Source organism: Rhinolophus ferrumequinum, chromosome 25 (genome assembly GCF_004115265.2).
Source record: "Rhinolophus ferrumequinum isolate MPI-CBG mRhiFer1 chromosome 25, mRhiFer1_v1.p, whole genome shotgun sequence".
Taxonomy (NCBI): domain Eukaryota; kingdom Metazoa; phylum Chordata; class Mammalia; order Chiroptera; family Rhinolophidae; genus Rhinolophus; species Rhinolophus ferrumequinum.
The window spans coordinates 12,075,005-12,363,362 of record NC_046308.1 but is presented as its reverse complement, the minus strand read 5'-3'; the positions used below and the strand labels follow the sequence as shown (position 1 = coordinate 12,363,362).

Sequence of the window (288,358 nt, the reverse complement as noted above, 5' to 3'; positions counted from 1 at the left end):
AAATTCAACCTATACTAGCCTAAGGAAAAAATAAATTGGAGGGAATGGTAAGATTGTTGGCTCACATAATTGGATTGCCGTGGGATATTCTGATTCAGGCATGGTTTGATCCAGGAGTTCATGGCTTTGTTTCTGGATGATTCTGCCTGCTGCTTTGTTGGCTTCATCCTGAGGTTGACTCATAGTGGCCTCTCCTCACATCACAGTGCCCAAAAGGGAGACAGATGAGCTCTTCTGGCATGTCCCAAAGAGGGCAGAACACTTGTCTGTTTCAGCATCCTCTCCTTATGACTTATTGGTATCAACTGGGTCAGGTGCCCATCCCTCAACCAATCACAATGGCTGATGGATAGAGGCACTTATTGGTGTAAGCGAATCAGTGTCCACCCCAGAGCTGAGGTTGGGATGAATTCCACTGTGCGGAACAATAGAGCTGAAGATTATCCACTGGAAAATGTGAGTGAGTGCTCTTGGTGGGAAAGGGGGAAGTGATCTGGAGAAATAACCCAAAGTGTCCATTACTCAGTGGTTTGAAGAGGTTACGAGGCACTTCCAGGCACACAGACTGACTTGTGGGAGCAAAACATAAATGCAGGGTTTTGTCTTAAAGCTTGTGCGGTAAATACCAGGTTTCTCTAGAAGTCTGAAGAATTTCCCCACGACGCTTCCTAATTACCTACCAGCTCTGTCCTTAGAAAAACACTGGAAAACTTGTGAAGATCGTTCTGAGCCAGGAACTTCCTGTTTATGCACATTCAAAACATAGAGCCCAACCTCCAGATAATAAAGGAAGTGACCCAATACTTGATATTGTCCGGAGTACATAGGAATTCCCTTGTGTTATCATAGGAAGTAGGTGGACAGAAGAAAGTTTCACAGCCCCACACCCTTCTAAGTCAAGGTGACTTAGAAGTCAATTGGCAAGTCAATTCCTTATATCACAAATCAAATCACTGTGACGTTCACCTCCCTGAGCAGATCACACTGCTTTTTCTAGGATTCCCATTCACTTTAATAAGAATTGTCTACCACAAGAGTTCCTGGAACTGGCCAACAAAAATACATGTAGCTCCCTTTGAGGCAGATAAAATTAGTGTCTCTATTTCACAAATGAAGACACTGTGACACAAGAGAGCTATAGTCAGTCGCTCCTCCAAAGTCACTCAACTAGTAAGTGTTGAAAGTGGGATTTGAGTCCACGTATGTGCCATGCTCTTCCCCAAGCACCCAACACAAGGACACGTCTTGGTCTCATTTGGAAGCACATGGAAGACGGTAGGTCGCACAATCCTCTCCTGCCTGGATCTGACATCCGTGCTGCTTTCCCTCTCTCCCCTCGCTCACATCCAGGAATAAAGACCTCGAGTGAAGGGCTTGTCCAACAATACAGCTTTAACAGGGCCACCTGCTCGGGACCTAGAAAGTACCAACAGGAAACATCTGCCCTGGCAACACTGGTGCTTCTGTTGATTGAAATGTACAAACGGAAAAGCGATGCTCGAGCCCGGGGAAATTCTGAGCTGAGGAGATTATGGTATTATCAGCCACATCCTGCAGAGCTGGAAATGGGAGAGCCTGGGTGGCGACAAGCTACCCCGGCCAACTGGGACCCTCTCGGTCATCATAACAACTAATCACTGATAAATATTGTTCCATGAAGAAGCTTGGAGGTATCTGTCCCTGGGGTGTTTTGTCAAATGGATAATTGGATTTCTTCTAGAAGACAGCAAGGATGGCTTGGCTTACTGCACTTTGAATGGGGGTCTCTAGGTAAACTTCATGTAGGAAAGCCGAACCCTCTGGGCATTTTCGTGTGTGTGTGTGTGTGTGTGTGTGTGTGCAGGTGCACATGCATGCATAAGCTTGTGTGTGCTCCGTGAATATGTGCGGTTGTGTGTGTATACTGAATCATATCACAGGAAGACTGCTTGTGTCATGTAAGAATTTTTCGTGAAAGTGCATTTTAAAGCTATCGTTCATTCTAAGAGGAAGCCCAAAGGGATTGTCATGCTCTTTTCCCTTTCTGGAATGTACTGATTTGTATTAGGTTGGTGCAAAAGTAGTTGCGGTTTTTGCCGTTATTTTTAACCTTTTAAACCGCAATTACTTTCGCACCAACCTAATACATGTAATGGTGTAATGCCCTCGCCCACCCCAGAGGTCAGAAACTCCATGGGGACAGGGGCTGTGTCCTCTGTTGTCCTTTTCTATATTCCCACTACCGAGCCCAGTGTTGGGCCAGACGGTATATGTTCAATAGCTGGAGCCAGACTGCCAGAATTGAAATCTAGTCTTCTCCACTCCCTGGCTGTGTGACCTTGGGGAAGTTATTTAACCTTTCTGTGCCTAGTTTTCCGCCTCTATAGAATGGGGGAATAGTATCTACCACAAAGAGATGTGTTGAGGGTAAAATAAGCTACTATATCTGGCTAGGACGTGGCCCCTGGTTAGTGCTTACCAAGTGTTAAGGGTTAACTATTATTATTGCCATCATTACTTTGTCATTGTTTTTCATGAATGCGGCTCTATCATGGGTGCCAGCACACAGAGGAGGACCTGCCCCTGCCTTTGGGAGCATTTGTTTCTGGGAATCATTTGGAGAAAGATCTGAGTTCGCAGAGAAGCCGGCAGCTCATCTGAGCAGAAAAGTAGAAGCCACAGTGAATTCTTGCAGGAGGTTCGTGGAGGGCTCCCGAGTCACCAAACAGACTTCCTCTCTCAGCTGGAAGAAATGAAAATTGATTGGAACCTTGTTCCCTCTGAAAAGGTCCATCCGTTGCTGGAACCGGTGCATGTTGTCAGGGATGCTTTTGGTGTTTGGTCCAGGGAAGAAGTGATTCACGATGATTCGCTTCTCCAGGGAGTGAGGCAGACCCAGTGGAGACAGACTGGGAATCCCAGAGACCTGCAGGTCTAGACCGCTCCCCTGAGTAGCAGGAAGAGAGGAAAATCAAGGGGCTGATAGGAACTGAGAAACCAGGAGAGAAGACCCAGTGAGAACCGATCAGGGAAGAAGCGGGGGCTGGAAATAGGTGTAAGAGATGAGACGGGATCCTAGAGGCATGGAGAGAGGTGTAGAGATGAGAAGACGAAACCACGACACAATGGCAACCAAATAACAGCTACCACTAATTGAGTGCTTACTATGTACCAGGGACTTTACAAATCTTAGCTCATGTAATACTTGTAAAGACTCTATAAGGCAGAACAATCCATTTGTGTCAGCCCTCCTCAACCTGTGGATTAAAAAAAAAAAGTCGCTTTTTTCTGTATTCATTCATTCATTCATTCAAAAATACTTAGTGAGCACCTAGCATAGGGCAGGCATTGTTTTAGGCACTGAGGATACAGCAGAAAAGCAGACAGGCTCTAAGACCCTGCTCCCTGCTTTCAAGGAGCTGACCTTTTCATGGACTGAGGGGTCAACCCACAATAACAAATAAACAAGTATATCTGGTGTATCAGACAGGAGTGCTGTGAGAAAAACGAAGCATGGAATGGGGGTGGTGAGTGTGGGTGGGGTGAAGTTGCAATTTTAAGACGTGTGGTCAGGAAAGCCTCCCTGAAAATGTGACATTTGCGCGAAGAGCCAAAAAAGGCAAAAAGTGAGCCATGTGTATAGTTCGAAGAAGAGTGTGACAGGAAAAGGGAAGAGCAAGTGCAAAGGCCCTGTGGCAGGAGCGTGTGTGGCGTGTTTGGGGAACAGAAAGGAAGCCGGTGTCTGGGGGCAGAGTGATTGGGGGTAGAGTAGTGAGAGGCGGGGGCGGAAAAGGCACAGGTGTTGGACCATGTGGGGTCATGACCATTGTAAGGACTCTGGCTTTTATTGTGAATGAAATGATGATCCATTGCAGAATCTTGAGCAGGGAAGTAACTTGATCCTCCTTAGGTTTTCACAATTCCTCAGTCTGTTGGGGGCAAGGGAGGAAGCAAAGCGAACCAGTCAGGAGGCTACTGCGAGGATTCCAGTGACAGAGGATCGCAGCTCAGACCAGGTGGCAACAGTGGGGCTGGGGAGAAGCGGTGGGATTCTCCGTCCAGCTGGGGTTGGTGTGAGTCCCAAACTACATGTGCCGGATAGAAAGCCCCGATCCTGTCCCACCGTGTGTCCTCCAGCTCCCACCTGTGCCCAGAAGACCAGAGGGCAGAGGCACGCACCACAGGCCATCAGGCTGTTCTTGTTTCTTATTCTGACTCCACTTGCCCTCAGCGCCTGACACCACCCTTTGCAGTGGTGATGCCGTCACCACTGTATTCATTATGAGAACTCCAACGTCCGTGCCAGTGTTAACCTCAAAATAAAAGGCCAAAGTGAGAGGCGACAAGTATTTGTTTGAGACCCAAAAGAAGAGTTATTCTGGAAGTACCGATTCAGGCAGAAACCCAAATAGTGTTCCGAAAAAAAGAAAAATGTTGAGAGTTTTTATAGTAAAAAGCATCTTCTTGAGAAGAATCAGTCCTGCATTCTTAGCCTTTGGATTGGTCCGAAACAGTGATCTTCCAGGTGTTTGGTGATCTGGATAATGGAACATTCTTTCCTAATTTCTTCAGATGGTTATCTATGGAACTTAGACACCCCCAGACATTGATGCACCACCGAGAAGTTCAAAAGCTTTAAGTCCTCAGGCTAAAGTAAAATAAACATCATTTACTCATGTTTCAGCCCACTCTGATTCAAGTCGTTTCGTTAGCTTGACTACAGTGACTCCATTTTGGTCCTTCAGTCTTTCCTCTCCAGGGAGTCACCTCCTGGTGCTCTCAAAGCTGCTTCTGGTCTTGGGGAGAGCAGGATGGTACCACGTGCCATGCAGTGGTGAAGACAAAGGGTGCTGGGTCTCATAGCTGTTTGCCTGTGCCACACATAGCACAGGCTTTTCATCAGGGTTTCCATCAGCTTCTGGCCCTGCTTCCCTTTCGGTCATTCCAGGCCTCAGGTTCAGAACAGGACCAGCAGATGTTATCATCCCAGTTTTCCAGGTGAATCAATGGAAGCTCAGAAAGGTCTAGTAATTTGCCCGGGGCCCTCTCTTTTGCATTCAAATCCCCTCCTATTCCCTTTTCCTCTGCAACAGGAAGACCCCAAACCCACAGTACCCATTTTCACCAAATCCTAAATGACATGAAACGATTGATGATGCAGAATATGCAAAATTGGAATATTTGTATTTAAAATCTTGAACATAACTGTGGCTGTATCTGGAGTAGCCGTTCATTTAGTCATTCAACAAACATTTATTGAATGCCTAACAGATATCAGGCCAAGAAGCTCACTGTCTGTCATGGGAGATGGGCAAGTAAAGCAATCAGTTTGATTTCATTTGGGGTATTTGGAGAGAATTTGGGGCTACTCCTTCAGAGGAAGGGACAGAGCTAGAAATGGGACTTAATCCTCATGTCACTGGTGTGAGTGGCAGAAGCAACCTCAGGAAGGCACTGTTGCAGCGTCAGGGCTCAGATCCCACGTTCACCGGTGACCAGAGGGGTGACCGGTATTCCCTCAGGTCCCTTCAGCACTGGACAGACAGGGGCAGAGTTGGACGCAGGGTGCGTACTCCCTACATGATCACTGCTATTGCTGGACAAAGGAGCTCGAGTACAGAAACAAACTGGAGAAATCTGCTGTGAGCTCCTCCTGCCTGCAGCATCAGTTCTGGGGGAGAAAAGAAGCTTGTAAGTACCTACCGTGCTTCCCCAAAAATAAGACCTCTAATGCGTCTTTTGGAGCAAAAATTAATATAAGACCCAGTCTTATTTTACTATAAGACCCCGTCTTACATAATATAATATAACATAAGACCTGGTGTTATGTTGATTTTTGCTCCAAAAGACGCATTAGACGCTGATTGTCTGGCTAGGTCTTATTTTCGGGGAGACAGGGTAGCTAGGGAGTGGTCCTCCATCCCCAGCGAGTTGACAGAGCCCCTCAGACCACCTGCTCCCTGAAGCCCTGCCAGAGAGTTTCTTTCTCCAAATGCAGAAGAGTGAAAGCTTCCAGGATTGCTAAAGACTTTCTGTCTCGCTTTTCCCACGTCGCTGTCTCCAGATGATGGAGTCGAATATTGCAGATCCTTCTCTAGGTGCTGAAAGGGATCATGTCTTCGCAAGTAAAGCATTGAGATCTGTGGTGGGGGTGGGGAGAGGGGCAGGTGGGCATCTTTGGATGATAAGATAGAATATTGGAAATCCTGGAAACCTGGGGGAGGATGTTTGGTCACCAGCTTTCTGTCCACTCACAGACTGAGGTAGTCTGGAAGTGTGGGGATCCTGGCCCATTATCTCAACAGACTGTAAACTCCCTGAAGTTGGGACCCAAGGTTTCAACAACTGCTTAATCCTGTAGGACCTTGAAAATAGTAAGGAGTTTTAGACTGAGGCAGTCAGATTCCTGTTAATACTAACAGCTCATGTTTCATTGAGCACGTGCTATATCCCGGGAGCCATGTCAAGTACTTGATAATCACTATCTCAGTAAATCCTCAAAACAAAAGAGGAAAAACAAAGCCCCGATGGTAAGTGCTATTATTTTTTTTCGTTATTATTACCATTTTATAGAAAATAAAATCGAGGCAATGAGAGAGGGGGATTTGAATCCAGGTATGTGTAACTCCATTTTGTTATCCTGACACTGTGCTGTTCTGCAGACGACTAGATTTGGGTCAGAGCTCCAGCCTTCTCTTACGGGCTGTGTGACCTTGAGCAAGTCACTTAAACTTTCTGAGCTCAGGCCCCTCCCCTGTGGAAGAGGGATGACAAAACCTCTCATAGAGTAGTTGTGAGATGGAAAAAGAAAATACAGCAAGTGCCTGGCACTCCGTCTGTCAATAGTGGCCACTCCAAAATACCAGCTCCTTCTCGATTCTTCATAACAATTTATTGAAAGAACGACAATTTCCCTTCCTTCTCAGTATGCAGAGAGTTAACTTAGAATCTCAGCCTGTCAGCATTTCTCTGATCGTGGCACTAATTATGTACAGAAATCATTTTGCTTCTGCCACATATGATGAAAACAATTGTAGAGAAATGGAATTTATCATGCCATGTGTCATGAGAGGTTTTTTTTTCCAAAGACTACCTCAATTTCCCCTACTTTTCTTCATTCCCCCCTCTCCTTGCCAGATAATCAAACACAAAAGTTATATTAACCTCCCCACCACTTCAATTAAAATGCTCATCCAAAATTTGAAAACAATTAAAAAACCCATTATCTCAGATTTAACGTTCTCTGATTCCGTGTCTATTTTCTGCCACAGCGTTAACGGCAGGTAACATTATCACAGTAGGTGCCGTCTAGAAAGCAATGTCTCATTCTCTGCCAGTCGGTCCCACGGCTGCTCTCCCGGCACAGGCCTTATTAAAAACACACACGCCCTGGTGTACCTTTGTCACGTCCAAACGCATTGAAATAATTGATTGTCTTAATGAGCTCTCCATCTGTCTGATTTTTTCCGTCTTTCTCTACTCAGTAGTGGGTTTCAGAGAGAGGAAAGAACAGGTTCTACTCTTGGGAGGACATAGACTCAAAGATGGGAGGGCCTCTGGCTTAGATCTGCTTGCTGCCCAGGGTTTTGTGTCCCCTGATGAACTTAGAAGTGGCTTTCCCGAAGAAGAGCATGCCAGGAAGTGTGTCATGTGCCACCAGTGGTGATGGCAAGGGCACAAGACCCTCCGTGTAGCTCAAGAGAAAAAGGACTCTTCACTCATGCCTGTGACTTCAGTTTACGTCAACAAACACATATTGAGTGCCTGCTGTATACCACGACACCATGCCACATAGTGGAGATAGGAGGTCAGACAATTAAGTTCGCGAACTCATCCTAGAAGAAGTGCTACATACCTCATTGCTGAATATCACTACGGTCACGTTCAAAGTACTCCCCTTGGGAAGCTATGCACCGATGCCAGTGCCAGTCCACCCTTCAAAGTGCCAGTCCACCCTTCAAAGCAATTTTGGAACTCTTTTTCTGGAATGGCCATCGGAGCTGTCGTCGTATTACCCTTGATGTCCTGAAGGTCATCAAAATGTCTTCCTTTCAATATTTCCTTTATCTTTGGGTAAAGAAAGAAGTCATTGGGGGCCAGATCGGGTGAGTAGGGAGGGTGTTCCAATGCACTTATTTGTTTACTGGCTAAAAGCTCCCTCACAGACAGTGCCGTGTGAGCTGGTGCATTACTGTGATGCAAGAGCCATGAATTGTTGGTGAAAAGTTCAGGTCGTCTAACTTTTTCACATACCCTTTGCAGCACTTCCAAACAGTAAACTTGGTTAACTAAGTTTGTACAGTTGGTACAAATTCATAATGAGTAATCCCTCTGATATCAAAAAAGGTTAACAATATCATAGCAACAAGTTCACAAACTTAATTGTCAGCCCGCCCTGTAGTCTCCAAGATGTGGTAGAATCCATCAAAAACCTCCTTGGGCCAAACACATTCATATATTACAGGGTATATAAATTTTTGCAACCTTCCTAAATGTAATTTAGCAAGATCTATCCAAAGATTTAAGAGAGAGATATGTGCCCACTCACCCAGAAATCTGCCTTCTAATAATTTATTATAAAGGGATAATGATTTAGCTACAGCTGTGTTCTTTGCAACATTATTTACAAAAGCAAAGCGGAAAAAAAATTCCCTTGAAAAACTGAATTGTTCAATGACAAGGAATTATATAAATTAATGACAGCATATCCTTAGGATGGAATGCTAGGAAATAATTTAAAAGCATATTAGAGAATAATATTTATTGAATGGGGGAAAGACATAAAGAATGACAGGTTGTTGAGTGAATAGTATAATCACAGTTTTATGGAAAACAAATATATATGGCTGTGGGTGCTTGGAAAGAAAGACTAGAAGAAAATGTGATGCTCTGAGAAGATGAGAACTGGGGTTATTTTTATATTCCTCTCTGAGCTTTTGCTTTTCTGATTTTTTCTCCCAGTGATAATGCATTACTTTTTCTGTTCAGGAAAGAAAAAGTTATTTCCAAAAGGGGTACCTGTGGATTGTAGCCAGCAATGGGATGGAAACATTTGGGAATTAAAGCAGGTTCCAGAGGAGCTGGGTTCTCTCCTGGCATGGCCTCTTTTCTCTGCAGGTTCCCTTTGGGCCCTTTCTACTTACTGTGCCTTGTGCTTATCCACAGTTCTGCTTCCTTAGAACCTACCTCTTCCTGTTCCTGGCCCATCAGAACCTCCCTGGCCGGAAGTCAACCTCGTGACCTTGCTACTTCAATGCCAACATCTATCTGTCTCTGGGTACAACTTAGTCCAAATTTCAGTCTCTGGGTACACCTTAGTCCAAATTTCCAGGAGAGAGACTGAATGGTTTAAACCATCTCTTTTTCACCAGGTTAAGGTCTGTGTGGTCACAAGTCAGTCCATCACTGGCTTCCCTTGAATCAGATGTGATCAGGTGGATTAGATCTAATCAGGAGTGGTCCAATCAACCGTGGGCCAAGAAGAAGGTTGCCTGGGCCCATCTCTTAGGCAGGGGATGGAGGGCAGGCTTTGTGGTTGGCCAGTAACAGGGATAAAATTTGGGGCCCACATATCCACATGGGAAGCAGATCCTATGTCTTTGTTCGCTGGTTTGATCAAATGAATTAGGCCACTGTTGCTCCTTACTGATCTTTGGACTGACATCCTAGCTCGCGTAATTTTGGGGAGTGGGGATTTGGGGTCTATGCAGCACAAATATCCAACTCATCTAGGTTTTAGTCAAGCTATAGATGCAGCCAGGGGACAATGATGCTCTAACTGTCTCCGGCCTGGGTCATGTGGGGTGAGAGCAGGAAAGGAACAGATTACTAAAAAAAATCAGGGTCGTAGTCACAAAAGGGTTAATGGATACTGTGCCGACCAGGGGCATGCACCTCTCAGATCTCTGGGTGCAGGAAGCATGATGGATTGAGGGTCTCAGCTGCTGTGCTCTGAAATCCATCACCGTGTCTGCGCAGAGGTCACCTGTCCCCTTGGACTGCTCCCAGCCAGTGGCTGAGTGCAGAAGGAATACGAAGGCAGGCTCATTCCCGGGACACATAGGACACCCCCAACAGGTGACTTTGGCTCACGGACTCCCTAGTGGCCTCGCTGAACGGCATAGCAATCTAAGATGCTCCCATCCACTCTCTTTCGTTCCTCTCTCTACCCTTCACCTGGAATCAGACTTGCATCAAGATGATGGCTCTCCCTGCCTCTCCGGCTCCCGCCCCATCTCTCACAGGCATTGCCCCTAATAACCTCTTGCATGTTTAACCCCATTTTAGCATCTTTTTCTTGGAAGACCCAGATTAACACAGAAGCTAGGGAAGCAACTAACAAAGCTCCATCTTTAATCAAAAGCTGTAGGGTTTGCCAAGTAAATTCTGACCCCATATCTTATTTGACTTGTGGCGTTGCTTAGAGAAACTGTTAGGGACACAAAAGCCTTGAAGTTGATATAACAATATTGACTTATTGGTTGAGAATCCTGCCTTCTATTCTCCAAGGACTCAATGATTTACAAAGCACTTGACGGTACATAACTTCATCCGATCTTCACAAAAATGCAGTGAAGCAGGTGGAGGGAGCTATTTCATGTCAGTTGTAAAGAGATTGACAATCAGTGAGGTTAAAATACATTGTTTAAAGTCCCATAGATGCATGTCACTGCTGTGCCTAAAAAGTTTTCAGTGGCTCCCCGCTGCCTTCAAGATAAAGCCCAAGCTATTAATGTGATACAAAAGGAACCTGTGACCTGCCATGAGACATATCGAGCTATGTTGAGTGTTCCAATAAGACCACACACTATTTGGCCTCCTGGCCTTTGCACATGCTGTTCCCGCTTCCTGAAATACCCTTTCCATACCCTCTTCTGGTATCAACTACTCATCTATCTACTCTCTTCCTGTAAGAAGCTATTATTTAAGACTGGATCATGTGTTCCGTTGGGCTCCCGAGCTCCCGGTACTTACCCATTTCATAGCACATTGCAAACTATATTGTAATTTATACTGTAATTGCCTGTCCTCACAATTCCACTAAGTTTATAGGTGAAGAAACAGAATTAGGGAAGTGAGATGTCTTATCAGGGTTCTCCAGAGAAACAACCAATAAGATATACTGAGGGTGCCAAAAAAATGTAGACAAGTGGACACTTTGGGCAACGTTGCTCAAGCAGTAGTTCGCCTTAATCAGAAGTGTCTGGACGCTGATAGGAACCACTTTGAGTACCTCTTGTCACTGCAGAAGTCAAATGTGACTTGTACTCATCTTTTGTGATGGGTATATATTGAGTATTACAATTTTGATGCAGTTTTTTCCTTTCTTAAAATGTGTATACACTTTTCCGGCACCCTCTGTATGTAAAATAAGGAATTGGCTCACACAATTATGGAGGCCAAGATGTCCCATGATTTTCAGTTGGCAAATTGAAGACCCGGAAGAGACTATGCGTAGTTCCCGTCTGAGTCCAAAGGCCTGAGAACCGGAAGAACCAATGGTGTAAGTTCCTGTTCAAAAGCCACGAGGCTCAAGATCCAAGAAGCGCTGATGTTTCAGTCCAAGTCTGATGGCAGGAAAAGACCAATATCCCAGCTCCAATAGTCAGGCAAAAGAAGTTCCCTCCTACTCAGCCTTTTATTCTATTCAGGGATTTAATTGATTGAATGAGGCCCACCCACGTTTGGGAGGGCAATCTGCTTAGTTGCGACTACTGAAGCAAATGTTAATCTCATACAGAAATACCCTTACAGAAACCCCTGGAGCCAATGTTTGTTGAAATGTCTGGGCACCGTGTGGCCCAGTCATGTTGACACATAAAATTAACCATCCCGCGGAATAATTGCTCAAGGTTGCGTGACAGTGTCTGTGCCAGAGCTGGATCGCAAACTGTCTCTAAGGCTCCTTTCACACAGCCATGTTACTGCCCTACGGACAAGACAGCCATGGGCTGGTGACACCTGCATGAAGCAGCTGGAGTGTCTGCATTTCTTGAGGACATGCCAGGCTCTCTGCTTGGCATTTTATTGATATCCCCGTGACCTTGTACTGTCATTGCCTCCAGATGCCTGGATATTTGTGGAACGAGTAAATCCCATTTGCCGGAGAAGATAACTTGCTTATCGTGGGATTCAAACCCGGGACTGTACGACTCCATAGCCCATACCCCTTCCCTTGTACCATCCTTCTTAAAAAGGAGGACTTGTTGTTCCAACACGTGATTTCTTACCCCCTAGAAATATGCCCTTCCGGACTTTATGCCTTCCGGACATGACTTTAGCCCTCCAGAGGGCTGCAGGCTGGGTGGGCAGTGCATGTGAGCAGGTCCAGGAACTTAGAATCTCAGCTCCCCCAGAAGCACACCTGGCAAGGAGGCACCCTCTCCTGGCCAGAGCAGATTCCCCAGCTCTCCACCTGAATAAGCAGGTGGGCAGACCCTGGGTGCAGGAGCCCAGCCATGCACTTTGCAGGTCAGCTGGCAACGAATCTAGCCTTGTCTCCCCCAGTTTCCCCAGATGCACAGGGGTTTGTGGGGTCTGCCTTGACAAGTGGTAGGTTTGTTGAGAGGATTTGTATTTTTTTTTCTTTTTCATTTCTCCCTTTAAATCTCAGCAGCAGCTGCTCCTCCGACCATGGAAGGTTCCGAGTGTCTCAGACAGACGTCAATATTGACAGAAGAGGCCCCACGGCCCAGCAGGTTATGCAGTTTCAGGAGCTGAGCAAGCTCATTAGGATGGCTTCTCGGCATCGTTTGGCAGCCCCAATTACTTGGCTCTGAGAAACATGAATATGGATCAGTGAGAGGAAAGGGACTCATCTGGCTCAGGATTTTTTTTTTTTTTTTACAAAGAGGCAGCATAGAATAGAATTTTAAGGTCACTAGTTTTGCAATCAGAGAGACCTGGCTTCCAATCCCATCTCTGCCCTGTGTTACCCATGTAACACAGCCCTTGGGAAAGGGCATTCACCACTCTGCACCTCAGTTTCCTTCTCTGTAAAATGGGCAGCACAGTAATAAATACTTCAGAGGTGTTCTGTTAGGATCACATGACCTCATGCATTGACCACAGGTCTGGTACACTGTAAGTGTTCAATAAAGGCAGCAGTTCCTGGTGTCCCATCCAGAAATGGTCACATCTAGAGAAATGGGCTTCTTTCCTAAGAGTGGGGAAACCTTTCCCAAGTGTCTCCCTGCAGAGTTCTTCTTACAACTCATTGGCCACAATTGGGTCACATACTCACTCCATAATGAGGAGGACTGTCAATCAATTGAAACTGGCCCAGAATGGATACAGAATTAGCTAACAAAGACATTAAAACAATTATTCTAACTGTACTCTACTATAAGTAGAAAATCTTAGGTAAAGATACAGATGACATAGAAAAGACCCAAATTGAACTTCTGGAGATGAAAACAACATCTATGAGATGAAAAATACACTGAATGGGATTAATATCAGATTAGATACAGCAGAAGAAAAGATTAATGAATTTGAAGACTTAATAATAGGAACTACTCAAGGTCTAACACACAGAGAAAAAATAATAATAAAAAAGAACAGAGCATCAGTCAGCTATGGGACATTAAGCAGCATAAGGTATGTGTAATTGGAGTCCCTGAGGGAGAGGAGAGAAAGGTGGGATTGAACAATATTTGAAGAAAGAATGGCTGAAAATGTACCATGTTGGATGAAAAGCTTTGGCATCAGGTAGATCCTGCCTTGAGCCCTGGCCATGCCACTTACCATCTGTGTGTACCTGGGCCCATTACTCACCTGCTCTGGGCTTGATTGGAGAATCTAGGATTCACCAAGTAGCCTATGTGACAGGGTTCCTATGAAGCTCACAGGAGATACTGTTTATAAAGCCCTTGGCACAGTGTCTGGCACATGGTGAGCCCCTGATACGGGTCTGCTATTATTTTTGTTAGAGTCTTTTCCAGCTCTGGTCTTCTGTGGTTTGCAGAGATTGCAATGTTGACCCTTTGGCTTGTTTAATAATAACTGACATTTATAGGGTGCTTATGATATCCCAGGTTCTGTGTTAATTGCTTTATCCATATAAACTTATTGCATCCTTACACAAGCCTCTGAAGAATGTATCTTTTTTATGCTTCGACCCATTTTATAGATGACAAAACCAAGGCACATAGGGTTAAATAGCATGCCCAAGGTCACAGCTGGTGAAGGCAATGCTGGAATTTGAACTACTGAACTCTGCTAACTCCTGAAAGGCTCTGATCATATCTTGCCTAGCCTCTTTGTTTTATAGTTCATGAAACTGAGGCCCAGGGAGGCTAAAGTTCTTGCCCGAGTTTGCTCAGTGAATCAATAGTAGAACCAGAGCTGGAATGTGGTGCCTAGCCCAGAGCTGTTTTCATTGCCCTACACCACCTGTCTGATAGCACTAAGATTGCCAGAGCTTTTTAGTCAATGCATTTGTCGACATGTGCAACCAATTTCTTGAGCTCAGACAGGCCTGAACCCTGGGCAAAGCCCCCTTTCTTTTCTCCTCTCTTTATTTCCCAGTGCAGCAGCTCACTTAAGTCTTGTGCGCTCCAAGCAGCTCCCAAGTGTTCTGATGGAATAATTCATGCAAACATCTTACTCTCAGAGCCATTTGCATTCAGAAGAGCTGCCGGGAGTGGACTATGCTTAACCCAAAGTAATGAATTCCTGCTGGCAGGATTTGAGGCATCTGTGCAGGAAATGTTTTGTGGTGGGGGTGGACTCTCACTGGCACCCCTAAATCACACTAATCATTTATTCTCTCTTGCTTTATTCATTCACCTATATGGTTAACTTCCAAGGACCAGGAACTTTGCTTGGTGAAGGCAATGCAAAATTAAAGATGGGTAAGGCATTGTCTCTGCCTTCCGGGAAGGCAGAGAGGGGGACAGATCCTACGACGGTGATGCTAAGTGTTCTTGCACTGGCATGGAATGCATACCTCACTACCTGGGCTTATCAGAACAAGTTTCCTGGAGGAGGTGACATGAGCTGAGTTTTGAACAGCTGATGCAATGTCACCTCTCCCCGTTAGGAGGTGAGCTTCACGAGGGCAGAGACTTTAAGTGTTTCGTTTACCGTTGCATCCCTAGCAGTCAGAACAATGCCCGGCATTATAGGTGCTCGATAAATACTCGTTGAATGAATGCAAAGAAAGAGAAAGATCCAGGAAGGGATTCCAGGGGGAAGGAACATCATGTGCAAAGCCATGGGAGTAAAAAGGGGCACAGCACATCTGGGAGTGGCAGGAGGCTCATTGTGGCTTTCGCATAGGATGCGTGGGGCTGGGGGGTGGATGAGCCCTGGCTGAGAATCAGAATGTGCAGGTCCTCAAACCACAGGCTGAGTCTGGATTTGTGTATGGACTTGGCTCTGAAGGCAAAGGGAAGTTCTAGAGGGGTTTTAGCAGGGTGGTGTCAGGTCAGCTTTGTGCTGGAGAAAGCTCATCCTGTCTGTTGTGTGGAGAAGGAAATGGGTGCGGGAGAGATGTTGGAAACCCAGAGCGTCTGTTCAACTAGTCTGCGCAAGGACCCCTAGCGAGAAAGCCAGGCTTGACGGAGGGAGCACAGGATGAGGTAGTATGGAGGCGTGAGGGAGATCTGGTCCCTGCTCCACCTTCCCCAGCCTCCTGCTGGAAGGCGTGTTGTCATGCAGAAAGCCATTACCATCCCACCAGGAGAAGCCTCCCCTTTTTAAAATTCTCGCTGGCCGTGGTGTCTTGTATTAAAGCTGATATTAAGCCATAAAATGTAATATGTTATGACACCATAAAATGCAGTGTAATTGCTATAAAACCATAAAATGTAATGTAACCGGCGCAGTGTCCATTACCCTGCTTCACAGTCTAAAACAGTTAGCTTCCACTCCGCTTTTAGACAAACAAACGATTCCCATTCATTGCTGCCTCTGGAGAAAGGTATAGGAAAATCAGCCTCGATGAACATGAGTTGTAACACACACCCCAGGGGAGGGTGCAGTGTGGCGTGGAAGACAGTCCCCAGGCTTTGTAGTTGGCCAGAACCTAGGTTCCAATTCTGTTCACTAATATGTAGATCAAGGAGGTCAAATACGAGTATATGGTGCTGGTAGGAGAACTGACTCTGTGTGGTGAGCACACAATGCAATATACAGATGATGTGGTATAGAAATGTGCACTCGAAACCTACATAATTTTACTAACCAACATCACCTCGATAAATTTAATACAAATTAAAAAAAATATATGTAGGTCAAGATCCTGAAAAGCCGAGCCAAAGATGGGGATTCAGACTCTCTTTGTCCTGAAATGACATGTGCCTCTGCCTTAATCTGCTTCTGTCTCTCTCCTTGTCCTGTAAGGTAACAGCTGGTGGGCGCTGACACCCCCACATCCGTCCATGATTGGCCCCAGATCATCCCCTGGGAAGGGACGCAGCCTTCCGGGCATCTTTGAGCAGGGTGAGCAGGGGTGAACTGTTAGCAGCCAGCATCTGCCGCGGTTGGGTGCTGGGTGTACTGGTAAGGGGATGTGTGTGGGAAGGGAGGTGGCACCACCAACAAATAACTTACGGTTTGTAGCTATGTCACTTTGGCTAAAAGACTTTCTGCTCTAGGCCTGAATTTCCTCTTTATAAAATGCAGACTGCATTACCTGTATTGTAAGGTCCTTGTGAGATCATGAGGGCTGTTAGATAGTTCCAGGCCTAGAAGACACACTTTAATACACGGATATTCTCTCATAAATATGCCCACATGCACACAGGGTCACATCCATGTACCCAGTGTATTTTTTAAAAATTTATTGGGGTGACAATTATTAGTGAAATTACATAGATTTCAGGTGTACAATTCTGTAATACATCATCTATAAATCCCATTGTGTGTTCACCACCCAGAGTCAGTTCTCCTTCCATCACCATATATTGGATCCCCCTTACCCTCATCTGCTACCCCCCACCCCCCTTACCCTCTGGTAACCACTAAACTATTGTCTGTGTCTATGAGTTTTTGTTTCTCATTTGTTTGTCATGTTCTTTTGTTGTTTTTGGTTTATATACCACATATCAGTGAAATCATATGGTTCTCTGCTTTTTCTGTCTGACTTATTTCGCTTAGCATTATACTCTCAAGATCCATCCATGTTGTCACAAATGTTCCTATATCATCTTTTCTTACCGCCAAATAGTATTCCATTGTGTATCTATACCACAACTTCTTTATCCATTCATCTATCGAAGGACATTTTGGTTGTTTCCATGTCTTGGCCACCGTAAACAAAGCTGCAATGAACACTGGAGCACACCTGTCTTTATGTATAAATGTTTTCAGATTTTTTTGGGTAGATACCCAGGAGAGGGACTGCTGGGTCATATGGTAATTCTATTCGTCATTTTTTGAGGAATCTCCACACTGCCTTCCATAGCGGCTGCACCAGTCTGAAGCCAATGTAGTTTAAAATGTAGCACACATCCTGTGGGAAGCAGTAGCCCACACGTGTTTGCAGAAGTAAGTGTGCGCGTAGAAATGAATATGCATCCAAATACATGTATAGAAACAATATCAGGTATGTAACAAAGCTATGCTAACAAAAGGGGTGTCTTGATAATGTAACTCCAGGAAAGAAAAGGGGCAAGGGCTTCTCTGGATTATTATGCTACGAGGGATTCAGTGTGGCCGTACCAAAGGCTCAGTTATCTTGTACCCGCGCCACCCTGAAGCCAAGCTACAGTGATGGCGTCTTCGTGGTGAGTCAGATGTTTGCAACCGACGGAGAGTCATGTGTTGGCGTGTGACAAGGGATGGACAGCGTACCAACCTCACCAGCGATGGGGAGCAGAGAGCAAGGGCTCCAAGGGGTGATGGGGAGTCCCGTGGGTCTTGAATGAAGATCCCGTGCCCCTGGGGAATGAGCTAAAGAGAGGAGAGTTGTCACTCCCATCTCCCCACCCTTGGGGGTCTCTGCATACGTGGACATGCATGACTGAAACATAAAGGAAAGGACGTTGTGTGTTTGTTTGTATCAGGTGTGTGCGTGACGCACCTATGGGAAGACATTTGGATCATGCAGTGTATAACCCTCCTCGTCCTTTCCTAATAGTACAAGATGGTGGTGCCTATGCATCGTTTAGGACTAGACTCAACTGCAGGTAACAGAGACGCACAAATATTGACCAGCACAAGATTATTCTCTTTCATGAAAAAGAAGCCCAGAGGGAGAACAGTTCATACTCGACATTGTACAGGGACCAGAAAGTAATGTAAATGAGGGAAGCCACAAGTGGGCCTGCGGTGAGGTGAAGGGTGCAAGCCGTGTCCAAAGGGGGGCGGCCACTACCCAGCTTCATACAGTCGTTACATGGGGACTCATGTGGGCTCCACGTTGGCTGATCCTTTGATTTTGTAAGAGAAGCTTACAACCTGAACTTTGTATGTGAAATCTGACTTCTAAATGTCGACAACAAATTCAAAATTTCAATAGCATTGTGGACCGAGTAAAACCCTAAGTGGGACACAGTTAATCCAGGGCTGCCAGTCTGTGACTGCTGGTGTAGGAAGAGCTGTATGGAAATGTGTGTGTGTGTGTGTGTGTGTGTGTGTGTGTGTGCATACACATTCCTATGTCACAACGTGAGGGCATCAATGTCATGACCGAGTAGGGCGCGTTCTTATTGAGCTATTTCCCAATGGTGGGTGCGCTCTCGGCCCTGGGAACTCAGCAGTGAGCGATGGGGTTAACCTGGGAGTTCTGTTGAGCTCTTGTTCTCAGGGAGGCTTTGGGCTGTGTACCAGGTCAGAGAGGCAGAACCATTGAGTTATTTAAGGGCTCTAGTATAAGGTAGGAACTTACACAGGTGTGATCGTGGGAACAGGTGGGACTGCCCATAGAAATCTGTCACCTGTGCATTAGATGCTGAGCCTGAAGTTAGCGGGGCTGTCGATCAGAAAGTGATTATGGATGTGAAATGGGAGAGCAACGTGGACCGTGGGGCTAAGCGGGGACCCACAGCTGTCTTTCCCCGAGATGCTCGCCAGTCTCTCCTTGCCTCCCGACTTCAGCGATGCTGAGATCTGCAGGAGGGCCAGGGAGCTGCAGCCAGATCCATCCTGGGACTTGGAGAAGGAGAAAGAGCTCTGGCAGGAAGTTGAGGAGCCAGGGGCCTGTCTGCTGCCCACAAGCCCCCGCCACAAGGTGAGCCGCTAGATCTGGGGCCATGGGTGTGTGTTGTAACAGCGCCTGAACTTCCATGGACCCTCCTAGTGTAGACACGGCTGCCTGCTGCTTCCCGTTCACCTACAAAAGCTCACCCAAGTTTCTCCTGTGGCCAACTCGAATGCAGAACCTACAGGGAAAGTAATTTGGGAAAAAAGATTTCAACTTCACTAAGAAGACAGAGTGCAAAGCCACCACAGACAGAGTGAAATAGGGAATGGCAGATGGTGAGGCTGAAAGAAGGGAAACGGAGGGAGCCTGTGGGTGCTCACCCAACAGGGCGCTAAGGTGGTCTCAGAGCTCAGGTACAAAGAAGTGATGGCTACACTGAGGAGTGAAGGGGAAGTAGGAACTAGCCAGGTGAGGGGGTGTGGTGGAAGAAAAGAAATTAGTGTGAGGAGGCCAGAGAGAGAGAGAGAGAGAGAGAGAGGAAGAAGGTTGGTGGGTGGGGAGAGAAAGGGAGGGACAGAAAAGCAGGGTAAGAGAAAGGGACAAACAGAATAACAGAGACAAAGAAAGAAGCACAGAGAATGTCAGAGAGAGGGAAGAGAGATTAGAGAGAATTAAGGAATTTAAGAGGAGCATGTGTTTAGAACATAGAGTGGAAAAAGAATGGTGTGAGATGGGCTGGAGAAATAAGCAGGGACCAATAATATATAAATACACACACACACACACACTCACACACACACACTCACACACTACTTGTAAGCATACAACAACTCACCCAGTCGATACAAAATATGCACCCACATGTGTCTATACAGAGATGCACACAAAAAACACATGTAAAACCTCACTAATTCCCCTCCATTCCCTCACCCCCCAGGAGGCAGCAGGGGTTAATTCTGGTCAGATCCTGAGCTGGCCTTGGAGACCTTCTCCACGATCCCACGTGCCAGGTTACCTCCATTCACTTTGCCAGGGGTGATGTGGTGTGGACACTTGGCCAACCACGGCCATCTCATGGGGAGAAGATGGCCCTGTCTGATATGAGAGCAAAGCCTGACTGTCACCAACTCGGGGCCTTGTGTCTGATGCATTTTACAACTCATTTCACAGTGTCATTAATGAACGTAACAGCCCATAAACGCAGGAAGAAATGAGACAGCAAAAGGACTGCATTGTGAATTTTGGTGAGACACCCAAAGTGTCAGTGACTGGCAAGGACACAGAGCTGGTGACAAGGGGAGCGTATTTGGGAGCTGGTGTTTGAAAGCAGGAAAGAACAGAATGGACAGCCCAGGGTCTTTTGCATAACTCAGCTGTCTGTATGTCTGTGCGTGCCTGAGTGTGTGTACGTGAGAGAGAACCATATGGATGCATATCTAGGGGTGCGCATTGTATAAATATTTGCATCTGAATAAATGGGAAATGAAATCTAAAACCCCAGGAGCAAACGCTAAGGTTTTCTCAGGCCAGAGGAAAGTATGTTTTCTCCTGCATCACCCCCTTCCCCCTCCCTTCTGCTTATTGAGGGTGTTTTTAGGGAGGGAACTACCAACAAATTTACTATGAGACAAATGACAGGAAAACCGTGATTTTAAAAATTTCTGCTAATTCTTAGTGTTAAGAGGGAGACCTGAGCTAGATGCGTCTTTCTTTTCTGAGGATACACCACCAAGAATTTTGAGTAATGCCAAAGAAGGTCCTGGAACTTGTCTGCAATGGAGATGGGAAAAGTATTCATTTGCTTAACAAAATGAAATAAAATTTTGTAGACGTCCCCTGGCATGGGGAAATGGGCAAAGTGTGTACAGCAGGGGGAGTGAGAATGCATAAACGGAAAAGGTATCAGGCAGGGACCTAAGGGGAAAGACAGTCTGTGAGAACTCCCTGCAGGGTCTTAGTTAAAGAGCTTTAAGGATGGAGATGGTTGAGTTTTACATGTTAGGTTGTTTCCTATTCCACACCGTGCTGTAATTCACTCCCGATACCGCTAAATTGGCCATAAAAGTCTGTGTATTAGTTGAGGCAAAGGTTAAGCTGCTGTAACAAAGAACCCCAAATGCAGTGGGTTAAAGAAGACAAGTTTCTTTCTTATTCATGAAACAATCCTGAGGTGAGTGGTTGGTTCAGAATATGCCAGGCTTTGCTCCACACCCTCATTCAGGTACCCAGGTTTCTTCTGTAGTATTGTCCTCATCTGCAGGTTCAGTTGCATCCAACTGCATCTTATGCCTTTGTATAAAGGGGAAGGAAGAAAAAGAACACGATGCACAATTTTCTTTTAAGTAAAGGTAGCCATGTTAAATACATTACTTTCATTCACATTCCATTGGTTAAAATTCAGACACATGGTCCCATCTTGCCCCATGGGAGGCTGGGAAATGTAGTCCCCAGTGGGACAGCCACGTGCTCAGCTATTACTACTGTGTTTTCCTGAAAATAAGACCGGGTCTTATATTAAGTTTTGCTCTAAAAAAAGCATTAGGACTTATGTTTAGGGGATGTCATCCTGAAAAATCATGCTAGGCTTATTTTCCGGTTAGGTCTTATTTTCAGGGAAACACAGTATAGAAGAAAGGGAGAATGGAATTTGTTAAAAACTGGCAGTATCTATTGCAGTCTTGGACCTGGTCTGCTCCACCATAGTTTCTTACTTGGATTATTCTAATAGTCTCCCACCTGTACCCTTGCTCCCTTCAGTATATTCTGAAAGCAGTAGCCAGAGTGCTGTAAAAATGTTATTCTCTGCTCAGAATACTCCAGTGGACTCCCATATGCTCTGAGTAAAAACTAAAGTCCTTGGAATTGCTTACCAAGTCCTTTATGATTCCCAACATTCACCCACTTCTAACCTCATCTCCTCTCACTCTTCTCCTTGCTCATTTTCTCTAGCCACACTAACCTCTGTCTTTTTCAAATTTGTGACATATGCTCCAACCTCAGGGCCTTTGCACATGCTAATCCCGCCCCCCCCACCCCCGTCTGAAACACTCTTTCCTCAGATATCCATGTGGCTCCTCCCCTGACCTCCTCAAGTCTTTATTCAAATGCCACCTTCTTATCTAGGACTCCCATGACTCCACCCCATTTAAAATGGCAACTTCACCCCTGACACTCTCTAATTCACTTCCCCTGATTTTTCTCCATAGTACTGATCACCATTTTATATATATATATATATATAATTTATTTTATTGTCCTTTTTACCCATACGAATATAAGCTCCATGAAGGCAGAAATGTTTGTTAGACCCAAGTGTGAGTGTTCATTGCGTGTGTGACACATATGTTTACCTACAAAAACTGTTAACCTCCTTCCTATTAACGACAGACTGTCCTGGGCTCACGCAGCGATGCAACATTGAATAAAACAGCCCCCAAATCTCTGGCCTCCTGGAGCTTATCTTTTGGCAGAGGAAGGCACACAACAAAAGGCATAGACAAGCATTAACTCTGATCATTTTGGAAGGTGATAAGTGCTATGTGGAAAATGAGCTGGCAGGAGTAGTTAATTGATGATGGTGGGGGAAGGAAACTTCTTTAGATAAAATCATCAGGAAAAGGCCTCTCTGAGGAGGTGACATTTGAGTTGAGACCTAAGTGACAAGAAGGAGCCAGCTGTGCAAAGTACCTTCAGGCAGAGGATCCAGCAGGTGCAGAGTCTCCAAGGCACAAATGGGGTTGGTGTATTCAAGGAGTGCAGAGAGAAGCGGGGAGGTGTGAGCACAGGTAGCAGCAGGGCCCATAGTAGAGATGAGAGTGGACAGGAAGCAGAGCCCCCATGCCTGCTTTCACTTTCGTAGCCATTAACCACGTGTTGGCTATTGAGCACTTGAAATGTGGCAAGTCCGAATTGAGATGTGCTATAATTGCAAAAACACACCAGATTCCAGGGACCTACTATGAAAAAATAAGAATGTAAAATATTCATATTTTTATTTTGATTATACATGCGAATGGGGATGTTTTTGATATTAGGTTACATAAAATATATTCTTGACATTAATTTCACCCGATTTTCTTTTTTTACTTTTTTTAATGCAGTACAGACATGTACAGCTTGCATTATAGTTTTATTGGACAGCACTGATCTGGAAGCCTGACAAGCCTTCTGAGGAGTTTGAATCTTGTTCTAAGTGCCAAGGGAAGCCATAGGAGGATTTTAAATGGAGAAGCAACACAATTAGATCTATGTGTAAAAGGATCACTCCGGCCGTTGGGTTCTCAAGGAGCAGGCTTTGAGACAGAGAACAATGGCAGGAAATGTATTAGGGGTACTCTTGGGGTCTACACTCGTAAAAAGGAAGTGAAGGAAGTGAGACCGGGCAAAAGGAGAAGTTGGGGTACAATATATCCCAAAGTAGGGCTCAGCTGACCCCATCAGAAGCTCTGAACCAGGGATCGGCCTTCAGAGTTATTCTAGATGGGGCGAGGAGGCTTACAATGACCAGTCTCTATACCAGCTGTCTTGGAAAGGGACCGCGGCCCTGGGCAAGGCAGCTCTCCACCGATAGCTCAGGAAATAAGCCCTTCATGCTTCAAAGGGTTCTGGTCAGTGTGGCATAGCGCCCCCTATTGGGGTCATTCTATGAACCCGGGGAGGGGGAAGTCCGAGTGGAAGCAGAGAGAGGAGCTGGAAAGATCTGGCAGGGGATGGCTCTCCAGGTGGGGGGACCCTAGTGACCAAAAGTGCAGAGTTGGGACTCCACAGCGATCATCAGAGAATATAAACAGCTCGCCTTCCTTTTAGGGAGTGACAAGAGAGGAATGCAAAAGAAGGTTTGCGGTTTTCTGTGAATTGGAGTCCAGCATGGTCCCCACTTCCTGGTTCCCACTTCGGGACTCTGGCTCTTTAAGACCCAAAGGAGAAACTAAACAGACAAGAACATTCTTAGCAACCAAGTGCCTCTCAGCCAGTCCCCAGCTTTCTGACAGTTGTGTCACAATATTGATCCATTGATTACATTTTGTGCTGAATAGACTCAGGTCGTAAATAACGTTTCTGCTGGAGAGCTACCGTCTGAGATGCTGACTACACCACACCCACCCCGTATTTCATTAGGTTCCCCAGAGGTGAATCTGAGCCAAGGAAGTGGCAGAGGGTCATGGTCTCAGCACTTGGCATCCTGCAAGAGGGGCCGTTGGGGTTCAGCCAAAAGGACGTTGGATTGGGGCTTCAGAAGCCAAACTTCCAGGCAGGATCCCTGTGTGACTTTGAGCAAGACATTACCTTATCTGGGCTTCAGTCACCCCATATGCAAAAGGGGGACCTTCACTGGTACCTGATGGCTCTTGAATATTCATAACACGTTCTTTTAATGGAGGGTTGATAATGTACTAAGCACTTTACATGGATTTTCTCACTTAATCCCTCCAAGAATTTTATGAGGTGAGCATTACTATGCCCATTTTACAAGTTAGGAAACTGAGGCTCAGAGAGGTTAAGTAACTTGTTCCAGGTGACACAGCCACAAAGTGTTGGGTCGGGATCTGTATGCCAGCAGTGGAGTTTACAGTCTTCATTGCTCTGTTTTAGGTTTCTTACCAACATTCTTGAGGGTTTGGGTTATTTTTAACCTTATAGTTTGGGGAAGATTATTTATCCAGGATCACATGTAGTTAGGTCTGTGATCCAAAATGTCAGTCTGATGCCTGCCTTGCTCTCCCGACCTCTGGGCGTCTTGCCTTCGGGCTAGAATCGTGTGTGCTACTCTACAGAATTAGCTTGGACTGGTATTGTCCCAGGAGGGCCAGAGGGGGCAGAGGTGGGAGTGTGAGAAGTTGAACCTGACTAGACTCTTCAACACTTTTACTGACAAAAATCCCACCCTGGAGAAAAGCCAGACCTCCTCTGCCTCAAGGTCCTCCTGGTTTCCATTTCTGAGATTTTCTGCAGCTGCAGTCTTTGGAGATAGCCAGGCCTGGGGCTCAGATGCCAAGGTGAGCTCCATCTCCTGCACCCTCCCATACAACTAGGTACAGAGAACAGCGGGTCCTAAGCTCCGGCCACTTGCGGGAGGAAATAAAACAAACGTTAAGAAGCCACGTGGTTGCCTCTGGACCTGGTTGGAATATCGGTGTTTGTTACAGGGAGGTGGGCAGTCCTGTTCTCTGTGGGGGATGGAAATTAATATCTTTCTGGGGGAAAATTTGGCCCCTTCTAATGAAGCTCTTACAAATGTGCATGACCTAAATCAGGATGCTCTCATTAAACATATATTTGCATAAAACAAGACTGGAAGTTTAACCACTGAACAGTGAACAGTGGTTGTTTTTGCCTGATGGGTTTTTAAGGTTATATGCTTTTAAATTAATAGACAATTTTTGAGCAATTTTCGATTTGCTGAAAAATTGAGCGGAAAGTACAGAGAGTTCCCACATGCCCCCGTCCAAACAGCCCCCCCCCCATTATTAACGTCCTGCATTCGTGTGGGACCTTTGTTACAATTCATGAACCACTATTGGCACATTATTAATGACTGGTGTCCATAGTTGGCATTTTGTGTTCGCTCTTTGTGTGTACATTCTTGTCCCTGTGCTCGCACAAACTTGGCCGTAGCTGCTCCTGTTGTCGTCATTTCAACTGAGTTATGCACACTGCCGGTCCCTCACATGTTGATTTTAATTGCCACTTAAAATATCTTCAAAAAGATTATGCTATGATATGATTTGGCCTTGAAATGGAAAGTTTCTGTGAGCGCAGAAAGGCCTCCAGACAAACATGGGGTGGAGAGTGGGTATTAGTGAAGCTAATCCTTGTCTTTGGGGAATGACTCCAGTATCGTATTTTCTTGCAAAGAAACTACCAAATCTTTCCTAAACCTCTAAAAAGAAAACCCAAAAGTTTCTTGAGGCTGTATTGCATTTTGTCACTGAGATATGTGCAAAAGGATTCATTTTATATACCACCAAAAGGTAACAGAAATTGCCAAATCACTCAAAATAGATGAATATGACAAATTAATGCCATAATAAGAGTATTATGGCATTGGGTAGTGCTTAACTGGAAGCGCTTTATTTATTTTTTTTATTTCTTAATTTTCCATAAAGTAACAGTGCCTCTTAAAATCGATAATGTTTTGTATTTAATGAAAGAGAGTTGAATTCAAGTTAGTTAAATATATGTGATGTAATTCCAATGTAATGATCAATTCATTCTCATAGTATAACATTGATGTGTTGTTCTATTTAAAAAAAACCTCTGACTATTCCCTCTGTCTTTCCAAAGATCTCTTCCAACAAGGATCAAGGAAAGAGAGGAAAGAACTCCCCATTTTGATAGTGAAATATATATGCGTGCAATTTAAGGACCTGTAACAATGCCAGCAAAACTATGTATATCCATTAATTCAGAAATACTGGCTCTAGGAATTTATCCTGAGAAAGAAAGCATGACTGAGGACAAATATTTAGTTACCAGACTGCTTGTTTCTGCTCTGCTTATAAAAATGAAAAATTAGAAAGAATTCAAATGTGTATCAATAGAAATGTACATAACTTATAAGACATCCATATAATGAAACAGTAGAGTAAGTACACATTAAAACCAACACTAACGTTTATTATTATATATCAGTATGATATATAATAATAAAAAGGAGGATACAATCCACGCTTGATCCCAGTTTTGTAAAATAACAATAATAATATTAATAATGTCTCTATATATTCAACATATGAACGTTGAAGGGAAACAAATGAAATGTCGTAGTAGTTATCTCCTCGGCAGAGGAAGAATGTGGGTGGTTTTTGTTGTCTTCTGAGTTTCTGATTCACCTTCAATAAAACATTTTTAAGTAGTTAAAAAAAAATCATACGATTAAGGGGGAAAAAAGTGATGGAGATTCCGTGAAAGAAATGAGGAAAAGCCACCAGCTTAGGCTTCCCCTGTGGTGTTTCTGTGGTTCACAGGCTCCTGCTCCTATAATGATTTTGTCTGCTGAACAAAACAAATTCTGATCATACTACTAATAAATGTATTTCGGTGGCCAAGATGTTTAGCTCAGTGAACTAAGAAGGCAGTAGTGGAAGCCTCTGGAGTGTCTGTTTGCATTTGTGTGGGACCATCAGGGAAGGCTTGGCTAAGTGTGTAAATATTTGTGGTTTGGGTGAATATGTTTTTCACATTTGTCTTTACTCTCTATCCCCTGTAGGAGGGAGGAAGCTTTGTTTTCACCACCAGCAGTTTCTCTCTCAGTGGGGTGTGGATAGTAGAATTCAGAGCAGGGAGGTGGTAATAAATGGAAATGAAATGGCTGTGTTAAGGACCGAAGGTTTATGTCCTTCTCAGAGCTATACGCTGAAGCCCTAATCCCCAGTGTGGCTTCCTTTGGAGACGGGACTTCTAAGGAAGTATTTAAAGTTAAATGAGGGGGGTGGGCGCTGATCCGATAGAATTAGTGCCCTTAGAAGCTCTCACTCACTCTTTCTGTGCCCATGCACTGAGGAAAGGCCATATGAGGACATAGCGGGAAGGCAGCCGTCTGCAAGCCAGGACGACAGGTGTCATCAGAAACCAAATTGGTGGCATCATGATCTTGGACTTCCCAGCCTCCAGAACTGTGAGAAAATACATTTCTGTTGTTTAACCACCCAGCCTGTGGTATATAGGAGCCATGTCTGTTCAGGCTGCCTCTCTCTAAGGCACGGATCTCACCTGGCCCCAAGGCAGAGGTCATTTGGACCTTCACCTCCTGTGCACGCCCCACACTCACCTTGATTCTTTGCTCTAGTCTTCCCCTTTGTGCCAAGTGTGTTCCGGCAAACCAAACTGAACATTCTCGCCACCTTGCTTTGCTAACACTGGTCTCCCCGCCTGGGGGGCCATCCCCTTCCTGCCCCAGCCAATACATGTCTCCCCTCCTCTTGCCTCATAAGGACCATCATAAGGTCTGTGTCTGTGTCACTCAATGGACACTCATGTCTGTCTGTTCCCTACTGGGAACTGTATCTTATTCTTCATTAGATCCCCAGCACCTAGAAATGCCTGGCACATACGCGTCGGAAGCACTCATTAATATCTGTTATAGAACAAGTGAATGAAAAAGAGTGAGCAACATAATGATTGCCTGGCACATAACAACCCCAGATTTGTGGGCCTTTTGAAATAATCTAATCCAGCAATTCCCAAACTTCTTGGTCTTTGGACCCATTTACACTCTTAAAAATTGCTGAGGACCCCAAAGAGTGTGTCGGTGTGGTGATCGTTATATACCATACTGGAAATTAAAACTGCCAAGTTTTAACAATACTTATTTATAAATCCATTTAAAAACAATAATGGGCCCATGAAACGTTAACAACAATAACATATTTCTATGACAATAACTATATTATCCAAAAAAGTAAGTGAGAAGAGGGCCATTGCTTTACACTTTTGAAAAGCTCTTTAATGTCTAATGATAGAAGATGGCTGGATTCTCATGGCTGCCTCTGAGTCTGTTGTGATGTCACAGGTCGTGTAGACTCCAGAAAATTCCTCATTACACACATGAGAGAATGAGAATGAAAAAATTAAATAACATCTTATTATTATAAAAATAAGTTTGATAGGGTGGACCCCTGAAAAGTGTTTGGGGGGGGGCACCTAGCATCCCTGGATCTTACTTTGAGAACTGTGGATCTAGTCCATCTCTACCATTTTATATTTTACAGATGATGGCAGGAAGACCAGAGACATGATGGGACTTACCCAAAGGTAGAAGCAAATTTTTCAGATAAACAATAATGATAATACAAACTATCATGTATGAAGCTCCTACTATGTTCCAGGCACTCAGCTCAGGATTTTATGTGATTATCTCATGGAATCTTCCCCATAACTCTCTAGAGTTGCCCCTGTTTTGACCTTTGTTTCCAGAAATGGAAACTAAAGCTCAGAGACGTTATGTCAGTTGCCCAAGGTCACACAGATGGCCCGTGGCATAACCGGGATTCAAATCCAGAGTTACGTGTTTGAGTTTTGGCTCTTAGTCCATAATCCACATTCCTGGAGCATAAATAAATGCTGTGAGTTGAAAAGAACGAAGGCTCTTTTTAAATTGGGCTGATCTCCGAGTCCAGAGAGAATGGGGGTACTCCAGAAGGTGAAGGACAGAGCTGGAGGGTCAGGGCTCTGGCCCCAGTGGGAGGTGAATCTTAGTGGACTTCCCTCAGACCTCATAGGAGGCTCTCTGGATGCCTTCCCCAGCAGCCTTGGAGGGACTTTGGCCAATCTACCCAAAATCAAATCCATGATACGTAGTTCCCTCAGAAATCCAGTTGCTCATTACCCATTGCTCAAATTCGTCAAATTTCCCAATTTGTCAAACCTTACTGAAGGAAAATTCTTATCAAATATCGTTAATGAATATGAACACACTCCTCTTGAATATAGTCAGGGACTGCATTTTTATACATACGCTATTTTAATTTGCTGGATAATAGTCAGTGAATTTATACTTCTTGAATACTCTTATCCAAAAATTTATTCAAGATGTTTTAATCATATTCAAGACTCAGTTTAAGATATTCAAGAATATATTCTTCATTAGAAGATAGTCATAAAAAAAAGCTAAACGGCTCCCATGATATTTAGCTTTAGACAAATTGAGCTGAAAATGCTGCTGAGAAGATATTCACTGAATATGATCAAGACTAATTTATTAAGAAGAAGACCATATTCATATTCATTGAAAATATTCAAGAAAGCTAGTCTTCAAGACATTTTTGTCAAATGTATCAAATTAGTGTATTGGTGGTCTGGCTTGTTGCCAGGGGTGGTCTGAGGCCTCTTGTGCCGGTCTGGGGCCATGGGGCTCTCATTGCTGTGGCAGAGGTGGGTCAACAGGTCCTGTTAGAAGGTTAGGAGGTGCGTTTGGACCCTCAGAGGATAAGAAAACGTTGTTGTGTCCCCAGGTACCACCTTGACCCTTTTGGTCGCCTCCATGAGAGGAAAAACAAGAGAAAAGGAAGAGCTGGGGCTCAGCTTGGCTGCGACACACTGCCATGGGCTTGGTAAGCATGATTTCCCTGCGCCAACCCCCAAAACTTGGTTATGAAAATTTTCCCCTTTTCCTGAAAGAGGACGCTGAGGCTCACCCAGGTGAAGCGACTTGCCCAACACCATCTAGTTCATCAAGGGCAGAGTGGGATTTAACCCAGGCAGAGAGGGATTGGAACTCTGGCAGCTGGATTTCAGAGTCCACGGCCTCGGCCATTGGACTGTACGTTCTCCCGCAAAGATAGATGGCCTTCTGTGAACTTCACTGAATCAGTGAACAAAGAAACGGATGTCGAGGTGGGGACCTGCGAGTGGGAACTGAGTGGATGGGGCTTTGGAGCAAAGGAATCCGGGAGCTACATGGGGATAGGATGGCATGTCCGTTTGGGTGTTCGAGGAACCAGGCAAAGCGGAAGGAGGAAAGTGTGAGTCACAGGACACGCCCCTTTCCTTTCTCTACGCCATGTGGTAACAAACATAATGGAAATTCTGATGCTCTAGTTGTCTATTTGTTTGTTCTATCCTCACGTGATTGCTTAGAGCTCAGATCCGGCTGTATTATGTTCCCCGAAACTAAGCACAAAGAACCGTGGAGAACAATGCTAGCCAATGATGCGTGTGCACTGTTTCCCAGAAACTTTGTAGAAGTTTCCCGTTTATAAACGTATTCACTTCATTCTTTCCTTTGAGGGGGAGGAAATTATTTTGTTCTTTATTTTCCAAGTAAGATGCACTGTCCCTTGCTGATAAATTGGAAAATATGTAGAAACTAAATAATAAAATAAAAATCACCCATAAATCTTTCTTCCCATTACTCCAAAAAAAAATCATTAATAGTGGGTATATTTTCCCCCCAGAGCTTTTAATTTTATGCAATTTTAAAATGGGATCACATTGTATCTGCTATTTGGAAAACCGATTCCTTTCATTTATTATAATCCTATTCATAAAGACAGTTTCACATCATTTTTATCATTGCAGATTTTTATCATTGCATTTTTATCATTGTAGATTGTCAATGATTTATTTCCTGTCCGCAAAGAGGTGAGAGATAGAGAAGCGCTTTGGGGCTACCGGGGATGTTGGTCGCAGGGCCAAGTGTCCTTGGACAGGACTTTGCAGGGCTTTGGCAGGCAGGTCTTTGAGGAAGGGTCACCTGTGGTGTCTCCCCAGCCAGTCAGGGCTCAGGAGACTTCTGATAGCAGACACGTGGGGGCATCTTACAATAATACCCCGCCAATGGCATGAGGCTGTGGGCAAGTGCCCTCACCTTCTTAGGCTCCTCTGCCAAACGGTGTTGTTTTGAGAATTGTGTGAAACAAATCTGCTAGGTGCCCACACAGCACCTCCTCCTTCTCCCGCTCCACTCCATTTATTGAACATGGACACCTCCAGAGACACAGGAGGGTTTGGTCTACCCCTCACAAGGACGATGGAGTGTAGTAGCTTTCATTCCACCAAGACAGAGACGTTTGGGCGGTGGAACTTGGCAGGACAGCATGACCCGGCTCCTGTGAATGGTGGGAACTTGGCTCTGAGGTCCTGGTGCCCTGGACGTCAGTCGCACCCTTTCCCTCTCCCAGGGCTGGCGTGTCCAGGTCCTTCTCCACTGCCTCCTGCTTGGTCTCCTTTCATTATCCCCAGCCGCGCTCTCTCTCTCTCTGGAATCCCACCACAGAGGAGAGGCTTGGTGTGGCAGATGTCCCTGCCAGAGCTTAGAGATGGTGGGAGGTTGGTGAAGCCCTTGGGAGATGACGTGGAGTTGGATTACCTTTTATAAGCATTATTTAATGCTTGAGAATAATTCTAAAGAATAGACACCCTCCAAAGAGTCATATTCCTTCGCAACAGAGACTCCTCAACAATATTTTATTTTTAGCCAGTTAGTGGGATAATGTATAGTAAAAAAACAACAACAGAAAAACCTCACCACCATGCCTGGCATATAGTAATCACTCAAAGCATGCTAACCATTGCTTTGATTATGACTATTTTAAAAGGCATAGAAAGTATTAGGATCCTGCATCTGGGCCACCGTGGGAAGTCTGAGGCAAACATGGACTCTGTCATGAGAGACCCTCTCCCCATCCCACCAGCACCACCCAGGATCCAGTCCCGGGGAGAGTGCATGCTGGGGAGTATTTTCATACCCCTCACTGCCTGAAGACAGCCAAGGTGTCACCAGGCAGATAAATGTGTTCATCTTCTCCTGCTGAAATTGGCACGTCCGGCGTGGAGCTTCGATGATTTATTTACCAGTGACAGTTCTGCTCTGGGGTGGAAGTGCCCTGGTTTGCTGAGTGGTTCGTTCATTTGTCTTTGTTGGCAATGCAGCCCCGTGGGATTCCCGCCCCAGCTCCCATCAACGCCTGTTCCTTTTGCACCCCGCTACTTACACTGAGGGCCTGAGTACCAGGGGTTTGTAGTATGCCCACCGTCGCACCTACAGGAGCACCCTCTTGGGTCTGCTTCCACTGGGCACCTGGCGTGGGTTGGAGTTGCGTGTGTGGTGGAGGGAGCATACGCGTATGTAGCTTTAGAGGAACCGCATCTCAACAACCATGGACGTTTTCAAGATGCCATGGGAGTCAGATAGCTCTGAGCTCAAGTGCTGTCTCTGCTGTTTGTTAGATGTGCGGCCTCAAGCAAATGGCCTGACCTCTCTGATCCTTGAATCCCTCATCTGTTATGAGGGAATAATAGCCCCTCTTTCCTGCTATCTTGTGAGGATAGCGTATGTAAAGCAGTTGGAACATGGTAAAGTGAGCCTGACATAGGGAGGAAGCTTTTAATAAAAGCTAGCTATTATTTATATCTTCGTCCTCATTAGTATTCCCCTGGGCTCAGAGCTGGTCCTTGGAGAAAAGGGAGTTTCCTCTTAGCCTTATCAAATTCGAGAGCTGGAAGCAAACTGTCGAAAAAGTCAGACAGCTGGGTGGAAGCTCTGACTCCCTGACACGTTCACACTGTGTGATCTTGTGGCAGAAGTTCCTTCACTTTTCTGAACCTCAGTTTCCTCATCCATAAAATGGGGATAATAAAATGGGATGCGTCATGGAAAGTATCTGGCCTCGAGGGCACTCCGTGGAGATCGGTTTTCTTCCACCCCCTCTTTACTTGCACAGTACTTTCCGATTTACAAAGGGTGGTGACAGTTACGATCTGATACGATTCCCATCATGTCACCCTCTGTCCCAGGGATGAATCATAATCCCCAATTCAAAAAAATAGGGAAACAGGCTCAGAGAACTGCCGCAACTTGTTTCAACCCACACTCATTCATTTAACAAATATGTACTGAGTGGCTACTGCCACCAGCCACTGTTTTAGGTTCTTCAGATCTATTGATGTATGAAACAGGCAAAAAGATAAAAAATATCCCTGTCTTCCTAGAGCTTACATTCTAGAGGTGGGATGCAGATCAGAAACAAGGAAAACAATAAACAGATGAACTGTGTAATATATTAGAAAGTTACGAATACTGTGAAAAAACTAGATGATACCAAACAGGAATCAGGAATGATGGACGAAGGAGAGACAGATTCCAGTTTTAAAGAGGGTGTTCAGGATAAGCCTCGTAAAGAAGGTGACATTGGAGCAAATGCTTCAAGGCAATGAGGGGGTTAGCAGCCATGCAAATGTCTGAGGGGAATAGCATTCCAGGCAGAAGGAACAGCAATTGCAAAGGCCCTGAGTTCATGGAACGGCGAGGAGTAAAGCGGAAAGAGCAGGAAGGGATGAAGTCAGAGGGGCAGGAAGGTAATGGAGTGTGTATGTGGAGAGAGAATCCTTTCAGGCTTTGTAGCCATAATAAGGACTAAAGCTTTTCCTCTGAATGAATTCAGGAGCCATTGGAGGGTTTGAGTAAAGTTGTGCCATCGTCTGAGTAATGTTTTCCCCAGAATGAGTCTGGCTATTGCAGTGGAATTGACTGGGGAGGGGGCAGTATCCATCCGCAGATGAATGGATAAACAAAATACGGTACGGCCATACAATGGGATATTATTCAGCCATAAAAAGGAATGAAATTCTGATATATGCTGTAGCATGGATGAACCTTACAGACGTTATGTCGAGTAAAAGAAACTAGATACAAAAGGCCAAATCGCATGATTCTATTTGTATGAAATATCTAGCGTAGACAAAGTCATAGAGACAGGAAGTAGAGTAGAATTTACCGGGTGCCGGAGAGAGGGAGGAATAGGGGAGATATTGCTTAATTTCTAGAATTTCTGTGTGGGGTGATGAAAAAGTTTTGGAAATAAATACTAGTGATGGTTGTACAACATTGAGTGTAATTAATGTCACTGACTCTGATGTACTTGTCAAAGTGGTTCAAATGGCAAATTTTGTTATATATTTTACCACAATTAAAAAATTTAAAAACGTTGACTGTGGCTTCCAGGGTGGAAGTAGCCTGTGCTGTTAACAGGCTCAGATCCAGATGAAGGTGAGAGGTGCTCAGATGATGGGTACACTTGGGAGTTAGGATTTCCTGATGAATCGGAGGCAGAGCTAGTTATTCAAAGGGCCAGGTGTGGATCCTGAGTCTCCTGAACCTTCGCCAGGACCCAGGACCACACAGTGAAGGCTTTGTGCTCGTGTTCCCAGCCTCCCAATGCCCACAGCTCCTGGTGGCCCTGCCAAGAGTGGATGCTGGATTCTTCTGGCTCCTTAGGGGCACGTGTTGCTAACTACATAGAGGGGAGGTTCTAGGATGCAGCCCTGGGACCTCAGCACCACCACCCCCCGCCCCACATCCTGGGCTTGCACCATCATCCTGCACGGGCAGCTCGGGTCCCAGTTGGCAGCTCCACCTCTGTTTGTTGCATCTTTCTCGTTGTCTGGGAGATGAGTTCCAAGGTCACGCGCCCAGATTAGGAACTGGGTGGAGCAAAGCGGAACGGATGAGCTCATGAACAACACTGTTGCTGTTTGCACTGCGAACCTTAGTAACCGGTCAGAGAGATTGACTGGCTTCAATCTTGTCCCTTCTGAACGTGGGCACGATGGACAAGTGGGAGTCCTGAAGGATCGCGTACAGGCTACGGGCTCAGACAGTCCTGGGCTCAAATCCCAGCTCTGCCTCCTACTTCCTGTGTGACCTTGGGTAGATGGCTTCAGTTCTCTGGTTTCCCCGTTTTCTTCCAGTTGGGATGATATCACCCACGTCCTGGACTTGTGGGGGTTAAGGGATAAACAGCTAACCGATGACTGGATGTGGTAGAGGGGCAGTTGCTAGACAAATAGGAGGGCTCATATACAAAGGATGTCAGATGACTGCCTGGTGACGGGCTGAGAAAGACAGAGAAATCTAGGAGAGTTTTGGGTTTCCTGGGGGAGGGGTGTCTGTTGATGCCATGGTGTACTAAAGTGGGGGAAGCGAGGGAGGGGGGCAGTTCGCAGGGAGAGATACTGAATTCTGTTTTGCATGTGTGGAATCTGAAAAGCCTTTGGGTGTAAATGTCTAGGAGGTACTGGAGCTCCGGAGAGCCGATCTGGACTGGAAACGGATGGGGTGTGTTAGAGGCTGTTGGAGCTACGGAATGTGTGTGCCCATCCCAGGGAGAAGGGGGACTTCAGGCAGGATCCCCAGCACTGCTGCATTTATGGGACGGTTCCAGGAGGCAGAGGAACAGAGGGAGAGGAGAGAGGTGTTGCCCAGGGTCACAGGAGGAGTTAATGGTTGAACTGGATTAGAACTCGGGTGTCACTGGATAGGTGGTGTGGGAGATGCTACTCAGCCACTGTCATGAGGGATGTCACGCAGGGTCTCAGCTCCCGCTCCCCACATAAGAACGCAGGACATGGTGAGGCCAAAAAGGAACACCAACAGAGCCATAGGTAGGGGAGTCACACCACTATAGTCTCGCTGGCGGCTGGGTTGGAGACACAGGAAGCAGGAGCCACACGATCCGCAACCTGCCATCCACTTGTCTCTGCCAACCAACCTCACTTGCTAGCTGCAATCCGCCTCTCTGCAATCCGTAACCCACACTCCGCCACGCCACGCCGTGCCACGCCACGCCACGCCATGCCACGCCACGCCAGGACGCCACACCACCACGCCACACACTTTGCTAAGCTTAGCCACGGCAGTTATATCAGTGGCTAATGGCTAACCGGTAACAGCTGATGGCCAACTAGTCACAGCTGACGGCCATCTACTACCCGAGCCAGCACCTTTCCACCTGAGGCCCAGAGCCTGGAAACTGCTCTCTGGGGCTCTGTCCCCACAGCCGCCATATCCATCTCTCTCTCAGCTTGTGTTCTTGGTTTTCAAGTGAAAGGAATGGACTCGACCTCATGTAATGGGAACAGGACGTGGGATAGCTCATGTAATTGAAAGAAAGCTGAGCACTGGACTCCAGGAAGGACGGAATGGAGCTGCTCCGGGGATTTGGGGAGCAAGGAAACCGGACATCTTTTCAGGGCACTGTCATTGGGATGAATCAGCTTTACATATGTCCCTTCCTCAAGTCTCTGGGCCCTGATTGCCTTAGCTTGGGCCGTGTGCCCACTGGTCGTGAAGGACGGGGGGCCCTTTGCTGGAAATTCCTAGTGAAACTGCACATAATGGTGAGGATACCCCAAAGAGATATTGAGGGGCTGTGACCTGAGGAAAGGGATATGGATGTCACCAGGTAGAAGCCACAGGTGTACACTCCTCAGGCCTGCCTGCACAGGGCTCCCTGAAGCTTCCGGAACTGGGTTAAAAGGCATTCCCTGGGGGAAGTAAGACGTGAGTACAAATGAATGTGATTGGGCAACCTGGTTAATTCATCACTACTCACTTATACCTGGCAGCATCCCAATGGGATGCAACGGAAGGCAGAACAGGGTAGCTTTGAGGAGAAGAGGGAGAGCAAATCAGGACCTTAGCCATTCGTACTAATTAGGGATAAAGGCGGGGTTGAGGAAGGTAGGTCTACATGCTGAAGTGCTTTTTCTATGCCAGCTCTAAGTATTTTACGTATCTTAACTTGTTTATTCCTCACCACAACTCTAGAAGGCACTCTGTCACCACCCATATGTTATTGCCAAGGAGCCTGAGGCCCAGAGAAGTTAAGAAATTTGCCCAGGGTCACCCAGCTAATAAGCGGTGGAGGAGAATTCAAACCAGGGCAGTCAAGCTCTAGTACGTATGCGTGACCATGACCCTACCCAGCCACACAAATGCCATGTTCTAGGAGGGGAATTGAAATTTGCATCCGGATATATGTTATTACATCCAAATATCCCTCATGAGAATCAGATCTTAGATTTAACACCTAGGTTTATTTTTCTTGTCTTAAAGGCAATATATTCTCTTTGCTGAATATTTGAAAAACCCAGAAATGCACAAAGAAAAAATAAATAACTTGAATACACACCTTTAAATAAGAATGACACTTTAAAACAACTAAAATCTAAATAGGAATGTATATTTCTTTTAAATGGGATATCATACATACTGGTTGTTTGAGGCCAGCTTTCCCCATGTGCTATTTCTGTGACAATAAATCATCTTCCGGAACATGGTACATAATGGCTGCATATTTTTTCCCACTGCATGGATGGACCATCATTTGTCCAACTAATCCCCTATAATTGAGCCGTTTTGTCATTTCCAGTGATGCATGAGTATAAATGCGGCAGACACTGCTATTGGTCTGCCCAGTCTCCTTGGATGCCTTTTACTGTTTCTGTGTATGCCTGCCTGGCCTCTGGGCACTCTTGTTTCCAGGAATTTGCGCCTGTGACGTTTTTTGCAGGACCTCCCAGGGGCTACTAGAGTTACTTTGTTCACGGGGTCGAGATCTTGATATTCCATCCTCATGGGGGAGTTTATATCCCCCCACCATGCACCCCTAGGGCAGACCTGAGCCAATGAGTGTTCGTGTGAGAGTATAAAAGCCCAGCTCCCCTGGCTCGGAATAAATTCTCATCCACTCTAGGTTCCAAATGGCGGTGACGTCCAATAGCATATAGCCAAAGGGATGCCATGACATTTTCAAGGATAGATCACAAAAGACATATTGGGCTTCTGCCTTATACTCTCTCTTGGATTACTTGCTCTGGGGGAAGCCAGCTGCCATGTCATGAGGACACTCACACGGTGAAGGACAGAGGCCTTCAGCCAACAGCCATGAGAGTGAGCTTAGAAGCAGACCCTTCAGCCCCAATCAGACCTTCGAATGACTTGTAGCCCTGACTGACGTCTTCAACTTCATGAGACACCCAAACCAGAACTACCCAGCTAAGCCTTAGCTGAACTTTAGAAACTGTGCAATGATAAAGCTTCGTTGTTACATCACATACGTCAATATTGCGATCTCAGATATGGCTGTTTATTGTACGCCTTCAATTTTAGGCTAAGCTGCTGTGGAACAAGAGCTACCAGCTGTATCTTCCTCTTGCAGCTACGCAGGGCACATCACCAGCCTGAAGAAGAATGTTTGAGTTTGTCTGACCCAGCATTTCCCCAAATTATTTGACTGCAGAAGCCACCCCCATGCCCTTTTCTTTTTATGGAACTCACCTTGGGCACTGCTGATCTAGCGTGAAATCTTGGACACATCCAGAGATTCTCAATTTCTGTCACTTCTGCAGAGACCTTCTTTGTCCTTCGACAACTGTGTCTGTGCTGGCTTAGATCATGTATGCGCATGCAGCTATTGGCAGTAAACTCTGTCATCCTGTCCGCTGTGGATTTTATAAGTTGTCACTGTTAGAACCCAAACAAGCCAGTCTGTCATGCAGCTCTGATGGAACACAAACAGGCATTCGAAAAATGAAATTGTCCCATGATATCAGGTCACTAGGCAATGTTTCCAAGACAGCTGGTCCTTGCCTTTCCTCTGCCCTCACTGTTGGGATGGTGATAATCACTAACCAATAGCTCTGTTTGGTTTACAAACTCTTTTGTTCATCTTCCCAGCCACCCTCTGGGGGATAGTCAGGCTGCAGATGAATCATTCCTATTTTACAGATGAAGAAACTGAGGCTCTGAGTGAGATTAACATTTTTCAAAGACACACATCTACTGAATCTCTGTGTTATTCCCTCTGGCAGACACTCTTGATCTTTTCCTCTCCCCTCTTACCCCCATCCTGCTCCCTGGTTTAGCAAACACAGTGGTCTGGAACCAGTCTGCCTGAGTTTGGAACTGACTCAGCTTCTCTGCCACTTCCCGGCTGTGGGACCTTGGGCACATTTCTGGATCATTGCCGGTTGGCTACAGATTAAATGGGAAAATGAATGTGAAGAGTGTAGACAGCGCCTTGCAGCTAATAAACATTTAATAATGTCATTATTATTAATACTCATCCTACCGCTTTCAACTTCGACATTTCTTCCTAGAAGCCTCCGGTAACTACTCCCACCCCACCCACGCTGTCGAAGCCTCCTCTGTGTAGCCCCCATCCCAGCACCCAATTCTCCAGTGGTTTCTAACCCTGGCTGCAAATTAGAATCCTCTGGGAAGCTTTTAAAAAGTATCCATGCCCAAGCCCCACCCAGACGATAACATCAGGATCTCTGAAAGTATTTCAGAGCATGAGCTAGGTCTTTTCCCACCCTTCACTTTCCCCTGGGGCCAGTGAGGGGTGCTAGAGGCTGGGCATCTGGGCTCCAGCCTGGAGAGCACCCGGACACCTCCCCTTGGGGCCTGATGGGGAAAGGCGTGAGCCCAGCCAGGCAGCAGCTGTGTCTTCCAGGGAGAAAATGCTGCAGTCTGCTGCCAGCCTGTTCTCTGGCCCTCCTTTCCACCGTGTTCTTTTTTAACATGCGTCCTCTCCACGGTTTTGCAGGATAACCAATAACAGTAACAGTGATGATAATAGATGATATGCTGAACACTTGCTATGTTCTAGGAACGGTGCTGACTGCTAAGGAGCTAAAGGCATTCTTTTTCCAAAAGGATGTCATCCAGCTCCCGAAGTCATATTTGCAGTTTTTCTCCTGATTTATAAGAACACCCTCATTCCTGGGCAGGGTGTGGGCGTTGGCAACTAGGATTGTGTACCTGGGGTGTCATGGTTACCTCGAGATCTCTGACAAGGAAGGTCGAACGAAACCCCCTCAATGCCCCAGTTGCCGCTCTTCTTCTCCCACATGGAGACAGTGAGACCCGGGAGGCAGGGGCTGGGAGAGGTCAGTCATAGGCACAGCCTCCAGGGGCCGGCAGGTGGAGGCCGCCCACGGCTCGGTACCGCTGTGGACTTCCTCCGCGTTGGCACCAGTGGGCTGAGCGCTTGGCATGCAAATGTCTGATCCTCAATCCTACATTTCCATCACCCAGTTTTGTGGATGAGGAAACAAACACTTGCCGAGGTAGAGTGACAAGGTCACACCCGGCAGCGAGCAGCAGAGCTGGGATCAGAACTCAGATCCCTAACGGCCCTACTGCTCGGTGATCTCAGAGCCCACACTCGGTCCGGCCCTGGCCCTTGCTATTTTCTTTACTTACTCGCTTACTGTCTGAGACCCCTATGACACCCACGAGGGCAGAGACCCACGTCTGTCTTGTTCTCCAAGGCCCAGCGCTGTAGCTGACACGCAGTAGGCTGGGGAGAGGAGGAGGGCCAGGCCCCTGACTATTCAGAAATGCCACGGGTTGGTCCAAAGGCAGCTGCTGGTTCCTAGAGGGGTGTGGGGAGGGGGTGGGGAGGGAGATGTCTACATTTTAACAAGCAGGTTTTATTATTTTTCAGTTATGGCAAGGCCAAAAGGTCAGGCCCTGATGGCCATTGAAAAGATAGCTGGTTACACGCACCGATCCAGGAGGAGGGGGTTTTGCCTTGCCATGGGGGCCACGTGGGGATGCACCAGGGTCGGCCAGGAGGCAGAGGGAAAGGGGGCAAATGTGACTAAGAGCCTTTATTGTGGTTTCTGTGGGAAGGAAGAGGTGAGGCAACGCAAGCAGGCTTAGGATTGGCTGGTTTGACAATTTCAGTGGGCTTCGGGGTACAGGAGATAATTAGGGCAGGTAGCATAGGCTGGGAGTAAGAGCGTGACAAAGGGTGTGGTTGGGATGTGGCTCTGGATTAGCTGCTTTTCCCATGAGAAAATGTGCTCACAGGTGAGTCCTTTACAATCTCTAGGAACTAGCCCCGCTTGGGGGTGGGCAGTCCCTCTAGGATCAGCAAGGTGCCAGATGTCAAAGCATTAGAATAAAATCACATGCTTAACACAGCCTAGGGCACTGGGGGCACCTTAGGGGCTCAGGCAGTGCTATTTATCAAGTGCTACTGAAGTATTCCATATTTGGGCACCTGGTACCAGCGTCCCTGGGCATCCAGTTGCATCAGTGCCCCGCAGAGGTGCTCAGTAACTATACATTGAATTGCTGAGCTGGGGGGCTGGCCTTGCAGTCTCCTCCCCTCCCCATATCCCAGTTATCCTCAGAGAGTGGCCTTGGCTGCCCTTCTCTTTCCCTCAGGAGCCACTGGGTAGCCCATATCTGCTCCCACCGGGAGCCCTTGGAGCAGGGGCTTGAGTGGATTGACCTCGCTGCAGACGGAGTGACTCAGCCAGCCCTCCGCAACCAGAGAGCAGAGCCTACAGCAAGCCTGGAGCCCCCCCCCCCCCCCGCCCACTCCACCCCACCCCCTTCCCACAACTCCTGGGCCCAGGACATTAGGTGGGGAGGGGACCTCCCAGTAGCTCTACACCCTGCCAGCTCCGGGTGTTGGCTCATTTAAGAGACAGTATTGATTTTCACATTATGATGCACAACTCATGAGGCACCAAGAGGAGGGGGTGGAGGAGAAGCCAGCCACTGATTCCCGGAATTTATTTTGAGACACATTAATTTGTTTCTTCCCTTCAAGGTCAAATCAAGGCATCTCCATATATCACCATGGGCAGCCACTGGCAGGCGGGCAGTTGGGGATGGAGGAGTGGAGGTGGGCTGCAAATAAGGCTTTCCGGGCAGCAGGGTCAGGGGGTGTGAGGGGGGAGCAGGTTCTGCATATCCTGTCTCAGCAGCAGCATCAAAGTGAGAGCCCAGGAACAACGTCCCCCTGTCGTTCTGCTGGAGAGCTCTTGGGAAGAGCCAGTCATCTGTTGGGATGACAAAGCTGTGTCTTTTAGCTGGAAGCTCTCCAAACAGAAATGAGCTGGGCTTCTGGGGTTTGAGATCATGCCTTTGGCTGAATTTCCCAGGGTGACTCACTCTCACCATTCATTCATTCATCCATCCATTCAGTCAATATATACTTAACACAGTGGTGGACAAGACAGAAAAGGAACACCCTCCCCTTTGGGAGCTTCCATTCTAGGGTGTATCTATGGAGGCGACGTGTGTTGAGGGCAGCTTAGATTTTAATATGCATGTGTGTTTGCAGCCAACAAGGCACAATTCTGAGAAGTGTGTTGGAATCAATGCAGCTGTGTGATGTATCTCCTAGTCAGTCATCAGTTGGGGGCTATTTTGAGGCTGCTCTGGGGAGGTGGAGTTTGAGGGGAGACCTGAGGAAACTGATACAAGGAGACAGCCAGACAAAGAGCTGGGGGCACAGTGTTTGTGATCAAAGGGATGGAAAGTGCAAAGGCCCTGGGGTGAGAACAAGCATGTGTGTTTAAGGGATGGGAAGGAGGCCTGTGTTTGATGAATAAGACAAGGAGCGTGGGAGATGAAGCTGGGAGGTGCCAGGGGTCAGAGGATACAGGGCTTTGAAGGAGGTATTATAGAAAGGAATTTGGATGTTTTTGTTCAATCCATTCATCCGTGCATCCCGTGAGTACAAAATGCCTATGTACCAGGAGCTGTGTTAGGAGTCAGAGACACAGCAAAGACCAACAAGATGTGGTCTCTGCCTCTGTGAGATCTGTAGTCTATCGGAGGAACAGTCCAGCTCTCTTGAGTTATTTAAATAAAACTGAATCACACCTCTATCCAGTGACCCACCAAAGTGATGTCTCAGAAGGGCCATTCTCATGGTCCCTTCTCACTTCAAGTTCCTGCCCGTGGAGAATTCTCCTCTCCATTCACTTCGCTCTGGGTTGTCCCCAGACCACTCAGACAAAGCATCCATGGGTACACAACTTCCCTAAGGTTTGGATTGGCATATGAGCTTTATATCACAGTGCAAAGAGTTGAAAATTGAATATCGTGCAGCATTTTTTAGGTTCTGGGTCCACCTACCACCTGGCACTCCTCACTGGTCACCTCTCACTACAGGGCACCCCCCACCCACTCACCCACCTCTATACCGCCAGGCCCCCTAGCATTAGATACCCTGCTTGGGCAAACCTGTGTGGTCCTCAATGCCCTTAGCCTGGGCACCCCTTCCACGCTACCTACTTGGGGTCTCACCATTCAGTGGGCTAGAACTGGCGAAATAACAACTTGGTTTTCCTCCTTCTCTCACCAGGCTCCCAGAGTGGAAAGCAACTAACCCGGCACCTAGTACAGTACCTTACACATGGTAGGTGCCCAGTAAATGTCTGTTGAACAAACGTCCAATGAGTAGGGATTTCCCCCCTGGCTTGAATGATTCCTTCTCCCACCCTTGTAAGCAGAGCAGCTAGAGTCAGTTTGGTGTTTTATGACTATTATTATTATTTATTCTGCTACACAAACACCCAGGTGTGCTGTGTGGGGGTAGGGGGAGGCAAGGGGCTCTAGACAGCCTGGTGAGAGTCCCAGCTGAGACCTGTGGACGAAACAGGGGTTCTCCTGAAGGTCACTCTAACCTCACAGGGTGACCTTATCGTAAATTCCTAACTGGGCAGGTCATGGTGGGTAGTTCTGTTCCAGACATATAATCATTTTAGTGAAAGGTTTATCTTTACCTTAAAGTAAGCCCTTTCCACTGTTTCTGTGCATCTAGGTTAACAAGCTTTTGAAATAAATGTAACCCCCATCAAGAGAGCACATAATCTTGTTAACTATCCTATAATCCAATCCCCACCTTGCTTTCTCCCACCGTCATGTAATCTTCCTTATGTTCGCTCCTTAATTCAAATGCATAAAAGAAGCTGCCAACTGCCATTCTAGGGAGCATTTGAGATCTTGCTTCCCAGAAATTTGTCATCAGTTTTGGCTCAAATAAAGTCTTATAAAAATTCTCTACCAGTTTGGACATTCTTACATTGACAAAGCCTCCGTGAAGAGGGTGGGAGAGTAGTGTTTGGGAGAGAAAAAACAGTGTATTCAAGGTTCTGGTAGCAAGAGAGCGCCTGTCTGGTTGGAAAAACGGAGAGAAGTTAGATGGGGCTGGAGAGCGAGTGTGAGACATTGGGGTCGGGTGGAGAGAGACAACCTGAGGACAGATTCCCCGAATGCATCGTAAGTCCTGCGATCAAGCTCAAGCGTGGGCATTTGATCCTTTGAACAATGGGGAACCGCCAATGGACTTTAAAAGGGACATACCTTGGCTCATGTGTTTTCTTCTGCTTGTGAGGCACCTTCCCAGCCATCCCTGCTTATTCAAGTCCTACAACCTTGCTGGTCATCAAACCTGACAGGAGGAACCCCTCCTCTGACCCTCACGTCCCCCGCCCCCACACCTGCAAAGCCCCAACTTGAAATATCATTTGTCTTCCCACAAGTTGGAAGGCTTCACATAAGGGACACTTACATTTTGCTTTGTTAGGAGAAAGGCAGATGGGGTAACTAATAGTTCAAAGTGAAGGGCCTAGCAACAGACTGCCTGGGCCTGTGGCCTACCAGGTGTGGGATTCGGGGCAGTGCACTGATCTCCTCCATGTCTGCTTCCTTATCTGTAAAATGGAGCTAAGAATTGAATCTACCTCATAGAATTGTAGGGCCGTTGAATCTATTGCACACTAGGTCCCTTATCAGGGTGTCTGGCACACAGTAAGGATTTAGTGAGGGCCTGGCGTTTTTTTCTATCCACCTGCCTCTGGTCTGTGACCTCCTGTGGGCAGGAGTTGTGGCCTCTACATCCATGGTTCCTAGCACAGCACCTAGCTGAGGAGGTGCTCAGGGAATATTCACTGACTTCTGATGTCTTCTGGGGGGTTGGAGGTGCTCTTGAAAAGCAGGAGCAGCTGCTCATGAACTCTTCCAAAAGCAAACATCTAGCTTCCAGTTCTGCTGTCACCACGTGACTTACCCAAACCACCTCTTCTCTCTTAGCCTCAGCTTCTTCATTGTAAAAGTAATATCTACTTCCTAGGGTGTCGTGGTGATTAAATGGGATTGGCTCCAGGGATGGAGCATGAGACTCACATCTAGCCAATCAAAGCACTGATTTTGTGGGCTGTAGCTCGGGTGGTCACATGACCCAAGCTGGTCCAATAAGAATGACTCTTGGGAATATGGCGAAAGCTATGGGAGAAGACTGGCTTTTCTCTCTGGGGACTGGCACATGAGAAGATGTAAGGTTGTAGTGACTGCAGCCATCTTGTGGTGACATGAAGGGACATGGGGGCATGGAGGGTGGGGAGCAGGGGAGGCAGGGGACAACAGGGAGACTGGGAATGAAGCCAACACCTCAGGCCCAAGAGATGGAGAGAAACGGAGTTCTGTTGACATCATTCCAGCTCTGAAAGAAACTTTCCTCCTGGACTTCTCAGCCACGTGTACCAATAAATGCCCCTTTTTGCTTAAATCAGTTTGAGTCGGGTTTCCTAGCACTTGGCACAGGGAGGGTTTTAGCTGATGCACTGCGCCGGCGGCCCTGCGCCCTAACAGCACGTTCGGGGTTCGGCGCTCTTGGCGGTGTGGTCATGATGCCTCTCACAGCTGCTATGCCCCTTTCCTCCTTCCTCACAGAATCTTGTTCTGTGTAGGCAGCAGTGTTTCTGGCCTCCGAGGATAAATCAGTATCGGTCGAAACCCATCGTGACCATCCTTTCCCCTTTTGCCAGGGCTTGGCTTCCGGATAGACATACGACCCAGTTTTGGTCAATGAGATAAAAGAAGTCTGCTGAGCGCTTTTCGAAAAGACCTTCAACTGATAAAAGAGAATGCCAGACGAGAAGACCGTTTTACCCCTGCCTTCTCTTCCTACACATTGTCATTAGGAGGATGCGATGTCGGAACTGCTGCAGCCGTCTTGCAAACGTGAGGACAGACCTTGCAGACTTGCCAGAGATGGAGGAGAAAAAGGATGGCAATACGTCCGGGTTTGGGTGGCACAACAGCTGGAAAAAAAGCTGTGAAGTCATTCATATCTACACTTCTTGTCAAGTTAGACAATAGAGGTTTGTGTCATTTAAGCCACTATTCATCGGGTCTTAATTTGCAGCCACAAGCATCCCCAGTTGATACTGAAAGTCTAAGTGGTATAGTATTTAATCCCCCAGTTAAAAGAAGCACACATGGCTAAGAACATCAGCTCTTTTATTACTATTATTATTATTGTTATTATTATTATTTCTATTTACTGTTACTTTCCCCTAAACAACAGCACAATTCAAATAACAATGACACACACGTCCCACCCATATACACAATACCACTATCCTGCCTGCCAGGCTGTCTGGCCTCTGCTTGGTTCCTGATGGAGCTGTCTGGAGACAACCCCCTCTGTAAAAATCCCGATGTGGACATAGGAGACACAAGAAAGGGGGGACTTTAGCCAGAGGAGAAACTGAGGGGCTTCCAGAGTCCTCGGGGAGTGTCTGCTTGGCAACATGCTATAAACTCCTGGGCGGAGGGCAGAAGGCACTACTTGTTTTCGTGTGGTTGTTGAATGAACCCCACTTGGAGATGGAAGACCTGTCTCTCACCCTTTGTAGGCTAGGGCTGGAGGAACACACTGGGGTGAGCTAATGGGCTCCATCAACCAACCAAGGGGCAGGCAGGGATGTTGGGAGCCCAGAATAGAAATCTGGGTGGTGCGAGGTCCCCAGAGAAAAACAAACCTTGCAGTCACTGCAAAGTAAGGTACAATGTGAAATGTTATGTCCCCTTTTATTTGTTTTGCAACTATAGAATGTGCAACATTTTTTATCAAGATAGAAAAGGTAAAGAAAAGAAAAACTCCCAGCATTTTGGCCTAACGCAACTGAGCATGACTTGCCAATTGCGCCCTCTTGTGGAAAAACCTAGCACTACATTATGCAGGGACTGGTCAATTCACCCCTGTCCCCCAACCTTTTAGTCACCCTAAATCTATGAGTTCAGCTAAAGTAATATGTATGTACCCTGGAATCAGAGAAGCCCTGGGGTTGGGGAGGGAACAAAGACGGGCCAAGACTGGGGTCTCAAGTACAAGTGACTTCCTGGCTGTCTTGGGGATGCTCGTTGTTGAAACTGCTCTCTCCAAATGGTGAGTAAGGGGGGACCTGGGGAGCTTCAATGATCAGCAGGCCCTCCGGGGAAAGTGAGGCAAATACTGTCGCAGGATCCACCTCTGCAGGAAGCCTAGAAGAAGCACAAGATTTTATTCATTTATTATTTTAACACGGCCTAAACATCCTTTCATTCATTGGAAAGAAATTATTTTTGGTAAGAGCTTAGGCTTTGTTTGGCCCACATACAATGCTGGGTCTGAATCTTGGCTCTGCCCCTTTCTAGCTCTGTGTGTGTGATCTTGGGAAGGTCACTCAATTGCTCTGAGCTTGTTTCCTCGTCTGCAAAATGGAGATAATATTATTAAACCTGTACAATATTTGAAGCTCTAGAATGAGACAAAAACATCTGAATATGCTTTGCAAATGGTAAAATGCTGCTCCCACAGTAACTTAAAAGGGAGCTGTGGCCCAAGTGTCGAGGTTTCCACTCAGCACCCACAGCTGACCAGCTGCTGGCAGAAATGGCCACCGCGACCACCCCGTTATACAGTATCAGTTAGGGACACATTTTCATTTGCCATGTGCCTGCTGGCGAGTGCTTCACTACAAAACGCAATTACTGGTGGAATTAATGGGGAACTAGGCAAGTTGGTAGATAAAGGGGGTCAGGCTGGCCACAGGGCTAGACCTCAGATGGCAACATCTCTACGATGTTTAGAATGAGTCATGATTTGAGGCACCGCGTAAGTATCTTGTAGCAGGTGATGATCATTTTGTTCCGAAAAATGGTGTTCATGGGTGTTACCTGGTTAGAGCTTTATCGTAGGCCTAGAATAGGTAGGAATTAATACGCCCGTCGCTCAGGACGTTTACTAGACACTTGGGGAAATCAAAGACAGGTTCAGTGAGTGAGAAAGCATCAAAGATGGAATTTCTGACCCCAAATCTGCTTTCAGTTCTGAAGCTCTTTTTATGAGTTTTGGATTTTGGGGGGGTGAACAAGACTTCTGGGACATAGTTTCTTCAACAAACTCTTGGAATTGTGAGGACATGTGGACAGCCTCAGTGGGATGTCATTACTGATAAAAATAATGAAAATTAGGGCCATCTGAGCACTTTTTATGTGCCAGGGACTCCACCTGCCTCATCTCAGTTAATTGTGAACAATAGTCCCATCAGGCCAGTTCACTTATTATCCCCAATTTACAGATGAGGAGATTGAGATCAGAGAGGTGAAGTGATTTGCCTAAGGTCACATAGCTGGTAAGCAGCCGATGGGAATAGGCTTGGAATGCTGGTATCTGAACCCAGAGTAGCTGGTTGTGATGTTCTACTGCTTCTCTGGTACCAGACTTTTGTAAAAAGGACCATGGGGAGAGGCCGGAAGGTTCCAGCACCATAGCACTTTCCTGGCGCAGGCTGGCTCTGCCTGTTGTAAATGCATCTTCACAGGTCTTGATGAAAGAACCAAGATGTGACGTAAACCCATTCCAAGTCACGGGTAGGGCACTTCCTGGAGGAGCAAGGGAGTGTTCTGCTGTGAATACAACCTGTAGCCACATGAACTGTACCTACCCAGGAAACACCTGCCAAATCGGAGCCAAGGAGATTAACAAGGGGCCTGCTGAGAAGGATAGAAGAGAAAGAGGGAACTTGGACACCTGCCAAGTCAAGCTTCTACAGCAGAGACAAGGCCAAAAGTTTGGCTACCCCCACCCCCGCCGGGATGGGCCAACTCTTTTTAACTGTTTGCACGCCGCCCCAATGGATATGTGGTACAGTGTAACAGGGAAACCATAGTCCAGAGCATGGACGTTGCAGGTAGGCAGACCTGAATGCAAATTCTGACTCTTCCTGACTGTGTGATCTTAGGCTACTGGTCTCGCCTCCCTTTCCTATATTTACGTAGAGGAAAAGCGGGTAACAAAAGTATCTACCTCTTAGGGTGATGTGACAATTATGTGCCTGGTATACAGTAAGTGCTCAATAAATGTTAGCTCCTACATTGGGATTGCAGTCATTGGCCCAAAATTGGGCACCTGGACAGTTGTGAATATTTTAGCACAAGTTGCCGTGCCACTGAGCCATAGAATGTCAGAGCCCAGAAGAATCTTCTTGATTCTCCAGGACAATGGCCTTGTGTTACACATGGGGAAACCGAGGCCCAGAAGTTGGAACAGACTTGTTCAAGGTCTCTCACCAGGTGACCTGGGTTGGAGGTTTTAATAAGATTAGTCCCCACAGACTGAGCACCAAGTCTGTACCTTATGCTAAATGCTTTACACACGTCCCCTCGTTCCCCATTACAATCTGTCCGTGAGGAAATGCAGGAACAGAAGCTCTAAGCGACCCACTCACTTTCTCATGGAGCCAGGACTTGCTAAACCCAGGGGTGTGATTCAGAATATTGGACAACTGGCACAGCTGGACACTGACCAACCAGAATGGATGGATTCATGCCATAGTAATGGAGGACAGTCCTTGGGGATCCTTTAGTTGTTGGAATTGGGGAAATTTGGAGGGTCCTGGGGACAGGTTCAAGATGGCTTCTTGGCTAGGGAGGGTACCTGAGGGATTCAGGGCACTGGCTAGTCCAGAATTGTTGACAAGTCGCCCAGTTCAGCTGCTGGGTCCCAGCTGAATAGCAGCCTGCCTCAGCAACCTCAGGTATTTCTATCTGGTCAAGTAACTCCCAGCAAGCTGTTTCCCCTGAGGCCCCAGAGATGGCGAAATCCGTGGACATGGCCGTCTTTTGTAAATGATGAATCTGCTGCCTTCTTTCCAGCTCAGTTCCTTTCATAGCTTTGCCCTGTCTGTGACTCCGTCCTGAGACCTTATTTGAGCTTCTTGAAAGAAACATCAGCTCCTTCCCGCTCCTGTTTCCCTTTCTTTCCCTTCTTTGCAACATTTGATCTGGCTGCTGGATGAGGGAGAGGTGTGGGTCTCAGGGATGGAAGGCGAGCCAGCGAGCATGCAGAGAAACAGTTTGGCATTTGCCTTATCAGGAAGTGTCCACAGGCTTCCAAGAACTCCGGAGGCGCTGGGCAGAGAATGGACACGTGGGGGGAGGGGGAGAGAGAGAGACAGGACTGCAGAATCCCAAAGCTGAAAGAGGCCTTGGAATTCAGCTAGTGCAACCTCTCCAGACACAGGCCATCTCCACCAGGACTAGGGGTGGAGTTAAGACTCAATAACAACAATAATAGTAATAACAAAACACCACCTATGAGGAGTAACTGTGTGTCGATTGCTGGACCAGGAGCTCACTTCATTTTCGGTTGCAGGGCTAGAATCGCCACCCATCCCTCCTATAGATGAGGAAAGGGCATTCCTTGCTCAGGAATGAGCACTGGACTCAGAGTTCAGGGGTCAATTTGGGGCTGTTCTAAATTTTAACTGTAAGGACCTTGGGTATGTCCTTTCGCCTCTGGGAGACTTAGTTTCCCCAAAATATAAGGAGGGTGATGTCTCCGCACACCTTCGCTGCAAACAAAGGCTATAGGCAGCGATGACTGGGCAAAGACGCTGGGGCTGGAAGTGCACGTGGCGGAGTGATGCTGATTCGGGAGAAGATGTGTCCATGAAGCACCCAGTCATCAGCGCATCCCTGTGAGTCTCTTCCCCCTACAGGTACCTCCATGAGGGCCTCAGTGTGGCTTTGACTCACTGGCTCAGCCTGGTGGTCGTCTGCTGCTCTCATCATTCCTCCAGCCTGAGCCCTCCTCACTCCACTCAGCAACACCTGCCCTTCCTGGGTCCCAACCTCTCAGCCTCAAAACCCCTCCTGGTAGGAAGCAGTGGTGTCAGGAAACCTTCCGGCTTAATTCTCGTCCATGCCCTAGAGAAGGTACACACTCTCCTGGCCATGGGAGAGTTAACAGCAAGAAGCCTTCCGAACATTCCATTAGGGCACTTGGGGCGTCCCTACTCTATTTTTTTTGACGGTGATGGACATCCTCCTTCAGCCACACCACATGGCTGGGTAAGTGCCCCAGTTGTCGTGGAATTGTGGACGAGCCAGCTTGCCTCTCACTTATTCTCGGATTCTTCGTCTACCAAATGGGGTCATACTGATGTCACAGGGCACTGAGCAGACAAGATGGCACCGTCTACGTGCTCTCCTTTCTGGGATCCTATTGCAGGTCTGCTGCGACATTTTCCCCCTTCAGGGTGAGGGTTCAATTCCCTGCCCCAGGGGGTGTCTCCCAGGAGAGATACCCAAAAGGGTACAGACCCCAGATTTTGGGTCCCAGGCCCTGCCCCCCTCCACGCCCACCCTGCAATGCACACTGCCATTACTTACTGGATTTTCTTTGTGAAGTTCTTGGAAACGATGCCACCCTCTTGCTGCTTCTCTTCATGTTTGCCTGGAAGAGAAACGAATGCCACATGTCAGCATCTAAGTCCCTTTGGACATGCACTGTTCAGGACTCAGGCTTGGATTCAACTCTTGGACCACCCCTCCCTCACTGTGTAACTTGGGGCTTGATCTAGAGGCTGCAGGTATCTAGGGCTTAAGGGCTTTCACCTGATCCCACCTTCCAGCCTGTTGTGAAGACGAAATAAGGCAATGGGCGAGGTGACCCCACTCCCCTAACCCTGAGGCTCACATCCCGGCATCGGTGGTAGCAAACAGGGGGGCTAGTTTACCACCCAGCCGGCTTTCTCACTCAGAGAACCCTTTCTGGGTTCTGAACATGGGATTCTTTCTCCCTTGGTTACCGATGTGGAAACTGAAGCCCATTGATGGGTCCAAGGTCATCTGGACGGGCCCAAGGTCATCTGACAGGTTCGTGGCAACCCTGGGCTCCAGCCCAGCTCTCTCTGAATCTAAGCCAAGTACTGGCCTCTGATGCCTCTCTGCCCATCCCAGCGTCCAATTACCGTGTTTCCCAGAAAAATAAGAGCGGGTCTTATGTTAATTCTTGCTCCAAAAGACGCATTAGGGCTTATGTTCAGGGGATGTCATCCTGAAAAATCATGCTAGGGTTTATTTTCCGGTGAGGTCTTATTTTCGGGGAAACACGGTAGTTCTCTGAGCCACACTAGCTGTATCTAGTATTGTAAGAACTGCCTGGAAATAATGCTTCAGTCTGCTAACAAAAACCACCCAGACTCTGCAAAGGGGACTCTCCTTAAGAAATGACATATTATATGCACTATGGATGTGAAATTCCACCTGCCCCACCTCCTACAGGGCGCAGGAGGAAGAAGGGTTTTCTTTCTTTCTTTAGGAAGGAGAAAAGATGAAATTACAAGAGGGCGTGGGCCCAAACTGGTATCATTTTGCAATTTATATAACAAATTCTGAACCTCTTGGCCCCTCCCTACTCTATTTTCTTAAATGGAGAGATTGTCTCTAATGTCTCTTTAAGCAAAGAATTAGTGCCTGGCAGAGCCATTTGGCTCCTATTATATTTCTCATTTATAGGGCCATGTGCCAGGGCCAAAAACCCTCATTTACATGGGAACAACCTTCTGAGAAGCTTGGGAATCTAGACTGTAAATAACCTTGTGGGATAGTGTGTCTTTCTACAGTCCAGATTTTTAAAAGCTGATAATTTATAGGTAATTACATTATTAACTACTTTTTATTATTCATTATCCCTTTATTAATAACTTTTTTCCCTGATAATGCATGTGTATGTTAGAAAATGTAGGGGAAAAAAAACAATCAGAACGACCCATAATCCCATCACCCTGAGGAAACCACTGGCAAAATTTTTGTAAATGTTCCAGACTTTTCTTTCTGTGTTGCTTAGAAAGGCATAAATGTTATATAGCATAAATGTATATCACGTACTTTAGCCAATGGGATCATATTGTACATTATGCTTAAAACCTGTTTTTATGTCTTGCTAACACATGATAATTCTATTTCCGTATTACAGCAAATAGCCTGCAACGGGATTTTTAATGGCTGCACAGCGTTCCAGTGTGAGGATATATAAGTTCATTTAGCTAGTCCCGGCTTTTGGGCACTGAGGTTTCCGCCATTGAAAAGAATCTCACTGCACTGAACATTCTTGTCGTTAGATCTTTGCCCACTGACTTCTTTGGGATAAATTCCAAGTTCTAGAATCTCCAAGGCTTGATCTGTAGGTCGCTAAACTGCCCTTAGGAAAAAAAGGCTGCATCCATTTATTCTCCCACCAGCTGGACAGAATGGGTTGCATTTATAGGAATCCGTTTTGAAACGGGAGTGTTTGGCTAAACAGAACATGCCATTCTGTGAATGTGCCGATGCTCTGAGAGTTTGTTCTGACCTGCCAAGTCCACGAGCACCAACTGCCCAGCTCTAACCCAGGCCCATGCCCAAAGGAGCACTCTCTGTTCCCTGATACCCACCCCAAAGCCTGGGCCTCCAGAGGCCTGCTTCCCTTGGGGACAGGCCAGTACCTCTGACTCAGCCCTTTTGCACCCTTGGTGTCCTGGGAATAACAAAAAGGACAATGATGATAAGAACAATAAGAGCAAACTCTTATGTAGCCCTTACTTGCTGTCGGCCACGTTTCTAAGCACCTTACCGATATCAACTCCTCTAATTTTCACAACCACCTTAGAAAGCAGGTGCTTTGATGATTACCATGTTGTGGGTGGGGAACGGACATTCAGAGAGTTTAAGTGATGTGCCCAAGGTCACACAGCTTGGAAGAGTGGGAGCAAAGGTTCAAAGGCAAGTATGTGGCTTTGGGACTTGAGGCCTCGCTTGGACATTTCCTGGCATACCCCTATTTTTCTCGGAGCCTCAGTTTATTCTTCTCTAAAATGGAGGTGACAACGACTTCCTAATTATTGGGTTACTGTGAGGAGCAAATGAGAGTGAGTCACAGGACTGCTTTATAAGTTGTAAAACTACTGTGTGAAGGTAAACGCTTATGTTTTATTTTGATGTTTGGGGAAAGGACCTCTCCTCAGAAGCCAACCCTCCCTGTCCATGCTCTGAAAATAGGGTTTTGGGGTGAGGGGGGGACAGCTCCAAGATTTCCATAAGGGGGGCCTAATCTGGTTGAAGGAAGGCGCTGCTAAGAGGAGCATTTTACAGCTTAATTTACATATTATTTGAATATTTATTGGGGCAGTTTAAGGATTATGAGAGATTTTTAATTTCTTATTTTGTTTTCCTATTTATATTTTCTACGTGGAAATATTTCATTTTTTGGTAAACAGAAAAAAGTAATTATTATGATTTTAAAAGATTTTTAAAAAAACCTCATCTGGAGGCCAGGGACAGCAACAGGGCCCCAGCCACCATTTTCTCACCGTGCCTCCGAGAAATATAGATGCCAAGAAGGCGGCATCTGCACTTCAGGGAAAGCCATTGGCCCAGCTAAAGAAAGAAAGCGCTGTTTCCAGAGGAGGCAGAGGCCCTGGGATTAAGAAGATGGGGCGGGAATAAAGCCTCAGGGGTTTTCCAGTCCTTTCCTTGGCCAGGGCCTGGTCCAGTGGCCCATGAAAGCAATATTTCTTGGCTGGTGGTAGCAGGATAAGGCTAAGGGTGTGTGAGGCACGATGATGGAAATCTTCTAGTTCAGCATTATCCAAACACTTCCCTGGAACTAGACACTCATACATGGTCAGATAAGACTGGGCTGTCTCTCAGAGATTCATAAACTACATTAGCAAACTCAAGGCTCTGATAAGTCCTGCACTGAGGACACATGGTTATAATTTTGTTTCATCTGGCACCTTCTAGAATTCTGGACTCCCTCCTCCCTCCATTTCTCAGATGCCTAGTGACATCCGCATATCACATACCGTTTGGCCATTACTGACCTAGTCCACCTCTTCGTCAGACCAATAGTAGAGCTGAGGCCCAGGGGGTGACAGCATTTGCCCAGGGCCATACAATCAGAAGAAAATCCAGCCATCCTGACTTGGAACTAAAGAGGCCTGGCTTTGAATTTCAGACAGTGGGCCCTGGAGATGCGGGTGATCTCGGGTGAGTTACTATGTCTGAGCCTCAGTCCTCATCTGTAAAATGGGTGTAACAAACCTACCCATATTTCCTTAGAAGTCCATGGGAAGAACCAGCACACCGGCCTATGTTGGCATGTAGCACAGTGTCCCACACAAAGTGCTTGAGGAAGAAGAAGAGGTCTGTCTGCGGGGTGTAAGGCAGGACACTGGCTCTGACATCTGACTTCCCTCGAGAGTTGCTGTCTCTGGAGCCCTAGATATCGATCTGATCTTTTAAACTGTTTTTATACGAGTCTGGCTGTACTCTCAGAGAATCTGCATTCTATCAAGAGGAGACTGCTAAGTGCACGCCTGTGAGGACTTTACAAGCGAAAATTGTACAATGTTACCATAGGTGTTGTCTATCTTTGTCTTACTTAAGTCCCGCAACAACCCCATTTTACACAAGTGGAAACTGAGCTAGGATCTCAGCCTGGAACTGCCACACCCCACTTGTCAAGAAGCACCTAGAAAGGAGGATGGAGAGAAAGACCTTAGGGCTGGACAGATGTCTCCTGGAGGGACCATAGGGCATAGGGGACCCTCCAACCTGAGGTGGAAGACTCTGGAACCCCAGTTAAAACAAAGAAGGGAGTAGTGATGAGAAATAATCTGTTTACAGAGTGCCAGGCAGGCACTATCATATTAGCTCCATTTTACAGACGCTGCATTTCTTATCATATATTGTCTGCATATATTTAATCTTCCCTACAGCCTCACGGGATAGTTATTATTGTGATCCCCATTCTGCAGATGAGGAAACTGAGGCTCAGAGCAGTGAAAAGACTTTCTTGTCCGCATGCATCCATCCAGTGGACAGCAGAGCCAGGATGTGAACCCACGTATCAAAGACTAGCTGCCATTTAGGATGTATTAGGGCCTTACTATGTAGGTGGCATTTTAATAAAACAACATTAACTTCAACAACAATACTGACCCACTGTGTTTCAGGCATGATATACACACGTCGCATGCATCACCTCATTTAATACAACAAGCCTTATGCTGTATAGCCCTCTGAACCCCGATTTCCAGATGAAACAAAGGAGAGGGAAGTTAAATAACTCACACATCCTACTGGTTAGTGGTAGAGCTAGTTCCAGAACTCCTGCCTGGCTCCCCAGCCAACTCGGAAAGCCCTGGCTGACCCCCCTCTATCAGCACGTGGCCCCAGCGTGTCTCCTGGCCCACCACCCCCATCGAAGCTTCTGATGTTTATAATTCTGCTCTGTCAAGCTTTGAAACTCCCCCTGAACGCTGCTCTGCCAGGGCTTGTTCTTGCCCAACCTGTGTTTGCAATGGTTTTTATTGATTTTCTGGGCCTAGAAAGCCTGCCGGGGAACATGTTCTGTTTAATGGAGCTTTAATTGGGAGGGAAGCGAGAAAGCTTTTCCTCTGCTGCCCAGCTGCACTGGGGCTGAGACTCCAGTCTTCTCTTCACTGTTGCCCAGAGCATTCCCTCTCCCAGGCTGGGACATGGTGACACGAGCGCTGTGCCTGGAGTCGTGGACAGGCCCAGACTCTTCTGCTGACTCACAGCGTGACCTTGGATGAGTCCCGCCTGGGCCTCGGCCTCAGCTGCAAAATGGGACTAGATACCTCTCCTTCTCGGGACTAGAGTAGGGATTATTTGGGAGAAGGGACATAAAAATTTTAGCCCAGCTTTGGTCCCTGGTAGGGACTCAATAAATCGTCAATTTGCTTCTGGTCTCCCAGTTCCCAGACAGCCTGGGTTTGAATCTTTGGTGGCCTTGGGCAAGTTACGTTAACCTCTCAGTGCCTCAGTTTCCTCATCTGTAAAAAGAGGAGACAAATAAGACCCCTGTCCTCTGGTGGTATTCCCTGAGATGCTCTGGTCAAAGCACGAATTGTGGTGCTTGGCAGGGAGCAAGCTCTCAAGGACACCCATCAGTGTCGTGATAATGGCTATTAAGCCTCAGTTTCCTTATCTGGGACTAGGAGCGTTTCATGTGAAACCTGTGCTGGTCACTAACACTCAACACCCAGCATGAAACATCCTTCTAGACTATGTGTGATGCTGGGTGCAATGAACCCCATTTCTTCTTTGTCCTTTTTTTCCTTCTACATTGGTTTCACTTCTTTCTACAACATTCTGTCAGAATATCTGATGTGGTTTCTATTTTCCTGCCTGTTCTGACGATACAGCACCCCAAGGTTCCCAAAGCCAGGTCAGGTTAAGATTTCTCTGGAAGCCGGGAGAGGAGAGCTCTTCCCTAAAGATAACTTCCATGGGCTGCATTCCTGAGCCCTGAAGTCACCTGTGTCATGTTGTCATAGCTTCCCCTCTAAGGAAACGTCCTCTTGGCTATTCCTAGGGTTCTCTCCCCCTTGTGCCCCCCACTTACCAGACACCTCCACGTATCCGTCCTTGGTCTTCACCATCAGTTCCTCTGGCTTGAAGCTGTGCACGTTGACACACACTTTCCAGGGCTCCCCAGGGAAGGGTGGGGGGCTCCTGCCCTCGGCAGGTACCCCAAACCTGGCCGTGGCAGTGGGCACCCGGGGCAATGTGCCCGATCTCAGGGACCCCGGCCAGGCTGATGAGAGTCGAGGCAGGGCCCAGTCGGGCCAAGGGGCAGTCAAGTCGTCGGGGAAGGGGTCCATGCCAAAACCATCATCCAGCAGGCGGTGGGAGGAGAGGGGCGAGTCTCGGAAGGGGTCTCTGCGCAGGCGGCTTGGGTAGTGGCAGGGGAAGGGCATCTGACCATCCGCCATAGCGGCCGCTGAGCTGGAGGGGAGACGGAGGCTCAGAGAGAGCGAGCCACCTGCCCAAGGTCACACAGGAAGGTGATGTGGGTAGGCTAGCCTTCCAAGCTTATTCTTCAGTTTCAGAAAATGCCGAACCATCCACTGCCAAGGACTAAGGCACACACCAGGCTAGGGTCCCAGCCCCTAACGACACTCCAGCCACCAAAGGCAACCCTCCGCAGGTCCAGCCGAATCCCAGAGGGCCCCTCTCCACACTGCCTCACCAGAAATCAGTCAGCCACTGTCCTCCCAGGCTGCCCAGGCTGGCAGCCAGAGTCGCTGAGGTCTAGTAAAGCCGGGAGCTTAATAAACCCCTAGAAACTTCTCTCTGCTTCTGGGCTGGGAGTCTTCTATTTATTGCTGCTGGGGCTGGAGGCGGGTGTTGTAAGCGCCTCCTGTCACAGGAGTATTCGGAGGTGATGAACTAGCCCTGGAGAATCTGTGGAGGGAACAGCTGGGCTCCCAGGGGGCGGGGAGGGGCCTTCTCGTCCAACGCAGCCAGGCTTTCTGGACAGTCTCTCCTCCCCCAGCCGGGCTCAGCTCCGCCCTCCCCCTCTCGCCTCCAGAGCCCGCCCTCCTGGAGCAGGGCACTAAGGCCTGGCTATTAATAACCCTCGCCTGGCTGAAAGCTCAGGTCACCCTCTGCAAATACCTTCCCCTGAGCATGCTGCATCCTGCCTCCCGCGCTGGGGACCTGCAGAAGGGGAGGAAAGGGCTCCTGCAGAGGGGGAGGAAAAAGCCCGGAGCCCAGTGTCGTGGAAGGCAGATGGCTCTGGGTTGCAATCCTCAGTTACAAACTCTCAGAGCTTGCCTTCAGTACCATCTGAGGGCAGTCACGTTATTTCCCCCACCATCTCTGAGCTGTCAGTTTCCCCATCTGTAAAATGGACTCAATGGCAGCCTGCTCATGGCTATGTCATGGGGAATACATGAGGCCGTCCCCCGTAAGCCCTTCGCAGGCTGGCACTCTTAGATTTTCAATGTGGAGTTCTCAATTATTTAACGCTTGCTATGTGCCAGGCCCTGTTCTAGGTGCTGTACCAAATATTAACTCGCCTCATCCTCACCAGATCAGAGACATACCGGTACTGGTGTTACCACTTTACAGATGGAGGAGACAGCCATAGTCTCCTCATGTTCAGCAATGGAAGCGTTTAGTATACGATTGTGGCTGTTAATAGTGATGATTAGAAAAAGATGAGGTTCCCAGGCAGGGGGTCTGGTCCGAAGACCTGTTCTCAAGACTTTCCTGGCCCTCCCACGTGGCTTGGAGAATGACTTTATAAATGGTCCTTTGACCAAAAGGCTCCTTGAGCTTTTGGGTTCCAGTCTTTGCTCTGTCCCCATGAGGTGGGCAATTTGGGGCATGACACTCTCCCTCTATGGGCTTCAGGGTCTCAGCCCTGCCTTCCTCCCGGGGATGGGGGCGGTGCTAAGGAATTCGATGAGTCATTGGCTGAGAAATCGAGTGGATGTTAAGCAGTGCCTGCATGAGGCAGTTTGCTAAAAATAATAATATGGCAAACAACAACAATCACCATCCTTTACTGCCTCCTATGTGCCTGCCATTGTGGTGAGCAGGTCGTAGACATTATCTCATTAAGCCCTCACAACAACAAGGGTGGGTGTTATCACCACTCCTATTTTGCAGATGAGGAAACAACGGAGGCGCAGGGTTTGGCCCCTGCGCACAGATACGGGGTGGCAGGGGAGGGAACCCGGCTTGTTTTGAACCTCAGATCCCTGCAGAGCTGAATGATGCAGCTCTCACTGGCCTCCCCCTCCAGCCGAGGGAGGGAGACTGAGGCACCCTCCCCCCCCCCCTCACACACACATCCCAATAACTGGGTCCCCACTTGGGGTGAGATCATCAGGCTAGAAGCTTCGGGCTGACGTCACAGCTGGGCACAGACGCCTCAGCTCTCTCTGTAATCACTGCTGGGGCGAGGCTGCCTGGGTTTGGAGCCAGGATGGGGAAGAATGACTGCATGATGCAGAGGAGAAAGCTGGGACCTGCGCTGGGGCCGGGGGTGAGGTTTCTGCGTAGGTGGGACGGGGTGGGGGTGGCATGGTCCCGAGTGAGTTTTTGTGTGGATTTGAGTGGGTAGGGTGGTGAGTGTGTGTTTATTTATGGGGGAGTCTGCCATAGGAGTGTTCTGGAAGACCCTCCTTTTCCCTCTTCTCCAGGTTTCCCTTCCACAACCTCACGGAGCCTGGTGAGAAGGTGGGGGACACAACCTCAATGGCCTCCTCCATCCTCTAATTTCCAGACTGCTTACAGGACTGAGGCCCTGGGGAGGGTGTGCAGTTAGAAAACAGAAATATCAATCATCAGCATTTATCTGCCACTTTCCATCTGCCAGGTTCTGTTCTAAGCACTTTAAATTTATGTATATTAACTCATCTAATCCTCCTTGCAACCCTACAAGAAAGGGACTCTTATTATCCCCATTTTACAGAACAGGAAACTGAGGTACAGCAAGATGATGTGACTTGCCCATGTATACAGTTTCTGATGAGTGGCAGAGCTGGGATCCGAACCTCGGCAGTATGGCTACGGATCCCTCTGCTGTATGGCCTCTTAGAATCATAAGCACCACTCACATTTATTGAGCACTGACTGTATACCAGGCCTTGTGCTCAGCACTTTTATTTATGACCTCGTTGAATCCTTACGGTTCAGAGAGGTAAAGCCACCTCTCCCGGGCCACACAGCTGGCTGAGGATGGGAACCCGAGCCAGAGGGACTTGGGAGCCCACAGTGGGAACCAGAATGGGACTATATTACCCAGGTGTGTCCAGTGATCCTCTCACATGCCTGCTGTCCCCCTCGCCATTGGATGCTGGCGTGTTTCTAGGTCAGGCCAGCCTTCTGTTTTGGGAAACTGAGCTGGGAGGCAGCTGTTTGTCCTCCTGACCCAGCCACCTGGAGAGGAGTCAGCTGACCCATGAGGAAGATGGTCAGGCCAGTAAACCACATGGGCTGTCATCAGCCAGGTGAAAATATGGGGCCAGGCTAGGGAGAGGCCAGGAAGAGGAAGTGGACTGGCTCTCTTAGGAAAGGAAAGACTGTGAAGAGATGAGAGGGGATGTTAGACCCCTCGGTCCTGGAACAAGAGTTCTCTTGGCTTCCATTCTCTTGGAACTTACACATGAGAAGTACCACAATTAATCCTCAAACAGACAGCCCAAGGGGAGGGTGACATCACCCTGCGTTCTGCAAACTGGGGCCGAGGGAGGAGAAGCAGCTGCCTAAAGTCACACAGGTAGTGCCAGGAAGGACAAAGACACAGGTTTGTCAGCTGCCCAGCTGTGTGCTGGGCTTTCACTGAAGTACGAAACCAAGTTCCTTCCTTCCTCAGCTTCATACTCCTTGTCCTGTAGGTCCAGCCGTAACCATAAGGAGTAGGGGCCGTAAAGGTTGAAGGAAGGGCTTCTGGGACACCCTTGAAGGCATGGTTTTTTGCACGTCATTTTTGCCTAATGTTTTATGTACAATCCCGGGGGCTCGGAACTCTTTTTTCTGGGCGTAGGGGCAGGTTCTGGTGGCCTCCGACATTCATTCAGGCTCCTCATCCAGGAAGACCTGTCTCCAAGTTCCCTCTCTTGGACACCCCTAGAGCCAGCACATCCTCCAGCAAATAGGGGGTAAGTATACTCATGTCCTTTTTCCTTCTTTTTCTCAGACCCCCCTATGGATGACACTAATGGAATTTCCAGTACACTTGGCTCCCTGAAGGCAGAACTTTTGGGTATCTTTTTCACAGCAGCAGCCCCTGTGCCTAGAAGGGTGTCTGGTACATTGCAGGTGCTCAGCAGATCTTGGCAGACTACATGATGTCATATTAGCAATCCTGGGTCCAAATTGCCTCGCTCACACGTGACATACTACACATAGTAACAGCACTGGAATATTCACTACAATTACACTTAGGAGGTGCCAAACACCAACCTAAATGCTTTCCATGCATGTTTTTACTTAATCTTCAAAACAGCCCCCTAGAGGTTTATACTATCCTCATTCCCATTTTACAGATGAGGAAACTGAGGCCTAAGGCATGCTATGACTTGTCCAAGGTCACCAGCTTGTAGGTTCTGAACCCAGGTGTGTCTGTCTGAACTTCAAACCCAGAGCTCACTCTTCTGCCATACACTCATACAAAAACAAATGATTAATGAATAAAAGAAAATAAACAATCCACATGGCCCCTCCCTAAACAGGTCTATGTCCTCACAGTCCTACAAAAGTTATGTTTATTTATTGAACGCTAGCTTCCCTCCTATTACTGTCTCCAAATTCTCTCCAGGGGATCACTTCCTCTGACTACCTGTACAAATAATTCTAATAATCACAATAACAATAAAAATAGCAAACATTGAACATTTTGTACCAATTGTGTTCTGTACATATCAACTTATTTAATCCTCACCCAAATTGCTCTACGATAGCTATTATTATCTCCCTTTGCAGATGACAGTATTGTGGCACAGAGAGGTTAAATAACTTGCTCAAGGTCACACAGCTACTGAAAGGCAGAGCTGATATTCAAATCCAGGCCATCTGGCTCCAGAGTCTGTGCTCCTAACCACGGTGTGATTCTGTGAATAACAACCAAATCAACAAAACACTAATGATCCCCGGCCTTATTTGAGGCCCATATGCCAAGCTCCACTAAATGCCCTAGCATGCCTTATCTCATTTAATCCTCTTGGCAAGCCTATGAAGCAGTGGTATATTGTTAACCCCAATTTATATTGAAAAGTCTAGGCACAGAGTCAGATCTGAGCTGACTGGCTCCTAAGCCTGTACTCTTCGCTGCCCAGTGAGGATGTGCCATCTGGTCCCCACTGTATGCCCGGCCAGAGCACCAGCTCTCCAAACCCAGACCAACCCAACAGACCTCAGCTGACCTTCCAATCGCCAGCCCACTCCTCCCTCCATCTTCTCATCGGGCCTCCTTCTCTGGAAGTTTCTGCCAGCCCTTCCAGACTTTCTCAGTAGAACAAATGACACCAGGAACATACTGACATTTGGGAGCCTGGAGGCTGCCTGGGACAAGCCATCACCGTGTCAACCAGAGGGATCCATGTGTATTACCAACAAGAAAGCTGCTCAGAGCCAGGGCAGGGGACGGGCTCAGTGGACAAGTTGGGAGTGCTTGGCTGCATGTGCCCCAGGAGAAGGGAGTTTGGGGTCGGCTCCGGGTGCGAGGTTCATCTCACCCCCTGTCCACCCATCTTCAAAGATGGACGCCCCCAGTCAAGGGCTCTCAGGGGCCCCATTCCTTATTCCTGAACCTTTATCAGGACTTCTGAGACCCTGTTTCATAGATCAAATAGTTATTCTGCAGCTAGCGTCTTATAGCTCAACTAACGAGATTTTTCAAGAAGTGACAATGCTCGCATTTACTGTTTAAGAGAGACCGTAAAACGTGGTAGGTAAGAACTTAAACAGAACCTGATCTGAATCCTGTTAGCAGTGCTGCTCTGGACAAATCACCTAGCCTCTCTGAAACTGTTTTGCCCTCTGTACAATGGGGGTGTTACTAGTACGTAACTCACAGGTGGCCTGTGTGGACTGTGAGAGGGAAACAGTCGGGGAGGTGGTCGTGGCCCAGGTGACACAGAGCCTTTTAGGTCCCCGCCCCCCACCCAAGGAGTTAGATTTGTTTGAACACATTGAACACCCACTGAACTGTTTGGAGAAGGAGAGTGAAGTGATGAAATGTGAGTTCTAGGAAAATCGCCGGCTGCTTGAGGAGAGCGTATTGTGGGGAGCTAAGACTCAGGGAGCCCAGCAAAGAAGCCTGTTGTAGGGTCCAGGAAAGATGGTGGCCTGGGCTAGGTCGTTGGCTGACGAGAGGTAAAGGGTGGACATAATCCTCGATATAATAAAGAAGCAGAAGCATTTTGACCATGTGATTGGATGGGGGTGGGTTGTACAAATACATTGCCTGGTTTTTAGACCTGGGCAGCTGGCAGACGGTGGTGCCAACCAGTGGACATCTGAGGAGAAGCAGACGTGGTCAAGTGGAAGCCTCAGTTATTCATTCATTACACATTTATTAATTGTTATGTGCAAAGCCCTCGCTGAGGGGCTGGAGATGAAGTGGTGATTGGGACAAAAGCCTCTGCTGTCACATCTGTCAATAAACAAATAACCCAGCCACAAGGCAATGTTAGAGACTGAAAAGTTTTATAAAGAAATAAGGGCTCCTAGCTAACTTTCTGGTCCGATTCCGTGCTACCATCCCCTCCTTTGCTCCACCCCAGTGGCCTCTTTTCTGTCCCTCAGACAGAAGAGCCACGCATATTCCCATCAGAGGACCCCCGTACCCCACCCCCTGTGCTGTCCCCACTACCTGTGACCCTTCCCCCAGATTGCCACATGGCTGGTCTCTCCCTTCATTTGTGCCCCTACTTAAATTTCACCTACTCAGGCAAACCTTCTCCAACCACTTGATCTGAAGTCACATTCTCTCACATCAGCTGGTTTCTTTTTCTTCATAGCCACTCGCCACTAAATGATACGTTACACCTCTATTATTTTTTGTTATCGGCCTCCTCCATTAGACCGTAAGCTGCATGAAGGCTGGGGGCAGGCAGGGACTTTCGGCTGAGTGTTTTGGGCTGTGTCACCGACACCTAGCACAGTGAAATTCTGGTAGGTAGGTGGTAGGTAACAGTGCGCTTCCTGACGCCGTGTGGGTGGGAAAAGCCATGGAACTAGTTGTGGCCAATGAGTTGTGAGCAGAAGGGATGAGTGTGACTGCCACGTCACAGTGCTTCATGGACCCTGACTCCGTGAGGGCACATCGTTGGGTGATTTCTCTTCCTTTTGCACGATGGTCTCCAACAGCATGAATGAGCAGAGTGCCCCTGCTGGCCCCCAGTGGACACAGATGAGAAACAGAGCTTTGTTCTTTCAAGGCTGTGACATTCCAGACTTATTGCAGTAATTACAGTGTAACCTAAAGTATATTCCAATGCACCGTCTTCCTGATTCTGTCCTCTTGGGATGGTTGGTATTGCTTCAAAAGATCTTTCTCAGTACTCCTATTATTCTGACTGGTAAACCAATCTATCTCTTTCTCTGCCAAGAGACCTGGCTGGGAACACGGTGCCTCGTCCACACAGTTTGGGACATTTACGTAGCCATGATTATGAGGCACTTAAGCAGAGGGTGGCTCTGAGACCTTCGGGGGAGGGAGAGCTGGAATGTCTGTAATCTTGCCCTTTCCCAGATATCTCTGAGGTCAGGGCAGAGCTGGTTTGACCAGTTGGTAACCATGACACCAGGCAACCACTTTGGAAACAGTTTTTTTGTTGTTTGTTTGTTTGTTTTTAGGTCTGGCAATGACAGCTCTTAGAGGGTTCAGCCTGAGAGGTTTCTGCCTGAGAGGGTTCTCACGGTTTGTGCTGGGAGGAAGAGGAAAGTCTGAGGCGCTGGGGAGGGTGTACAGAGATAGACAAGGAGAGATATAATTAAACAAGACATCTTTTGGGGGGCATCGTCTTAGTTTCACCCTGAATATGAGTATAAGATTAGCTTGACCTGTGAATAACAGAGTCGACATGATAGTGGCTGAAACAAGAGAGACGTTTCGTTCTTCCTAATGTTAAAGTCCGGAGATGTTCTGTTGGTGTTGGCATGGGGTGCCCCTGTTCCACAAAATCCCCAGAGACTGAGACCCTTCCATCTTATTATTTCGTCTCTGTGGGCTCCAATCCCAAAGCCACCGCATGGACCAGAGAGTTCTAGCCATCATGTCCACATTCCATCCAGCAAGAAGAAGGAAGGGAAAAAAGAAGAAGGAAAAAGCACACAGTAATCTCTTCTATAGAAATTTCTAGAAGCTACTACACAAAAATTCTGCCTCTATCTCATTGACTAACGTCAGTCACATGGCCACACCTAGTTGCAAGGGAGGCTGGGAAATGCAGTCTTTATTCTGGGTAGCTATGAACCCAGTTAAAAACTGAGGGATTCTATTATTATGGACAAAAGGATAATGACAGTTGTGAGACAACTAGAAACTCTGCCATATCAAGGCAGATTTTGCAGAAGATTCCAAGTTGGGTCCCTTTGGGAAACTGGTGGGAAATATGTACTTCTCTGCCTCAAAATGCTGATATTTTTACATATGAAATTTTGTATGGGATTTCAAATGATTCTCAGACTCTGTGAAGCCCAAGCTCAGGAAGCCATTATTATTCTACTATTGGTTAAGTTTACTTAATTTAGAAATAGGGTTGGAGATGAGGAAGACTGAAGGGAAGAAACACACTCTGTGTGTGTGTGTGTGTACACCTATTCCAACCCTTTTCCATTTGGCAATATGACTGTATCTGATGTGGTTGGTGTTGTTTATTTTGGTTTTAGATTCAAGAGTAGATTGTCCAAGGGACTCAGTGTTACACCTTGAGCAAGCATTTGACAAATTTCATTGGCAATGGAAAAAAACAAAGACAGAAACGAAAACTGCCCTGAGTCATTTGTCCACATTTGGCCATAGCTATAGACTGGTTTAGAGCCAGGAGTCAGAGGGAGTGGAAACCCGTCACCCTGGGTGGAAACACCTAAACAGTGCCCTGTGTCTTTCTCCTAGTGCACTGATGTTAGAACTACTCTGGTAGGAAGTATTGATGATACACATGGGGCAATTGCCCAGTTTTTAGGAGATTCTAGATTCTTCCGAGTGGAGGAGATACTTACGGAGGTGGCAGCCAGGAGTGCCTCTCTTAAGAATCTGGTGTTCAAGGTGCTGAAAGGTGAGACCAGACGCTATTGGACCTTTTCTCCAGGTGACCTACACTCGTCCTGGAAAACTTGTCATGAGCTTACCTAGGCAACTGAGCCTGTCCCCCAACTTTTTAGTATCGGTAACAATACTAACAATCAGGCACTGGGCTAAGTGCTTTACGTGCATCACCTCTACTAATCTTCATGGCACCCTTATGAGTTTGGTGCTTTTATCATCCCCGTTGGAAAGATGAGGGACCTGAGACTCAGAGAGGTTAAGCCACTCACACATCGACACACAGCTAGACAGTAGCCATCAGGCTCCAACCCAGGTCTTTCTGACTCCCCTCTCTCTCAGCCACTGCCTTTTAAAAAACATGCCGTTCTCTAATCTCAGGGAATATACCTCAGAGCCTTGCACAGTGCTCGATGAGTAGCAGGTGTTCACATCTGTCTGTCTCACACCCTCTTCTGCCTCCTTTCACCCCTAGGGAGGGATACAGCCCCGAGTGGGAAGAGTGTGTGCATGAGAGATCCTTAGAGTCCCTGTATGGGACATGTCACTGCTTTGCCACAGCCCTCCTAGCCACTCCCTGCCCCCACATAAAGTAAAAATTAACCAGCTCAGAAATGCACGGGAATTGGAAGAGAGCACAGCTGGCAACTCCAGGCAGATTTAATCATTTGTCAGCCACCTGGCCTGGTGGGGTACTCCCTGCTGGAAATAGGGGGGTGGGATGAAGAAGGGCAACAAGGCTCTGTCCCTTGGAGATGGGCAGTAAACAAGTAAAGAAACTAATTACAGATGGAAGGAGCGTGTGGGTGGGCGGGGCATGGAAAGGTACTCTAGGCAGGTGCAAATCATTGCTCCGGTCCTGCAGACACCCAGACACCCCTCCCTGGGATCCCCTCTTCTCCCTCCTCTTTCCTGAGCCCCCTTTCCTGGCCTGGCCAACTCTCCTCAATTCCCAAGCATCAGCGTAGACGTCAGTTTTTCTGCGACACCGTCCTTGAACTTCCAAGGCTGTTTGAGGTGTCCCTTTGGACTCACCCTCCCTTACTAGCTGTGTAACATGGGGCAACCTGGCTAAGCCTCAGTTTCTGCATCTGTAAAATCGGTATAAAACTAGTACCTTCCTCATAAGGATGTTGTGAGGATGAAATAACATCATTTATGTTAATGTAGGTGAAGCACTCGGAACCCTTTGTGGCACACAGCAGGCCCTTGGTAGGTGTTGGGTGGTGGTGTCCTTGGTGTTATTGTTACCATGATGGCAGCTTGCAGCACACCGTAGGATCCCAGACCTGGACAGCAGATGACATTGCATTCAGTGCTTCTCAGTCCTGGCATCATATTAGTATAATCTCACCCTCAGCAATTCTGTTTATTTGGGTGGGGTGGGAGCCAGGTAAAGGTCACAGGTGGTTCTAATGCATAGCCAGGATTGAGAACCACCGGCCCACGTCAACCAGCTTTTTTTTTTAACAAGTGGAATAATCTGGGCCCAGAGAGGGTTTGATTTGCTGAGGTCACACAGCAAGCAGGGCTGGGGGTCTTGGCCCTTGACTCTTGGGAAGTTTTATTTTCCGCCCACTGCCCTGCTTGTCTGATTGCCTTTCCGCAACGGAAGGGCTGTGCGTGCCCCTGGGGCTGCAGAAGCTGAGGGTGTTGGCTGCTGGCTGCCTCCGCTCCATCCCTGGGCAGCTGTCCATCGGGCCTGAACGAGACACATCCCCGGAAGCAGGGCTCTCTCCCCTGCGGCCAGGACAGCGGAGGCCGGGAGGGGGTGGGGCACCTGCTCAGAACAACGGATAGAGAACACATGCCGCCAATTCCTGTAACTAGGAGCCAGAGCAGGAGATAGAAGGGCCAACGCCTCCTCCGTGAGTCACTGAGCGATGGCTGGCGTCACGGGAACAACCTCCTGGCAGACACGTTTCCTGGAAAAGGGCATCAACGGCCCTTGTGGAGGGCTAGCTCGGAGTTTTGGGGCTCAGACCTTCAGAGCTGGATGGGGTGCAGCAGAAATGCCCTGGAGCCCAGACCAAGGTTCAAATATTCACTAGCTATGTGGTCTTCTATGAGCCTCAACTTTCTGCTCTGTCAAATGGGAGGAACTAAATGGGGTTGTTATGAAAATGAAACAAGTGTATGCAGAGCACATGCTAATACATAAAACATGATGATGATGATGATTATTGTATGATTACTATTCTTCATTGGTGAAGCCTCAGAAGAGGACATGGTTGTTGCATTCCTCTATTTGGAAAGAAAAAAATCGATGTGTGTGTGTGGGTGGGGAGGTGATGGTCATAATGGTGGATAGCCCTGGATTTCCCCCGGGGACATTATCCTGTCCCAGTGATTCCCAAGGGAGATTTCCAGAAGGGCAGGGTGCAAGGACGGGGGGTGATAGTGGGAACCTCTTTTGTTGCATCTTTCTCCCTCAGCTGATAACCTACTCAGGTGTAGACAAAACTGTGTAGTAGACAAGGGTTGAAATCACCTATCCCTACCCTGGGGGTGATACCTCCTCCTGTCTGGCCCCTGAGACGGTATATATTATCTCTGTGTGTGTGTGTGTGTGTGTGTGTGTGTGTGTGTGTATAGTGTTTGGAAAAAAAAATGAGTTACAAACATTTTCAAAATCAGGAGATTTTTATCTAAACATTCAGGTTCTCTTGAGAAATCAGGAGATTGCTCCCCAGCAGTGGTGGATGGGGCTCGCCCCGTAGCCCACAGACCTAATCCCACCCTCATCCGTCACCTGCCTCCCGCCGGGGGTGCTTTCAGCCCCTGCTCTCCAGGGCCAGAATGTTGCAGGTGGACACTGGGAACACCTCTGGAGGCCTCCACAGGGCCTTGCAGGGGCCTCCAAGTTCCCTGTGGGCTATTTTTGGCCAGCCTCACGCGCCCCACTTCCAGAGCTCAGCGTCAACGTGGGCCATCGTAACCCTGCTCACTGACATTCCCTGAGTGCTTTCCACGCACCCCTGTTTCAATTTGAATTTTCAAAGCCACCATTCCACGTCGTTCCCACGGCAGCCCAGGGGGGTAACTGTTGCTGTCCCCACGCGCAGGTGAGCGAACCAAGCCCCACGCATCCTTGCTCAGTGTCCCACACAACTAGTGACGGCAGGGTCTAGATTTACACCTCGTCTTCGGCCTCCCCAATCCAAACCCTACGCTCTACGTCCTCTTGACCATCAAGGCATTGGAGAAAAGCAATTCTGCCGGAGAGAACCGGTTGTTCCTTACGTGAGCTGGGGTGCTGCGGAGCAGAGCAGTGGGGTGTGGAGTCAGCCTGCTGCCTAGATCCTGTCATCCACTCCTTGGTCTTGGCCGACCAACTTTGCTTCTCTGGGCCTCGGTTTCCTTCTCTGTAGGAAGGAGATCCTAATACCTACCTCCTAGGGTTGTGGTGAAGACTAAGACAGTGCATGTAAAGTGCAGAGGAAAAGGCTTCTTAAGGCATCTGGGGAAACTGTGAGCGAGCTGACGACGGGGGCATGCAGCCGACGTGCTGTCTCCCTGCCGCCCTCCCCCGCCCTCTGCTTCACCCCATAATGAACAGAGGACCCTGGGCCATGTATGAGAACACCATACCATGGGACCTTTTATTAGAACAGAGACATGTTTCGTACAGGCTGAAGGCTGAAAACCCTGGGAAGGTTCGCTTAGCTGTGAACATCAGAAATCAAACAAGCCATGGCTGCCGTGTCACTGGGTAGAGGACAGGGTCCCCAGATGCAGGAGGATACAGGAGCTTCTCCCCTCTGATGTGGCTGTTCCGGGCAGAGGCTGGCTGCAAAGGCTGAACTGGGCTGGTGGTGGGTCCCCTGGTTTGGGGTTTTCCAGATGGGAGTTCCAGCCCCCGATATGGAGAAATGGTCTTGGGGAGCACCAAGACCCCCAGGCTGATGTGGTAGGTTCTGCTAGGTTCTTGGCCATGACTGCTTGAGAAAAAGGAACTGGGAGAGAAAAGGTACAGCACGAGCAGAAAAGTCCTCACAGCATAGCCCCAGCAAGATGGAGCTCCCAAGACAGTGTGGGGCAGGTTGTCAGACAGATCTGAGCTCAAGGGAGATTGGGCACATCAGTACCCCCTTCCACGGCCTCAGTTTTCTCATCTGAGAAATGGCTATGTGACCTATGTCACTGGTTTGTTTGAACAATTGTATAAAATACGGCCTGACACAATAAACAGTGGTGACACCCAGAGCACGGCAAATCGTTCTGGTCTTTTCTTTGATGACTTTGGGTGGCTGGATTTGGAGAGAAGTTCAAGCTGAATATAGAGGGCTTTACCCCAGGCCACAGTTATCAAGGTGGCAGCACCTGGAGGGCCCCCCTTATCTGACTGTAGGACTCAGCTGCTGTGACCTCACCCTGCAAATGAAGTCCATGCCATTTTTTATTTCCTTCCTTAGGAGACACTCTTTAATCTACAGGCAGGGGAGGACACACAGGACTATTTGTCTTGACAGTTGGAGCTCACTGGCCTTAGAGTTAGAACCTGCTCCCTCCACCCTGCCAAGAACACTTAGGCCAAACCCCATTCTACAGATGATAAAACTGAGGCCTGAGACCCACTCCATTTCATCCAGACACACACACATACACAGGCAAGAGACCCATAAAGGAATGCTGTTCCATTCTCTGACTCAGCTCATTAGAAGATGAGGCATAGCTTTTCTTGCTAGAGAAAAGGGATTACAATCTTCTTTCTCTCTTTTTTTTTCAAGGAGTTGTGACTTTTTAATAGAAGTTGGTTCGTGCACAGGCATTTTATTCCTCAATTAATTTCCATCTAAATGAGGTTTTCCCGGAGATAACCAGTGTTTTAGTTCCATTTGAGCTTAATTTGTATGACTGAAGCCTCCGTTTCTGCCAATTCCAATTTGCTCGGTGATTCTAGCTCTCATTACCTGGGCGATCACGCCCCCGCTGCACACAGTTCTACCAGAGGCTGGGAGATGGGCCGATTTCCAACAGCAATTCAGGGGAAGTTCCTCTCCGCTCCCAATATCACCCAATAAATAGGAAATAAATTATTAAATAAGTAAGCCATGATCTGATGAGGGGGTCCCCATCATGATATTTACAATGCAAAACAATCACCACTAAAAAAAAAAAAAAAAAAAAAAAACCCAAAAAACAAAAATCAATAGCCATAGACAGAGGGCAGAAGACAACCCGCAGTCTCATTGCTCAATGGTACAGAAGTGAGAAGGAAGAGGTGTCCACAAAGCATTGCTTGATAACATCATAGCTAGCATCGTTCCTCAGCTGGACTCAGTTGGCCAACACGGGAGGGGGCGTGTTTTGAGGAATTCTGTGGGGTTTTCTTTTTCTCTTTTGGTTGTTTTGTTTTATGAGACAAAATTTTATATTCAGCTAGAGAGGAAAGCAAGGCAAGATACATACACATGATATTCATGGAAAAGAATACAGTAAAAGATGGCAGTGAGACTTGAGAAGAAAGAAAAAAGTGCATTCAACCCTTTGGGAGCACCCCGAATTGTGGCCACTTCAAGCAAAGCCTTTTGGGAAGATGGGTCTGAGTAAATGGAAGTGACGGAGGTTCTCTAAGACTGAGACCCTTGTGTCTGTCAAACATCGTAATTTTGTTTTGCTTCTGAAAGATTGACTTTCCTTCAAAGAAAGGGAAGAAGTAGCGATGGGAATGCAGTCAAACCTGGATGAGCTAGAATGTTCCGGGGGTGGAGGCTTTGAATTAGTTAGCTTTTCTTAACTAACTAGAGGGAATTCACAGATTGCTTTTAGGGGTTAACTCTCATGAGTTAACAAATGTTTGAGGATGTTTTCCTTTTTGCTCTACATCTCAGTGAGCTCACTCTGCCTTGGAAGAATTACCCAGGCCTCAAGTGAACATTTTGGATTGTACCTCCAAAACTCCTCCACTTCTCAAAGGTGGGAACTTTGGCCCAGAGAAAGGGAGCAATTTGCCCAGGTTCACTCATCCAGAGAATAGCCACAGCAGGAAGGTCAAAGGGCTGCGTGCACTTGATCTTGAGCCACACCCCCCCTCCCATTTTCCATATTGTTTTTTAAAATTAGTCCTCCTCATGAGCAGGGGTCAGGTGGTCTGCTTCATTCCCTGGAAGCAAAAGGTACTGAGGGTGAAGTAGGCAAAGAAATAGCGATGCCAGGGGTTGGGGGTTCCGGTTAAGCGAGGTTGCCAGTGCTCTAACAAGAGTTTTCGTTTTGGAGGGTAAAATAAATAAAAGGAAATCAGAGACACACACCAAGTGAGAGGGAGGGGCAAGTGTTTCCCCCCAGGAGGCATTTATGCAGGCTTTCTGCAAACTTTCCCCAGGCCAGGGGACCGACTCCCCTTGCTTGGGTTTGGGCGGGATAAAGTCACATTGCCAGGGAAATAATGTCTCACTAAACCTAAAGCTGGACCAGGCAAGCTGGCCATTTCAAGGCAGTGAATAGTGACTTTGGAAAGAGCAGGTGTGGTCTCCAACCAGCAGCTGAAAGGCACTGCGAGTTGGTCAGAGGCAGGACTGGTAAAGGCCTCTGTCTGCATCCTGGTTCCCAGGATGGGTTCCAAAATGACCTTCTTGCTGGGAATCTCTAGCTGCAACTTTTACCTTCTTCCCCCTAATTTCTGAAATACCTTGTTTTTTTCTCCTGATAGGACAACAAGAGATCACAGAACAAGACTTTTGTTTTGGGTTTGTGTGTCTCTCTCCCAGGATGGCTGCTACCTCATCACAAGGCAGCGTGTGTCCACTGCACAAGGAATAAAGCCGCATCTCGGGGGATGGGGAGAAATTAGCTACAGGAGTCAGAAGCTGGAGTAACTTACATGAAACCAAGTAGGTATTCTCAGAAAAGCAAGTGAGTGATCCTGCCCACTAATGTATGTCCTGGAGTAACAGTGAAATCAAGATGTGCATCTTCTCTTCCCTCTGTCACCTCAATTCTTGCCTTACTCTCATGGTGTGAGCATCTCATGAACTCCAAGTGCGATCCCACCTGTTGAACCAGGTGTCATTTTTCAACCACCATGGCCTCCGGAGCACAAGGCAGCTACTTCAAGAAGTACTAATGGAAGCTTCATCAGTCTCCCAAGAGACAGCACATTTGTCTCCCACTGGGTGATTTGGACTCTGTGCAGCTTTTGCCTCCTCTGCTGGCTTCAGACTCCACCCCCGACGTAAGCTGTGATTTGACTGTGTCAATTCAGTACTTGAGCTCATGAGCTTCTCGGCTGTTTCCATTTTCCTGATACCTCAGTGAGGCAGCTGGTGAGCAGGGGGCTGAGGCAGAGGCCTGGACCTCGCTTACGGTGGGCGGAGAAAGGAACCTTGGGGCTGAAGTGCTTCTGGGCCACTTCCAGGATGTCCTGGACTTAGTAGAGCTTAGTGGGTCTTGCCTTCAGGGCCAAGACCACGTCCCCACCCACATCCGGCCTCTCAAATCCCATCCATAGAGACACCAGGGGCAAAAAGGCCAGAAGCACAAAAATAATGAGAAGTCCCCTCTCCTCCCCAAACACACAAACACTCACACACAGCGTCTCCAAATAAATACATAAATAAATAAATACATAAATAAATAAATAAATAGTTGAATACTGCGAATGGTAACTGAGAGATCATATAAATAAATAAATAAACACAAATAAATAAAATAAATAAAAGGTTTGCTAGCAGACCCAGGCAAAATGGTCCCCTAGAGTTGCTTGAATGCAGGCAGTCTGAGGCTCTTCGGCCTCATTGCTGTCCTGCTAAGGAGGTTCCACGGCTCCGGGAAGCCTTTGTTTCCATGAGGGGAGACTGGAGTCCATTCGGGGTGCCTGGGCGGGGGAGAGGGATATTTACAGTTGCTGTACATGCCCTCCCAGGGCACCTGCCCCTGTCCCAGGCACCTGCCATCCGGCCTTCTCTGGTGACAGCGTTACCATCCGTAAGTCTTGGCGGGCGGGGCCCAGGTCTGCGCCAGAGGGCATCATGGGAAGGCGGGGTCCTCCACTGCGGGCCGGGGCCACCTTGCTCCACTCTTGTGGTGGAGAAAGGTTTCAGGGTAGTTTCTGGCCCGACAGACTGATGATGATGATGGGAAAGACTGGGGAGGGGAGGGTCACTGCTTCTAAGAAAAAAGGAGTTTTTCCAAATGTTTTCCCTGGGGTGTGAGGGATAACGAACGTTTGGTCCCTGTTTCTCCAAAGCCCCAGTATCCAGCGCTGGCAACTGTCCCCACCCCACCTCCTTCCATGCCCTGTCCTGCTGCTGTTGCCACCACACACTTGAAACTCACCCACAAGGTTCTGGAAAGCCAGTCAGCTGGTGAGGGGGATGCCCAAGAGTTTATTTTAGGGATCTTCTCCCTCACTCCCCTGTTCTCAGCGCCTTCTGTGGAGGAAGCAGCTGCTGGTATTTGTGTGTTAACAGATCAACTTACCCTCACCGCTCAACCCTTGGCAGGGGGAAGGAGGGGTGAGGGCAGAAAGGAAGGTGGGGCTTCCCTAGGCTGACAAGAAACCTTGGGAGTCCAGGCCACCGAGCATCCAAGACTCCCAGATTCTCTGGATTTGGGTCTTTCTCCTAAAACCTGAGCTACTGTGCCCCATCTTGGGAAAATTCCTGAGAGGCAAAGGGGGTGGCTTAGGCTGAGGGTGGGTAGGTGCTCGGCTACAATGGGTAGGATCCAGGGTGTGGCAGTCTGGGCAGTGGGGAGGGGGCAGATAGGCGCCAACCAGAGGGTAAGGCCAGACTGACTGGCGCTGGGGACTGGCAGCTGGCCACGCACTGGGAATGTTCAGCAGATGGTCCCGTGGAATTAAGTGGATGCCAGTTAGTGAGGCTGAGGCAGACTTGGGAAGTGGGGCTGTAGACCAAGCTGTCCCGACTGTCCACTGTGTCCTTTCTCAGCGAGGTTGTAAGGTCCCCGTGAACAGCCAAGAGGCATTTGGTGTATGCCATGCGATGACCTCTCCATTGCTAGAACCTTCTGGGCTCCTTTGCCTGACCACGCTGAGATACTTGGGAGCAGCGGACTGACCTCTTCCTTTTTGTTTCTACATTCATGATCAGAAGACCCAACCACCAACTGAAACATCCATGTCCCCTACTCATATACGTCCCCTCTTCTTGGACTTGAAGCGCCTGCTAGCCTTTGCCCTGGCCTGTCTGGGGAGGTGAAAGGCCTGACCCCCTCTCCTGGAACTGAATTGCCATCCGTCTCCTCTCCATGGGGGGGGCGGCGTCCATAAACGTGCAGCCATGAGATTGAATGAGGGGTGAACGAGGGCAGGTGTGATGAATTACCACTGGCTTTCCATAGCATCCTGTGAGCAGTGGGTTAGCGGAACCGACTACATTTTCCTGGCCAGGCCCCAACTTTGGAGCCATGGACCCATTGCTTCTTACAAAACTTTGAGGTTTTCTGTGCCAACAGAGGGTGGTTCTCTCCTTATGCCCCGGTCTGAGTTGAGCCCCAAGGTGGTGCTGGTGGAGGCTCCTACCTAGCAACTTGACATACAGGCCAAAGCCCCTGTACCCTCTTTTCCTCCTCCCCAGGAGAGCACGAAGGACAGGTCCAGGAGCCCTCAATGTCTGTCACCAAGGAGAAGGCAGGGTGGGCAGGAAGTGGAGGAGGCTGGCAGAGTTAAAGGGCCCCTTCCCCCCAGGCAGCGGGCTCAAGGGAGGGCCCTTGCTTAGCGCCTCGTGCTGGAGTAGCTGTCTGCTGAGCTGTAGCTTCGGCTCCGACTCCGGCTCCGGGAGCCCAGGCTGGGGCTGCGGGAGCTGGAGCTGCTGCTACTGCGGGTCCGGCTCCGGCTCCGGCTCCGGCTGCTGCGGCTGCGGCTCCGGCTGCGACTCCGGCTGCGGGAGTAGCTGCGGCTGGCGGAGCGGCTGCTGCTGCTGCTGTACCAAGAGGAGGTGCTGCTGAGGCCGCTGGACGAAGAGGGGCTGGGTCGGTAGTAGGGGATGGGGCGTTTCCGGGCGCTGCAGAGACCGGAAGGAGCATGCGTGAGGGCCAGACTCCTCCCAGCCTCAAGTCTGGGAGCGTCCGCCTTGTCCCAAGGGAAAGCACTGTCCTTCCATTCCCCAGACCCTTAGGAAAAAATTCTTCCCTTGCAGTTCAGAGAACATCAACACGGTCTCAGCCTAGTGCTGACAAGTCTTGGAAAGTGATAATTTCACTTTTTAACGCAGCAAGCCTGGGGTTCAGAGACTCCAGCTGGCAACAAATTCTACATCTAAACTTTCCATGTAGTTTGGTTTTGTTATTTTTTTACTTTTACTAGAACCTTCTATTTATGGCAAGGGACGCTGATTTTCCATTTACTGTAGTGTAGCAAATTTCCTTTTGAAATAAATGTATTTCATTTGTGCCAAAAAGGGGCAAATCTATTTAAAGAAAAGTAAACACTTGTACACTTAATAAGCAGATAGGGCAAAAGCGGTGGGTGACTGACGTTTGGGAAACACTGAATGTGTTCATCAAGATGGACTGTTTGGGGTCCACCAAGGAAACCAGAGAGCCTTTTGGACGTGCCCCTCTCTATCTCAGCCCTTCCCCAAGTAGGCCTCAAAGACAGGGTGGGTGTAGGAGTTCCTTCCTGTGTGCCAGGGAGAAGGTGACACCGTTACCCCATCTTATTGTTCGGGGCACAAGTTCTTTGTCCTCCTCCAGGCCATCTCCAAGGAGGAGGCACGGGGCAGCCAGGACAACCACCCCCTCCTTCCTGTGGGTCTCTGGGCCTAGTGGCTGACCCTTGGAGGGTCAGGTGGAAAAGCCCAAGCGATTGTCAAAGACAATTTTAGAGCAGCACTCAGCCACTCTCCCAGCTTTCAAGGCCTGAGAAATCTGTGTCCACTCAGACCTCATGTTTCTCTTCTAAGACCTGACCAGTTACAGGAAACCTTATCACCTAGTCTGACCATTCAGTCCTAAACAATGGCACCTGGTTCCAGCGTTCTGCATTTATGTTTACAAAGTACACTCACATCTCTTTGTCTCCTTTCATTTCAGCCTCATACTCCTGGGAGTTATTTCCTCCAATATTGTGAAACCTCCAACTGAGGTTTTGGAGGTGAAGAGATTTTTCCCAGGTCACCTGGAAAGTGGCACAACCAGGATTCCACTCCAAATCCAGCGCTCTCTCCTTTACCCACCTCCTCATCCCTGTGGCCCTTAAATAATCCTGTTTGCCCTCTGCACACTTGGTTCAGGGTTTAATTCCGGATGGTTCTAAGCCTGGAATATGAGCCTGAAGGGCTAAAGGGGGAGGTCTGTCCACTGCCCGGCTCCACCCCAGACAAAAGATCTGTCCAATGGCTTTGGCCCCCATCCCCCGCCGGACCTCACTCTCTTCCCCAGCCCCGCCTCCTGAGCCCCAGCTCCGGATCCAAACTCTGGCCATACCGCCTCAGCCACACACTATTCCTCAGACTGGCCCCATCCCTTTCTCCTAGACTCCCCACTTCGCCCCTCCCCACCCCGCCCTAGGCCACGCCTCCACTGCCCCGCCCCTTGCAGGCCCCGCAGGGTGGTCTGGCGTCCAGAGTTGGCCCCGAGGTGTTTGAACGGAAACATAATTTCAGTGGTTGGGAGTGGGGGGACTGAGCTCCCACAGTCCTGAAATCCAACCCCAGGAGGCATGGAGGGAGCCTGAGGCCCGAACGGGTGGGAAGGGAGAGGGAGTGAGGGTGACGCTGGGCACCGCGGGTCCTCCCGGCCTCACCTGGTTATCCTCCTCGCCTCCAGGTGGCTCGGGGAGTCTCTCCGGCGCTTCCGCATGGGCGAGTAGGACCGACGTCTCCGACGCGCTCGCTCGCGCTCCCGCTGCTGCGAGTCCTCACTGTACTTGGGGTCCCGCTCCCTGAAGGGGTGCGGGGGTTACTGGGGAGCTGGGGTTGGCCTGGCTTTACTGTGCGAGCGTGTGGGAGAGGGGCACTCACCTCCTCTCCTTGCTCATGGCCTCTACCCCACTGGGGCGGGAGGGGAGATGACGAGGCTGTGGAGGTGAGTGCTTGGGTGAGCACCGTGGGGATGGGGCCAGGCGTGTGCAGGGGTGTCAGCCTTTGAGGGTGGGCATTACAGGGGTGCAGGTGCTGCAGGCGTGATGTGAACGTTACGCGGGCCCTGGTGTGTAACAATAGAGGGCTCTGAATATAGGGATGAGGGGAGTATGGGGTGTGTGAGGGGTGCGGATATGAATGCTAGGCTTTGGCCGTAGGAGCATTTGGGGTGGGGTACGTTAGGACACTAGGATATATTTGAGGCCTCGTTGCCCCTGCAGCTAAAACAAAGGGAACTACAAGAATGTTGAATCATCATCCCGTTCCTACTACTCCGGCAGGGCTTGACCTGCGGGGATTAGGGGAGGGGCTTAGGGAGGCTCCGCAGAGGTGAGTCTGGGGGACCCGACCACAGCGGCAGATCCGGGCGGAGGCGGAGGCCTGGGAGGCGGGGCCTAGTCCGTAGGGGTGGGACCCGTACCTGCTGGGGCTGTAGCGCGAGTAGCTGGGGCTGCGGCGGGATCGAGAGCTTCTGCTAGGCGGGCTCCTCTTGCCAGACTTAGAGGAGTAGCTGGGAGAGCGCGAGTAGGACCTGGAGGAGAGGAAATAGCCCTTGAGGAGCCTGCTGAGCTCTGCCAGGGTTGTCCCGGATGTCTACCGTTTTATTCAGCTGGTCTCCAGGGTTTTTTCTGTGTCAGAGGAACCAGGCTCACACTGGAGAATGAAATCCCCTCCCTTTCAGGTGGTGAATAATGATATCAACAACTTACTCCATTCAGTTCTTACTATCCTGGCCACCTATTGGCTGTGTGACCTTGGGCAGGTGATTGCACTTCTCTGGGCCTCTGTAAAATGGGGGTAATAATAGCACGTACCTTATAGAACTGTAAATTAAATGAGTAAATTAGGGTAACTCACTTGGCATTTTGGCACTTAGCCAGCACACAGGAAATGTGAGCTACGATGTATCTGTATTATCACATTATGTATTTTACTCTGTGCCAGACATTGAGCTAATGCTTTGAGTCCATTATCATTTAATCCTCAGCACATCCTAGGGTTAGGGACTATTATCAGTCCTGTTGTATAGATGGGGAAACAGAGGCACAGGCAGGTGATGTAATTTGCTCAAGGTCACTCACCTGGTAAGTGATTTGAACCCAGGTCAGTTTGGCTACAAAGTGCTCTTGACTTCTGCTAGACTCTATTGTTGTGCATCCAAAATACTAAACCCCTATTCTACTTCCAGTCCTCTCCCCACTCTGCTAATGCCTCCCGCTTTTAGAGAACTACTGCCTTTGATTCTCGACCAGTTTCTCAGGGACACCTGCCCTTCTTTCTCATCTCCTTCAAGTCAGGCTTTCAAATAATGTTCATCTCCTATATGCTGAGTGTGACCCACTAGTGGTGACTGCCAGAGTTGAGAGGGATTATGTGGCTGTGTTTGTGTTCAGTGGGAAAGAATGCTGTGATGGACTAGTGAATGGGTAGTGACCCAATGGGTAGTGACTCTCATTTTCTGCCTTTGCCAGCTTTCTTTCACAGAAACACTAATGGTTTCTTATCTGTTCTTTCTGATTTGAAAAGAAGGCTTGTTATGTATGTCTTGCCTTCACCTAGATGTTCTTTAGTCCCTTCCTGCTGTCTTAGGCAATCATAATAACCATGCCCTTTAAATACTGCTCTGGGATTCTGTTCTGACATGCTGCCCAGGGTGATAGGAGAAGTGTGGGTAAGGAATAGCTCCTCCAGTCTCAGTGCCCTGGGACAGTGTCCGACTAGGGCCCCTGGAACATTTGCTGTTGCCAACTTGCTTTTTGGCTATGCATTGAGAGACATTATAAGAAAGAGTCAAGATGAAACATGCTTCTGGACACTCTGAAAGGCATTTCTATCCACTGTTCCACATAATGTCCTTTTCCTGTGGAGCCATATGGGTCATTTTTCATAGACTTACAAATCAGAAATAACTGACATTCTGAGCAACTCATTCAATTCTTTTTTTGTTAATAAGATCACAATTAATGGAGCAATTTCCCTTTTTGCTTTTTCTGCCAGGGAGCTCAGAGTCACATTTGCAGCCCACCTCCATAAGCAACTATACAGAATGGACATGCCTTTGGGACTTAACCTTTCTCGTGACTTAATTTTATTTCTCTCCTTAATTTTCCTTTTAGTTCTGATTTGTTCTTCTTTTATGTCACTCTATCATGTTGAATACTCCTATCAGCTGCCTTGTCTCCTTTTTTTGAATGAACTGGTTTTGAAGTAACCAACTAAGTAAGCAACTGTTTTTTGATTATGTGGTTGCAAAAGAGAAACAGTAGGACTGCTGTTGGGAATTTGTGTTTGTAGAGGGAAGCTGGACTCTAGGAAGCTATGAGTTAATTAGAATGGGTGGAATCTTCCAATTCCTGAGGTCTTGTGTCTGTGCATTCTGCCACATTCTTATTCCACATGAGAAAATCAAGCCATTACCAAGACTATTGTAACTGAGTGTTAGAATGCAAAAATAGGCACAATTCTTTTTCTTCTTCTTGTATCCTGGCCCCTTGAAATGTGACTTTCCATCTTCTCCCGCTAAGAGGAGTACTCCTCGCATCTGGATTGGTCTTTGTAATTTGCTACGGCTAATAGAATGGCAGAAGGGATGTCACGTCCATTCCACGTCTTAAGAGGCCTTGAATACAACTCTCTCTCTTGCAACCCTGCCATCACCGTGGAAAGAAGCCCAGACAAGCCTGCTGGAGGAAGCAAGACCACACGGAGTGGACATGAGTCAGCTGTGGTCATCCAAACCAGCCAGCCCCCAGCTGATGAAAAACACATGCACAAGCCCAAGAGAGAACAGAAGAACCGTCTAGCCGAGCCCAGCCCAAATTGCTGATCCATCAAATCAGGAATTAAATAAATACTTGTTTAAGGATGCGAAGTTTGTGGTAATATTTTAAGCAGCAGAATCGAACCGACACACATGGGCTCATCTTCATGCTAATAGCAACAATAATAACTAATATTTATTATGCTCCAAGGACTGCTCGTTGTTATTGTTTTCATTTTGCTGATGAACCTGAGGCCCAGAGAGATAAACTGAGGACCAAGGCCACCAGCTAGGAAAGGGTAAATAGGCATTCAAATTCAAGTCTGTCCCGCACGCACGGTCAAAGGACATCTCTGGTTTACCTGAACAGCTTCCTAAGGAGGAAAGTGCTACAGAGCCAAGGTCAAAAGCGCACTCACCTTTTCCCAGAGGAGGTGGATCGGCTCCGGGTGTACCTGGGGGAGGCCTTTGGGGAGCGGGAGGAGTGGCTGGAGGAGCGGGTGCTGGCATAGGAGGAGCTGCGGGAGCACCCTCTCATGGGGGAGCTCCGGGCTGTGGATGGGACCAACTCGGACTTCTTCACCTCGGCACATTCCAGACACGGTGACTGAAATCCTCTGGGGGGGCGGGAGGGGGAGAAAATCTGTTAGCACTGGTCAGCCTGCTGGTCTGGGGCGTCTGGAGGCTGACCCTCACCTCCCTACCTTTGCCTAGGCTGTGGTGCTCTCCGAACCCTCTTTCCATCTTTCCCATCCTACCTCTGGGAAGACTTCCCCAGTCACAGGTTTAGGAGTAGAGGCAGAGTGGGACACATGCCACAGGGACACTGCAGAGTCGCTAGGTCATCGGGTAGGGGTGTGAGGGTAAACAACAGCAAGTCACATGCTGAAAGAGTTACTCCCTTTCGAGTCTTTTCCAGTCCTTTATATTCCCACTCTGCCCAGAGCCGTGCTGGGCTCCCGTTGGGTTCTCAGTCAGGACATGTTCATTTGGATTGGGCCAAAGGTCAAGTTCAAATCATGTGAATGTGGTTTCAAGGCTCATCGTGACCCAGCCTCTGCTCACGCATCCAGGCTCAGCTCTTGGCACTTTCGTCGTTTGCCTCCAGGCATAACAGACCACTCGTTCCTCCTGGAATATTCCTGTTCCTTCCCTCGCTCCAGGCCTTAGAACAATCCCACTTCCTGGAACCCTCTTTCCTCCCCTCTTCACCTGACAACTCCTACTCATGGCTCGGGCTTTAGTTTGACCTCTCCTTTTCAGGGAAGCCTTCCCTGACACCCCCTAAGTTTGGTTGGGTGCCCCCAGCCCTTATACCTCCCCGATCCCTGTAAGACCTCACTTGGTCTCATTATCTCTTCCTCCTCCAGAGGAATTTGGGAACAGAACTCTCCAGATGCTGTGTCCCAGCACCTAGGACAAAGCCTGATATATATATATCATCAATAAATAGCTGTGGAATAAACATTTTGAGCCTTTTAGTGGCCTGGGCACTTCATAAGCGTGATCTCATTTAGTCCTCCCAACAACCTCATGAAGCTGGCACTATTATTATCCCCAGTTTACAGAGAAGACTCAGAAGGGTTAGTTGTTTGTTCAAGGGCACTCAGGTTCCCAAACCTGGATCTGTCCAGCTCTGAAGCCCATACCTCTGCCGTGTCGCCACCCCACTACCTCCCTGACAATGGGAGCTGATGCTTCTCCCACTCAGCCTTCTGCTCAGAGCTGACGTGACATAAATAGCCATGGATTTAAAGATCATTTATATCTCAAAGTAAAAGGCTGGGTCTAAATTATTTAGTTTGGCTGTCCACATAGATTAAGCTTTAGCTCCAGCTCTGGGGACAGATCTGTGTTTAAATACAGGTGTTGGCCCTCATGAACCGAGTTTCTCAACTATCTCAGCCTCAGTTTCCCCATCAGCTAAAAAGGGGTTATAATAGCACCTATGCCGTAAAGGTTTTCTGAGGAGTTAAGGAAGATTATTCATGGAAAGCACGCGACATAGTACCTAGCATTTAGTTAGGGCTCCAGAATTATTACCTGCCATTATTATTGTTGTTATTGTTATTCTCAGTTTTTCTTGCACCTTAGCAATATATCAGTAGACACGTGTCCTCTCCTCCCATCTGGGAATGTCACTGCCTGTTCTTGGAGACACTGACATTTGCTGTGACCCAGCCCTGGCTCCCAGCCAAGCCTGGGTGTGAACTGAGACCTCAGGGATATCCTGAGGCAGACAAATCAGAGACCAGGTCTATGTGCGGATGCCAAGCTGTTTGTCCAGGACTGAAGTGGCTATGTGTTGGGGACAAAGGGTGCTCTGTCCTTGAAGAAGCAGTGAACTGCTTCAGTGCCTAGGCTTTGGCTATCTTTCGGAAACCTTGGCCACTGTGAACAAAAGCAGACCCCCACCCCCAGAAGAAGGAAGACCCCATTGGTGGCATGGCAGAGTGCACCAGCAAATCTTTTCCCAGCTCTCCTGCATCTACCTCGTTAATTACACGCTCCTGAGGGGAAGGACCACACCATTTTCGTATCTCCAGCACCAAACCCGTGTGTGGCGTACAGGAGGTGCCTGGGAACCGGCTGAGGGATAAGGGGCTGAATGAATGGTGCCGAGTAAGTGATCAGCGAGCTGGAGTAGCTGTTCCTGTGACATTCTCCACAGCCAGTAGCATTTGGCTGTGATTTCTTGGGTGAAAGAATCAGGGGCTGATGAAGTAGTAGAATTACAACTGGTTCATAAGCAGCTGCATGGACGCATTGTCTGCAGGAAAACCGCATCTATTGATAGCATGTGTTTTGGGACGGGCCGGAAAGTTGAGAAGTCCCAATGTTCTATGATAGCTTGATCTCCCTTGGCCTAAAATTGTCCTGTGGGAGATACATATACAGAAAGTGCCAAAAAATGTGTACATATTTTAAGAAAGGAAAAAACTGTATGAAAATTGTAATACTCATTATATACCGATAACAAAAGATGAATACAAGTCACGTTGGACTTCTGCAAAATTACAAGAGGTGCTCAACGTGGTTCCCATCAGCGTAATTTTAATACAGTTTTTCCCTTTATATGTCACTTTCCACATGCACAGCCTCCCCCACTATCAGCATCCCTCCACCAGAGTGGGACATTTGTCACAACTAATGAACCTACACTGACACATCATTGTCACCCAGAGCCCATAGTTTACATTAGGGTTCACCCGTGGTGTTGTACATTCCATGTGTTTGGACACATGTATAATATGTACTACCATTGTAATATCGTAAAGAATAGTTTCCCTGCCCTAAAAATCCCCTGTCCTCTGCCTATTCACTCTCCAACCCCAGCAATCACTGATCCTTTTACTGTCTCCATAGTTTTGCCTTTTCCAGATTGTCATACAGTTGGAATCATACAGTATGTAGCCTTTTCAGATTGGCTTTTTTCACTTAGTAATATTCATTTAAGTTTTCTCCATGTCTTTTCCTGGCTCCATAGCTTATTTCTTTTTTAGCGCTGAATAATATTCCATTGTTTGGATGGACCACAGTTTATTTATGCATTCACCCACTGACAAGACATCTACGTTGCTTCCAAGTTTTGGGAATTATGCATAAAGGTGTTATAAAAATATCTGTGTGCAGGTTTTTGTATGGACACAGATTTTTGGTACATTTGGGTAAATATTGTGGTATATTTTTGAATGACAGTGACATAGAGGAATGTTAGACTTTCTCCTGAGATTATTGGTAAAATTAACATCTGTTTTTTCCTGCCCAGCCTCCATCCTTCTTCCCAGTATCACCTCCCTGGCTTTTCCTTCAGAGACCCAGACCTCCCCCAGTTATAGTGTACATGGGAAAACTCTCCTCAAGAGTCCTTAGGGTGGCATGTGACAAATTCTAGCTAAGAACACAGTGTCACCTGGGTCAGAGTGATTGGTCCAATGTGGGAAAATGACCCAAGCTGGGCCAAGCAGAGCCGATGAGCTCTGCTTATTACCTGCCCTGATATTTTGCTGAAATTTGGGGAAACAGGCATTTTCCTTCCATTGGCTGGCTAAACACATTGTATGGTAGCTGGATGGCATTTTTGCCCATGCTTTGGGAGGGTCTACTTGAGCATGAAGCCAATCGAGGGGGGAGCAAAGCTAAGAGATGTAATGGGAAAGACAGATTCCCAGGGATAAATTGTTTGAGCCCCTGGATGCACTTGTATGTAAAGCTGAATATCCTTGGATGTTTCAAAAATTATGCCAGATAGAGTTGAGTTTTCTCTCTCTTGCAAATAAAAGACTCCTGGGTGGGGAGCCTGGTGGGTGGTGCAGGGCAAGGATGAGAGACTGAGATGGTAGAACTAAGGCAGGAGCCCTCCCTCTGTCCAGGTACACTGACCTCGAGTCTCTGCCCCTGCTGGTGGGGGAAAGATGCTCCAAGGTGGTCCCCTTGTTCTGGGGTGAACAGGTGGTGAAGGAGTTCCCTGAATCAGAGGTGTTGCCGCTGTGGAGATCCCGGCTCTTGCTTAGGCCCCCGCTGGGGCTCCCTTTCTCCTGACCCCGTGACCGGGCTGAGCTGATTTGCGTGGAGGGCGGTGAGGAGGTATCGTTGCCTGAGTCATACTCCTGGGAGCGTCCTCGGGAGGTGGTGAGCAGGCTGGCTGTTTTGGTAAAGAGGTCAGCAGCAGACCCCGACCCAGTGATCTGAAAGCAAAAACACCCGTTGGACACTGCTGAGCGCTGGGCTTGTGGGCTGTGTCTAAATAACCAAGAAATGTTTACCGTCATGATGCACTGTAACGAAAGGAAAGAGAGAGAAAAGAGAGGAAAGAAGAGACGCCAAAAAACAAAAGCACAAATTCCTGAAAGAATACCACAGAAAGGAGATTTTTTTTTTACCCCCTGCTAGGATAACTGGAAGATTTAGGTATCATGCAGAGAAAAAGCATGCGATTCAGATTAAATAAAAGAAAAAGGAAATTATACAAAATTTAATTGCTAATGACTTAACTCAAACCAAAGAGACAACTTAATAGAAGGGATAGGGGTGTAAACACCCTTAACCTAAAACAATAATAAAAATAAAGAAAGGGGAAGGGGAAAAAGAAATGGGGCTATGGGCCTCAAAAAAATATATATATATATATCTTGGAAATTAAAAAATAAAAAAAGGAGATAAAGTCAAAATTTTAAACTTCAACCAAATCCTCAATGAATTGGACTTTTTCTTTTAAATAAAAAGTTGTCTGAGTAGAACCCTAAACAAATATCACATGGGGAAAAGAAATGAAATAAACATTTTTTTTTTGTTTTTAAATATAAAGTCAAGGTCACAAAATGACATTTTAGCAGTTTTCAACTAAAAGGGAAAAGAAATGGGGGACAAAAAAAAAAAAGGAAGTCAAATAGTCTGACTGAAAACAAACAAACAAAAAGCTCTCTACGGATATTTGTGTGTGTCCTTTTCCCCCTGGAGAAGGTAGCTAAGGCTCTCGAGTGGCTTCTAATAAATTCTCTCATGTCTTTGCGGATTATATCCACTTACCAAGCAAGAACTCCTCCTTTAGTAGGTAGGTAAGGTGTAAGAGAAAGGGAAGAGCGGGCAACGTGAGTCCATCGTTAGAGTCGCAAATGACAAGAAAAAACACACACCTTTCTGCACATCCTCACACTTGGCCCTGAACTTTTTGAGTTTGGGTTTCTCAGTGATCTTGATAGGGGAGGTCTCAGTTCTGTTTGGTTTTCTCAGCAAGGGGACCTCAAGCCATCAACACTAACCTCCTGTCTGTCCCTTAACGCCCACGTCAGATCAAGAAACCCTTGCTGAAAATGGAAACGGGGGCTGGAGTTTGCATCTGTCTAGGTGTCAAGATCAAGGGGACACAGGGAGGGTGTGCTTGCAACAAAGGGCTTTGGGAGGGGCTTGGAGATTTGGCTTTGGGGTGACTGGGGTTCCCCAAAGGAGGGGTTCCCAGAATCCTGCTCGGGGTTGACCTAGGTAGGACTGAAGGAGAAAAGGAGGAGATGGAGAGCCCTCCCTTGGGAAGGCAGTGGTGTGTTTAGAAGGACAAAGGATGGTTTTCTTTCAACATTCAGACCAGTCTCACAGCTGGGATGACACAGTGGGTTTGGTTCTGGCCCCACCAACAGTACCGTGCTTATTGAGGTGTGGGCAAGAGGCACCCCTGCCCTGGTCCTCTTCCAGCGATAACCATTTCCACGGGGCCAGAAATCCGTGGGGCCAAGATGGCACTACCTGGAAACCACCCCCCTGAGGGTACTCTCTGGATACCTGAGGTCCCAGGATTCTGTTTCAATGCCCCCTGCGCCCCCTCCAGGATCTCTGCAGGCTCATCCATGGATGTCTTCTCCCGGGGATGGACCATGCTTCAGGGTACACACTCCTAGATCCAAGTCTGGCTCTTTGGACAGAACTTGGATGTTTAGGCTGAGGTGTCCACAGGTATATGTGGGAGGCCCATCATGGTGTTGGCTGGTGCAAAAGGCGGGAGGAGAAAGGGAGGGGCCAGGGCCCCACGTAGGTTCTCCCCACACTGCCAGGTTGTGGCCTCCCACTCTCAGGGGTCCGAGATTCTAAATTTCCATCTGACTTTTCAGACAGTTTTGAAGATATGCTTGCCAAGATAGAACATACTTCATGTAAGTGTGCTGGCTTGATTTATAACCATTTAGAAACATAGTACGTGGGCTTCCTTTCTACGCTTGCCCCGAACTTGACAAATAGTAATGGAGGCCTTACCATCCAGAACCTGCCTCCCACCCACTCTATCCCATGCACCTTGAACCTAAAGGAGGGCAATTTGGGGGCTTTCTTAAGGAACCATTTCTGCCTTTTCAGCAGTCGATCATGAGGGTGAGACACAGAGACACCAGAACTGCAAGAATAACAGAGATAACTCAAACAGCTCAGGATGTCAGCTCCTGGACTGGGGAGGCGGGGCTTCCTTTACAGATTCTCCCAGGAGGCTTTGTGTACAGACAAGGGAATGGCCCAGCTTTACTAACTTCTACTCAGCGCGGCTGCCACTTTACCTGCTTGGTGACCTGACTAGTTTTGCTTTGGGAAAAGGAAACTCAAAATAAGCTTGTTCTGGTAGAGTTTTCTAGCATGAGACTTTTTAAAAAATAATGTAAAGACTCTGTTCCCATTTCAGTGCCTCCTTTTTGTCTTCCTGTTTGCAGTTTGGATGCCATATCTTTCCCACCTCTGGGAGTGGGAAAAGTAACGTGTATTTCTACCACTTCTGTCAGGAATGAGAAAGCAGCATGCCAACTGGCTAGACCCTGAAACCTGAGGTCTCAGTCTGGGGCTTGGTCCAGGAACGGGCTCAGAGAATCTTTGCCTCAGAGACGGTGAATGTTGGGTGGCCAGGATATCACAAATGAACCAGGCAAGCTCTTCTTGGAGGAAATCAGGCTCAAGGGAAGGAGGCTTTGAGTACAACGGTCCCCATTATGTCATGGTTTGCTACTTGGGAGCATCCAGGCTGAGCCTTTCTCTACCCAGGTACTTGTTCCCAGCCTTGACTACTAATTTAAAAGCATTTGCCCTAGTGCATTATGGGTCCCCATGGGCAAGGATTTCAACAATGTGAGGCCCCTCAGGACTAGTGGTTATAGAAGGAGACTCTGCCTTTTCCACTTTCTCAGCCCCCTACTCAGAATGTCTCTACCTGACCATCACCAAAATCCACATGCAACTTGTGCGATTAGAACTGAGAACTCTACAAAGCATTGTGCTTTTCTACCATCACCAGATAACGGAAATGTTCTCATTGGGTTGACCCTGGTACCTGAAAATACCAACCTCTCACGCTTGTTTAAAAGTCCCATGTCTTTGGATGCATCTACATCCTTTGATGGGAATGACAATGCCATTTACAACCCAGCACTGTGTACTTCACAAACCTCATCTCTTACACACACACACCCCTCCCCCACAACCGCAAGCCAAGTGACTGTAAGAGCTTTCTTGGTTCTGCAACCTCATCTTGCTCTCCCAACCCCAGGCCATTTGTACGCGCCACTTCCTCTGCCTAGAACAGTCTTCCTCTCATCCTCACTTTACGTGGCTAAACGTATTCATCCTCCAGTTTACACATCCCCTTGTCTAGAAAGCCTTCTCTTATCCCCAGGCCAGGGTAGCACAAAACTCTACTTCCTTCACTCATTGAATCTTTCATTCATTCACTCTTTCCAAAATGCCTTCTGTGTGCCACAGCACTGTTAGGTTTTATTGGCTGTCTGTCCATCTGGGCGGGAGGGAGCTTGTTGAAGGCAAAAGCCGTGCATGACTCGTTCAGTGTTGTACCCAAGTACCCACCAGTACCTGGCACAGAGTAGGTGCTCAGTAAATCTTACTGAATGGACACAGCTGCCCCACAGTCCCTTGAAAGCCTGAGGTTGGAAGCCTGGGCTCATCCTAATTTAATTCATTGGTAGAGATGGCTGGGTGATCAGGTCCTGGTGGGTTCCAACTGGGTGACTGACAGCTTTGGTCATTTGATGGATTTTTAAGAAGGGACTGGCTTCTGTGGTACTCAAAATAGTTTAGGAAACGAGCTGGACCCTTCGCTGAAGGTTGGGTTCTTGAGACCAGCTCAGGGTTGTGTGTGTGTGTGAGCTAGAGAGAACCTGTAGAATCAGTTTTTGAGTCCAGGCCCATGGCAGAGAGAAGAAATATCCTCTGCTCTTCTTCCTGCTTCTCTTTCAGACCCAAGACCCTTAGAGAGGGCACACAGGGGCTCAATCTTTACAGATTCTCAGCAGCATAAGTTCCAGGCGAGGGTGAGAAGTTCCAGACCGGAGAAGCCTTCCACATGACACAAGCTGTGCTGGATCTCCTTCCTTCCTTTTCCACCCTCTGCTATTCCGTAGGTTACACGATGAATTGGGTCTGGCCACGTGCACACAGCCGGGCTGCTGGCCTGTACAGGGACTTTGTTTGGATGATCAAAAGGTGCTCCTCCTAGGTCAGACACGCCCTCTGGCCAGAAAAATTAGAAAAAAGACATCGTTCTCTGGGCTAAGGCAGCCCCAGGTCAGTCTTCACAACTGGCTCGGTGAGTGGAGGGAAGGTGGGGTTTCACTCCAAGACACAGGACACAACCAGCATCATATAACATCCCTGGCAGGTGCTGAACGTACAGTTCTTCTCACTCTAGTTGACCTGCTTAGAGCATCACCTCGGGATGGGAAGTGGGTGGAGAGGGAGGACGTGGCAGCCTGCAGACATCTATTCCTGCTTCTTTCCGCTGAAATCTGTTTGGTTTTATCTTTATGTCTTGATAGGCTCTGTCTATATTTTCAGAGGACAGGAACATTTTAATAAACTCATTAGAGATGTCTGGATAGTTTAATGGCCGCTTAGCCTCAGACTCCACCTTCTCCAGAGCTTTTCGTTCACCCCACACAAAGAGGAGGAAAAATACAATTGAGGGGACCCAGAGACAGACTGTGCGTGTGTGGGGGGGGAGGGGATGGCAACTCTGATGAGTCATGGACGTTGTCAAGTCATGGACAGACCACAGAGGCCTCCATCGCTTGCTCTGGCCTCCGTCTCTGAGGGTCTCCCTCCTAGCCAGATGCAAACGGTTGCCCACTTGACGCTGACATGACAGGACGTCTCCCTACTGCTCCTCCCTGTCTGCTCAGTTAGATAACAGGCCCCTCCAAAGTCATCTTTGAAGAGCTCTTCTTCATCCATTGGGAATTTCTCTCCTAGGCACATAACTGCTGTCTGCCGCTTTACTCCCAGCTTGGCTGCAAAATGGTGCTCAAGATACTCACGAGGAGTCTCCCAGACCCACAGGTGTCCAGTGACAGCACCCTCATGGTACCCGGGACCCCCATGTAAGCCTGGGAACGCTCACACCAGGGCTCTCTTCTTTGGTCCACTCTGACCCCTGCCTCCGTCTCAGACTTGCCCTTGCTTTCACGTCTTCACAAAGCCCTACCTTTGGGGCTTGGCATAAAAATTCAGCCCCTGTAAGATCTGCTTAATCACAAAGTGAAATAACATCTGTCTTAACATAGATTCTCTCAGCGAATAAGACATGAATTTGAGTGCTAGTTTATGCAAAAGGGCAAGGAACCTCTGTAGAAGAGCAGGGAAATGAGATGAGGGAGAGAAGAAGCCGATAGAAGATGCATTATCAGCTGCCATCGTGGGTAGCTGGAGGACAGACACCCTGCAGCCAGTACTGGCCCCAGAGTTAGTCCCAACCTAGGGGTATTTGTACACCAGGTCCCCCCCACTGATGGGTTGAAGGCTGCACCCAGAGGGGGTCAGTTCTCTGGTATGTGCAACATGCCACACGGCCAAGCACAGTCTTTGGCGGCCAGAGAACATTGTCTGGGAGCTAGAGTTTGGCTGTGTGCCCTGAAATGGGGAGGGTGAAGGGATATAAATGGAACAGAATCAGCTTCAAACCCCCAAATCACCACTGGAAAACTGACGAAGCCAGTTATGCTTTGTTTCAGATACACTTTCTTTAGCCCACTTAGTATGCTCCGTAGTAAATTTGAATTAACTGCTGGCATTGCCGAGTGGGGCACAACAACCCCATTTCTAGTCTGTGTTGAAAAAATAAGATCTGGCAACACTGGGTCCACATGCCTGCTTGGCAATAATCACCTTGAGAGTAATGGCAGCTGCCGCTTTTCAACAGGCAGGAGCTCTCCTGGCCCCAAGCCCCACGGGGTCTCCATGGCTTGTATCTATTAGCTGCCTGGCCCCTGAGACATCTACGTTTGTGACACTAAGTGTATGCTGCTCACCTGATTGCTCTGAAAACAACAGACACAGTGCATTCTGGGTGTTTCATCTCCCCCTTCAGAATGAGGTAGGTGCAAAAGTAATTGTGATGTTTGCAATTATTTTTTAACCTTTTTAACCGCAATTACTTTTGCACCGACCTAATACATGGATTGCTCCAACGTCCCCATCTGGAGCCTTTGAATCCCTCTTGGCCTTTGTCAGTGAAAGGAACCAGGAGACCAGAGCCATTAAGCCACATCCCAGACTCCAGAGCTATGAAAAGCTCTCCCTTTTGGATCAGGATTGCCGATCTCAGATTTTTTAATTTAATTTTATTTTATTTTTTGACAAATTGTGTTTCACAATTTGGGAGAAAGCAAACAAATATTTCCCCTTTACTCCCTCAGCCCCCTCCAACGTAACGCTCCAATTTTCTTTCATTTGAACTCATAAACTTGCCTCATCTCCTTGTTCCTTGATATACTCAATGTTAACACTTGATTTTTTTCCCAGTAAGTAATGAAATCGCCCCACCACGAACTCCAGATCCTGGCGTTTCACTGGGAGTCGCTCTCAGCCCTCCAGGGAAGCCGCACTGTTATTTATTGTTTTTGTCTCAAATCATTATTTAATCAAGAACGGGGGGGAAAAGACAACCTCTCACTTATACTTTAAAATTTAATTTCAGCTGAATTCTGAGATCAGGAGGCAGCACAGCCTCATAGGTTACAAAAATATAATCAAGACGAGAATTCCAATTAAACTGAACAAGTCCATTTACTGAGCTTCAAATGGCCCCATGGAGAGAGACGGTTATAAATTTTTTTTTTTCCCCTTCCCTGCCATATGGGGGACTGGAAAATCTCATGTGAATATAGAGCTGTGTGGCAGAGCTTTTAGCTAGAGGGTTCTGGTTATTCCTTAAAAAAAAAATCCTGTCGTTTCACTAAGACATCAAGTTTATTTTCCTCGCTGTTGTTCATCTTCCTTTGCAAACTAATCAGCAAAATAATGGAGCCATTGACCTGTTGGGAGTTCATATGAGAGGAGCAGCGCGTGGAGAAAGACGGGGAGACCTGCTGGGCATTGTGGGAAGGGGACAAACTCCTTCAAGGCTGGAGCCATCCCACCAGGCTGTGTACTGCAGTTGAACTTGGCCCAGGGAGGTGGTTTGGCCGCCTCCTCTGGCAGGGGCTGATCGGGATTGTGGCTTCAGCCTCTCCATTTCTCTGAAGCTCCTCTGCTGGCACCCAGCCCACTGGTTCTCAAAAATCTCTACATGGATCCAGTTAGACACATTTTTCACCTGCCCAAATTGAAACGAGAAAACTAAGTTCAAGGTAGTGAGTTTTTCATCCAGCTAAATGTACCTGATTTAAAGGCTCATCCTTTCTTCTGAGGCCATGTCCTACTTCCTTCTTCTGGTGCTAAGATGTCAACTTTTGTCATAGAAAATGGTGGTTTTCTTTTCTTTCTTTCTTTCTTTTTTTTTTTTTCTCCTGTCCTGACTTGACAAAAGTAAAAGTTGACAATGCCATGCCACTTTCCATTAAAAAACAAAAAACCCCCCCGTCCCACAAATCTCCCCGTCTCATTCTTCTGCTTTCTGCATTCTGGTTCCTCTCTTCTCTAAACTGCAGTGAATGACACTGGATGTTTAGTCTTCCTGATGACAGAGAGCTCGGAGGCTTGTGCAGAATGCACGAGAGCCTACGTCAGGGGTCCGAAGACCAGGGCCACCCACACCCTCTCCTTTGGCCTCATTTTCCCCTGTCAACACAATGGAAAGCGTATTGCCATCCTGCCTTTTTCCTACGGTTGTTCTGAAGTTCACCTGAGGTCTTAGATACGATTAAGCTTTTGGAAGCAAGAGATACTCCACAAATCTTGTGTGTCTGGGTTTATTTGGAATAAATTTAATAAAACCATTATGACGACAAATAATAACAGTGGCAACTATTGTATATTGAGGGTTATGTCCCCAGCACTGGACTATTTTTTTAACACAGAACTGAAGCTTCATGAGGGTAGGAACCAACCTTGTCTGTCTTGCTCACTGCTGTTCATCCAGTGCCTGCAATGCTGCCTGGCACACAGTAGATGCTTAGTGCATATTTTAAAATGAACAAATACCTTATCTCACTCCGTCCTCTCAACTACCCTATGAGGTAGTTACGGTGATTAGCCCAAGGTACAGATGAAGACACTGAGGCTTAGCAAAGTGAAATGACACAAGGGAGGTCATACCCATGGACTCCGAGGTCAGACTTGCTGGGTATGAATCTCAATCTCTCCATTTAATAGTTGCCTTTTACTTAAGTTTTCTAGGCTATAGTTTCCTGATTGTAAAATCGGAATATTCGTGGAAGCTCCCTTGAAGGATTATTATAAGAGATAAATAAGATGACACGTGTAAAGAATTCAGCCTAGCCCCTGGCACACAGTAGGTGCTCAGTAAGCATTAGTTATTGCTGTTAGCCAGGGTCTCACAAGGAGACCAAATCAAGAAGTCCAGAGGATCCAGACCTGTTCCAAAGCCCATATCTTCGTCACTATAGTCTCCTCCTGTTGACAAATTTCATGAGATCCTCTTTAATGGACCCCAAGTTCTGCTTATTTTCCTTCTGTTGTGGCATCTGTGCAGATTTTTGCCAGCAAGGAGTATGTGGCAACTATTGGCCAATGCAGGAGGCAGAAGGAGACTGCCCTTCTTTTTTGGTCTAGCTTCGATCTCAATCAGCCCCCTTCCAGACTCCCTCTCCAGTTACATGCAACAGGAAAAGGGCTTCTGAGGCACAAGCCATAACTCGTAACAGCTCCCCTTTCTCCCAATCGGCTACCTGCCTAAGTCACTTGGCTTTTCTGAGCCTCAGTTTTTCCATCTGAAAAATAGTGATGATAATTGCATCTACCTCGAAGAACTGTTTTTGTGGATGGGATGAGAGAGAGAGAAAAAAAAAAAACAGTATAAAGTATGTGACACTGCCTGGCACACAGCGTATGTCCCCCTCCCTCTGTTCATCAGCCATCTCAATTATAATGGACTCCTACCCATCTTTCAAAGCCCGGCTCAAATGTTCCTTTTTTTGTAAAGCCCTCTCAGACACCAAGACAACACTCTGTGCTCCTTCCTCTGAAGTCCTTCTACACATTGCACTTGCTTCTGTGACCATCAGGGATGATATTCAAAATATTCAACAACTGGTGAAGGTGGGTACAGCCCCTTCTGAAGGTAGCTGGCCTTGGAACTGGAGTGCTGTCAGGTATCACTCTTTAGTTGCTGGACTGTGACAAGGTCCAGAAAGTGCCAGGGGAGAAAAGAGATGGCTTTGTTGACTAGGGGATGGGGTGGTGACAGGGTCTATTTATCAACTGATGTGCAAGTATTTGAATATTTTAACAACTGAGGAGGAACCGGTCCTCACCGACTCAATCTCAGCCCTAATTACAACACTTATCTCACTGTACTGCAGCATTCTGTTGACTATTAGACTGTGAGCCCTGGAGTTCAGGAGGAGTCTTTTATTCATCTCTGTCTCCCTAATGGCTTGAACAGAGATGGTTGAGTGGAGATGAGGGACATGAGTGAGGCTGTGAAGGGTCCCTAAATCGTCTCCTTGGGGGCTTCCATTTGGATTTGGGCTCAGACCTAGCAAGAGGGCTTCAGGTTATCTTCAGCTCACCAAGTAGGATTTCACTAAGACACGACCCCGAATTTGCATATTTATATATGCAAATTTGCCCCTTGATGTGATGCGCCCGTCCTTGATTTTTTAAAGAGCTGTGCATATGAAATGCCTGCAATGTCGTGTGACAGGAACCAAGGCATAGAAGACCATTCACACTCAGGCTCCTGTCATCTCCAAAACCCCATCTCTTGCCCTGGAATTCTGTCTCCATCCCCGACTCCAGTCTTCATTGCCTGATTCCTTTGGCTAACTCTTGCTCCCCTTTAGTTTCTCAGTTAGTTGTTGCCTCCTCTGCCCTCATCTAACCCTAACCCTAATTCCCGTGCTTGCCTGCTGACCTTCCACATTCATTGTTGTGTATTGTCCTTTACAGTTTTTACCTGCCTGTCTCCCTCTTAAGAAGGCACAGACTGTTCCTTATTCACTGGATCCCGTGAGCCACGCATTTATACACGGGATCTACCTGCTCTGATGGGTCTACCTAGAGGTGCTCAGTAGATACATGGGACATTGGAACAAATGATCGAAGGGGTGATTCAGTGACAGACTTTGCTGTTCTCTTTAACAGAGAGCTCAGGAAAATCTTGGGGCTGGGACTCTAGGAAAAATTTTGGTCTGCCTTGCCACCTTCTTCCAACTTTGCCTTTTCAGGAGATAAGATGAGAAAGGGACTAGCATGGAGGGCACTCAGAGGACCAGACTTGGGGGCCATCCAAGGCCCCCAGATGTCAGGCAACCATGAGTGGGATGGGACCAACCATGTAGGCTGCAGCCACCGTCTTGGATGGAAGGAAACTGAAGGCAGGGAGAGCAGGATCCTTGGCTCTAGTCTCAACTCATCCACTGACTAGTCTGGGTCTAGAACTTATTGGGTCTAGTACTGTTGCTGTCAATCATTACCAGTACCAGTACTGCTGCTACTATTTCTCTTTCCGACGTTACTACTACTGCTGCCACCGTCACTAGCATCAACCATAAATAGCATTTACCACGTGCCTGTTGCTGTCTAAAAGGTGTATGTACATGAAGTCACGGAATCCTCATAACATACCTCTTATGAGACAGGTCTCTTTATCGTCCTCGTTTTGCAGATTTAGAGGAAAACGAGGCACAGCAAGTTTACGTAACTTGCTCAAGGTGCCACAGGTGGTAAGTGTACAGCCAACATCTGGAATGCTGTTCGTTGGAACACCCGCTAATAATTGCTGGGTTTTGCCCCCGCACCCCGGGCCAAGCACTGGGCTCAACAGTTTACAACGTTACTTTGCTTTTGTCCTAACAACAAGGCTTTTGGAGAAGTCACGTCTTCATTTTTTTAGCAGATGAGGAAACTGTGGTCCCAAAAGGTTCAAGTAACGATCCCTAACTCAGAGCGACGATTTGACCACATAATCATAGCCCCATGTTTTTAACAACTCTGACTTGCTATGACCCATGGATGTCATTTCTCTCTGCGAGTCTCAGTTTCTCTTCTTGGAATCAGGGCACTGAGTTAGGGGAGCTCTCAGGGCCTCTGCCTTCTAGATATGAATGAGCTTTCAGCAATTCTGAGAAAGGCCAGACCCACTGGGGCATCGAGGCTACAAGAACCAATAGTCAATCTAGCCAATCTCACTAGCTGCTATACGAAAACCAGCCCCCACATTTTCTTTTTTCCCCAACACCTTGACAGACCTGACCTGTTAGGAAACCATCACAGGCAGGTGCCCAAACATAAGCACAGTTGTTCCCCATGGCATTTTTAAATTAGGGTCAGTTGGGACCACCAAATAGGCTGCCACAAATACCATGACCAGGGAGACTGCGTGGCTTTCAGTGACTGGAAAACATTCTTCCCCCTTTTATTGCTCACATTTTAAATTTATTTCTACCTTTTCAACATTTTCCCTGGGAGATAAGAGATAATCACGCCCATTTTTCAGGTGAGGAAGCTGAGGCTGGAAGGAGTAAAAGGTTCAGTCAAGCCAAGAAGACTTGAACCCAGGCCTCTGGACTCTGCCATACTGGGAAGACCTTTCATAGGAAGTTTGGGGAGGAGAGGCATTTTCCATCTGCAAATACTCAGCAACCACAGGCCTCTCTTCAAAGAAGAGGGCTGGGGAGAGTTCTGGATGGTTTCAGCTAGGCAGAGGATTTGGGTAAAATTTGACCTTGGTGACTTAGGGTACCTTGACTGGTAAAGAAGAGTTTCCCAGAATGCCCTACAGAAAACTATTGTGTCAACCAGACCCAACTAGAGTTTATCATCACCTTCTCTTCCTTGACCTCCTGGCAAGCACCCCGTGCTTTTCCTTACCCCTACCTCATCCTTTCTCAGGGAGCAGCTCTCTGAAATGTTCATATTTGCTCTCAGCTAGAGAAGACAGGGCCCTGCCTAGCTGTCAGCTGTGAAGACTAGATCAGCATTGAATCTCCTCCTGTTTGTCCCTTTCGAGTCTATAAAAGGCCGTCCCGTACTTTGTCTTATTGGATGTCACCCACAACCTCGTATGGAAGTGGTATTATTTTAAGTTTACTGATGAGAAAACTGTGTGAACAAATGACTTTCCCAAAGCCACGTGACTAGGAAGTGGCAAAGCAGGGACCTGAGTTCAGATCCAACTCCAAATCCCCTTGCTCAGGAAACATCCTGGTGTCAAACTGTCTGAAGCCACATTCCAGCTCCTCCTTGCTGACCCAAGGGAGTGTTGCGTGAGTCCAGTCAATACCACGTTGCTAAATTGTATTTGCTCTTGCTTTGCTCTGTGGTTTTTACCCAGACCCTAACTCTCTGAGTCTCAGCTTTTCTGTCCCATCTGTGGAAGGCACTAGTGAGAGCAGCTGTGCCCTCAACCCCCCAAGACATGTGAGAGGACAGATGAGAGGACACAAAGATATCAAAGATAGATACGGACTTCACTGAAAAGCTGGAGTGCCTCTGGTACCTCAAGACCCCTCTTTTTCCTTCCTCCCCAAGGAAACCTCCTCCGGTGCCTCGCACATCCATCCCTGCAGACGTCACTCTGGAGACCAATACATCGTTTTCAAAAGTCCCCTGACAACAAAACCTGGATATTTTCATTTTTCTAACCACCCACTCCCAGCTCCAAATCCCCAAGCCGAGTGCTGCGAATGACCATTTGGTTCATCAATCATGAGGTCTGAGATCAGTGGGATATTTGCCCGAAACTGCCTTAACTTGTGCCTCCACCTCCCGCCAGGGCTGTGACCAAGGCTGGCCGAGGAGGCTGTGCGTAATACTTACTACACCTCTGGCTGGCAGGAGGCTCAGCATCTGCAGGGGCTGGCTGGGTGGCTGGCTGGACCGGGCCTCGGGGCTGGCCTTGCCAAGGGTCTCGGAGCAGCGGCGGGAGTGCCTTCGGTGGGACTTCCGCCCTTCCTCGTGGGACTGGCTGCGGTGCCTGGGGTCAGGGGAGAGAGACCTGAGGGGCTTTTGAAGGGGAGCATGGCACAGGGGTCGTTGAGGGACCCAGAGGATCTGAGGACTACAGCGTGTGCTTGAGTGTGTTCGTAAGAACTATGTGTACGTCCATCCATCCACCCACTCACCTGCCCATTCACTTATTCATTCATTCATTCATTCATTCATTCATTCTCTCATTTGTTCATCTGACAAATGTTATTCATATACCTGGCACTGTTTGGGGAGCTGGGGATGCAGCTGTGAAGACAGGAAAGGTCCCTACCCTGATTTAGTTGAATGCCCTTCCCATGTCTGTGATTGTCTCTGTCTGTCCTTGTCTGTATGTGACTGTGTGTATGTCTGGGCGTGTCCATCTGTGTTTTCATGTGTTTGCCTATAAACATAATGGCGTATGTCTGTGTGTCTTCGTGTATGTGACTTCGCCATCTGTGAAACAGAGGCATCTTGTTGACTGTCACCCAAAACTTTTGAAAAAATATGGCTGACAAAAATGACACGGCTGCCTCCTGCAAGCCCGCCAGACCTAGATCTGGGTGCTGTGTCTGCAGCGGAACCAAAGGAATCTAACTCTTCAGAAAGGGTCTCCTTGGATTCCACGTAGCCCCTTCGCTCTGAGCCCCCATGGTAATAAAAATAAACCTTACTGATGTGCATGGCACCTGTAAACCTCTCTTAAGGTGCTTTCATCGTCCTCTCTACAACTTGAAGACATAGACAAGGCAGGTATTACTTTCTCGTTTTATAGATGAGGAAGCTGAGGCTCAGAGATGTTTAGAAACTTGCCTGAGGTCACACAGCTTACAAGTGGCAGAACCAGGGTCAGGGCAGTTTTCCACCCCTGTAGGAACCGATGCCCGTGGTTCTTGGTCTAGATGGTCCCTCTCTGCTCGGGGGCCTCCAGATCATTTATACTGGATGTGTGGTCCGAGGGCCAGCCCTCAGGTTGCTTCCATGCCTGCTGGAGTGTCCCTCAGCTCGGCAGGCACCGGTGAGCTCAGACAGCAACACCACCAGCACGAGAGGTGACAGCAGAAGGAGGGCAGAGGCTGGGGTCACCTCCCTACGAGGTGAGTTGGGGAAGGTAGAGCACGCTGCCCTGAGAGTCTGCAGGCAGCCCCTGCACCACCCCCTGGCCCAGGCCAGCAGGGCTACCTGCAGAGAGCTGACGCGGCCTGGGCTGGAGGCGAAGGGCTCAGGCTGAGTCACAGACCTGCCTGAGTGTCCGTCCCAGCTCTGCCAGTCACCGTGACCTCGCTCAGATCCCTTTGCCCACCAAGACGCGGTTTTCCCAGCTGCCACATGTCAGTAAGGCAGTTGAGCTCAATGAGTCAGTGCCCTCCAGACAGAGTTACCAGGCACACGCCTGTGGTTGAACAAGCATGTTTAAGGCTCCTTGCCGTGAGGGAGACTGTATACCCTAGGGAAGTGTAGGACGTCTGCCTATGAGAATATTAGAAAGAACCCATTATGGGCATGTGGTAGGTCACTTTGGGGAGCTTTGAAGGAACTGGGGCTTCGTTCTGGATTGGATACTGTCAGAAAGTGGAGGTAATCCTCTGACTGGTTGTCTTTACAAATCTTTTATAGAAAAAGGGGAGAGTAGCCCAAGGCCAAGGCTATCATTGGTAAAGAAGCAGTCGTCACTCATGTTGGCCAGGATGGAGAGAAGCTGGGTCACTTGTGTGTTTTGGATAAAGTTCCTGTTTCGTCGGGGCTCAGGCCTGATTCCAGACAGGTCAGGGTCACACGGTAGCCTTGTCATATGTCCCTGCTCTTTGAAACTGTTGCTATTCAGCGGGAACACCAAGCCTACCAGTAACAGCCCAGATGTCAGGGCTGCTTTTCTCTTTCTTCAATACTTCTCACATTGGGCTCCGCGTTCATACCACTTGGGGAGATGTAAAAGTCTCGCTGCTTAGGCCCTACCTCATCCGAATCAGAATGTCTAGCGGGTGAGATCCAGGCACTGGTAGTTTTCAAAGCTTCCAAGATGATGGCAAAGCGCAGCCAGAGTGGAGAAGGCGTGGACTAACTCAGGGGGTTACTGGGATGATTAAGAGAAAAATGTATTTGAAATCGCAGCCACGTCCCTGGCACAGAGTACGGCTTAGATCACTGTTTCTCCTCCCCCTCCTTCCTGGAGACGGTCCGATTTAACGGGGATTCATTGGCACCAGGACAGAGAGATTTTTTTAATCTCCCTGGACATGTAGCCAAGTGTGAGAAGCACTTAAGAAAGAATAAAGCAGCCTCCGATATCCGGAATCGGGCCTGGACCATCAAGTAGGCCTTGTAATTCCTACTGGACAACCAACTGCAAACCAATGCCAACAAAGCTTCTTCTTTTTGTTCTCATCCACGGAAGAACCCTCCTCCCCTTCTCAGGCCGGAATAGTCAATGTGTCAGCAGAGAGTGGGTCCAGGTTAGGAGAAACCTGACTTGAAAGGGCCTCAGAACGAGTTGGTTTGTGCTGTGTGTCCTCTCATAGGTTGCTTAGCTTCTCTGTGCTTAGAGCAACCCTTAGTGAGAGTGCAAAGTCCAGAGCCAAACTCCCCTAGTTCAATCCTAGCTCTGTCACTTAGTAGCTAAGCGAGGAGCAAGTCCCTTAACCTCTCTGTGCCTCAGCTTCCTCATCTGTAAAATGGGGATAACAATCGTGCCCACTTGATAGGGTTGCTGAGGGAAGCGTGCAGTTGATAGAGTAAGCGTGCTTCGCACCTCAGTGCCATGTTAGTGGCATTTAGGAGGCATGTATGTTAGCAAGTCCAGACTGTGCAGACAGCAAGTCCCTCTTGTCTGCAGCCCTTTCTCTGAAGGGAAGTGATAACGGTGCCAGGTAGGGCCGTCCCTCATGAGAATGGAGTCATGGATTCATAGAAGGGCTCTTGGCGGTGGCTGGGGTGAGGGGGCTCTTTGGGGTGAGGGGTTACCTGCTCTCACAGCTTGAGGAACGGGACTCCGAGCTCTGGGACCTCGAGGGGCAGTGGTGATGGCGGTGGCGGTGAGACTTTCGGGGCCGGCTTCGTGATCTTGGGGTGGGGTGGGGTGGGGGCAAGGAGAAGAGAGTGTGTGGAGAGAGAAAGAGAGAGAGAGAGAGAGAGAGATTGATTTTGACCTTGTGACACATATTGTCATCTCACCCTGCCTCACCCCTCCCATCACCCCAGCTGGCCACATGGGTATTTGGGGTGTCTAACCAGCCATACTGACAGTGGAGGATGGCCTGGATGCTTCAGCCTCCCACCCTGCTGGGAGCAGGTCTGCTGCCAACTACACCCTGGACAGGAATGTCACCTCCATGTGTCACCTCTCCCTCACCCCATGTGTCACCTCTCCCTCGCCTAAGGCAGGAGCCTCAATTTCAGACAGCTTCGCAGGCCAGTCAGATACCATAAGGTGGGAATCAGTCAGGGACTAAAAAAATAGCAACCGAAGGGCGGGCGGGCGCGGGTGAAAGAAAGGAGCAGCTTGGCCCAGAATAGCCGTGTGCTGCTGCACCGGCTAATTTTTCAAGCAAATGTAGAAATTCAGATTTTTATGGAAAAATGGAAGCTTCAAACCATTTTAAATGGAAGCTCATGTTTTTAAAAAATGACACTGTTTGGGGCAAACAAAACACATTTGCGGAGTAAATTAGGCCTTGGGGTTGCCAATTTGTAACCTCAGACCTAGAAAATGAAGTCTAGATTCTTAGCGTGGAGTCAGAAGTCCCCTTTCAGGGTGAGTTACAAACATCGTCAACAGCACACGTTAGAGTAACAACAGTTCCAACCACTGGTCGTTTTACAGGTCACTTCAGCGCCCTCTAAATAATAATAGTGACTCAGAAGTGGCAGTGGCAGTGGTCACTGAGGAGGTACAAGGAACATCAGTGGTTTGGGCCCAGCCAGAAGCCAGTGGGAGTTAGAGCTGATTGTACCAGGAGGTTATCTCAAAAAAGGACTCCGGGATTCTTGCGATGTGATAATCAGACCATGTCCCTTCCCTGCTTACAACACTCCCATTGCCCTCAGTCCAAAGTCTGACCTTGAACCCCAGGCACCTTCAGCAGGCACCTCCCGCCTGGCTCTCCAGACTCCTTGCCTGAATGCTCCTGGCCTGGCAGGCTCCAGAACTCGGAGCTGCCTGTATTCTGGCTCACATGTTTCCCAGTCCATGATGTTCTCATGACGATGACGATGACGATGATGACGACAGGTGCCCCGTATCTAACATAGACCGTGTGCCAGGCACTGTGTTCTAAGCATTTTTCTTAAATGAACCCATCTATTCTTCCCAACAACCTATGAAGTAGGTTCTCTTATTATTTCCATTTCACAGATGAAGAAACTGAGGCACAGGAAGTTGAAAGCACTTGCCTCACCTGCTGCCTAGAATGGTTCCCTGCATCCTCACCCCCCAGCCTAGAAAGCCCTCCTGTAAGAAACCTGCCCTCACCAACAAGCCCTCTTTCCAGCACCAGGGTTCCCCCTGCACCCTGCACTTCCATCTGCCACCGCCGTGCTGTGACCTGCCCCACTGCAGGGTGAGCTCTTGGAGGCGGGATGAATACCTGGTGCACTTCTGTCCTGGGCCCCTCACAGGACATGCTGCGCATGCGGGCCTCACTAAGGGATGCTGAATAAAAGGCGGCGAACTCACTCCAGTGGTCACTGTTTAGAAGCAGTCCCGATGTGGGACTCGGCAAGTATAACCACCCTTTATTTCAGGGGCACCTTGATTTCCTTGCTTTTCTCTCTCCTGCCTTTTGTCTTTGGCTTTCATGACCTTTCTGATGTCCTGCTAGCAATTTCTGGGACTCATCCAGCTCTTGGGACTGGGGAGGACGGCAACCTTGCTGTCCTCAGGTAGGCAATCCTGGTCTCAGGGGTGATCCATCCCAGTGCTCTTAAGGTCTGAGCCCAGCCCCTGGCTCAGTGAGTGTCTACACCGCAGCCCCACTGTCATGCTGAGAACCCGGAGAACATGTCTGTGCTTAGCATGAAAGCATATGCAACACATATGACCAATAATTGCCTCTTGATTGAATTGAACAAGCTCCATGATCGGGAAGTTCTTCCTTGAGCTAACTTAAAGCTCTACTGCTTCCTTCTGGAACTCTCTTCAGGCCCTGTGGTAGTGGCTGAAATGCCCTCCTTTGCACTGACCTTGGGTGAAGAGACCTTTCGGGGCAGCAAATCTGAGTGCCCTCCCCCTGTGCCCCGGCCTCCTATTTCCCTCCCTAGCAACCAGCTACCTTTCATCCCATTGCCTTTGATTCTCACTGTAGAAGCTTCTTGGCAGGAGATAAAATATTAGTTGATTGGAAAACACACACACTAACATTTGCAGGGTATAAAGTAGGTGGGTTGTAACCAAATTTACTTTTAATTTGGCTGGGAACTGAACTCCGCAGGCAGCACTGGCTGATTTGAATTTCTACCAGCTATAAACCATGAACCAGCGGGGACTCCAAGACGCAGGCAGGAGCTGCCCTGATATCCCTATGCCCCAGGCCCTGGCAGCCAAGGCTCGGACTCACGTACACACTCACACATGTGCATGCACACAACCATGCCCCCTTAATGACTCATGCACACACAGCACACACCTGTGCACAGGTAAAAACCACCCCCACCCTCCACACACGGATCCATAAGCAGTGCACACGCAGAGTACATAGAATTCACACCCAGTGGCAGACAGTGCACCTACATGTACCCTGTACACGTTCACACGGGACTATATAATGCATTCGTGTGGACACAAATATATACCACACACACACACCAATTACCCACAATGCATAATACATTCGTGCACACAGTTCACACAAATGTTTGCGTGATGGAAACATGTATAGACATTTATAAACAATGTGCACGTCACATGCTACATATAAATAAATACACAATTCACGCACAGAAACATAGGGTTCACACACAGTGGGCACGCCAGGCACAGCGATACACATCATTCACTTTCATGCACATACATGCGTACTCACACGTCATATACACAAGCTGCGGCACTCACGTATACCCAGGCCCACGCAACAAGTCCACACACGGGTCTGTCTTTCCCTTCCTCCTTCCCTCTCATCCACCCACGCTTTCCCTTTTCCTGTTCAGTAGGTACCTCTAACACTTGGGCTGTTAAGAGGCCAGGCCCCCCGCCCCAACTGGACAGAACATTCCAGGTGGTCTCTACTTACTGTTTTTTGTGCCTCTTCTCTTCCCTTCTTTTGCTTTTTGGGCTGGAGGAGCTAAACGAGAAATGGCCAATTACTTGAAAGCTGCCAAATTCCAGTTAAAGATAAAATAAACAAATAGTCAAAATGCTTAACACACAGTGGCCATTAGATCCAGACAGTGTGCAGACGGACACCAACCATCCCCAAGACCAGAGCAATAGCTGCTGAATTTTTTTACCAAGCAAGTTCAACTCGAGACACAACTTGGGGTACGCAGGATGCCAAGATCAGCTTTGGTAGATGGATGATAACAGTCGTAGTAAAGAGAAGAGTAACATCTGACATTTTCAAGGCTTTATTATAGGGTGGGCATGCTGATGGATCCTTTTTTGTCAGTATTCTCATTTTATTCTCCCTGCAACCGATGGGTACAGACACCACATAATAAGTACTCATTTTAAAGATGTGGAAACTGAGCCTCAGATGAGCCAAAAAAAAGTCTTGCCCAGACTCACTCACACAGATGAGCTGGGATGTGGCCCCAGACCATGGCTCTCCAGAGCCCATGCTGTCATCAGAGCAGTTTCTAAGAGAAGAGAATGGAATGTCCAAGGAGATACTCTGAAGCCTCACGAAGCTTGGCAGATTCTGAAATGTTCTGCCCGTGAATATTCAAGTCTCTGGGTTTGATCGTTTTTGTGGTTGTTTTTAAGTCAGAGGCTGGGCTGTGGATAGAAGGGATGATGATGACCCGGGGCTCCAGCGTAATCAAATCGAGGCCCCAGAAGGTGAAGACTATTTGGTGGTTCAAGTCAGACCGGCTTCAGGGGGCAGGGGGTCACCCAGACGCATTACTGGCCGAGGTCGTGGGAGCGGGGAAATTGATTTCATGCAACTGAAATCGTACCTTGACACGAGCTGGGATCTGTCTCCATGTTTGAGACTCAGCCTGGGCAGTGAATGAGCCCAGGACCTCACTGCATGTTCCAAGTTCATTTCCCAGTTCCACTGCATAGTTGCTGTGTGACCTTGGGGAAGTTACCTGTCTTCTCGGAGACCCAGTTTCCCTTGCTCAGGCTGTTGGGCTGGATGGATGTGGATGGATGACGCTGGTAACCACCGTCTACTTGTTAATTGAATGAATGGAAAGGATTTGCACTCTCCCAAGTGCTCTAGCGGTGGCTATTCTTTTTTTTTCTTTTCATTTATATAGTTTATTTTCTTTTCTCTTTAACTTTAATCAGGCCTGAATAGCGGTGGCTATTCTTATCTAAGAAGCCACAGCCGAGTGTGCTGATCCTGTCTGAGAGATCTGGGTTGCATTTTGGCTCTGCCCTTCTAACTGTGTGTCTGTGAGCATGCCTGTCACATCTCTTGTCTGAGTCTCAGTTTCTTCATCTGTAAAATGGGAACAAAAAACATATCCACCGCACAGGTGGTCATGTGGAGAAATGGGGATTAAACACGCACACACGTGGAAGGGGCTTAGCGCAGGATTCAATTTATAGGGAGTACCCGTAGGTGACAGCTTTATTTGTGCTCACCCAGTGTTTCCAGCATAGTAGGACTTGGCCTCTGTCCCTTGGCCAGGATCTGGGAAGGCTTTGGTAGGGTGACTGGGGCTGATATTTTTCCAGATGCCCCAACCCATGGTTTCCATCAGTGGTAAAACCAACAGACTCTGGTAAGGGTAGGGAATGTTTCCAGGGAGGGCCATTGGTAGGGGCTGGGTCTGGAGAAATCACCCCTGATGGATGTTGAAAGCTGGCTTGGAACTTTCAGGAAAACCAGCCCAAATGTTCGTTTTGGAGGAAACTGAGACATAGGAAGATGAAGAGGATGTGCCGCAGAACACAGAGGTGGGAGCCGAGAGCTGAGCCCAGGAGCCACAGACAGCTGAAGCAAGTAACCAGAGGTGACAAATGTCTTACCTGTGCCTTCTCTTCTTGGAGAATGACCTGATTGAAGGGAAAAAAAAAGGAAGAGAGAGAGGGAGGGAGGGAAGGAGAGAAAGGAGGAAGGAAGGAACAGAGGGAGGGAGGGAAGGAGGAAAATAAACATAGGTGAGTTTGAGGTTTCTCTTCCTGGGATGACTTTCCCCATCTAGACTGAGCAACTTGAGGTCAGAGGCTGGGTTTTCGTCACTGTTCTGTTCCCGGGGCCCAGAATCCTTATTCATGACACATGATGGGTATTCAACAAACAGATGTGAAAAATGGGAGTTTTTCTTTTAACCTTGAAGCCTTGTTAATTGAGGAGAGAAAACAAGTAATCTCAATACATCCCCTACCCCTCGTTGCTATTTCCAAAAAAGTTTTCAACCGTCATGAACCAAACATTTCGAGAAGTTGGAGAAGATGGACCAGCAGTAGGTGAGGTTTTGGGAAGGATGGGTGTCAGGTTTCCGCCTCTTAGCCTCGCATTTTGTGGTCCTCCTTCCTGATAAACCTCCAACCCCTGGGCCAACTGGAACTGGCGGAAAGAGCCTGTTTCTAACCTTCTGGCAAAGTCTTTTTCTCCTGTGAAGAAACCCTTGAGGGAGAAGCCACTTGGCTTCCATGGTCCACATATGGAAAAGTCCCCCAACCCGGGACAAACTGTTCAGTATAGGAAGGTGACAGGATGGCATTCCGCAGCCATGGGAAGTCCATTGCCTCTACATAGGACTCCATGTTGGCAAAGGTTTCTAACACCAAATTGCATGTCACTGATTGGTTGGTCCATGTCTTGTAATGAGCAGAAACTCAGCATCAATCAGAACATCTGGGCAGGTGGTGGACATAGTCAGTGAAACCAAACTGAGTTGAGACCATTCTGGCAACAAGGGATGACATGTGACCACACCCCTTGATTCGGAAAAGCCACTTTGGGGCAACTTTGAACCAGGGGTGAGATGCAGGGGGAAAACCAAATGAACTCCTTGATCTTTTGTCCTGTCGTGATTAACTGCACAAGTAACCTACTATTGACGTAGGAAACTTGGAAGATAGAGATAAGCAAAAATAAAATATAAACCACTCTTGCCCTTTCCACAGTGGACCACAGCAAATAACGTATACAGGGAGCGTCAAACTCCCTGTCCCCAGGGGCCAAGCAGGCTTTGTCAATGTGTGGAGATGTGAGGAGCCGGCTCAGGAGGCCTGTGGCAAAGCCGAGCACCCACGCTCCGTCTATATGCACAGAAGCTCCTCTGCTCCAGCTCAGGGTTGCCTGTGGGAAAACTGGTCCAATGAAGACAGAGCTTCTGATTTCACAGAGGAACTGAGAAATTTGATTTTTTTATATTGCAAAATCTCCCAATTATAAAATGTTGGCTGGGCCCATGAATCACAGAATTGAGTCTTCTGGTATATATCCTTCCAGTCTTTTTCTTCCCCTCCATAAACATACATGTGTGTGTGTGTGTCTGTGTTGGGCACCTTTCGGAACGTGTGTCCAGTTCAGGATGCCCTTTAACTGTCCACACACGTGGACAATCCCAGAGGCCATGTTTTGCATGATCCCATCCTCTAGGACACAGTTAAACCAACCAGAGAGGCCTTTCCTGGGAATTTGGAATAAGCAACAAGACAGAGGTTCACTGTCCTCTCGTGGCTGGGCCTGCAACATGGAGAGATGGGAACAGGGTACAGCCATGTCTCCCACATGGAATGGGGAGCTGTATATCCTGCGTGGATCCTATCAGATCTCCGCTCCTCAGTCCCAGACCCTCCCTGAGGCCTGGCTGATCCCTGAGACACTCCTGTCTCCTTATCATCGAATTCCCCTCTGGCCTGAGTGAGCCGTAGCGGACCTCTGGTCCTCCCAACGTACGTATACTAGATACAAATAGTGAACAATTCACAGGTAAATATTTTACACAAATGAAATGACATGCTTCCAAATGACCTCTTGGTGCCATCCACTCTCCTGCCAACTTCCACCCTACCTGGGTCATCCTGTTGGCCGACAAGTAAGGACCATACCTGTGTCGCTTATGTTTCTTAGAACTTTTCTTCTTCTTTTTCTTGACAGGTGATGGGCTATATGATGGGGACCTGCCGGGGGAGGGAGAGACCCTTCAGAGGGAGGTTCTTAAAAGCCAGGGTTGGTTTCAAAGAGACCCTTCTCAAGCCCCCATGCAGGTCTCACCTCTTTCAGTAACACACACAGGATAATATCAATCCTGATATTAGCTTGCATTTGTTTTAAACGTCAGACTAAGGTTCAGGTGACCCGAGTTCCAACCCGAGTTGCCATCAATTCATGAAGTTAACTTGGATATGTCACTCCTCTCTCTGGGTCTGTTAGGTTCCCACTGATAAAATACCAAGGTTCAAACTCAGTGCTAACTGGGGCTTCTCAGAATACATGAATGAAGCGGCCTGAGTGTCAGCTGGTAGGGAATGGTGGGGATGGTGGTGAACTAGAGAGCGCCTGACGTAAGGGGCGACAGCTTCTCAGATCACCTGGAGGTCCCGTATAGCAATGCAGGCCTGGGACTTCTAGAACACCTGCCTTTTCAATGGAAGTCGCCAGGAAAACTATTTTCATATGAAATCTCCTGGCTTTTAGATGCTGGCTACCAATTCAGAAGACAAAGCAAAACAAACAAACAAAAAAAAACATTTTACAGCTCAAACAAAACTTGTCTGCAGGGGAAAATGCAGGGTTGAGAACAGCCTGACTCTTAGCGAGCCACACTGCCCGTCCCCAAACACGTGCCCAGTGGACGTTTATTGAACGTATGGGTGAGTTAGCTGGTGAAGCCTGATGCCTGCGGTTTCCTTCTTTAAAGTGTTCTCATGCCCACCCTAAGATCAGGAAGCTCAAGTCACGTGGCCCAATTCCATCACTCATCCTACAATAGCTGGAATTCAGGGTCTTCACTCACATTCCCTTTTGGGTCCTCTTTGGGTCTGTCCTCTTAGAACAAGGCTAAAGGGTTGTCCAGGAAACAAGGTCCCAGAGAACCTGGAGTTGGGGCTTCCATTCAGACACTCCTCTCTGCTGCCCCCTGCAGGCTTCTTCAAATATTGCCTCTGACGTTTGGAGTGATTTTCCACTCGCCCCTCTAAAGTCTCTGCCCACCCTTTTGGGTTTGGAACTCTGGACATCCTTTTAGCCTGATGAATAGCAGCCTAGAAGAAAATCTGGAAATCTTTAAATAAAAAAAAATTTTTTAAGGAATTTGTACATAGAAAACTAATTCATAGGGTACAAAAACATCAATAGCTGGCAAAAATATAAAATCCATTATCCTTGTCATTAAACCTGCGAGATAGGTGTGGTGGAACCACCTGAGGAGCCTGGAATCAAGCTCCTGCAGGTTCTGTCAGCCCCTCTCTCTGCTTTTATTTTCTCATCTCCAAATGGGGACAATGATTTTTGCCTGGCAGATTGTGGTCAAGGGCAAAAGAGATCATGGAGAACACAGTTCTCAAAAAAAAAAAGAAAAAAGAAAAAAAAAAGAAATCAATACTTATGGTTATGACTATGCTTCCAATTAATTGGTTCTTTATTATGTGGCAGACACTGTGGCAGTTCTTTCCATCTCCATTTTTTCCCCCACCTAATTCTCACCAACCCCCAGGAAGTAGGTATTATCACCACTTTACAGAAGTGGCAACAGGCACAGAGAGGTAAAGTGACTTCCCTAAGGTCACACAGCTAGTTAAGAGGCAGAGAGGGAATCTGAACCCAAGGGGAATCACTGTTTGATTCCGAAACCCATTTTATCCCTGTTCTGTCCCTTCCCCCATCTTCAAGGTTTCATCTCCTCCTCTGGGGGTCCCTCACCTCCTTCTTTTCTTCCTGGTGGATTTCTTCTTTTTCTTCTTCCCCCTGGAGGAAGGTGGTGGCGTCAAGTCTTTGTCGCGGGAGGCACTGTGGGGAGCAGAGTCGGGCATTAGAGGACCCAGGGTTCCCCAAGCACCCAACCAGGGCTGTTGCAGCTGGGGAAGAAGGACCCGGTTTCTTGGAGGATGAAGGACCCATAGCAAATACCTAGTTACCACCTCATGGCTGATTCAGTCCTACCTCCGATTAAGTGCCTCAAATAAAGAGTTAGTGCCGACCTAATGAGACAGACGCTGTACGTTACCCAAACACCAATTGATTATTTAAAACAGAATTATAGAGGTTAACTGCTCTTTAATAGATTTATTATTGAATTTTCAAATGGTTCACCTCGGTAAATAAATCACTTTTTAAATAATTACTCAGCAGTCCAGCCCCTTCCCTCCCCAATACATCTTGCCTGTAGTTCCTGCTGGAAATTTAATAGGAGGCGGATATGTTAAATAGCAGCTGATTATTTAAAAGTATATTTGCCGAGGTCTAATGTAATGAGATACATATCTTATATCGCCTCACAGAACCTCAAAAACCTCTGCTCTTCAGGAATAATTATTTCCCATTCAATTAAATTCAAATGTTCAGGCTGCAGTTAAATGAAGTCAAGTTATCTCCTTTTATAATTGGGGCAGACTCCAGGGGATTTTTTAAAAACATTATCCCATGGCAAAAGGAGATGGTTGGGATGAAAATTTGCTTGGGAATTGAAACATGCCAACCTAGTGGACCATAGTGGGAAAAATGTAATATTAATAAGAATATTAATGTCATGATTGGGAATAACACAACTACCATTTATTCACTTATTATGTGCCAAGCATTTTACATACTTCGATACTTACAAAAACACTTTGAGGATGGTACGATTTTAATTGTCTCATTTTACAGATGAAGAAATTAAGGCTCAGATAGTTGAACCGGCTGCACAGTGAGGAAGTGTCTGAGCTGGGAACTGAGGTCAAAACCTGTGTGAGTCCTACCCTGAGAACTTTCCCACAAAACCAGCTGCATTCTCAAATTTGTTTGTGTAGCCATTCTTTTGGAAATTACCCAACTCTTCACAGAACATCATAAAATGCGGCCATGTTTAATTCCATTCTAAGAATCTGGATCATTACGGTTAGTAGAAAAGTAATGATACAGTGGTTACAATTTATGTGAAGATCTCTGCATCGCCTGTGTAAAAATCGTATAGCTGTATCTAGAACATTTTCAAGAGTCACTTTTAGCAGGTTAAAAATAAATATCAGAGAGATTAAGTACTCAGCTACTTAACTACACTTACACGTTATAAAGGACAGAGCACACATTTCCAGGAAACAAACAGGTTGCCTGTGTAAATGTGGGAGGCCACTTCCAAATTTTTCCTTCAACGAGTGCTTGACACAGAGTAACAGCCTAAAAAATGTTTGGTGAGTGACCAAGTGAAGGATGAATGGATGAAATCATTTAACCACTGGTTAAATCATCTTGTTTCGTATAAACATTTCCCAGTGTAACAGCTGCCAGGAATTTGAGAGAAAAAAAACAACCATAAAACAGTTAAGGGAGAAATACCGAAGGCAAAAAAACAAACAAACAAAAAAACCTTTTATAACTGTGTCTTACTTTTTAAATATTTTTTTTAGTTTTCAATTACACTTGGCATACAATATTATATTAGTTTCAAGTGTACAACATAGTGATCAGACATTTACATAACTTACGATGTGATGATCTCAATAAATCTAGTACATATCTGACACCATACATAGTTGTTGCAATATTATTGACTATGTTCCCTATGCTAGCTATACCTTACATCCCTGTGATTATTTTGCAACTACCAATTTGTGTTTTTTAAATCCCTTCCCTTTTCTCACCCATCCGCTCAACCCCCCTCCCATCTGGCAACCATCAAAATGTTCTCTGTATCTGTGAGTTTGTTTCTGTTTTATTTGCTTGTTTATTTTGTTTTTATAGATTCCACATGTAAGTGATATCATATGGTATTTGTCTTTCTCTGTCTGACTTATTTCACTTAGCATAATACCCTCTAGGTCCATCCATGTTGTTGCAGATGGCAAGATTTCATTCTCTTTTATGGCTGAGTAATATCCCATTGTATATATGTATCATTTCTTCTTTATCCATTCATGAACTGATAGATACTTAGGTTGCTTCCATCTCTTGGCTATTGTAAATAATGTTGCAATGAACATATGGATACATGTCTTTTCAAATTAGTGTTTTGGTTTTCTTCAGATAAATACCCAGAAGTGAAATTACTGGGTCCTTCTTTGTCTCTTGTTATAGCCTTGGTTTTAAAGTCTATTTTGTCTGGTATAAATATTGCTATCCCAGCTTTTTTTGTTTGTTTGTTTCCGTTTTCATAAAAATATCTTTTTCCATCCCTTTACTTTCAGTCTGTGTGTGTCTTTCCATCTGAAGTGAGTCTCTTGTAGGCAGAATATGTAAGGGTCTTGTTTCCTTATCCATTTAACCACCATATGGTCTTTGGATTGGAACTTTTAATCCATTTACATTGAAAGTAATTGTTGGTAGATATGTAATTATTGTCATTTTATTATTCATATTTTTTATTTTTTTCTTAAAGAAGTCCCTTTAACGTTTCTTGTAATACTGGTTTGGTGTTGATGAACTCTTTTAGCTTTTTCTTGTCTGGGAAGCTCTTTATCTGTCCTTTGATTCTAAATCGTAGCTTTTTGGGTAATCTTGGTTGTAGATCCTTAGTGTTCATCACTTTGAATATTTTATGTCAATCCTTTTTTGCCTGCAAAGTTTCTGTTGAGAAATCAGCTGACAGTCTTATGGGAGCCCCTTTGTAGGTGACTAACTGCTTTTCTCTTGCTGTTTTAGAATTCTCTCTTTATCTTTAACCTTCAGCATTTTAATTATGATGTGTCTTGGTGTGGGCCTGTTTGGGTTCATCTTGTTTGAGACTCTCTGTGCTTCCTGGACTTGTATGTCTATTTCCTTCATCATGTTAGGTAAGTTTTCCATTATTATTTCTTCAAATAGGTTTTCAATTCCTTGCTCTCTCTCTTTTCTTCCTGGTACCCCTATGATGCAAATATTGCTATGCTTGATGTTGTCCCAGAGGCCACTTAAACTATCCTATTTTTTTTTTTTAATTCTTTTTTCTTTTTGCTCTTCTGATTGGGTGTTTTCTGCTACCTTATCTTCCAAATTGCCGATTTGACCCACTGCTTAATTTACTGTACTACTATTGATTCTTTCTAATGCATTCTTCATTTCAGTTATTGTAATCTTCATTTCTTACTGGTTCTTTTTCAAGTTTTCTACCTCTATTTTTATGTTTCCTATCTCTTTGTTGAAGTTCTTACTGAGATCATTGAGCATCCTTCTAATCAGTGTTTTGAACTCTGTATCGGTAGATTGCATGTCCCCATTTTATTTAGTTGGTTTTTCTTGAGTTTTGTTCCGTTCTTTTGTTTGGGACATGTTTCTTTATTTCCTCATTTTGGTTGCCTCCCTGTTTTTATCTCTGTGTATTAAGTACTGCTGCTATGTCTGCCAATCTTGGTAGAGTGGCTCTATGTAGTAGGTGTCCTATGGGACCCAGTGGCGCAGTCTTACTGGTCACCTAAGCCAGGTGCTCCAGGTGTGTCCCTTTTGTGTGTTCTGTGTGCCCTCCTGTTGTAGTTGAGGCTTGATTGTCATTGGTACATCAGTGAAAGGGATTGACGCTCAGGCTGATTGGTTGTGAGGACTGACCATGAGTATAGTGGAGGGGCTGTTTTACAGGGGCTGACCCTATGGAGCAGGATTCGCTCTTTCGGGGCTCTGGTACCTTCCCAGTCTGCCCTTTTGGTGTGTCTTTTGTGGAGATGGTTGGATGGTGCTTCGGTGTAGTCTGAAGGAAGTCATCAGGTATGTTGGTTTGGGGGCCTCTTGGGAAGGGCTCTGGTGCAGGCCAATGTCAGCCACTGCCTGTGCCCTGCCCGGGTCCACTTGGTATGATCTACAAAGTGATCTCCAGAATGGCTGCCAGTTGTGCTATGTGTGGAGGTGTCTCGAAGAGGCTAAGCTGCAAACTGAGGCTGGCTGCCACTAGTGCCAGGTTTGAAGCTGCTTAGCAAGAGGTATGGGGCACCCTGAGGCCAGATGCTGCTTGTTTGGGGTTTATAACCTTTGAGGTTTTAGGAAAGTCAGCAGCATGAGCCAAGACAGGCCATTTGTATGGAAAAGCCACTGGAAGCAGCTTAGGTGGGCTCAAAAGTTGAGTCGGGTGGGGTCTCAGGGAACATGAAGGCAGGGCAAATGGTGTTAGCCAGGTTGATGGAGACTCAGGACTTCTCTTCCTGGCCCTGGAACCCAGGGCTGAGGAGCTTGGGGTGGAGCTGGGACTCTTCACCCCTCAGGGGGAACTTCTACAGCTGAGATTTGCCTCCTGATTTTTAACAGTTACATGCAGATGTGGGACCAGCCTGTTCTGCATCTCTGCCCCTCCTAACAGTCTCGAGGTAGCTTCTTCTGTATATCCTTAGTTATAGAACTTCTGTTCAGCTAGACTTCAGGCGATTCTCAGTGATTCTGTAATTTAGTTGTAATTTTAATGTGGTCACGGAAAAAGGTGAGTACAACATTTACTTTCTCCTCTATCTTGACTGGAAGTGTAAAAGTGTGTCTTATAAAACAGAGAAAGATTTCATTGTTTCAGTCAATTACTCCCACATCTTTCTGGAACCCCAGCATCCTAGGTTTGGAAACTACTATCCTAGACTCAGATTTAAGTGATAAGGTAAAACCAAGAATCCCTTAATTTTGAATAGATTTGAGGTCTGCGAGGGCAAATAATCCACCCCCTCATAAATCTCAAGTGCCTTTATGCACGTAGGTCTGTATTTCCTCTACCTCTTTCTTTCCTGGCACTAGTTCTCCTAGGTGTGCCCTCACAGCAGGGCTGGAAAAGCCAGAATAGTGGTTAAGTACACTGCAGTTATATCAGCAGCAGTTAAATATCAGCAGTTAAGTATGCAGTGGTTACGTATACAGCGGTTCAGTAGCCAGTGGTCAAATATGCAGAGGATACGTATGCAGCACTAAAGAACGATGGCTCTATAAACTGACACACCGGGAAGGAGTAGACTGGGTAGAGGAGTGGACATCATCTGTGAACGCCACCCTGGCTTTTCAAGCCACTTCTTCACAATTAAGGGTTCAACCAGAGGTCCCTGTTTATCAGCCTCAGGGGCTATGAATCCTTTAAAACAGAACACAGCTTCGGGGAGTATTCCCGGAGCATACACAGTTTTCCTGGGGGCGGCACTCATCTAATTCTCAAATGGGTGACCAACATGGCTTACAACCCCTACCTTCATGACCCAAGAACTCCAGGATAGAAGAAGAGAATTTGGATCAGATCAGCCGTCCTTAGGCTAACCTTGGCCCTGCTACCAACTGACTTCAGTTTTCACATCCGTACAATGGGTTTGACACCCCCTGATTCAACATAAGCGGGCAGAGGTTGTCTCTGGGGGTATTGCTGACTAGGACACTAGAGTCATTTCCTGTCTGTCACCGTGGGGTGGGTAGATGCAGGCTCAGGGCAGCGAGAAGAGTGGTGACATGGCTGAGGAGTAGAAATAAAGCTTTTAACCAGTCGGGGAAGCCAGACTATATGACAGTGTTATAAAGAGAATCAATTCTCAAAAGGCCAAAGGCAGGCCAGGCTTTGTATGTGTATAGTACAAAGTTTACAAGTAGAAGGTAGGGGGATAGCTCAGCTTTTACATTAACTTCAAAGTATAATGTGGCAGGTTTACGTCTAGGATATAAGATCAGAGAGACCAGAGTTCGAAACTTTCTTCTGCCACTTACTGGCTGCCATATTTTGGGTGAGTCACTTTACCTCTCCAAGCCTCGTAAAACCCTGTATCCTCAGATGCCAGCGTACGGCCAGTGACGTGGTAGGTGCTCACGAAATACCGGTGGAATAACGGAATTAAGGAATGAAGGCCAAGATCTGGAACTCGGGACATAGATCTGGGCTGAAGTCATGATTTGGGAGTCAGTGGCTCACAGTGTCATTCAAATGGAGAGGAACTACTCTGTCATTTAAGGCAGGGGTAACAAACGGTGACCCACGGGCCATATCTAACCCATCTCCTGTTTTTATAAATGAAGTTTTATTGAAACATAGCTATGTCCATTTGATTACATGCCATCCGTTTGGTGCTACAATGGCAGGGTTGGTAGGCATGGCAGAGACCATCTGGCCCACAGACCTAAAATATTTTCTACCTGGTCATCTAGAGGAAAAATTTTGCTGATCCCTGATTTAAAGGTCTGAAAGAGGTGGCCAGAGAGACAAACGTCATTTCTACATCTTTAACTTGAACTTTCTCATTGGACTGAAGAGAGAAGTGGGGGCAGCATCTCACCTGCGTGCTCTGGCAGGACTGAACTCCCGGCAGGTCTTGTCTCTCTCCCAGCTATTGGTGCCCAGAGCCTCAGGGGCCAGATGCTGGCTCAGCTTATCCGAGGGTCCATCCTGAGCTGGGACCATGGGGCTGCTTGGAGGTTCTGTCCTACAGGGGCAGAAATAAGGAGGCAAATGTATTAGCATATGATACAAACTCAATGTTCATTAGCTTTTCATAGATGTCCTAGTTTCCCAGGTTCCCTTGCAGTTAAGTTGGGGCCACGAGATTATCTTTGGCCAATGGTCTCTGAATGGGGGGGTGACATATGTCAATTCCATTTGATGCAGTAAGATTTGTATGCTTTCTCTAGCCTTGCTTTATCACAGGGATGTTGGAGGCCACGTGCTCTGAAAGGTGAAGCTATTTGGTGGAGGAGAGATGCCTGAACCACATCAGATTATGCATGATAGATACAAACCTCAGTTAGGTTAAGCCACTGAGATGGAGTTCATTTGTTACTGCAGCATAGCCTGCCCTATCCTGACTAAATCAGAAGGAGAGGCTGAAAACCAGCATGTCATTTCCTTCCTCAAGGCAGAATTTGAGATCAAAGCCTGATAGGATTAGTTCCAACTCCCCTTTGTTATTTCTATTCCATTTCTCTGACTTATATGGTACAGAGACACCTGAATTCAAATACTGTTTTCACCATGTAGTAGCTATAGGACCTGGGGCCAGCCACTCAACCTCTCTGAGTCAGTTTTCTCAGTCATAAAATAGGGAATACCATCAGTCCATATATTGTTGAGTTGTTGTGGAGGTAAAAGAATAGAAGTACACAGGAAGACCTAAAAAGTGTCAGCGTCCTTTCCCTTTACTTCCCCATGAATCAAATCTCCCATTTGGTGTCCTTAGCAGGTATGAGGCCACCTACTTGAGATGCAGTTCCCATGAAGGCCTGAATTTCCCTCCTTCATCTAAGATGAGCTCTGAACATACGGAAATTATCTGAGTGCCACCTCCTTGGAGTGCCAGAGAGGGAAAGGAAGTTGCATACTTAGTCTTTGAAGAGACTATCACTCAAATCTCCGGGCTCCTAGCCAGGAGGATTCAGGAGTCTGAGACACAGGTGGGTCTGGCACCAACCAGCAGGCGCCCCTCCCTGCTCACACTGCCTGCAGATTCCAGGTCAAGCATCGATCAGAAATGTCAGCATCTCTCAGCACCAAAGTCCTGCAGCCGGTGCATCAAGATGGGTTTTATGGCTCGGGATGAATGCATCTGGTAAGCCCCCTGCTCCTTAGGGCTGCTAGGAGAACAGGCCAACTCCAGTCGATATCAAAGGAAGGGCAGCAAAACACATCCATCTCTGCAGCCACTTATGGTGCAGCTTTAGAAGCAGAGCTGGGGGAGACTGCAAACCCAGGAGAAACGAACATTCTAGTCAGGGCTTCCCTCCTCACTGCCACCTCCATGCTTCCAGAACTCCCATGCACCCTGCTCAGCTTCAGCTTTCTCTATACCTCCCTGCCCCACCTCTTCTACTATGAGGGTCCCATGTCCATGCCTTTGATCCTGCCAGTCTATTCACGTGGAATGCTGTCCTCGCTCTTCTCAGACAACTCAAGGCTTGTGATTTCTGCCCAGCCCTCTGCAAGTCTTGCCTCTTTCCATACTTGTCCTGGCTTAGGCTAAACTGCATTCATGAACTCCAGTTCCCTCAGTGTCTGCAATGTGTCCAGGCCAGTTCAAAACGAGGGGACACAATGAACAAGACAGAGATGTCCCCTGTGATCACGTAAGCAAGTAATAACGTGGCTTATTGGATGGTAATAAATTATGGAGAGAATATATCAGTGTATTGTGACTAAGAAATGGGAGGGGTGACTGTTATCCTATATAGACTAATCAGGAAAGGACTTTCTGAGGAAGTAATGGTAGTGGAGACTTAAAATATTAGGGACTAACCTTGAGGTTCATGATAGTTTTAAAATGTGGTCACAGACTCACTGACACTCCCATCCTCCAAAGATGGAGCCTAATTTCCCTCCCCTTGAATACTGGATGGGCTTAGTGAGTCACTTTTAATGAATAGAATAAGCTATGGAGAATAGAATACATCAGTAGAAGTGATACTGTGTGACTTCCAAGACTAGGTCACAAAGCTTCTGCTTCACTCTCTTGAACTGACCACTCCAAGGGAAGCTGGCCACAATAATCTGAGGCTACTCAAGTGGCCGTATGGAGAGGCCCATGTGAAGAAGAACTGAAGCCTCCTGCCAATAGCCAGCACCAACCAGCCATGCGAATGGGCCACCGTGGAAGAGGATCCAGACCCAGTCAAGCCTTCAGATGAGACTGCAGCCCTGGAAGACAACTGACCACAATCTCATGAGAGACAGTAAGCCAGTCACCCAGCCAAATTCCTGACTCACAGAAACCAAGACATCATAGCTGATTATTGTTTTAATCCACAAAGATTTGGGATAATCCGTTGCCCGGTAATATACAACTTCTACACCGGTATCTGTGGGAAGTGGAAAATGCTCGAGACAGAAGGAATACCAAGTTCAAAGACCCTGGGCATACACAAGGAGCGGCAAGCGAGGGCTACAGTGACAAGAGGGAAGAACAGAGATCAGGTCTTTGTAGGTCATGGAAGACCTTTGGATCCTCTGTGACTGCGATGGGAAGCCTTTTGAACATAGGAGTGATATGGTCCGGCTTACGTTTTAGAAGGATCACTCCTGTGGCTGAAGACACTAGACAGAAGGAAGGACAAAGATGAGGAGACTATTGCAATAGTCCAGGCCCAGTTCAGTGTGGCAGCAATAGAGGTGATGAGATGTGGTCAGATTCTGCTATCTTTTGAAGGTAGAACTAGCCTCATTTGCTGCTGGTTAAATGTGGGATGCAAGAGCATAAAAAGGGGAAGGGTTGATAAAAGTGAACTGGCATCTTATCGTGTTTCCCCGAAAATAAAACCTAGCCAGACAATCAGCTCTAATGCGTCTTTTTGGAGCAAAAATTAATATAAGACCCGGTCTTATTTTACTATAATATAAGACCCGGTCTTTATACTATAACATAATATAATATAATATAATATAATATAATATAATATAATATAATATAATATAATATAATATAATATAATATAATATAATATAATAAATACTGGGTCTTATATTAATTTTTGCTCCAGAAGATGCATTAGAGCTGATTGTCCAGCGAGGTCTTATTTTCAGGGAAACAGGGTAAGATGCTTAACCATAGAGCTGGGAGGACTATGGGTGGAGCTGGGCCCCTTGTTAACTCTCTAGTCCTGACTTCCTGTTAAACTCTGTGATAACTTCTGGGGGAGGGATGCTGATAAATAGAGCAGCCATCTTGGACTGGCGCTCTTTTCCTTCACGTGCGCGGCAGGTTGGAGCTCCAGTCGGAAGTGTGCATCCGCACACTCCTGGGGTGACCTCGTTTCTTTCTCTTTTCCCCAATAAACCATTGTTTTGGTGGATTTTCTGGAGAGTTATCTTTTGCCAGTCGACACGGTCAAGGAGAACTCCAAGGTTTTGAGCCTGAGCAACTGGCAGGATGGAGTCACCACCGATGAGGTGGAGAGGGTGCTGTAGGGAGGACACTTCCGGGGAGATGTAACCCCTTTTCTATGATACGCTAGTCCCTTTGCCACTCTTACCGCAGCTCTTAATAATATGTTGTTGCCATTTCGTTGTCGTCTCTCTCACTAAATTATGAGCTCCTTGAGAGAAGGATCATGTCTTACTGCCCCCTTGCCTACTGCTTAGTAAACACTCAGCAACATTTGTTCAACAAATAAATGCAAGAGCACACGCATTGGCTCAAGAGCACATTTGTTTCAAAAAGCTAGTAAAAAGCTTTAGAAATACTTTGAGCTAATCCCTTCATGTTAGAGTTGGCGGAAATAAATGAGCCCGTGCCTCAGTCTACTTAGACGGCGCAATCAATGCCGTTTCTAATCTGCCCCGTGTTTCTCTAGGAAAAGCGATCAGTAAGCTTATCAAGGTGTGCGTATGGCCCAGCAGAGCACTGAATTGGACCCACACGAGGCTGGAATTTTGGACTGTCCAGGGCCTTATAGGAAACCAAGACACCACTCTGTGGCAACCTGAAGCAACCAACCGTGCAATAGGCAAACACGGAGAGCTGATGTGAGGACTTTGGCAGTGAATAAATGCACGGTGAGGAGGGCTGGCCGTGGGCGGAAGGTCGCGGTGACTTGTGCTAATGGAGGGAGTAGAGGCGTGGGTTATCTGCAGTGTAGGGAAAGATGGTGGGTGCGACTGCCAGGCACTCGGGGCCAGGCTCAGGGCGAGGACCACGCCTCATTCATCACTGCCTGCAGCAGGGTTCAGAATGAGGGATGGGGAGCCCCTGGCCATGGTTTGATAGGACATATCGAACCGTATAACGGGGTTGCTGCAGTTTACAACCTGACCCTCCCTGATGAGATAGGCCGTCCTTTTCACCCACAGCACTGGGTTCACCTTCCTGCTGGGGCGTACCCCACCTGAGATTATAAAGCAAACAAAAACATAACTCATTCTACCAGGCAGACAGGGAGTGGTGGGGCAAGGAAGAAAGGACTCCTCCATAATATAACACTTAAGATCTTCTTTCAAGATGTTCCAACACTTTGCTTCTCAGTTTTCTTAAAACTGAAAGAGACTCAGGAAGCATACAGTCTGGGTTTCTCAAACCTGGCACAGTATCAGAGCCCCCCAAAGAGCTTTTAACAATACAGATTTCTAGGTCCCATTTTAGCCACAATAAATCAGAGTCTCAAAGGAGTGAAACACAGAATTTGCATTTTAAAGAAACATCGAAGCTAATTCCTCCTCCTATGGGATCAAGAATAAAATGCAAATTGATTACTGGGACTGAAAGGCTCTGTCTGATCTGGCCTCTGCCTTGCTCTAAATCCCAGCTCCTACCCCTCTCCCTGTCTCTTACTCTGCTCTAGCCACATGGCCTCCTTGCTTTTCCTCAGGGCCTTCGCCCCTTCTGTTCCCTCCACTTGGCATGCTGTTCCTCCAGCTCTTTGCATGGCTGGCTCCTTCCTTTCATTTAAATTCCATCTTCTCAGAGAAGCCTTCCCTGACCCTTTATGTAACCTTGCTCCTCTTTTTACCTGCCCCCGTCACAGTAGCCCATGGAGACTTCCTACAGAGCACTTGTTACTGTGTTTATTTGCTTCGCATTTGTTTTCTGGACTAGGATGTAAGCTTCAGGAGAATGGGAACTGATCTCTTTTCTCACCACGGAATCCCCAGGGATATAGTGCCTGACATAGTATGTTTTTTGCTTGATAGAGATTTGTTGAATGAATGACTGAACGAATGAATTCTGATGACCGATCTCACGTGGGAACCACAGATCAGAGTCCACCTCTCCTTACATGTAAAGAAGCAGAAGCCCAGGGGGAAGGGACCCGCCTGAAGTCACACAGCACTTCAGCGGACTCAGACCTCAGCTCTGACACCACCCCTCCCCCCACAGCCCCACCTGCTTTCCTTCCCAGCCTCCACCTCTGCATCCTTGCAAGGCTTTAAGAAAAACTCTGTGTTCCAGCTTTGTTGAGGAGTACCAGCAGCTGCCCCATTTTTACCACGCAGCCCTTCGATGTTGCATAAAAAAAAAAATACTTAAAAGGAGGTAAGATCTTCAGGGGACAGCTAAAACAGTGAAGTCAAGGGCCTGCACGCTCCACTTCACGGAGGAGGGAGGGAGCCATGAGGGCTGAATTCCTCAAGGCCTATCCCCGCTCCTTTCCTGCTAATCAGCGACCTGGAGCTTAGTTGCTGCTCTCCGTAGTCATGGCAACCAAAAGATTCACAGCCTCTGAGAGAGTCGGGGCTGAACTTTCCGAAAAACTCTCCAAGAAGCCTGACTCCCAAGCCACATCCCTGCTTCCTGCATCAAAGCACCCCTCTCCCAACCAAATGCTCATTCGGCCCAGGATTGTTGTGTAGATCCCGGGGCCCCAAGCACTAGACTGAGTTAAACACCACTTGGGGAATCAGAGAGAAACAACGTTAGAGCTGAGTGGAAAGCGCCACCAGCCCTGGCACACCTCTGACAGAGTGGGGAAACTGAGGCCCCACGAGGGAAAGGGTCTTGCCCAAGGCCACATGACGGGTGACTCACATCAGAGCTGTGGCTGAAAACATGGCCTTTTGATACCCAGTCCAGTGCTCTTTCCACATCACTTGAGCACAGTGGCAGCTGGCACGTATCAAGCATCTACTCCGTGCCAAACACCGAGCTAAGCACTTCTCATTCATCATCTCATTTAAGCTTCCAAAGAAACCCAGGAGCAGGCATGGTCATCCCCACTGTACGGATGGAGAAACTGAGACCCAGAAGAGTAAGTGGCAAGAACATCCTGCCCTCTCTGTGTATCAGAGCCAACTGAGGATAAAGGAGAGCAACCTAGAAAACGCTTTGAAATTGCAAGGTAATGCGTAGGCGCATATGGAGAATCTTGGTAATTTCCCTGCAAGACAGGGACTTACCTTGTGTGTTTGCAAAAGAGGCTGCATCCCACGGCTTATCATGGGGCGGAGCCAGCCCAGAGACAAGATGGATTTGGCTAACTTGTGCCTGGGCTCCCGGGACTTCAGCTTGGACCTGTTAACATCCTGAACTGAGGTCTTACTACCAAGTCCTTTTCCAGGGTAATTAAGCCTCTTTGGGCATAATCTGCAGGAGCTGTGACTCTGAGCTTTGCTATCATGGCTGGAAAACACATAGGAACCTGGGGAAAGACAGGGAATTCCAGAGACATCCTTGGGATGGCATCACTTGGATGTGGGGGCAGTCCTGCTCATTTAGGAGAAACTAAAGGAGAAGAGAAAGGTTTATGAGACTGGCATCTCCCTCATCGCTTCCTTCGTCAGTCAACAGGTGTTTACTGAATACCTGCTTCGTGTCAGATATCAAAGACCCAAAAGTAGCTAAGACTTGTCTCTGCCCTAAAGGAGTTCCCAGCCTGGAAGGGGAAGACTGATCCGTCAGCTGGGAATTACCATGTGGTATAGTAAGTTCTCTGATGGGGAGGAGCTCAGACGGTTGGGGAACCACAGAAAGAGCACCTAATCCAGCTGGGGGAATCTGAGCACATGGCCATGGGAAGCTTCCTGAAAGATGTATGGAAATTGGTCAGGAGAGTGGAATACAGTGAGCCGTGTGCACAGTGGCCCCAAGACACAGCAGTGGACTTCACGTAACTGCAGAGGAGGCGGTATGTTGAAAGAGACAGTTGGGGTGAAGGGTGGAAGGTGAGAGTTGAGAATGGCTTACTTCACTGAGCATAATGCCCTCAAAGATCCCTCCATGTTGTCTCAGATGGCAGGGATTCCTTCTCTTTTTTATGGCCGAATAATCCACTGACTATATATATTTATACCACAACGTCTTTAGTCATCTATTGATGGGACACTATTGTAAAGAATGTTGCAATGAACATGGGGAAGCAGAAAAAAAAAAAGTTGAGACTGGGAAAGAAGATGGGCTGGATCCTCAGGGCCACGTGGACAGGTACTTCTCACACCTTTATGTACCCAGGAATCACCTGGGGACCTTGTAAGAATGCAGGTGCTGAGTCAGCGGGTCCGAATCAGGGCTTGAGCGTCAGCACTTCTAGCCAATTCCTAGGTGACGTGGCTGGTCCATGGACCACACTTTGAGTTGCCAGATTATAGGCTTTACAAAGGATTTGGACTTGACCCTGCGGGCTGGCCTACATAGATAAGCACACACTCTCCTCAGGCAGCTGATGTGAATGATTCAGCTCAGTTCTCAGGGCCGAGAGCAAGTGAGGGTGTGAACAGGTAGGTACAGAGGGTGCCAAAAAATGTACACACATTTTAAGAAAGGAAAACTGTATTAAAATTGTAATAATCTATACCGATCACAAAAGATGAATACAAGTCACGTTTGACTTTTGCAATGACAAGCGGCGCTCAAAGTGGTTACCGACAGCGTCCAGACTGTGTCCAGTTCTGATTACAGAGAACAACTGCTTGAGCAACAATGACCCAAGTGTCCCCTTGTCTACATTTTTTTGGCACCCCCGGTGTGTGTGTGTGTGGTTAACTCTCTTGTATATCAAAAACGGCCCAGTTCCTAAATCCAGCTCAAAGGACAAAAGGACCATATGGAGAAAAATCAGCTCAGCATTTCTACCAGCTCAGCCAAGGAGGTCAGGCACCCAACCTGCCTGGCTTTGGAACGCTCATCACAGAACTCTCCAATCAACCCCAAATCACCCCCTCATTTCTCCCTCCACAGGCTGGCCTATTGATCGCCTATTTGCCTCGTGAGGGATCAAACTGCTGAGAGGGAGATTGGATTCCATTCTTGGGACTGTCTGAAATGTAGGCTGCCCTCACTTGGGAAATGGCTGAATTCCAAAACATCATGGTTTTCCACTTGAACAGGTTGCAGAAGGTAATTAGGTGATGCTGAGAAAGTGCCCAGGTCCTGGAGGCCCACTGACCTGGGTTCAAGCCCTGATTCTGCCAAGCTGTGTCACCACGGGCAAGAAGAACAGCTCTCACCCAGGACGTCCTCAGGACCTTCGTATCGGCTGGCATTTGCAGACGGGGTTTCGATTTCTCCAGGGAGGGCAAGTTGCTGACTGTATTTTCTTGGCATGAGTGAAACTGTGCTAAGTTCCTTTTGGGCATCATTCCAGCCACTGCTGGAGAAGGCAGAGCAAGCCAGATATGCTGGGAACAGGGCAGAAGCCCTCCGCCTGATAGGAAGTCTTCAGCCCAGGGTAGGAGGAGCCTTGGTTCAAGAGCTGAGAGAATAAAGTGCTGTCAGGAACTGTTCACTTATTCTTCATTCAGTCACTGAATCAACACATATTTATTGAGCATCTACTATATGTAGACACTGTTAAGCAATGGAGACACAATAGAGAACAAAACAGAAAAACATCCCTGCCCGGTGGAACTTGCAGTCTATGAGACAGGCAGAGGGAGGAGGAGAGCTGAAAATTCACGTAGTTTTAACTGGCAAGTATTGATACTGTTGGAAGGCGATGAGTGCTATAGAGGAAAGAAATGGAGCAGGAGAAGGGAGCCTGGGCATGCTGCTGGGAGGGCCTGCAATTTTAAATGGGGGATCAGAGAAGGCCTCATTGAGAAGGTAACATTTGGGCAAGACTTGAAGCTGATGAGGGAGTGAGCCTGGGAGACAAGCATAATAGGCCCAAGCCATGGCCAATGCAAAGGCCCTGAGGTAGGAACATACTAGATGCGTGGAGGCTAGAAATGAGGGATCAAGGGGAAGAATAGTAGGGGTGATGTCAGAGACGTAATGAGGAACCAGATCATGGACGGTCCCGTAGGCTATTGGGAGAACTTGACTTTTTCTCTGAATGAGATGAGAAGCCGTTGCAGTGTTCTGAGCGCAGGATGGATATACTCTGACTTAGGGTTTAAAGGGTCTCTCTGGCAGCTTGCTGAGTGTAGACGGCGAGGGCGTTGGGATAAATGCAGGAAGACCAGTGAGAAGATGATTGCAACACCCCACATGAGAGAAGATGGTGGCTGGGATAAGTGTTATCACTCCATAGGGGTAAAAAGTGGTCAGATTCTGGACATATATTGAAGTTGGAATCAACAGAGTCTGCTCATGGATTGGATATGGAGTGTGAAAGAGAGGGGTCACAGGGGACTCCAAGGTTTTTGGGCTGAAGTACTGGAAGGATGAAGCTGCCAATTAATGAGACTAGGGCAGCAGCAGGTGGAGGACGGTGCTTTGGAAAGGTTCTCTGGAACTCAGTTTTGGACATGTTAGTTCTGAGATGTCAACTAGACATCCATGTGCAGATGTCAGGGAGGCAGTTGGGTACAGGGACCAGAATTCAGAGAAGACATTAGCACTGGGAGCATGAATTTGAGAGATGTTAGCATTTACATGGTATTTCAAGCCAGGAGATTGGATCTTTCAGGGCGTAAGATGGAGCACCTGGCTAGAATGAGGGACACTGGAGAGGTAGGTAAGCTCTGATGGCATTGTACCAGTGGGATTTTGGGATAACAAGATGGCTCAATAGAAGTGTCCCAGCCACGTGGGCTGGCTCTTAAAATATACTCATTAGGTGTCTAACTCCTCCCATTCATTCGTTTAGATGCAATGATTCATTTTCGGTTGATGTATGAATTCATCTATTCGTTAGTCATTTACTCACGCGTTCATTATTCATTCATTCCCTCATCTGCTAGGTGACCTTGGGCAAGTCTCTTCCCCTCTCTGGTGAAATCACAAATTATATGCACCTCTCAGGGGTGCTGTGAGGATGCACTGACATGATGCATGTCCGGTGCTTAGACAGCTTCCAGCACATGGTGGTACTTTGAACATCCATTCTTTCCAGGAACAGGTTATACTGGTTTCCAGCCTTACTTGCAAAGCTTGCCACTGAGAAGTCACACACTGCTGAGTGCAATCCCCTTTCCTCAAACAGCCCAAGGCAAGGGATTCTGGGAAGGGAACGGGCAGGGAGGTTGGAGTGCCCTTGAGTGTCCCAGGAGCTCCTCCCTACACTGGGGCCACGGCTGCCCACTGCCAGGCTGAGTGATTTCTTCTGAACCTAATAGTGAACGGGCTTTTCCCATTCCATGCTGTGTCCTGGCTTCTTTCTCTCTCTCAATAGCCCGGGGATGAATTTTTCTCCCCCTGTCCTCCCAGAGTCACTCACCACACCCTTTCCTCAGCTAAACTATAGACGATAGAGGCATGGGGGACTTCTGAGAGTATGGCACAATTGAGACTTCACGTTCCTGCACGCGCGCGGGCGCACACACACACACACACACACACACCCCTCCTTCCTGAGGCTGAAGTTTGGAAGAAAATTCCTAACAAGGAGAGAGTAAGCTGCCGCTAAAAATCTGCAGAGAGGATAGCACAGACAAGTCACAAATCTCGATGGCAGGCAGCGAGCAGGCAGTGAGCTCCTGAGGTCTGGGCTCGTTAGTTTTAAAATAACACAGCAGAGAAATGAGATAAAGGGCTTCTGCGAAGGAAGCTGTCAGGCGCCTCGCCTCACACTGTTGGAACCACCGGAGGGGCCTCTCTCTGCTCCTGGGTTCCAGAAACGGAGATTGCCAGCTGGGGCAGGGGCTGTGTTGCCAGCTCAGAGCCAGAGCTTGTCAGAACTGGGCCAGCCCTTGGACGACACTGAACCCGAGCCTGGAGAAGAAGCTGAGGTCCAGAATGGTCAAGCGCTACACTCAAGGGCACTCGGCAAGTTAGGGGCTAAGCAGGACGACCACTCAGTTCTCCTGCAGCTGTAGTGGAAGCTGTTGGTCAGATCCTAGGTGGGTATAAGCTGGCTGCAAATGCCTCACAGGTGCCCTCTTCCAGAAGGTTGTGTCCATCCCTGGATCGGGGGGAGGGCAGGTAGCCCATAGCCAACGAGTAACCGACGGAGGCTTACAAATACCTGCCCCCTTACCTGAAGCCGTAGGGCAGGTTCTATGGTGCAAATCACTCTCCAGAGCGCCCTGTGGGATCAGGCTGAGGCTACACTCCAGGTGAAACCACGTCTGTCCTTAGCTTTCTGCCCCTGTCCTAGCCGGCTTCCTCACTCCCTTCTCCAGGAGACCATGCCCGCCCTCCATAAGTCACGTGCACCCAAATCCCTGATTCAGGCATTATTCTTATGGATTCCATCAAAGACATACACTCAGACCAATTTTTTCTCTATCAAACTACTAAATGCAAAACCATAGTTAAGTACTGTACTGTCCAGAGTCAGACAGATGTGGAGTTGCATCTCTGCTTTGCCACTTCCGGGCTGTGTTGACCCACAGGAAGTTGTTTAATGTCATCAAGACTTAGTTTTCCCATCTGAGGCTGGGGAGTGTTAATACTACCTGCCTCGTTAAGGTAGTTGTAACATGCTTAGCACATTTCCCGGGCACACAATAAACACTCAATGTTATTTGGTGATGATGATGACTGATGGTAATGACAGCGGCGGCAGAGTGAATGGAGAGGGTGGGCCATCGCCAACTCCACCAATCAGCAGAAAGCTCGCAGAAGACTCCGCCTCTGCAGCGCCGGCACCAATCACCAGCGAGTTCTCAAGTCACACCCTTTCCATTCACCCTCCTTTAGGCTTGTCCCAGAGGACCCGTCTTTGGCCAACACCATTCTCCTCTGACAAAGGATCCCCGTGGGACAGAGGGATCTCTGGAGAGAGCAGATGTCTGGATTTACACGGAAGTGACCATTTTTCAATGCCAGCCCAGGCAGCCAGCTGTGCCACCTGTAGGAAATGGCTCTTCCACAGTAATTCTAATTAAGGAGTTGATGGGAAAGGTCTGTCCCTCCACTGGGACTTTTATCTGCCTTTTAAAAGTCAAACCCATTACTACAGGATTGCGAGTTTATTAGAGAGCTTTATCTTTATTAGGCAGTCAGCTTCCTCATTATCTCCCACCAACTCTGATGGGTTCCCCTTGGTTTCAAGAGGACGTGGGTGGAGGATGGTTGTGGCAGGAACCGGCTTGGAGGTGTCAGGACAGCCCCTCCCTACCCCACCGGCAGGGGTCTCTCTAAACTCCATGGTTTCTCTGTTGACAGTAGACAGTGACTGAACAACCAGGAACCATCAGGAGCTTTGGAATCAGGCAGGCTGGAGCTCCAAAGCTGGTTTTGGCATTTTCAAGCTGTGATCTTGGGCAAGTCACTTCATCTCTCTTCCGCAAAATGGGGTTAATGATAGTGTCCAGCTCGTGGAGGTGCTGCGTGTAAAATGCTTAACACCACGCCTGGTGCAGAGAAAGCATTTCATCAATGTTCGCTGTCATTGTAATTGTAATTATTCATTGTAAAGAGGCTTTAGGACACAGGCTCCCAACTTCACTGGCTTTCCTCAAGCTGATCCCTCTTCCCTTCTGTCAGGAGAAGCCTCATTCATCCTTCAAGGCTTGGCTCAACTACCATACCCGCCTTTTCCGACTCCCACTGCCCACCTCCGCATAGGAATAAATCCTTAACGCCACTATGCTCCGGCAGCTCTTTGTAAATCCCTCCAATATATTGCAGCATGACCTTGAGCAAGGTCCCTCAGCTATGTAAGCCTCAGTTTTCTCATTTTTAAAATGGGGATAATACCTTATGCATTGAGGTGGTTGTGAGAAATATACACTTATTAAGCTAAGCACGATGTCTTATTATTGTAATTATAATCGCAGTTATTATGGAAAGAGACTTGGTAGCTCCCGTGTGGCAAAGAATTTCTGCTTGGTGAGGAACTTTATGAATTATCCTTTCCCAGTCACCTTAGGAGTGTGTGGCTTCCGATCTGCCGGGAATAGCTTGGGGCCCTGAAGACAGGGGATCGGCCCCAATGACCTCCAAAGAGCCTGTCCAATTCCAAGATTTTTGTGAGTGAGATTATTCTCTGAGTCTGAGTCATACCCATCTTTTTTGAACATATCAGAGGTGGCACAATAGGGCCTAGTCCCTAAAACATGTCTCATTAGCCCCCAATTCAAGGATGAGAGTTGTCACCTCCAAACACAGCTTCTGAGTCCATAGGCTGAGGCAGGGTCACACCGACCTCCCCAACTCACTGGGTTAAAGGGACCTCACGTTTATTGAGCACCTACCATGTGCTGAACACCTCATCAAACATTTAAAACCTATTATTTCATGTAAGTCTCATAAGAAGCCCTTGAGGTGGGTATTGTAAGCATTGTTTTTAGATTAGAAAACAGAGGCTCAGAGAGGTAGAGTGACTTGCCTAAGGACACAGAGCAAGTGAGGGAGCCCAGAGTTCTCAAGGAACTGTGGCTGGGTATCCCTGACCTCCACACTGAGTATGGCTAAGCCATCCAGGTTGCATCTATCCAGCGTGCTGTGTAACGATGTCCCTTTCTACTGCTGGCCACATCTCCACCTCCTCCCTGTTGCCTGCTGTCCCATCTTCTCCCTATTCCCTTGCCTGTGCCTCATTCCCCGGCTGCTGTCTGCACAGTCTATTGACCGAGACAATCAATCAGCCAGCTTGCTCTGACAGCTAAAAAACACCCCGTCCACCAATTTTCCCTCCAGCGAGTTTCCGCAGACCATGAAACCTCACTAATTTGGAATTTGCAATGATTTCTGACACAGAACCTGCATTTCTCATTCCAGTGGAAAAAAGTCTGAATGAAATGTCATCACATGGACCCCTGGGGGCTTCTGAGCAAGGTCTTGGCAGCCAAAACACCCTGTTTCCATTCCTCTCCTCTTTGTTCCTTCTCCTGGTTTCTTCAACCTGCATCCATTTTTGTGTTAGATTATAGCTGACTGCTAATACTACCACTAATAATTACAGTGGATATTCATGGAGCACACAGCTATGTGAGGCGCACTATTTAGGGGTTTTGCATTTGTTTGTTCCAATAATCTTCACCACAATTATTTCAGGCTGGGGCAGTTATCAACCCCATTTTACCAGTGAAGAAACTGAGGCAAGAAGAGAGCCTGCTAATAGGTGGTGGAGATGGAATTTGAACCGAGGCAGCCTGCCTCCAGAATCCATGCTCCCTATACATAGTGCCGCTTGGGCTGGGCATCATGCCCAGGCCACTTGTGGACCCTCGGAACCCACTAAATGCCTTCTACTTGGGGCCTCTGAAAGTACCATGTGATGGGACAAGAAAGCTGTGTGTCCTTCCATAGCTTTGGGGTTGGTGTGTAGAGCCAGAGACTGGATGTTGTGGAAAAGCTGCCTCGCAAATTCTGTCACCGTGGACACTTGCCTTCAAAAGAAACGGGTAGCAAGGAATTTGAGAAGGTTCTTTCTTAGGTTCAAACTCCTGTTTGGGAGTATTGGTTGCCCTTAGGGTCTGACCATCTAATCAGAGCTCTGGTTACTTCCTACAGACTTTTTGCTATACTCGTGTGCTGGTGGTAGAGATGAGACACACACGACTGGAAACCTAGGGGCTGTTCCACTCAGCACTTTCCTGTGCAAAGGCCCTGTGGTACGTAGTTTTGCATAAGCCCAACTGTCGACTTGCCTTTGTAGATTTGCAGTAGAGCGTCCTTCTTTTCATGGAGGGAAGTATTGGCCACTTGGGTTGCTTTGGAAGATGGTTTGAATGGAAAAGAAAGGCCATACTGTTAAAACAGCTCATCAATTTGGTTTGATTCCACCATTTACCCATTTGATCGGTAGGGTATAGACAGAGCCTTTGATCCCTGTGTAAATCTCCCTGGTGGGGTGGGACCTGAGGCCTAGACAAGGGTGAGGTGTGTGTGGTCGGATTGAAGCAAAGGGCTTTAGACTGGCCCAACACTCCTTGGCCATAAGGAAACTGCCTCCCTAGGAAATGCTTAGTATGGTCACACTTTTACTTGTCTCCAGCTAAGACTATCTGCACAGATGTCTTTGTCCAGATGTGTGTGTATAAGCCAGAGTGGAGCCTGGGTCCAGATGTTCTTGATATCAAGATGTGTCCTGTGGCAGGGCCAGTTATGTCCAGGGTGACCATATAATTTATTGGCCACATTGGGACACTTTGGGGATCAAAAGGGGCACAGATGGAAAGCACCCAGGGCATATGGTCATCCCGGTGTCTCACGTTTCTGTCCCTAAGACTCCAGTGCCCAGCTGTCTCCTCTGTCTCTCCTCACGGAAATACCACAGGCACCTGAAACTTCACCTGTCCAAACCTCAACACATCACTGCCCCACCACCTGTGTCCTCCGGCTCCACTCTCTACCTCCTTGCTCAGTGGCAAGCTGGCCGTTACCCGGGACCCTCTCTTTCTCTGAATCTCACATCCAGCCCAGTAGCAGATCTTCACCATTCTCACGTCAAAGCATCTCAGCATCATGTCTTGTCCATCCCCACTGCCCCTCCCCAGTCCAAGCCATCATCGTCTCTCCCCGAGACAGCTGCAGCAGCCTCCTCTTTCACTCCGGCCCTGCCCAGCCCACTCTTCACGCAGCAGGCAGGGTTATTTTCCAGAACACAGATTCGATCGTATCACTCCCTTCCGCTGTGCCCTGAGAAGCAAGTCCAGATTTCTTGACATGGCTTTCATGGCCTTCGAGGTCCATGGGCCGGGCTGAGCTGCCCAGGTGTGTCATGTTCTGTGACACCAAACCATCTGAGGTCCTTAGGACCCTGAACAGCCTCTGCTTCTTGGTGCCCTGTGTTCTCCCTGATAGATGTAGCACAGCGTGGAACTTACACGCACAGCCTAGTGCCAGACTGCTGGGTTCAAACTCTGGTCCGGCCACTCGGTGACCTTGGGCAATCAGCTTCACCTCTCTGGGCCTCAGATGTCCACGTGTAAGAGGTGGACAACAGTGCCAACCTCATGGGATTAATAGTGAATGTTTGTAAAGCTCTTGGAACAGTGCCTGGCACATAGTAAGTGCTCTCACTTTGCCTCCTGCGTTCTTTCTCTCCTTCCCCAGACATTTCTTGAGCTTCTGCTCTGCTAAGCGTCCTTAGGGAGTAAAGACCGGGCAGGATGCTGAGTTCCCCCAGTCAAACCCTTCTTCCGCTAAAGCTCTGAGAAGATATCTGACCTATTCCAGGTCACGCAGCCAGTGAGCGGCGGAATAGAAAGCGGTCCCCTGGTCCCCTGATATCTTGTGCTTCAGGCTACTCTGATGAGGGCTTTTCCTGGAAATCCCATTCTGCCAGAGCCACAGAGGGGCGGGCACAAGGATGAGGAGATCAGGCTGGGCTACTGGGTGCAAGGCTGGCAGCGAGAGAAGCCCGGGGCTGAATCACCAGCCAGGCAGGTTTGGCTTAGCATATGAAACGGATCCGTATGCACTGGAACAGTCTCAGGAAGAAAATAGGATTTTGTCTTTTGTTGCGATTTAAAAGAAGGGGGGAGTTAAAAACACATTCTCCCTCTCACCAGAGAGCCACCCCTTTGAGAAGATCAATCAAATAATTCCAGCCAAAGCCTGCTCAGGGCCATATTTTTGCAAATTACATCAGCTGAGAGGAAGATGGGGACACAGAGAAAAGGGTGATGAGGCTGGGGGTGGAAAGGCGCTCCACCCCCATTGTGGAAGGGGAGGGGGCTCCACTGTCTGTCTTCACACATAAAACGGACAGCAGAGGGGACAGAGACTGGACAGGGTGCAGGGCTCCTTTTGATGGAGGGTCTTGGCTCATGTTCAGAGGAGCGGCAGAGCCCTTCAGAGATGCCCCACTGGAGTTCAGCCCACTCTAAATAATGCCTGTGGAATAACAAGGCTGAGCCTGAGACCAACAAGCCGGTCGCCACTCGTGGGAGCAAGGTCTCCCCGCAGAACGACTCAGGGACGGTCAGCTACAGCGTGACACGCAGATCTGTCACGATCAATTGTTTGTTACTAACGATTATTCAAGATGAAGCTTTGGGCATGGTGTCCAATTAAAATAAACGTATAACCACACGAGTCTTCACAATCTCAGTTAATAGCAGCTCCAAGTGGTAACCTTGGAATTGTCCTTGACTTCTCTCTCAAACCCCTGGTCTGACCTATCAGCAAACCTGGATGCTACCTTCAAAATATACCTAGAATCCCATCACTTCTCTCCTTCTAGGTGGCTACCACCCTGGTCTAAGCCCCCATCGTCTGTCACCTGCATTCGTGCAAGTGCCTCATAGGTCTCCCTGCTTCCATCCTTGCCCTCCTGCAATCTATTCCCCAGAAGGCAGCAGGAGGGATCCCGTTAAAAATGAAGCCAGATGATGGCTTCTTCAAAGCTCTCTTCAAAGCTCTCCAGTGGCTCCCCTAAAGGCAAACTAATGACGAGGCCTACACAGTCTGGCCCATCCCTATTCTTTTCTCCTGCTCTCTCCACTGCTTCCCCACTGGCCTTCTAGTGTTTCTCTGACATGCCAATTATAATCGTACCTCAGGACCTTTGCACATGCTGTTTTCACTGCCTGAAACACTCTTCCTCCGGATATCCACATGACTTCCTCCCTCATCTTCAAATCTTCACTCAAATGTCGTATGCTCAGTGACATTTCTTCCCTGACAACCCTATGTAAACCCTTTTTAAAGTCACAACCCCTCGCCAATGTATGTTATTTCTTCCTGCTATATTTTCCTCTGTAGTATTTATCGTCTTGTAATAGAATCTAACCATTTACCACATGTTTATTTTGTTCATTGTATTAGTTCCCCACCCCCACCCCACCACTAGAATCTGACTTTCATGAGGGCAGGGATTTTTTTTTTTTTTTTTTTGGTCTCCTTTGTTCACAATGATGTACCAGACTCTTGAATAGTGCCTGGTATACAGTAAGGGCCCATTTAGTATTTGTTAAATGAATAAGTGGATGGATTGAAGATTCCTCCTACAGCAGAGTTCTTTACCCTGAGCTGTGTTCTGTTATGTGTCCCTGAGCAGGAAAGAAAAGACTGGAATTAAGTTTGTGTGCTGAGACTGTTAACATTATGTGATCTTTGGTCTATGCCTGAGCGGGGGTAGGGGTGATATTGTGTGTGTGCACAAATTCTGTTATATGTCTGGATTGTTTGGGGGGAAAAGTTAAGAACCGTAGGCTTAATGAGCAGATTTAGGGTATTGCATCGCTCTTAATTGCTGTGTGGCTTTGCAGAAGTTGCCTGCCCTCTCTGACAGCTGAGGGACAAAGGGAAGGTCATTGCACCCAGAGCACCTTGTCTCAGGTCTTGATTCTGCTGCCACTAGCTGAGTGACCTTGGCCAAAGAACTTAATTTCACCTGTTTCCTCGTGTCCTATATGGGGAGAAAGAAGTCACTGGGTAGGAGGAACGCAGTACATGAGCGTGAGCTTTGGAATAGTGAGAGGTAGACTTGAATCTAGGCTCAGCCACTCACGAGCTGTGAGCTTCCAGTTCTGTACCTTAAATGGGAATAACCTAACCCCACAGAGGATTAAATGAGTTACAGGGGAGGCGATGATATGGTAATAATAATACATAAGTAATATTTTTAGAACTTATATTTCCGTCATCGTTTTAAGTTTACACACACACACACACACACACACACACACACCATTTAATCCTTATCAGAATGCTATGAGCACGTTATAATTCCTCTTCTTTTAAAGATGAAGAAATTGAGGCACACGGTGGTTAAATAATTCACCCAAGATCACACAGCAGCGCCAGGTTTCAGAGGTCTGAAACCAGCCCTTCCTCCCTCCTCCCTTTCTAGGCCTACATTGAACCACCCGGCTGCTTAACGTCGTGACACCCCTCACACCAGCTAACAAAGGTGGAGGCTTGGGACCAGCAGACACCCCACTTTTTCTAGGCATGGCCCTACATCTTTAAGCACCAGAGTTCTCTTGAGCATCCGAATGGAGAGAAGCACCAGGTAGCTGAATTCGGGTTGATTAAATCAAGGAGAAAAATCAATTAAATTTAAATAAAGAAAAAAGATTGGAAATCAAGCACAATGCCTTCTTAATTACAGCACGTAATCACTGGCTGAAACAAAAAATAACTCCGGCACATTTCATTTCATATACGGCCTCGTGTATCTGAAACGAGAGGCTCCGAATGAAATGCCCATTACACCACTTGACTAGTAATTGACGAGGCGATCCTGACAGTGTCACAGCGAGAAGTGATCAGGCAGAAGAGCCAGAGCTTTTTAAGGCTGTGACAACACTGGATGCTTGCTTTGGGAGTTAGTAGAGGGGTAGCTGACCCCGGCCGAGGTCCCCTTTCCTTGCAGTATCACTCACAGTTCTCCTGACAAAGAATGTGACCACTGGGCAGGGCTGAGTGTGCAACGCAGTGGCGCGAGTGATTAAATGGCTTTTCTCTGCACAGTTCTGAGTTGCTGCAAACACACGGGGCTGGAGAAGATCACCAGCAATCAGCAACCAAATGCCTCAAAGAAATTACTCTGACAAGTACCGCTGCCATTCAGATCCCGGATTATAGCCTAATTGGTCTCCCTGTCTCCGGTCTCTCCCCTTCCAATATTTCTCCTCCACTGCAGCTAAGGGCCTCTTTCTAAAGCACATCTCGTTGCGTCCCTTCCTTGATTAAATCCTTTCCCTGGCTTCTTGTTGTGGTGAGAGCTGTCCAGACTCCTGACCATGGCTCGGAAGGCCGGGCCTGGCCTGGTGCCAGCTCATCATTTCTCCAGCTCTTCACTTCATCTCTCACACCCTTTGCTCCAAGCCTACCAACCCAATGGCGTCCCCCCAAACCTTCCTGTGCTCATGATTTCATGCCTTCCCTCCCCTTTCATACGCAGTTCCCTCCATCTGCAACTCCCTTCCCTCCCTTCCCCACCTGACTAACTCCTGTCCTGCCATTGCATCCTCCTGAACCACCCCCTCACCTGGCTGGGTTTGAAGCCACTTTTCTATGCTTTCAGAGGAGCTGTGCTTTTTCTGTTCGTGGCAAGCATGACCTGAAATGATAATTGTCTGTGAGCTCTCTCCCTACAGTATCTCACAGCTCAGTGCGCGACAGGTGAGCAGATGGATGCTTACAACACCAGGACCGGAGGGATGAATCAATTCCCTCAACAGCCCCTTTCACAGAGGACGGAGCTGAGGCACAGAGAAGAGCTGTGGCTTTCCCAGAGTCACAAATATGGTGCTCGGGAGGTGCAGGGATAACGGACATCCTACTCGCCTCCCTTCAAAGTCCCCATGTGATCTGTAGGTTAGGGAGAATCTTCAGAGCCCCTCCAATAAGCCAGATCCAGTGAGTTGCTCCTCGGACGGGTAAGACAGAGTGCATTTGGGAGTAGGTGAGGTTTAGAGTAACATTAGGATTAGAGTCAGTGAGAGACACAAATGACAAGAAATGAGGCGCCTAGTGACCAAGAGCCCTGGACATGGGGGTTCTGCTACAGGTCCACCTTACGGTGCTGGAGAGGGGAAGTTCTCTTTAAATCATTCTTACTGTCTGCAGTTTGTGGACAGCAAGTGTTGACTCATTCATTCACTCATTCATTCATTCACCCGGTCATTACATTCATTCATTCTTTCTTTCTTTCAACAAATACTTATGGGATGCCTAACTATGTGCCAGGCAGTGTGCTAAGGGCTTTGCAGGCATTTTCTCCTTTAGTACACGACCCTTGAATTAAAGCTGATTTTAAGGTATGATTATAATTATTCCCACGTTGCTTACATGGAACCTAGAGTCAGAAAGGAGTCAGAACATTTCCTGGTAGTTATCACGAACACTCAGGATAATAAGGGACATCTGTGGATCATTTATTTACACGCCTGGTCCTGTGCGAAGCTAATATGTTGAATTTCATCATCACAATAAAGGTACGGGGTAGGTACCATTACTACCCCATTTTACAGATGAGGTGATGGATATCAAGAAGAAATGAAGGAACTTGCTCAGAGTCAACAGCTGGTCCACGATGGAGCAAGAATCTCATCCTACGTCCGCCCCCGCCCAGTAACCCTGCACATGGTCCATGGGTCACCTGTGCCCGTTTCACCAGGCACATTGTGTGAAATGCAGACTCCTGGGCCCTCACAGACCCCCAGAATATGAGGACAAGGTTCAGGAATCAGCATTTTATACAAAGCTCCCGGGTGATCCTTATACTCCCTGAAGTTTGAGAATTTTGTTGCCACTCTGTAGGTAAGGACCCAGACACTTTCACCAGAAAACATTCAGTTTGACTTCCTCGTTCATTTGATTTGGAAATCCGTAATGAAAGGAAGGAAATCAGTGACACTCTCTCTCAGTCCCAGGAGAACTGCAAAAGATGTGAAATGAAGAGACATTTTGATGCCAGTGCTCCAGCAGATGTGTTTACGCAAATCAGTTTGATTACAGGTGCTAAAAATACCCCCTTTAAATTTAGGGGCCCAGAACATTTCCCAGCAGTGCTTTACCAAAAAGCAGTTGTTTAAAAATTTTAATTCATTCCTAGCCCCCACCTCCTTCAACCAGTTATTAGTACTGATGCTGGAGTCCCAGAGTTTGCCATCGAGAATTATAATAGCAAATCACAGAGACGTTTTCTCTGATTACACAGATTCTCAGTGCATTTGGGTCCCATCTCCCTGCCAGCCAGCCGTACCTCTGAATCAGCAAAGTGCCAGCTGTACTCTTACACTTCCTTGGGGTGGTTGAATACCAGACCTCGACAACTTCCCGAAATAAACCTTCCATCAGCGGAACCATCCCCCACTTCCTTTCCCCCAACCTCTTATTATATTTTTGTACTTTACATCTTTGAATCACATCATTTGAAGACCTGAGAGGTTCCAAGACTTAATTCACAGATGAAGAAACTGAGGCACTGAGAGAAAGGGAGTATAACTCGCTTGAAGTGACAAAGCATGTGAATAATGGGGCTGACCCAGAGCCGAGGCAGGGGTCTTGTGAGTCTTTGTGCTTGTGAGTCATCAGTTATAACAGGCTGGGGTCTTCGATTACACTAGGCTGCTTCTCCTGGAATTCTGATCTCCGCCACTTACCAGCTTGGGCCCTTACGCAGGCTACTACAGCTCTCTGAGCCTTGGTTTTCTCATCTGTAAAATGGGAATAATGATAATACTCACTTCAAATGGCCACCGTGAGCATTCAATGAGTTAATCCATGCAAAGTACTAAGCAGAGTGGCTGGCACATCGTAAACCCTCAACAAATGGCAGCTTATCACCATCACCATCACCATCACCATCACCATCATCATCATCCACCACACATGCTGACCAATGAGTGGTTATCAATATCAGGAAATTTTGATCATTTTTTAAAATCCTGCTCACTTTTTTTTCTGAAGATGAAACAATGCCTGGCAAGAAACAGAGTAAGGGTTCAGTAAAAACCGTTGGATGTTTTATTAATGAATGAGAAAGGTCAAAAATCACTAAATCACTAACCGCATTCAAGGTTTGGACCAACTTAACATTTCTTTCTTTCTTTTTTTTTTTATTTATTTATTTATTTTTTTTGCTCAGAGCAGCTCATGGCAGCCCACACCGACCGACCTCCGGCTGCTCCTGGTGGAGAGCCATTGTTCACCATCTTAGTTGTAGAGGGAGCAGCTCACTGGCCCATGTGGGAATCGAACCGGTGACCTTGGTGTTAGGAGCACGGCGCTCCAACCACCTGAGCCCCCAGGCTGGCCTGTAACATTTATTTCAATTGGAGATTAGGAATGATGACCCGTTTCACCTTCACACAGCCCATCAGTCCCTACAGAAGCTACACTGGTCTCTACAGAGGTGACATGGGTCTCTGCCAAAGTGACACTGGTCTCTACAGAAGCGACACCGGACTCTATCACTGCTCCTCCTTTAAGACTCACTCAAATGCACCCTCCACCTGCAGTCTTTCTCAATCCCAGATTCCTCTGAGCTGCTCCCCCACTGCTTGGCCTTAGAGAAAATTTTCCCTTCTGTCCCATATGGGGGTTCGTTACCCTCACTCTCCCTGTGTCTAAGATATCATGAGGCCAAGACCACAACTTTCCTTGGAGTTGCTGTGTCATACTTTAGGGGGTGAGTGAGTTGGCTTATTTGTAGGATTATTTAGGGCTTTAAATGACCTGCTAGGTCTCTAGAACAATGGCTTCCCATAAGAATCACCGGGGGAGATTTTTAAAAATGCCATTGTCTAGGACTATCTCAGATCCATTCAAAAGAACGTCTAGGGCAGGGGCCTGGGCATATATATATACATATATATATATGTATATATATGTATATATATATATACATATATACATGTATATATGTATATATATATACACATATATATGTATATATGTATATATATATGTGTGTATATATATATATATATATATTTGATATTTTTTGAAGTACCTCCTTCCTCCCAGAAATTTATTTGAATACAGAGTCAGAAGTGATAACGACTGCTTTAGACCATTTAAATAATTTATAGATCTGATTTTCCAGCCGACCTGACTGGGAGCCCACTGGGAATGGATCTTATTTATCTTTGCATCTGCAGCCTTCACATAGGGGTTAATAGGCACTTAATAAATGTTTACTGAAATGTGCGGCAATGATCTTTTGTCCTAAACACCATGGCCCACGTTAGTGCGTGAAGACAGTGCTTCCGATCTGTTTCATCTCTGAGTCCCAGTTTCTCCACCTCTACATCGAGGGTGAGAATAACACGTATTTCTTAGAACTATTTATCGTGAGCATTGAATGAGAATGTGAGCAAAGGGGACTAGACAGAGCCAGGAACATCAACAATGCCCACAAAACGTGAATTTTTGTTTTTCTTTTCCTTGGCAACAGAGGAAAGGAAGGTAAGACGCCTGTTTAACCTAAGTGGGAAAGGTACACAAGACCTTACCCCCACACATTACCAGCAGCGACAGGCACCGTGTTTCCCCGAAAATAAGACCTACCCCCAAAATAAGCCCCAGTTAAGATCGTCAGCCAGATGGACGCCTTTAGTACGTTATGACGATGTTCCAGAAGAAGATGATATGACTGTATTTGAATAAATGTACATTGTTGTACATGAAAAAAATAAGATATCCCCCCCAAAAAAATGCCCTAAAGAGTCCTTTGGAGCAAAAATGGAATATGAGACCCGGTCCTAAATACGGTATAAGACCCGGTCTTATTTTCGGCGAAACACCGCATTACTAACCATGAGCCCAAACTCTGTGCAGGCTATTTTTTTTAAAAGCACTTTACATATATTATTTCCTTTAAGCCAATGGCAACCCTATAATGTTGGTATTATGATGCCGGTTTTCAGATGAGAAAATGGAGGCTCTAAGAGGTGATATAACTTCTCCAAGTCACACAGCAATTAAGTAGTAACGCCAGAGTCAAATCCAGTGTTGTTGTTTTTTTTTAGAGGTATACCTGACATACTAACATTATATTAGTTTCAGGTGTAGAATGTGATGACTTGCTATGTGCATATGTTCAAAAATGAGCACCACAGTCCATCCAGTTCCAACCCGGTAGTGTTTCACTACTGCCCTCAAACTCATCGCTACACTTCCCTATTTTTCAGGGACAGGCAATTCACTTTGCAAACTAGCTGCTGGACTCAATTCTGTCCTTGGAGTGTCATATTCTTTCCTTCTTTGTACGTCCAGCTGAAATGACACAAGGCTTCTTGTCTCACCTGTTCACTCAGATAATCAGACAATGGACAAGATGGCTGTTAGCGGTTGGCCCCATCTCATTTCTTTATTCCCTTTTGGAGGCAATAATGATTGTGGGCACTTGTGAATCCGCCTGAGCTAGATTCAAATATAAATTTTGACTAGCACCATGACTCAGGCAAATGTCTTAAAGGATGTGGGCCTCAGTTATTCCTTCTATACAATGGGGCTAGGAATAGTGGCCAGATCCTAGAGTGACTGTGAGAATTAGATGAGATAATGCACACAATATGCTTTGAACCTAAAAGGGACTCAAAACAAGCTAGGATGTGGTAGTAACAATAGTTATTGTTCCTCTTTGGAAAAGATGGCCTAGCTGCCCAGAGGCCAGCCACCTGCCTTTAACTGGAGCAGACTGGCTGGCTGACTGGGACCCTGCGATGTCCGACGTCTCCGTTCAATTACTTCCATCTGTGGGTAAAACAGCCCCTGCGTAATGGACTGATTAATCTCCTTATCGCACGGAGCACACAGTGTAATTACATCAGAGAATTCAGATCCCCAAGCGCAACATCAATCAACTCAGAGAGCACAGTTTCACCCTCCCTTCCCTAACAGCCTGAGGGAAAAAAAATATGTCTTCCCTCTCTGCCTCCCCTGCTTATCATTCCCTCAAATGTGAGATTGGGACTAAGACTGCCTAGGTGAAAGGCTGCCTGGGGAGCATGTAAGGAAGGAAGGTGAGAGAAGGGGCCTAGTTTTAGGTCAATTGCCTCTCAGGTTCTGTGACGGCTGCCATTCCTCACCCACCTTACAAGTCCCATTGCTACGTGAGTTTGGAGTGAATACGTAGGGAGAAAGGAAGCCCACTTTTTAAAAAGGATGGCTGGACAGGACAGCACAAACAAATACTCATAGTTATCTTTTATTGAATTGTTACTACTGTGCCTGCGAAGGCTTTATCTCCTTTTGTCTCAAAACAACCTTGTGAGGAAGGTGCTAATATTAGTACCCATTGTGCAGATGAAGAAACTAAGGTTTGGAGAAGTTGAAGATTTCCCAGATGGTAAGTGGCAGAACCAGGGATCAAAGGCTGCTGCATTTAACTCTGAAAGCTGAGTTCTCTGTCTCTGCTCCCCTTCCCAACCAAAATGCTGGGTTTGTACGAGAGGACATCTAGCTCCTCACTTCTTTCACCGAGAACATACTTCAATCACCCTCACCCCTTATTTTTTACCTAAGACTCAGTCATCCACTCAACTAATAATTTCCGAGCATCTACTATGTGCCAGACACTGGCTAAGTGCCAGGAAAGCAAAGACCTATACACTTGGAGCCCACCCTCAAGGAGTTCTAACTCTGATGAGAGACTACATGCCAAGACCTTCACTGAAAATTAATAATGGGACAACTCTTGGGGGTATGTGGGCCCCAGGCAAGCAGTGGCTGGACTCAGTGTGCTTTGAGCCTTTTGCTGAATAGCTCCAGGCTTAGCACTGGCACCAAACAAGAATCTACATTAACCTAGTAAACTCATCCCACCCTGATGAATCCCTAAGACCCCATCTCACCCAACTGATGTACCTCACAAGACTCCATCAGTAGCTGAGCCTTACAGGAGCTGGCAAGTGGCAGCAGGCCTTGGGATGCCCTGGGCTATTTGCAGAGCTACCCCCGGCCTGGTACTGGTGGCTGCCATCCTTAGTACACAGTGTGGCCATCCCCATGAGACTTCAGGTCCAACACAGGCAGCAACCAACCACGGATTGCTTTGTAGCTCCTGCCAGGTAGTCCTCAGATGGTCACAGGCAGTGGCTGACCTGCGCCTACACCACAGCCCCTTCCAAGAAGCCCCAGACCTAACATACCCAGAGGTTGGCTTCAGACCACAGCAGAATACCACCCAATTAGCCCACAAGCAACACACCCAAAGGGTGGTTTCAACAGGCACAAGAACCCACTGGTGCAAATCCCACTCCATGGGGTAAGCCCCCTGCCCATAAGCTGTACATATGGCCAAAGCCCACAGCCAGTCAACCTGAGGGTCAATCCCACCCACAGACATTCCAATCGCAATCCAGTCTCAACTATAACAGGAGAGCACACACAACCCACACAAGGGACACTCCTGGAGCACCTGATATAGGTGACCAAGAGATTATGGTGCTGGGCCCCACAGGTCACCTTCTACATAAGGTCACCTGGCCAAGTTGGGGAGATGTAGCAGATCTACCTAATATACAGAAACAAACACAGAGAGGCAGCCAAAATGAGGAGACAAAGAAATATGTCCCAAATGAATGAATAAGAGAAAAGTCCAGAAAAAGAACTAAATGAAATGGAGGCAAACAACCTACCAGATACAGAGTTCAAAACAATGGTTATAAGGATGCTCAAGGAACTTAGTGAGAACTTCAACAAAGAGATAGCAAGTGTGAAAAAGGACATAGAAACCATAAAAAAAAAGAATCAGTCAGAAATGAAGAATACAATAAATGAAATGAAGAATGCACTAGAAGGAATTACTAGCAGACTAGATGAAGCAGAGGATCAAGTCACCGATTTCAAAGACAGGTAGCAGAAAACACCCAATTGGAACAGCAGAAAGAAAAAAGAATCCCCTAAAAAAGAGGATAGTTTAAGGGACCTGTGGGACAACATTAAGCATAACAACATTTGCATCATAGGGGTACCAGAAGGGAAGAGCGAAAACAAGGGATTGAGAACCTATTTGAAGAAATAATGACTGAAAATGTTCTTAACCTGGCGAAAGAAATAGACATGCAAGTCCAGAAAGTGCAGAGAGTCCCAAATAAAATGAACCCAAACAGGCCCACATCAAGACACATTGCAATTAAAATGGCAAAGGTTAAAGAAAAATAGAGAATCCTCAAAGTGCATGAGGAAGCAACTAATTACTTACAAGGGAGCTCCCATAAGATTGTCAGCTGATTTCTCAACAGAAACTTTGCAGACCAGAAGGGATTGGCATGAAATATTCAAAGTGATGAAAAGCAAGAACCTACAACCAAGGTTATTCTACCCAGCAAGACTATCATTTAAAATTGAAGGAGAAATAAAGGGCTTCATAGACAAGAAAAAGCTAAAGGAGTTCATCACCACCAAACCAGTATTACACAGAATGTTCGAAGCACTTCTTTAAGAAGAATAAGGGGGGGCGGGGAAGAACATAAATATGAATAATAAAATGGCGATAACTATGTATCTATCAATAATCACTTTAAATGTAAAAGAATTAAATGCTCCAATCAAAAGACATAGGGTAGATGAATGGACAAGCAAACAAGACTCATGCATATGCTGTCTACAAGAGACCCACTTCAGTTGGAAAAACACACACAGACTGAAAGTAAAGGGAAGGAAGAAGATATTTCATGTGAATAGAAACAAAAAAAAAAAGCTGCACTAGCAATACTTAATATTAGACAAAATAGACGTAAAAACAAAGGCTATAATAAGAGACAAAGAGGGACATTACATAATGATAAAGGAATCAATCCAACAAGAGGATATAACCCTAGTAAATATTTATGCACACAACGTAGGAACACCTAAATATATAAAGCAAATATTGACGGACATAATCGGAGAGATCAACAATAACACAATCATAATAGGGAACTTTAACACCAATTGACACCAATCGACAGATCTTCCAGACAGAAAATCAACAAGGTAACAGTGGCCTTAAATGACACACTAGACCAAGATGGATTTCATTGATTACTTTTTAGAGCATTTCACCCCAAAGCAGCAGAATATACTTTCTTTTCGAGTGCACTTGGAACATTTTCCAAGATAGACCACATGGTAGGCTACAAAACAAGTCCCAATAAATTTAAGAAGATTGAAATCATATCAAGTGTGTTCTCTGAACACACTGATATGAAACTCAAAATCAATTACAGGAAAAAAACTGAAAAACACACAAACACAAGGAGGCTGAATAACATGCTACTAGCAACCCTGGTCTTTGTTTTGTCTGCCTTCTCATGAGACACTGTAAGTCACAACATGACAGCTAAGCTTCTCTTGTATTTTTGACCAACATAAATTTTCAGTGAATGGAAGTTGATTGCCGTAAACCACTGAGTTTTGGAGTAATTTGTAACTCAGTAATAATTAACTAATATACACTTAAGAAAAATAATGAATGGGTCAACAACGAGATCAAGGAAAAAAACAAAATATTCAGAAATATGGCAATGAAAACATGACCCAAAAGCTACAGGACACAACAAAAACAGTCCTAAGAGGGAAATTCATAGCAATATAGGCCTACCTCAAGAAACAAGAAAAATCTCAAATAAACAATTTAACCTTACACTTAAAGGAACAACAAACAAAGCCCAAAGTGAGTAGAAGAAAATAATACAGATCAGAGCAGAAATAAACAAAATAGAATCTAAAAAAACAATACAAAAGATCAATGAAACCAAGAGCTGCTTCTTTGAAATGATAAATAAAATTGATAAACCTTTAATCAGATTCAACAAGAAAAAAAGAGAGATGACTCAAATAAATAAAATCAAAAATGAAAGAGGGGAAGTGACAACTGACACTCCAGAAATACAAAGGATTATAAGAAAACATTACAAACAATTATATGCCAACAAGTTGGATAATATGGAAGAAATGGATCAATTCCTAGAAACATATGATTGAGTCAGGAAGAAACAGAAAATCTAAACTGACAAATTGCTACTAACGAAATCGAATCAGTAATAAAAAAAAAAAAACTCCCAACAAACAAAAGTACCGGACTGGATGGTTTCATGGGTGAATTTTACCAAACATTTCAAGAAGAATTAACACCTACCCTTCTCAACCTATTCTAAAAAATTCAAAAGGAGGAAAATCTCTGAAGCTCATTTTACAAAGCCACAATTACCCTGATTCCAAAAACCAGACAAAGACATTACAAAAAAAGGAAATTATAGGCTGATATCCCTGATGAACATAGATGCAAAAATCCTCAACAAACTATTAGCAAATTGAATTCAGCAATACATTAAAAAGATCATACACCACGATCAAGTGGGATTTATTCCTGGGAGGCAAGGTTGATTCAATATCCTCAAATCAATTAATGTGACACACCACATCAACAAAATGAAAGATTAAAAATCATATGGTCATATCAATAGACATAGAAAAAGTGTTTGGACAAAATCTAGCATCCATTTCTGTTAAAAACTCTCAGCAAACTGGGAACATACCTCAACATAATAAAGGCCATAGATGACAAACATGCAGCTAACATCATACTCAATGGGGAAAAGCTAAAAGCGTCCTTAAGATCAGGAAAAGGACAAGGTTGCCCACTTTCACCCTTCTATTCAACATAGTACTGGAAGTCCTACTCACAGCTATCAGAAAAGAAAGAGAAGTAAAAGACATCCAAATTGAAAAGAAGTAAAACTGTCATTATTTGCAGATGACATGATGCTATATATAGAAAACCCAAAAGATTCCACCAAAAAACTATAGAACTGATAAATGAATTCGGTAAAGTAGCAGGATACAAAATTAATATTCAGAAATTAGTTGCATTTTTGTATACTAATGATGAACTCTCAGAAAGAAAAAATTAAGAAAACAATCCCATTTACAACTGCATCAAAAAATAAAATAAAATACCTAGGGATAAATTTAACTAAGTAGGTAAAAGACCTATACTTGGGAAATTATAAGACGCTGAAGAAAAAAAATTGAAAGAGATACAAATAAATGAAAGCATATAGCGTGTTCATGGATAGGAAGAATTAACATCATAAAATGTCCATACTACCCAAAGCAATCTATAGATTCAATGCAATCCTTGTGAAAATACCAACAGCATTTGTCACAGAACTAGAATAAACAATCTCAAAATTTATATGGAACCACAAAAGACCCCAAATAGCCACAGCAATCTTGAGAAAGCAGAACAAAGCTGGAGTTATCACACTACCCGATATCAAACAATACTACAAGGCTATAGTAATCAAAACAGCACGAAACTGGCATAAAAATGACACATAGAACAGAATAGAGAGGCCAGAAATAAACCCACACTTGTACGGTCATTTAATGTATGACAAAGGAGTCAACAATATACGGCGGGGTAAAGACAGTCTATTCAATAAATGGCATCGGGAAAACACGCAAAAAAAATGAAACTGGACTACCTTCTTACATGATATACAAGAATAAATTCAAAATGGATTAAAGGCTTAAATGTAAGACCCCAAACCCCAAAACTCTTAGAAGAAAACAGGCAGCATAAGCAGTAAACTCTGACATTTCTCTTAGTAGCATTTTTTATGATCTATCTCTTTGGGTTAGGGAAACAAAAGAAAAAATGAACAAATGGGACTACATCAAACTAAAAAGTTTTTGCACAGCAAAGAAAAAGACGGCCTACTGACTGGGAGAAGATATTCGCCAATGACACACCTGCTAAGGGGTTAATGTCCAAAATTTATAAAGAACTCATACAACTCAATACCAAAACAACAAACAACCCAATTAAACAACTAGTAAAGGACCTGAAGAGACATTTTTCCAAAGAGGACGTACATATGACCAATTGACATATTGGTCAATTGGTCATGTGTATGCTCAATGTCACTAATCATCAGAGAAATGCAAAGTAAAACCACAGTGAGATATCACCTCATACCTGTCAGCATGGCTACCATCAATAAATCAACAAACAAGTGCTGGCAAGGATGTGGAGAAAAGGGAACCCTCGTGCACTGTTGGTGGGACTGAAAATTGGAACAGCCACTGGTTTGGAGGATCCTCAAAAAATTAAACATAGGACTACCTTATGACCCAGCAATTCCATTTCTGGGTGTTTATCTGACAAAATCTAAAACACTAAATGGAACAGACATATGCACCCCTATGTTCACTCCAGTGCTATTCACAATAGCCAAGATATGGAAGCAACTTAATTGCCCACCAATAGACGACTGCATAAAGAAGAGGTGGTCCATACATACAATGGAATATTAGCCATAAAAGAAAAAGAATGAAATCTTACCATTTGCAACAACATGGGTGGACCTGGAGGATATTATGCTAAGGAAAACAAGTCAGACAGAGAAAGACAAATACCATATAATCTCACTTATATGTGGAATCTAAAGAACAAAAGAAATGAATAAGCAAAACAGAAACAGACTCATGGATACAGGGAACAAACTGATGGTTGCCAGAAGGGAAGGGGGTCGGAGAGCTGGGTGAAAAAGGTAAAGGGATTAAGAAATACAAATTGGTAGTTACAAAATAGTCACAGAGATGTAAAGTACAGCATGGAGAATACAGTCAATAATATTGTAATAACTATATATAGTGCCAGGTGGTTACTAGACAAATTGTGGGGGATCACTTCATAAATTATATAAAGGTGTAAACACTATGTGGTACACCTGGAACTAATATAAACCAATATTGAATGTCAACTGTAACTGAAAACAATAAATAATAAAATTAAAAAAAGAAAGAAAAGGAGAAGTAATAACGGTGGCAATAGCAGACACCCGTGTAAAAGAAACCAGACATAAAAGACGGAGCTGGCATAGAGTCTGATTCTGTTTTCACGAAGTTCTAGAACAGGCAAATCTAACCTATCATGAGAAGGCATAAAGACGGTCATTGCTTCTGGGAATTGGGGACAGATTAAGGAGAGACCTGAGGAAACTTTCTTGATGGGGTGTGGGTCACAAGGGTGTGTGCATTTGTGAAAACTCTCTGAATTGTACGCTTAGATTTGTGCATTTCACTGTATGTAAATTCTTCCTAAAAAATCCTGTGCACAGACATTGAAAAATAAAAATAACAACGGTGGCAGGTTAGTCTATTGTTAGTCAATTGTTAGCGTGTTTAGCTGATAAATTTACTTCTCATAACAGCATCACTGAGGCAGGGAGAGCGGGTAAGCGACTGGCTCAAGGTTACACAGCTAGAAAAGGCCAGAGCCAGGATCCTAACCCAGATCTGTTTCTGACAGAAAAGTCTATGGTCCTAACCACTCACCATGGTGTCCTGCCTCCCCTTTGTCATGCTGACATGCATTTGTATTTATTAATTCCTTCACTCAACCAATAGATGTTTGATGTGCCGTGCTCTGGGGTTAGGTTTGGAGCCACAGGATTAAAACACACCCCAGGCTTTGAGCTCAGGAAGCTACTAGACTTGTGAGAGCAAAGGCCTGGAAGCCACTGATCATATCAGTGTGATACGGTCTGTCACAGAGGTCCTGAGTCCTGGGGAGGGCACACCTCAGCTCTTCAGAAGAGGTGGCATCCATTCATCCTGCTCCGTCAGCTCCTAGCCCACTCCAGCACCTCTCCTCTCTGTTTAATCTCTTAGCCTCCAAGAGGCAGATGGAGGAGAGCCATGGAGTCTGGCATCTCTGAAGTCAGGTTAGGGAGGACGAGTCCCAAGACCCCACCACTCCGTCTCTTGTCATCTGGTTCTCATTCCAGGTGTAGGGGAGACATGGCACAGTCAGACCCCAGAGGGATGGTTGAAGCGTGAGCTTTGCACCAGAAGAAGGAACAGCCCAAACAGGAATTAAAGCAACAATTTCTCAGCCCATCCTAGCTCTTAGGAAGCCAGGAAATGAGGCTTCTCTTCCTGGTTTTGTGACCGACTACTCGTGTGTGACCTAGGACACATCACGTCATCTTCTTGGTCCCTGGTTTTCCCACGTGGAGACTTGGTGGCCCCCTGAATATCTCCCCCACATAAAACAGATCACAGAGCTCTTCTGTTGGTAATTTGGATACCTGATCTCTCAGCCTCCTCGCTCTTCAAGGCAAGACCTGAGACAGGTCCCAGAATGCGTTTTGGAAACTAGAGCCATCGGTGAATTCTAAGACAGCCCAGCTCTAAAATAGGAAGAATCTATGGCTCAGAGAGTTGTGGTTCACCCCTGAACCCACGCTGCCTAAACAGTGCCTGGCCCAGTAAATAGCTGCTGAGTGGACAGGTGAGTCCAAAGCCTATTGATTTAGGGGACACTTAGAAAGTGTCCAGATTTTGTTTGTTTTCTTGCGCGAGTGAAAAAGTTCCTGTAGGAAAGAAGCCAGCAGACGTGTGTTTTGATTTGTTTGATTGTTGTTGTTTTTGTGTGTGTGTGTGCGAGTCTTAAATTTTAGCCACTGTAGGGGGTGTGAAATGATATCTCATTGTTCTTTTAATTTATATTTATCTGATGACTAATGATGTTAAGCACATTTTTATGTGCTTTTTGGCTTTTTAAAAAAAGTTTATTGGGGTGACAATGGTTGGTAAAGTTACATAGATTTCAGGTGCACAATTCTGTATTACATCATCTATACATCACATTGTGTGTTCACCACCCAGCGTCAGTTCTCCTTCCATCACCATATATTTGATCCTCTTTACCCTCTTCTACCACCCCCGCCCCCCTTACCCTCTGGTAACCACTGGCAGACATGTTTTGCTTGGGTTGCACATTAATTTTCAAAAAGTCAAATTCATGGCAGACATTTCAAAATCAGGCATCTTAGGTACACATTTTAGTTTCAAGAAAGATCAAGATTGGAGACGAGGGACCCGCATTGCTTCCTCAAGGCAGCCATGGGGCAGATCTAGGTAGCAGTGGCCCCCTAATTTATCTGAGTCCCCACCTGGCTCACTTCATCTCTTTACGGTACCTACGACCCTGGGAGGTATTTAATTTTGTGAGTCCTTGGTTCAAAGGCTAGTTTCTTCTGTTCTCAAAAGTGGGAATGCACAGAGCTAGCCACCCCTGGGTCAAGCGTTGCCAAGCAACCATAACCTAGGTGACAACCGGTAACCTAGTGCTGGTTTTCTGATTCGGGGCGCCTTCCGTCTAAGAAAGGAGCGGGCCTCGATAAGGCGGGTGCAGAGCACCGAGGTCCATCCTTTTCACTTCCAGCCAGGAAGCAAGCGAGCTGATTGACAGCTCATTGACTAGGGGAGCTTCAGGAATTGCCCACGAAGGTCAGCACCCACAAAGGTCCTCATTTCCCTTGCACATAAGATATAACCCGCCACCCACTTTCTCCTTTCTCACACAGGACGCTTTGTTTCCGGGTTCCAAAATGCAGGCTCAGCCCTGCTCAGGTTCGGCGAGTGCCGCGAAGCTGACACTGTGGTCTCCAGCTGCTGGGACTGTATTTCAATCAACAAAATGCACGGTTCCCAAATGTGTGTCCGCAGCCCGTGCTGAGGGGGCTACTTCAGAATCACAGTAGGCACTTTCTGTAAATACAGATTCCTGGGCCCCTCGCTGGGGGATTCTGATCCAATAAGTTGTGGTGGAGGACAGGTGGGCTCTGGTAGCTATATTTATAGGAAGGTGTCTAGGTGGGTGATTCCAGGGCCCAGCAAGGGGTGGGAACCGTAGGTAACAGGCTACACCACTCAGTTTGTTCCACCTGTTAGGCCTTCATTTCTTTAAGTGTTGACTTGACTGTTTGGAGCTCTCCTGTTTCTATTTTTACCTCACCTTGAACTCCCCCCAAGGATATCTCCCTAAGCCTGAGGGCTCTGTGGCTTATTTTCTCCCTCAACCAATCAAATGATATCCTTTGGGCTTCTCTCCCTCAGCCAATCAAATATCCTTTGGGCTTAGCTCAGACCTTCAATTCGCAGTTCCACAGTGCTATACAGGCAGGAAAAAAAAAAAAGAAGCCCCATAGTAGTATCTTGGGGGAGAGATATTGCCTCCCCCACCCTAAGCCTTGCATGGGGATTTCTCCTAGACTCCAGACCGTCTTGTTCCTTCTCCCAGGCATCTCTCCTCCCCATTTCTAAGCCTCCCTTCCTCTTAGGATCCATTAATAGGAACAGTGCCGTTTTATCGATGGGCTTTGGAAGTCCATCAGCTGTTGCCGACACCTCCATGGCAGGTACTTGGAAGGAGTCAGCTCTGATCTAAAGCAATAGACAACAGTGGCATGCCAAGTGTGGATTACCGTGCCCAGGGATCCCCCGCAGATGGGAAATAAATATCTAAAACTCCCACAGCCATGGAAACAGCAGCTCTTCAAGGTGATTTTGCACATACACAAAAGGAAAAGAAAGTGGAGTTCAGAGGAGGTGCCGCCCCCACTGTGGAGACCCAAGCCATCGAGGTGCTTGCTGAGTGGCCAGTTTAGAAAAAAGAGGAAAAGGGAAAGAAGTAGAAGGGATTTGGCTGTGGAGTAAGCAGTCTGCACAAAGCCTGCTTTTTCTCCCGTTCTGTCCTCCAGCAATCAGGCTTGGCCATAGGAGTGACGATGGTTTTTATGACAACGGCGACAGTTAAAAGGTATTCAGTGCTTTTAACTGAAGAGGTGTGGAGGATTCGGTACAAATGCGTCCTTGCAATCTAAGGAAGCAACATTTCCAGACAAGAGCAGTGGTTCTCAAAGTGGAATGTGCACGAGAAACATCTGGAGGGCTTATCCTAGCACAGCTTGCTGGGCCCCACTCCTGGAGCTTCTGGCTTGGTAGGTCTGGGCTGGGACCCAAGAATTTGCATTTCTAAATAGCTCCCAGGTGATATTTCTTCTGCTGATGTGGGGACCACATTTTGAGAGCCAACAGTGGAGAGGAAAAAGTACCCACTCTGCAGCTATTTTCCCTTAGAGTCGAATCCAGTATCTGTCCCTGTTTAACCTGGGTAGAACTGGATTACCTCACCCACATTTTTTTTTTCATCTATACAATGAGGCCAGTAATAACAACATTGTGAGTTTGTTGTGCATTTATAGTAAATCAGATAAAAGGCTTATTACAGTACTTGGCACATAAGAGAGGCTCAATAAATAATAGCCATTATTACCCAGAGAAAAAGCTTAAACCAGCACTTAGCCAATAACATATTAGGACTGAGACTAAAAACAATGGTATCTTTGATGAGCACCCAAAGCCTGGGACCACTAAAGTGACAAGCAGCTAATATTGGTGAGGAATAACAAAAATTCGGTCACACATGTTGAGAGGTTACTCTTTGTCAAGCAAGACTTCAGAGGCAGAGAGGAATGGTAGGCTATTTCTTCATGGCTCCTAAAACAGCTTATCTATTTACCCATCCATTAAGTGGGAAATCCCTTCATTCATTTATCCATCATTTTTCCATCCATCCATCCATCCATCCATCCATCCATCCATCCACCCACATATCCATCCATCCATCCATCCAAACATCCATCCATCCGTCCATCCGTCCGTCCGTCCATCCATCCATCCATCCACATATCCATCCGTCCATCCATTTATCCAACCACCTACCCACAGACTTTTCTAAACCCCTACTTTGGGCAAAAAACTGTCCTAGCTACTAGGAAGCTCAATGGAGAAAACAACCCTTAGTCAAGTGGATCTCGCGTTTGTGCCCTTCTAGAAATCCAATTTGCTTATAGTTTCATGTTGCGGCCAGGGGACCTGACTCACCCAGGGCAGTCTACACCCTAGTGGAGGCAGACAGGGGACAACAAAGAGTAGCATGTCCTCAACCAACAAGAAATCCAAAGAAGCGAGGTGCTGGATAACAGGCTCTGGAAATGAGCCCAAGCGGACTCCCAATACCTGGCCCTACCTCTTATCATCTGAGGGGCCTCGGACAAGTAACCTGCATTGTGAACCTCAATGTTCTTCTTTAGAAAACTGGGAGTGTTAACAGTACCCATCTCATGGGGGTGGTTGTGAGATAATACATAATATACATGAAGAAGCTGGCATGACTCCTGGCATACAGAAATTAAATGCTAAACAAATCAACTGTGCTTCTCAGGGGAGCAGGGCACCTGAGGGTCGATGGGGCAATTTGCTCAGATCAACGTCTTTGGTATCAGCTGAAGCCAACCTCTGAGAATATAAATTCCCCCTTAAAAAAAAATGACAAAATGACCTTTTCCCCCCTTTCCACAAATCTCTGCCAGATTAATCAGTGTCTGGTTTGAGAAGCGAGGAAAAGAAGCATTCATCAATATAATTCTGATATTTATGAAGCACTATTTGCATTTCCTAAGCATGTTAATGTCGTTCCTCTCCTTTCATCCTTACAAAACCCTAAGCTTTAAATAAGCAAAGTTTCCTTAGTCTCATTTTCCAAGACAGGAAACAAGCTAGGGAGGTTAAGTGGCTTGCGTAAGGTCACATAGCAAGTTAACAGCAGGGGTATGGCAAGTTTTCTTAACTGTTCTTTTCTCTATACCACAGGAGACTTAATTCAATTTCTTGGTTTTTCCCATTTTGATAAATAGGAAACCAGAGAACTCTGGTGGACTCCTCTGGAGATATATATATATATATATATATATATATATATATATATATATATATATATACTCTAATGTCACCACAGGAAAAAATATGTGTATGCAGGCATTTTGGGCTACGGTGAATTATTAATGACAATCTCTTTAGTGTGTCGATTCTATTCCTTTGTTCAAAACATTTTGTTTGGCATTGGTAACAGCACTGAGATAAATAGTTTATTTGCCAATAACATAGCTTGTTAAATTTTAATCAAATGGAGTATTAAAAGCACGTAGTTATTTGGGATATACCCCTCGGGAGTAAGAGAGATCACTTTAGAAATGAATTAATAATGGAGTCTTTAGAAGCCAAAATGAAATGGCCAACGCAGCCTTGATGTGAATTAGCCCAATTTGAGCTGCAAATCAAGAGAGTTGGACTCTCCCTGCTCCTAGTAAAATTTCCTTGTTAATTATTTTCAGAAGATAATAAGAACAACCAGACGTAGGGGTATCATTTTGCTTCTTGTTTTCTTTTGAAAGGCATGAACTCTTCTTCTGATACTTTAGGCATGTACCCAGTGTCCTCACCTGTTAAATTCTGGGGACCTGACACTGTGGCTTAGAAATGAAGATGAGAGGCCAGACCCATAACTTCCATTAATAATCTCTCTTCTCTCTTCCCTCTTCTCTCTCTCTCTCCCCCCCCCGCCCCCCGCTCAAGAGAACACGATGCCATATTTTGTATGTGATCACGTTTCTTACTCTTACCAGGAGGATGTACTATCAAGTTTTTTCGGTTAGTGGGAAGGGTTTTCGACAGAATCTTTCACTCTTACTCACAACACGCCCCTACAGACCAATGGCTAGTACTTGTACATGGTTGTGTGGTCGTTATTCAGGCTTAGATAACATTCTAACAGTTCTTCTTTCAGGCGCATGGCGGGATTGCAGTTACCTTGCCCTTGAATTTAGGGATGATGCCATGACTTGCTTTACTCACAAAGTATGGAATGAATCGATGTGTGCAACTTCTGGGTAGACGTCTTTAAAGGCTAGTGCGCGGTTCACCATTTTCCCTTTCTCCCCGCCCTCGTAACTACACACACTCCAGATGGTGGCGGTCCAGTCAGTCTGGGCTCTTGAGAGAGGGCAACACAGAGCAGACATTTCTGTTAACCCATGAGGACCATATAGCACGAGCCTGAAAAGAAACCTTTGTTGTTCTAAGCCCCTTACATTCGGCGGTTGGTTGCTACTGTCACACTTAGTTGCCACTAAGCCTGTCCCTACTGACAGATGCACGGTCAAGTGTCATGCATACATTCCCAGGGGCGTCACATGTACTTACGACCATGAGATCAACTCCAGGACTTCTAGTTCTTTGGGGAAACAGACTATGCCTTGTTCATCTTTAAATAGCCATTGCCTAGAAGAGCGCCGGCCAGTTAGTGGATACCAGTAACATTTTCTGAATGAACGGTTTAGAAATGTGACAGCATAATCTCTGGAGTTAAATGGCCAAGATGATGATGACAACGATGATGGTGATGGCGGCCACCACCTTCCTGATACCGTCATCATTTAAAGGCTGATTATGTGCCTAGCGTTATGCTAAATAAGTTGGCAAGAAATATCTTATTCACTCCTTACAGAATCCACACAAGGTAAATCTTAAAGTTGTTTTCCTTTTGCATACGAGAAAGCAGAGCCATGGAGCAATGGAAGCCAATTAACCAGAGCCATTAATAAGTGGCAGAACCAGGATTCAAATTCACATACATCTATTCCATAGATTCTCAACGAAGGTGGGAGATGTTGCCCTGGGAGAGCGAAGGGGGGGACCGCATTTGACAATGTCTGGAGACTTTGGTTGTCACAACTGGGGAAGCACAAGGGTGGCTAGAGGCCAGGGACACTGCAAACACCATACAATGCACAGGGCAGTTCCCCAAACAAGGAATTATTCAGCCCCAAATGCCAACAGGGCCAGGAGACCTTGATATATGCCTGTGATACGCTTAATCACTGAGTTACACTGTCTCTGGACACGTCTATCTTTTCAGAAACCAGGGAGACCAAAGTGTCAAGATTTCTACCCCATCCTCCTGGAAGATGTATTGGAAATAAATAAATGTGTTTCTGAATTGCTCCCCTTATAGATTTACACACAGCTTCTCAGGAGCACCCATTTCCCATAAGTGAGAGAACCTGAAAGGTGATGTAACTCAGGTTGTACAGGTAAGGATGGCGGGCAGTGCAGCGGGGTTTCTCGGTGGGGTTCACCGTCGCAGCCTTCAGTCCGTTGATCAGCGGCCTCTGTCCTCGGTGCTGAACCACAGTCGGGCTCTCAGGGACTTGAATCAGCCGAGCTCCTGGGTTTGAGCAGAAGCGCTGCCCACACGCCCAAGTGCACACGCAGGGCTATTCCGTTTTGCTTTCTAGCCTCCACGTCTCAAGGACACTCTGACCCCGCCTTTGGAACAGGTTAATTAACATGCGGGAAACATTGCTATTTTTGAGTCCATCTTGAAGAATTTTCAGAGTGGGGCTCGACCAGGTGGCGATTGTTGTTTTCCTTCCATTATTCATTCTTTCAACCTTCAAGGGTTTTTCTGGCACTGAATACACAGCCCTGCACACATACTGTTACACACACACACACACACTCCACATTAAGAGATGCAGGAGGGAGCAGACATGCTGGGATGAGACCAAGAAGTAGGGTATCCTAAGAAGGAGGTGGGGGAGTGAAATGATGGAGTATACGGCTTCATTCTTAAAGCAAATTAGCCAGTGGCCAGGATTTAGTTGGCAAGAGAATTATGTTCCTTCCTCCCATGTCAGACGATGAGCTAAGGTTGATAAGATGTTTGATAAAATCAGGAGTGAGCTGATCTCAACCCAGACACCTGTCTTTGGAGGTCATTATGTCCTTCAGGAAGCTGGAAGACGTGGAATGTGAGATGTGGAGAATCCGACATATGGGAGTCACCCTCCAGGGCTTAGGATGGGACGGGAAGTTGAGTGTGATGGAGCTGCAGTGCCTGTCCTCACCTTAAGCAACTCTGGACCACACTGGGAGGGGTTTCTGTCAAAGAACTTACAGAGAATGCATAGAGGGAGTCAACTAATTCCCAACTAATTCAGCTAACTCAGACCTCACCTCCTTAGTCTCCACCGAAACGTGATTAAATATCTTAGGGCCTGGGATATTCTGCCTTGTGTAGGCTCCAGAAAGCACGAGGACTGACTCTGCCTTGTGTGTGTGTGTGTGTGTGTGTGTGTGTGTGTGTGCGTGTGTGTGTGTACAACAAACCCAGATATGAGTGCAGAAATACAGAGATCTGACCCCTGTAAAGAACATCTGAGGGACAGAAAGATCCTCAGGGAGTTTGGGTCTATGGATGAGGGTAGGTGAAAACACACATCTGCAGCTGTCTATGCCATGCAGATATGTGGGAGCGCTTTCATGGACACATGGAAAATTGCCCATGAGTGTGCATCAGTGTGGGGTAGGAATGTCGTATCAACAGCCATTTCTCCTGGGCAGTTTTAAATTTTGTTGTTTTTTTCTTTCTGTTTTGTCCCTCTGTCCCCCAAAGTGGATAATTCCAGGGGGAAAACGTTTTTGCCTCGTGAGTTGATGTGTGAGGCGTTTTCAGGCTGCAGTCATCTCAGATCCCATTTTATCCTCTCATTTTATCCAATCAGCTCACATCTCCATCTGTCCCCCAATATGAAGGGACCTTGCACCCTCTCTCCCTTCCCCAGAGAGGCTGGGCGCTTAGCCTTGGAATCTAGCATGCTCTGAGCTCCAGGGTCTGCTCTGGTTGAGGACAAAGATCTCCTGAGAGAAAGAGAAGTCCAGAGCCAGGTTTGATTGACATGAGACACACAGAAGATGAAACTGCCTAAAACCTTCTGTGGCTCCCATTGCCTTGAGGGTGAGGTCTTACCCGGTATGATACTCAGGAGGATACAATCCCTTCCCTTACCTTCCCCAGCTCCTTCTCTTTCAACTCTCAACCTCCACCCCACACACTAGCCAAAGTGGCATTTCCCTAGGTGGGCCACGCCCTTTCTCACCTTTGCACATACTGGGGACACCTCACACTACTCCTCTTCTCTTTCCTGGCTAACGCCTGCTTATACGTCAAGTTTTGTCCTAATTATTACTTTCTCTGAAAACTTTTCCTAGCTCCCCGTGTCCTTGCTAAGAATCCCTCTTCTATTGCATCCATCACCCAGGGAGAAAGAAACAGGTAAGTTCTTATCTGGTATCTCTATCTGGTTGGTTCAGTGTTGTAGCCCCAGAGTCTATCTCAGTGCCTGTCACAATGAACGAATGAATTGAATGAATGAACAAATGAACAAATCACTCTGAGTCTATTCAATAAAGTTGGCAAGAGAATGAATGTGAAGTAGAAGCCCTGGTGAGTGGGTAGGGAAAGGGACACCTAATTGGTAGAATCAATGCTTCTTAAGAGCCAAACAGAAGTGATTTCAAGGCTGAGGACTGCCCCCAGAGGCTCTGAAATGCTGCTCTGTTGTTCACAGGCCTTGTGCTTGCTGGGCACGGAGGAGGGCTGGGTGGAGGTGTCTCCAGCTAAATAGCTGCAATCTAGGGAGTGGTAATTGCAGGATTTGAAGGCAACTTTTTCCATGTCTGGCACTGCTCAGGGGAAAAAGTGACCACAGACCTCTCCACTGGAGAGCCCGCCGAGGAGCAGAGACAGCTGCGGGTGGGGTGGATGGTACTGAATTTGGCTCCCAAGGGCAGAACAATCTTAGAGAGGTGAAAGGTGATAAGAGGACAAAGTCTCGGGAAGAAAAAGGTAGAAGGGAGGGAAGGAGGGGCAGAGGAATGGGGCTGGCTGGTCTCTAACTTGAGGGAACATCAGAAGAGGTGGGGAGGGGGAAGCGATTTCTGACAGCAGCTCATACTTCTGAGGAAAGCTCATGCCATTATTTCTGGAAATCTATATTCTGATGTACGTGCTTACATACGAGAAGAGCTATGGGAGTTGCTCTAAAGGGTTACGAGGTGGGGTTTTTGACTGCAGCTGCCTAGATTACAATTCCAGCTTTGCCAACTGTGCACTGAGTGACATGAAGAGTTACTCAATCTCATTAAGCCTCCACCTACCTCTCTGTAAAATGGGGAGAACTCATGTACCAATCTCAGGGGATATATATAGATATATGTCACTATTATGAGGGTTCAACATGAGATATTCCACATAAGGCACTTAATACGGTGTCTTGGACACAATAGGGGCTCAGTAAAGATTAACTAGCCTTATCAGTGTCTTGTGGTATTTTTTTACCTGTGTAATTCTAGTGCCCCCTAAAATGTCTGAAGCGTAGCAGATCTCGAGTAAATATCGCACACAAAAGTGAATAGATGAATGAATAAGTTACGGATACATCTGTTACCTGCTCAGTGCTTACTAGAGACAGTTACATGCCTTTGTGTCTGCTGTTCCCTCTGCTTGGAATACCCTTCCCCAGCTTCCTTCCTGGTGATTGTCTATCTATAAGCCAAGATTTAGCTTAGAGAGTCTATTTTCCAGGAGTCTTTCCTAGCATCACCTGAGGGAACATTTTGGTCACGTCTCTATTCTAAAAACAGCTGTTGTCGGGAGAGAAAGAACCCTGGACTAAAAATCTGGGGACTTGGATTTTCATGGATGTGCTGTTCCCAGCCGCAAGAGTGACCTTGGAAAAGCCCTGACACTGCATCTCTACGTTGTCAGCCGTTGGATAGGGGTGGTGATGTTTATCATATCACATTGTCATCAAAGATGCCTCTCCTTCAAAAATGTCTACCACCCTCCTCTTAAGGGTCATGCACTGTTCTTGGCTCTGAAGAAATCTTAGTGAACAAGATAGGTAAAGTCTCCACTATAACGGAGCTCGCAATTTCACATAGGAGATAGACATTAAAGAAATAAGTGTTCTGGAAAATATATAGAATTATAACTTGTGATATATGCAAAACAGGGAAAGGAAGTGTGGGAGAGACTAGGAGAGACTTGCTAGAAAGTATGAATGGCAAGAAGGAAATCTTATTCAAAAGAGCGTCTCAGGCAGTGAGGACAGCATGTGCAAAGGCCCCGAGGCAGGAGAGAGACAGCTTAGTGGGTTTCAAGAACTGAAAAGAGGTGAGAAGGACATGGACAAAATAGGAAAAGGAAGGAGGGAGTAAGATTTGGTCAGAACGGTTTGCAAAGCTTTGCAACCAGAGCTGGCAAAGCTTTGCAGGCCACAGCAAGGAGACTGTGAGACAAGGGGTATCAGTTCTCTTAATAAAAGTGACGTCACATGGAAATGTCACATGTGACCATGGCGATGGACCTGTGACTGGTCTTTTGGTTTCTCCATTGGCAAGGTGAGATAACATCATCTGTCCTGCCACACCCCCCACCAGCTATAATAATGAGTATGACCTCTGCTTGCAAGTGAAGTCAAGTGACATCTCTCCATGACAGCACAGCATACCTAAGCCTGATTGAGGCTGCACCAGGCACCGTGGCCCTGGCTATGCCAGCTTTCAGACAAGGCTGAGCTATTATCACAGGGGAGGAAGCATCCTGCAGGCTGTTTTCGAGCCGTGATGTATGTGGCTATTCTGGGCTTAGCGGGAGGGAGGCTGGGAGCAGGGCTGGCCGGAAGAGGAGAGTTATTTCAGGACATTGCAGCAGGCAATGTGTAGCCTGAGTGGACATACAGAGCAAAACTGAATAGACTGGAGGGGCCAGAGACCCTGAATTGCTGGAAGCTCAAGGGCATCCCTAGATGGCCCCGAAAGAGATGCAGAGATGCGGTTCTGTGGTAAGGAAGGATGGCGTGGTCCCAAGACAGGCAGGGCTGGGATGGGCGCCTGCTGTGTGACCTTGGGGAGCTCCGCACTAGGTGCTAGGCATGGTGCTAAGTACCTTGTAGCCATCAGCTCACTGTCTGCCCCACACCCTTATGACATAGCCTTTGTGTTCCCATTTTACAGAGGAGGAAACTGAAGCTCAGGGGTTAAAATGACTTGTCATGGTCCTGCTGTATTAGAGGCACGATCAGGATTTGCACTCAGCTCTCCAAACCGCAAACCATCGGTCCTGTGTTATTCTCCCTGCCTCGTATTACCTACAACAGAACAGGGTTGTCAGGACAACTAAATGAGACGCTACCTGCAAAATACTTGCCATGCCGTATCTTGGCACGTGAACATCTTGGTAAGATGTCACTCGATTTCTTTGCAACTGCTTATTTGAAAGTACATAGCAAATATGTGCCACTTTATTTATTATAAAGGCAGGTCTGAAAAATCCAGCAGGAACTGGCTAATTTGATTTTGAGGGGGGTATTAGCCATTGGGAAAAAAACAAACTTGGAGTAATGTGTGTTTTGTATAGAAACCATGGAGGACAAGCCACAGTGCTAATCACATTTATAAATAACACCATTGCATGTGCTCCGCTCTTTAAAATAGTCTTGCAAAGTATGATGGCAAGACGTTACTGTCCCATGTAACAACTGAAGACATGGAGACACATTAGGGATTTTGGGGTTGTCCAAGCTCACAGAGCAAACCAGGGGTGCAGAGATGAGGGAACCTCAGTCTCCTCCTTCCTGGTACAGACCCCTGGTCCATGAATCTTCCCAATGAAGATTGAAAGTAAGCTTTCACAGGGGACATAATTCTCCCTGCTGAGCAGCTATTCTCTGCTGTTAACATATGAGCAGCAGACAGTTCCCTGAGGGACCATCCCCTTCTCTACTTTCAGTCTGTCTGATTCAGGCAAAGGTACCTCACACCAGCTCCAAGGACAAGCATATGAGCCAGCCCTGGTCGATCAAAGCATCACATGCCCCTGGCCACAGTAATTGGTCCATACATAGGTACCTTTCCAAACCAGGCCAACTGAGCCAGTGAGAGTCAATTCTGGAACTTTTATTGAAAGCATTGAGAAAGGACCTCCTTTGCCAGCGGTTGCTTCGAAGGGTGAAATGAAAGCTTGGAGGTCCTGGCAGCCTTCTTGTAACCCCAAGCAGAGAGGCTGTCTAAGAAGTGAAGACAACATTGGTTAAGGTCCTGGATCCAGCTAGACCTGAAGCTATTCAACTTTTCAGTTATGAGAACCAAGATATCCTCTTTATTATTGGCACTGCTTTGGTGAGGTGTGGGTCCCTGGTAAGCAAAGGGCTACTAACTAATGCAATCATCATTAATCACAACTAATGTCGCATCATCAACAGCAAAACATTTTACTGCAGGTCTACAAAATGGAAGAACTTCAGGTACCCATGAGGACAGTTAAGACCATGCATGCAAGCTGCCTGGGTTTGGGCACTGCATCTGCTGCTTTCTAGTTGTGTGACTTTTGGTAGGGTACGTACCACCTGTGCCCCATCTGTAAAGTGGGGTGATATACCTACCCCACTGAATCACTGGGGATGTTAAATAATATATGGTTAATGCTTAAAACAGTGTCTGGCACAGAGTGAGTACAGCTGCCCCTTGAACAAGGTGGGGGCGAGGGGCACTCACCGCACACGCATTTGAAAATCCACGTCAGCCCTCCACATACACAGATTCCCAACTGCCAGTGGAACCTTGAACAACGCGGGTATGAACTGTGTGGGCCAATTGAAAACACTCAGGTATAAGTGGATCTGCGCAGTTCAAACCCACCTTGTTCAAGGGTCAACTGCACTCCGTAAACATTACTATTGGAATGTTGATCAGAAAGAAATTGTTTTACCCCAAACCTGGGACCCTCAGAGGCACCACGTGTACAAATGGATATGTTCGTCACAAAAGAAGCACAGTGGGGTTTCTACTTTTTGAGCCCCTACTATGCGCCTTATATGATTATTTCACATTAACCATATAAGATAGGGAATTTACTATCCCCATTTAATTGACTACAAAACTGAGGCTCAGGGAGTCAAAAAGCTTTGCTCAAGACAACATAGCTAGTACGTGATGGAGCTGGCACATAATCCCAACTTGCTTTCTTGAAAGCCATATCTCCCTCAAAACATATTTCCTAAACCTCAGCGGCTCACACAAGACCAATCATGATTTTTGTCCACTGATGCAAGTGTTTCCTGTACTAGTATTTGCTTAATATGATTCTTGAAAATTGCCTCGCTTTTTGACTCAATGCATTTAGTTAAAAAAGGAAACCTCACATCATAACTGTAAATGGAAAATAAGTGTCCTGTTCAGAAATAGAAGCTGGCCTTAAAAATAGATATGATGGAAAGTACAAGAACATGATGAAATTCCAACTGTGCACTGCCACCTGCCCCAGGCTTGGAACCTGATACCTGCTCCTTCTTTTGTTAAGAAAGGAAAGTTAGCACGTCTTGAGAGATGTTAAACACATAGTAGTCCCAAACTGAGACAACTTTTTGACAATCGGAAGGACAGAAAGTGAATTAAAGGGGCACTTGCTTTCTCGCCATGCTATTACATGCTGTGTCCACGGGGCCACCTAAAGCATCTCAGAAAACTAATGTGGGTCCAAAACTTTGGAAAACACAGCAGCCCAAACTCCAATTTATGTATGCTCTAAGGACCCTCCCTTTCCAGATTCCATCATGTCCCCTCTCTCTCTCAACAGTTGGGCACTCTAGATGATCTCTTCATTGGTAGCTGGTTGGAAATCAGCTAAGCTTAAAAAAAAAAAAAAAAAAGAGGTACTCAATCCATAAAGGTCTTTCCCCAGATGAGTCTTGGAAACACTGTGTTGCATGTGACATAAACACCTGCCCGGTTGCCACCCGACAGACACACATGGTCCTTATCAGCTAAAACTCAGTGCCCTAGCCCTTTCTTTTGGATGAGCCAGCACCCACCCGCTGCCACACGGGAGCCATCTATGTCCACACCACGAGACCAGACACGGTTGCCACAGTGATATATTCTAAACAAGGCAGGTGAAGTAATTCTCCTTGAGAATATGGTACAAAACATTGATTGGGGCACACTGCATCTGATTCAGACTCTTAGGGAGAAAGACTTCACACTGACTCAAATAGACTCCCAAGAGTTAGAAAGAGGAAAACGATCAATAAATGAAATAAATGATTGCCAAGCTCCGAAATGTACATCTTAGCTCTGTGGCCTTGGGTAAGTCATTTAGCCCAGATCCAAACACACCAAATGACTCTTCCCAAACACCAGGGCTTGCCCATGGTCGCACAGATATCCAGTACAGGCAGACCCAAGGGATTGTTTGATTTTTCATTCCATGCCTGACTACGCTATAAGCAGCACTTACCAAATGTGCTCCATTGAACGTTGGTTCCAGAATACATTAATACTTACTCGTTCCTCTTATCATGGCATGGGGATGGAATTATGGACTCAGATGGGATTGAGAAACACTAGGTTAAACAAATAGTACCAGGATTTGGTGCTGCAGGACTTATCAGAGCCTTTAACATGTTAAGAACGGTGTGAAGATCCAGGAGGGGAAAGTATAATGCCGCCTTTATCAAAACTTTGTGGCCACAGAAACATTTTTTGTGGTCGAGTGGGTTAATGCTCCAGGGTATACTTTGGGAAACACAGTTCCATGGAGTCATCCCAGTCAGAATACCTTCAATGAGGGGAAACTCACTCCTTCCACTTTGGGAAAACTGATCGTTAAAAGAATCTTTTCTTTACTGAGAAAGAACAGGCTCCCTATAACTTGCACCCTTGAGTTCCATTTCTGCTCCCTTCTGAGACACATCACGTCTCTGAGCCTTGTTTCCGCCTCCCCCATAAAGAAGGAATGATGCTAGCCCTAATTATGTCTCAGATTTGGGGGAATTGTATAGGATAACTCAAGTTTGCAAACTGTTGAGAATTGTAGATGTCTATCTGTCACCCCTAAAGTAGCATCAGGACCTCAGTTCTATTGTTTGGCAGGGGGTGGGGGGCTGTCCTGGGCAGTGCAGGATTTTCAGCAGCATCCCTGCCCTCTATCCTCTAGAGACCAGTAGCAACCCCCTAGTTGTGACAACCCAAAACATCAAACACTGCCAACCGTCGTTCGGGGGATAAAATTGCTCCTGGGTGAGAAGCACTGTTCTAGATCGGCGAGCTTTCTGTGGTGACAGAGATGTCCTACGTATCGTATCTGTGCTGTCCGAGACGGTAGCACAAACACACGTGGCTACTGAACACTGGACATGGGGATAGGGTGACTGAGGAAATGGATTTCTAATCTGAGTCGTACATGAACAATACATTTAATGATAAACTTTAACTTAATTTTTAATTTAAATATACATAGCGAGAGGCGGTGAGGGGTCACCGTATTGGACAGTGCCGTTTGAGGTCCATTTATCTATTCCGCAAATATTTGTGGAACACCTACTATGTGCCGGCTACGATGCCATAATTGGTTATGTAGTGAGAAATGACAGCTATGACTCTTGTTCTCAGCAAACTGGTAGACACCAGCAAGAAAGTCAGTATACACAATAGCGTGTGTTTGGGAATCATAGGCTGAAAGATACCTCCCCTCCGGGCCTGTCGCTCTGCCTAAAACCCCACCACAGGCACTCCTCTGAATGACAAGGTCTGTAAAACACACATATGTGATCCCAAGAGGAAAATATATGAACACCCACTGATGTGTCAGAATGAGTGTGTTGATGTGATTAGCTACACTGAACAAATCCCCAGGAGTTCCTTGACAGCAGGGCCCCGTCTTGCTCAGCATCACCAAAGCCTGGCACAGAGCCTGGCCCAGGTGGGTGATGAGCAAGTACTTCTTGAAAGGAGATCTGGGACAGATCCAGAATGGTCTGTAAAGACAGCGAAGGTTCTGAAAACCACGTCATGTCAGGAACAAAGGAGCGCTGAGTGACCTGCCTGTACTTGCCCACTACGGTACCCTGGCACAGACGATGCGCTTAATAATTATTTATGGACTAAAGAGTGTGGGCTGGGAAAAGCTCAAAGCCTGTGTCAGTCCTGGGAGGTGCTGCTCAGATAGGAAGAGTACGTGACTGGCCTAGACGACAGACATCCTAAATGGGTAGTGAGGATAATGGCAGTCATTTATTATTACTTTTCTTATTACCATTTGTTACGGGCTGATTTGTGTCCCACCTGCCCCAAATTCATATGCTGAAGCCCTAACCCCCAGGACCTCAGAATGTATTTGGAGATAAGGCCTTTAAAGAGGTAATTAAGGTAAAATGAGGTCATATGGGAAAGTCCTAATCCAGCATGACTGGTGGCCTTCTAAGAAGAGGAAATGAGGGCACAGACAGCAGAGAGACCAAGGGGTAACCACCTGAGGACAGCAAGAAGGTGGCCATGTCTAAGCCAAGGAGAGAGTCCTCAGAAGAAACCCACCCTGCCGTCACCTTGATCTTGGACTTCTAGGTTCTAGAACTGCGAGGAAATACATCTGTGTTGTTTAAGCCCCCTGGTCTCTTGTTATGGCAGCCCAACCAGACTAACACGCTACTGGCCATTTGAAACATACCTTCCTCTGTATTAAGTTCTCCACACGCATTATCCTGCTAAATCCTGCCCTGGTGCCCTGAAGTCTATTCTCCACCCCAAAGCCAGAATGATCCTTTTCAACGGAAGTCAGATTGTGTCACTCGTCTCCTTCAATCCAGGCTTCCCATCTCTACTCAAAGTGTAAATCAAATAATCACCAAAAATCATTGCACGAATGGGCCCCTGTTGGCTCTCTGATCTCATTGTATCATTCTCTTCTCCCAAGTTGCTCCCACCATGTTGGCCAAGTATGTTCCCACCTCCAGGCTTTTGCATTTGCACATCTGTCTGCGAAGCTTTCCCCCCAGATGTCACCTGGATTGTTTTCACACTCCCTTCAAATCTTTGCTCAAATGTCACTTCATCAGTGAGGCTTTCCTTAAACAGTGATGTAACAGGATGCAGATGGTAAGCCGGGTCCCACACAACGGCAGGCTTTCCCTAATCCCTTGTCCCCGATTCATTTTTCTCCTTAACACTTACCACCGTCTATAATATTGTGTTTTTACTTGCATATCTGCCTGTGGCCTCTCTCCTTCCTCTAGAATTTAGTCAATACATTGCCCTCCATGAGGCCAAACACTTTCTTATATTTACTGCTACATCTCTAACATCTGGAACTATGTCTGGTACCTAGTAGGTACTCAATTATTTTTTTTGGGGAGTGAATAAATGAATGGGTCCTCACAACCTCTTGATGCAATAGGTATTATTATCATCCTTATTTTACAAGTCAGGGACCGAGGCTCAGAAAAGTTAATTCACACATCCAAGGTCGGTAACAAACGGGAGCTGGAGGTGGGACTGGAGCCCAGCTCTCTTTGGCTGCCATTCTCATACTCGTGAACACTCGGAGGCATTTGGAGAGTTCTACTGTGGGAAGATTCTGAGGAAAACCCCCGCAGCTCACAGTTCAGGCTTTTTCTTGCTGTTCTCTCTCGTTCCTTCACCCATCGCATGAGCTGGCTGCATATATCTTGATGACCTGATTCTAGGAAGAAGAAAAAGAAGGAGGAGGAAGAGGAGGAGGAAGAAGGAAGAAGAAGGAAGAAGGAGAAGAAGAAAAGGACACTGGAAACTATGTCCTTCCTACGAGGTCATAGACCCAGCCCTGATCTGGGGCTGAGTTGGGGGACCCAGATTCAGGTTCTGCTTTGCCACACTCTCCAGGTGTGTGATCGGAGTTCACACTCCATTCATTACTCCTCTGAGCTCCAGTTTCCCCAACTGTAAAATGGGGACTCTAACTCTTATTTTCCAGCATCATGGTGAGGGAACATATAAGCACATTTGAGAAAGTGAAACTTTGGAAACTGTGAAGTGCTATGCGCACATAAGGCAAGTGTAGTTCTCAAGCCATTGAATTCAAGCACGTGTCTCTTGTAAGGACTGGTAGCATTTATTGTATATTGTGGCAGATTGTATTATTATTCTCTGTTCCTGCTTCCTTGTGCCCAACCCACTGTCACGTGACTTTGTAGTTCCTCCCTCAGGGGTGGGTTTATTTCTCTACCCCACTGGTGTTGGGGTTGGCCATTTAACTTGCTTTGGCCACTAGAGTGTGAGTGGAAGGGAGAGTGTACCAATTCCAAGCTGAGGCCTTAAGAGACATTGCGCATTCCTGCTTATCTCTCTTGCATTTCTCCCATCCCATGAGAACTTGTCCTGAGCACTCACCTGGTCCGAGGAGATGAACGCATGTGAAGCAAATCTAAACTCAAACCCAGCTAGACTCAACCTAAACTGGCTGGCTCCCAGTCAACCCGCAGATGTGTGAATGAGAATAAAGGATTAGTGTTTTAGAACATTGACTTCTGGGGTGATTTGTTACACAGCACTATTGTGGCAATAACTGACTGATACACATACTTGCTAAATGTCACTTTATAGACAGTATCTCATGAAATATGATAGATTCCACAATTATCTCCATTTCAAAGAAAAGGAAACAGAGAACAGTTCCAGAGGTTTGCCTAAGGTCATCCAGCAAGGAAATAGTGCAGCCAAGCCATAAAATACTGCACTATGTGAGTGCAGAATCCCCACATTTTATACTATGCTGCCTCCTTCCACCTGTGCAATAGAAGCCAAGTTGTATCCAGATAACTCAGGCTAAAGAGATGCCATATCATTAGTGTTCTGGATATTTCAAGAGAGATTGGATAACAGAGTTCAGGCACCATGGAAAAATTAAACACAAACAAACAAAAAGAAGTAACAACAGACCTCCCCCCACCCCGAAAAAAAAACAACCCTGGGTTCTTATCCCACTTTAGCCAACAAACTGACTGTGTGTCCTTGGTCAAATTCTCTTCCTTCTCTGGGCCTTAACTGCACAATGACAAGGCTGAGAATCATATATGAACATAAATAATTTATCAGATGTCCATTAAAGCTCTAGGATGTTTCACAGGCTATCTCATTTTATCTATACAATGATCCTTCCAGACCCTGCTGACAACCTGAGACTCAGAGACGCTAAGTAACTTGCTAAAGGTCACACAGCAGGAATTCAAATCTGAACCTCCAGACTCATCCCAGGGTTCCAGGGTCCCTTCCAAATCCATTTCCCTGGGTGAGCTTCAATGTGGACAGAAGCCAAGAGATTTCTTTTTTGCTGGCTGAGGGGTCACACTTGTGCCTTCCGTCTCCTCGTGCTCTCCCCTGGGGCAATGGCCAAGGCTCTTTCATGCAGTTGACACAGGATCTCTGCTTCCTTCACACTCTGTCCAGGCCAGGCTGAGGAGAAATGGAGGGGTCCTGAAAACCTGTCCTGGGATAATTACTGGTGCCCAAGCAGGCCTCTTTGCCCCATCGGGGCAAATTAATTATTTTATTTATAAAAGTAATTAGTCCCAATCAAGACAGGAGCTCTTCAGAATTAGAGCTCATCAGCTGTGTGTGCTTTTTTCAGTTTTTTTATAAAAAGTCATGTAGCACTGATGAAAATTACAGATCCCTGGAACCAGCATTAGGGATAAACCCAGCGTGTGTTCCCAGCTGATTACTCTCAGCCATGTTAACGTAGCTTCTGTAATAACAGATGGAGGTGGAGGTTGTGTCTGTGTGTGTGTGTCTGGGTGCGTATATCTGCGTGCAGATGGGGTGGGGGGGGCAGTGACAAAGGCTGGGGAGTTCCAAAGTCTGGGCTGCAATACACTTTGTCCTCTCTCCTCAAAATGCGGCGTTTAAATAAAAAATGTGGCTAAAGGTCAGTTCAGAAGGAACAAACCACATGGTACTGGCAATGGTGGGTAGGGCAGCTTTGGAAAGGACGGCAATGTGGGAAGATTCCTGAACAGGATTCAGAGTCTTGGGAAGTCCTAAGCCAGCAGGCTGTTCTGGGTTCTAGTCCCGGCTCTGCGCCAACCGTGTGACTGTGGCGTGCCCCCCCTTTCAGCGCTCGGCCTCACATCCATGCTAACAGTGGGAGCCTCCGAACACGTGTTTAACACCTACGATGGTGTTAAACCCTGTTCTCAGAATTTCCTCTGTATTATCACATTTGATCCTCATGAACAATCCCATGAGGTAGGAACCAGTTTCAGCCCCATTTCACGGTGAAGAAACGGAGGCACAGCGAGAAGGTTAACTTTCCCAAGTTCATTCAGTGGCAGAGCTGGGGATCCAAAGCCAGACATCCTGGTTTATTGGGTTCCCATTCATAACCACCTGCCATCCTGCCCTTCTCCCATCCCAGCTACGGAGAACCTCCACCCGCCTCTGCTGGGGGTCTCAGGTGCCCTCTTTTACTAATAATAAACATCAGACTACATCAGGCACTTGCAATGTGCCAGGCTTTTTCTGGATCCTTGCCATGTACTTTTATCTTCCTGATTCTTCACAGCAACCCTAATGACACAGGGACAACGTTGGACTACATTTTTGCAGAAAGAGGGACTCAGGTGAGGGGACGTGGCCAAGGTCACAGAGCTGGGATTGTTTGGGTCCAAAGCCTGTGGCCACAATCATGGGACAGTATTCTGACAGCCTGCGGTGGGGGCTCCAAGCTTGACCTGGGAGGCAGGACAAGCAGCTTTTGAAGCTTTGCCTCTGACTCTGTTCTCTTGCCTGGGTCCCCCGTCTCCCCATCTGCCAAAGACTCTGAGTCTTTGCAGCTCTGAGATGCTACCAGTCTGTGCTTCTGCAGCCCCACTCTCCTCGTCTCCCAAGGCTCCCACAAGGAGCTGCTCATCTACGCACTGACCCCCGTCATCCAGATGGGGATCGCGCCAATGACATAGAAGCATTTCCTTTTCCGGGGACCAGAAATAGCCTGGACAGTGGTGGTAAGATCTTGGTGCTACCCTAGTGTCAGGAGTCCAGAGAACGTCCAGCCAATGGGTCCTCAGGGGCATCGAGAGATGCCGGAGACAAAACTGTGTGTGTGTGTGTCTGTGTGTCTGCAACTCATTGTTCCCCTACACTTTTTCCTTCTCCCCCGTGTCCAATCTTCCACCTTTCTTGTTTGCCCTTTCTTTGCGTTTGCCTCTCCTCATCTCTGAGCATCTCTACTCAGAGCCTTCTGACTTCCTTGGTCTCCCAGGTTTTTCTAACTTCCCCTTTGCTGTATTTATTTCTGCCCTCTTCTCTCTCTCCTCTCTCTTCAGTCTCTCCCTGCTCCTTGCTTTCCCTCCCGCTCCTCTCAGAATCACTTTGTCACACCCCTCCACCTCCAGCCTTCCTTCTTGTTCTTTATCCCTTTTCTCTTCATCTCTTCTCTTTCCTTAGTTTTTCTCTCTTTCCTCCATCTCTCTCTCTTCTAGTCAGTCCTCCTCCTTCTGCTTTTTCTCTTCTCTTCTCTTCTCCTTCTCTCTTTTCTCTCTCTCTCTCTCTCTCTCTCTCTCTCTCTCTCTCTCTCTCTCTCTCTCTCTCTCTCTCTCTCTCTCTCTCTCTCTCTCTCCTCCTCTCACTCTCCTCTCTCTCACTCTCTCTCTCTCTCTCCTCTCTCACTCCCTCTTCATCACCACCATCACCTCCTCCTCTCACGTCTGTCTTTGTTACTGTTTGTAAAAGCCGGCAGTGTCCTTGGTGGGCGGTGGATCACACACATCGGAGGTCTGAATCAAATCAAACTGCAACTGAATTACACTAATAAACCAATTAAATGCCATTCAAAAAGGAATTTCCATAGCATCCTTCACATTTACTGCAAATCTTGTTTCTCTATCACACTGCCTTCTCTCGTTCCGTCCCCATCGCTCTTTTTTCTCTTTCACCCTTCTCTCTCTCTTCTCCATCCTCAGACCCTTTCTCTCCTTCCCTCTCCACCAGGCCTGCTTGCAGCTCTTTTCACCCACCAACCCCACTGCACAACCCCACTTCTCCAAACTGGGAATCAATCGATGTTCTAGGCAGCTGGTCAGATGAAAGAGTGCTGAACTGGGAGTCAGGAGACTTGAGCTTCAGTTTTCGGCTCTGCCACTAACTGGCTGTATGTTGCTGGAAAGTCCTGGAGTCTTTCTAAGATTCCGGCCATCTGCCAGCTGAAGGCATTGGATCAGGTGACTTTAAGCGTCATTCCCAGCTTCTGAGGTCTACAGTTTCGTGACCGATGCTGGCAGATGACATCAAAGATTCCTAGAGGTGAGCGTCCTAGAGAGACTACATGGTCCCTGCCCCTTAGAGCGAGCCCTTAGTAGGGCCAAACCATGCCAAGCAGATAGAGGTCAGCTCATTTTGACAGACGGTATTTACTCTCTCTCCTTTCACCGAGAATACTCTTCACCCTCTGACCACCTTCCAGGGCATCTAACTTCCTCTGTGCCGTGATTCCCATTTTATAGATGGGAATCGCAACACTAGGTGGTTTTCCAATCAATAATCAAATGAGGCCTTGGTTGGGCTCCATCTGTACCCATTGTACCTCAGGTCCCTCTAAAAACACGGAGGCATCTTACAAAAGCCAAAGAGAACAGGAATCTCGGTCTGGGGACAAACCTCACCCTACTCCTTACTCTGCTGGTTGTTTCAGAGTGCAACTTAGAAATGCCCATGGGCTCCATATCACAGGCCTGTTTCTTGAACCTGTATGGTTTGTTCTTGTATTCTCGAATGGAAATGTCATTGGTATCATAGAAATCATAGGAAAATAATTTATATGAGTAACATTATAAAAATACTTTCACATCTACCATTTCACTAGACCTTCGTAAGATTAGTCAGGGGTTATCAGCCTCACTTGACAGAGGAAGAAACTGAGGCATAGACAAGTGAAGGGGCCTACGTCACGCAGATTTAGATTTGTGATTACAACTCACATCACCTAATTCGACCCAGACAGAACTGGATTTGAACCCCAGCTCTGCGCTTATTAGCTAGGTGTCTTAGGCACATGGCTTCACCTCTCTGTGCCTTAGTTTCCTCATCTGAATAATGGAGGTACTATGAGTACCTCTCAGAGAATGAGGATTAATATAAAGGTCAAAGAAGCTAATACACGTAAGAAGTTTTCATATGATGCCTAGATCACAATGAGCAATCGGTGAAGGGTAGCCGCTCTTACTGTTGTTCTTACTGCTATTGGTGTTGGAACAGGGGCTTTTCCCTCCGTTGTTCACATGTACGCTTTGCCCCTCGGGGGAGGTGACTTGCACCCACTCTCTCATGTCTGGCCTCCTCTCCAGCCCCATACTCACTCCTCTCCATGCAAAGGTGGTCAGTCTAATTGGCCAGAGAATGGCAATAACCACATCATGTTTTCGGGCATGGGGGGCGGAGGGGTGGGTCACTGTACACAAAGGAGATGCATGTATCTCCTCCCGTGTCTGAGTGGGTGACGAAAGCTGCCTCGCTCTCCAGTCACACCTGAAAATGTGGACCTCAATTTCCAGGATGTAGTTTCGGTATCAAAAGCAAAGTCCGGGGGGCGGCCGGTTGGCTCCATGGTTAGAGCGCAGCGCTCGTAACACCAAGGTCACTGGTTCAATTCCCACATGGGCCAGTGAGTTGTGCCCTCCACAACTAGATTGAAAAACAAAAACGACGACGTGACTTAGAGCTGATGGGTTCTGGAAAAACAACACTGTTCCCCAATTAAGAAAAAAAAAAAAGCCTCAGACGTAGGTGACATTTTCTACTGCAGCTTCCCCAAGTTCATGGCAGCACTGTGTTTTTCATTTGGTTATTCGTCTGCCACCATTTACGCATCACATTGTCAGGATATCCAACCATCTCGGTTTGTCCGGAACTGAGGGGGGCGGGGAGGGGACAGTTCCTGAAATGTGGAAATTTCAGTGCCCAAAGCGGGAAAATCCTCAGCAGAGGTCCCACCCTGCACCAACTCTCAAGTGATGAGCGATATTGCAAACAAATAATAATAGTAATTGTCACACTGGTGGTAAAATATGAAAATTATAGGACATTTAAAACATGCCCAAAAAGAAGAAGAAGGAAGAAAGAAGAAAAGAAAGAAAGAAAGAAAGAAAGAAAGAAGAAAGAAAAGAAAGAAAGAAAGATAGAAGAAAATTGAAGTTACCCGTAATTACATCACTTAGGGACTAGCTACCCAGCCAGGCCCACCAGGAGACACTCGTGTATCCTGTGGGACCCGGCCTTTCCAATCTACACCATACACGGTCCCTTCTCGGCCCTGTGCTGTGTGGCAACACTGACCACGTCACTGATTGTAGTGTCCTTTTCCCCCGGGCTCCGAGATGGACAGGGGAAGCCACGAGAACTGATCTGAAGCAACTGTTAGAGTGTGCCCCAAAGCGAAGGCGGAGATGCTACCTGTTGTGACTCCAAACCCTTGTAACAGTCCATGAAGACGTGAAAACCAAGAAGATAAAGAAGAGATGTACAGCATGGATTCAGGACACTCGATACTGTCTAATAACTCCTTATAAGTGAGCATGCAGCAATAATGAAGAAACTTTGCTGAATTGAAGAACAACCTCTGTTGGCAAATCAAATAGACATAGCAAATTCCGGGAACAAATAATGAGAAAAGGCAAACACCTAGAGATCTTGGCAAACGTTTTGAATTGGAAGAATAAAGAAGCAGGTCTACAAGCAAGCCAGGGGAGAAAGGCTAGTTGTCTGTTCAGTCACTGGACTTTGCACACAACAATGACAGGGATGGGCCCACCTTGATCACACCCATCAAAGTGCATGGTCCATAGTAGTTGCTCAATAAATGTCTGTGGGACGAGTCAGTAAATGGCTATAATAGGATTATGATCTCCTGCTCGTGTTAGTCGCACCTGCAGTATGTCAGCCACCATCATCCCTCCCTGACCTGCTGGACCAACAGGGGGTGTGACTATCCTCATTTTACAGTTGTGGAAACTGAGATTCAGCCAGGCGATGCTATTGCCCACGTTGATGTGTCAGGCAATGGCTGGAGATGGAAGGAGAACCCAGGTATCTCAATTGCCAGCCCTGGACTCAGGCCTTAAATGCTCAGAAGCAGCCGAGCTATATCTTCATGCCTCCCTTCTCCTTCTTTTAAGCAAATGTGTTACAGGGGTTTCACCATGTGCCACCGACCCCATGGCGATCCCAGTGTAGGAGGTCTAACAGACACCCACAGGGTCCCCATATAAATAAATCAGCCATGTTGACCCATAAAGAAATTCCATGTGATAACGTGGCTCTTGGCAATGAAGTCTTGGTTCGTGCAGATCTATTTTCCTTGGAGGGCCCAGGATAATGTTTCACCCAGACTGTAATGTGACGGGAAGGCACAGAGACATCTATAAAAAATGCAACAGAAATCCAGTTCTCATTCTGAAGGGTTAGTGGGGCCCTGTCTCTCTCCCCGTCTCCTAATCCTCCCTCCAGGCCCACTTCCAAGGCCCCACTATCTGTTTTGCATTCTGGATAGGAAAATCTATTTTCTGACACTGGTCCTTAAGTCCTGGAGTATTTTTCTCCCTTTCTCTCTGTCTCCCTCCTTCTTTCCTTCCCTCCCTCCGTTTCCCCTTCTGCCCCTATCCGCCCACCCCCAAGAGAGGCCAAACCAGTGACTCAAGAAATGGGGTGGGGGGGAAAGAGGTGATGTTACTTCTTGTTTTCACCAGCAGGGGGCGTGGACATCTGTCACAGCCCCTGTTCCCATCACAACCCATTTCTAAGACCTTTCAGGAAAGAGACCAAAAAAAAAAAAAAAAAAAAGCCTTTGGGTGCCCTCTTTCTCCAGAGGAGTGGGTAGCAGAAGTGAAGGAGACTGCCTAGGAGTTCACCCCCAAACAGCAGCCTTTGCAACACCGTGGTCTTCAAATGCCATCAGAGGACCTGGACCATCTTAGGAACCCTACACAGAGTTGGCTGGAGCTATGGGAAGTAGCCTAAGGCACGAGCGGGCACACAGGCCATTTTGTGAAGTCATTCTTCTTTCTGTTCTGTGTCTCCTTTCTTTCTCCCTGCTTCCTTGCCTTTCTGCACTCAACTGCTTCTTTCCCCCTTTCCTTCACCCTTAAACTAGAAGAATGATTCCTTGAGCACTACTCACAATCAGACTGGCAGTCAAGAACTCTGCAAGGGTATTGCCCACCTCCCTCCCCGTGCAGTCCCCAAAGTGCCATTGAGATGACCAACAGACTCTATACACAGAAAACCTTGTTGCTCCTTTATTCAACCACAAGACGCTGTTTCTGTTAGAAGCTAAGGATGGGCAACTCTCACAGCCAGAGGAACAGTGAAGACGATCAGCAAGGTACAGGATTGACAGAGCGAGCAGGGAAGAAAGCCCAAACTCAGCTGAAGCCTCTGTGTGTCAGCACAATGGGCCTGGAAGCAAATGGAAAGACGCTGCTGGCCCTTACAAACACCTGGCTGCAAGCCAGGGTGGGCCATGAAGTCATCAAGGGACAATTTGGGAACCCACCAGTATCTGCAAATTGAAGTGGAGCCAATGGCCACACAAGTGCAACCCACAGTGGCACCAATTCGTACTTGGACTGCAAAAAAGGAGCCCTGCTTTGATCTTGCAGACCAAAGACTGCGGCCACTTCTGGTTTCCCCACAAACAAGAAAAAGAAAACCTTTCCCACAGGCAGATCTCCTTGCCAAAGACGGCTTTGGCTTTGACTGCCTCTCTTATCTCTCTGAGCAGGTGAATCTGTGAAAAGGAAAACTACAATAAATGTAATGTCTCCCCTTTTCCCATCATCTGGCCTGAAACATCCGATCAAAGATCTCCTAAATCCCTCTTAGAATCCATACAGGCCTCCAGCTTATGATATGCATGGACCTCACTCTGTAAACATGAGCCCACAGAGAACGACGTTTGCCCATATGAAAACCACTCACAGTCCAGAAGCAGGGGATACCGAAGAAGGCTCAACAACGTCAAGTGACCATAAGGAGAAACGTTCAGCACTTTTCTGGATAAGATGAAAAATAGGTGCTGCGTCCATATAACTAGAAGAGGTCAGCAGAGAGGGGTATCTTTAAAACTGACAAAAATGCCATGGGAATAAAAACAGGTTCCTTGAATTAAAAATAAAATTGTAATAAAAGTATTAAACAGTAGATTGCGTATTACAGAGGATCAAATGAAAAATGCAACGACAAGCTCAAGAAAATCTCCCCTCGTTCAGAACAGGTAAATGAGAAAGGCAAATAAAGACACAGAGAATGGATCCATAACATCCAATGTGGGAGAATGAAGAGGAGAGGCAAGAGCACCAAGACACAACGAAGAAAACTTTGCTGAGCTAAATAAGTACTTCTATCTGCACATCAAACGGACTTAACTACTTCCAGGAAAAAAGAACTAGAAGAGACATACATAGGATTCAGGTGGTCACGTGCAAAAAAAAAAAAAGAAAAGAAAAAGAACTAGAAGAGACAAACACCTAGAGAGCTTGGTGAATTTTTTTCCAATTTCAATAATGAAGCAATTCTACAAACAAAGCAGAGGAGAAAGGTTAATACCGTATTTCCCCGAAAATAAGACCTAGCTGGACCATCAGCCCTAATGTGTCTTTTGGAGCAAAAATTAATATAAGACCCAATCTTATATTAATATAATGTAAGATACGGTCTTTAATATAATATAATGCAATGTAATGTAATATAATAAATTAATATAATGTAATACCAGGTCGTACATTAATTATTGCTCCAAAAGATGCATTAGAGCTGATGGTCCAGCTTAGTCTTATTTTCCGGGAAACACAGTACTAAGAAACAAAAGCCAGGCAGGCCTCAAACTTCTCCTCTAAAACATGAAATATAATGAACAATGCAGTTTCAAGGGGAAAACATCATGATCCAAGAATTACATACTCAATGGAGCTCATATTCCAACTGAAAAGAACAGAGTCCGTAATTTAAAAATGAGAGGGCTAAATGTTGTGATTTATATACTCTGAAAAAAATTATTCAAAAACATACTGCAGCCAAGTAAGAAGTTAATCAAAAAAACTAATTATATCGTTCATATAGTAAAAAACAGGAAATGAATATTAAAATAAGACAAAATAAGATGTTCTATCGGTTATGACTATTATTAATATGTAATTTGGGGTTACATATAGGGGCTAAATTCCACTTAAAACACCAATATTCTCAGTTGTGGGTCAAAAAGAAAAATCCAAATGTGCTGTAAGCTTTTTACAAGGGATACAGCTTGAAAATGACACAAAATCGTTGAGAATAAAGGTATGGCCAAAGATATGTCAGACAAACCAAAGGAAACCAGGGGTGCAAATATCAATAACATAGAATTCAGGGCAAAAGGAAACAATGGTCAGAGGAAGTTTTGTATGGGCCGGAGAGTCAAGTCATAATGAAGATACAATATTGTGGCTATTTATGTATTAAATGGTGCAGTTTCAAAGGTATAAAGCAAAACTTGAAAAAAATAAGAAGAAAGAAAGGAAAAATGGCCAAATCATAATTTTATTAGAATACTTTGACACTCCTCAACCAATCAAGTACTAGGTAAAAATCAGTAAGTGTGAGTAATACATATGTATTAGATGTTTAGTCTTCTGAAGGATAAATATGATTCTTGAACAATAGGTGGGTCATTTACAAAAGATAAATCCCCAAACTTAGAAATTCTCAACTGGGGTGGGGGCTGCGCTGCCCTGCCCAGATGCACCTTCAAGAGTGAAGAGTGGATTCTCCCAGCTCCTGGGAGTTCTGCCAGCAGATAGCACTCAGCCGGCAGCCCCGCAGGGTCAGCGACTGCCTGCATTGGGGTCCAAAGCACTGTCCCCTTCCTGAGGTAGCCTGCATTCCATGATTTTGACGTGGGAAATACAAGCCAGTCTTCAAACCCCCAACTCCAGACACCTCCTGCCAGCTTCTGTGTGGGGTCAGCCGAGGCCTCCACTGAGACCCTTTGTAGGTCAACTTTTCCCTCTGCTCGTTCCTGGTACTTCCTTCCTGTCCCTTCCACAAGCGTCACTTGACCCAAGGTCACTTGCTCATAAATCCCCTGAATGCTACTCTCCATCTCAGATCTTGCTTCCCAGGGACCTACCTGAAAAATAGATCATCCTGCAACAAAACTAGAATTGCTTCTAGAATATTTAAACAAGAAAACCAGAAGGATATTTATGAACATATGTATTTATTCTATGGAGTTAGTAGGCCAAGAATCGAAACCTTAACCATAGCTAACGTTGAACACATTGGTATTGAGAATATTACATATCAAATTAATTCACATGTGATGCTAATTCTGTACTCAGAAGCAAATTCATAGTCTTAAATGCTTTTCTTATTATATAAGAGAGAACAAAAAATCAGTAAACTAAGAAACATCCATCCAGTGAGGTGGAAAAAGAACCACAAAACACATCTAAGGAGATAAAGAATATAGTTCTTGAAGATGTATTCTGAAGTATGTAAGGATGAAATAACATGATTTCTAGGGTTTTCTTTAAAATACTTCAGCAAATAAGACAAAGAAAAAGGAAAGATGAAGCAAATGTGGCAAAATCTTGCTGGTTGATTGGTATATAAAGGTAATTTACACTATTCGTAACTATAGTAACAGAGATTCTAACACCCCTTCTCGGAGTCCCTAGTCAGGAATCTATACTAGTCGAGATGCTATCTCACCATCACCCAGGTGAGACAGGTGAGGGAAAGATGAACCACCTGATCGAAGAGGTAAAGATAAATAATGAAACCATGAAATAACTATAAAAAATAAACTGTAGGTCATTATCTGATTTGGGGGTGAGGGGGACTTTTTAGGAATAAGAGCAAAAGAAGAAATCATAAGGCAATTATTGTTACATTTGACCATGTAAATATCAAATATTGTTGTAAGTTTTGTAACCAAGATTTTAAAACAAATGACAAGACCTAAAAAACAGCATCCAAAACGTGCATGAAAAATGGTTAATAAAACCCTTGTTATATTAAAACAGTGAGAAGCGTTTTTTTTTTTAAATGGGCCAAAAATATGAATTGGCAATATACAAAAGAAACACAATCACTAGTTAAGAAGTGAAAAAAAAATTTCTTGAAAAAAACACAAATGAAAAGCAATACAATATTCCCCTATCGAATTAAAAAGGCTTTAAAAACAACGAAAATAGGCAGCATTGGCAAGACTGCAGACAGCTAGGCCCTTTCATTTACCTCTAGTGGGAGGACAAACTCACGCCACTGTTCGAAACTCGAAAAGTGGTTCATATCATTGTACGTAGCAATGCTAGAATGTGATGGGCAGTTCAAAGATGACCCCCAGTGACCCCCTCCCCGCCTCCGTGTTTACATTCCAGTGTAATCCCCTCCCTTTGAGTGTGGGCAGGATGTGACTTGCTTTTAACCAACAGAATATGGCAAATCTAATGGTCTGTCACGTCTGTGATTAAGTTCCACGGCATTGTAACTTCCATCCTGCTAGCAGACTCTTTCTCTTGCTGGCTGTAATGAAGCTGCCACGCTGTGAGCCATTCTAGGGAGAAACCCACCTGGTAAGGAGCTGAGGGAAGTCTCAGGTCAACAGCTAACAAGGAACAGAATCCTGCCCGAGTTCATTTATTTTCAATGAACTTGAAAGCAGATACTGCTGCCCAACCTACCCCTGACCCCCACCCCCCACGCCCTCACGCCCCACCCCCACCCCCACCCCACTGTCAGTTGAGCCTTCGGATGAGACCTCAGCTCTGGCCTACATCTAGATTGCAGCCATGTGAGAGGTGACGAAGCAGAGGACCCAGCTAAACCTGATCCATGGAAACTGTTAGAAATGTGTGTTGTTTAAGCTGCTAAACGTGTGCTGTGTTAATTTGTTACACAGCTGCACTTAACTAGTGGATTTATCATAAGGAATAATCCTGGGTGTGTGCACAAGATCTGGACAGAAAGTTCACTGCAAAATTTTTATAACTGAGAACATTTAGGAACAGTCTAAATGTCAGTGAATATCAGGCTGGAGAAATCAATTAAAATACAGGTGAGCCATATGAAATTGTCATTTCTGTAGGTTAAAAAAGGTCGAATACCACTAATTTTATATGTTTCAACCTGACCTAGTTAGTCATGCAATGTGGACTGTAAAATAATATTCATGAAAAATAGCTTTCAATATGGAGGAAAAACCTCATAAAATTATATAACATATTGTTAAGTGATAAAAACAGTTTATAAAACTCTGAAAATATGATTTTCATTTTGCAAAAGATGTGTGCGTGTGCATACACAAAAGGTACATCAATAAAAAGGGATCACTGCATAAACTGTATAAATATCTAACCTATGCTACAGCACCTGAAACTAATACCAAATAATATGAAATGTCAACTGTAACTGAAAAAAAATAAATATATTTTTTTTATAAAGTTAATTGTATTTATCCTTAAATTATGGGACTTGGAGTGATTTTTATTCTCTTATTTTTTCTGTACTTTCCACAATGGACATATATTATTTTTTTATAGTCAGAAAGCAAGTGTGGTTAATATAAGTCAACCATGGAATGAACTCCTAAGCCAGAACTAAACTTTCTGCCGAGAACACGGTCCCTTGTTTCCCACGAGTCATTCTGCCTGATTTCCTGGGCTTACCGACTCATGTCTAAGCACCCTGTGATATCATCAACAGCTGTTAGCTTGCTGTCTTCTCGAAATCTGTCACCCTTCCCTGGTGGCTAGGTCCTTTCTCATCCTGTGGCACACCCGAGGTTCACTGAATTGCTCACTACAAATCCCTTGGCTCCTGACATTTCATAACGCTGGGCAGTAGAGGGAATTTGGAGGAAAACATGTGTTCTGAAAGAATGTGGAAACTCACTGTGTCTTTTTCTCTCATGTTTCAGTTACCTCTGCCCTTCTGTCGCTACTCACTTTCATCTGTTACCCAACTAATGACCCCATTAGAGAGCTGAAAAGCTCCCCAGCTTTGTCGTGAATGGCTGATGGATTTTCTCTCTCCGACCCCAGATGGGCCTTGGGATAGCTGTGTGGGTCCTTGGGATGGGCTCTTAGCTGGGAGGTCGTCCTCACCTAGAAACACGTCCCGGACGTCAGAATATTCTCCTACCAGGCTTACCTGGCACAGCCTCCTTACTGTGTCCTAGACAATTCATGTCTGCATTTAATCTGAGGCTCCACTCCCTGGAGGAGAAAAGGCTCTGAGGGATAGAATTTTGGCCTGTTCAGCAAGTTTCATTCCAAAGGAAGCAGGAACGTGTAGGAGAAGAGTTGATGACCATCCATATTTATCTCGCTGACAAAGGACTTAAAATACTTCAACTTCAAAACTAAGATGGAGCTGTAACAAGGTGGATTTTGTCCAACCAGGAAGCCAAGAACCTTTCTGTTTGACTCACCGCGCTCCTAGGACCATCCTGGCACACTGTGGACTCCTAATAGGTGATTATCAAATGGCTCGATGACTGGATGAATGGAGGACATCAAGAATGACTTGCACGTTCTTTCTGAGCTTGGAATTTCCACCTATTGGTCCAACTTCTAACCTTGGCAACCACACAGAATAAACCTTGTCTCTTTTGCATATAATTTCTGAAATGTATGCTCCCAACACTGAGTTTTCATGTCTTCATTGTTTCCCTGAGGCTTAACAACTCCAGTGCCTTCATTCACAGAATGAAGATGCATTTTTCACTCAATGACAAAAGAGAAATCACTGTCCTCGTCCTTCGCTTTGATTAAGGAAATTAGAATGGGAATAAGGGAGCAGGTTCTGGTGGGAGAATAGTCAAGCCCTGTTCTTCCTTCTCACACAAGAGAATGAATGGGGATGACGTAATGCCTACCCACCCCCTCTTGTAAGAAAATATATTATAAGTTGTTCCTCAGCTTTGGGTGGGGGCCATTGTGTTTCCCCACCTGTATTTATCTGTCCAGTGGTGGTCTCCCTCATCAGTCCCTTCCTGCCTCTGAGATGTCTTCTATTTTCCTGCTCCAGGATATGTATTCTGCCCAGGCCTCCCTTGTATGAAGCAACGCTGACTGTGCGTCTTTACCACAATCCCTCCCACTGTGTATAAATCCAAGGCAAGAGTGTTTGTACAGCGATTCTGTGGTGAGTCAAGTGCTCCTTTGGCCATGGCTATAGTCTGTGATGGCCAAGTGAAATCCATGTGGCCCTTCTCCTCCAGAAGGCCTTCCCTGAGCACCCCCGCAGTCTTCTTTCCACCTGAATTTGGGATGCATGTCTATCGAGAGACAGCATGGTACAATAGTAGAACGTGGACTTGAAGTGAGGCTGGGCCAGGTTCGAATCCTGCCTCTGGCACTTACCCACTCTAAGGTGTGTGCAGATGAGTTGCCAGCTATAAACCAGTTTCCCATCTGCAAAACGGGGGTAGTGATCCCTCCTTCACAGAGTTATTCTAAGGCAGGGGCTCTCACAGTGTGGTCTCCAATATTCAGTATCACCAGGGAACTGGTTAGAAAGGCAAATGCTAAGCCCCCACCCCATATCTGTGGAATCGCAAACTGGGGCTAGGGCCCCACAATCTGCTCTGACAAGCCCTCCAGGTGATTCCAGGGCATGCTCAAGTTTGAGAACCACTAAGGATTCGCTACAGCATGTGCAAAGCACGTGCACGTGTGCGGTTAAGTTTAGCTCTTACCATCCTGTACACACACCACTTGGCTTCATGCTGACTTGCAGAAATCAATGTCTGTTAGGAGAGGCAGTATAGCATAGTGGTGAAGAGTACGGACTCTGGAGTCAGACCGTTCTAAATTCCATTTATACCAGCTTTGTGATCTTGGGTGAGTTAAGAGCCTGTCTGTGCCCCCATATCTGTAGTATGGAGACAATGACAGTAATAGTAAATACTCCATTGTTTGTTGTGAGACATAAACTGTGAAAAGATATATAGAATACTTATCCAACTGTCTAGCATGTAATTAGCACCCCCTAAAAGTGATCCATTATTCTAGTCTCCAATTGTGTTCATTTCTCCTGTTATATCCTAAACTTTTCGATAGCAGAGCTAATGTCTAGGTCCTTTACGTCCCCCACAATGATTTGCATCAGCAAAGTATACAGCAAGGGCACAATTAATGCTTGTATATCTGACTTTCATTGCCCTATATATTAATATCATACAGGGTCAGACCTCTAGCTTTATCATGATCAGGTATTTTGAGTTGACATCAAAAAGTAAAGTTCATTGACCAAAGGAAGTGATCTTTCGGGAAGACCTGGCACTGCAGCCTTACTCTGCCATCTGTCAGCCCTGTGATTTTTACAATGCCATTCCCTGACCTACAAAACAGGGATCATGCTTCGTATGAGTTTAGAAACAGAAAATCTTGATTCACATTGGTGCAAATCCTAAGGAAATATATGATCTTAACTGCAAGAAGCCCAGTGCTCAGGTGAGCTCCAGGGTCGGTTTTTTCAGTGACAGTGATGTCATTCAGAGCCCTGGCTCTTTCCATCTTGTTGCTCTCCTGTCCTTGATGTGAGGTCTGTGCTCTCAGGCTGCCCTGTCGTGATTTCAAGTTGCCTGGCAGCCCCAGATATCATAGCCAGACACCAGAATGTCCAGAGGAAAAGAGACCGTGTCTAAATGTGACCCCCTTCTTAAGAAGGAGAAATCTTTCCCAACCCCTCTCCCCCAGCAGACTTCTCTTTACATGTCAATGTCATAGATTGGGTCACACACCCATTCCTAAAACAATTGCAGGTGAGAGAACGGGATTACTATGGCTAGCTTGAAGTAGTGGGGATGGATTGGAGGTTCATCAGGCCACTACCTAGAACCCAATTTACAGCGTGGTTGTGAAAGTAAATGAGCTCATTGGACCACACGCTACGTCTAGCACACAGGTGACACTTGATAGATGGTCCCTCATTTTCTGTCTCTTCCTCTTTGGGTCCTATTTTTCCACTTCCCACATACTACCACCACATTCTAAACATTCTGCCTTTTTATACAACTTCAATTTGTCCATTTCTCTATCATCCCCAATTCCAGGTCAACATCATCTCTTTTTTGAGCCCCGGCAATAGATCCACACCACATTTTTTTTTAAATAGTATTATTGATCTCATCCTACTCATCTTCTCCACAGCTACTAGAGTGATTCTTTTTTATAACACAAATTGCTTAAAACCTTCTGTGGCTTCCCATTCTCCCTAGAATAAAATCAAACCTAGATGAGGTGGTCATGAGAATGTACCTCCCAGATTTTGAACCACAGGGAGCATAATTGACCCAAGTCCTCCAATGCTGAGCTCTGACCTTTGTGCAAGGTCATACGAAGGTCTGACAATTAAGTTCGCGAACTTGGTGCAACGATGTTGCTAAGCTTTTTTGATATCAGAGGGATTGTTCATTATGAATTTGTACCAACTGGACAAACACTTCACCAAGTTTACTATTTGGAAGTGCTGAAACGGCTGTGTGAAAAAGTTAGACGACCTGAGCTTCTCACCCACAATTCATGGCTCTTGCATCACAACAATGTACCAGCCCATTCAGCACTGTCTGTGAGGGAGATTTTAGCCAGTGAACAAATCACTGTATTGGAACACCCTCCCTACTCACCTGATCTGGCCCCCAATGACTTCTTCCTTTACCCAAATATAAAGGAAATACTGAAAAGAAGACATTTTGATAACATTCTGGACATCAAGGGTAACACGACGACAGCTCTGATGGCCATTCCAGAAAAAGAGTTCCAAAATTGCTTTGAAGGGTGGCCTAGGCGCTGGCATCAGTGCATAGCTTCCCAAGGGGAGTACTTTGAAGGTGACCATAGTGATATTCAGCAATGAGGTATGGAGCACTTTTTCTAGGATGAGTTCACGAACTTGTCTGACCTTGTATGTCCCATGGGCTTCTTCCAGTCAATAGCTGAGTGTCCAGAATACTAAGGTAAGGATGCACGGCCCCCCTCTGATGGCCAACTTTGGCTTGAGGGCTTCCCAAGAACATTGCTAAACCTTCCCAGCCTGCATGGCAGGCCAGGATGCTTCCACTCAACCTTTCTTCCTCCCCTTTCTCCATCATTCCAAGTCTGAGGCTCTCCCAGCCTTCCCTGACCCTGCACCCTACCACCATTTAGGTCTCAGGCAGTTCCCCTGGTAAAATCCTCAAGTATAGAAGCCTGTCTTGGCGTCTGCTTCTAGGAGGACCTGGACTCAGGGAGTTAGCACCTCTGTGCTCTGGGCTCTGCTCCCCTGTCCAGCCTCGTCTCTCACTGCTCCCCCCTCGCACTCGATACTCCAACCATCCTGGACTACGGACAGCTCCCTCTCCCTCCCTGTTCTCCGCACACAGGCTCCTGGGCTCCAGCACCGCCCCCACCCCACCCCTGTTTGGCTCAAGTCTCAGTGCCAGTGTTATTTCTTCTGGAACTTTGTATCCTCTGTTGCCCTGCACACACACACACACACACACACACACACACACACACACACTAAGGTTACGTGATTTTGCTTTAGATGCCCAGCACTCTTCCCAGACCCCCATCAAAGCGCTCCTCGTTTATGTTGTAATTTTTGACTCAGATGTCTCCCCACAGAGAATGTGAGCTCTGTGTGGAGCAGGACCTGACACCCGCTAAGCGCGTCTTGACTGATGGTCCCTTTCTCCTCCTATGGCCCCGGTACATGGCTGGGGAGACACAGAGAGTCCTCGATAGAGCCCTGAAAGCCATGCCTGTTACACCCCCACCCCCTGCATCGGTCTGCTTTGCACGTAGAGGGATCAGAAAAGAGTCTAATCCAGCTTAGAGACCGGGCCAGCCTGTCTGTCCTTGCGCGCTTCATCAGGAGCAGGTTGGTCTCAGCCCCAGGGAGGCTCAGTTTAAATGCACGTCAGTCATGCTCTGGCCAATCCTGGATTAAAAGATCAAAGCTGACAAGCTGCCGGGTGGAGGAGGGGGCCAGCCAGGACATACAAGGAAACGAGTGGAGTAGAACACACACAAAGCAGGGGCTTGTGAAGAGCAGGGCTTGTGTGTGTGTGCAATGGATGAATTGCCCAAAGGTACCAGCTTAGGAGGTTTGTAGGGGCTGAAACGCAGCCCACATTCCCTCCACCACTCTGTGTGTCCTGAGAGCAGATTGCATCGCCCTGAGTTCAACCACCCAGAGAGGGCACCTTTGGTAACTGCACAGAGATGTACCACGAGGCTGCGGCACCTCTGAGCAAGGAGGGGCCAGCTCCAGGCCAGAACGTGGGGCTGGAAGCCAGCAGAGTTGGGTTCTGGCTCTAGTCAGCCCCGACACGCTGGAGGATGCTAGGCAGACCGCCTCCTTCTCAGGGCTCCAGGTATTATATTTGAGCCCCCTGGTGGACCAGGCACCGGGAATAGAGCCAAGGAAAGACAGAAAGACAAACGGTCCTCTTGAAATGCACAAATAGATGGAGAAAACAGGAGCAAATAATCACATAAATATAAGCAGAAAAGTCCAGAGTTCTATGCAAGAGAATTCTAGGATTTCATTTGCAAGAAGAGAAGGAATTTTTAAGGAAGAAGCATAAATAGGAGTTAACTAGAAAGTGGAAGAAAAGAGGTAAACTTTGGCTGGAGAACCGCATTTCTCTATGCAACAAATATTTATTGAGCACCTATTATGTCTTGGGTCTGGAGCAGTGAAGAAAGGGAAAGCAGTCCAGTGAGGCAGGAGCAAAGAGATGAGAGGGAAAATGGAATGAGTTTATGTGGAAGGTGGAGGTAGAGGCCAGATCATTTAGGGCCTTGGATGGCAAGATGAGGATTTGGAGTTTCCTTCTGGGGAAGAATGGAAAGGGGTTGGAAGGGTGTAAGCAGCTGCATGACATGATCCAACGTGCATGTTGAGATCACGCTGGCTGCTTTCAGGAACCAGAGACCTGTGACCTCTTTATCAGCGGACTCTCAGTGGGGACCAGAGGAGCTGCTATGCCTTATGGGACCTCCGCCCTGTGGTTCCTTCCACCCAGGGGAATGGCTGGTCTACACGGAGTGACGGAGGAATAGAGTAACCCTCCCACTAAATGCCGAGCTGTCTGCAGCGCTCAGGCCTTTGCAAAGACATCCAGCTGCTCCCCATTTGGCCATCCAAGGAGGCACCCGTGTTCACCTGCATCCTTATCCTGTTCAGGCATTTGGGTTGGGGGAAGAGTGGTAAGAAAGGCTCCCCGCTCCCCCGTCCTGTAGCACCACAGAATACATCTCAATTGGCTGAAGATGATCATGGAAAGTCCATTCTCCTCACCGGTGACGGGTTTGGGTACAAGCATGTAAGATAATTCCGGGAGGCCAGAGGAAAAGCTTCCCTTGTTCCTAAAATAGAACACGAGAAAGGACGTTCTGTCCTATTGTGTCTACATGCAGTGGCTGGAGGTGCTGCAGCCCTCTTGCAGTGGTGAGGGGAAACACCCTGAGACTGGCAGCGCCAAATCTGAGGGCCAGATGAGTTGCTGGATTAACCAGCGTTCCCTCGGGACTTCTGTTAAGTGGGAGAACACAAGTCTCTTATTATGTAAGCCATTTCCTGTTGTGTTGTCTGAGATCTGCCACTGCAAACACCTTGATTGGTACCAGTTCTCTGGGCTTCCGTTTGAGGTGTATGTAACAATCCTCGATAAATTTCACGAGCCCTCTGCCAATGTGAGGTAGGCTGTGGCTAGCAACTCAGCTCTCTGGTGTATGAAATCTGTGTCCAGTAAAGCTTCCCTCCCTAAATCAAATAGACATCTGACTAATGTTGCGGCCGGGAGACCTAGTTTCAGTTTTTGCTGCAGCTTTAGGGACTCTCTCCCTGGGAAGGAAGTCCTGTGAAGGTCAACACACCCACCTAGAATCTGGGTCCCACTGGGTGATAACCTTGGTTGCAGATGAATCCTGAGGCTCTAGAACAGTCTGCAGCACACAGTGGGTCTTGAAAAGTTTTGTGTGTTTTTTAAATGAGCAAATAAACATGAAGTCTTCAACAGAGGGTCGAGAGGAGGCTTCTCTAGAAGAGAAAGAAACCAAGCATTCTCCTTTTTTGATTGCGTCACAAACACATCCCTTTCGGCTCATTTCAGTTCAGGCACGGGGTCTCAGGTGGAATAAGACAATAGCCAGAGTTGCCAAGCCCTCTATGAGAGGGTTGTTGGCATCAGTGGCCACTGGGGGGCAGTGGTGTGCACCCTCCCTCACAGATCTCTGGTCCTTAGGAAGTGCTGGTGGACTCAGGCTTCTTCCTCCCTTTCCAGCTGACCCAGGGTGTCCCAAAGGTCCTTACCCTCTGGACCCACACACTGATGAAAGCACACCCCTCCCCTAGCTACAAATCAGTTGATCTCTCCTGATTATCATTCTGCCTCCCTGCCATTACTCTTCTGTTTTTTTTGCCTTGAATTAGAAGCAAAAATTGCCTACTGGTTCTATTGAACACAACATCAGTTCTTTTTTTTTTTTTTAAAGTAAACTTTTAAGTAAAATATAACAAACTTACAGAAGAGTCCCCAGATTATCAAGGTAGAGCTTAGTGAATTTCCACCAGATTAAAAACCATAATATTCTCAACACCCAGAAGCGTCCCCCTCCTCCACTCACTTCCGGTCACTCTCTCATCTCCCTTTCCTGACTTTTCTGACGTCCAGATGAGTTTTGCCTGTTTTGGGTGCTGACTATAAATGGAATCGTACAGTAGGTGCTTTTTTGTAAGGTCCACTGTTGTAAGGACCATCAGTGTTGCTGCCTTATAGGAATAGCTCACGCATTCCCATTGTACAGATGAGAAAACTAAAGCTGAGAACGAGGAATCATAAGCAAGGTCACCCAGACAACCATGGGAACTCATGGCTGCTCTCCACTGTCTCTGTGAATCTTTTCCTGCTGCCAGAATAGTGCCCCCTGCGGGAAGGGGGATGCCAACCTCCTTTTCCTGTCCACCCAAGAGGACCATTTTCTCTTTGGGAAAGATCATCTTTGCACCTATTAAAAAAACAAAACACAGAAAAGCCCCTTCCTTCCTTCCTTCCTCATTCATGGCTCCAAAATAAAATGCTCTTTATTTCCCCAGCTCTTTCCTTCCTGTGCTTTCCATATAAAACCTTTCGCCAGCTCGCCAGCTCCGCTTGCAATTACCACCAAGAGAAGTCTCATCTATTTTGGGTGATTCATTTGTGCTTTCGCACTGACCTGTCTTTAACACATCCCTTCAGGACAGCCTTCCCCTCTGAGCCCCACCTTTTCAATGCCACCAGCCCCGACTCACGCCCCCTCCATCCAGACTCTTCTCCTTTTCAGGATTTCATTCTTTTCACTGTTGGAAATAGATCATTCAACCCAGACTGTACTGATAAGAGGAATAGCTCTTTCCTGCCTGGGGCCACTGGGTTTACCAACACTTCCATGTAAGCATCTTCTGCCGAGGATTTAATTTAGATATTTAGACAACAGATGCTTATCTGCCACGCTGGTCGCTTTGCCTCTGAGTAGAGGGAGGAGAATCAATTGGCTGTTTAATCAGGAGATAGGTGAGAGGGTTTGTGTACGTGGGGTGCAGGGGATAAAATAAGAAAGACTGAGAGTCAAGTCCTAGGCAACAGACTCACTGTGTGACCTTGAGAATGTCACTTGTCCACCCGGAGGGAGCCTCAGGGTCCCATCAGTAAAATGAAGAGGGTGTGCACTGAATTGGAGAGGACCGATGTGCCAGGAAGTCCACGCAGAGCCACCACGCTCAGTGTACAAGTGGCCACCTGCACAGGGTTACTCTGTTGAGGGGCTAAGTGGGGACAGAAGTCCACCCAGAGAAAGGGGTTCCCTTCCCTAATTCAAGGTGCCTTGGGGTTCAGCAGCAGCCCTGGTGCTGTTGTATGTGCCTGATTTTTCTGGGAAAAAGGGTGCAATGGCTTTCCAGCTTCTCAAAGTATCCCAGTCCCCGCGAAGGAGTCAAAACCTTTAGTTTAGGACGGCTCTCCGACCCTTTGCTTCCCTGCCATTCCGGGAGATCGTTGGTATACATATTTCCTGCCTCTTTCCAATACCCCACTTCCGGCTTGGCAATGACCAAGAATCACACAGCCCTACTGCCCAAATCAGATAGCTGGAGAAGGGGTGTCTGCTGGGGCAATTGTTGCATTCCTAGCAAAGCAGTCTGACCCCAGGGAGACAGAGGCAAAATGGTCACAGGCAGAGAACGGAGCTGAATTTGGGGGGGGGGGGGGGGGGGGGAGAGAGGGGCAAAAAATGAATCAAATGAGTTCCAAAACACAGCTGCTGTCAGAGAAGACAAGACAATGCAGTTGTTTGGGGCTGAGAATGGAAAAATGAAAACAAACGTGGCTGAGGTGGGTGGGTGGTGGGAAAATGCTTGGGGGAAATTGAAATCCTGGGGAACTTCTGGGATTGCTTGAGTCTCCAGGCAGCCTCCACCTGCAGAAAACCCATTATTTTAACCCAGGGACAATCAACACGTGTTCGATGAGGGCTTAGATGGGTCACGTTGCACAAAGGATTTTGTGCTCAACTTTTTTTTTTTTTAAAGCCTCCATTAAACATTTAAGCAGCTGGCCTCTAGAGCATTTAAATTAGGATTTGATTTATGTCAAATTGATTTACACCATCACCTTTGCCAATCAGGTTCTCTCTTCGGGGGATATGGAACTGGGGCCAGGAGACTGAGTTCCTCGGTTGTGGGGAGCAGACCCGGAAGATTATGGAGAGTTGGGAGCCAAATCTGGGATTCAGAGCAATTGGGTTCTGGAGATTTCCCTGGGATAAACCCTTTCTACTCCGGTGTCACCGACTAAGTTTCAGATTCTTGTATCCAAACCACCCTAAAGGAGACACACGAACTTTAGCCACCGTTGGGGATGAGAGATGGCAAGAGGGATGCTTTAAAACCTTCAGCAAGGTTCCCATGACTCCTAGGGAACTTGAGAGTAAGGGCGCTCCACTTTAAATAAATCGAGGATATAAAATTCCTAGATTACAACAATGCCTATTAGATAGAGTGGTTCTTTCCGTTACTCTGGAGTACTGAGCACAGGGCTTTTTTTCAATACTAGTGGCCTCCCAATATTTTCAATTAAACCCATTCATTCCAATTTTCATTCTTTGGGTGTCTGAACAAATGCATTTCTCTCTCCCTCCCTGTCCTTCTCTCTCTCTCTGTCTCTCCCTCTCTCTGTCTCTGTGTGTGTGTGTCTCTCTCTCTGCTTCTATTTTCCTCAAGATAATTATTAGGTTGGTGCAAACGTAACTGTGGTTTAAAAGGTTAAAAATAATTGCAAAAACTGCAATTACTTTTGCACCAACTTAATATAATGGCTTCCATGTTTTGAACTCATGCTATGTCCTAATACTGTGCGCAGCCTTCTGTTGACATTATTTCATTTACTATTCACAAAAACCCTGCTGAATCATTCTCCCCCGTGTTAATGATGAGGAGATCGGGGTTCAGGTGGGTTGAGGAACCTGCCCGAGGTCACACAGCTGGTAAGTGGCAGAGTCAGGACTTGAACCGGGGTTAGCCTGAGTGCAGAGCAGAGCTGCAGTTCTGTAGGTGGGTGGGAGCGCAGGGGCTGAGAGGAGTGAAGCAGAACCAGTTCTCTACTTAAATGACTGAGCCTGTCAAGGGGGGCCGGGGGGGTGAAGGAAGCCTCTGCTAAAGCGAAGATGAGATGGACCCCTCCCCCCAAGGATGCCAGAAACCACTCTTGACTCCCCTTTCGTTGAACTCGACTCTTTCTTTGTTGCTTTTAAGACTCTCCAAGCTCCCAAGAGTCTAGTCTCCCAGTTTCAAAACTTGCGGAGCCACACTCACAGATGTCTCCACCCTGCCTCCTGCCTCCCTCCCTGCTTTCCCAGCTCGGGAGGCACAGCAGCTGCCTGCCCACCAAGCATATGCTGAATCCTCTGCCCAAACACCAACGTCCCTCGTCTTAAGGGAAAAGCTCCAGAAGAAAGCACCCAGGGACAGGGCAATGCCTCACCCAAGGAAACGGGTGCGACTGTGCCGTCTCAGGCATAGAAGCAGGGAACTTTAGAACTGGAAGAAACCTCAGAGGTATGTCAGTTTCCAGATGGGGGAGAGTGAAGTCCAGAAGGGGAGAATGCCTTGTCTACTATCATGCACTTAATAGAAGGAAGATCTAGGTTTGCTCCATCCATCCATCCATCCATCCATCCATCCATCCATCCATCCATCCATCCAAGATTTATCAGGCAGCTATCATGTGCCAGACGTAGGAGCTAGAGATACAAAGTGAAATAAAACAGCCCCAAGGAGCATGTAGTCTAGGCTGTAGATGGTATGGCTCCCATATTAAGGAATTTTTTATTTCATTGAGGATATTAGAGTTGGCTATTCATTTAACAAGCATAATAGTACTTACCATGTTCCAGATCCCAAAGTATTTACAAATATTATCTCATTCAATCCTCACCACAACCCTATGAGGTTCTATTTTATCCCCATTTTGCAGATGAGGAAACTGAGGTACAGAGACGTGAAGTAACTTGACTAAGGTCACAATGCCAGTAAGTGGCAGAGCTGGGATGCAGACATGGGCTGCCTGGCTGCCTTCTGCCAATATGCTCCTCAAAACACAGCGAAGCAAGTAAAGATACAAAAAAGAATGCAAAGTCAGAATGAAGAACAATAAATGACACTCCGTAGTCAAGGTGATGGAGGGGAAAACAGAACATGGAATTTGTAGGTATATCCTTTCCCAGGGTTCCTCGTGTTAATTCACAAACTTGGGTCTGACTCTCCCGGCAGACAAAAAAAATAAATAAAAAGTCTGAGTTGTATGATTTTCATAATTCCTGATTCGATAATTAGTTACTTCTGGGGAAGTGCAACAGTCTGTTTATTTATATTTTTCTTAACTCCCCCCCACCGCCGCCCCCTACCCACACACAATCTATTACCAAACCCTGAACTCTTGAGAGCAAAGACCACGTCTTGTTCATCTGTATGAAGGGTCCTCTGACGGAGAATAGTGTGCAAGTGTTACTGTATTGGGGAATGTTGGGGTGTTGTTAGTTTCCTGAGACTGCCATAGTAATGCACCCCAAACTAGGGGTGCTTAAAACAACAGACATTTATTCTGTCCCAGTTCTGGAGGCCAGAAGTCCAAAATCCAGGTGTTGGCAGGGCCATCCTCCCCCCAAAGTCTCTAGGGGAGTAAGCCTTGCCTCCTCCGGTTTCTGGCGGCGCTAACGTTCCTTGGCTTGCGGTGGCATCATCCAACCTCGGCCTCTGCCTTGCCCTGACCGCCTTCCCTCTGTGTCTCTGTCTCTTCTCTTTTTAGAAGGACACCAGTCACATTGAATTCAGGGCACAGCCTAGTCCAGTATGACCTTATCTTAAATTACATCTTCAGTGGCCCAATTTCCAAATAATGTGACATCTAGAGGTTCCGGGTGAACATGACTTTGGGGGGTGGGGGGGTGAAACTATTCAACCCGTTACAGGTAGTCAGAGAGGGCCTCACAGAGGAAGTGACATTTTTGCTGAAATCGGAAGAATTCAGAGGACCTGGCCGTGCACAAACCTGGGGGAGAAACAGCCCAGGGTGAAGTAGGAAGCCCCCAAGTCTGGGATGAGCATTCTGCGTTGGAGGGCCAGGAAGGAGACCCCCGTGGCTGGAGCAGCACGGGGAGGGGGACAGTAGGGGGCACGTGGGGAGACAGGCAGGAATAGGAAGAGGCGGGGGCATTGCCAGGAGCTTGGGATTTCATTCCTCCTGCAGCAGTGCGGGTTTTGAGCAGAGGAGTGACACCAACTGGCCTGATTTTAAACGAGCGGCCACATGCAGCACAGCTTGGAGGGGCATGAGCCACGTCAACAGCACTGGGAGAACGGGGAGACGGTCCCTGCGAGACCAGGTGAGAGACAATGGCAGCTCTGCCTTCCGTGGCCATGGGGATGGAGAAAGAGAGATTCAGGCTCTAGTTACACCTGATAGATTTGCTGCTGGATCGACTACATGCTGAGGGAGCCAAGGCGGTCCTGCAGTCCTAAGCATTATTCCATACACATGTCACCTGCAGCGGGCATTTTTCACTGAGCAGACACCTTGGTCCTTCCACACCCCAATGCATCCCTTTCCTTGCTTCCTTGCATTCCCTCTTTTGGGTAAGTCCCAATTTATTATTTATAAAGTCCCATTGTTGGACACTCAGGGTGTTTCTAATTTCTCAATTACATCAGTGCTGCAATAAACATCCAATTGCTTTTGCCTTCGACAGATTTCTTGAGCAGAATTTGGGCACATGTCTGAGGGTTTCTCCAGACTAGAAGGGGGGGGTAGCAGGGTACTCTTCGTGTAATGGGTTTGGAGGGTTTCGCCAAAAAGCCAGTGGCCATGACGTGCTCGATAAGCAGAGAATGTCCTTCCCATCGCCACCTTCTGAAGCTGAACAGTCCCAGAAGGACTCCCCACACACTTCTTGTGCCTTCCTACATGTTAAAATTGTAGGGTTCCTGTGGGCCCTATGCTACCTTATGTCTGGTCTTTAAAAACAAGGAACGGCATTTTGGGAATAGGGACCAGGCTGCCTACCGGAGCTTGGATCTGGGAAACAGTGGGCTACCCCTTGCAGACACTTTTTCTTTCCTCTAGATGCATGCCCTCATTTGAACCCAGGTCCAGCAGGAGGAGAGATTAGATCCTCATTACCTGTTCTGACTCAGACTCTCCATCTGTTCCTGCAAGTCATTCTTGGTAGAGAGCGAGGCCTGGGGAGGGAGCTAGAATCTAGCTTCACTTTCTGTCCCTTCTCCAAAAGCTACTTACAGTATTTTCTTTCTTTTTCTTTTTTTTTGGCTCCTCTGAATCTCTACCCTCATCAGAAAAGAACAACCACAACAAAACAGTTTAAGAGGCAACACGCGTGACAGACAGAAGAATAATATCCTTAATATACAAAGAGCTCTTTTAAATTAAAAAAGAAAAGAAAAGAAAAAGAAAGACCCAATTCCAGGAAGTGGATGAAGAAGTAAAGTAATCCAGAAAACTCCCCACTGGCCAATAAATATGCAAAGATGTGGGTCCTCACTCATGATAAAAGAAAGAGAAATTAAAACAAGCATAGAATGGCATAGATGAAAGAGCTTGATCACCACCACCACCCCACCCCCACCCCCGATTTTGTAAAGATCAGGGAAAAAGACTTTCATAGGCTAGGGAGGAGAGTGCAGACTTTGGGTAGGGCAATTGGGCAATATGTCCTTCTAGAAATTTATAACCATTCCATTTATAGAATATAATATATATGTGTGTATATATATACATGTACATGTATATAGATATAGATATATAGATATATATAGATATATATAGATATAGATATATATAGATAGATATATAGATATAGATATATAGATATATACATGTACATATATATACATATATATACACCCCCAAAGTGGGCAAAGATGTATGAAAGTGCTTATTATAGTATTGTTTTAGCAAAAATACTGAAAACAACCTGATTGTGAATCAAGAGAACATTGATTAAATAAAGGATGACACATGTATACAATAGAATACAATGCAGCTATTTGCAAAAAGAACAGGGAAGCTCTAAGTATAGCAATATAACAAATTTGTACCCAAGGTGCAAATTTAAAAAGAAAAGGCAAGTTTCCCAGTGTAACGTATTGTATTTTCGTATGAAACGTTTCTGGAAGAATGTGTAGGAAGACACAATAGCACAAGTATGTTTCCTCCATCAGGAGTAGAGAATTAAGATGAAGGGACTCTCACTTTTGTATACTTCTGCAGTGCTTTTGAAAAACTATTACCGTGTGTTACTTTTATGATTAAAACTTGCTTAAAAATATTTAGCATAAAGCAGATGATTCAGTACTGGACTTGAAATCTGGAAATTGGATCATCTGAATCCAACCCCAGTTGATGTTCTATTTATGCCTGTGTTACCTTGGGTTAATTCCTCAACCTCTCTGGGCCTGATTTTCTCATCACTGAACTGGAGATGCTATGGGTTTGTGGGTGGGATTGTCATTGTTGATGTTCTTTATGCTTCTGGAGCAGCAAACCTGGTACAGAAAAGTAAGGAGCTTCATTGTTTGGTTCCAAACTTGGTTTTGTTTGTAAGTCATGGGTTTTGTTTGTGAGTCATGCGTTAACATCGAGCTGATATTCTTAGAGATCATGTCACTTTCTTAGCTAAAACAATGATAATGATGCTTCTCCACCATGAAGGTATATCTGGAGATGTTAGAGGCCGATCCAGTTTTCACCTGCCATTCTGTTAATGCCACCTGTAGCCCAGTGCATGCTGGGAGTAAATAACATTGCCTTCTGGGTCCACGCTATTAAATACCTGGTTTCTCTCACACTTTCCCTAAAGTTGAGAAGGTAATTCCATCAGCCTCCCTCTTGGGTAGGAGTAAACAGAGACCTAACAGAGGTCAACAGAGGAAACCATTAAGCAGGGGAGGTACTATCAACAAGACAAGAAAACTAGAAATGCCTAAGCACCTAAGTGAGAAACAGCTGACAAAAAACAATAAAGGAACTTTGCCAGGAAACAGTCAAGAATCAAGGGTCAGATAGGAAAGATGGAGGCCACACTGGGATCAAAGGAAGACGTTGGTCCAGAAAGCAGGCCTGCAGCTGGAAAAGGAGGGAGGGCTGCAGCTCCAAACAAAGATCATCCTGGGATGGGGGGCGGAGAGAGTTGCTGGTGGATAAAGAGAAAATGGTGTTCTTAAGATGATCGATTTGCCCTACATTTCCAAAGTGGGAAAAGAAAGACAGGTGGAGAAGACTGACAATGGAGGCAGGGAAGATGGGTAGCAGAGTACAGTTCACGGAAAGCTCTGTCCCCAAGGAATGTTGCTAAGTCAGGGATGTCCTCCTGGGAATTTTGTCATGGAAACCCTGATGAGAAGACACCTGGTGAGTGCCAGCTCAGATGCCAGGTGATGATGGAGTATTGGAGCTCCCCATGGGCAGACTTTGTGTTGGCTTTTTCTCTATCCAAGGGAAGTGGCCCATCGTGAGCACACGGTAAATGCTTGCTGCACAAATGAATGAATCGTGCCCATTCAGCTGGCCTTCCAGGGAAATGAAAAAGAAAAACTCTGACCCTCTTCCCCAAGTAAACACTATTGGCTTTTATCAGGCTATTGGCGAAGGTACAGTTTACAAACACTGCGCCCAAAAGCATCCTAGCTATCATTGACCGAACACGTAACCGTATCAGGACACTGCTGATGCTTTATTATCTTAAGTAATCCTCAAATCCAACATCTGAGAGGGGTCTTGTCGGCATTCCCCTTTTACAGATGAGGAAAAAGCTTAGGAAAGGGAGGTGGTCTGCTCAAGGATGCCCAGTGGACATCTGAAACCAGATCTGTTCATTTCAAAGCCCACACCATTTGCACCAAGATGCCTAAGACTGACAGCAGCCTGCCTGGAGGAGGCAGTAGTCTCCCTATTTTACAGATGAGAAGACTGAGACTCTAATCACGTTCCTCCCTCTGAGCAACTGCTCCTTCCTAATCCTGCGGGAAGGCAGGAGGTGCAATTTATGAGCCCTCCACCTATTTTTTTAAAATTAATGTTTATATACATAATTAATACAGGGGGAAATCTTGTAATTTACAAACGCATTTTCATGAATATGTAAGCCACAGAGATAAAGCTATACATCCACCACTCCCCACTCCCTTTCTTCAGCGGTCACACTTGTCATCAGCAGTGTTTAAAGTGGAGGATAAGCCCCTCTTTGGCCTTCTACGAAAGGGTCGGTACTTTTTACCTCCAATCACTTAATTTACTTATGGTGTCTGAGCAGCTCACCCCAGGAAACGTTTTCTGAGCATCTACTATGTGCCGGGTGCTGGGAAGATGGGTAGCTTGAAGCTGTTCTGGTGCAGAGATACTCCCACTGGCAAAGTAATGAAACATAAGAGCACAGAGTTGCGAAAGGAGACACACATCAGCTCAGAAACTAACCAACCTAAAGAGAAAAAAATTGTTCTGACTGACCTGAGTGCGAGCGGAAACACCTGGCAAAGTTGTTTGAAGCAATTGATGTTTGGGTCCTATTCACAATCCATGTTTTCATTAGTTGGTTTTCTTGTTGTCTGTATCTATCAACCCCCACCCCCCCACCCCCCAATCTGTCATAGGTTCTCTCGCATCTTTGACTCCTAGCATAGTACCTGGTATGCAACAAGTACTCAATAAACACTTGCACTTTGAATAAATGATCTTATCTTATTTAACCCTGTGAGTAGATATTACTATTATGTCCATTTTACACAGAAGAACCTCAAGGCTCAGAGAGGTGAAGTCATTGGCTCCAGGTCACACAGCCAGCAAGGAGCAGAGGAGAGTTAGAAGCCTGTTGTGAAGAGTCCAAGGTCCTGCTCTGGACACCAGGCTTTAGAAGGCAGCCCCGATGGCATAGCTGAGTGAGAGGAAGTCACCCAGAGCGGATGGGTTCAGGATGGAAGAAAATGGTAACTTTTCCAAATCTTTTCTTTGACCCCCGGCTCTCTGAGCCTGGGAGCCGCTGTGAACCTCCTGCCATGGCTCCCCATTAGCTAGAGTCTCCCATCCCTCTCTTGCCCCTGATTCTCTTATTTAATTGTCTTTCTCTCCCCTGCCGGCCTCCCCCTCCCCCATCTTGGCCAGGCCCTTGGGGCTGCCAACATGCCATTCGGTTGGATAATTAAAGTTCCCCTCCCGTTAGCATCCTGTTCCTGAGCCCTCCAGCAGCTGTTCAGCTGGAGCAGGCCTGGGAGGGCCTCACAAAAGCTTTGAGAATAATTGTGTCTACAAGCTGTGTGTGTGTGTGTTTGTGTGTGTTTGTGTGTGTGTGTGTGTGTGTTTGTGTGCGCGCGCGCGTGCGCAAATGTGCACGGCCAGCATGTGCCTGGTCTCACCCCACCCCCTTGGGTGGGGGAGGAGGAACATGGATTCATTACAGATTTTTCTTGGTGGTACTGAGAGGGGGGAGGGGAAGGGGACCAGATGGCAGACAGGCGGGTGCCAGTAGGCCCTGCCTCCTCCTCCTCTCACCAAGCAGATGCCCTAGGAACAAGGGCCCCGGAGGCAGAGGCAGGATTAGAGGGGGAAACTCCGTATCAATTAGTGTCAAAGGCCCAAAGAGCTGGTGGGGGAGGGGCAGCCAGTTGGCTCTGGCTGGTGGGGGAGGGGAGCCAAGACCAGCTCACAGCCCACAGGGGGTTAACATGTGTCCTCACAGGGAGCTAGGAGGGGGGAATAGAATCACCCTCAGAAATCATCAAGGACAGACCCTGCTTCCAGATGGGTAAACTGAGGCCCAGGGAGGAGAAGGGACTTGCTGGAAGTCTTACAGACCCTGGACTGGGGCTATTACTACTATTACAGCTCTAATATTATTACATATTAGATAACATTAGATAATATTAGATAATGCTAATAGATATTAGACAACATTAATGATATACTTGTAAGTAATAATACCAAAAAGTCTAGCAGCAAGGGAATAGTGTTAACCTCCTGGCTGAGCCCCCACTATGTACCACTTACTGGACAGAAAATTTCTTACCTAATCTAATCCTCCCAATGGCCTGATAAGCTAGGTCTTAATAGCTTTATTTAATGGATGAAGAAATTGAAGCTCAGAGAGGGCAGTGAGGCTGCCTATAGTCACACAGCCAATAAACCTAGGGCTGAGATTCTAACCCAGAACTGAGCGAACAAAACAATCAACAAAGAAGTCTTGTCTGGACACCTTTTGAGTGAAGTTGGGTTCATACTGGTTTAGAGAAGCAGCATTCTTCTTTTACCCTAAAAAAGAACTGAATTTCAAGCCCCAACACCAAAATTCAAGTTCAAGCTCTTATTTACAAGCTGTGTGGCCTTGGGCAAGTCATTGAACCTCTCTGAATTTGTTTCCTCCTCTATCCTGTGATGTCAGCCAACAAGGAGGAAGGGAAATTACTTTTGACAAATGCCTGTGATGTACTACTAAGCAGGCGTTAAAAATGATACGGTGGACAGATGTTTGCTGATATGGGAAGACACTCAGACTGAAATTAAAAAAAAAAATAAAACAACACGTGCCCAATATCATTCCATATTAAGACACAGCGCGAGAGAGAAAGAGTAAGATAAGGAAATGAGAGAGAATGAGAGTTGGTGATCCCAGAACAATAAACTCCAAAATATTCATGGTGGTTACTCTGTGCAGTGATACTTTCACTTTTGGAGTATGAATTAGTATTCATACCAGGGACCAGTATTAAAAGGGTGTTCTGTCATCAGTCTTGCCCAACCCTGAGTGTTGTGAGGATCCAGAGTCTGCCACTGCAGACGGCATGGTGCCCCACACACGCAAAGGATGGTTTGTCTCCTGGGGCAGTGCGGGGAGTGACAAGATGGGAGCCAGGGTCTAGTCCACAGTTCAGTTAGAGGCCCAGCACTCACGCGCACGCGGGGTCAAAGTCCGAAAGAACCACCGTGGGAGGGCTGCTGGGGAGGGAAGGGTTACTGTGCAAATCCATAAAGCTGACCCTGGGGTGGCCCACTTAGGAGACCATCTGCCAGCAGGCCAGCAGCTGCCAATCCCAGGCAGGCCCTGCCTTCTCCCAGGCCCCTCCCAACCGCCCCCCCCCCCACCCCAGCAGGCACACAGCTCAGAGCAGCCCAGATGCCCTTGCCTTGGCCTCTGTCTCCAGCCTGGGGACCTGGCCTCGCAGAATCATCACGTCTCCCTCCCATCCCCCGCAGCAGCAATCTGCATGGAGGCAAGAGAGGTTACAAACCTTCTCACTTATGGTCTCATTTGACCAAGAGACGAGGTGGTGGTTTTCCCATTGTATAGCTGAAGACACTGAGTCCCAGAGGGGCCAAGTGACTAGAAGGACACAAATTCTCCTTGGGAGAAAGGCCAGGCTCCTGGGGGAAGCAGCAGCAAATCCCCCATGCTCTGATACTCTTGCATAGGCACTAACTCCTCCAAGAGAAGGCAGCTCAATGAGGCCCCTATGTCTTGGCCCCTCACCAAGAGTGCAGGGCAATGGGCAAGAATGGAGGTGGGCAGGAGAACAGCACATGGCCGGCCATCTAATCCCAGTTCTCCCTCTCCACTTTGCCTCATCTGCTGGTCTCTGAAGAAGGTCTCAGGGACCTTCCAGCTCTTCCATTGTGGGAAATCCAAAATCTCTGGCTACTTCCCGATCCCAGGAAAAAGAACAAGGTGAGTATCTCTTTGTACACCATGACCATACACTCTCGGGGCAGACATTGGTCCTGGTGGACTAAAAGACTGGAGAGGAAAGAGTTAACTGGAGGGGCAGATGGAGTAGGGACAGGATCCTCCCTGGAAACTGCCCAAATGTCAGGCCAAGCAGCTCAGGACTGCCAGCCAAAGGAGGCAGAGAGAGATCCAGAAGCTCCCAGAACAGATGGGCCAGCCAGGGCACGAGGGGGACGAAATGGCCATCATAATCATAATATCTCAAATTCTTCTGGTGCATTCCAGTTTTCAAGGCTCATTCAAATCCATTATCTTATTGGAATCTCACAACTCCTCTGGACAGTAGATGGCCAGGGGCTGTGAGACCCATCTGGCAATTGAGGCAACTACACTCAGAGAGGTTAAGAGGTTTGCCCAAGGTCACACAGCTCATTTGCCATCAGAACAGGCAAAACTAAAAAGAATCAGGTCTCCCGAATATTAATTCATCCATCAGTGGACTTGTAATTCGATCTTCCCTTTCCCAACCTGGGGACTTGGAATGGTGATATATATTAGCGATAAAACAGCAATAACAATAATAAAACCAATATATACCAGTCACTTACACCACGATAGGCATTGCTTTAAGCACTCAACGTATATTATTATCTCATTTAATTCCCACTCTGACCCTATCTGAAGTAGATATTACTATTAACATCAACTTACAGATGAAGGAGACAGACTCACACGAATGAAATCACTGGCTCAAGGACACAGTTACGAAGCAGTGGATGGAGCTAAGATTCAAATAGAGTTCTCCCTGACCCTGCACAACCATGCTAGCAGTTCCCAATCATTCCTGCACATTAGAATCACCTAAGGAGCGTTGAAAAAATCATGACACCCAGATGTCACCTTAAAACAATTACATCAGAAGGTCTGGCATGGGTGGGGCCCAAGCATCAGTATTTTTTAAAGATCCCCAGGTGATTGAGTCGGCGACGCAGCCAAGTTTGGGAACCTCCACACTACGCTCTTCCCCAGAGACTATTCCATTTATCATCTCAGAAGGGCTCTCAGTTTTCCCATCTATAAAATGGAGCCCCTTCAGCTTTGACAGACTTGGATCCATCCTCTCCAGGCTCAGGACAGGAAAGTGTTAACGACCCAGAGCTTCGAGCTGAGAATTCCAGAAGGCAGTCCCCTCTCCTCTTCCCCAGAGTCAGCTAGAGTTTGGAGAGCCTACATGGGGAAGACTGCTGTAAAACTTTCATGGTGTTTATTTTGAATTAGGCTTTTGTGCATCTGCAAACAGTGGAATCTGCAGCCACAGGGACTGTGACGCTGCTAGCAGTGTTTGTCATCTTTGGGTAAACCAGTTGGGTGTCTCTGAAATACAGCGAAATCATAATGGAGGGGGAGCCTGGGGTGCCGCCAAGGGGACAAAGGAAACGAGATCCTGGAAGAAGAAGCTGTGGTGTGGTCATTACTGGGACATTTGTGTTTTCCAGGCACTGGCAATCATCCCCCACTTCTTCCTCAGCAGGAAGCAGAGGACCTTCCCTGGGGAGCAGCCAGTAGAGGCGAGGTCTTCTTTTCATTGATTTGAGTCCTGGCTGTTGGCTGACTGGCCCAGAAGGCTCGCGCCGGTGGCTGCTACGCTCGGGCCAGTTTCCTTGCCTGTAAATCAGGAGGTGCAGTCCCGGCTGACTATGACCTGGCTAGCTGTCTCCTCACATCTGTCAGCCGTGGGATGGAAACAGAGAAACCCAAATGAAGGTAGAATTCACAGTCCTGGTCCATACATGTTTGGGGGGAAAATGGGGGGACTTCTGGATTGTGAAGTCTAGGTTTCAAATGTCCTAATGGACAATGTACAATGGAAGGCGAGAGTGACCCCAAAGGGCTGAGCTGATGACAAACCTTGGTTCCATGGAACATAAAAACCAGTGAATCTTAAGAGCTCAAAATCTTAGAACCAGGGACATATCCAGGTGTGGGGGCCTGAAACTTACAGGGGATTTTATTTTGGGGGGGGATGCCTCTTTAAGAAAAAGTATACAAAATCTCAAAAATGAAAATAGGTACCAAAGTGAATATTTATTTAGAATGAGAGGCTAAATAACACATGATACATTTTTAAAAGCTGAGAAAACCCACCAACACCTCAAATCTAAACTACAACATATTTTTAAATTAACAGCCTGAAACACTACTCTCCTACTTTATTCCCTAGATTGTCTGGCTGCAATTCTGATCGCCTCTTCATATGACAATTTTGTAATATTGTCCCCTCTGTAGAAAGAACAGAAAGATAATTCAGCACTTTCTCTATGATGGTTTGCTTCGCTGGACTTTGGGGCCAAGGGTTTGAGAGGTCCAAAGGTCCCAATGATAGGAAAATGGAGGGCATCCATCAAAGAGACGGACTTCAGGCCATTACAACAAGCCCGGAAGAGACCTGGGAGGACAGGGCCACTCCAGTGGCCCTCTGATCTCCCCACTGCCCACTAAGAGGGCTTCCCGCTGGAGCTGTGCTGGGTATGTTGCCTTAGCCACATCTAGGTATCCACGCATAGAAGATTTCTCATTTTTAAGGGTGGCCTCTCAGTTCACCTACATCACAATCCCAAACCCTTGAGGGAAAGCACCTAGGGTAGGGGTGTCCAAACTGCGGCCTATGATCCGTTGTTCATTGGCCCGCAGCAAATTCCAAAAATATATTTAGTTTACTTAAATAAACCAGGTGAGGCAATACGTACTTCACCTCGAGTGAGTGGCCCGGCTGTGTGTGTATTTTACCGCACATGGCCCTTGGTAAAAAACGTTGAGAAAAGTTTGGACACCCCTGCACTAGGGGGAATAGAAACCGAAAATATATATAAAATTGCCCTCATTTTTGAGAGTCAGCGATCTACACAATCGCTAACTTCGACCTTTTGCGGCATCTCCCTGAGAGAATCAAGGGTGCCAGAAAACTCCGGAGGCTGGGGAGCTGCTGGAATCTGTGAGGGGACAGAGCCATGCAGCTTAGGGTGTGGGTTGCATGACACTATGATTGGGGAGTAAGGAGAGACCGGAAATGCAGCCCAGGTGGGTGAGTTCACGCCACTTAACCCTGGTCCCTGAACACAGGCTTTCCCCCAATTCCCTTCGTCCCTGGGACCCAGATATAGCTACACAGAGATGATGGGTAGTGACGTGGTATAATAGTTAGGGGCCTGGGATTCAAAACCCTGCTTCATTCTTTATGAGCCTTGTAACCGTTAAGAGTGCTGTCATTTCTCTGAGCTCCAGGTTGCTAACTGTAAAGTGAGGATGATGAAAATGTACCCACTGTTTGGGTGGTTGTGAGGATTAAGTAATATAACTCATAGAGAGTGCTTAGCACAGGACCGGGCATTCGGGCAAACACTCAGTAAATGCTGGTGTTACTATTACTATTCCTGTCCGGCACGGCCTTTCTCACCAGAGCCAGTGAGAGTTCCCTCCCTGCACCTCATCCCACAGAAGGGCTTAGATGCGTTCTCCGAGATTCATATGCTAGCCTTGCATCAATTATAGTGTCTAGAGTAACTGAGAAATATAATCGTGTCTACTGTGGTCCTCATTGGTATGGAGGTAAGGCTCTGTTCCTATAAGGGAAAGGAAAAACTTTCTAGAAACTTCTAAATAAAAATACTACAGTCCCTTATTCCTGACTTGGTGTACCCCAGGAACCGGAAACAGACCCTTCCAATCCATTGGGTGTCCATCCCACAGTAAATGGCCAATCAGACCCCAAGTTTCTGACAATGCTGTTGTCCTTTCTCAGAGTCCCCCAGAATTGGGGGAGGATGAAGCCATCCCATCCCCTCACTCTGCTCCTTGAGAACAGAGACTGTATCTAGTTCATTGTCACATCCTAAGGGTCCAGCGCCACATCTGGCACATACAACACTCTCAATAAATATGTTACTGCCCATGCAAGTGAATAAATGAGATTAACAACTTATAAAGGAAAAAACAATCCGGGGAGATTACTTCCCAAAGACCAAGGAGAAACTTTCTGAGAATTGAGATTTTTTTTTTCTTGCTTTCTTTGTTCGTAACTAGTTTAATAAGCATTGATGGTGGGTCAGGCACTGGCCTCATCACTTTATCACCACGTTTGTTTCTCCAAACCACACTTTGAAAGCTGTACTTCCCACAGGCAGTGTGATCTAATGATCAGACAGCCCTGACTTTAGAATTCAACCTAGGTTCCCATCCTGGCTCCAGCAGGTACTAGCTGCATGATCTTGATCAATTACCTCTTCTCTTTGTCACTTTTCTGGTCTATAAAATGGGAATTACGATATATACCTGACACTGACAGAGTTCATATATGAAACGTGCTAACGCATGTGAAGAGTTTAGCACAGTGCCTGGACCATAGTAAATTCTCAAGAAATAGTAACCGTTATTTTTCCTGTTTCCTTCCTCTCATATGGAGAAAGAACTTATCAGAGAGGCTTCAGAGTTCACCCTAGTATGTGATTCCAGGAATGAAAGGCGATGCCTGTTTATGGGAGAGGCTGGCCTTCCCTTTCCATCCAGACATGGTATCAATTACACTTTCCAGTTCTCTTAGCACTCGGGTGGGATCTTGTGACTGGCTTTCACCAATGGCACGTAAATAGAAGTATTGGGTCCCTTCCAGGCTAAGGTAGTTAAGAACAAGTAGGACCCCTCCACTTTGGTACACTTTCCTCATCTTCCACCTGGATCGTGTCACATAACCTTGACGCCATATCATGGAGGTGGGTCTCTGTATGGAAAAACCCTCCTTCAACCCACATAGGACTAAGATATGAACAAGAAATGATTGGATCACAGGAAGCCACTGAGAGCCGAGGGTTTTTCTGTTATAGTGCCAATCTTGTTACCCTAACTACACTATTCCCATTTAATGACCTTCCTGCAACATCCCAGATGGCATCCATTCTGCCTATTCTTTGAATCCAAACGGCCATGCAGCCAGCGGGCACTGTTAAGAGTCACAGAATATGCTCCCTAGAGAGAAGGAGTGCTGGGTATAGATTCCAGTGGTCCGAGGGAGTCATAAGAAAGAAGATGGGAGGTGAAAGGAAGTCCCCATCTCTCCAGTGGTACTGGCCTCCCAGGTCCCCTCACTGGTCAAAAAACTCCCATGACTATGGACTGTGCTAAGCTTCTACTTAGTTTAGGCTCTGGCGAAATGCCTCCATGTCTAGTGGTTTCTTGAGAAAGCTCAGTACAAACATAATTACAGCCTCCAAATAGGGCTGTGCATGGCTAGATGAGTTGTAATCACAACATCTATGTTCCAACGGGAAATACATTTTCTGTGTTCTTCCTTTTGCCTCTATTTCCCCAGAGATGCCTCTTGCACCTAGAAAGAGTTTAACCCAACCCTGGTGAAAGCTCTGGCTTTGCCCAAGTGGAGAGCAACACACTGAGGTCTTTAGCCCAGGGCCAGTGACTGGAAACACAGCATCCAGTGGGATTAAATACAGTAGAGATTTCATGGCTCCTGGGTCGGAGTCTCTTCCTTTCCAGTGACCAGGGTAAGAAGAATCAACTTGGTGCTACTGCTCAGTTACAGATGACCAGGCGAACTTCAGCCGGTCACCTCCTCACTGTATTCCTGTCCTCAAAGAGAACCAGAAGGAGAAGCATTTGCTCACTCCTACAAAATGGCAGACTCCACGGTGTGTAGCTGGATGCTTCTGTGACGTGCCAGGTGGGCGAGGTTCTTGCCCAAATGATCATCTCCAATGCTTCCGGGAATCTTGGAAGGAAGTTATGTCCCCCATTTTAGAGATGATAAAATCGAGGCTTGGGGAAGGGAACTAGAGTAGAGGACAGGGGTTACTTTCCTGTACTGTTCAAAGCATCATATGTCCTACATACTTTATAGAGTACAGTCCAGAGCAGAAAGTAACTTCCCAAGTCTAGGTACCATTCTGATATGTCAAAAGATGTCAAGAGAAAAGAATACCTGTTCCACCTACCGAACAGCATTAGAGCAGAGCTCAAAAGCACCGATAAACATAAAGTATTTGGAAAATGGAACACACTGCACCAATGCAGATTATTACTTAATAAATGAATTCGTTGATTGACAAGGAGGCAGTATTGCATGGCGATGGAGCTCATGGCTTCGGAATCAGACAGGACTGGGTTTGATGAAGTCCAGACCGCTCTGAACCTCAGTTTCCTCAGCTACAAAGCAGAGATACGAAGTCTCCTGGGGCACGGTGACGCTTTAATGCGTTAGTATATACGAAATGCTTAGTACAATGTCTGACGTACACTGTTGGTGTAGTTGTTACTGTTACTATACGGAACGCTATCAGTCTTAGTTTTCTCTTCTGTGAAATGGAAAAAAGATAAATCTACCCATCTCACAGTGCTTTCATGATGCAAAACTCTTTACAAATGCAATCCGCCAACTCTGCCGATAAGTCACCCCCCAAACTTAACAGAGGCAGGACACAGCTGGGGAAAGACGTAGTAGGAGAAGACTGGGCTCCCTGACGCCACCCATCCCAACTGCCTCACCCTCCTCCGTGGCTTCAGGTGCTCCAGGAAGGAGGGAGCTGGTATGGCCCTGACTGGAGTTCCAGAGCTCCTGCCGGCTCCCAGCATCCTGCTGGCAGAACACAGAGCCAGAAATAGCTCCCTTGGTGCAGGACACCCGCTTGCTCCTCCCCGTCCTGCTTCAGCTGCCTGACATGCCTGAGGAGGTCATCAGATGTGTCTGCTTAGTGTGGCATCTCGTGAACCAGTAGTGGGCAGTCTGGTCCTTGAGCCCTGTCTTCACCGAGATTTATTGTTTACCTACTTTGTGCCAAGCACGGAACTAGATGCTTGCCTACTATCGTAGCCAAATCTCTTTATTCTCTAAACCACACCTCCTACGGTGCCTGTTCAAAGTTCTCCGTAAATATGAATGGGGTACTGGTTGTGCCCTGGGCCTCGTGCTAGCTCCTGGGTGTGTAGAAGTAAACAAGACAATGCCCTCTGGCCAAATATATACATTCACACACTAATTAAAAGGTTCTGGGATTGGTCTTCTATTGACATTTCTATTCATCAACCTAATGGTTTATGTATTTAACAGTAGTTATCAGAGCTGATTAGCCAGTGACTAGCTTCTTTAGCCTTGAGCAAGTGACTTCACCTTTCTGAAGTTCTTGTGTTTTCATCTGTAAAATGTGGGGGTGTCCTTTGATGAACATTAATTGAAATAATGATGAAGGCCAAGAGCCTGGCACCAACAGCATATTAAGAATTCAGCGGTTGGTACTTGATTTGATCCTTCCGAAAGCTGTAATGTTCTCTTCCCGGGAAAGATAAATATATAGCATGCACAATGCCACCTCCCTTTCCTGGACCAATGACAGACATCACTAATCGATCAACACATTCTTTGCTACTGATGTCAGATATAGCCCCAGACGCCATCTCAACACAGGGCTTCAGGCAACCCCTAATAATTAACTGAAGCTGTTGCCACTCTGTGGAATCTTCCCCCACCCCCACCATCCTGCCCTTATCCACTCAGATGCATACATGTAGGTCTGTAGTTTGGCTGACACTCTTTCTTTTCCGCACATTATTGTTGGGTGTTGAGTGTAACTCCTTTGAGACTGAAATACATGAGCGTAGGCCCAGGTGCATACAGGTGGTACCCATTCCATGTAGGTACTGATCGATGTGCCTCTGAGGCCCAAATTGGCTCCCATTCTGCTTAACTGCTGAACGATCTTGAACAAGTCACTCCTCCTCTCTGGACAGTTTTGATGTATTTTTTTTTCTCACAGGTAGTATGTTAGCAGGACATGGTGGTGAAAATCTTGACTACTGAGCCTTACAAACTTGGGCTTGAATTCTGGATCCACTTCCTAGCTGTTGTTACCTTGGAGAAGTCACATAACCTCCCTGCACTTCAGCTTTCTCATCTGTTAATAGGAGATAGTAACAAGAGGCATCGCAGACACTTAAGGGGCTTAAAGGAGATATTGTGTGTGCAATGGGATAATATTTTGATATTGCTCGATGTGATTTTTTTTTTTTCCTCCCTGTATTTTTCCCCTTTTCTTTTTTGCCATTGAAGCAGATTGTAGGCTCTACTCTCATGGCTTCAGGCGAGGTCTGTGTCAGGACTGAAAACAGGAAGAACATGAGAGTGTCTTTAGATTTTGCTTTTTGGAAAAGACAAAGCCTTTTGAGGAAGGGGATTGATGGACTCAGAGAGGGTCTCGAAGAAACACAAAGGAAAAAATTTTTGCTAGAGTAGAAAAAGATTGCCTCTGGGTTTGAAAAAGGAGAGGAGAGGAAAAGAGAGAAGAGGAGAGAAGAGGAGAAGAGAGGAGAGAAGAGGAGAGGAGAGAGATATTCCTGGAGATGAGAATGGTGTCCAGTAGGCAGGAATGATGGACGTTACCATGGTAGCGTGTCGTGTGAACTAATGGTCAATAGCTAGAGCTCTGCCATGCTGGGCAACCTTGGGCAAGTGAAATAACCTCTCTGGGCTTGTGTTCTCACTTACCATGTAAAGCTCTTTTGAATCACCGTACAAGTCAGTGCAAGGAAGTGGGAAATCCTGGTAGTTAACAAATACCTATCCTCTCAGCCCCTTCCCCAACACCAATGATTCAGCTCATGGTCCTCTGCCATTGCCATCTGTGAATTTAGCTCTGGTCAACAAAACACACGATTAACTACCAGCATCTCTTATCTCCTTGTCTTGAAGGGTTCTCCCACTTCATAGGCGGTTTGATAATCTTCTTGCTGGGCAGAGCACTCGTAGCATAAAAGGCACTTCCTGCTGGCTGATTCTCCTTCTGAGTCATTGCCCAGTGTAGGAGAGGACTGTCAGTATCCTGGGCAACCCTCACCCAGCCCCTGAGCTCAGCCTCCCTGCCGGGCAGTCCCTTCCTCGTCTACCTGAATCCAGCCTTGGAGTAAGCTAGCACGGAAGTGATCATTTCCAAACTTGAAAGCAGGGGAACAGGTGGGCCTCACAAGTGACATCTTGTGCGCCACGCCTTGCCTCTGGCGAACAGAGTGATGGGTAAGAGAGAAGGCTATGGCAGCAAGCACATCTGGGCTAGAATCGTAACTCCGACCCCTACAAGGTGATAACCTTGGCCAAGGTGCTTGACTCCTCTGAACCTCACTTCTACCATCTACAAAATGGGGACCATGGCACCTACCGCCTAGGACTGGTACATACAGTGAAATAACATCTACAAATGGCCACAGAGCTAGGTTATGAATAGGAGACATCTAAAATTGCACAGCATGGCAACTAACTTGTATGACCTTGGGCAAGTCACTTTACCTGTTCAGACTTGAGTTCTTTTGAGAATCTTAACTCCTGTCCTGCCTGCTCACTGCGAGTTATTTATAGATATGTCTCCCCTACTAGAACGTAAGCAACTTGAGGGCAGAGGAAATTGTATTCATTATTATATTTTGCACATAGTAGAAGCTCAGTGCTGAAGGTATGGGGGTCAATCTGAAGGGAGATGTGTGTAATCTCTTTGCACAAGGTACCAAAAGAGGATCACGCCAATTGTGATTCTTTGTTTCTGATAGAAATGGACATGTAGAAGCATTTAAATATCCACAGCAAAAGATCTCAGAGTAGAAAAGCAAACCTAAGATGCCTAAATTCTTTGGGACCACAATGTTTGAGGTGTTTTGGAAAGAGTTAAGATTGGGCGACTAACTTCAACCAGGCTTTATGCCTGTAAGGTCTTGGAAAATAAGTTGTCTGAGGTGCTATTTCTTGTCATCTGTTAAATGAAATGAATAAACCTTACTTTACCGTAAATATAGGGAAATGATGAAGAAAGGCACAAATAAATGTTGGGTGGGTGGGTGGGTCGTGGGTGGGTGAATGGATAAATGGGAGAAAAAAATAGTTGGAGAATGAATGAATAAACAAATAGCTGGAGAACAGATGAATAGATGGTTGGAAGAATGAATGAATGAATGAATGAAAGCAAGGTTTCTTGATTAATGGGTGGCTGCAGGGTAGATGGATGGATGGATAACTAGGTGGTGGTTGGATAAACAAATGGATACAGGAATAGATGATGAGTGAGTGTATGATGAATGGATAGGTGGGTGGATGAGTGAATCAAGTTCTCAGCAAACATGAAGCATTGCACCTGTGAAGAATGCCTGTGATTGCGTCATCGCTGCACCTACATGGGTTATCATGGGGTCAGTATTGCGATGATAAGCCCCAGATTTATCAATCAAGAAAGGCTTATTCTCTTTATTTCTTTCTCTCTTCCCCGAGGAAACTTGTTTCCAGGAAGGTTGCTACATGAATGTGGTATCAAACTCCCTCAGTGAGTTTGCTCACCCAAAACTAAAACAACTGGGCAGTCCTAGGGGACATACCTCCTGAGCCATGATGTTCCCTCTTATGTATCAGGGTAGCACCAGGATGGAGCGGAATGGAGCCACATACTGAGAAATGGAACCAGCGTGTCAAGAACGTCCTTGTTTCTATATGATGGTCCTAACTTTTCTAATCTTTCCTTCCCCTGCCAGGAGATTGGCAGAGCAGGTATTCCCAACAAGAATTAGTAAGAGTTACAGACACGGGATTCAAATCACTTCTCTGGCCTATCTAGTTGTGAGTTTAGGCAAGTTACCTACTTCTCTGATCCTTAATTTTCTCATCCACAACATGGAAATCGTCATGGTATCTAACTACCTCAAAGGATGGTTGAGTGGATTACATGATATAGTGCAGATACAGCATTTTGCTCAGTGGTGGGCATATAGTAAGTACTCAAACTATTGTTAGTCACTATTATTGAAACTTACACAGATGAAGTTGAAAAACTGACATTTATGAGGTTACTGAGGCAGACAAGTGAACCCTGGTACTCAGGAGACCTGGGTTCTCAGTCACTGTGTGATTTTGGGCAAGTGCCTTTCCCTCTCTTAGCCTTCATTTCTCCATCTCTATAATAGGGAATGGAATCCATGAGCTCTGAGATTTAGGGTTCTTGATTAGGGGGATAATCCCAGTGTCTCTTTGCCTCCTTCCCTCCACCAGACTAATTTTCTTCTGAACGTGCGCCTGACTGTCCAACCATTCCAAATAATCACAGCAGGAATCAGCAATCAACCAAGGTAGAGATTTTTGTCCCCATGTCACAAATAAGGACACTGAGGTTCAGAGTAGTGAAGCGCTTGTCCAAGGTAATATAGCTCGTAGACGGTAGAAGAGAATTCAAACCCAAGTTCATTAGCCTCAGAGCCAGAACGCATCCAACTATGCGACACCCCTCCGTAACATTTGTTTGGTGAATGGGAGTTGAAGCCTTCCTGAGGATTGGAAGGGCTGGGTAGGGTGGGTGGCAGGACTGCAAAGCACCAAAATTTCTCAAGCTAAGGGAAGACAACAGGCTCTTTGGGACAGAGCAAGAAGTAGTAAATGTGAGGGGGGCTTTGATGGCATCTTGCCCAAGCCACAAGGGGATGTCCCTGTGTTTCTCATAAGAAACATCAAAGATACCTAGGACCTCTTAGCTCCAGCTTTCAATCCACCACTGGGGGTAGTTTGAGAGCTGATTTGCTAACGGGACATAAATGCTGTAGATCCAGGGTGGAACAGCCAGCGTTCTGGGGTGTGGATGGCTGCAGGCAGTAGATGGCAATCCTATTAGCAATTTTTCTTTTTCTAAGACCCACAGATGCTTTACAATGAACCCACTGTCTATAGCATTGATTGCTTATAAGACCGTAGGCAAGTTACTCAACTATTGTGGGCTGTTGGATTCCTTCCATAAAAGGAAGAGTTAGGGAGGGCAGGACTACAAGACTCTTAAGGCCACCTCCAAATCTCGTAATTGCCAAGATGTCCTTTCTTTGGGGGTCGTACATATGCTTCCCCAGGGAAGGAAGGTTTCCAGACTCATGCTCCTCCCACTGCACTTTGGGGTCCATTTCCCCACCATCTAGCCCCTACGGTGATGAGGTACAATGATGTTTCTTCCTAAGATTCCTGAGCTCCGGGTTCCTCTTGCAGTCATGGGGTCCCATCACCAGTAAAAGAGTGTCACTCTAAGAGAGTCTCCACTTAGGAAGAAGATGCAGCACATCCTGGAGCAGACGTGAGGATGTGAGGCTGGCGCACTCAGTGATAAGGCGGCTTCATGGGGGTGAGCCTGGCAGTGCCGGCTGGTCAATGACCGCAGAGGGTCATGCCAGTCCTTCCCCTGCTTGGTGGATCCATGCTCAGTGCACCAGCTCTTGGGGTCAGAGATTTTTGTCCCCCAGTGGAATGGGGACACTGAACATGGGAGTCAAGACAACCCGGGTTTATTCTCAGTCTTTGTAAGACCTTGAGCTTCAGTTTGTTCATCTGCAAAATGGACATAAAATTGTCACTTGCCGTTGAGGGGATCAAATGAGATCCATTGTAACTGTTTGCAACAGCAGCGATAACAATGTATCATTATTTCATGATGTGACTTTGGGCAAGTCATGTCACATGTCTGAACTTCACTCGCCCTTCCTATGTGTCAACTGGAAATAAATGAATTTTTCTGCCTTCTTCCCCAAGGAACTCTGAGCAGCGTGGTGTGTTAGAAGTGGGTGTCAAGTGGCCCATATTTCAGCTGTCGCTCTGACGTCAGCCTTCGAAAGCACCATGGAATGCCCTGTGCTCTTTCTGTGCGTCAGTCTCCTTAGCTATAAAACGACGAGGCTGCATTTGAGTTCCTCAAGGTGCCCTCTGCCCCTCCCATCCTGACTGCAGGCAAAAGGCCACAGTGAAGTGACGCTGGTTTATAAAGAGCCAACCATTGGAAGGTGCTAGTCTGAGAATGGCTTTCTGCTGGAAACGACTGTTCCCATGGCAAATGGTGGCCCTGTGCCCAATCTGCGCCCCTGCTCAGACACCTACCCTCTGTGGGAGCGGGCTGCGCCCCAGTCACCAGCCACCTGGCTGTGGACGAGAGGCCTGCCCAAACAAAAGCCTCCTTATCAGCTGGACGCTCTGAAATATGATCCCACAAACAGCCAGAGCTGCTCACCTGCTCTGCCAGCCACAGGCTGGATCCAGATGGACATCTTCTCAGGGGCGGGGGTAAGAGAGAGTGGTGTCTGTCGGGTCACCAGATCGCAGCAGGGAAGTTCAAACATGAACCTTGAGGTTGGGTAAACACCACTTCACTGCACTCGGAGCTTACCCAGGCCGACTCAGGCTACGGATCTTGGGTAAAATCTCTTTGTGGGTCTCAGTCTCCCCAACCACAAAGCGATAAGCTGCGTTAGTTCAGTGGGCCCTAAAGTCTTTTGGTCTCGTGTCTCTCAGGAAGAAATTCTGAGAATGAAACCCCCGTGTATATGTATTTACTTATAAATTATACATGCACACTCTTGATCCAATACATTACGCTCATTAGAAAACATATCCCTCATTTCTCCACATGTAAAATGAGGAGACTGGATGATCCCGAGGGTCCCTTTAGCTCTAAAATTGTGATGCTGTCCCTCTGTAGGTCTCTGAGTTTTCTCATCTGTACCATATGCTTATGCCTGCCTGCCCTCATTCATTATTCATTCAACAAATATTTAAAGATCCCCAACCATGGGCTACCACCCTAGATACTCAGAAGCAGCAAGAAGCGAGACAGAAATGGTCTCCACCCTCAGTACTTCAAACAGTTCTCGAAAGAAATAACAAGGCTGTTTCTGAATATTGGGAATTCCATATGGCTCAGACGATCAGGCATGAAAGTGATTTGATGAGGAGAAATGTTAAAATTCACGCATTCAACCAACATTTGTTTGGCCCTCTGCTATGTATCAGGTGAAAGAGATACACCAATGGACACACACAGTCCCATCCTCATGATACTTCCAGTCTGTTGGGAAAGGTACGCGTTAATCGATGATCCCACAAATCAATATAAAATCACAAAGGTGTGGAGAACAAAGAGGGGTACTGCAGTGAGGAGAAAATCTGTCCTGTGGGGTGGGACCTAGCCTGGGGCATTATGGAAGGATTCCCTAAGGAAACAGCATTTGAACTAAGACCTGAACGTGAAATAGACGTAAATTAGGCATCGGGGGGAAAGGGAGAGCTTTTCTGGCTGCATGTGTAAAGGCCGTGCGGCAGAAAGGCATGGAAAGTTGGAGTCGCAAAGGGGTAGGGTGCAGAAGGAACAGAGGGAGTGGGGGGCAGCATGTTAGAAATGTTCTTGGGGAGGTGGGCAGGAGCCGGACCATGGAGAGACTTCAGGCCTTGGCAGGGAGTTGGCTGTGTATTTTACAAACCAAGGGTTAATGATGGAGGTCTTTATATGGGGGACGGGATATATATATATATATCTCCTCATATATCTCACTTGTCTTTCAAAGAGGTTCCTCTGGCTAGACGTGGAGAATGGGTAAGGAGAGTAAGGACAGAGGAAGGCAGTATTCCTGAGAGTGGTCTGAGGCGGGAACAATGGAGATGGCCTAAACTGATTGGACATAAAGCAAGAGGAGCAAAACAAATGAAAAACACCCACACCCTGAAGAGCCAAACCACAGTGCATGGAAGAGGACAGAGATGCAATCGGGCAGACCTGAGTTCGGATCCTAGTTTCATCACTTCCAAAGTGTGGGTGGGACCTTAGACAAGCCACGCCTCTTCTCTCTAGTCTCAGGTTTTTCTCCTCTGCAAAGTGCACCAGTCTATAAACAGACCAGTTACGAGCTCTGGCTCTTATCCCAATTCTGACTCGATTCAGCCTCGTGCCCTTGAGCAGGTCACTTCCACTCGCTGAGCCTCAGTTTCCTCCTCTGTAGAACAGGGTCTCAGAAACACCTGTCTTCTCGAGGTACTGTGAGGATGGAATGAGATTAACAGAAGAAATGTGCTTAGCACAGAGCTGGGCACATAATAACGGAACCCGTCCCCACCGTGAGTGAGGACACACATGTCATGCATGCACACACTTCAGGCCCAGATGGCGCCTCTCTTCCCACAGGAGTGGTGACTGTCTTGTAAAAATCACAGTGCACTTGCCTGAGCTTAACTTTTAATGAAGCCAGAGAATGGTGATCTGCTGGTGTTTCTGCTCAGTGAAGCTGTCAGCAGGACGTAAGCGCTGGGAACCCAACAACTGGGGGATTCTCCCGATGAGAAACGTTTGTGTCCAGAGGATCTCAGTATTTGTTTTGAACAGACACATGTAGACGTGAATTATTTAATGACTGTTTTAGGGTTCGGCATTGTTCCTGTATTTGGTTTGGCTTTGTCTCTCTGACATCTTAATTCTGTGTTTTATTTCACGGAGCTCCGCACACAGGCTGTGGCATATGGGAGCTCCCTCAGCAAAATCTCAAATGGAGATGCTGGGGGAGGGAGAGATAGAGAGAGACAGACAGACAGACAGACAGAGAGCGAGCGAGCAGACGGTAGTGTAAGGGTGTGCGGGTGTGCTGCTGGGTAAGAGGAACAATCTAGATTTGCACGCATGAATATGAGAGATACATCAAACCCTCCCCGCCATGGGAACAAGATTTGCCACTGCTATTTGGCAGTCTAAACAGTGTCTTTTTCAATTTCCTAATCTGATTGATCACAATCAGAGAGATTGTAAATTTCATGCTTGTCCATAACACATGGTGGGCCCGCTAAGCTTCTGACACTGCTATTGAAAGTCATTCCTGGCTGCGGGAGAGTCGGGAGAGAGGAGCCAAGAGAAGCACGTCGGACTGGGGATCCTGACTGAGGCTGGAGCCCCACAGGCATCTTTTCCCTGCCCTCAGTCTAGGAGCTGAGAACCCAGGAAGTCCTTAACTGGCTTATAAGGCCCTGCTTGACGTCTTTTCTGCCTACATCTACGGACTCATCTCCTGTCTGACTCCCCCGCACTCACCCTTGACTTTCTTGCTCGTCTTTAAATACAGCCAACAGACTTCTACCTCTGGGCCTTTGCACTTGCTGCCCCCTCTGTCTCAAACCCTTTCCCCCAGTTACCCCCATGGCTTACTCCTTCCCGCCCTCCCTGCCTCCCTCCCGCCCTCCCTCTGGTTCCCTGACCCTTGCATCCAACAAGGCAGCCTCCCCCACCCCACCCCTGCCCCTCGTGCTCCACCCCTTTCCCCTGCTTTCTTCTTCTCTAAAGCCCTTATTGGCACCTGATCTTATCTTATTTGTTTGTTTCTGCATTTATTACTTTTCTCCACCACGAGAGCAGGGATGGACTCCATGGTGTTCACCGCTGTATCGAGTAGGAGCTCAATAATGTCGTTGAATGAATGAAAGTGCACATTTATTGTTTAGCCACATGCAGTTTCTTCCTTCCGCTGTGTGCACTCCTTCCCCTGTGGCTTATTTTACCTTCGACATGTGTCAGCTGACTCTGATCCCCGCAGCAGCGGACGGAGGCTCAAGGAGTACAGACTGGCTGTCGTTTGAGCCAGAGCTAGACCATGAGGGACAAGAAACCTTACGGCTCACGCCAGGCTGTATCCTCCAGGCCGTGACAGAGGAGTTAGAAATGTTATGTTACACGCGCAGGTCCTCTCCACAGCCCTGTTTCGTTAGCTCTGACAACGGGCCCCCAGCAGAAAAGGTCCCCTCCAGAGAGTTTAAACTGCTTTCCTTCTAGGAAAAGATCTTTCTTGAGACTCTCCTGGGGAGAAAGGCCTTATTTGTTCTGATCGTTCCTTGTATTTATTGGTAAAATCGATGACATGAAAGAATCATTGCCATTTTACAGATCGGATAACTGAGGATAACTGTGTGAGAAGAAAGGACTCTGCCTCCTGGATGGGCTGGCCCTGCTCTGGTTTTCCACATCCCCATTTCTTTATTCCTACCTATATTATGGTCCTTCAGACTGTCTGCCTCATGTCACATGGACTCTTGGCATATACCTTTCCACTAAACTCCGAGGCCCTCAAAGGGAGAGACTGCATTTCATTCATCTTTTCCTTCCTGATGGGCCTGGCACATGGCAATGATAAAAACTATAATTTATTATTAATAGTAAGAGCTCCCATTGACGGAGTCCTTACTGTGTGCCAAACTGCACTTTCCAGAAATCAGTTCTTTCAGTCCTCACCACAGCTCTTAGAAGGTGGCTACTATTATTAGCCCCATTTTGTAGATGGAGAAAGCAAGATTGAGAAGGTCAAGTTGCCTGCCAAAGGTCACATACCCAGGAAGTGGTTACAAACAGTGACAGGAAACATGCCTTTTGATTAGTTTGCCATGGGGGCCTGTCAGATCTTTTAAACAGCTCTACATCCATCCAGTGGCTCTTTACGGAACGCCAAAGCCATATTCAAAAATGCATCCAGAGCACTGAGCTGGGCAAGTGACAAAGCCAAGGAACCCTGACATCCCCACCAGACAACCCCAGCCCAGGTGGGGCGGGGCTTGGCACTCTCTCTCCACTGCGTCGCATGAGGTAGCTCACGTCATAGTAACAAAGGTGCCATTTGCGGAGGTTTGGGTCTGTGCCAGGAGTGTGCCCGTGTTCTTTACATGAATCATCACATCCACTTCTCATTACAACCCCATCAGCTGAGTTTTCACAGAGGGGGAAACTGAGGCATAGAGAGGCGAAGTGCCTCACAGATTCCAAAGCTAGGAAACAGCAAAGCAGAATTTCAGCCTGGCTTGATCCGATGTCGGAGCCCACGCTCTTAACCATTCTGCTTCCTCCACCTAAGAAATGTTCTCTCACCCCTCTGAGGAAGTCTTAGTAATAAGCAATTAAGCCCCTGCGCGTTCTTCCACCTCACAGAAAAGTAAATCCAGCCTCTCTGGAAGAAAGGACAGTTTTTAAATTTATTGTGCCCCTGCAGCATGCCTGAGGTGCTCAGGGAGCAGAAGGCACGTGACCCAGGCTTCTTTAGAGGAGTTAGGCGTTTAGGACTGTTCCCCCTTCTTGGTGGCTTGGAGTGGGGGTGGAGTTCATGGAGATCCACAGGCCTGGAAAGCCCTTCCAGGTGGCATTTACTCCAGCCTCCAGCCCCCACACCGGCCGACATGTCTACTCGCCCGCCAGCCAGACGTCTGTATCCAGGGAGCTTCATTCTGACACTAGCGGGAGTCCGATCTATTTGCTGTGTGTGTCTCTTGGATTGCATTGATTAGAATCCCCAGGGTGTCAGGACTGGGGGTGGCGCGGGAAGAGAGCTAATGGAGGCTGGATTTGGACCAGGTGCACTCATCCAATGAATGCATCCAACTTTCACTGACCATTTCGGGCAGCCTGTGTCTTTAAGATAGCACGGTCACCCAGTAAGCACTGCAGTGTCCCACGGACCATGCGATCCTCCACTGACCCCTGTACACCATTCAACACATGTCACCTTTCAGAAGGAGAGAGGTCGGACCCAAACAATAACACGCCCTTCCCAGAGGAAAGCATTCACTCAGCTCCAGGGCAGGCGTTTGCTTTGCTTTGTCCCTCGGTCCACTGGCTCTTAACCACTGGCTGTCAGGAAATCACCTCCCAACAGCCCTTCACCCTGTTCCCTGAGGACAGAGCCAGCACAAATGTGCTAAACTGATCTCTTGGCACGAGGGGGAGTCTTGAATTAAATGGTTCAGAGGCAGTTCTCCTGACTTACAATTTGGCCATCTTTCCCTTTCTGCAGTAAAATCTCCCACCGTTTGGAATTTACGATCCTTTGGACAGGGGCTGAGCTGACATCTGCTTCTGGGCTATTCTACATAGAAATGATTTTCGAAGAAAATTACTAGTTTGCCAAAAGAATTGGAAAGGGAATGCTTATTCTACTGGAAGGGGGCGACCTCTCTAGCACTTTCCTAACTAACGTGCATGTATCCACAAACAACTGGTATGCTAATTACAAATGATTTTCACACATTCATGAAGTCCTCTATTACTCTTCATCTACCTGATTATTTCAGTTTGAACTGGCCTCGCCTCTAGTTTTTCCGTTGAGCCTAAACTTCTTGGGTACAAACTTTCTAGACTAAGCAATTAACAAAGAAAGAATTAATGCCAGGGAAAATGACTACACTTGCTTGGTGGGGACAAAAGAGGGGGAGGTCTCTTACATTCCAAGTGTATTATCGATTCCTGCTGGCTCTCTTCCAGCTGGTATAGGGTGAGGTGTGGCTATGGTGAACGCTACAGCCTGGTTTGCCTGGCACTGTCCCTGGTAGCTCTCCCATCCTGGAATAACGACTCACAGCAACCCCTTTCACTCCTTATAGGAACCATCAATTATATAGTCACTCTCGATTTGATGGAACAAGGGATTCCAGTTGTGATTTTTAAGGAGTTTGGGCCTTCTCTAGACGGGCAGTACCTACACACACCAAAAGAATACTCCGTAAGGATGTTCTGAATCCATTCTGAATCCAGATGATTGATTCTTCAGCAGCTCCCCACCTCCTAAACTGAAAGAGTCAGATCAGAAAGCAGCTCACCTTCACTCAAGGAGGGGAATTATGGGAACACTCCCACTGCACTTTGTGTGTGTTAATTCCATCTCTAAGTAGTTAGTTACCTGTCAGGAGTTGCAATCCCACAATTTTTGTCAGCATGACGGGGGGGGGGGGCAGGAGACATGGGTGGCCACAGGAATTGTTGATTTCCTTTGGCCATCAAAGCTCTGAGCTGTTTGTTTTAGAAGCAATGTCTAATAAACAATCACTATGCCCCCCACACTGCAGGAAGTGCGTTGCCTGACTCAGTCCTCAGAACTCCCTGCCTGAGACGACTATTTCTATTTCCAAGCTGACTAAACAGCCTCAGCAAGGTAGAACCACTTGTCTAGGACACTCAGCTAAATGGCAGACCCAGGTTTGTCTGAAGCTCAGGGCTGAGCTCTTCACAGCTCTGATATACTGCCTCCCACCCTGCTATACTGTTCTGACATTTGAGTCAGACATCTGCTTGCAATTTGATACATTATAAAGCTATTGCCTCATCAAATATGCCTCACAGAGGGGGAGAGGGGACTAGGGATGCTTTGCTTGGAGTGCTGCTGTATGATGTATGCATATTGCTATGAAATCAACGAACTGAATGTAAGCTTTTCTCCCGGTACTAAATTATCTTCAGAGATAGACTTAAAATATCCTGGGGAAGTTGATTCAGGGTGTAGCCCTGATCTATAAACAAATATTAAGTGTGTTACCAACAAAACCGGCTGGTGGTTCGTCCGCCCCCTCCCCCACTCCCTGCAGACAGGTACTTGGGCAGATCTGGTGACTGTGAGCTGGACTTGACTCATGGACCCAAACAACATTTCTGATGAGACCAAGTCCCCACATTGCCTCTAGAGGAAGCCGCTGGGGCCCAGCTGATTCCTCTGTCCGTTTCTTTCCTAAGAACTCTGCTTTAGAAACATGGTACTTCCACCCATAAGTAAGCATAGGGCATTAAAAAGGAAGTGGAAGTTGACCATCACTAGATGTGGCTGGCTTTGGCGACAATGAGGATGATTCAAGTTTGATAGACAGTCTGTTAAAAGACAACTCAAACCCAGCCTTTCCTGAAGACTTGAATACAAACGCTCCCTGCTCACTCTCAGCCCCAAACCAGGAGTAACAGCTATAAAACTGGAATCTATTCTCCACAGAGACCACACCTGTTACAGAAGTACTGAAAAGAATCCTTCCAGCATGACATGAACGAGGGGCTTATGGCTCAGACGTTCACCTCAGGGCTGGTTCCCAGGGGGAAGGAGACCCAGAACATTAAAAGATAACCAGGAGTGAAACGATACCTGTGCTGGGAGGGTTGAGTATATTATTGTAAGAGTCTCAGATGGATTAAATTAGGATTTGCACAAAGATACAAAAAGCATGAGAGCTGGAAGGTCTTGTGGGCAATTTATACGATTGAGAATATGACCAAGAAAAGGGCATGACGGTAACAGACTGACAGGCAAAGAGTGAAAGTAGCAAGCCAGGTGGACCTCAGGTATGCTTTTCTGAGTGAAAATACCACCAGGAATCCGCTCTCCTTTCCCTGCACACCTGAACTATACGGGAGACTCTGTACCTAATGCCACACTAGTTGCCAACGAAATTCCCTCTAGTCCCTTCTACAAGGGCATATTTTCTGGCCAGCACAGCATGTGATTTGCCAACAGTAGGTGCAGCCAAAGGTGGAATAGATGGCAGAAACCCAGGAAGATAAAACCGCCGACGTCAAAACTCTCCACAAAGAACCTCCATTCCAAGCAGAGAAACATCAGCTTTTGATGGCATTTGGTGTTGGTGCCCTTCTCCAGCCTGTGTCACAGGATTGTCTCTTCCCTCCCAGCCACAAAGACTGGCGGCGGCTGCTTGCAGCCTGCCACATCCTGCTGGCCCATCATGTTTCTCGTCAGTCTACCCATTCCCAACGTGGGGCATCCATTTTTCTGAACACCTGGATGAGGCAGGTCCTCATCACACCACTGAAAGTTCTTCAGTCTGAGCTGGATTTTAGGTATGATTCCCCCATCCGTCCTCCACCCTCCACCCACGGGAAAGTTCACATGCAGTTGTATCAGCCCCGGCATTCTGTCTGAAGCACTTTGCCCGACATGTTTTCAATCGACTCCCTTATTGTAGCCTGCCAGGATTAATAAATACTCCAACTGGTCTCTCCTGGTCCACTTTTTTTTTTTTTCTCCCACCAAACCAGCATCCAATACCAGCATAAGATGAGTTTTCATACTGCTTTCATTTTCCCTGACAGAGGGCACACGCTTCTTTCTTTCGTTCTCAAACTCCTCTAAATTAAATGATTTATGAAAAGAACTGGGTTTTCTAAGTCTTGGAATGCTTCTGTTTTGCTCAGCCTTCTCTTCGTTTCACCCCACATCCTCTTCTCCCTCTTTCTGCCTTCCTTTCATTGCTTCCCTTATTCTCCACCCCTTATCACACTTTTCCACCACCATTTAAGCATCTCTTCCTATGCCTGAGTTCAAAGCAATCGGATTCTTTTTGGAAACACCAAATAAAACTTCCAAGATCATCTTTGTGATCTTGGAAGGCTCCTCCCTGACTCTTGAGCTCAGAGTCCTGGTTTTGGATGCTGGAGAGGAGAGAATTCAGCAGCAACAGCAACCAGAAACGCATGGAGGAGGGTGCTGTTTAGGGTGTATTTGAGGGAACAGCATATGGGCTTTTGTCAAAACGTTCAGAGCTCGCTAGTTTCTGAGCTGAGTATAGAACACTGCTTGAGCTGGTTCAACCCTCATCATCTCTTTTTGTACAACACCCCCAACCACCTCAAATCCACCCTTCCCCCACCACCCCCCACACACACCCTCTGAGCTCTATGATTCCAAGAAAGTTTCTCAGTCAAGTCGTATCCCACCTACGCCACCCACCCTAAGCAAGCGGAACCTCTTGAATAGGAGCTGCCAGGTCAGCAGACAGTTGAGTGTTGCTCCCAGATAAAGACTCCCCAACCCCTCTCACCAGCTTCCACCTCATAGAATCAATTAGTTCCTGTGTTCCAGCGGGAGATAACGAGTAGTGACGGGGAAAGACTGGCGCCCTGGCCCAGCTGCCTGCTGCAACCACCCCTCCGGGCTCTGGGATACAGGCATTCCCTTTCTTAGGAAGGAGGTCATTACCTTGGCAGCGGCTTGCGGGCTGTAATACTGGCGACAATGATGCTCTCAGGACGCGGGGTGGCCACAGCTTTAAAGGTTCCTCGCCAGAACTTCTCAAAAAGCTGCTTCTCGCCTTGCTGAACGCTCGCCATCGCCAACCCAAAGGGGATGGGGCGTCCGGGCGCTGTCCGAAGTGCTGAAACCTTGATTCCAAACGGGGGCACACCCGGCTCCGGGCTCTGTCCGCGGTGAAACCCAGAGGGGTAGGGTGGGGTGGGAAAGATCGAGGTTCTGGGCGGGGGGATGGGGCGCTTCGGCCGGGCAGGCAGGAGAGAAAGAAGGCTTGTCCGCTGGCTTTCTTCGGCTTCTGGGTTGGCTCTGGGCTGCGCGCTGAGCTTTGCTGAGCGTCCGTGCCCCAGTTAGGAAAGGGAGGGCTGGCTTTCTCGGCTGCGCCAGGAGAGAAGAGGCGAGGGGTCGTCCGTGTGTGCGTGCGCGTGTGAGCTCAGGCGCGCCCGGGTTTTGTCTCTCGCACAATGTGACGTTGGAAGAGGAGGCTGGTCGCGCGAGCAGCACTTTCCTCCCCCCTCTCCGTCTCTCCTCCTCCCCACCAACTCCCTCCTTCCCCAGCTCAGCCTCCTGCCGCCATCTGCATAACAAAAGCCCGCAGGTCTTGGGAGGAGAAAGGGCGGGGCGTGCGCCTGTCACCAAGGCCCCGCAGCGACAGAGGTGCAGCGCTGACCTCTCAGAGAAGCCATCCTGGCGCCCCGAACAGAACCAGGCTAAAGAGCCTGCTTGCCAGTCCTCTCTTCTCCCGACTATCGCGGACCTTCCCTACCCCCTCGCCCAACGCTCCTTCTTGGGTGTGATCTGGGCCTGGCCACCTCCCTTCCCAGCCCTTTTGCAAGTCTTGTAGCGGATTTCCTATGGAAGGGGGGAGTAAAAAACTTAACCTATCCGCCCAACCTGGCCCCCCTCACTTCAGGGAGGAATTGCCTAGGTTGGCAAAGGGGGGGGAGTCCCCTGCATTCCTCTTTGTGCCTGGGCGTCGGGAGGTCCCCACCACCCAGAAAGCGCCCTTTGATGGACAATCCGTCACCAGTTCGGCTTCTCGCCATCTGCCGAGCCGAGCCCCCGCCCGCAGAGGGTCGCAGCGTTACATCTGTGCATGCGGTGAGGCTTTTGTACCTCACAGCCGGCCAGTCCAACGTCCCCGCTGCCAGACCCGTCCAAAGGAAGGAGTCTCCCACCCCATCCACTCCTGGGGAATTCGGCTGCAGCACTTTTCTTCACAGTTTGTCTCAGGAAAGGAGTCCGTTTTGGAAAAGAAAGCGCTTGGGGAAGGGATTGGAGGGGGGAATCTGAGGATTATAGGGGAGTAGTTAATTTTTCGAGCTCTCTTTCCATTTTCTAACCTCTTCCTTCAACCCCAACCCCCCAAATCGGAAACTCAGAATCATAAATAAACCCTAGACACAGAAAGTCTTGGCAGAATTTAGCTAGTTCCACCCCCAGGGTTTTCGTTAGGGAAAAAAAAAAAAAAAGAGGTAGTTGCAGGACCCCTTAGCCCATCTCTCCCTCGGAGCTCTTTAATCTCAGCAGAGTTGCTACTCCTGCTCCCCAGCCTGCAAACTCCCGGAAGGAGGCCTAACAGAGTCTTAATGGCTTTCAAGCGCCTGGCACGCATCTCAGCCACAACAAGAATAAACCCATGGTTTTTGCTGACGCTGAGAAGGATGTGAACTTCAGGAATTCTTTGAAAGGGAACAGGAGGGGAATGGGACAGATAGGGGAGAAGGAGCGCAGAGAGAACAAGATGGGGGAGGAGAAGAAAAAGAACCTTGGAGTAACTGAGTATTGGTCTAGAAGCGCATATACTTTCAGATGTATGTGTATCTGGATGTATGTGAGTGTCTGGGAGCGCTGCTCGCTCTGCAGCGACCCCTTCTGGTCGACAGCTAAAGATGCATTTGCTGGTTTCTTTCAAGGGGGTGGCGGCTGCCAGGAAGTGGGGTTAGGGCTGGGGAGCTTGGAGGTAGAGGAAAATGGAGACAAGTTTCTACCTGTCCTCTCCCCTTCCCCTCACTCCAAATCCCCCCACTCCTCCATCACTCTCACGCCCTATTTCTCACCCTGAAGTTGTCATTTTAAATGACTTCGAGAGCTGGCTCCTTAAGTAGCCTGGGATATTTAAAACCATCCTTAGTCATGACATTTGGGGTCAGAACTGAGTCACCCGCGCAGAAAAGGTACTCGCCCGGCATCCTACCCCCACAAGATCGATCAACATTTCCTAGCCCGTTCAGGTTCTAAGTTTCTGCAATGTTGATAAAGTTTTCATTTGCATAACATTACCTCTTTTGATGGCTGAACAGCAGTAGGAAGCCAGGGGAGGAGCGTGAAGCTGCCCTTATTTGGTTTAAAGATAAGGAAGTGGAGATGTAGGATGGTCAAGTGATTTGCCCAAGGTGATTCTGTAGGAAGCAAAGGAAGTCTGTGAAAAATGCAGTTTCTGGTTTTGCTTGGGAGATGGTCCTTAGGCTAGCAGGCATTCCAGCCCGGGATTGTGTAAAACTTCTCAGACACCCATAAGTCACATACTGAAAAGCACATAGTGTGGAGACTTCTAAATTGGGAGTCTTGAGTCATAAATGCAGAGCCTCAAAGCCAGACTTCCTGGGTTCAAATCCCAGCTCTGCCGTTTCCTAACTGTGTGATCCTGGAGGCGGGACTTCCCTTGTCTCTGCCTCAGTTTCTTCATTAGTAACATAAAGATGCCATACAAATTAAATGTCCTGTGGACTAGCTGTAAGGATTAAAGGAATTAATGCACATACAGGTCATAGAACAGTGATTGGGACATAGTTTACTTAAAAAAATAACAGTTATTATTTGCATGGTTAAGAGCATAGCCTTTAGGGCTAGATAGAACTAGGGTATGAAGCCCAGCTCTGCACTTTTTAGCTGGATGACCTTGAGCTAGTTACTAACCTCTGCCTCAGTTTCCCCATCTGCAAATTGGAAATATTAGTGCACATTTCATATGGTTGTTGTGAGGATTAAATGAAATATTACCTGTAAAACACTTAGTGTGTCTGGTATATAGCGAATGCCCATTAAATGTAGCTATTATTGCTGATGCTGTTGGAATCATCACCTGTTAGTATCTTCAGTTAGGCCATATAGGGTTCAGTAATCATTAATCGATGACTAAATTTGGTCAGGCAGGTTCTGGGCATGGAGGCTCCAATGATAAACAAGACACAGTCCCTTCCCTAAAGGATTTCACAGTCTAATTCACCTTTTAGGTCCCCATTGCCTAACATTTGTCCCCTTTCTACCTTATCAAATCTGGAAAGCCAATTCAAACCAACTATTGGTGGCTATCTGAAGAATGTGTTAAGAAGGATTCTGAGGCCATGTACCAGAAAGAGTGCTGTGATGGATTAGTGATGTCTGCCACTGGCATAGTAGAGAGACAAGCAGCAAGTGTGCCACATACGACTTATACTTCTGATCTGGCTTCTCCAATATGACTAAAGCTTCAGTCCCTCCATCAGTTTATCAAAATGTAACTATCTTGCTCTCATTCCTTCAGGGTATTTATTGCTCTGTGTTTTCCCAGATGCAAGCAGTCCACCCTATGAACTGAGACCTAATATGAACATGCTGGTTAGTGAACACAAATATGTGGTACAATTGCTGCCTAGCTCTGTGCTCCGCCAATGGCAGACATCACTAATCCATCACAGCACTCTGTCTGGGACAAGAGCTCAGAATCCTTCTCAACACATTCTTGAGATAGCCACTACTAAAGGTTGGAGCTGGCATTCCAGATAAAGTCAGTTTGCCATCCATGTCTAAAGGGAGCTTCTTACCCTGATTGGTATTATTCCTTCATTTGAAAAATGGGATACAAAGGAAAAGTGATTCTAGGATTTGTGAATCCGGGTACTCCAGAGCAAGAGATAAAGAGATTCACATGTGTCTTTCTTCGTAATGATCCAAGGAGGCAGCATCTCCAGTTCAGAGAAACAGCTACCCTTCCTCCTGAGTCAGTTCAAATCCCACCTCACTGACATTACTCTGTTACCTTGGGGGAACCCCTTATCTATCTGCGTCCATGACTTCTCTGAGTACAATATGGCTAGTCCTTATCCACGGCATCAAGGGACATCAGGATACTTGACAGTCTGTATCCCTTTCCAAAAGTCCGGTGGACAGTGAATGACTCAAATAATTACTGAGATTATGGGAAATATGATGAGACCAACTCATCTGTTTTTGTGCCTTTAAACAGGATCGTGCTAAACTATTCAAATGATAAGATTCTGTGTTTCTTTACACATATAGACTTTTGGGCAGAAAAAGAATGATTGCACTACTGAGGGTTTGACAATCCTCACTTCTTGAAAGTCCTACCTTGTGTCTAATCTAAATCCCTCCTCTGCTGTTTATTGTCCATTCCTCTTCTAGAATATAGATATACACTGGTTCAAATGCCCCTGGACTGGGGGCTGGCCCGGTGGCTCAGGCGGTTGGAGCTCCATGCTCTTAACTCCAAAGGCTGCCAGTTCGATTCCCACATGGGTCAGCGGGCTCTCAACCACAAGGTTGCCAGTTCAACTCCTCGACTCCCGGAAGGGATGGTGGGCAGCGCCGCCTGAAACTAAGATTGAACACGGCACCTTCAGCTGAGCTGCCGCTGAGCTCCCAGATGGCTCAGTTGGTTGGAGCGCATCCTCTCAACCACAAGGTTGCCAGTTCGATTCCTCGACTCCCGCAAGGGATGGTGGGCTGCGCCCCCTGAAACTAGAAACCGCAACTGGACCTGGAGCTGAGCTGCGCCCTCCACAACTAAGACTGAAAGGACAACAACTTGACGTGGAAAAAGTCCTGGAAGTACACGCTCTTCCCCAATTAAAGTCCTGTTCCCCTTCCCCAATAAAATCTTTAAAAAAAAAAAAAAATACCCCTGGACTAACATGGATATACCAGGAATTCTTCTTCTTCACTGGTTGCATAGTTCCCAAGATTCTACAAGACAAATTCACTCATTCTGTCTCAGATAATAATAGTAGCTGCCCTTCTAAGTGTATGTTCTAGTCACCACTTGTACCAAACCTTTGATAAACATTATCGCATTTAATCCTTGCAATAACTCTACGAGAAAGGAACTATTGTTTTCAAATTTCACACATTTGAAAACTGAGTCTCAGAGTGGTAGAGGGTCCAATATGTGCAAAGACCACCCACATTGGAAAAGAGTTGTCTACTCAAGGAATAAGCTGAAGCCTAGAGAACATAGTAATGGGAGAATGTGCTCCATGCAACGAAATGAGAGAATTACCTTTATTCTGCCCAGTTTAAAAAGCCAATGATATTATATCATTATTTCTCAAAGTGAGGTTCCTTGGAACTCTGATGGTACCTTAAACCTTAAAAGTTTTTAGGTGGTACCCAGGCCGACAGAACATTAAATAACAGTGAGCACATGGCCATATGTAGTGAGAAAGTCTTTCTTTCATCAGTTGTCTTCCTAGCCACTAGGTTACCTCCAGAGGTAAATCTCCATACCTTGATTTACTTGAAATGTCTTGGACACATCTCTTAGCACTTATTTTTCAACAAGGAGAAAGCAATTTCGGATTGAGAGGCATGGACAACTAGAATCTATAACATTGCTTTGCTTTCATTGAATTTATGGTTAGAGTTCCCTTCCACTGTTGGCATTAATACTGGATTTTCATTTCTAAAATGTCCTCTTTAAGTAAACTTGTTAGGTAAAGATGTGAGTCACTTTTTTAAAAACTTTTAATATAGAGAGTTTCAAACATATACAGTACAAAAGTAAAGAGATTGGCACAATGAACCCCTGTGTACCCATTTCCAATTTCAACAATTATCAATACAGTGTTGATTCTTTTTTTTTCATCTTACTCTGACCCACTTCACATTCCTAAATTATTCTGAATCATATCCAAACATTGCATTAGTCCAGTTACAACTACTGCAGGATGTATCTCTAAAAGATAGAACTGCTTTTTTTCCCTTTCTTTTTTCAGCATAACTGCAATATCACGATCACACTAGACAAAATTAACAATAATTTCTTAATATCATCAAATAGCCAATGTCCACTTTCCCTCAATTGTCTTGTCAGTGTGTGTTTGTTCGTTGGTTGGTTGGTTTGAATTGGGATTCAAATAAGACTCGCCCATTGTGGTTGGTTGATAGGCCTTCTTAAGTGTCCTTTAATCTAAGTTTCCCCTCACACACACATACACAGACACATACACACATTCCACCTCTCTTTCTTCTCTATTTCTGATAAGAAACTTAGTTGTTTACCTAGTAGAGTTTCCCATAACCTGTATTTTCCTGATTGCATACCTGTGGTACTAATAACACGTTTCTCTGCATCCTCTATATCCTGTTAAATGATGGTAAGATCTAGAAGTTTAATAAGATTTAAGTTCAAAAGAAATTCCACCAGGAGGTTAATAATGTATGACTTTTTCTTTTCTTTTGATGCTAGCTGACATTGACGATCTTTGCCTAATTTATTAATTTATTAGCAGTTGCAAAATGGTGGTGTTCTAATCTATCATTTATTTTTCATGTAGTAGCTAGGATACTTCTAGAGAGAAATATTCCCTCATCAACTATTTGGGCAACTCAGGGCACCACTAGTATAGGAAAAAACAGAATAAAAACTTGATCCTGTCGCTTTATTTACTAGCTTAAAAAAGAACGAGTTGGTATACTAACATCTTTACAAGGCACTATTGAGTGTTGTTTTTTTTTTATCCTTATGAAAAACTCTAGATTTAAATATACAATGTGTTTCAATTAATTGCTGTTAATATTCTTATTGATGGTCAAACTGTCCCACATTTAGCCAGGACAGTCTATTCAATTGGTTCCTGAGTCCTTAAACTCAACCCTAGAAGCCTTTGAAGGCTTTCTTTCGGATATGTCAAGATGGTCCAAGCTCAGCTTATAAATTTCCTGCCCCAGACCTGGAATCAGCCATTTCTCCAAATAGCACTGGTTCCCTTGAGTGGGTGCCAGGGTCGTTCATCTCTACGGGGTTAGTTATTGTTTCTAGGACTTTTTAGAGTAGAAACCTAGGAAATTTTAAGACAAAACATAGGAGTTGCTACTGTTATTTCTAGCTCAAATAAGGGTTGCAGGCTTTTCTCATAAATCTTACATTTGTATCTCCTTCCTGACGTGCCCAAAATCCAAGTTTAGTGACACCAACACAATTACCCAATTCCTTTATCCCACAATACACACACTCCCCTCTCAGAACAATCATACATATAATACCACCTCTAATGTGGCTGCTGAAATCCGTTTAAGGAGTTTTTTTTTTAACCCCTCACTTGGGCATATATTTGAATCACTGTGTTTTAAAGTCAACAGGAATAGAATCCCATTGAGGTTTATCCTTACTTTTACTTTTGATTTTTTGGGGGGCTGCTTCTCAACATAACTTTATTTTTTAATTATGTAAAATATCGACGTGGTTCTGAGGTCCAAACTTCCGAAAAGGTATATTCAGACAAATCTAGACACCCTGTCCTGCCCACCCTCTTTTTACCGTCTCCATATATAATTTTAAAATCTTTTAGGGCTGATGTATCCTTCCATTTGGAAAAAAAAATGTTTATTGTTCAAAATTATTCCATGTTTTAAAAAGTGCAAATAGTAAGAGCACAGGTGAGACAAAGCTGAAATCCTGAAGTAGTAGTCAAACCACTAACGTCAGGGCACATTGTTTTATCCACCTGTGTGAAACAGCCAGCAGGACACCCCCGTTTTCCAAGACGGGAAAGGGACACTGCCAGCATTTGACTTGACGGCCATTTTGTACAAAGGTGCATGGCAACATGCATTAGACATATACACACCGTGGGCATCTCATCTATTGTATGAAGCTCGTATGATATTTAAATGTGGGCACACAATCTGTGTTCTTCTAGAAGGAAGGCGGAAAGAGAACTTGCCTAAGAGAATCCAGTTTTGCATCTAACAGCAACCCTCCATTTGTCATAGCTCACCTGACTTAGTGGGTTTGTGTGCGTGTGTGCGTGTTGTGTGTAAATTATATATTGCCTCCAGTGCCTTCTGCTTTTCAAGATAGTCTACGACTTCTGAATGTGGCTACTTTGTCTTGTCTGTTACTTCTTTTCCAGTGAAAGGAATACAGAATTCTCTCCTGGAATGCTTTGAAGTGGAAGACAAAGGCAACTGACCTTTGGTTTGGGAGACAAAAGAAAAAGAGGACAAGAAAAAGAAAAGCAGGGCTGTTCACATTCCTGCAGACACCGCAGGTCTGAAGGCAGCCAGGGACTTTGGGTATAGCTCTCTGCAGCAGCCACTCCCTTTCTCCTTGCCTCTGGATTGGATGTTGCTGAACTAATTACCAAACAAATCGATAGTCTGTTGTGATGTGACCATGGTTGTTAATGCATCATTTTCCTCCTGCAAACTGAGTTTGCCTTACAGGCAGGCTGGATGGATTCTGCCCAGGCGGCGGACAACCCGCAGCCCAGAAAAACTTCTGGAGCATTTGGTCTTTCCTCTCTGCACGAGCACTTTCCACGCATTTCCCCATTGTCCTCTGGCAGCAGCCCGAGCCTACAGCCAGAATGCCCAGAGTGAGTCTCCGTGTGACTTTTCTTGGGGATTTAAATAAACGTGCCATAGAATTTTGGTTTTAGAAAAGTGATAAATGCTACTTAAAAAATAAAATTATTCAGGAATTTGAGCAAATAAGCTTCTGACTCCCCACTCCATCACCTTCAAGGGGTCTTCAGAGGCAATTGGGCAACACACAGAAGGCGTGAAGCGCCGAGATTCCTGTCCTCGTGACTCAAGCCTCAGTTTTCCCATCTGTGAAATTAATGGGTTGGGCTGTCAGGGTTCTCCAACAGGCTGAGTCAGGCCTCCAGATGTATTCTGTTTGATGCCCACAGGGTATTTAACAACGGAGAACTTGGATAACTACAGATAAAGGCCAATGCTCTCCTTTTGGCCACACACCCACCAAGCTTAACAGCATCTCTTCCAGCCTTCCTCATGATGCACGGCTATCCCCACTCCCCTGTCCCCACCCTGTCTCTATGTCAATTCCTGGGCTTGGACACCCCCAAGGGGCCTACCAGGGGTGACACTCAGTAGTTTGTGTTTTTCTTTGCTTAGAATACTCATAACAACAATGTGAATAATAACAGAAACTGGCATGTGTTGAGCTTTTGCTGCCTGCCTTGCATGGGATTACCCACTTCACATCTTGTTCCCTCCTCCTAACAATCCAAGGGGAAAGCTATTACTGTGACTCCCCACCCCCTTTTTGCATATGAGAAAACTGAGACTCAAAAGGGACAAAGAGCCTGTCCAAGGTCACGTAGGTAGTAGTAAATGGAAGAGCTGAGGTTAGATCAAGGTCCTTCCAAGCCCAGGAGTGATATTCAAACTACGGAACAGCTAGTAGGGTATGAAGCTGACTCATCAAATGGCGGCTGGACGTCGGGCAGCCTGGGTTCCAGGGAGATGGAGGGAGTGGCCAGGACAGCGCAGACAACGGGCTCTGGAGGGGGCTCAGAGACGCAGCTCTGCATCAAGTGGAATGGAAGTACTTCACAATTAAACGTCCCGTGTGGCTGTAACTGTCTTTCTGGCTCAGTGAGCAGTGTTTTTGACCATTCCACTTACCCTGTGTCATGCCGAGTCAGGGGCGTCGGAAGTATCTTTAGAACCCACGTTGGAGAAACACCAAGAACATGGTGCTGAGCAGTGGGCAACAATGCCAGGTGATTCTGGGGGTGAGCAGGGTCTCCTGAGAGATGGGGAGATGGAGAAACTCAGAAACAATAGCCAGACTCCCTGCTTCCAGTAAATTATAAATAAGAAAGGAAGGTAGACGTGACCTAGACAGACAGCTCTGTGGGTTTCTACGTGATCTGAAGGAGGCCAGAGTTAATATTAAATGGACCACTTAATATGGCCCTGCCCCCAAACCACAGTGAGTGTGGAGGACTCTTAGAAAAGTAATTCAAGTTACGTGTCCTTTCTAATGATTATAACACGTTTACAAAATGCACTGGGCACAGACTATGTGCCAGGGATTGTACAAAGTGCTGAGATTTCAGCCAGAAGTCAGACAATCGCTCTACCTTTGATAGGGTCACAATCTGGGGGGGGCGTGTATGGGGGGGTCCAGACAAGTAGACTGGCAATGACTCTGCTGTGATCGATGATATTAGGGACTAAACTCAGGGGGCTGAGGACGCACACAGGAGCACGCTTCTCTGTATTGGGGCATCAGGGAAACATAAGACCCGAAGTACGAGTTACCCAGGCCCAGGAGGCAGGGAGAGAGAGGGAACACTCCAGGGAGACAGCTCTGAAGAGCAAAGACCCAGAAGTAAGATGGAGCTGAGTGTGTAGCTGTGGCTCTCAAAGTGGAGTCTAGACCAGCAGCTGCAGCACCTCCTGGGACAGTGATAAAAATGCAAATTCTCAGGTACCGCCCCAGATTTATTGAAACGCAGGCTCTAGGAGGTGGATCCAAGTAATCTGTGCTTTGAGCAGCCCTCCAGGTGACTCTAATTCAAGTTCAAGTCTGAGGGACGCTGAGAACAGGGTTTTGTGGTTGAGTGATCGGAAGTATTGGTGGAGAGGAGGGTGGGGGCCAGGTCAGGAGAAGCCTTCTGTGATCAAGGTTTTATCTCTAGGGTCACAAGGAGCTTTTGAGGAACTGTAAGAATAGCATGACATGACACTTGCTTTTACCTCCTTACGTGGTCCTCAAACCTGCTGAGCTGGTTCCTGCTTCTAAACCTCTGCGTTTGCTGTTCCATTTACCTGGAACATTCGACCCCCAGATTTAAAAAAATATGAACCCCTTCTCATTATTCAGATCTCAGGTCAAATGCTACTTCCTCTGATCACCCCACCATAAACAGTCCTTCTGTTCCTCTCCCCATCTGCTCGTTTTCTTTTCTTATACATTCTCTCCACCTGCAGTCATCCCGTTTGTATGTTCCTTGTTTGTGTCTCCCGCTACTAAAACATCGCTCCAGAAAGGAGGGAGCAATCTGCCTCGTGCGCTCCTCTGCATCACCGCCTCCCAGCACAGTTCCAGCACATAGTGGGTGCTTTCAATACAGTCCGTACATGAAAACAGCTTGACGCCCATGACAACTCCCACCGCTGTCATCAACATATACAGACACCACCGGGGGAGTTCAGAGGAGAGGAGCGCCCAACCAGGTGGCTGACCTGGGACGGCGTCCAGAAAGGGGCAGGTTTGAAATGTTATTCAGGACAATCAGATGAGGCAAAGAGGAGAAAGGAGGAGGTAATGCAGAAGGAAAACCCAGAATGAGCTCAGAAGCCGAAATAAGCCCGGGAAAGGGAAGGAGCCCAAGTGGACTGAGTGTGTGAAGGGCAAAACAGAGAAGGGGAACAATGAGGAAGGTGGGTGGGGAGCAGGAAGGCAGGTGTGAGGGGAGGATGGGGGATCCTCCTGAACTTGGAGGCCACAAATGAGTGTCCTTAGCCATTGCCCAGGTTGTCGTTGACCTCCATCTGTCCCCCTGTCCACCCACCCCACTCGGACTTCTGACCCTCCCTAAGTTAGAAATGAACATTCCTAGATGTTGGGTTTCTGCAAAGAACCATACCTTTTAACATATAAATAAATGACATAAATAGAGGCAGTGAGGGTTTTTTTTTTGTCCAATGTAGACAGCTTTTTAAAGAATCAATTATCATACATTATCATGATCATTTCAAAAAAAAAAAAGGAAGTATATTTTGCACCCAAAATGTAGGAAAGAGAAAGACGTTATCTCAGAATAAAGAATTTACTCCTAAATGGACTAAATCTCACTTGCTGAGAAACTCACAGCATCGTCTGGCCTGTTTTCTTTTTCTCATTTTGCCACAGAATGGTGGAAAAGCCCACATCAGACCAGAAATAACACTTTGGAGTGCTGCCCTGGGTATGATACAGCCAGCCCCAAAGTGGGGGCGGGCGGGTATTAAATGAGTGTTTAAAATAAAAAGCGAAACCAGAGGCTTCTTACCCATCCTGGAAAGTCAAAATTAAATTCACAGAATCACTAACCTTACAGATCCACCTGTCCAACACTCCCCTCACCCCTTTTTGCCTTTTTTATTGCGGTAAAATATACATAACCTAAAATTTACCATTTTAACCATTTTTAAGTATGCAACTCAGTGGTGTTCAGCACGTGCACGGCGTCCTATAACCATCACCACTCTCCGTTTCCAGAACCTTCCCAGCATCCGAAACTCTGTAGCCATTAAACACTAATCCTGTCTCTCCCAGCCCCAGCCCCCAGAGCCTGTATTCTACCTCCTGTCTCTACGAATTTGCCTACTTTAGAGACCTCATACAAGCGCAGGCAAGTACAGTACGTTTCCTTTGGTGTCTAGCTTATTTCACTTAGCACACATTTTTAAGATTCATCCACGTGATAGCGTGGATCAGAATTTCATTTCTTTTGAAGGCTGAATAATATTCCATTTTATGCATCTTCCACCTTTTGCCCATCCGGTCACCCATGAATGGACCCTGGGGTTACGTCTACCTTTTGGCTCTTGCGAATAATGTGATTATGGACATCGGTGTTCGCATACATGCTTGACCCGCTGCTTCAAGTTCTTTTGGGCGCACGCCTGGGAGTGTCACTGCTCAGTCACATGGTAACTCTTACGAGTATGTTTCGTTGTTTTAGGAAGCTGCCCCTCATTTGACATGTCAAGGAACAGAAGGCTGGAGTGGGCTCAGGACCTGCCTGAGGTCATAGAGCACTGCGGTGATAAACGTGTAACTAGGCTCCCAGATGCTCTACCAATCAATCCCTGACGGGGGACAGGAGACACCTGTTCCCTAACCAAGGGAAGGGAGACACCAGAGGGCCACAGGCACAGAGCTGGGTATCCCCTGGGTGGAAGGGCCCACTCTTCGGCCGTCAGTTTTTCTAATACCGGCCCAAGGGCATAATCAAGCCTTTACAAATGTAAGCCCAAGAGGCTGGGTGAACAGCGGAGAGTGGAAGAAGGAAGGCCCGCCACGAACAGGAATCAAATCAAAACAGTTTTGCTCATGGTCCTCGGGGGAAGGCACCTCCATCATGGGAGAAGTTAGGAAGCCAAGAAAATTGATGGGGACACGCCTTCAGAACTCTGGGCTAATTCTGGAACAGGAAGGCTTGCTCCTAGATAAATCAAAAGCAAAATTTGGAGGAACAAGATTCCCCACCCACGAGACAAACGCGAGCATTAGTACAGCAAGAAGGAGAAAAGCTTCCTTGTGAAGGGTGTGGGTTAGGGGTGGAGCCTACAGATCTGGATATACATCCCTGGCTCTTCCGCTTACCAACTTTGTGACTTTTGGTAAGAGACAACCTGCTCTCTAAGCCTCGACTTACACATCCGTAAAACGGGGCAGTAATAGCACCTGCCTCTCAGGGAATTGATATGATGGTGGTGATGTGATGCTGCTGAATTGTGGAATCCCGGTGATTCTGGACCTAGGCTGCACATGAGAATCACCTGGAATCTTCTTAAAATTCCCGATTCTTGGGTCCCACTCCCAAAGATTCTGATTCCATTGGTCTCAGACTGTGCCCAGTCCTTTTGTCATGGTTTGCTTTTAAGCTCCCTGGGTGATTCTAATGTGCAACCAAAATTGAAAAATGGTGTGTTCCAGTGCTTTCTAAGAATTGCCTAGGGATCTGATTAAAATACAGATCATGATTCTGGAGGTCTGAGATAGGGCTAGAGATTCTGCATTTCTAACTAGTCCCCCGGTGGTGCCAGGGATGCTGGTTTTAAAAAACCTAGCCTAGGCCTGGTCTGACCCAGATTAAGTGTTTGGTAAGTGTCAGCTCAGAAGGAATGCTATTCAGTGTGTCTGAAGTAAGGGGGAGTGACCCAGTGGTAGGAGTCAGTCCACAAACTCTCCTGGAAGAAACCAGGGGCCTGCTGCTGCAGTGTGGGCTTTGTTTGAAGTGAATGATTCCTTAGAGCAGCTGCTGTTGCTCAGAGAGATGGCAATTGGAAGGCCTCCGTGCAATAATTGTGAACCAGAGTCCCCTGCCTGGAAGTCAGCTGGAGTCTGGGTTCATGCGTGGAGGTTCAGGTCACACGCCAATCAATCTATAGGACTAAGAAGTGAGATTTGGGGACAAGATTAGGGCAGGCCATTAATTTATTCAGGAACTATTACCTGAGCAACTCCTGGAGCACATAGCTGTACTAGGCACCGGGATCTAACTATAACCAAAAGCCTGTGCCCTCCCAAGCCAATAGGAGGGGGACAAACCATTAAACAGGCAAACTTGAGAGTTCAGACTGATTGGCGCTCTCGTGGGGGAAGCTCTTCAGAGGGGCTCTTGGTCCAGTGCAAGGGAGTTCTGCAATGATTCCGAGAGGAAGCAGAGTGGTGAAAGGGAAATAAGAGTTATCCAGAACGGGAGGTGGGAGCAGAGAGGGTCCCAGGCAGACGGGAGACTGTAGGCTGAGGCAGGGACATAGGAGCTAAGAGAGCCTCTTTTTAGAAGCAGCTCAGTTGGTGGGCATTGGGAGTGGGATGCAGTCAGAGAATATCTGGAGACATAGAAACGGCTTGAATGTCACACTAAGACATTTGTACTTCTTTTGGAAGCCAGACGTCTATGGATGAACGCTCTGAAGCTCTCTGACAGGGTTGTGCTTCTGTGTCTATGTGCATTATTCTGGGATAAAGCTACTGAGTTTCCACCACCTTCCATAGGATTCCAGATCCCCAGATAGGTAGGAATCTCTGGGAGCTGGAGGTGGGATCTCAGCCTCCCACTGGTGAGCGCTCGCTCTGTACAGGCGAGGAAATGTCACAAACATTGGGGTGGTGGGTCCAGCAATAGAGGAGGAACATACCACCCTGTTCTTTCTTCCCCCTCGAACATTTGTACATCAGTCCTCTCTGCCAGAGACACTATTTCTCACCCCCGCTGCCACCCACATCTCACCTACTTAATTCTTATTCATGCTTCAGCTCTCAACTCAAAATCTGCCCCCTGGGGGAAGACTAGCTTGACCTTGCCCTTGACGTCAGTCCCCTCCCACGACACACACCTATATCTCCTTTGAAGCAATTGCCATGCGCTGTGATTACATAATGAATAACGTGCCTGAACCCCTCCCATCTACTAGAATAAACGCTCTTTGTTGGAAGATAGCATCGGTCAAGTTCATCGCTATACCTATAATGTCGACACCCTGAACAGGTCCTGGCACACAGTGGGGCCTTGAAAAATATGACTGAGTGATTGCGTGAATATTTGATTGATGAGTGGCTTCACAGAGCTGATCCTTTCCCCTCTTAGCCCTAACCGAACCCCCATCCAACGCTTCATTTTGTATTTTAAGCTCTGACCCTGGTAGACCAATAGTAGGTCCCTGCCTGTCGTATGGTGGGTAAAAACTGCAGTAAGTCATCGACCATACCAAGCAGCTGTCTGAAGCCTGCCTCAATGGCTTCTTATCAGTGTTTCCCATCACTTAGTAAGCAGATGCAGTCTGTGGGTGAGGCTCCAGGGACCTTTCCAAAGCGGTCAGCAAACCCCATCGCTGACCGGCACCAACACGTCAGGCATTGCCTGTATTTTGAAAAATCCTGATAATCAATTTTCTAAGGAGCAAGTTGCCTTATTTGGCTTATTCCTTCTGAACTGTCAGGAAGGTGGGAAGAGTTTCATTTGTTCTATATCATCCCATATGGAGAGAAGAGAAGAAAAATACTCACATTACAATAGCAGCTTTGGGTTCAGTATTATTAGAGTAAGGGTGAGTCATTCTGAAGGCAGAGTGCAACCAGGGAGAATCAACAGTCTCTCAATGGGTGTGAAGTTAGCAGAATCCGCCTCCATGTTCTAACTCCTACCCAATGGCCATGACTCTCCAAAGCCTTCATCTTACCTCACCTAGCCTGAACCTCCATAAGCCTCAGTTTCCTTATCTATAAAGTGGGGGAGAGCAGTATTTATCTGATAGGACTTTTGGGGGGATCATATGAGATAATGCATCCACGTGTCTGCCTTGAGTTTTCCTTTGCTCCATATACACTAGTCCATGTTTCCAAGCAATCTTAAGATTAGCTTAACTATTGGACCTCAAATTCTAGGCAGCCCCTACAAAACGAAGGGCACAAAATGTGACCATCTGGGTCAGAGGGTTTGCAGAAAAATGGCAGAACAACAAAGAAACTATGTAGAACAGCATTAGGTTTCATTAACCCAAAAGGTTTGATTATGCATCCATAGCCAACAGGGAATTCTCTGTCTTTTCCACGCTGTAAGCATTTTCATCCTTCAAACTGTCTTTGTGTTGTTGTTTTCTTTTTTAAGCTGATAGAACAGAAAAGAAGAAGGGAAAGAAGCCACTCTTTTCCATTTCTTCAAAGGCAACCCAAATTTGATCCCTTTAAGTGAATGGCTCTAGATAAAAACTCCACTTCAGTCTGCTTTCTGTGATTAAACAACCCTCTTGCTTGTCAAATAGCAGGGAGAAGAGAAGAAAGGGAAGCTCTTGTCACTGTTAAGTGCTCTGAACGTGTACTCCCTCCTAGTTCCCACTGGTGGGGTGCACCTGTGCCTACCTACAAAGTTATTCTTGAGATGGGAGGTAAAGCCGGGGTTCAGCTGCCTAGAATAAGAGGAGAAAATGGGGATGGGAGGCCCTAAAAAGCCCTCATGGGGTTGCGGAATCCTCAAGTTGAGAAAGTCTAGGACTCTTGTAACCCCCCCGCCCCCACCGCCCCGCCAGCACCTATCTTCTTAGGGACATTGCAATGTTTGAAACCAGTCCGTTCCATGGTATTCTCCATATACGAGATCATGTCCTTGAGTAAAACAGACAGACTCCTTTTTCTTTGGGGGGGAGTAGAGGGGAAGGGGCTAATGTAAATCCATCTTGCTTCCCTGAAATCCAGTGAGAACTGAGTTTTCATGGGAAGCAAGAACTTGTTACTCAAATCACTCTTCGGTCCTGAAAGTTCCGGTTGGAATGGAAATGAGTTGGTCTGTTGACCTCCTGTATTTTATTTGACAACATTTCCTGTTGACAATCTAACCTCAGCCTGCGTGTCCTGTCTCTGTTCCTGATGAGCAGTACTGGGAACCTGGGTAAGAGCAGGGAGCCATTGAAATCTTCCTGAGGAAGTTCCCGGGCTTACATCCATGGGTTTCGATGTCAGCCGGGATGAGATTCCAACCTCATCCTGTCTCTTACTACGTGATCTCCGGCAAGGCTCTTCCCCTACCGAGCCTCCTTTTTTATGGTAAAAATGAGAATCATAATATCCACTTTACAGCGTTTCTGGTGAGATGAAAATGAGGTGACATGAAAGCAGTAAGCACACTGTAGATCCAAGATAAATGGCAGCTCTCACCTATCACACTTCTCTACCTCTCCCCAGGCAATTCCTTCTGCCTGGGATGTCCTCCCCTTCCTTCTCACCTGTGAAACTTTCTCCACCTTTCTTGTTGGCGCCCCCCATAGCATGTTGCCTAAACTGCTAGAAACACTCCTGTCATTCTGAGGTTTTTATACTAGAATCAGGATCATCTCTCACAAATGTTTTCTCAATCAAGACTGAATCTTTTTTGGCATCAGATGCTAAGTTTCCTTCCTCTCCATAGGTCCAGCACTTAGCACAGGGCTTAACGCAAAGGAGGAGCTTGATATTTCCTCAATGCACGTGTTAGCAAACCATTAACACCTTGGCATAAATTACTTATGACTGCAGCTTCCTAATGGTAGTCTACACACACACACACACACACACACACACACACACACACACACACTCACACACTAAAGTCGGTGTAGGCGAGTTTCTCAAAAAACTAAACTGACTGCATTTAAGGGATTGCCTTTTATTTGAAACTATCCTTTCTTCTTTGTGTGGAGTGAAAAAAACTTTGTCATTTATGGAACAAATTTTAAAAGGTATTTGGCAAAATACAGAGTTAGCAACCTGTGTTGAAATATATATCCACGTCTCTGTATCCCTACCTGTATTTCTGTCTCTATCTCAACAAGGAAGTTTCAAGTGCATTCATTGCAAATGCACTAGCACTTGAAATTTAAAAGTCTGAGAACCACCACTTTATGAGCTAATAGAGTAAAAAGAATTGGAGAGAATGTAACCCAACACCGGCAAGTTCTGATGAGAAGAAGGGGAGAGGAAAGAACTGCCTCGTGAGAGAATCCAGGGAGGCACAGTTTATCTAAATAAAAATGCTTAAAGAAGTTTGGGGGGCTGGAGCATAATGATGGATGCAAAAAAGTAAACAAACTTCCCATACTCTCAATGTACTTAAGGACATAACATCTCCACTCCAGAGTTCAGGATCTTAATTTACTTAAGTCTGAGCCCCACCTCTTCTGCCCCCCCAGTTTCTCTCCCCCATTGCTCGGGGCAACAATCCCCTTCAAAGAGGAACAGTACAGTACGAGGGAGGATGTCCATGGCCTTGATCTCCAAGGTCCCTCCCGTCTTTGAAAAGAAAGCCAGGCCCCTCCCTCTGGACCAGAACTGCTGTGCCAGTGCCCCAGGCAAGTCCTGGGATCTTGCCTTCACTTTGGCCTCAGAATTACAATTCTGTAAAGACAGGTCCTTAAACCTCTGTAGCTCCATTGACCATGATTCCAGGCATTGCGGGGTCATTCCTCAGTCCTGCCTCTCTCTGCCCCTTCCCTCTTTGTCCTATCCTAGATGGACACATCTGTCACTTTTAGGTCCCCATTGCTCATCTGTCATGGTGCACGACCAGGAAGAGGCAAGGGAAAAGGCCAAAGGAATGATTTGCCACTAGAAGGAAGACTTGGACATTTTGAAATCCCCCATCTCTCAGGGTATCATGCCCCCCACCCCCTACTGAATAATAACGATAATAGCGGCAGTAACTATTTAAGTACTTGTTGAGAGTTCTCCATGGGAGAGGCGTTATGCTAAGCGCTTTACAGCATTATTTCATTACATCTTCACCACAGACACAAGGGGGAGATGTTATCATGTTTCAGATGAAGAAACTGAGCCTCAGAGAACTTAAATCACTCATCCAAGGAGCTTCTCCCAGCTGGTAAGTGGTAGAGCTGGGAATGGAAAGCCAGGGCTTCTGACCCCAAACTTCTGTGGCCACCTTGCTCAACTCTGCCTCCACTCAGACACCGTCACAGACTCCTAGGGGTCCACCAAGTGGGACTCCGAATTCTCGTGTGGGCTCTCAAGACCCTTCCAGGCCCGGTCTCCATCTGCTTCCACGATCTTGTTTCCCAACAACACCCTTCTGGAATCCTCCATGGCACGTACTTTGGAGGCTCTTTTACTGAAGAAGTCTCTCACCTCTGAACCTTTTCTTCCACCATTCCTCACTCCGCGGTAGGCTGTTACCGCCCCAAATCTACCCATGTTGCAAGCCCCATCTCAAATCTCACCTTTCTCAGCATACCAGCCACAATGAATTCAGCGTCATCTCAATCTCATAACACTCGGGGTCTGATGAAGCACGTAGCCTATCCCACAGGTGACCTTGAGTTGCTATGTAGTCATTCCTCACGTGGGTGTTTCATCTTTTCATCTTGACACACACCCACGGGGGAGCCATGTCAGAGGATGTGTGTCTCTTGTATTACGTTACTGGGAACACAAAAGAGGTCCAATCAGTGTTTGATGACTGACCCCTCTTCTGTCCTCTTCCTTTCTCTTCTGTCTTCCTATTTCTTCTTCTCCATCCCTTCCTCATGCTCTTCCTTTGGCATTTCCTTTTCTTTTATCTCCCCTCTGTTCCCTTCTGCATGCTGAAGGGTAGCAGGCAGCTGCTGATGTGTTTCCCAATGATCTCTGCCTCCTGATATGGACAGCCTGTGTAATCCCCTCTCCTTGGTGTGGGAGGGATCGAGGGACTTGCTTCTAATGAACAGAATACAGCAAAGGTATGTCCCTTCCATGCTTAGGTTATAAAAGACTGTGACTCTCTTGTTAGCACTCTTGCTGGCACTCTTTCTTGTTCTTTCTCTTACTCACTATGAGGAAGGCAGTTCCATGTTGTGAAATGCTCTATGGAGAGGCCCATATGGCAAAGAATCAAAGGAGGCTTCCAGGGAACAGCTCATAAAGAAGTGAGTCCTCAGTCCAACAATCTGCAAGGCACTGAATCCTGCCCAAAATGACATGAGCAGACTTGGAAGTGAGTCCTTTCCAGGTGAGCCTTCAGATGACTGATGATTGCAGCCCTGGGTCATTGCTGATGGCAACCTGCGAGAGACCCAGGACCAAGACCCAGCTAAACCGTCCTCAGACTCCTGATCCACAGAAACTGAGATAATAAGGACGTTCTTTTAGAGGGTGAACTGTTAAGCAGCAATAGGTAACTAATATACTACGTACTTATTTACTCAAACATCTGTTGAATGTTTAATTAACATAGTGTCCGTGTTAAATGAGGGAGCATTTTGATGACTCATTCATCGTTCTCAAATTTTGAAAAGCTCCAGCCTCGTTGGGAGTTTGGAAGAGAGACAAGTCATCAGATCGCTGTAATATCATTTACAAGTTCTAACAGAGAATGGGAGAGGGACTTAGCAGAGATTTGTAGAGGCAGCAGTTCATTCTCCTTGGGAGAATCTGAGAAGGCTCCCAAAAAGTTGAGCTAGGTCTTGGAACACAAGTGGGGGGGGTCATCAAATTGAGGGAGCTGGGTAGAAGGGAGGGAAGAGAATTCCTCGTAACAGGAACATGGTGGACAAAGACATAACAGCACGAAAAGGCTGGTCATAACTGGGTGAAACATGAGAAGTTTAGCTTTAGCTACTCAGACTCCTCTATAACAAAAGAACAAGATGCACTTAGTTGGTGTTCACTCTGGTACATTTTAGCACTCAGTATGTCATTGAATTCTTATAACATTCCTATGAAACGGACACTCTCCATTTATAGGTGAGGAAACTGAGGCTCAGAGAGTAGACGTGAGTTGCTCTAGGTCACAGAGGAAGTCGCTGGCTCAGCTGGGATTTGGATATTGATCTGATTCTAGCATTCCTCTCTCAGTCATCCACTGCCTGGTTTATAGTTGTAACAGACAACTCAGAAGGGAGAGGTTTCCAGCTTTTGCTGGATAGGACAGGTCTGTCAATCCCTGTGGACCCGCACACACACTCCTCTCACAGCCTGGAACGGAAACAAAGAACAGAGGCTGCGTCAGTCAGGTTCTCTGTCTGTCCTGGGGCGGTAATGGAGTGCAGTGGATACGGGCACGGGCCTCAGTTCAAGTCCTGCCTCCTCCGTCTACCTTGGACATAGTATTTACCACCTCTGAGCCTCCGCTTTCACGTCAGTAAAATGGAGAGATGATCAGAGCACCTGACTCATAGAGTCAATATGACAATCCATAGAAAGCAGGAGCCGTGAGGGTGAGAGGTGGCCGGGAAGTTGAAGAGCCTCAGTAAGTCCATCCATGTTAAAATGTAATGACGAGGAACCTAAAAAGAGAGCGAGAAAGAGACCAGGCGGCCCCATACATTTCCCTCAGATGCTGATGATTTCGTAATGATGATTGTCTCATCTCCTTAAAACCAATACGCCATTTGCTTCGGACAACCTGATATTGTTTGAGGGGGACGGGGGAATGTGGGAGAAGGAACATTTATCTTCTCCTCCTCATGTTTCCCTATAGGGGGGACCTCCAGTAAAGTGACACTCCTGGCCCTTGCCCCACCTGGTCGGTGCATGTGGAAAAAGGAACTGAACACGCTAAGCCCTGAAGTTGGGGTTGGGACTAAGTTCAGTTAAAAAGAGCATTAGCAAGCTTTGGCCTCCAAAAGAGGTTTTGTTGTTTGTTTGCTTGTTTGTTTGTTTAATCAGTAATAAAACTGGCATTTTGATCTCCATCTGACTGACTTTTGTGTCTCTTGCAATTAGTTTTGCACCACCCTGAAAAGGTGCACGCCTCTCTTTTTATGAGGCTTATTCCAATCCTTTATTAAGTCTGCCTGTCACCATTTCAGATGGCGCTGGCGCTCCTAAGCAAACTTTCTGCAAAGACAGCTCTTCCTTTGTCTTTCTTCTCCCCTCATATGCTGGCTCCCCACCCACCCAGGTCCTGAATCACGGAGCGATTTGGCAGATACGTTTTATACCCATGCCTTACCTTCTGCCAACCCTGCAGACGCCTGAACTCTTCCAAGCCTTTTCTAATTACTTCTTGGCTGATAACTATTCTAGCAATTTCTTCATGTCTGGTGAATGTTCCAACTTCTCTCCTTTGTCTTTCTCATTGAATCCTTAAAATAGAAAATTTGGTAACGCTAGCATTTTTGAATCATCATCAATTTCAAGTGTGTCACCTTCTACTAGCTATTCTACATTCCCTACCGAGAACTCTTTTCTCCTTGATGCATTCGAGAGCCTCCATTTAATTTGCGTTGCCATTACTGAGCTAGCCCTGACTTGGGCGAACTTACTCTAATAACGTCCTTGCAGAAGCAGCAGTACACACAGCATGAGGGTGGAGGTTCCCAGGTACAGACTGCTGGCACGGGAGCCCTCGAAACATCTCTTCCAAGGGCTTGCTGCTCCTCTGTTCTGAAATACTTCCCAAGAACGACTGTATTCTGAACCAATCAGAGGCAGGCAAAAGTCACCAGAAGGGCACTAAAGACGGACATATTTACTGAGAGAGGAAGGGGAGCTGATTAAGAAGCCTTCCACCATCAACACAGAGGAAATGATGTTTGGTTCTCCCTCCAGACAAGCTCCCTTGTAACCAGCAGAGATTTCCCTAGGGGATTAGGGAACAGAAAGGAGGGGTGCGGGTAGGTCGAGAGTCTGAATCTCAATAATGCCGTCCTGTAGGTGATGATGGAAATGTTCTCTATCTGTGCTGTCGATATAGAGCTACAAACTACTTAAAATGTGGCTAGTGTGACTGAGGAACCAAATTTATTTTATGGAATTTTAATTAATTTAAATATAAATCGCCACGTGTGACTACTGGCCACTACGCTCACAGTGCAGCTCTACCAGATGCTACGTGGAGGTTCTCGGGACCTTCCCCTTTGACAGTAGCCATAGTTTTGTGCGTGAGTCGTGGGATAACACAGAAGAATTCCAAGATGCATCTAACTCACAGCATCTGTCCTGAACGGATGGATGTCCTGACGCTCCATGCCCATGGGAGCTACACTCCAGTGCATGTTTCAAGGACAGGTCACAGATTGGTGATCCACAGGCTGAATGCAACTATAGGCATGCGTGACTTACAGAATTTTAAAAAAATCAATTAGTTGCTGACATTTAAGAACCAAGAGATTCCACATAAAGCTTTGAATTACCAGCTTCTCTTGAACAATCAGAAGACCCCCCCCCACCCCGCCACCTGGCAGCATTCAGCTAGAAATACATAGCAGGAGCCTCCTCCACACAGGGCAAGCGTGCTTCAGTTTGCCACATGCTCCATTCGGGCATTTGGGTTTGTTTGTTCTTGTGTTCTAAGCATGGGCTTTGTTCGGCATCAGACAACCTGAGTTCAAATCCCACTTCTGCCAGGTAACAAGCTGTGGGACCTTGAGCAAGTGATTTCACCTCTCAGAGCCTCAGTCTCTTCATAAGTAAATTGGGGTGGGGGGTAAGGGCGGGGAATGGAATGGAATGGACTTGGAGCGCTGTTGTAAGGATTTGATGGAACAATACTTGTAACATTCTTGATACAGAGGCAGGCTGGTGGCAATAAATATACAGTAGCTGTTGGAAGGAAAAGAGGGAAGATGAGAAGAAGAGGAAACAGATGAAGATGAGGCAGAGGAAGAGGGGAAAGAAGAGAAGGAAGAGGATGTTTTGATGGTGAAGCCACCTAGTCTGTGGTATTTCGTGGTGGCAGCCCCAGCAAATGCCCACAGACACAGGTGTTCACAATTCAGAGACAGAGAGGGAAACTTAAACAGACAATTATAATAGAAACATCTCTCTTTGCCTTGCCTGAAAGTCTACCGATAGAGATACATCCGTTTGGATTAATCATGGCTCTCTCATTAATCCAACAAATATTTGTTGAGTGTCTACTCTATGTCTGGTGCTGCAGTAGACACTGGGATGGATAAGATGGTAGGTAAGGTACCTATACCCATTGCCTTTAGAAGGTCGCACACTCCTCTGCCTCTCCCTATCGACTTAACACACTGTTCTCTCCCCAGACCCAGTTATGGGACTGCAGTATGGTGAGGTGCATATGAACACGAACTGTGGAATTAGACAGACCTGGGTTTGGGGCTGTTCTCGACCACGAATGGGCTGTGTGGCGAGCTATTTAATGGGTCTGAGCCTCGTTTATCGCAAAAAGGCAATAACAATACCCAGGTATGATTGTGAGAATTAAATAAGATCACGGCCATAAATCAGAGGAAGTGCTTCATAGATGTTTGCTCAGAGGTTGTCACTGCAGCCTCTGAAGCAGAGCCAATCAGATGATAATAAATATTATCGCTAATATGGGTGCTTTCTCGATACCAGAGCGTTCCAAGTAATTTGCATATATTATCGTTTTAGATCTGTGAAGCGTCTTCCCTACCACCTCAGCCTTTCCTAGTTTAATCTCCTGGTTTCTCTTTTGTCTACTTAGTGTTTTATCACTCCTGTGAAAGCACTTAAGACCAGAGATAGAACCCTGTTGGAAAAGAACTTGTATCTTTCTTCCCATCCATAGTTCTGACTCGCCAGTTTGCACACTGTCCCAGGCAAACTGGGAGAGGTGCCTGGAGGGAACCGTTTGGCGAGGCTGTCCGTTACAGCTGCAGCCATTGACAACACATTTGATTACACGTCCCCATCAAGGTGGCGTGATTGTCTCTCTATATGTCATTCCCGGCAGGTTTTTGTAGTTAAATTTCCTCCAGCACCACTGGGAGGTAAGATCCGCTTCCCTGCCTAGGGACAGGAGCCGGAGACAGCAAGGCAGTTGTTATCATGGAAACCACGTCTTCCCCTGGACCCCAAGGGGCACTTCTGGAAATGGTTTGGAATTTGATCACAGTCTTCAAGCATAAGAACCGTGGTTAAAAGCTGTTATTTCCTCACTTCTGATAAACGGTTGTCGAGAAGCTGCCAGTTCTGGTTTTGCTGGGGGAGATTGGATTGGGAGAGGACATGGGTCAGGAGAATGCGAAGAGATGACAGGATGGGGGTCCCAGAGCCTCAGACATGCACAGACCCCAAACTTAAGTTGGAGACAGTCCTGCCTGACTTTGCCAAGTGTGAGACAGTTCAAAGGGACACTGAGATTAGACAAGGTGAGTTGTAAGTGACTCACCCTCTCCGGTTGGAAAGAAGGCTCAGCTTTAATTAAGGAACTAAAACAGCTGGATAAGAATCATCAGCTCTGAACGTACTGGAAAAGAATTCCAGACACAGGAGTTGCAAACGCAAATACCTATCGACGCCATTAAGTCAAGTGGCAATGAGGTTGGTGAGGCTTTAGGGGAACAGAAGAGCACACGCCCCAGCGTCGGGAGGTGGCAGCCACCAGCCTCAGCTACTTGCTGCCAGGGTGTCTGCAGCTCCAGCACGGGCCAGTTGCCCACTTGTCCAGAAAAAAAAGCCTTAAATCTGGAACTTTAGGTGAAATCTGCTGACATTTAAATGTAAGCTAAGGAGTCAAACATTTTAAAGTCACATTGCAGACCAAAGAAAACGTGTCTGAAGGTCAAATCCAGTCCATCCATTCCAGTTTGCAAATTGTGCTATGAGTGTTGAAAAGAAACTCAAGATTCCAGAGGCAGAAGGGAATTTTAACATAGCATCAATTACCACAATGACAAAAGCACCGTCAAAAGAAGAGTTATGATTTACTCAGCACTTACTGTGTGCTAGCAACTTCTTTATATTACTCCATGGAGTCCCACACCCCTATCCTGGGGTAGTAGGAATTTTTACCCCCGCTTAGGAGGAGACTGAAGCTTACCGACTTTAAGTCCTTGACCAAGGTCACACTACTACACCAGAGTCTCTGCAGAGAGAGTAATCGTTTCCTGGGTATCTTCTGCGGCACAGAACACAACAACCCAGATGCCTCCAAAGCTTTTGCCTCCTCCAAAATTGTGCCTCGCCATATGTGCCAGGCTTGTTCTAACGCAGTGGTTTTTAACCAGGGGGAAGTTTTTCCTCCCGGGGGACATTTGACAATGTCTCTCGACATTTTTAGCTATCACAGCTGGGGGTGGGGGTGGGGCTGGGTGCTCCTGGCATCAACTGGGTAGGGGCCGGGGATGGTGGGAAGTATCCTGCAATACGCAGTAGTGCCGAGGTTGATGAACCTTTGTCTAAAAGGGTTAGTGGAGGGAGAGGTGAGGGCCGGGGGTTTACTGAGGGGATGAGAAGGAGGAGAGGAGAGAGTACTACAGACGGGGCTAAGAGTAGCTCTGTTGTCAGGGATCTTGTACGACCCATCAAGCAGTCTCAACCTCACTGTTGCTCTGGAACCTCGTGACAGCCCTGCAACACATCTTCCTGTTGCCATTTTACAGATGAGGACACTGAGGCCCGGAGAAAGAAAGAGACGTTTCCCTCAGGCATCATCTTCTTCAGTCCTTCCAACGACCCGAGGACATGCGCACTCTGGGAAATTGAGATTCAGGGACGTGAACGCACTTGACCAAAGTCACCAGAATGCGAACGCCGTGCTCTTCACCACCCCACTGGCCCACATCCCATGGTAAGTGCACCCATGATGCTTATCCAACGAGTTCCCCATTTTCAGGAAAGTGAGGATCACAACGGCAATTCCTGAATGCATCCTGACTCCCAGGAGTTTACGGTCAAATGGAAAGAGAAGGCACGTGCGTCACTGGCCGGAACGCAAGATATCAAGCAATCGGGTCATAAAGAAAATAAAGGGCTGTGAGATAGAAACCAGCCAACTATGGCCACGGGCCTATTTTTGCAAAGTTTGATGGGCACACAGCTATGCTCACTTGTCCACAGAGTGTTTAGGGCTGTTTCTGAGCTGAGAAGTTGCTACACACACCACCCTGCCTGTAACCCAAAGATAATCACGACATGGCGCTTTCCACACAAGGTTTGCTGATGCCTGCTGTAGGACTAGAGAAAGACCGATCATGAAAATGACCTGCCCGCTGTGCTTCTCTCTAGATCCATCGGTGATGGGTTATTTCTCACAAACACTGGGATTCTCACACCCTCCGGAGAAGGTAACAGAAGCAATGATGTTCACAAACTCCATGTACTGAGTGTGCGCTGTGTATCAGGCGCGGGGTGAAGCCTCTCTAGTTTCCCCAACATATCCATCAGATAGGATTATGAACCCCTTTTGGACATGATGAACATGAGGCCTAGGGAGGTCGAGGGGCAAACCCAAGTTCAATTAGCTAAGAAAGGACAGATGCAGGACCCATAGGTGCCCATGTACGGCTCCAAAGCCCTCAGCCACCTGCATGTGAAAACACTCAGCATGAGTCCTGGCTCTGGTGAGTCAGGAAATGGGTAAGTTTTCCATAAATAAAATCTTCTTCTGTTTTCCTTGACCGGGGTTCCCATCCCTGGAAACCTGTGTGATACTGTGATTCTTTTTATGTCAATGAGGTGAGTTTTGGAAAGCCCCTCGATAACCTAAAGATGGAGGCTGATTTCCAGGGGAACCAACCATGTGATTAGAAGGTTGGAACTTTTAGTCCCACTTCCCCAGGCCCCTGACTTCCAGGAGCTGGAGACTGAGTTCAATAGCCAACGGCCAATGGTTTAATCAATCACACCTACGTAATGAAGCCTCCATAAAAACTCCAAAGGAGGGATCCAGAGAGCTTCCGGATTGGTGAACACGTGGAGGGGCTGGGAAAAAGGCACACCTCTCCTTGCTCTACGCGTCTCTTCCATCTGGCTCTTCCTGAATTACATCCTTTCATAATCAGTTGATACTATAGTAAGGAAAATGTCTGGGTTCTGTGAGCTTTTCTAGCAAATTAATTGAAATCAAAGAGAGGGTCACCGAAACCTTTGATCTGTAACCAGTCGGTCAGAACCACAGGTGACACGCTGGACTTGCGACTGGCATCTGAAGTGGAGACATTCTTGTGAGACTGAACCCTTAATCCATGGGATCAGTTCTAGATCGTGTCAAAATTGAGTTGAATTGTAGGACTACTCAGCTGGTGCCAGAGAATTGCTTGGTGTTGTGGGGGACACCCACATGTTGGGATTGCTGTCAGAACTGTAACCAGTAAGAAGCGCTTGCCAGGCTCAGAAAAGTGTGGGAGCTCTTTTTGGAACCGACTTGTCTGTTTCAGACAGCACCCAGCAAGTCCCAAATTACAGTGGGTTGCAAAGCTGCTAACTCGGCCTCACCTCGGGGAGCTTGTGCTGCTTCCAGACTAAGTCAAATGCCTTCCCACCCCCAGTGGTCCAGCAGTTGACATTTACACAGCACTTTACAATCTCCCTTGGTTAATCCAGCATGTTCCCCGGTCACTTCTCATTAAGCCTCCTTTTCACTTGTTCTGAATTAAAGTGTCACTTTTCCCAGCAAGGGACTGCAGGTGGAAAGTACATGCACAAAGCATGGAAGACAGGGAAGGAAAAGGGAACAGGCCCCAGTCCCCTTCTATCCCATTTCCTGGAGTCACGGTGATACTACCAGTCACCACCCCCTCCTTCCTGTAAGTTAAACAAAAGTAAGTCCCAGTATGTCTGGGAGTTTTTAATATTGTTTTTTAGTTTTTAATTATAGTTGACATACAATATTATATTAGTTTCAGGTATACAACACAGTGATTAGGCATGTAGATAACTTACGAAGTGATCACGCCAATAAATCTAGTACCCATCTGACATCATCGTTATTGCAATATTATTGACTATATTCCTTATGCTATACTTTACATCCCCATGACTATTTTGTAACTATTTCTACTTCTTAATTCCCTCACCTTTCTCACCCATCGCATCTGTCAACCCTCAAAATGTTCTCTGTTTCTATGAGTGTTTCTGTTTTGTCTATTCATTTATTTAGTTCCTTAGATTTCACATACAAGTGAAATCACATGGCATTTGCCTTCTGTCTGATTTACTCCTCTCAGCACAATACCCTCTAAGTCCATCCATGTTGTTACAGATGGCTAGATTTCATTCTTTTTTATGGCTGAGTAATATTCTATTCTATATATATATATCTACCACCTCATCTTTACCCATTCATCCATTCATAGACACCCAGGTTGCGTCTACATCTTGGCCATTGTAAATAATGCTGCGGTGAACATATGGATGCACACATCCCTTCAAAGTCATGTTTCGGGTTTCTTCAGAAAAATACCCAGAAGTGGGATTATTGGGTCCTTCTTTGTCTCATTATAGCCTTGTTTTTTTTGTGGTTTTTTTTTTTTAAAGATTTTATTGGGGAAGGGGAACAGGACTTTATTGGGGAACAGTGTGTACTTCCAGGCCTTTTTTTCCAAGTCAAGTTGTTGTCCTTTCAGTCTTAGTTGTGGAGGGCGCAGCACAGCTCCAGGTCCAGTTGCCGTTGCTAGTTGCAGGGGGCACAGCCCAGCATCCCTTGCGGGACTTGAGGAATAGAACTGGCAACCTTGAGGTTGAGAGCCTCCGCTCCAACCAACTGAGCCATCCGGGAGGCAGCTCAGCTCAAGGTGCCGTGTTCAATCTTAGTTGCAGGGGGTAGAGCCCACCATCCCTTGCGGGACTCGAGGAATTGAACTGACAACCTTGTGGTTGAGAGCCCACTGGCCCATGTGGGAATCGAACCGGCAGCCTTTGGAGTTAGGAGCACGGAGCTCTAACCTCCTGAGCCACCGGGCCGGCCCTAGCCTTGGTTTTAAAGTCTGTTTTGTCTGGTATAAGTGTTGCTACCCCAACTTTTGTTTGTTTGTTTCCTTTTTCACAAAATATCTTTTTCTATCCCTTTACTTTCAGTCTGTGTGTATCTTTTGATCTGAAGTGAAGCTCTTGTAGGCAGAATGTGTAAGCGTCTTGTTTTCTTATCCATTCAGCTACCCTATGTCTTTTGATTGGAGCATTTAATCCATTTCCATTGAAAGTAATGGTTGATAGATATGTAGTTATTGTCATTTTATTAGTTAGATTTTTTACCTTTTTTTCCCCTCCCTTTTCCTTCTTAAAGAAGTCCATTTAACATTCCTTATAATGCTGGTTTGGTGGTAAGGAACTTCTTTAGCTGTTTCTTGTCTGGGAAACTCTTTATCTGTCCTTTGATTCAAAATGATAGCTTTGCTGGGTAGAGTAATCTTGGTTGTATGTCCTAACTTTTCATCACTGTGAATATTTCACGCCAATCCCTTCTGACCTGCAAAATTTCTGTTGAGAAATCAGCTGCCAGTCTTATGGTAGCTCCCTTGTAAGTAGCTAACTGCTTTTCTCTTGCTGCTTTTAGCATTCTTTCTTTGTCTTTAACCTTTGGCATTTTAATTATGATGTGTCTTGGTGTTGGCCTGTTTGGGTTTATCTTGTTTGAAAGTCTCTGTGCTTCCTGGGTTTGTATATCTATTTCCTTCCCCGGATTAGGGAAATTTTCTGTCATTGTTTCTTCACATAGGTTTTCAATTCCTTGCTGTCTCTCTTCTCCTTCTCGTACCCCTATATTGCGAATGTTGGTATGCTTGATGTTCCAGAGATCCCTTAAAATATCTTCATTCTGGGGGATTCTTTTTGCTGTCCTGATTGGGTGTTCTCTGCTACTTTATCTTCTAATCATTGATTTGATCCTCTGCTTCATCTAATCCACTGTTGATTCCCTCTAATGTATTCTTCATTTCAGTTATTGTATTCTTCTTTTCCGACTGCTTATTTTGTTATGTTTTCTCTCTTCATTTTTATGTTTCCCATCCCTTTGTTGAAGTTCTCCCTGAGATCACTGAGCATCCTTATAACCAGTGTTTGGAATTCTGCATCTAGTAGATTGTTTTAGTTCTTTTTCTGGTGTTTTGTTCTGTTCTTTCACTTGGGACATGTTTCTTTGTGTCCCCAATTTGGCTGCCTTCCTATGTTTGTTTCTATGTATTAGGTAGAGCTGATATGTCTCCCAGTCTTAGTAGAGTGGCCTTATGTAGTACTTGTACTGTGGGGCCCGGGGGCACAGTCTCCCTGCTCCCCTGAGCTGGTGCTCCAGGTGTGTGCCTTGTGTGGGTTGCGTGTGCCCTCCTGTTGTAGTTGAGCCTTGGTTGCTGTTTGCACATCAAGGGGCAGGACTGATTCTCAGGCTGATTGGTTGTGAGGATTGGCTTTGACTATAGTTGTCCAGTTTTTAAAGCTTAGGGTATCTGGCTCAGCTGGCGCAGGAAAATATTCATCAACAGCAGTTGGACCTGTAAATGTCTTTCTTGGTGTTCCCAGGCTAGCCAATTATCTCAGCTGTGCAACCAAGGCCCACCTGGGATGCTTTCGAGAGAACTAGCTCACAGCAGACATGCTGCTCTGATTTCAGCTGTCCCCAGTCAAGGATCCTAGAGCCCCAGCTCTTGCTTCTCCCCAGCTTGATATCAGGCCATAAAAGCCAACTGCCTCCCCGAGGCATTCGGTGACTGACAAATTGCTACCCCAGCAATGCTGAAATGGTTACCAGGCCTCCCTTTGGCTGCAAATCCAGGAGCAAGAATAAAAAAGGCTGTGTATTTTAGTGGAAAGGATTTGAGTTTAAATCACCCAGCTCTGTCTCCCCAACTAGGTGATTCTGAGCAGGTGACTTAGCGTCTTGGAGCCTCTGTGCCTTGTCCCGTAAGATAGGTTGCCATTTGGGATGACTTCAAGATGTAATTGAATGACACGACAGTGTATTTTTTAATTGTGGTCAAATATACACAACATAAAATTTGCCATCGTAACCATTTTTAAGTGTACAGTTCAGTGGCACTAAATACATTCGCATTGTTGTGCAACCATCACCACCATCCATCTCCAGGACTCTTTTCATCTTCCCAAACTGAAACTCTGTCCCCATTAAACAACAATTCACCACTCTCCCTCCCACTACCACCATTCTACTTTCTGACTCTATGAATCACTGTTCCAGGAAGCTCATATAGTGGAATCATACGGTATTTATCCTTTTGTGACAGTCTTATTTCATTTAGAATAATGCCCTCAAGGTTTGTCAATGTTGTAGCAAGTGTCAGAATTTTCTTCCCCTTTAAGGCTGGATAACACTGCATTGTATGGATACAACACAACTCATTTGTTTACCCATCCATCCATTGATGGACACCTGTGTTTCTTCCCCATTTTAGTTGCTGCGAGTCATACTGCTATGAACATGTGGTTATACAAGTATCTCTTTGAGTCCCTGCTTTCAATTATTTTGAGTATATACCTAGGAGTAGAATTGCTGAATCACATGGTAGTAATTCTATTTTTATTTGAGGAACTGCCATACTGTTTTTCCTTAGCGGTTGTACCATTTTTACCTTCTCATCAATAGTGCACAAGGGTTCCAATTTCTCTACATCCCCAGAAACACTTGTTATTTTGAGTTTTTTTTATAGTAGCCAACCTAATGGACGTGAAGTGATATCTCACTGTGGTTTTGACTTACATTTTCTTAATGATTAGTGATGGTGAGCATCTTTTCATGTGCTTGTTAGCCATATACAACGATATTTTTCATTAGAGCCTGGAAAATGTTGGGGGCTAAGACCTGATGCTCATAATTACAAATTCTGTAAGATACAAGTCGTGCATGACTCTAGCTGAATCTTTCTTGCAGGTCTGAATGGCTCCAGGGCTCAGAGCCTTTCAGAGGGAAGAAGCTGGTACTTTCTCCAGTCTATTCTCTTGGACTGAAGGAAGTCACTTCATTTCCCTGGGCTTCATCAAAATGCGCTGAAGACATATAAAATAAATTCAAAACAACCTTATAGGTGGTGAAAAGATCACTGTATCAGGAGTTATACAGACCTGGGATTGTGTCCTGTTGTGCCATTTATTAGCTGTGTGATTTCGGCCAAGTCATTTATCTCAGATTCTAGTATAAATACAACAGTCTACGGATATTTGTGACACAGATGAATGAATGAACGGATGAATGAATGAATGATATCTTTCTCATCAACAAAATTATACCTTTTCCTGGAATACTCGTATCCTATCGATTACTAGAGTGTGTCTGCAGAGTGCTTTGCTGTTTTGAAAAGTACTTGTGATGTAGTATTGCTGAGTGGTTCAGAGTATACATTTGCATATTTATAAATAGACACATCTTGGTTTGAATCCCAGTTCTGCCAATACCGTCCATGCAATCTTAGACAAGGTATGTAATCCTTCCAAGCCTTAGTCGCTCTGTTTTTGATATGGGAATGATAGGAATTCTCACTGGGCTAGCCAGACCTCGAGATAGGCCCCAGTGATCCTTGCTCCTAACATTCAACTTCTTATACAGCCCCCACTGAAAATGAATAAGACTGACTCATACCACCAATTGGATATTGCTGAAGTGTGACTTTTGAGCCTGCCATAAAGGACATTGCAGGCTCTGCCTTGGAGGCTGGCTCTCTCTTGGATCAATCAGTCTTGAGAAAGCCAGCCATCATGTCATGAAGCTACTCAAGCAGCCCTATGGAGAGAGGTCTGCATGGCAAGGAACGGAAGCTTCGTGCCAACAGCCAATCCCAACTTGTTAGCCATGTGAATGAAACGTCTTGGGAGAGGATCCTCCAGCCCTACTCAAACCTTCAGATGAGACGGCCACCTAAAGAGACACCCTGAGCTAGAACCACTCAGCTAACTCACTCTCAACTTCCTGACCAGCAGAAACTACGTGTGAGGTAGGAAATGTTTATTGTGTTTTAAGATGCTAAGTTCTGGGGTGATTTGTTACACAACAATGGATACTTAGTACACTCATCTCATAGGGCCACTGTGACTTTAAATGCAGGTGAAAGATCTGCCTTGTACTGTGCCTGGCCCATGATAACAGCTCAGGAAATACCACTCATGGTTATTTTCGGCCATAAAAAGAAATGATTTGCTCTTTGCTCTGATTAAAGCCCTCGGGAGAATGTGCCTGTAAAAATATGCCCTGGAAGAGGCATCAATGATTTATTTAAAGCACAGATGATACAGGGACACAAGTATAACTTTTCTGTTATCCAAGCTAAACAGAGGGGAGATGAGGCAAATAAAAGTCTTAAAAGGCTGAAGGTTCTTTCCAGCATTGCAAAGATTTAAGTAAGCCAATGGCCAGTGTTCTGAGGCCCAAATTAAATGCAAACTATAAAGACTAGAACATTCGGAGCACTGTATAAACAAACATGTTATCATGGTTCTCTGTGCTTTACAGAGTCTATAAAGAGTGTATGGAATTTTCTCTTTTAATCCTCACAACAAGCCCTGTAAGATGGTTATTCTTGTGTCCATTTTACGGATGGGCCAACTGAGGCTCAGAGGGCTGAGGCAACCATCCCAGGAATATATAGTCATCAGGTGCTCATGATGGGTTTCAGACCCAGGCCTCCAGGCCTCTTCACTCGAACTGAGCCCAGAGATCGGCCTTCCTTTCTCTCTGAGCCTCAATTTCATTACATGTAGGGGTCATATGTTCAGAAGCTTAATGCACAGGCAGTTTATTTATGTGAGAAAAGCAGGTCAATAGAGAATGATTTTTCTACTATAAGGAAAACAAAAGCACATGTGCAAACATACATAGCAAATGACACTGGGTCTCAGAGCTGGGGAGGCAATAAGGACTGGTGAAGACCCTGGCAAATTGAAGAGCATATGTCCTTTTTGGAGAGGATCTTCTTAGCGCTAACCAGGTGTTGCCATGCAGGAATGTAAGTCCAGGGCTGCCAGATTGCGTACTTCAAGAGAAGCCCAACCCTTTTGTTTTCATAGGAATTCTCCCAAGGTTAAAAGTCGGCTCAAAGAAAATTAGAATAAAACAAAACACCGTATGAGGCAAACACACACATCTACAAGCCAGTTCAGCTCACGAGTCACCATTAAGTGACCCCTGCGCTGGAGAATTTGCAAGGTCCCTTCCCGCTCCTAGACAGGCTGTCTCTATCAGTACTCAGCATGCACTGTTTGTTTACACAGGATCCTAGGCAGCCTCATAAATATTCAAAACTGGTTTTCATGTGCTGATGTGAGCTGCGTCCTCAAATAAATTTCAGACTCTTTGAGGGCAGGGACCAGGTCTCTGGTTTCCTGCGGGTCTCTGTTTCTGACTCTCTCATTATGAGGTCTAGCCCCTCATGGTGAGGGCTCGTCCGTAGCTGGGGCAGAGGGTCAGGCTGAATGATTTTCCCCAGGCAGCGGCTCTGAAGAGCTGAGAGTCTCACACACTTGGGGGCCTGAGCTTTGGATCTTGGGAGGGCAGCTTCCAACACTCCCGGTGTTCTAAGGACTTGAGGAGAGGGAATCAAGGTTAAGGACTTCCACTTATAGCATGTCTGCCAGATTTATAAACAAGGCTTGTTTCCTTTGGGATTCCTGCCAGCTGCTGGGCAGATGTGGCTGCTTGTGCAGAAGGGACTTCCTCCCAATCATCCCATCTGAATAGGCAGGTTCCTCTGGCTGGTCTCTCCTGGGAGTTCCCAGTCCATCACCTCTGTGGCTTTGGATGACATGGGTTCTGGAGCCACCCTCCCTGGGTTCAAATCCCAGCTCCTCCACTTTACAAATTGCCAAAACTGGAATTGCTTCTTGATCATCTCTGGGCCCTAGTGATGAAGAATCTGTGTTTAAAGATATAACTTATGTCTCTGCCCTCCAGAAGCTTATCATTTCGTTGAGAAGCCAGCACAAAAAAAAGTTACAAAGGTTTAATATAGATAAGAAAAAGAACGGTCCATGACAATAAATGATCATTATCAAATGGCTTGTGTAAAAAGCAGGACCATAAGAGCAGAAAGGAGGAGGAAAAGAGCACAGTGAGAGTCACGCAAGAGGATTAAGATTTTAAAAACTGTTGGAGCTGGTAGAGGAGCAGGGATTTTATGCAGGGAGCAGAGAGGCTCTGATGGAAAATGCTAGGTTTGCCCCCACTGAAGAAGACAAGGTTGAACAGTGGTTAGAAGCATAGACTTTGGAGACAAACCTACTTTGAACCCTGAATTTGCAACGGTTGAAAGCGACAGAGACCCAACTTCAGTTGGCTCAAGCAAAAAGAGGCTTTCCTGGTTCACAGGAGAGGAGGAAGTTCACCAAATAGACTGCAGTAATTAGGGAAGCTCTTGGGACCTGTGAAACTGGAGGCCACTGGCATTGTCTGACTCCATCCATCTCATTCCAGCTTTTTTCTGCCCAGTGTCATACTGTCCTGCAGCAGACAGGCCTTCTCCATACGGCAGAGCACACGGCACTTGGAAGCTCCGGACAAGGGCCTTTGAGTTCCATGACCTTAGAGACTGGCTATCTTTTTTCCAGCTCCAAGTAAAATGTCCCAGGGAAGAGCTCTGACTGGCTTGACATGGTCACATGACTTTCACAGGTCCTTCTCAGTGACCAGAGGAGTGTGGTCATGATTGAATAGGCTTGAGTGTCAGATGAAGTCCCGTGATTGACAGCTCTACCAGAACCACAGTAGTAGGGAAGGTGTGGACAGAGATTTCCACTATCCCAAGAAGCATAGGATATTTATCAATGCTTTGTTTTGGGAAAAGGTCTTAGAAATAATCTAGCCCAGTGTTTCCCACATGTGGGTGAGCTTGTTAAAAATTAAACTTCTCAGGCATCACCCATGTGATTTTTTTTAATTAAAAAAAATTTTTTTTTCTTGTTAATTGGGGAAGGGGAACAGGACTTTATTGGGGAACAGCGTGTACTTCCAGGACTTTTTTCCAAGTCAAGTTGTTGTCCTTTCAATCTTAGTTGTGGAGGGTGCCGTTCAGCTTCAAGTTGTTGTCCTTTCAGTCTTAGTTGTGGAGGGCGCAGCTCAGCTCCAGGTCCAGTTGCCATTGCTAGTTGCAGGGGGCACAGCCCACCATCCCTTGCGGGAGTCGAACCAAAAACCTTGTGGTAAAGAGGACGCATTCCAACCAACTGAGTCATCCGGGAGGCAGCTCAGCTCAAGGTGCTGTGTTCAATCTTAGTTGCAGGTGGCGGAGCCCACCATCCCTTGCGGGACTCGAGGAGTTGAACCGGCAACTTTGTGGTTGAGAGCCCACTGGCCCATGTGGGAATCGAACCGGCAGCCTTCGGAGTTAGGAGCACGGAACTCCAACTGCCTGAGCCACTGGGCCGGCCCTATACTTATATTTTTAATAAAAACCTTTAAAAAAATGTTTTCTTTGTAACACTAGCCCTGTGATATGCACCTCTCCAAAAGGGTTCAGCGTTGGAAAAGTCAGACTATTCTATCTCTGTTTCCCTTCATAGAAAATCTCAATGATCATTAGCATATTAAGGTCTCTGAGAAGTCTTGCAGGAAAGATACCCATTGAACTTTATGGAATTCAGTGTTGCCCAATTTTGATCCCAGAAACCCGCTCTTGATTAATCTTAGGAAGATCGTTCTGTGACGAAGTTGGTTATCCGGTGTCCCCTGGGGTGGTGGGCTTTGCAAGTCTCCAGTTTAGCCCTGTCAGATCATCCAAACGGGAGCCAAGGAGACACGGGTGCAGCTGTAGAACTGCTTCTCTATTTTAGAAGGAATTTCATTTACTACCTTGCCTTCTTTCTCATTGCACACACATCCATGGCTTCATGTACAGATGTGCGTTTGATAACCCGAGGCAAACACTAAAACATACTAGAGCACTGTACAAAAGAAAGAAAGGGTGCATTTCCTGATTGATTTCCCGAAGTGAGGAGCCCCTCTCGTTGATCTGACTTTCAGGACCTGCATTTGCCTCAAGTACTTTCCTCACTGGGTTACAACCCGCTTGTCATTGCTAGCACCCCCAACATAGAATCCTAACAGGGACCACGGACATTGTTTGATTTGACCTGCATCCATTCCCAGTGTTCCTGGAACAAAAAGTGCCCCTTAGAAGTGTCTACCCTGTTCTCTTGTCCTTGAATTTGACGATTTTAGGTTTCTCACGGAAGTGGAATTGGTCCTTCTGTGCCCGGCTTATTTCACTCCGCATGATGCACCAGGGGCTGGCGGGACGGGAAAGGGGGAGTTGTTACTCAATTGGCGTCAAGTTTCAGTTACACAAGACGAACATGTTCTAGAGATAAAACACACTGTAGGCACATCGCCTGGTATCTACACTCGGCTGACTGTATCGTGCACGGAAAATTGTGCGGAGAGGTTAGAGCTCAAGTTAAGTGGTCTTACTCCCCCCAAAAACCAAACAAACATAAAAGGAAACTTTTGGAGGTGATGGAGATGCCTGTTACCTTGATTCTGGTGATGGTTTCCAGAGTATATGCCTGTGTCCAAACTCATCAAATCCTACCTAGTAAACAGATGCGGTTTTCTGTCTTATCAATTATAGCTCAATAAAGCTGTTTAGAAGAAAAAGAGGTCACCCCGGCCCGAAGAGGCTGGGCATTGATCCCTCTCTTGTTTAACCATTGGCTGGGACCCCCCCTCAAAGAGTGTGACCTGGGGAGGCTGTCAGCTACCCACACTCCTTAGAGCTGGGCAGTGAGTCCCTTCTCGAGGGGGCAATCTGAGCAAGGTACCTCTGTGTTTGCCCCAAGTCCCAAATCAAGAGAGCTGTTTTCTTTCTTCTGCTTTTCTGACTATAATAATCCATGTCCATGGTAAAAATTTGAACATAGAAAAGGAAATGGGAAAAGGTAAAAGCCACCTAAAATTGCTAGCATTTCAAAAACATCCTCTTGTGTATTTTTCTATGTATATACATATATATGTATATTTTATGCAAATGGAGCATATAATACATGCAGTTTTTATTGTTGACTTTTAAAAATATTCTTTTTTTAATTTTAATACCTCTCCACTCCTCCCTGCGCTTCCCCAGATAACCAATATCAATAATCTAGTGCATGGCCATCTCATGGGCCACTTTTATGGACACTTAGGAGTTTAAAAAGTGCTTTCACATAACAGAATTTTTACACCCTCACGAGCACCTTCTCAGATGGCAAATGCAAGCTCTGTTTCCCCATTTCCGGAGGAGAAGACTAAAGCCTAGAGAGATTAAGTGATGATCCAAGAAAGTCACTCAATTTGTAGATGACAGAGCCAGAGTTCAAAGTTCTAGACTTTTCATTCAATGCCCTTCCCTTTCAATGTCTTGTCCCTAATCCCTACTAGGTAGGTCCCCCTTCTGCTTGATTCGTTGCACCTGACTCTTCTCTGCGACTGATATCAGGTAGTGACTTTCCTGTCCCCGGAAGTAATCAAGCCAAGCTCTGACCGCCGTTCAGCAGAATCAGGGTTGAGCGGATTATTATGCGGCAGGAGGGAGGTCCTCCTGTGATAACATTGAAAGTAGTGCAGTGTTATTATGGAGTCAGCATCTACTGATGGACAAGACATCCCCCTCTGTCAGTTCCTGTCTTCACACCACAGTCTCACCTTCCAAATGGCTAGATTTGTTTTTTTTCCCTTCAAAATTTCTTTTTTGCACTGTACCTCTATGAAACTGCAAACACTGGGTCCATTGAGCACTGAGACAAATGACAATATAATGGTAATAGCCCATATTTATAATCCACACGAGCTGCTTCGGCCAGGGTACAGTGGGGAAGGTGCTTGTTAAAATGTGAGGAGGTTCTTTGACTGGAAATGTAGATGTGCCAATTAAGAAGTAGTTATCAGCGATATCCAGTGCATCTGGTTAGATGATGTATTTTCCAGCTTTCGAGGATGAACCTTTAATGGCAAAGAGCACAGGTCTCAATGTCAGCCAGACCTGGCTTCAAATATTGGTCTCTGCACCTCCTGGCTTTATGACCATGGGTGATTCATGCAAGTTCTCTGAGCCTCTGCGCTGTGCCTGGCACATAGTAAGTGCTTGACAATATTAGTCGTTTTAATTTCTACTAGTAGTGCTGACACTACTATTACTCTATTGCTGGTATACTAAACTCAAGTGCTGAAAAGGCTTCTGGGGCCAGAGAATTCCCCTAACCCAGTATACGAGCTCTCTCCCCATTAAGCTGACCTGAATATGGATCCAATCCCTCTGCATAGTAGTTAAATTCATTTTGCATTATTGGTCTTTTAGCCTCATTCGCAAATGTATCAGTTCTGTATTTCACAAAGTGTGGAAATAGACCTACAAGTATCAATACTTGTCACTAGCAAAAAAGGAATTGGTGATCAAAAAAGTCTGGTTAAACAACGTGAAACAGGTTTCTCTCCTGCAGGACTTGTCAGAGCCTTTTACATTCCTATAGGATTTGTGCCTCTCTAAGAGACAGATATAATATTTTATTAATCTTGATATTTTCCGCTGCAAATGGCAGAAGCCCAGCTAAATTTAGCTTAAGCAAAAAGATAATTTATTGGTTCACGTAACTCTAAATCCTAAGATTGTATGTACTTAAAGTTACTGGCGTCCAGGGGTTCAAATTATGCCATCTAATTATCTATCCTCTCCTCCCTCACTCCCCCTTCCCTCCCTCCTTTGGTCCCTCTCTTCCTCCTTCTTCTCTCCTCATCTATTTGAACATCTCTTCTCTCTTTTGCTTCATTATTAGGCTTTTGCATTTCACGGGAATATTGCTCCATGAAAATCTCGAGCTTAAAATCTATGATACAGAGAAAGAAAAGATTTTCCCCCCATTTACCTATCTTGGGTCATGGACCCATGTCTGATTCAATCTCTGAGGCCAGGGATATGAAGTAGACAGGTGAAAATAAAGTAAGCATTGGGGGACGGGAGGAGGTTGTGTTCCTAAAAGAGTTGTGATGGTTACAAAAGAAATATATCCCCTCTAAATATTAACATTTCATCTTACTGGGCTAGTGTTCTTTAAGAAGTGCTGATTTTGTATAAACAGCAAAAGGAAATCATCATTTGGAGCTACTATTTTTGAGTATCTATTATGTGCCTGTTACTGTTCATGGAACCTGGACACAAAAATGAGTGAGATATAGTCATCGTCTTCCAGAAGAAGTTCACAGTCTGGGAAGCAAAGATCTGAGGCCGACAGTAAGCAGGTAAGTACAAGAAGTATTCTAGGCATTATAGCAGAGGTATGAATAAACTGCCACAGGAACACAGTGAGAAACTCGATCAATCCACCTTGGTGATGACAGAAATGCTTCATAGAGGATAGATTTGTGTTGAGTTTGGGAAGAGGCCAAGTTGGAAAAGGGCAGGTTATCCTCCAAGAGCTTCTGCAGCTTGAGAGCTCATGGTTTAATTTGGAAGTGAATGATAGCTGTGTGATTCTAATGTAGCCTAAGTGGTCAGGCAAGAAACAGACAGAGTTAAAGAATGCGAGTTTGGACTTTTGACTCACTAGTCTTCACTTCTGCAACGTCCCTCCTGAGAGCTTTGCTCATAAATGAACGCTGTTGATAAGTGTTTACATAGTAGGTTTCCTCAACTCCGTTTCTGTGTAGACATACTTTCTCCAGGTCCCCAGGGGTTATTATACGATCCAGGATGAGCCAATCACGTTCCATATTTTCCTAATCACTGTGATTGGACTAGGGGTTGACATGTGACCCAGACAGAGCCAACCAGTGTCTTACCTTGCTTTTTTAAAGAGACATATTTGGAGAAAATTGATTTTTTTTTTCTCTTGTGGGTAAGTAGCTGAAGACATGAATCTGGGGACTGCCCCAGTATCTTTGTGTACCACAGGCTTTTACAGGTTAAATTGGCCCTGGCCCTTCAAAATGGTCACTTTCTCCACAATTTCACGTAAATGCTGCAAAACCTCCCTGCAGGTTATGAAGCTTATATTACATGGAAGAAAGTGGGACACCCGGGAAGCACGATCCTTGAAGCATTGCTTCAGGATTCTGTCCTGCTCCTTCTCAGGGCTGAGACCCTTCTGAGGACTGGATGTCAGAGTCTGTCAACCCAGTTCTGTTTCCTCGAGTGAAGCTTCATTTCATCCCCTCTCCTTTCAGGACCCACCTAACTTGGACATCTGCTTCAATTTTTGCCTCTGTCTCCAATCCACTCTTCACACTGCATGGAGCCTGCTCAGGGAGTCTAAATCTCACCATGTCACTTGCTGCTAAAAGCAAGGGGTAGCACCTGAGAAAAAAGGTCCTTGCTCCTCAAGTTAGCCTACAAGACCCCCCAAAGTTTGGCTTCTGACCATGTTCCAGCCTCATCTCTCACCACTTCTCATAATTTGACCTCCACCAACATTGAATGCCTTCCGTTTCTCTGCATATGCTATTTGTAGAGCCTCTTTTTCTCTTGAGAAAATCCCACTCATCTTTTAAAACTCAGCGAAGGTATCTTCATTACTTCTACATTTCATTCTGCTTTATGGTTGTCTACTTGGGTGTCCATTACTCTCGGAGAGCAAGAGCCCGATTTTCTTCTTCTTTTTCTCACACCTCATATCCAATTCATGTACAAATCACGTCAACTACTTTAAAATATATCAATACCATGTTTCCCGCAAAATAAGACTGGGTCTTATATTAATTTTTGCTCCAAAAGATGCATTAGGGCTCATGTTCAGGGGATGTCATCCTGAAAAATCATGCTAGGGCTTGTTTTCTGGTTAGGTCTTATTCTCGGGGAAACACAGTCTATTCCAAATCCACCCGCCTGTTATCACCACCACACACGGCCTTAACCTGACCCACCACCATTTCTCATTTACACGGTTGCTTTAGTCTTCTCCTGGGTCTCCCTTGATTCCGCGCTGTCTTCCTTTCAGTCCATCGTCAAGACAGCAGCCAGAACGAACCTTGAAAAACTGTAATTCAGTTCTTGTTGGCCCTCTGCTCGAAACCTTAAATTGGGCTTCTTGTTCACTAAGAAAAAAAATGGAAGTCCCAGCAATGGCCTGCAAGGTCCTCTGTGAGGTGGCCCCTGTTCCTGCTTTCCTGCCTGGCATCACCTACTGCTCCCCTGCCAGCTCATGCCACACCGGTCCCAACTGTCCTCCTTGCCGTCCCTCCCTCCAGCACCCCAGCCAGGCTCCCACCTCACAGAGGACGCATTCATTATTTCCTCTGCATGGATTGTTCTCCCACAAGGCTTGCTCCCTCACCTCCTTTCAGGTCTTTTTCTCGAATGTCACCGTCTCAGTCAGACCTTTCCAGATGCCCTATTTAAAATGGCAGCCCCTTCTTCCACACGCTCTATTGTCCTTTCTTATTTTCTTAATTTTGTACATGTATTTTACTTGCTTATTTCTTTTATTTATTGTGTGTCTCTTGAGTAGCCCTCCTTCCCAACAGATAAGCCCCGTAATGACAAGCAATTTTGAGGGTTCTGTTCACTGATACAGTTCCAGTGTCTAAAATAGCGTGTGGTGCATAGTAGATGACCAATAAATATTTGTCCAATAAGTGAATAAACAAGCAGATGAGCCAATTATTTGAATACCAACTACCTAATCTAATTTATTGAGTAAATTATTAACTAATGAAGGCTTCTGATAAGTTTAACTGAGTTTTTTTTCCTGGCATTTTCACGTGTCTCCACCTCCTCTTCCAGTTTCCTAATCAATTGTCCATGGAGTTTTTGCCAGTCCTGATTTGATTCTGTAAATGTCTTCTCCAGTAATAAGAACAGAATCCATCAATGAGTAGTTGACAACAATGGGTTCTATCCCAACTGAGAAAGCCCAGCTCCATTCCGGAGAGTCTGTCATTCTTAGTGATACAGGCAATGACACAATTCTTTATCATGAGTTTCCAAAATACTGGGCTGAGCATTTATCTGCATGCAAAACTAACTAAACCCTTTGGATTCTAGAATTCTATAAAAAGGTCTGGATGGGGTGAAATGGATATGAAATCATCCTGCTAGCCCTCAAAACACATGGGAAATATATTTGAAGATAAATAGATTTCCATACAAATAGAAAAATGCACAAAATATGTCTCCATTCAACCTCCATGAGACCCACAGAGAACTTGGCATTAAAGAGTAAGAATTAGCATGAACGCAGAACTTAATAGTTTGTAATAAACTTTCATGTGTACGATTTCATCTGGGTTTCATAACTATCCTGTGAAGAAGGAAGGATGAATTATCATCTCATTCTGGTAGGCTATATTATGGTTCCAAATTATTTGCTACCCTGCCTGTAAGGGGGTTAGATGACCCTGTTTACTGCCACACGATTTATACTGCCTCTCTGTGGGAGAAAGATAACACTCCACCCCCCAACTACAAATGGAATGTGAGCACAAGTGAATAAGAAGACAGCTGAGCAAAAGCTGAAGAGACATTGCCATAATTCCTTACCCCTAGGCACAGAACCAAGATAGTGGATGCTTCTTCATCTTGGATCTCAGAACAGAGAATCTACATGGAGAAGGACCACAGACATAGCTGAGAGTTGACCACAGCAAAAATATAATATGAATGATAAATAAACCTCTGTTGCTCTAAGTCATCAAGATGGGGAGGGGGGCAGGGCTTTTGTTAGCACAGCATAACTAACTTAAGCTGACTAACATACCCATTTTACAGACAAAGAAGCTAAGGCTTTAAGAGATTAGTGACGTGCTCAAAGTCACTTGCCTCATAACTAGCAGAGCCAGGACGCAAACTCAGGATGTCTCTCCCCCAAAACCATGGTCATTCTACTAGATCATTCTAATTAAAGACAATGCCTCCTTCTGCACATCTCCTGGAGTAATCTGGGAAACTGAGTAGTATCAGGCTCTAAGCCAGTATGTTTTTCACCAAGGAGTGCCCCTTCCTCTCTGAGCCCCTGCTAAGTCAGAAAAGACCTCTGAATCAGTTATTTAGGAAAACAGAGTTGGCTCAATGTAGCTGTTTTCATAAACTGGTGTCTGGAAACCATCCCAGCTCAGGGTAAAATATGAGATTTAATCACAGTGGGAATTTAGCCAGCACCACCAAGCCCCATTGACTGCTCTTCTTGTTTCCTTTTAGGACTCAATTGATTTTCAGAAGCCCTTGGATGGGCCTCAAAGTGCCTGGGGGAGACAGGACCAGAGTGTTAGCTTTATTGGATCCATTCATTCTTCTGGACCTTCCCTGATGTTCTTCTTAAGAAAAAGAGGAGCACCTGGGGACCCAGGCAGGCTTGCCGGCCCCCCCACACACACTCCCCCCAGCCCCCCGGCTAAGATTCCTGAACATGGACACTCTATACCTATACAAATTGTTCCTTAGGGGCATAGTTCAGAGCATACCCACTTAATTCCCAGGAGCTAAAATCCAGACCATACAAGGAAATGGTCCGTGTCACCCAGGCAACCCGATTGTCCAGCAGTGTTTCCAAGAATTCTACAAATCAAATGTCCTTGGGCATTCCTGGTACAGACCAAAGGCTGGCTGTGCCTGGAGCCTGCTCAAGAGGAGACAAGAGAGAAAGGCTGAAGCTAACTCGAATGTCTCACTACCTTTGTATTAGACCCTAGGGCTGTGTGCAAGAAAGTGCAAGAAGAAATCAGCAAAGTCAGAGCATGGTTATTAGTTCAGGAGATATGCAGGGATATGCAAAGGAAATTTTGTCCATTTAACAAACATTTACCTAGTATGTACTATGTGCCAGACACTTTTCTAATCACTTTAAATATTGACTTTTGTGATACTGGCAACAATTCTCTGAGATAGAAACTCATCCATATTTTACAGATGAAGAAACTGAGGCACAGAGAGCTTAAATGACTTGTCCAAGGTCTAGGAGCTAGAAATAGAGAAGGCAGAACTTGGACCCAGGAAGTCTGCCTCCAGAGACCATACTCTTTACCTCTATGCTATGACGTTTCTAAGGTGTCACGGAAGAATCAACTCTTAGAAAAACTGTGAACTTGATTGATTGTTTCTGGTAATAGTATACTTTCTCTTTCAGTTGTGACTCCAATCAGAATGAGAGGAAAAGACTTCACCTCCCGAGATGGAAGTTGAACACAATACGCTTTTCCGATATTTAACATCCGGGAAACTTCTAGACTGCGAGCTCCCAATATGCAGGAAGAGAGCTGCTCTTTGCACCACTGTCTCCATAGCAGCTAATACAGGGCCTGAATCAGAGATTACCCAATAAGTATTCATTAGCGGGAAGGAGGGAAGGAAGGGAGGGATGAAGAGAGTGAGGGGAAAAGGGAGGAAGAGGGGGGGAAGGAAGGGAGGAAAAGAAGAGGGAGGCTGAGCACTAGGAAGAGGATGAAGGCAGGAGCTTTCTAGATCTCAGCTATCTATTATCTAATCCCCAGTCAGGGGTTAGCTGATGAGGTGAGAGCTTGGAGTGTTTCTCTTCCTGAGATCTCTCAAAAGAAATAGTTTCAGAAACTGCTGTGGCTTTTGTTCCCGGTGGGTCTTTCTTCTGCAATATTTTTCCTCCTGGCTTCCCAGATCCCTTCCTTACTGCTGGACAATCTCAACAGACACACACAAGCACATGCATGTGCACGCGTGCACACACACGCACACATACACACACCCCCTACAGAACACAGTTGCCCAACTAGCTCAGCCACTAGACCTCATGTTCTGCATTTTTTTTTCTACAAAGAACCAGACAAAGCTTCTTTGTAGAAAAAAAAAAAAAAACACGAACCCAGGAGAGAAAATCACTGTGACCTCTCTGTTTTTGTCAGCAGAAATGCCTACAGCTCCAACCTCTTCTCTGGCCATGAGAACCTCACCTACTAATAGCTGTTAGCTGCAGGTGAAATGTCAGAATCTGAGAATGCAACAACCCAAAGGGACCTGTCAGATCGCCTTGCTCTGGAAATTCTTCATCTTAATATTTGGGGGATCCAGGATGGTCCCTCCAGGTCCTGACCCTTCTCATTACACTACACGGTCTTCCCACTTTTATGTCTGTTCCCATTTTTTCCTCAGAGCGCCATCTTCAAACGAGACAACGCATGTTAGTTCCGAGTGCTCAAGTGAGTGCTAGAGAGACTTTGGTTCAGTTCCTGGCTCAGCCAGTTACAAACTCTGGGCTTAAACTCACGTCTTCCCCTATATATAACATATTGATAAGAATAGAAGTTACACCCTAAAATGTATGTAAGGGATCAGTGAGATAATGCATCTAAAGCACTTACCTAGAATCTAGGACATAGTGAGTACTCAATAAACACGTACGATCATCCAAATTCTTCATGTTTAGATATACTCTCGAAAGAGATAGTGGCAGAAACTGTTGTGGCTTTTGTCTCCTTTTAATGGACACTCCACCCAGTACCCCACAAACAGCGGCACCATGCTTCTGATTCCACATGATTTCACTTGTTTCCTGAGTCAGGAGTAGCCCTCCCTTGTTAACCTTCATTTGGAAAGCAATTTAACTCCCTGACATTAAAAATTGAAATATAAACAGCCCAGCGCTTGATTTAATGGACAATTAAAAATTAAATTAACAGTTAGCAAGCGATGAGCTAATTTTGTTATTGTAACCACATTAGCTTCATACTTGGAGGAATATAAAAAGGGGAAAATAGACCCCTTGAAAGGGAAAAAAAAAGGCAAGAAAAGACTTAAACTCATATATCATAGCCTTGACAGACTCTTTATAACCACTCACCCCAAAACTCAGTTCTCTGATATTCATGCAAAAATGTTTAGATGCCAAAGTAATGAGAATTAATGATCTGGCAGAAAGAAAAAGAATACTAATGTAATATTTTATTGCAAGATGTAGAGCAAACAGCTGTGGAAAGCAGCCTGGGACACCTCACCCCTTACAGGCTGGCAGTCTTTGGAATGACCAAGGGTTTTCTTCAAACACATGATCTGCCAGAGTGCTAATTGCAGGTCTCAGGTCCAACATTCTCTCTTGGGATCCTTACACTGGGCTGCCATAGAAGGGAAGGTGGAAAATATCCCGGTCCAGGTGTTTCAGGACCCTGGAGAGCGCTCCGCAGCCTGTGGACCACGGAGGAATTGCAGGGCACTCCAAAAAAGTCCCAGAGTTCACCTCTTCTTCCCCCAGCCCTTGTTCAATGCCTATTTCCCTACTCCCCCCAGGGGCCTATTGTTCTCAAAGCTCTTGTCACTTTATTATCATTACATTTTAATGCATCTGTCCTTCCTGCTGGTCTATAAGGTCCATGAGTTAAGCAACTGCTTCTATCTTGTTTCCCATCATATGCTAGCATGCAGCATAAGTGTCTGGCATATTACAGATGCTCAGTGTTTGTTGTCTTGAATTGATTTAACGTAAATGAGCCAAAAACTTATTCCATCTCAGATGTTAAGGACTGAAGATTCTGCCCTTTCTAGAGGCATGTGTCGTATGGATAGGGGGACTGGAGATAGCAATAGTCATACATACATAGCTTAAAACAGAGATACCTTTGGAGAAGTGCATGTTAGGTGATTTTGTCATTGTGTGAACATCACAGCATGCTCTTACACAAACCTAGATGATAAAGCCCATGAAGCAATAGGGTACAGCCTGTGGCCCCTGGGCTACAAGCCTGTTCAGCATATTACTGTACTGAATACTGTAGGCAATTGTAACACAACGATAAGCACTTGTGTATCTAAAGAGAAAAGATAGAGCAAAAATGCTAAAGGATAAAAAACGACATACCTGTATAGGGTACTTAGCATGAGTGGAGCTTGTAGGACCGGAAGTTGCTGTGGGTGAGTCCGTGAGCGAGTGGGGAGTGGATATGAAGGCCTGGGTCACAAGTGGACACGACTGTAGACTTCATACGCACTGGACACTTAGCCGACACTGAATTTATAAAAAAATATATTTTTCTTTCTTTAATAATACATTAACCTGAACTTATTGTAACTTTTACTCCATGAACTTTTAATTTTTCAAACTTTGACTTTTGTAATACCACCTAGCTTACAACACAAGCGTAGGGTCCAGCTGTACAAAAATATTTTCTTTCTATCCTCTTTCTTTATTCCTATTTTCAAAATGTGTCCTTTTTCTTTTTATTTTTTAGACTTTTTTTTTTGTTGTTAAAACCGAATACACAGACGCGTTAGCCTCGGCCCACACAGGGTCAGGACCCTAATATCACCGTCTTTCACACCTTGTCCCACTGCACGGCCTTCCAGGCAATCACACGCATGGATCTCATCTCCTAGGGCAGCAAGGCTTTCTTCGGGAATACCTCCTGAACGACCTGCCGGTAGCTCTTCTTGAGAAGACAGCACCCTTTTCAGAAATATGCCCATGGTGGTTTGCTTGATTTCTTTCTGTTTTTCATCGTACATTTGTTTGTAAGTTGATAATGCACCGTGAACATTCTCCTGTATGTTGGGGCCCCTGTTTTCAAACTTTTTAAGTTAGCCTGTTGAGGTCTGCAAAAGCTTCTGCTAACCCCTTCACCGTGAACTGTCTGGAGGGTTCTTCTTTTCCTTCTCCTGCAGATTCCTTTTCTCTTGCCTCTTCTTCAGCTGTGCGTCCCAGTTCTGGTTCCAATGCCTCCTCATGACTCAGTTTCTCAGGAACCACCTCTCGGGCCCCTCAGGGTCATCCTCACCCACACCCAAGGCATTTGCCATCTCAGCCACAGCCTTGTTGATTTTTGTTTTCAACCTCCTCATCCTTGGCAAATCCGTTGAAATCATGCATGAACCTCTTGAGTGTCTTCTTCCAGATGCTATACACTCCTCGGTGACATTATCCCAAGCCCAAGGAAGGCTCCTGATGCAGTCATAAATGTAATCCTTCCAGAACCGCATCTGTGTCTTCCAAAGTTGCAGCAATAGTCTGGCCAAAAGTCCTCCTCAGGCAGGAGGCTTTAAAAGCTGCTATAAGTCTTTGATCCATTGGTTGGCTCCAAGAGGTGGTGTTTGGAGGGAGAAACACCACTTTAATACCGGGATGAAGATCACCAGTAAAAGAAGGATGTCTGGAGGCATGACCAACGATGAGCAAAATCTTGAAAGATATGTTATTCTCCAAACGGTTCTCCATTTTGCTGGCATTGCAATTCAGAAGGGCATCTTAGAAGAGAAGTTAGGTCATCCATGGCATCTTGTCGCTCCTGCAGGACACTGGCAGTGCATGCTGGACAAGCTTGAAGGCCCTGGGGTTCGCACGGGGCCAGCTCACAAAGGGTTTCACTGTGAGCCTGCAACACTGTCCCCAAGCAAGACTGCTATCCGGTCCTTAAAAGCCTTGAAACCTGGCATTGACTTGGCTTCCTTACGGCGAAAGTCCTTTCAGGCATCTGTTTTAATAATCTGTATTAAATATTTGCTCTGGCAAGTAATTCTTCTCCATAATCAGCTTATCTAGAGCTTCCAAAAATTCGTCAGCTGCCTTCACATCGGCACAGACTCGTCACTCACTTTCCCATTACGTAATGAATAACAATTCTTGAATTGTTTAAACCACCCAGAGCTAGCAGCGAATTCTACATCATAGTCAGGTCTGGGCTTTTCTTGCAACATTGCAAATAAACTTTCTGCTTTGGCCACGATCATCATGGTTCTAAGAGGAGGATTCCCTTCTGTGTGTCTTGTCTCCAATCCAGCTCATTAGAAGTTTCTCCATATAACACATGCCCCTCTCAAATTTTTGTTAGTCACATTGCCTGAAATGAAGCAGTTCCCTTAAGAGCGGCCATCATTTTATTCTTGTTCTTCAAGATTGTAGCTATGGTGGAATGGGACACACCTGACTGGTGAGCCATAAAACCATCCCTGATTTTCCACCTTCATAGTCCTTAATAACTTTTATTTTTGTTTCCAGGTCAATTACTTGATGTGGCCCCTTACTAGAAACATTAGCAGTGGATTTTGTATGCTTAGGGACAACAATGAAAAAACAAAACAAAACATGAGACTAAATCTAGCAGAAAACATGAGACTAAATCTAGAGAAAATGATGCAATCAAGAGACGTGGTAAACACGAGATGTACGAGGCTGTGCTGTCGTCACACAGCATCCTTTTTTAGATCAAACTTTTTTTGTAAGTAGAAAGAGTATACTCTAGAATAATGATAAAAAACTGTAGAAAATACATAAACCAGTAACACAGTTATTTATTATCAAATAGAATGAACTGTTCATGACTGTACGTGCTATACTTTTATAAGACTGGCAGCACAGTAGGTTGTTTGCACCAGCATCGCCACAAACACGTGAGTAATGCATTGTGCTATGAAATTACCATAGCAACAGTGTTGCTAGGTGATAGGACTTTTTCAGCTCCATTATAATTTTATGGGACCACCAGCGTACATGTGGTCCGTCACTGACCAAAATGTTGTTTTTCAGGGCATGAGTGTACTGAATCCAAAGAGATGACTCATGCACGGTGTGACTCCAGGCATCAAGAAGTGGCCAGAGGCTAAAGGGATAGTGTAAGGAAGGGAGGCTTCAAAGAACTCATCAAATCACAGCCTGTAAATGTCTTTCTGCTCTGATTACATGCTGGTCTGGCTTCAGTGAACAGAAACTGTCTTAGGAGCAAAGAACACCACTCAATTTTCACAATGTGTGAAGTTCTGACAACATACAATCTGATTCCGGTCAGACATGATCTGAATGGGCCAGTCTTCTGCCCACACGGGCCCCCTCCCTCTGGTTTGTGACAACCGACTCTCATAGTCTCCATTTTGGAGTAAAGGACATGTGTGGGCTTTAGGGGTTTCTTGTTGTTGTTGTTTTGTTTTTCATTTTTATTAAATTTATTGGGAGTGACATTGGTTAGTAAAAGTATATAGGTGTTAAGTGTACAATTCTATACTTCATTATCTGTATATCACATTGTGTGTTCACCACCCGGAGTCAGTTCTCCTTCCATCACCAGATATTTGACCCCCTCTCCCCTCTTCCACCACCCTTCCCCCTTTTTCCTCTGATAACCACTAAACTGTTGTCTGTGTCTTTGAGTTCTTGTGTGTTGGTTTGTCTTGTTCCTTTGTTGCTTCCGGTTTTATATCCCACAGATGAGTGAAATCATATGGTTTTCAACTTTTTCTGTCTGGCTTATTACGCTTCGCATGATAATCTCAAGCTCCATCCATGTGGTCGCAAATGGCAGTGTTTCATCCTGTTTTACGGCCGAGTAGTCTTCCATTGCATGTGCTGGCTTTTGGTGGTCCAGCGTCCATTCCCTCCAGCTTTCGCTTTGGATGAATTTCCTCTCATTCAAAGTGTGTAGTCTTAATAATAGCAAAAGTCAAGGCACTTTACCTCCCACCCTAGAGCGGATAGCCCAAGTGTAGCAGATCAGCCCTTTCCTGCTGTGACTTTGAATCTTGAATGGAATATCACGACGAGGAAAAAGTGGTTGCATCACTTCTTCCAGGGTGACACCTTTTGAAGAACGTTGTCCACTTCCCCCACGCCCCCATCCATCCCAGAGCACTCTTTCCTTTTCTGAACTGGGTTCTCCAGCCTTCTCATGCATCCTATGATCTAATATCCTTCTAACAAATTCACTTTCTGCTTAAATTAGCCTGAGTCTGTTTTCATATCTTTGAATCCAAGATCTCTAACTGATCCTTTTGGGTTGAAGAGCAAGAGGTAAGGTATCATCTGAGCTTCCAAACTCTCATCCAATAACACAGATAATTTATCACATTTATGAGCTGGCCTCTTCCAAGGACAGTAAACCAAAAGAATTCAGCATCTAGTAAGAGAAAGGAGGGGAGAGAAATTAGGGTAGAATTATGAGGATGACAAGTCCTAGTCGTGGTAAGAAAATCATCAGAGATTAAGAAGTACAAGCCGATAGTTACAAAACAGTCACGGGGATGTAAAGTACAGCGTAGGGAATATAGTCAATAATGTTGTAATAACTATGTATAGTGCCAGGTGGGTACTAGACTAATCGGGGGATCGCTTCATAAATTACATAAATGTCTAACAACTGTTCTGTACACCTGAAACTAATATAAAATAATATCGAATATCAACTCTAATTGAAAAATAGGAAAGAAAGAAAATGATAGGAAAATCCAGGCAAAGGAAACCTGTTTTGCTTGGCTTCAACCTCAAGTAAATTAAAAGATCCTAATCAATTTAGCCTTAGGTAGGGTGGTAGGGATTCTACATGATTAACAGGACTCAAAAGGCCTTCCTGACGTAAGTCTTCCTTGAGCCCAGTTTGTTTGTCTCTTTTCCCAGAGGGTCCAGGTGCCCAGCCGTGGGATCCCCACCTTATCCCTACGTAATGGTCCAAACTCACAGGCTGCACCGAGGGAAAACATCAAGGACGTTGTGGAGACACCAATCTGAAAATGTCACTGCTTTCCAATGGTCCACGTGCCAGGAAACAAATTGGAGGTTTGTGAAACTGGTCTTCCTCCTTTAATTGCCACCAGGCAGGTGCTACAAAGGTAATATTAAGTTACGTTACCGAATCTCGTATTAGACAGTCTATAAAAGGAAAGAGGAGCAGAGAGAGAGTCACATTAGGGATACAGGTCAGTGCTTATCCCTACACACCCATTTAAGGAAAACTGTCTGTCTCAGACCCCATTGCTTCAACAATCTCCGCCCACCCTGCCAGCTAACGGGGCCATGTGTAGACCACGTGACCTAAGAAGGATACCATGTTTCCCCGAAAACAAGACCTACCGGACCGTCAGCTCTAATGCATCTTTTGGAGCAAAAATTAATATAAGACCCGGTATTATATTATATCGTATTATATTAGACCCGGTCTTATTTTACTATAAACCCGGTTATTTTACTTTAGACCCGGCCTATATTTTACTTATTTTACTTATAGTAAAATAAGACCGGGTCTGATGTTAATTTTTGCTCCAAAACACGCATTACAGCTAATGGTCCAGCTAGGTCTTATTTTCAGGGAAACACAGCAGATCCAAAATATGGCCAATGACTACTGACCTGTGTGACCTGGGATGAAATGATATATTTGGCCAATCAGATTGCTCTGAAGCATTGTAAATTATAAAGCTGGGAAACTAAGATGGCAGAGGGGCTGAGGATGAAAAGGCGCCTTGAGATATGGAAGACAAACCATGAATAAACCACACTTCTACTTGAGCGGAAAAGATGAAGAGTGTGAAGAGACTAGCCAATGGGGAGAAAGGAGAGTTAAAGAAATAATTAGAGAGAATAAGAGAGAGGATGAGAGAGAGAGAGAGCACAAAGAGAGCCTCGTTATTAAAGCAGCCGCAGGTCCTGACAGCTTTCCAGTTCTAATTACACTGCACAGTTGTCCTAATAATACACCTCTGTTTTTGCGATAACTTGAAGGAATCTGCTTCTTGCAACCAAAAGAACCAACGTGAAACAAAGAGAATCCGGTACACAAAGACAGAGCTGAAGAACACGTGAACCAGTTCCAATTTTCTCGGGCCCTAGCTTTAAGCCAGAAATGGATCCGTCTAAAATAGCCTCTCAGGTGAAGCCTCTTATATTTCTCAAACTGTATGCACTATTATCCCATTTGAACCTTACGACGACTCCATCAGCAATAATGTTGGACGCACATTCACTCAACAAACCTCTGTTCAGCTCCTGCTATATATACATCACCAGCCCCCCTCTGGGAATAAATGGGGGAAGAAAGAAGGCCAAGGGCAGAGGTATCTTCATTGCACAACTGAGGAGATAGACCAAGGTAGGACAGAGGCATATTCAAGTTCACCCAGCCAGTTAGTCAAGGAGATGAGATATTAGTTCCGGTCTCCTGAACTCATCATCTCTCTAGACGGCTATTGCATCAGCATCCCGCTTCTGCCATAGCCATGACCCCTCCAGAGGCTGGCAGAATTTTACTTAAAGAGCCAGCGAGTAAATATGTTAGGCTTTGCAGGCCATTTTCAGTCTCTGTCACGATTACTCAACTCTGCTGTTATAACACAGAAGCAGCCATACACAAGACACACACACAGATAGGCATGGCTACGTGCCAATAAAACTTCATTTACAGAACAGTGGCGGGCTGGGTTTGGCCTGTGGCCAGAGTGTACCAACCCCTACTACATCCCTGTGTGTTTGAAAGACCCTCCCCTTCCTACGGCTATGACCTGTCGGCATTCCAGGAGCTTTAAAAAAGACAAAGCTGTGTGCGTCAAGTAACATTTAGACATGTTATTAACCTTACGATGCTTTACTGATTGAACTAGAGGAGGAGACTATTTGCCCTCCTCATTCTGACCTAGAAATGGATCGTTTCACATAGATTATATATTTTCTCCAAGGGCCTCTCAATATTCCAGTTGCCCATCACCGTAACAATGCACACTATAACGAAAAAGTAGAAGGAATAACAAATAAGGGAAGAATTCAGGCATTGACTTCTGTGGATATAAGTTTTGACATTTCAAGGTATGCTACCAACAGACCAGCCACCAGTGTTGTCAAACATTCTGAATTTCTTGGATTCTCATACAATTGTAAACGTGTGTGTCTGTGTTTTCCTAAAGGCCAGTAGTCATATATCAAGAATCCTAAATTATTTACAGTATATACACATTCCAAGAAGAAAACTCGGTCTCTATTAGGAGAGGAAAAGTGTAGAATCAGAGATGATAGCTACACTGAAAACCTAACTGAAGAAAGCTAATGGAGAACATTGAGTAAATGTAGACAAGTCAACTTTATGAAAATTCCCGGTGGGGCAGATAAAGAGGGAGCCAAAATATATTTCACACTTTCCTGCCCTTGAGAAGGATACATTCCAATTAGGTTTGAATGTTAGTCCTTCCTGTTGATAATGTTACAACTTTTCTATCACCAGAATCTACTATGATTAGAGAAATGAAAGACAGACCTCTGAATGAAGTACATGTCCTCCCCACTTTTTCTGGGTCCCTGTGAGATAATAGGAAATACATATTGGTCTCTGTCCCTAGTTCCTGGAACAGAGCTCCTGAAACCCTTATAATTTCTTAAGTGATAAGAGTCCTAGGGGTATCTTTTGTCCTAATAGTCGGTCTTCCATCCCAGTTCTTGACACAGGGCTCCTGAAACCCTTGCAATTTCCTGGGTGACAGGAGCTTCATTTTTTGTAATGAGGAGACTCTGGGTGGGCTCCTGGATGGCTCCTGGATGAGGGCTGGCCACTAGAAAGGCCAAGCCATGATTAGAAACTTGCTATTGTCAGCCCTGCAGCCAATTCTCTTGAGAAGGGAGAAGGATTGAAAATGCAGTCACTGACTGATCATGTTTACGTAATGAAGCCTTGATAAAAATCCCCAAAACTACAGGGTTCAGGGAGCTTCCAGGGTAGCAAACACATCCGTGTACTAGGAGGGTGATGCACCCCAAAACCACAGGGTCAGAAGCTCTTGCACTTGGGACCCTCCCAGACCTCACCCCATGTATCTATTCATCTGGCTGTTCATCTGTGTCCTTCATCACATCTTTTAACAAACTGGTAAATGTACGTAAATGTTTCCCTGAGTTCTATGAGCTGCTCTAGCAAATTAATTGAACCCAAGGAGGGGGGCATGAGAACCTCTGATTTGTCACCACATTGGACAGAAGTTGTGGGGACCCTGGGGACTTACTCTCTGTGATGGGCATCTGAAGTGGGTGGGAGCAGTCTCGTGGGACTGAGCTCTGTGGGATCTGACCCTGTCTCCATCAGCATTGAGTTCAATTGTAGGACACTCAAGTGGTGCTGAGGAGAACTACTTGGTGTGGGAACAACCTCCACACATTGGGGACCAGAAGTGAAAGAAGTGACGTGTTCTGTGTGAGGAGTAGAGGAGACACTCAGGAGGGAAAGATGGAGTTTTTCCAGCATAGACTCTGAGGCAGGGATATCAACACATGACCTGGGTGTCCTTACCCTCTATAGCAGGCCAAGCCACTCCCTGGGAAGGGTTGACGGACACAGGATGATGGTGGCTGTTTGCCCGGGATACAGCCTCTAGAAACATCCTCTGCCCTGTGACTCCCAGAGAAAAATGGGGAGGGAAGCAGCCTCAACAAGCCTGGACCAGTTCTGCTCACGATGCCCTGACTCGAGGACAACAGCTTCCTGGGAGTGTGGTTTAGCATCCTCAGGCCTCTTCCTGTCCAGCTATGACGTCTGCTTATTTTCACACAATTCCTTCCCTCTTCGCTCCCAGGGGCTTCCTTGGAGACACTATGAAGGAGGTGGTCAGGCTAGAAAAGGGTACCTGCCTGCACTTCTGGGTCACCCAGGGGCTGCCATTTCAGGCTCCCCAACAGTGGTGGTTCATGGTTCCTAATGAAGACAAAGGGCTGTTTGTTATTCTCTTTGCGGCTCCTCTGAGACTCTTTTCAGCCTTTGTGTCTACGGGACTGACCGCTTTCCTTCCGCGTGTCTTGGAGATACCAAATGACGATACAGATAATCATAATTGTAGCTGACATTTTTTAAGCCCTCACTATGTGTCGTGTGCTTGGCTAAGCATTTTACATTCATGGCATCATTTAATTCTTAACCTTTGAAGGAGGTACAAGAATATCCCTGTATTCCAGTAAGGCAGTAGAGTATGGGGCTTTCAGAGTGTGAACTCTAGAGCCTGAGTTCAGATCCAGATCCTCTGCTTACTAGCTGTGTGATGTTGGGCAAATGGCTGAAGCTTTCTGGTTGTATGAGTCATCTACTGCTGTGTAACAAATAACCCCATAACTTAGTGGCTGAAAACAACACACATTTATGACCTCATGGTGTGGCGCATGGCCTGTCTAGGTGCTCTGATTCGGCATCTCTCACAAGGTTATAATCAAGGTGTCAGCCAGGGCTTTAGTCATCTCAGTGCTTGACAAGGGGAGTATCGGCTGCCAAGTTCATTCAAGCCTGGCAGGATTCAATTCCTTGAGTGTTGTTGGGTTGTTGGCCTCAGTTCCTGCATGGCAGGTTTGCTTCATCAAAGCCCGCAAGCTGAGAAGCCAATTGAAACAGTCTGCTAGCAAAATGGAAGTCGCAATGTTTTGTAACTTAATCAGGAAAGTGACATCTCTTCATCTTTGCCACATTCTACTGGTTAGAAGCAAGTCGTTAGTCAAGTTCACGCTCAAAAAAAAGAGGGGATAACACACAGGCCTGGATTCTAAGAGACTGGAACCATAGGAGGCTATCTGAGAAGTATATCTGCCATACTGGGTCTCAGTATTCTCATCTGTAAAATGGGGATACTTGTGCCTACTGATAAGATTGTTATGTATATTAGATGAGTTAATACATGCAGAAGCACTTATATTGGGGCCTGGCATATAGAAGTGTTATAAAAGTGGTGGCTATTATTATAAAATACATGTAACAATTAGAGGTTCAGTCGTTTGCCCAAGGTCATTCAGCTAGCAAGTGCAGGAGCAAGGATTAACCCCAGGTTGTATTCACTGACTCAGCTGTGTGATTAAAGATGCAGAAAGGACCAAGGTAGATACCACCCCTGCTAACATGGGACTTCCGATCTAAAGAAGGACAGACATCAGTCAGAGAATTAATCAAATCAATAAAAGTGTGGTAAGTACTACACATAAAAATGCACCAGGTGCCAAGAAAACAAATACAAATTCAGGGAAGAGGGATGTCCAAGCTAATATGGCTTATCAAGAAAGATTTCCTTAAAGATAGGACATTCCAGTTGGGTTTGAAAGGATAAATAGGAACTGGTTGTGTAAGAGGGGAAGGAAGCTGCTAAAGTAACTGGAAACAGCCTCTGGGAAGACTCCGGGGCAAAAAACGCATAAATTTGATGACATTCTTCTTAAATCTTCCTTTCTAGTCTCTTATGCACACCCCATACTTCAAAAGCAAGTCAAACACTACCTCACCCATGCAGGCATCCATGATTTCTTTCTCTCTAATATCCGGAAATATTCTGGCTCTTCTCCCAAAGCATTTGTGCCCAGGTTGAAAGGAACTTGTCACACCACTTTGCTTTGTCCAGTAAGTTTGCCTCTGGGGTGTTTTCCCGGGGACTCAGCTCACCAGGAAACTCCTCAAGGACAAGGTCCATGGACCTCTTACCTCTTCCAATCCAAGAATGTTCACTGTCAAACTTTGGGACCAGGAGACAGAGGTGGGTAGGAGATTTTGCTCTACATACCACGGTACCTTTGGATTTTGTAACATTTGCGGACATCAGTTATTCAAAAAGGTAAGAAATTAAAATTAAGACTAAAAAGGTAAGGCAATTGTTGCATAGTTGAAGGAGCAGGCACTTTGGAATCAGATGTATATCAGTGCTCTGAGATTCCAGCTGTGTGACTCTGGGTAGGTGTCTTAACCTCTCTGAGCCTGCTTATTCTTTGGGAAAATGGGGATTATTCCACCTCCCCTGGAGGCTTGTGGTAATGTTACATCTGATGCCCCCCGTGAAATACCCAGCACACCATGGAAGCTATGATCTGGAACTCAGGTTGACGGAGCTATCCTCTTTAGTTATCCTGCTGAGATTTCAGATGGTTTAGCTTAGTTCTTCCTTCCTTATTTTCCTCTACCTGCTAGTGGCATGGGGATTTTCCAGTGCTGAGTTGTTAGGCATTGGTCTTAGGTGAAGAAAGAGTCTTTAAAGAGGTATGAGCTGGAACGCAGGCAGCCTCCGTCACGGTGTGTTTGAAGGAGCTGAGCAGAAACGAAACCACAAAAGGGAACAGGCTGTGGTGGGAAGCCGTCCTCATGGAAGTACTTATACTGGGAAACGGATCTGGGCAAAGCAAGGGTTTGCAGTGGAGCAGACAGACTGAGGCACTGGGCAAAACCCGTTTGAAACCCTGGAAGCCCCTACAGACCAAGACCCCCGAGGACAAGTCTGTGCTTTTTAATTCTTGCATCCTAAAAGCCTCCCTCAAACGGCTTATAAAGAATGACCAAGTCACGGATCCAGCCAGTCAGCTATTCACCCAGCCCTTCAATTTCTCATGCGCCCTCAAACTCCTCAACTGACGCGTCCACGCGGAATTCCCCAGTTATCGTCTCAACCTTGTCTCCACCCCTAACCCAGGTGGGTTTTTTCCACAGATCTCTTCTTCAGAGACGGGTTTCTAGCTGAGGAGGCAGAGTGCATGGTGGGTAAAGATCCAGGCACTGAAGTCAGACATCTTGATGTCAAACCACAGCAGTGCCACCTCCTAGCTCTGTGACCTTGGCCGAGCCATTTCACCTCTCTGGATCTTCATCTCCCCAAGTGTACAATGGAATAACAACAACAACAAACAGCTAATAAATATTGGGTACTTGCCATGTGCTAAATGAGTACTTCACACATATTCATTTTTTTTTTAAAGACACATTTATTCAGCGTCATGATCACACCATTACATTTAGCAATCCACAGCATGGGTGCAAAAAAAATAAAAAAACTACATTAAAACCCTTGGTTGGAATGCTTTACACTTTCCACAGAACGGAAACTAAAATAACCTGCTATACAATTAGTCACAAATACAGTCCTCGAGTTTTGTGCCCAAACACAGGAGTATCGTCTAAAACATGTCTTCTTTGTAGCAGCGAGGCCCTGCCACCGCTGTGCTTGGCTGAGTTCACAAATCTGTAATAACCTGTAGCTTCCCTGTCACTTCTCTGGCTCTCCCCTCCTGCTAAGCTTTGTTTCCTGGCAGTAATTAAAACCTACTGCCACTGCCATAGCTACTGCTGCTGCTGGAACCACCACAGCCACCTTAGCAAAGTATTGACCTCCACCACCCTAGGGGCCAGAGCTTCTGCCTCCAAAGTTCCCTCCTTTCATGGGTCCAAAATTTGAAGATTGATTGTTGTAACTGCCAAAATCGTTGTAGCTCCCACCACCTCCAACATTGCACCTGTGAAAGTTGTGGCCATTCACAGGATGGTATTTCTTCTGAATGACAGTCTTGTCTACAGAGTCATGGTCACCAAAGGTTACAAAAGCAAAGCCTCTCTTCTTCCCACTGCCTCGGTCAGTCATGATTTCAATCACTTCAATTTTCCCACACTGTTCAAAATCATCTCTTAGGTGATGTTCTTCAGTGTCTTCTTTCATACCACCCACAAAAATCTTTTTCACAGTTAAGTGGGCACCAGGTCTTTGAGAATCTTCTCTTGAGACAGCCCTGTTTGGTTCCACAACTCTTGTGTGGCCTGGCCTTCATGGCTGTACCCACCCCCTCCACAGTGGCACAAGTGACAAACCCAAAGCCTCTGGAGCGCTTGGTGTTTGGGTCTGTCATCCCCACACAGTCTGTGAGCGTTCCCCATTGCTCAGAATGGCTCCTCAGACTCTCATCGGTTGTTTCAAAGCTCAAACCTCCGATGAGGAGTTCCACAGCTGTTCAGGCTCTTTGGGAGACTCTGACTGAGACACGACGACCGCGGGAGGGGTGAACGATGCTTCCTCGGTGGTGTCCACCGACAGAAAAGCCATATTCATTATTAATGATCCCTACTTCAGATGGTTGTTATGCAAACTAGGTTAAGTAAGTGCTCAGCACGGAGACTGGCATACAGTAAGTGCTCAATAAATGCTACTTATTGCTGTTACTCTCCCCTTGGGCATGACA

The 288,358-nt window shown here is 46.4% G+C and overlaps 2 protein-coding genes across 2 annotated transcripts; both read right to left on the bottom strand.

Moving 5' to 3' along the window:
* Positions 1 to 46,405: 46,405 nt before the first annotated feature.
* Positions 46,406 to 58,499, bottom strand: HSPB8 (heat shock protein family B (small) member 8). Its single transcript, XM_033097138.1, has 3 exons — positions 57,625 to 58,499; positions 51,603 to 51,666; positions 46,406 to 47,429 (listed from the first exon to the last, which is right to left on the bottom strand). The coding sequence occupies exons 1-3, from the start codon at positions 57,992 to 57,994 to the stop codon at positions 47,270 to 47,272; spliced, it is 594 nt and encodes a 197-aa protein (XP_032953029.1). The 5' UTR covers positions 57,995 to 58,499; the 3' UTR covers positions 46,406 to 47,269.
* Positions 58,500 to 70,369: 11,870 nt separating this feature from the next.
* On the bottom strand, positions 70,370 to 227,396 carry SRRM4 (serine/arginine repetitive matrix 4). Its single transcript, XM_033098014.1, has 13 exons — positions 226,900 to 227,396; positions 117,884 to 118,030; positions 111,420 to 111,506; positions 109,607 to 109,678; positions 107,573 to 107,599; positions 105,663 to 105,713; positions 102,400 to 102,498; positions 99,289 to 99,445; positions 85,975 to 86,279; positions 82,011 to 82,208; positions 79,252 to 79,362; positions 78,494 to 78,631; positions 70,370 to 76,751 (listed from the first exon to the last, which is right to left on the bottom strand). Exons 1-13 carry the CDS (start codon positions 227,028 to 227,030, stop codon positions 76,463 to 76,465), a joined length of 1,812 nt encoding a protein of 603 aa, XP_032953905.1. The 5' UTR covers positions 227,031 to 227,396; the 3' UTR covers positions 70,370 to 76,462.
* Positions 227,397 to 288,358: the final 60,962 nt, after the last annotated feature.

Bases quoted from the DNA above. Each gene is read 5' to 3' on its own strand.
- HSPB8 (XM_033097138.1), bottom strand. From the start codon at position 57,994: ATGGCGGATGGTCAGATGCCCTTCCCCTGCCACTACCCAAGCCGCCTG. The intron at 51,667-57,624 runs GTAAGTGGGGGG...TTTCTCTTCCAG, and splicing joins CGGATACGTGGAGGTGTCTG to GCAAACATGAAGAGAAGCAG. The intron at 47,430-51,602 runs GTAAGTAATGGC...TGCTTCTTCTAG, and splicing joins AACTTCACAAAGAAAATCCA to GCTTCCTGCAGAGGTGGATC.
- SRRM4 (XM_033098014.1), bottom strand. From the start codon at position 227,030: ATGGCGAGCGTTCAGCAAGGCGAGAAGCAGCTTTTTGAGAAGTTCTGG. The intron at 102,499-105,662 runs GTAAGTAGAGAC...CCCCACCCCAAG, and splicing joins GAGAAGAGGCACAAAAAACA to ATCACGAAGCCGGCCCCGAA. The intron at 78,632-79,251 runs GTACGGGTCCCA...GCACCCCTTCAG, and splicing joins TCGCGCTACAGCCCCAGCAG to GGAGCGGGACCCCAAGTACA.